General features: G+C 36.4%; 1 protein-coding gene and 1 pseudogene across 2 annotated transcripts; both read right to left on the reverse strand.

The window, feature by feature from the left end:
* Positions 1–25117: 25117 nt before the first annotated feature.
* Positions 25118–226674, reverse strand: OLFM3 (olfactomedin 3). 2 transcript variants are annotated; one of them, XM_025932428.2, is made up of 6 exons: positions 76605–76849; positions 64999–65145; positions 57545–57700; positions 52306–52525; positions 32858–32964; positions 25118–31777 (listed from the first exon to the last, which is right to left on the reverse strand). In XM_025932428.2, the coding sequence occupies exons 1-6, from the start codon at positions 76731–76733 to the stop codon at positions 31100–31102; spliced, it is 1437 nt and encodes a 478-aa protein (XP_025788213.1). In that variant the 5' UTR covers positions 76734–76849; the 3' UTR covers positions 25118–31099. The 2 variants fall into 2 exon arrangements, with proteins under 2 accessions (XP_025788213.1, XP_086573829.1); XM_086717703.1 differs by lacking the exon at positions 76605–76849 and adding an exon at positions 226189–226674 and having other exon boundaries at positions 28880–31777.
* On the reverse strand, positions 38565–39795 carry LOC147578207 (large ribosomal subunit protein uL24 pseudogene; annotated as a pseudogene).
* Positions 226675–288358: the final 61684 nt, after the last annotated feature.

Genomic DNA, 288358 nt, shown 5'->3' on the forward strand with positions numbered 1-288358 from the left:
ATTAATTTTATGACTATTATTCTAAATTCACTTTCTGTTATATTATTTAAATCCTTTTTGATCAGCTCATTAGCTGTTGTTATTTCCTGGAGATTCTTCTGAGGGGAATTCTTCCGCTTGGTCATTTTGGATAGTCCCTGGTGTGGTGAGGACCTGCAGGGCACTTCCCCTGTTCTGTGGTGTATAACTGGAGTTGGTGGGCGGAGCCGCAGTCAGACCTGATGTCTGCCCCCAGCCCACCGCTGGGGCCACAGTCAGACTGGTGCGTGCCTTCTCTTCTCCTCTCCTAGGGGTGGGATTCACTGTGGGGTGGGCTGGCCTGTCTGGGCTACTTGCACACTGCCAGGCTTGTGATGCTGGGGATCTGGCGTCTTAGCTGGGGTGGGTAGGCAAGGTGCACAGGGGCAGGAGGGGCAGGCTTAGCTGGCTTCTCCTTAGGTGATCCACTTCAGGAGGGGCCCTGTGGCAGCAGGAGGGAGTCAGATCCGCTGCCGGAGGTTTGGCTCCGCAGAAGCGCAGAGTTGGGTGTTTGCGCGGAGCGAGCAAGTTCCCTGGCAGGAACTGGTTCTCTTTGGGATTTTGGCTGGGGGATGGGCGGGGGAGATGGCGCTGGCGAGCGCCTTTGTTCCCCACCAAACTGAGCTCTGTCGTCCGGGGGCTCAGCAGCTCTCCTTCCCCCCGCCCTCCAGCCTTCCCGCTTTCTGAGCAGAGCTGTTAACTTATGACCTCCCAGACGCTAAGTCGCGCTTGCTGTCGGAACACAGTCCATCAGGCCTCTCCGCTTTTTGCAAGCCAGACTCGGGGGCTCTGCTTGGCCGGCGAGCCGCCCCTCCGCCCCGGCTCCCTCCCGCCAGTCCGTGGAGCGCGCACCGCCTCGCCGCCCTTCCTACCCTCTTCCGTGGGCCTCTGGTCTGCGCTTGGCTCCGGCGACTCTGCTCTGCTAATCCTCTGGTGGTTTTCTGGGTTATTTAGGCAGGTGTAGGTGGAATCTAAGTGATCAGCAGGACACGCGGTGAGCCAGCGTCCTCCTACGCCGCCATCTTCCCTCTCTCCATTCTATCCTAGTTCTTATGTGATTTTTTTTTTTCCTCCAATGTACTTTTTAGGTGTTAGCATGTTTCAATTATTCATTCAGTCATTTCTTCAGTTTACTTTTAATGAATGCCTATTCTTCTGAAGTAGATTTAAAGACCAGTTAAATAGAGTCCCGACTGTTCAGGAACTCAAACCTTATTCGTGGCCAGGAGGAGAGATAAAGATTGTTAAATAATGAAAACACAATTTAAAAAATATTTCAGATAGCAGAATGTGAATACAGGTTTAAATGCTATAAGAAGGAAGTGCCTGTCATGTTTCTGATGATTAATTAGCCAATATCCTGCCTAATTTATTTTCTGCAGTACAACTCAGTAAAGCCAGAACACTTCTGACATCTCTATTTGGGATAGAGAAGGTTTAAGCTTAAAGAGGAGGCCTGTGATGAGAATCTAACCCTTCATCTCCTTGTAACAACCATTATACATTGAGCTCTACAGGTTTCTAATGAGATCTAAATTGTGTCATTAGGCAGGTAGTTTGGTTTCATTATCACCAATTCTTTCAGTGTGGCAGGGCTAATTTTTCCAATTAACGAAGGAAAATCACTGTCAACCAATCCTATAACTGGACCAATGAGAATGGTTACTGAGAAGTGATTGGTTTAAACCACAATAGTGTGCTCAAAAGACTTTAGAGGAAATAATTCTAAGGGACATGTCTGGACATCAGTAGTTTTAAAAATTGATCTGAATATTGCATTTGCTTATTTTAGGAAAACTCACAAAATAGAATATTTTCAGAGATGTGATGAATTCTCTTGCTCTTCGAACTCTTGTATCTTTTCTGTGATTACGTGGGTATTCTTAACCATAGATTCTTATGTCCCTGCACATATTCACTTCACATGCTCACAAAACACTGATTTTATAGTGTTGTCTCTATTGTCAAGAGAGAATTAGTTCAGGTAAGCCAAGTTTTAAACACATTAGTTGTCTTTAACTGACATAATACTTAAAATTTAAACCAATTTTGTTCCATTAAAAGAGATAAAAGCAGGAATTTTATATCAATTGTCTATGGTGCAATTTCCAGTTTCCTCCTAATATTTCACATAAGAGCATATCAATTTTGAATTAATAGAAATCTTTATAGACCCCACTTAAACTTAGCTTTAACAAAAATACATGACCTTTGATGCATCAAGTTGTAATCATATTCTAGGGCCTTCTAAAGATAATGGCTTAAGGAATGGCTCTTATTTCATGGTCTTAACTTCAGTAAGACCAATGGTTAATCATTTCAAGTAATAGAAGTACAGTTTTTATAACGGTCTGTTATTCAACCAGTTTCTCTTGTTATGAAAATGAATACCTTGCATTCCTTCAGCATTTATGTACAGCAAGAGAGCATTGAATAGCAAAAAAATTATTTGGCATTAGTTTTTAGTTTTACTGTGTGTTTTATAAATGCAAAAAATTTTAGATGTTGAGTCTTTTGCAAATGTAAACTGAGAGAAACAAGCTTTTCTTACTTGAAGCCCTCTGCTTTGTTTATATATGTAAGGTGAAAATGATGACAAATGGGATTACTCACCCCATATCATCCCTTTTCAAATTTATTTTTGTTTACTTAATGCTTTAAATTATATTCAACTTTTTTCTTTTTTTGTTTTTTATTTAATAATATTTATACTTAATATAAATAAATGTATTTATTTATTTTTGAGAGACAGTGTGAGTGGGGGAGGGGAAGAGAGAGAGACACACAGAATCTCAGGCAGGCTCCAGGCTCTGAGCTTGTCAGCACAGAACCCGATGTGGGGCTTGAACTCACAAACCGTGAGATAATGACCTGAGCTGAAGTTGAATGCTTAACTGAATTAGCTACCCAGGTGCCCCCCCCCCGCACTTTTTTTAAGTAGGCTCGATCCCCAATGTGGAGCTTGAACTCATGACCCAAGATCAAGAGTCACATGCTCTACTGATTAAGCCAGCCAGGTGCCCCTCCACTACTACTATTTAAGATGTTGCTGTATAATCCTCATTTTTCACATGTTGATCTATTGCAGTTATATAATAATTGTAAACCAAATCTCACATGACTATATAGTGTTAAAATTCTGCAGAAAGAAATGTTTTAGAGTGAGGTCTTCAGTACTATTTTAGACTCACTTGGGACTAACTTCTTGAGAGTCAGCAATTTGTGTGTGTGTGTGTGTGTGTGTGTGTGTGTGTGTTAGCAAAGCAAGCCAAAGGGCATGAATTACTTGTATTAAATACAATCCCTTTGGTCTTCTCTATCAGTTCATGCAAAGATTCTGTCTGTCCTGTATGTTTAGGCAGAGAGTTAGAGATGATTGAGAGAAAACAAAATGTAATGGTATTAAGTGACAATTTCAATGAGGAGCCTCAGGACAGACCAAGAGATCTGATGGGAATTCCTTCCAAGAGATCTATTTAATTGGGATTTAAACATGTTTTAAAAGCTGAGATGAATAATTCTTCTAGGAAAAATGTATCTAATAAGTAAAATTACTAATTGTACTGTAATGCTGACCTTTAAAGTAACACACATGATTAAATGCGTATCGTCAGAGTGGCTTTCCTGTCTAGATATAAGGCTTTTAAGTGTTTCATTCTTCCCTGCTTATTGACTTCGGTTAATCTATTCTGCGGATTTATACGTGATGTATTCGGAAAGTGGAAAATAATTAACCACTACTTAGGTTACTGTCAAGAATGATGAAGTAACAGATCACAAGGCTTTCATAGACTACTGGCTTCACAATATTTTAAATCTTTGGGATCTCGTCAGTATTACCTCTAGTACAGCATCTTTGAGATGAGCCTTCTACATTATGAAAGGGATACATGATGTCTTATAAATTTAACCTAATAGGAACAAATTTGAACAAAAGTAGGGTTTGAGAGCTACGTGTGACTGAATGCTAAGAAGTGAATGATTGCTAGGATACTACAGTTTTGGAAAACCAATAGGTGTAGGAGGGGAGAAGGAATCTCATTGCTTTTGTGGAGAAAGTGAATTAACTAATGATGTTTGTAAGGCTGTGCTACATACCAGGAATATACATTTAGCAAGTAGAATTCTCACAACAACACTATGAAGTAGAGACTGTTATTTTTATTTTTTGACAGATGTAGAATCCTGGACTTGTTGGGGGAGGTTAAATAACTTCCCTGAAGTCCTTGTGCTAGAAATCGAATACAGGTCTGTAAGGCTCCAAACTGACACTCAGTTCAACACTGTTTGGAAAATGAAGCAATAGATTTTAATCTGAAAAAGAGTGAGGATTGTTACTTGATGAACAGAACCATGGAGATTAAAGGAATAACTTCTACAAGGGTAAGGTAAAGCAGGAAGGCTTCACCACGGGATCATTTTGAGGCTCAGGGTGAAGCCTATTTTGTAAAGAAACAGACGCATTTCACATTTTCTGCTAGGCTTCATTTTAAAAATGCAGAAAATCTGAATAGCTGCTTTCATTTTCTACTTTGCTCTAAGAAGAGACCCACTTAAAATCAAATGTCAAGTCAGATATGAATCTGTTTCTACTTGTTTTATATATATTGCCCACTTAAAATTCATTATTTCATACTCATGATTTAGCATTTTTCTTTTTTACATAATTAATATAGGATTCACTGTGGAGCTCATACAGCTACCACCTTCGGCTATTAATTAAGAAATCATTCAAGTCAGAATGGTGAAATCTTGATGCCAAGTCATTTCTCTTTTTGTAAAGATCATCAGAATCACCCATAAAGCAAACAGTAACCTATTTTAAGTTCTGCAATAAAATTATTTAGAATATGATGATAGTTTAGCATTTCAACTAAGACTGTGTCCATGTATGTGCTGGAAATTGGTTTGATTGTGACAATAACAACTCACATGGTGCTTTTCTGATGGTTTAAACATCATGATTTACCACAAATCTGTCATTTGTTTGCTGTTACTTCTTTAAGAGTAGAAAGAATCGTTGTGAACACTGCCTCAGCAATAAGTTTTACGCACATGCTCTCAATTTACTCATATTTAAAGACCTATTTATTAGTGTAAGAAATAACAAAATGAAAAAATTCCATTTACTTTCACTTAGATCAGAAAACAGCAAACTTTTCTTGTAAACGGCCACATAGTAAATGCTTTTCACTTCCCCATGGCTGGTCTATGGACTCTCATTGGATAGAGGCAGCCATAGACAAGACATAAACAAATGAGTGAGTCGTGTTTCAATAAAACTTTATTTATAAAACCAAATTGCGGGAGCATCTGGCTTCTGATTGTAAGTTTCCCGTCCTTAGATCAACAGCTAATCTACTGGAAAGATGTGGTTAATAGAAAAGAGAACTTGAGAAACAAGAAATTTTAGATGTTTTCTGGCATTTGTTACTTATTTTTAAATGAGACAACTAAGGCCTACAAAGAAGGACTGAGTTGCCTAGGACAGCATAGGTATTCAGTCACAAAAACAAAGAAGGAAAATCCTAGTCTTTCAGGTCCCTGCTCCTGTATCATTCTTACCTTGGTTGCCCAGATAGTCACGGAGGAAGAGGACCCACCTGAATGTGTGGAAGGACACCTTTGGTAGTCTGGCAGTGCGTTTTTGTGCATGTCAATATATGCAAATATATGCTAATTTAAATGGGATATTTGGCAGGCTTTAGGGAACCCCATTTAGCTGCTAAGGAAGTTATTGCCAAAGAATACAAACTAGAATAAAATTGTTCCAAACCTTGATTAATTTTTTGTGGTCTGCGTAGAACTGCCTGCTCATTTATCTAATTCCCTGAGCTGAGTCTCCTCTGTGGTTATTTCTTCATTTTTGCAAAGATCACACAGCAAACATGCTCAGATTCCTCTTTCATGCACACACGCACGCAGCCACAATGGCTCACTCAGGCTTTGTGGTCCCTGGTGTGGAGGCAGATGCATGCTGTAGCTCCTTTCAAGCTGAAACTTTTCATGTTTGGAGTTGAGTGATTTTTAGCTTCGAGTGAGTTCTGTGGATTAAAGGAAGTGGTTTGACTTTGGAAACCAGACTTACCTTAGAGTAGGAGACCAAAAGTGGGAGCAATTTCCTTGAAATCTGTTTTTGCAAAGAAAATGCCTTAAATACTAAAGGCAATCTCAGTGGTTTAGACATTTGAATATGAATGTGAGTAAATAAGAAAAAAATGAAATAGAAATTCTTAAACCATAAATATGGGTCTGATAAAGATATAATAATAAGTATAAGGTGTTGTAAGTATTGTAATAAGTATTGTATGTCAGACACAGTTCTAAGTGCTTTCATATATATTGCTGTATTAAGTTCTGTACAAAACCCCTCAAGTCTCTTCATTATATACAGAATAAACCCCAACTCCTTACCATGTAGGTTAATATTCATCCACATTTTTAGTATTTTTATTACTCTCTTGCATATACCATATGCCCCAGACAATAGCAAGACTTGGTATTTTTAAAAAGCTTTTTATTTTCTCCATTGGGCCAGACACTGCTTAGGTACTTCGAACACAAAAAAATAGAAATTACTTTTCACTTTTGAGAAGCTTATTGTATCACTGGGGAAATAGCTATTTCTAGACTTTATCAGCCTCCATTTCTTCCAGTTGAGTTTATAAAGACCTATGTTGTACCCTCAAATAGTTAACTAGAGAATCAGAGCAATGATACTATATATTTTGATCTTTTCATTCAAATCTTACCTTTCACTTTTAATTGAATGCTTTCCAAGGTACTATTAAGTAGAATACACGCTAAAAAAATTTAGTTTTTTTTAAAAGCTTGTTCATGTTAAGGGAAACAGAGGAATAAGCACATATGGAGAAGCTTTTCCAAATGTAGATGGAGTATTTGCATAAGAGAAAGGAAAGCTACTAGAATTAAAAATATGGTTAAAAAAAAGACATTGAAAGGATGAAAAAGAATGAAGACTGAGAAAAAGACCCTTTAATTTGTCAAGAAAGAGATCTTCAAGAAAGCATTTTTAGCAGATTAGTAGTAATAGAAGACAGATGTCTAGTAATTCTACCATGTAGTCATTTAAGTAGTTTACAGTGAATGGAATTAGCCCGTAGTAGCTTTAGGAACAATAGAGGCTTGTGATATCCAGACTTCAGAGTTGCCATTAGTTACCTGCATTATCCCTAGGAGGATCCTTGGCTCTGTTTATGTTAGTGTATCTACATGAAACATCAGCATTTGAAAAATTTCTTATTTTGATACTGTGAAGTCACTATGGTCAACAGAGTATATTTTTAAGGAAATGAACCCTAATGGACCTTTCAATTCATTTTAATAATCCAAAAGCAACTATCTTTGGGGATATGCAAGAGCTTGAAGCAGTCCATAGAAAACCTAGAAGAAATAGTGGGATTATTTTGAAGGCCAGTCTTGGCTCCTTTTTCATGGGTTCATATACCAAAGAGTTCTTTGTACCAATTTTAAGTTACAAATATCATTTTTAATAAAAGTGTTCTCAATTCTTAAAGAATATCGTAACTTTAACACTTATTTACTTACCAAACACAGAGAACATGCAGGTTTCGGATAATATCAGGTCTGTAACTGGGGCCTCTTTCCTTAATTCAAGCATAGTCTGATTTAGGAGCAGAGCTGGCATGATGGGTGAAAGTTCCTTTTTCCTTTATTCTCTCATTTTTGATAGGAGTAAATTAAAATTTAGGTCAGAGACCACATTTTTAACATTGGTCTGCCTTTGTATTTTAAAATTTTGGCAGGGGGAGTTTAATGGACATGTTAGGATATTAGTGAAGAAAAGTTGGATTTTGATGTATAAATGAGAAAAAGAGCAGGCAGTATCACACTGTTTATTTTGCTTAGACAGTTAATTAACTTTGCTTAGATTTCCAAAGGTTTTTATTACTACTTAGTAGGAATCATGAAATTTTACTCAATCTTAGGGCATGTAGTCTAATACAGCAATTTCTAGCTTCGAGGATTTAAGGGAATTATAACTTTTTATGAAAGTTAAGAAACTGATACAGCATTATCAAGGCATCATTTTGGCAAGACTAGTGGATAGCTGATGTTTCTGTTTAACTCAAAATTATTTACCTTCTCTCTAGTAACGTGTACCCTGATTTTCTTAGAGGGTCACCTCTTCCTCATGACTACTCCATTTTGTTCAGAGGGTCTGACTCTATCTTTGGGTTTATGAGCAAATGAACCATTGTTAAAATTATTTTTATATATATATATATAAACTTTATATTTATATATTTATATTTATATATTTGTATATATATAAAATATATAATGTTATATATAAACACAAAATATATATATATTATATTTTTTTTTCTATGTGCCAATAAATTCTGTTTAGCTTAAACTAGTTAGAGTGAGGTTTTACATATGTGCAACAGAGGGAGTTTAGACAGATATAGCAAGAAAGACCATGTCGAAATACAAACAGCTACCATTTTTATCACAGTCATTTAAATTTTTTAAATAAAATTTATTTTACTTTCTAGAAAGCATGCAAGTAGGGTGCAGAGGGGTGCTGAGAGAGAGAGAGAAGGCAAGTGAACATCTCACCACAGCACACCTAGGAATGGCTGGTCCATTAGGATGGTAACAGATCTGAGACTCGAGAGCAGGGTTAAGTTTCACTTCTGTGAGTAAGTGTTGTATTTTATCAGGGAGTTACTTAAATTATCTTTATCTTTACCCCTCAGTTTTTAACGTGAGCAAGTGATTTCTGTATAGCTACCTCATATTCTATTTGTGAGGGGAAAAGTCGGCTAATTTATAGAAGAATGTTCCAAAGATTCTAATCACCATAGTGTATAGTTATTACTTACCTATGATTATGACTTGAGAGCTAGAGAAGTTTTAATCTCTAGTGACTGGCAAACTAAGCTGTGTCTCTGCTTTTGTGCAGAAGTTTTCAAAGATTAAGACATTCATACCAGTCACTACAATATATGGTTTCAATTTTTTTGCTAATATTTTGGGTTCAGTTTTACTTTGATATAAAACGCACATCCATTGAGAATGTTGGAGTTAAATAAAATATTTTTCAAGAATGTTCACATTGTGTGAAGAAATGAACATCTGTTTTATAGGCTAATTATGTGATGTGGAAGGCTTTTTGTTGTTCATAGCTATGTTTTGAAGGATTGGTCAATGAGCCATATCATAAACACTGTTAAAATGGGATTTTGGTGGATGAATAAATCAAGTTCTTTTCTATATTCTCAGCAGATTTTTTAAAGAGCCCTGTTTTTAAATGAATTTTGTAACCAGAATAAAACAACTGACTTGAAATAATTTCAGCAGATCAAAAAGTCTGATTTAGTGAAGCCCAGTGCTTCTTTAAGAGGGGACTATTCTCTTTGATTTTTGTTATTTTCAGTTCTGGACAATAAACTGAGTTTCTGTGAATTTGGGGCCAATGGAGAGATATGGAGTATGTTTCTGTGAAAGAAAACCTTCATAGTGGAAAATTTGCATCACATCCAATCACATTTGGCAGAAGAAAGAGGAGAAATAGGAAAACACACAAAGCCGTTGCTCAGAGGGGTCTCCAGGCCACCAAGCCCCCTCTTTCCCTGAAGGGACATGGTGTGTCAGTTTACATTGTCGGCTTACTGGCAGCTTGTCATTCAGATTCGTGTTTCTCCTTCTCCTCTCAACTTGCCTTAGAAGTTGCCTATTGTAGGGACCAGAAGTAATGGGCCATTTTGCACAGTTTATAGGAGCAAAGTGAAAGCAGCAATTTCTCCTTCAGAAAGCTACTGAAATGTCACCTGCAGTGAGCATATGTTTGGCAACAAGAAGGTCATGTACTTGGCCATTTAAACAGTTTGATCAAAACAAAAGAGTCATGGGTTTTTGGAAGGGCTACAACTTTATTGGAGGTATTATGACTCGGCCCAAATATGTCAGCACCTTTTTTAGGCTGGCAATCAGGTGGACACTACTTCAATATTTTTCCGAATTGAACTGATCCACTGATTATACCTGTGCTGAATGTCTTCCATAGCTGTGGCTTTGCTAGATAACATCGATTTACTTGCTTCTAAAAAAATACAGTAAATGAAGCACGTGGACTCTGGAACCTGACTGTCCTGAGGCTCAAGTCCTGGTCTGTCATTAGTTAGCTGTAGGACTTTGGGAAACTTACCTAACTTCCCTGTGCCCCTGTTTCCTTACGTGTAAAATAGGGGCAAAGTTTGGTTGTGAGGATTAAATAAATTAACATAGGTTTAAGTGCCTGGCATATTGTAAGCATTCTATCAGTATAATTATTACTTTAAATTATGATCCTGATCCTTTTGTTTGTTTTACTAAGAGAGAGTGTGCACACTAGTGGGGGAGAAGGGTAGAGTGAGGGAGAGAGAGAGAGAATCCCAAGCAGGATCCTGTCAGCACAGAGCCCGAGATGGGGCTTGATCCGATGACACTGGGATCATGACCTGAGCCAAAATCAAGAGTTGGATGCTCAACCGACTGAGCCACCTAGGCACCCCTAAACTTTGATACTTTACTCAATCCTTTTTTTTTTTTTTGGCTGACCCAGAAAAAATAATGGTATTGCAAAATTGATTCTGAAATACTTATTGACCATTAGTTCTTGAATATCTGTGGTGATGTCTGACATAAGGATGTGTGTGACAAAGAATAAACATTGGCAGCTTTCAAGAGACCTTTGCAATTTGTTTTGACTGGATCAGTTAACAAGCAAGCAAAACATGTATAGCACTTGATGCTATCTATATTGAAGGCACTGAGCAAGGCATTGGAAGGTCAAATAAGTTGAGTCCTTTTTGGATGATTTGAAGCACCTTGAATCTTAGGGTCACATTTCTGTGCATCTAGGTTTAACATAACATCTGGTTTCTAAGACAGTGCCTGACACATAGTAAACATTTGTTGAGTAACTATCATTTTAATTTACAAAGTAGTTTCACATATAACATCTCATCAAGAGTTTCTCAAGCTTGGAACTATTGACTCTTCTTGGCCAGATAGTTCTTTGTTGTGGAGGGCTGTCCTGTGCTTATAGGAAGTTTGGTAAAATCCCTGGTCTCTGCCCACTAGATTTACCCTTCCACTTCACCTCAACTATGATAACCAAAAATAACTGCAGACTTTATGAAACCTCCTCTGGGGGTCAAAATTACCTTCATTTGAGAACCACTGATTGTCATTTTATCCTCAAGCTTTCTTATGGGAGTGATGATCATTTAGTAGGTTTCTAGTTTACAGCTAAGCAAACTAAATTTTAGTGTTTAAGTGGCTTATGCAGTATCCTTTGGCTAGTGATCTATAGAGCCACGACTTGAACTTGGAAGGGGTTTTGACCGAATCCTATGCCCTTCTGACTTAAATGATTGTACACAGCATAAAGGTAAATTCGATTGAAGCAGGTAGAGTTTACATGGTTCAGTAGCATTCAAAGGCCACCTGGCTGAGGTGGGTCTTTCTGGTGTAGGGACCATATAAGCAACTCTTCAGCTAGGTTTCCATTCTCAGGGTCATCTTTGGCAAGAATAAAAATAGCCACAGTGATTGTTGCCCTGTAGTATAAGTAAAGTAGACAGAATGTCCCCTTTGGGAGTATCCCCAGAAACAAAGTGTCTGTCTTGTTTAGAGAGATGGGAAGAATAGCTTACTTAAGTTTTGTTGGTGATGGACACAGCTTGTTGATATGAAAGGACATTCTGATTGTTTGTATTTATAGTAGTCTAATTTTCTTTCCTTTCTCTTAGAGAACAAAATATTCAAATCTTTCCTGGGGGAGGGAGTAAGGTAAGGAAAAGAGCACCTGCTGTCTAGAGTTTGGTCTAAATCATTTGTGCAGACCAACCTGTGAAATATAATTGCTGCCTCTTCCAGGTGGGTTGTACAGACACAAGAGATCTAAATTTTACATAACTGTGAAAATAAATTAGGGCTTCTCCAGATGATGCCCCCTGAACTATAAATCTCCTTTGCAGTTTCAAATTCTATCTAAACAACTTGGCATTAAAATTCATTGATTATGATAAGCTGGGCTACAGCAGGTGTAAGCAATGATCACGATTCATATAAAGAGGCCAGAAAGAAAGAGAGAAAGTGGGAACAACAGACATGGAATGAGGAAGCTGAAGAGAGAGTTGGAGGATACCATGAAAATGAACGCATGAAAATGATTTGTATGAAGAATTTGGTTAAAAAGAGAGAGCTCTCTGTTTTTAAAATCAGATCTGTTTATATGCATCACTGTGAACCTAAAGACACTCAAGACAGATTTTAACTAAGAAAGTAGACAGTGACAGAGCATGATTCGACAGGTTTATTATTTCCAGAGTTATTAACATTATCAATAAAACATTTATTACATCAACACCAAAATCAAGGTAGTTAAAGCAAAGATGGAACTCAAAGCGTTCAAACCAAGGCTTTGCCATGATGACGTATAACTTTATGAACTTAGACCAATGGTTCTCAGATTTTAGCTTAACATGAATTATATGGAGGACTTGTATAAACATATCACCAGGCTTCAACCCAGAGTTTGACTCAATAGGTCTGGGGTGATGACACAGGATTTGCCTTTATGACAACTCCCCTGTGAAGCAGATGACAAGGAGGCCATACTTTTCCAATCCTGGGCTTAGGTCGTCATGGGACCTACACAAACGTTGTTCTCCTTGCACATAGAATGTGACTGAAGACTATCTACCACCACAATATTTCTGTGTGGGGAAGTCTTATAAAAGTATAAATTAAAAACAAAATTCTTTCAGCTGCAATCTAGGACTATTCCACTGGTTTGACTTATTTTAGTGGGAACATAATCAGATTATTCTAGCACACCAAGCCTAGCAGCGATAATTTTATTTTTTAAAGTTTTAATTAATTTTGAGAGAGAGGCATGTGTGCAAGGAGGGGAAGGGCAGAGACAGAGGTTGAGAGGGAGAATCCCAAACAGGATCCTTGCTGTGAGTGCAGAGACTTACGCGGGGCTCTGTCTCACAAATCATGAGGTTATGACCTGAGCCCAAATCGAGAGTCCAACACGTAACCACTGAGCCACCCAGGGACACCCCCAAAATGGATTTAAATTTATTTTGGGGGAACAGAATATTGGCTCTCAGACCTTTTAAGATAGCACACCTCTGGCTATGTTTTCCTTTTGCTTCCTGATTACTTTTGACAGTTAGAAAATGGGAAACACTTTTGTAACAGACAGAATATGGAAATAACCCTTCCACAGATTATTGATAATCCATTTTCAACTTCTCAGAATTCTAGAATTCTAGATAGCACTAGCAAGTGCTATCCCTCTATATAGTGTTAAGTTTTATACTCATATAGTAACTTATAAGCTCCCTTTACAAATGACCCACGGAGACCCCTAATTGAGAGAGAGTAGCTAACCTGAATTATATGGATTTCCAGAAGACAAATATGTTATTAATTAAAACGTAATGGTGATTTGAGTAATTTTTAATCTCCTCCATCCTTTATGTAGTTACATAAACAAGAAGAGACACTTCAGACATCTGGGAAATTAAATTATTATTCACAAATTAGGAAGAATTCCTCCATGTTTAAACAAACATATTGAGTCAAGCTATGTTCTAGGCACTATGCCAGTTGCTGGGGAAACACATTTAAATGAATAATTGATTCTAGTTTTTAAGAAGCTTACAATGTATGAAGAAGACAACTTACAAATAACTAATTATGTATAATAAATACAAAGTGAAAACTGCTGCAGTGGGAATACATACAAAAAAGTATGAGAACAGATAAAAGGGAGTAAACAATAGAGTATGAATGGGAAACTGTTTCTAGAAAAAAAAAATGCCTGATAAGTTACCAAAGAAGCTTCTAAAACTGTTTAGCTGTTTAAAACCATAAAAACTGTATCTTCAATAGAGTTAATTAGCAGAAATAAACTGCCAGAGATTTCTAAGATTCTTGCTTTACATATTATTCAGACCCGAATAAGTATACTCATACTCTATTATCTTTCCATACATCCTTACATATTCTGAATGGTTCTAAATGGTTCACTGTATTTGAAATAATGATCATTTGCTGATGAGTAAAAGGATATCCTGAGGCTGATAAACATTTACTATTATGTTTTACTACTGTTCCTCAAATACATATATCAAAGTGCTTGTTTTTTTTTAATCATAGATATTTTTGAATCTGGATTTAATAAAATACTGAGGTTGGAAGAGAAAGGTTATAGTGTCACCGAATGTGAGAGCTGGGACTCCGTTTCAGATCTCTTAATATAAGTGACATTTCTGCTACATGATATTGCTTCCTTTTGAAAGCTGAAATTGAGCTGTGTTTTGAACCTACTGAAGGAGGAGTAGGTTTCAGGTGAGGAGTTTCCTCGGCTTGGAGTGGCAATTGTGTTGGTGAGTGGGTCTGGGTAGGGGTACAGGGAAAAGTGGAATTTAAGTTAAACAGTGAACCCCAGAATTCCTTTTAAGAGAAAAAAGATTTTAAAAAATGTTTTACATGTGTATATATGTTATGTCCTTCCTGATAAGAGTCATCCCTGTGTCTGTGGTTTCCTGGACATAGCAGTAGGGTCTTTTCTGTTTTATTGACTAAGATGGAAATTACTTGTTATTGGCTGAATTGGATCTCCTCAAAATTCATAGCTGAAGCCTTCACCTCCAATGTAACTGTATTTGGAGATGGGGTCTTGAAGGTTAAATGAGGTTCTAAGGTTTGGGCCCTAATCTGATAAGACTGGTATCCTTGCAAAGAGAGGAAGAGACCTCAGATATCTCTGCACACAGAGAAAAGGCCACGTGCGAACACAGCAAGATAGCAGCCGTTTGCAAGCCAAGGAGAGAGGCATCACCAAAAGACAGCCCTATTGTCACCTTGTTCTTGGATGTCTGGCCTCCAGAACTGTGGGAAAATAAATTTCTGTCATTGACCCAGTCTGTGCTATTTTATTATGGCAGCTGGAGCTAATACCTTACTTAACAGTAAGAAATCGCATATCTTGATTCTATCCCTTTGACCTTATTGGTCTCAAAATCTATACATCATGTAACAAGATGAAACTGGAAGTTACATTTTTCCAAATGGATTTTTCTAAAATATTACTTTTGAAAGGATGTATAAGCTCATTGTCTGAAAGGTTAGAAAGCAATGGTCAGAAAATGCCTTGTGACAAAGATGGAGTGATTCTATATCCTAATTTAATACGACGATGGACTGTTTGCCTTTGAAGATGTCTAAATATTCATTTAAATCTACAGATTACTTCCTGGTATATTTTAACTTTGTTTGCTCAATACGCTTCTTAAATTCATGTGTGGCATGTACTGTGATGAATGCAAACAGAGCAGCCATCAGATCCATTTCATTAATAGAAGATTAGGTGGAGATTCTGAAAATTTCCCATGAAACTTTGCACGATTTATTCCTTAATTAAAAGCAAACAGTGTTGCTTTCTGGGATTAGACCACCTAATTATGTAAGAAAAAAGAGGGACTATGTTGATAAAGGAGTGTTTGGGTAAAAATGAAAACATAACCAAAATTTGCCCCAAATGAATGCCGTTCAAGAAAGTGTGATGCAGGAATGACAACCAGAAGCATTTTTGAATAATCTTTGGTTCTTCTAACTCCTGAAGAATTAAAATCCCCAGTGCTCTAGCAGCAGGTAGGGGTTGAGCTGCTAAGACTTAGGCAAGAGTGCAGAGACTTAGAGACTCTCGCTGGAGACTATAGAGAACAATCGGGGTTTGTTCTCACCTCCACTGCTAACTCACCACATAACCCCAGGCAAGTGAGTTAATCTTTCTGTGACTTCATTTGCGCCTTTGTCAAATGGAAATAATAACACCTACTTCATGGGAGTATTCGGAAGTTTAATTAAATTAGTGCTTTCAGCTTCTTAAATGAAAGTTGCTATAGAAATGCAAAGTACAATTATTGAAGTCATTTTTTTTTCCCTTTTCTTGTGTGGAACATGATGATTGAAACACATTTATTTTAATTGGAAAATTGACTAATTGCCTAAAGGAACCTTCCCTCATGGCATGTAATACATGTGACAATAGGTCATACTTCTTTATAATAAATTGGATCATAATCTAATTCTTAATTTAACCATAAAAAATCTAATCTGTGTCAAAACAGTTACTTCAAAAATCATTTAATAGGTAAAAAAATTTACACTTTGAGGTGGTAGCAGTGGAATCTGGCTTATAGTCTAGTCTAGAAATGTGGTGCTTGTGTCTCCCATACCACTATTTGGATTGGTTGAATTTGCCAGCTCTTTTTCTGGTGAATTGATTAATTTTTGCTTCGTGGTTTAAACAAAGAAATGGTGGTGCTTAAGAAAAAAAGGATGCCAACTCTTTGAGGAGAGGAAATTTCCACCAGAAAACTATTTGTGTATATATAGTCTTGTCTGGGGTATGACCATGTGGGCAAGTGGCTCACTGATGGAAAAGAAGTCAAGGAATTGAGAGGCACCAGTATTGGAAGATTATCTAGAGTGGTAGTGTTGGAGACAGTGATGATGAGCCAGGGCGCAAAATTCTGAAAACAAGGAGTGGGACCTGAGGGTCTACAGCTGATTCTATAAAGAGGTGTAATGAGTAGTGAGGTGTGATAAGAGATTTAAAACTGAGTCGTGGCACCAATTCCCACTTGGGCACTTAGTTCCCAAGAACTAGGACTGCAGGCAGGTTTCAGTTAGATCAAGAAGGCAAAGGGAACATTGAGAGCAGAGGTTAGAAAGGTAGGAGGTTTTGCTTAGATGGATTTTGAATACTAGAGGACACTTAGTGGGAGTGAGAAGTCTTAAAATTCTGAGATTTCTGAACCATATAGAGGTTAGACTTGATGACCACAGTTGTGAACATTGCATAGTGGGGTGGGGGGTAGGCAGGGAGTCCTCCCCAGGGGTGTGTAGAGTTCTCTGGCCTCCCTTTCTCTCTTCACCATTAAACACAAGGAGGATAGGGGAGGGAAAAACTTTGTTCTTAGCAAGAAAAGCCCTCTTGGCTGCCAGTGGGACTGGTGATGAGTACAAACACAGTCCAGACTACCCTTTTATTGATTTTGCTTTATTTCCAATATGTTTTGATACCCAAATATCAGTCTTGTTATGTTTTTTTTAATTAGCATTATTAATGTACCTTATAAAAATTGTGAATTTTTGTTGCATGGCCATTTTTTATGCTTAGAAAACCTGTCTCATGCAGGTGAGTACCTTAGGCTTTGATGAATGAGGAGTCAGTAGTGGCTAGTATATAGATGACATTCAATAAAAGTGAAATCCTCTTGACACAGCCTGCCTGTTAATGACAGAAAGGTAGAAGCAGGCCTCTCTGTGGGGGACTAAAACAATATGATTCTTCTGAGGCTTAAATTCTGCAGTCTGGACACTTGAATATCTGTAAGTTGCTGGTAAAATGAGACTTTACGACTCCTGTGTCTTGGTGGAGAGAGTAAGTTACAGAGAGAAAAATCTACATCTACATGAACTGAAGACTCTATATGTTTGACTTAAGAATTTGGGAAGTCAATAAAGTGAACATACCATTTATATGTAGAGGATAACTTTATGGGACATAAATTTTCTTATCCCCTTTTTACACTACAGTACTTTTGTGGCATTTAGGAAAAACAGAACTTAAACAGAATGAGAATCAGGAAATGTCCCAGTATATCTAGTTTAATCGGAATAAAACCTATGTCATATACACCACTGCAAATGTTATCCCTTCTTTACCTGACTATATTCTCTTCCTTTAGACCATTACATCACTCTCACAAGGCATTTATCTTTTCTTGTTGAAGCAGTGGGTGTAGGCAGAGCTCTGAAGGATGTTCTGGGGAGACTCTAAAGGCAAGTTACTTTTGACTGAAACAGATGTTGCTGATTTTTAGGGAAATGCTGACTTTATATTGTGAATCTCTATCTCTCTTAGGAAAAAATAAGGAATTTCCAATGGTCTGCTAGCTGTAAGAACAGAAGGGCTAAACAGCCTAGCTATAAAAATGGAACACTAAAATTGTGCAAGGAAAAAAAAATGAAGACATCTTAATGCTTATTAGGAAGCAAATTTCTCTCTCAGTAGTTCATTAATGTGGTAACGGCTCCACGAATATGATTAAAGAAACAGGTAGAAATTTAACCCTTAATTCAAAATACTTGTCCCTATTGTTTAAAACAAAACTAAATATAAAGGCTGATCGTAGAAGTGCAGACAGACATGATCTTCCCTGCTGTTGTTAGTCTAGTGTTATTAGTAGTAACAATTGTTGTAGTAGGAGTTGTTACGGAAAGTCTAATAAGCATACTGTTCTACTGTTACCTCATAGGTAAAAACATGGGGTATTTGACTTGTGTTATTGCAGACTCGAGACTTGGAATTTCTCTTAACCAGTTAATCACTGTGTTTAAACCAACAAATATTTGATCTTATGTATATAAATATAAAAAAAATGGAAAGCAATTCACAAGTTATTGAGGAAATAAGCAGCTACTATCAGATGTTAAATTTACAATCTGAAGTTCTGAGTGAGATAATTGTTGATGTTTTTAGACAATTGGTTGTTTCGTTCATTCAACAGTTACTTATTGGGAAACCACTTTATTCCAGGTACTGATTTAAGCACTGCAGATAAAAACAGGTGTAAGACAACCATAATCCCAGCCGTGATGGAGTTTACTTGCTGTTTGGCACTATATGAAAATTAGAGGAAATAAGCAGATACAGGGCATGAAATTGAATCTTGCAGCTGAGTCAGAAGCAACAGCATTTAATGAAGTGAGGAATGTCTACTTCCTGTTCTTAAATTCAGAGCGCACCTAGCCAAGTACTATGGACTGCAAAATTCATAATAGGGCCTAAGTTGGCCTTTAATTTCTGCATCCACGGTAACTAGTACCTAGTTACCTAGTTAGCTGAGAATAAACTTGTGTATAACCTAAACTTCTTGTCTTATTATTAAAAGCTTTTTTTAGGGGTGCCTGGGTGGCTCAGTTGTTTAAACATCTGACTCCTTGCTTTTGGCTGATGTCATGATCTCCCTGTTAATGAGATTGAGCCACGCTTCAAGTTTCTCGTGGACAGTGAGGAGCCTGCTTGGATTCTCTCTCCTTTCTTTGCCCTGCTTCCACTCTCATGCACATGTGTGCACGCTCTCTCTCAAAATAAACACTAAAAAAAGTGTTATTTTTTATCTTACCCTATTGCCTGCTTTCTTTCCTTCATTACACATTCGGATTTGAACTCCCTTGTTTGGGGGGAGTTGAAATACTCAGGTTCCAAGAAACTTTCATTGGGTATAAGTTTCAAAATCCGTCTAAAGGACATCCCAGGGAGGTTAAGGCTCCCAAAGAGGAATTTCAACACAGTTCAAACCAATTTATGCTATAATAAATACTCAAATTTCCTTTCCTTCTATTTCTCAGGAGCACTAGAAATTCTATCCTTCCTCCAGGGTAACATACCCAGTGGGAATTCATTCAGTGACATGTTGGTTCAACTATGGGGTTTACTGGAGGAGAGTTGATAGCATCATTAGTCAGCTTCTACAGAGATTTGGTCTAACAAAACAGCTCAAACATATTTGGGAAAGTAATTAATTGGACTGTAGGGTCAAGGGCAAGGTCTTAAGTCTATTTGTTTTATAAACATATAAGCTAGTCCTTCCCTTAAATTTATTTCACCAATACCAATATATACTTCTGCAGAGACAAAAACCACATGTTTCCTTGCAAATTTCTGATGCCTATTTTCTATTTTTTTTTTTAGTTGAAGTATAGTTGGTACACAATATTACATTACTTTCAGGTGTACAATATAGTGATTTGACAAGTCCATACGTTATGCTGTGCTCATCACAAGTGTAGTTAACATCTGTCACCCTACAACACTATTATAAAGCACTGATTATATTCCCTATGCTGTATCTTTTATCACTGTGGCTTTTTCCATAATTGGAAGCATGTAGCTCCCACTTTACCTCACCAATTTTGCCAGCCCCTCTACTCATTCTCTGGCAGCGACCAGCTTTCTGTATTTATGGGTCTGTTTCTGCTGTTTTTTTTTTTTTTTTTTCCTCTTGGTTTTTTTTCTTAGATTTTACATATAAGTGAAATCATGTGGTATCTGTCTTTCTCTGTCTCATTTCACTTAGCATTTCATTATACCCTCTAGGTCCATCTATGTTGTTGCAAATGGCAAGATCTTATTTTTTATTACTGAGTAATGTTTCATTGTTTATGTTCACCCCCCCCATCTTCTTCATTTATTAGTCTATGAATGGACACTTGATTGCTTCCATATCTTGGCTATTGTAAATTATGCTGCAGTATACATAGAGGAGCATATATGTTTTTAAATTAGTGTTTTCATTTTCTTTGGCCATATGCCCAGTAGTGGAATTACTGGATTATATGGTATTTCTATTTTTAATGTTTCAAGGAACCTCTATGCTATTTTTTTTTTTTACAGTGGGTGCAATAATTTATATTTCCCTAAACAATGAGTACATGAGGGTTCCTTTTTTTTTCCACTTGTTACTACTTATCTTTTAGATTTTATCCATTCTGATAGGTAAAGTGATATCTCATTGTGGTTTTAATTTGCTTTTTGCTGATGTTTAGTGATGCTGAGCATCGTTTCACATGTCTGTTGGCCATCTATGTCTTCTTTGGAGAAATGCCTTTTCAGGTCTTTCCCTTTTTTCAACAGATTTTTTTTTTTTTGGTGTTGTGTAAGTTCTTTATATATTTTGGATGTTAACCCCTTATCAGATATATCATTTGCAAATAGTACCTTTCATTTTGGTGATAGTTTCCATTGCTGTGGAAAAGCATTTAATTTTGATACAGTCCCAATAGTTTATTTTTGCTTTTGTTTCCCTTGCCTCAGAAAAGTGCTTCTGTGGCCAATTACAAAGAAATTGCCTATGTTTTCTTCCAGGAGTTTTATGGTTTCATGTCTCATATTTAGGTCTTTAATTTATTTTGAGTTTATTTTTGTTTATGGTATAAGAAAGTGGTCCAGTTTCATTCTTTTGCATGTAGCTGTCTAGTTTTCCCAGCACCATTTATTGAAGAGACTTTTTTCGATTGTATATTTTTGTCTCTTTGTTGTAGATCAATTGACCGCATAAGTGTGGTTTTATCTCTGGGCTTTCTGTCTTCTGCCACTGATCTATGTGTCTGTTTTTGTACCAGTGCCATACTGTTTTGATTATTATAGATTTGTAGTATGGCTTGAAATGTGTGTTCTCTCCTACTATCTAATATTGATGCTCCTTATGGAATTATTTGGGCTGAGTGGGCTTTATCTTGGGCTGAGAAACATAAATAATTCAGAATGTGGATATAAGCTTACAGGAAAGAAAAGTTATGTATGTGGTTAATGAGGGGGGCTTTATGACTGGACTAGAGAAGTATTTTAGGTAACAATAGAAAATAAAGTCAGAAATGTCGGGTGTATTCAGTCAGAACAGCCTGAAATTGATGTAATGGGAAGCAGAAAACTGTGGTGTGCTAATGAACAGGGAGTGTCATAATACTTTGTCAAGATGAGCCTGACAGAAGAATGCAGATTAGATTTTGTGAGGACAGGTTGGAGATAGAGCTGACCGTAGAATTTTGCAGTACCTTTTATAGATAGAAGATGAGACCTTGTATCACTGTGGCACTGGGGTGAGTCCGTAAGATGGAGGAAAAAGTCTTTTTAAAGAAGAAACAACTCATTTTTTGTATTTTAGTGAGTTTGAACATAGGGACTGAAAGTGATGGAAGAATTAATGTCTAAAACAGTGATATATTGGTGAAATGTAATGGTTTGACTGGTCAAACCAGCAACATAGAGAACCTAAAATTTACCAGGGAGTAGCAGGCTAATATAGATGCGATGTATGACCTCCAGAAACTTATAGTCCAGGGTGGGAAGCAGACAAGGAAATGAATAATTTATTTGTAGGAAATGTGCTATAATCAAGGCAAGTACAAGGTAATAATGACAGTATAGAAAGAGATCAGATAGCATAGCTTAGGGAATAATTAGGAAAACTTTCTAGGAGAAGCAAACTCTTAAGCTTATCTTTGAAACACAGGCAGGAATTAATCACATTAGAAAGACACTACATGTAGTGCTGTAAGAAGCAGGAATAGCAGGAGAGGAATGACGAGAAGTGAAACCTAAGTGTTTCTATGTTGAGCATTATAGGTGGTTGTATTGTTGTGTTAAGGAGAGTAGACTTTATCCATCAGGGAAGCTATTGTATGAAAGATTAGCTCACTTATGGATATGTAGTCTTTAAGGTAATGGAGCATTTGTGTATAGGTATCAGGTAGATAGCTTGAGATCCTCAACTTGGAAACATGAAATGGATTTGGAAGTCATTCAGTAATAGCTGAAACCATGTGAGAAGATAAGTTCTAAAAAGGAGTGTAAAGAGGAAAGAACCATGGGTTTTTAAGTGATTTGTAGAAGGGGGATATCCCTAGATAGGTAGCAAGTTTTAGTTTTGGAAACTGAGTTAGTAAACTTTTCATTTTTATCTCTTTTCCTTCTTGTATTTTCCCTTTGAGTTTGAGCTATACAAGGATCTGAGTCCCAGTTCCTACACAGCCTTTATGGATCATTTAGAATAACAGATTAGGGGAAAGTTAGAGCTAAAAGGAACCTTGGGGACCATCCAGTTAAGTGGTTTTCATACTTTTTTTTTTTAAACATCAGAAAACATTTTCTTACAGTAAAGCTAATAACGTAGGAACATTTTAAATGGTAAAAGTGAAGTTGCTTTTATTGGAAGTGGTAGGGAATGTGGTTCATTTTCCCACCTCAATTAAGGTTGTCTGGTTTTTTTTGTGGTAGACTCCAAAGAAGTCCATAGAAACCTCCAGCTCTAAAGGACAGCGTTTGAAAACTTCTGACAGAGACCAGTGCTTTCACGTACAGAAACCAAAAAATTTTCTCAAAGGCGTACAGTTAGACCTACTTTAGAACTAATATTCTGCCTCTCAAAGAGAGAATAACTCATCTTTACTAATGTTACTTAGAATCACAGGCACATTAATGCACATCAGGTTTCTTGTTGGTGCATCCTTTGAAAACATAGGATAAGGAAGGGGGGGGGGTAGCATTGAGAAGGGAGGAATGTCTCCTTTACTTTTCCCTGGGCTGGTAGCATTTACTCTTTTGAGAAAATCTTGTTTTGCCAAAGACAAAGTATACTTCTAAGAGAAGTCTTTACTTACAGAGGAAATAAAGGCAAAATAAATCATAAGTTGGGTAGGTGAAAATGTAAATGCTTTTTCCTTTAAAAAATGAATGTGAAGGAGAGAAATAATGCACATAACTATGGTAGCCCTTTTAAGGTATTTTGTCCTATAATAAAATTCTATATCATGGAGAGAACAATTCACCTGAGAGTAAATGAAGCTATTTTTACCTTTTTTTGTACTTCCTGTGTTTAAAAGCTTAATTTAGTAAGAGATGGGAATTTATTTCCAATACAGTACCTTTGGAAAAGTTAATTTCTCATGATGTTCTTAGAATGGAACCAAGTGGTTCATGTTTTTAGGTATGAGAAGATATTCCATCTTTTTTGGTTGTTAACATTTATTGTGGGATTATTCGGTTTCAGACATTGTGAAGATGTATAAGGGAAATAATTGCCCCTACACTTGAGAAGACCACACTAACTTGGAGGAAACAAATAATGTTATGCTATAATTTCAATAATACAAGATTAATACTTTGGGAGCACAAAAGAATGAATTTTTTTATAGACTTCAGATATAAAGTAATATTTTAAGTGAATTGTGAATGATAAATAAGAATTTAATGAACGAGTAAGAGGTCAGTCTTGAATGTGGATTATGAAAGAAGGTATAAACTTTACTCTTTAGTCTGAGTTAGAAGGTGAGGGGCTTGCTTGGTCATGGAGCATTTCATAAAGCCATAGCTGATTGGAAGTGCCCTTGGCCAAAGCAAAAAGTAAAACTGGAGAGGAATCAGAGGTCAGTATTCAAAAGAAGCATTTCCAAACAGGGTACTCAATTCTGAGTCTAGAAATGGAGATGAGAGGGTAGATTGAAGAGAGCTAGGAAACAATGAGTGAACAGAACAAATTGGGAGGTAATCGTTGAGAACAAAACTGAAATAGGCATTGATTTAGATTTTAGACATGTTTAAGTTTTATCGTATTTTATTTATGGAAATGTTATATGAGTGAAGGTACATGTAAAGAGCCAAAGATATAAGAAGGGAGGCTGAGGATGGGATGATATTCTTGTTAACTGAGGTTAAGAAGGAAAAGCAGAGTTGGGGGGGGGGGGGGCGGGGTGGTGCAGGCGAAGGAAAGCTAAGTATTTTGGTTTGGAACATATTTAGTGTAAAGTGGAATATCTGTGGAGAAACATAAACATTGAAATGTAAATGCTCTGCTTTGTTACTTGTAAAATAAGGATAATAACGTTAGCCCTCCCTTTTCTATAAGGATGTTGTAAAGCCTTACATGAAAAATAGAAATGAAATTGCCTTGAAAAACAGAAAGCAAAGCAATGGACAATGGAAAGGGTTCTTTTGGTTATGGTTTTTTATTTACTTTTTAATTTTTTAGTGAACATTTAAAAAAAATTTTTTTTCAACGTTTATTTATTTTTGGGACAGAGAGAGACAGAGCATGAACGGGGGAGGGGCAGAGAGAGAGGGAGACACAGAATCGGAAACAGGCTCCAGGCTCCGAGCCATCAGCCCAGAGCTTGACGGGGGGCTCGAACTCACGGACCGCGAGATCGTGACCTGGATGAAGTCGGACGCTTAACCGACTGCGCCACCCAGGCGCCCCTTAGTGAACATTTTTAAAGAAGGGCAAGAAAAGCTAATTGCAAATTAATTACACATTTTAGCCACTTTGATGGGCCAAACTTTACCTGAAGGGCAGAAATATCATATAAATATAAGAACTCATTACTTATATAGAGACATGTTTGGTTTCTTTTTCAGCGCATACTTCGTATTCCAAGAGTAGTTTCTAATGGAGTTTAATAAAGACACTGGAGAGAGAATAAAAATACTTTTTTATTATTTTGGTTCACATTGAAGTTGAAGCTAATGAATGTCTTAAGCTCTTGGGGGAGGGGAAGAGAAACTTCACTGACAGAAGTGGCACTGACTCTATTTGTCATGACTTTATAAATGTGACTGGAGTTTTTTTTTTTTTTAATAAAAAATCTTTTTATTTTTTATAGCTGTAGATTGCATGCATATCAATTACAATAACGTCTGAACCAAGGCAAGTGTTAGAACCTTTCGTTTTTGCTATTTCTGTGTTGCCGCAGTTGCTAATTTCAGAAGAGGAGTTTGCAGTTAAATTTGATGAAGCACACCACATCTGCTCAATTTCAGTCAGATTCTAATGGGGCTGCCAAGAGGCTGCGTTAGAATTAAAAAGAATGTTTTCCTGACTCAAATAGTTATAGGAGCCTTATAATAGACACTCTGGGTCACTGAATCTGGCAAGAAGGTGTCCTAAAGACTGGATTGTAGAAAAATAGTAAGATTTGTAAAATATTAAATCCCTTTAGAGTTCTTATAGAGAACAACTGAATCTTGAGTTCTGAGGAAAAAAAAATACTGATATTAGGATGTTGATAGAAGCAAGTTTTCCTCTCTGCTGAAATTCTTGGATTACAAGACAGATAACAGACATTCAGTGCTTGTCATAAAGATGTTAATAAATTTGGGATTAAATTAGATTGCATTGACATAGTGGTGATCTTTTGGGTCATGGTTCTTTGAGAATATGATGAAAGTTGTAAATCCTCTACATGAAAGAATGTATAGCCACATATAAACACTAAGTTTAGCACATGTTTTCAGGGTTCATCCATCCCCAGAAGTGTATCCTTAAACTCTGAGTTAAAAAAAAACACAAAAAAACCTTCTGTAATAGAGAAATATTAAGAAATATTTGATCTACGGATAAATAGGAACATAAGGAAGAGGTTACATTTTGTATGGGGATGGGATTGTGACATTCCATTCTTTGACTGAATTTACCATGGTAGGCTGCTTCTAAGAGAGATCTCTCTTCACTATTCCTCATTACATCACTTCCTACCCACCTCTGCCCTAGTAAACATCCACTCACTTTTATGACTTAAAGTATTTATTTCCTTCACAACAACTAGTGCAATCAGAACTTATTTTTCATTGCAGCCTGTTCTAACTAAAATTTAAGCACATGAAGACTTTGTTGACAACTGTATTGTCTAGCACACAGTTTTGTTCAGGAATTATTTTTCAAATAAACGAATAATGCAGTATTAACTAGTTGGAAAGCCCATAACACTATATATTGGTAATATATATGAATTCATGTGAAGTTAAGAGTGATACAGGGGCACCTGGGTGGCTCAGTCAGTTGGGCATCCGACTTTGGCTCAGGTCATGATCTCGCCATCTGTGAGTTTGGGCCCACCGTCGGGCTCTGTGCTGACAGCTCAGAGCCTGGAGCCTGCTTGAGATTCTGTGTGTCCCTCTCTCTCTGCCCCTCCCCCGCTCACATTCTGTCTCGCTCTGTCTCTGTCTCTGAAAATAACCTTAAAAAAAAAAAAAAAAGAGTGATACAAAGAGCTTAGCTGGGTGTGTCTTACCAAGCTCAATATGATGAATTTCTCTGACATGCTTAAATTTAAAATGGCTAATGTTTCTTTTAGTCAGTCTGTTTCTTGAGATGTCTTCAAGACCTTTGTCATAAATACTCATTTTTTGGAAATGTCTGCTGATAATGTGATACTTCCAGGTCTGGCTGCAGTAGGGAATGATATATTATGGCAATATTTTAGTTTATTTTCTTTAAGAAAATGGGTGCAAGCTCTTCTAGGCAGACTATGGCACTGGTAGGGATGCAAATTAGTACTGAACTGCATTTGTGTGTATGGTTTATCAAGAAACGTCTTGCAGCACTAAGGTATTCCTGATAACTTCTCCACATTTACCATGCTGTTTCACATCTGTAACTAGGATTAATGTTTTAAGATGGTTGTAGTTATGAAAGGTACTGTGTACTTTTGGCAAGGTACAATTCTATGTCGTTATATCGTTTCCAAGTTGTGTTTAATAATAATTTATACTTGTAAAGCTTATATGGCAATCAATAAACTGAGCTTCAAAGGGGATAAGTTTTCTGCCATCTGGTTTGACATTTTGGAGACAAAGCAGGCTCTAAACAGGATTAAAATTCCTCTAAGCGTAATGGAATTGTTCAACCCAAAGGGATAAACTGTATAACATAATTTTAAGATGGGAATCAGATAAATCAGCTTGGTAAAGTCATTTTGGGAGGCTTTCTTTCTGATTGGTTAAAGGGTAGAACAATTTTCTATTCAATAGACTGTCATCAGTTGAATTCATTATTTTATAGAAAAATAGCTAAAAGAATTTGAAGTTGGTTTTTTCTCCCATAAGCTAATGTTTTCATTGTATTTTTTCCAGTGTAAGCTCAATTCAAAAGAATATATTTTATAAAGCCCCCAGACCTTCTCTGGAGAGTCACTCATTATGAAAAAATTTTAGTTAAGAGATTTATTTATGCTGAGCTTGCTTAATTGTAGAACCAGAAACCGTTCCATGATCTTAATTTCAGTATGGATACAGCCTACTGAATTGAGTGATATTTAGTGCCTCTGAGCCTTTTGAGAAATGACTATTTCTAGCTATGAGCAGTCAGAGATTAAGGCTTGGTGTCATCCTATAACAGCTAAATTTTAATTTAATGCTCCCTGCCTATAGTGAGAGGTAGACCACTTTATAGTAGTTCTTCTTGTGGTCGACTTACCATGTGGTGATGGAGACGGCAAAGTAACTATCTGTAAATGTCCATTGTTTTATAGTGCCTTAGGAACTCAAGGTGTACATACCTTCCTTGTCAAGTCAGCAAGATGCCATTTTAAAATTCTGTTTACAAAAGTATCTGATAAATATTTTTAGAAGGCATAGCTTTTAGAAACTCTGAAATGTCTATATCTTTCATATTGATTCTAACTCAAAGGGATACTTTAAATTTTGCTATCAATTACATTCAAATTTAGCATTTGCAGAAATGATTTGGTAATCCTGAGTGGTAGGGAGACCAGTAGGATTTTTCTTTTTAATTTGTTTTTGGGGGAAAAAAGGAAAATAAAGGATTATAATATGTAACACTTACCTTAGTAGGAAAATACCTTTTATTTTTAGCAGAACATAAGAAAAACTTTATATAGTTACATTAAAAAATAATTCTTCTGTTGGAAAAATTTATACTTGTAAGTTTGGTAGATATTTTCCGGTATAAAGACCATTTTCTTAGGAATAAATTATTTCTGAAGACAGTGTTGCATTAGAAGGAGTACTATGGATTGCAAAAGATGAAATGACTGAGTATGGTGATAAAATCCAAAGATTATGAGTTTACGGTAAATCTTATCCAATTATAATGTTATATTTAGGCATCTACCATTATTTTCTTTTATCCTACATATTGATAATAGACTAAAACACTATCATTTTATGAACTAATAGATGTAAGTTTAGATAATAAGTGTTGTGATTCAAGTGCCACAAATCCAGATGTCATATAAACTCAATCAGACCATGATTCTGTTGTTACTTGAATGACATGGCAGTTTGTTAATGATCTGATTAATTCAGAAAATACCAGTTGCACAGTTCATTTAGGATTAAGACTTCTGAGCTCGGATTTTTTTACTGATTGGATTATGTAGGTGATTTAAAAATATTATTTCCCTCATAAAATTTGAGATTAAAAAAAAGTGATTAGAGTAAGTTCTTATTTCAGGCACAAAACTGATAATTTATTAAGAAAAATGCTTTTGAACTGTAAATGTTTAATGCAAATCACATTTTAAACTCTATGACAATAATAAAATCTGTGCTTGCCCTAGCAGCACATACACTGTAAATTGGATATGGTGATGAAACCTTACATAGAAAACAATAGAGTGCTTTACAAGCTGCACATCTCACAAAAAAGCTGTGATCATCCAGGTTTCAAATGTGTGTGATACTATATTACATCATTAAAAAAAAAACCAAAAACAAGTAATGAAGACCCAGATATCCATCAGAGGCCATCTCCTTAAAAATTCATTCATTTTTGAAATTGACTTTCTTCATACAAACTCTTGATATACAAAGTACTGGCTGATTATATTTGTGATGTGTATACAATGGCAAGTGAATCCCCTAAATTTTCTAACTCTCAAAAACAGAGGAGAACTCATATAAACATTTTGAAAGAGAAGACAACCTTGCAAAAGGACCCGAGTGGTCACTAAGTCATGCTAACTTTTTGTAGGCAAAAAGGAAAAGAAATCTTTGCTAAACTTTCACAGTCTCGAGAGTGAGTTATTTAATCCTATGACTTTGACAGTGAGATATTTGAGAAGTATGTTTTACTTGTGACATTTGAAATGAATTACTCTTAAGTGTTAGCATTTTTTTTTTACACAATGCTTTATCTGAATTATTATATCCTTACTTTAAAAGGAAGTTGTTAGTATGTACGTGTCAAACTAAACATTTACCACAATTTAAGTTATACATTATTTGTTATAGAATATACTTTTTAAGGTATGAAACCAACCCACACTAGTTTCTGCAAAACTGACTTAGGTAAGTATTCTTAATATATGGAAAGTACGTCCAAACTCAGTGAAATGTGTGATAAATACTGATTATGTTTTTGGAGTTATTAACATAAAATATTACTAAAGCTTTCTTTTTTGGTTACATTATTTTGCACACATAGCGAATCAGGGTAACAAAGGGTTGCTTTCTCATCTTGTTTTCTGAATTGTTTTTTTTGTACATTTAAACCGCACAGACAACTTCCAAGTCTTGCTATTTTTTTTCACACTGATATTGCCAGTAACCCTCTACAGCTCATAATGTAAATCTAGATGACATCACAGGAAGTTTCTAAGAGTCTTTTTTATGTGCTTCATGTACTTTCAGATTCCTGACACAAGTTGCAAGTTGTGTGTAAAAACTTAAGTTACAACACTATATATTAGGAAGAACAAAATTTGTTTAGTTGAATAATAAATGAGTAAAATCCAGTCAAATCCAAATTATCTGACTCTGTTGCATTTTTTGCGAGCGACAATAAGGGTTGCTTTCAGTGAAGTGAACAGAGTAACTCATCCTTACGGAATCAGTTTTAGCATTCAGTGTTAGTGGTCTGATAAACCTGGGGTAATATAAATATTCTACGTAAGGGATTTAGTTTGATTTTTTTTTTCTTCTGGTTTATAGTTTTAAATAAAGGGTTAAGTTGAAGATAAGTTTCCTTCTTGACCACACTTGAAAATTGGCCCATAATAATTACTGAGATTAAACTTCAGTGTATTTTATAAAAAATATTACTTACTTTCACAGAAGTGAAGAGATACAATTGCACAATGGTGGTTGCAATGGTAGAAATACATATTGCCGATAAAATGTTAGCAAGAGATTTAAAAATGACTGTACAGCACCGCATCAGAGAATTCTAGAACAGCAAAATGAGTACTATAATTTTTCCATATAAATAAAATCCTTAAATCTTTTTTAGAAATGGGAGGAAAGTGCTTTTTTTCCCCTAATTCCTACCAAAATATTTCCTGATGTAGAGCAAAAGACAGTAAAAAATGACGATTAAAAAAAAAAAAAAACATTCATGCATTTAAGCCATCATTAGTCTCTGACTCTAATATAAGGCAGATCATTAATCTTTTGCAAAACTATGACTTTAGCCATTTAAACTCTTTTTAGTGCTTTTCATGACAAGGACATGATAGGCCCTGTAAATTTAGGAGTTAAGATGTGTTTCCAACAGGCTGATTTAGACAGGCTCAGCTGTATTTTTGAAAAACCAACTTGATAATAAAAAAATGCTTTGGAGAAATGATGAGAAGTTCTAATAAAGGAACAACAGAAGGGATTCTATAGAGTTTATCACAAATGACACTGTTTAGATAAATGAAAACAAATTACATTTGCTTATGTGTCATCCTCAGTCTTAATGATGTGGAAAAGTGTGACATTGAACAGGACCTGGTGACCGTTGTTCCAGGCATAAAGAGCTCTATCTCTTGCATTGTAGTCAAGCATGGATATGTGAAAATATTGGTTATGAAAAGGAATGTCCGTGTACTCATATGTAGAGGTTTTGGTGGAATATGAGTAATACACCTTGGCTCCAGTTAAGTGGGAGTTGGTGACATATAGTGTCCCACAAATCATAAAAGATTCCCCTGCACTTCTTTTAGGATAGCCAGTGCTCCAGCTCTTCATCACCTCCAGGGTATCTTGGTTAAGTTGACTGATGACAATATTGCCTGCATTCTGGTTAGTTGCATACACAGCCCACAACCCAATTTCATCAGCCATTAGGTCGATATCAGAGAATCCACCCCATGTATAGGGGTAAACATTGTGAAAACCAGCATACTCCAGACTTCGTTGGGCAAGCACTCTCCCCATATCAAAGCTGTATTTGATGATGATGTTACTCTGATACTTGTTAAAATAGAGTGAGCCGTTGTAGACAACATGGTTAGTTCCCGCCCATTTGAAAGGGAGGTTGTATGTCCTTGATTCAGCCCCACTGACAAAGTCTGCAATTGATTTGTACTCACGAACAATTTTATTGTTAGTATAACTGTCCATGTACCAGACCTGAGGAAAAGGGGGGAAAAAATAAAAGGAGTGACTAAACTCTGTAATTTTCTGAGAATTCCAAAATAAAGACAGAGTCAACATATATTAATATCCCTGTTCTCAGGATCTGGAAACCACATCATCTTACTGGTGACCTCTTACAATGTGATAGTACTACAGGCAAAAATAGTGGCATTTTCCATGTGGAAAGTAAACTGACTTTACTGCTTTGAAGTTGATTTTCTTTTTGCCCTTTTTATTTATTTGACCATTCAGTGCATATGACTGAGTGAACTAAACACGTGTCAATGCAAATCACATCACTTTGTTCAGTTTTACAATCCGTGCAATGTGATAACTGCAAAAAATACCACCTGCAGCAAATTTATTCCATCTTTTGCCCTGAAAAATATATGGTCTAGTTTTACACATTTAATTTATTTATCCTTTATTGATACCATAGAAACTTCTAGTAATGCTTGTTCACTGGATCGCCTTATAAGTACAACTACTCTTTAGTGAAACTATTTTACTAATTTAGCTACTAATCTCATTTGGATGTAACCCTTGAGAATGTTAATGTAAACTGAATTCTGTAATAGACTGTAAGTAGAGCTGTGGTAGGTTTCCAGTATGTTGATTTGCCTAATACAGGCATTGTGAGCTTATGAAAATGCACCCCAAAAGTTTCAGTGCTATTGACTTTAAAATTACCTTTAGAATCCAGAGATGCTTCACCTTGTTTAGCAAATTGGTTAGCTCTTGAGTTTGTCATTTAGTGTTATTTTTTTTCTTACGCTAAGGAACAGGTTTTAGAAGGAGTATATAGAAAATTTTGTATACTTGTAATAAGCATTTTTTCCTAGCATAAAACAGACTATTAGAGCAATTAGACTGACTTGTGAATTGTAAGATGGAACATCTTACCAAAATAAGGTTGCTGTAGATACGCTACTGTTATCAAACTAAGAATACTTGCAAACAGTGTAACACTTTTCAAGTTGAAACTAATATTCCTGAAGAAAACAAATAGTGCAATCGATATAAAGTGCAAATAAAACATAATCCTAAGCAAAGACATTTGTGGAAGCAACATACTCGGTTATTTTTTTCAGATGCTAAAGGATCTGTCATCCAAGCACCAAATCGGGTTCCAGATGTCTTGACTGTAATTGGGCCTGTGATTTTCATCAATTTGCCACATGCTGAAATTAGAAAAACATAAACATGTTGGGTGAACATGAACAATGATTGCAACACACATACTTAAACCACAGTCAAACTCCCACCACACTCATACGATTTTCAAGAGTAAGATAGGGATCCTGAAACAAAGCAAAACCATGAGATTAATATCACATATTCTGAATTAATGATCATTCATGTAGGGTACTGTGCATTTAACTATAGTTTGAACCATGAGTACTTGGCTTTTTCAGGGCTCTAAATCTCAAGAATGGGTGTTTTAAAATGGGAAATGATTTGTACAATCTGGAAAGAAATAGTGAGGAAAGCCATTGTCTTTATACCACTTTAGCAGCTGCTTCATCTTAATAAAGAAGTCAGAAAAAATAAACAAATTTACCACGGGCCTGTTTACCTGATCACCTGCTCTCCTATCCCTCCTCCACCCCATGCCTTGAGATTTTGGACAATTTATACAGGCCAGAAAGAACTCTGTAAGCTGATTTAAAGTTTGTGTTGGTGAATGAGCAGCTCCTTTGAAAGATAGATGTATAGAATATACAATAAAAATTCAGTCTACCTGAAAGAGGTAGAGTTTTGAAGGGTATGCCTTGTGCAGATGGCAGGGCCTGATACAGCAGCCATTGAAGGTGCAAACAAACACAAAATCACAAAAAACTCAAGCCCTCCAGACCCTGTAGGCACATGCAGTGAAAGATAGAGTATCAATGTAATGCACATGAAAAATTAATGACTTTCTTGAAAAATTATATTTTTATCACCCTAAGTGTAAGATTTTAGGAAAGCTTCAGACTTCATAAATGCCAAAACATAAACCAAACAGAAACCCAGGCATTTTAAAAGACTTTATTTATTTATTTATTTATTTTTAATTTTTTTTTTTTCAACGTTTATTTATTTTTGGGACAGAGAGAGACAGAGCATGAACGGGCGAGGGGCAGAGAGAGAGGGAGACACAGAATCGGAAACAGGCTCCAGGCTCTGAGCCATTAGCCCAGAGCCCGACGCGGGGCTCGAACTCACGGACCGCGAGATCGTGACCTGGCTGAAGTCAGACGCTTAACCGACTGCGCCACCCAGGCGCCCCTTAAAGGACTTTAAATAGCAAAAATTAAAAGTGACCTTTACACATTGTGAAGGGCAGTATGAATGCCTATCAATGTTGATTGACCTTTAGTCTAAAAGAATATCCTATCCATTTACACCTCCTTTTCCCCCCTTTATGTTTTTTTTACCTACTTTTTCTTTGTTGTTCTGTTTGTTCAGTGTTTCTTCCACCCTTCTCTGCCTATCCTTGGAATTTATAAATTTCTAGTTAGTTCCTATTCCCATGTATTTGGAAGATAACAGATTCCTGGGGCCCCTAGGTGGCTCAGTCAGTTAATGATTGACTCTTGATCTCTGCTCAGGTCCTGATCTCACAATTGATGAGATCCAGCCCCTTGTTGGGCTCTGTGCTGACAGTGTGGGACCTGTCTGGGATTCTCTTTCTCTGCCCCTCCCCGGCTCTCTCTTTCTCCCTCAAAAATAAACAAACTTCAAGGAAAAAAAAAATTCCTAAAGCAAATCAAGGACATAACTAACTCTCTAGCTTGGAGTTTATTTTGACTCTTTTTTTCTCTATATATGCTTCTGGTAAGAATAATTAGTAACTGGCAGAATACTAAGCTGTTCAGGTAGGATGATGATGAGTGATAACATTATATTTTGTATTATTTCAGTGATAAGTGCAAATTTAATAATGTCTAACACTTCATGAAACCTGAATGGAATACATTTTTTTCTCCTTTTGTGAAAGAAATTAGATATGATGGCATTTTTATATACTTTATATAAATGAATTCGGTTTCCTTATACCTGATAAACTAGGCAGATAATTAAAGAGATTTTATGACATTATCTATATTGAATAGCAATTTGTTGGGTTAAACCTGTTTAGACTGTATCAACTCGATGTAAACATAGGAACAGTATATGGGTAAGTGGTATTAGTTTGAACTAGACAAAAACAAATGTATTCTGAATGAATCTTGTTGAGTATGTTCTCTGAAAGCACAGTAAATGAAAGTAATATGATCTTTAATGATGTCCTATGTAAATATTTCTAAGTTCATGGATGATAAGTGCATGAAAATCTCAAGTGAATTGAAATTGGAAGATACCCCATCTCCTGAAAAACACCACAGAACATATTTGCCCCCTTTGGCATGAATAATGAATTCTTATTAAACAAAATAGAAGTAGATAAATTAGGTAAAATACAAAAGTAACTCTGGCTTAAATATGATGGACTAATAAATGTTTTCATCTTCTTTCTTATCTAAGATCTAATTAAAATGATACTAAAGGAGAAACACACGGGTGGAAAAAAGCCCAAAGCAGAGAGAATGGTATAAGAGACAGTGGAGAAGAAACTTCAACCAATTTCTAAAAGGCAGAAGGTGATGGAGAGTGGTAATTAAAGATGTAGGATAAGATAAGATGCATTAGTGTCCAGGCAGAGGAGGCAAGTGCTAAGAAGGGAGCTGCTTTGCTTTGAAGAAGAGAAAGGACTCAGAAACGGTTCCTGTGAGGGTATTGGTGATATAGGGCCCTGAAAACAGGCCACCACTGAAAGCATGCCTGAAGAGCAGTTGATCCTGTCTTCATCCCTAGATCCAGGACCCCAGGAGGCAGTTTTAAAAAATCTACAAATCTGTGTTAAATACTTGAAAAGGATTAGGGCAACTAATGTAGGCATTGGAGCTCCAGAATGAAGGCTCTTGCGTTCTGACATTGGTAGTCTCCTACCTTACTCACTAGGGAATAGAGTGACAAGCCCTGCCTAAGTACAGTTTCCAAGTAGATTTATTGTTCAGATCTTTAAAAATGAATGGATAAGCAAAGGTAAGCATGCGTTTTCAAAAAGCTTACAACAAGAATAACTAAAAGTGCAGAGAAAACAGACCCCATAAGAAGAGAGATAATACAGAGAGAAGAGATCCTAGTATCTGTAGAGTTTTGCATACTGTAAACTGTTCACTGTAAAAGGAAAACACAAAAGAGCTACTGGCAATTAAAAATAGTACATTTTAAAAAATAGGTTGGAAGATAAACATTGGTCTCAAATAAAAAAGATAGACAATACAGAAAAAATACGGATGCATGTAGAATCAACCCAGAAGCTCCTACATCTGAAGGCCAAGTTTTTAGAATGAAAGGAGAGAGAAAAAGTAAATTATCAAAGAAATTATACAGGATATTTCCCTAGTTACCAACCTAAAAACAGGGTATCCTCTGCCCTTCAAAAGTTGGTGTTACCCCTAGAAGTGAGAATGGCATCACCAAACTCCCTGGGAGTTCATACTACCATATGGTTCCCTGGGAACCATACTTGGCATCTTACCATCAAGCTGCCATAGCTTTGAACTATGTCTAAGAGCATCCGTGCTTTATCTGGATTTATTTTGAGCATCTGTTAGCAAGATGTGCCCTAAGGGATCAGAAAAACCTGAGAGATTATTTTTTGGGGTCTGGAAATGCTTAGAAATTTCCATATACATTAATAGTAATTGCTTCTTTACTTTCTACCATTTTGGCTTTGGAAAGTTTTCATAGGAATTCTGTAGTAATCTGAGATAGTGGGGGAAACCTTTGTTCAGATTAAAAGGTCATGCCATAGGGGCGCGCCTGGGTGGCTCAGTCAGTTAAACATCTGGCTTTGGCTTAGGTCATGATACCTATGTTTGTGGGTTCGAGCCCCGCGTCGGGCTCTGTGCTGACACCTTGGAGCCTGGAGCCTGCTTCAGATTCTGGGTGTCTCTCTCTCTCTCTTTCTCTCTGTCCCTCCCCACCACATGCTCTGTCTCTTTCTTAAAAATAAACCTTAAAAAATTTTTATAAAAAGGTCATGCCCTAATGAATGGAAAAAGATTTGCTCTTAAAAAAATTACTGAAATTTTAGATTAATAATAGAGAAGACATTGGAACTTTTTCAGAGAAAGAATGGGAATTGGTCACGTGCAAACAGATGGGAATTAGACTGGCATTGGGCTTAGTGATACTGGATGCTGGAAGACAATAATCAGTTTATTCAAGGACAAAAAAATCAGAGGAAAATAGAGTAAGGATCTGGTCTCACCTGAAAACTTTCCAAAAGTTTACCTACAGTGTACTTTTTCTTAAGAAGTTACCTGAGGATATACTGTAACAAAATAAACAGTAAGCCAAGACAGGGCAAGGCATGAGATCAGGAAAACAGTAACTTCTTGCCCAAGAAGGACAACTGTGCACTAGATCTGGAGACAGATTAGTCCAGAACAAACATCTGCAGGAAGGAGGTCTCAGAAGAGGAATTGATACAGAAATATTGGGTGAGATCCTCTAAGAAAAGGTGGGTATAGTGAAGGCAATTACTGAAGTACATACGTAAAAAGAAAATTTATTTGAACTTAACTGTAGTAATTCTCACTTTTGAATGACACGGATATGACCTTGGACTTTTAGAGAAAAGGAATATATCAGAGTCCACCACTGAGCTCCAGAAGAACAACATGAACATGGTCATAATAATGACATAAATAACAAATAATAAAACTCATGTTTGGCTTGTAGAATCAGCCCATGAACTAATTACAGAATACTTAATACATATTTCATCTATTCTGTGATTATAGAAACAACAAAATGTTTCCAACCATGATAACCTAGAAGAATAAACTTCACACTATGAAAGATCTAAAAATTAGGAAAAGAGATGAAAGAAAGAATGGAGATGTAATTCACATCATACTTAAAAATAGGGTGTTAAGAGCTTTCCTGTAGTTGTTGAAAAAACAATAAAGTTGTAAATAGGAGGCTTGAAGTTACAAAGTTGCTAAGGGTTGAACTGTGAATAGTCCTAAAAGCATATAATGAGGAGACAAGGAAGTGATTTGGCTAAGTGACTTAAGTCTGCATTTTGCAGAGCAAAAGTCAGTAAATGTTGTCCAAAATTGATTAAAAAAAAAAAAAAAAGGAAAAATAAACATAGCATTAGAGGTCTGGATTTCACCACCTGAAGCCCTAAAGTTAAACTGAAATGTGGTTGCTCCTGGAGAAAGGAGGCTTGCTTTTTATTCTAAGCATATAATTTTCTAGTCATGTCCATACAGTAATTAAATTATAATTTTAAAAGTTAAAACAGTTGCAAAAACTTAATATTAGTCATTAAATTTAAAAAAGTAAAAATCACATCTATATATGTGCTATTGAAAAATAATTTCCAGGTTTTTAAATGCCTTGCTTCCATGCAAGTTCAGGAAGTAGATGGAAATTGAAGATAGAAATAGTCTCCAAAAATGAAACCTGTTATTATTCTGATTTTTAATTAGGCTTTAATCCTGTAAGGACCAGATTGAAATTGTGTTTTTTAAACTTGCATCTCCTTCTCACAATGGACATGGCAACCTTTCCCTCTAATTATTTCAATCCTAAAAAATTAGGATCCTTACCAGGAATTACATTCATCAGTTATTTCGTAGAGAGGTTAAAAGTTAATAGGTGATTACATTTGTTAGTACATGTGTAGGAGCTGTACTAAGAGGTATTATGCATGTAATTCAAGGAGAAATGGTGTGCATTTTATTTCAAACTAATGACTATGACCTAGGAAAAACATGACCCACTTTGCACAGGAGTCTAAAATTTCTTGGAAAATATCTTAGTTTTATTTTTTAACAGTTTTTATTGGAAGTTGTATATAAGATTACTTTTTTCCTGTACCTCTCAATTGTTTCTTCCTTATATTTGCCCTCTTCCTTTCTTACTTGGTAAGATTTAGCTTTATTATGTTCGAGAATCTTTATCCACTTTTAGTCTACCGATAAGCACCTTGCTAGTGTGAGTGCCCACACGGATAGTTGTGCCATTTGCCTCTCGCACTGTACTCATTCAGGGTAGGTTATATATTTCTTCCTGTGAATCTGCACTTCTTTGCCAATTTGCTGACCTTATGTAGTGTCTTCATACAACCTGCACCTTATCATCTCTTTGTAAGGGCATGGGTTGAACATTGTACTTCTGTCTGAGCTTTTGGGAAGAGGGGAAGACATAGTCTTCCTGCTGATGTGTGAAGGTGCACTGAAATGCCTTTTACAGTTCCTGCTGTAGTCAGAAGTCACAAAGGGATTCAATTTCATTTTGGCCACTGGCATTCAGTGATGGCCACAAAAGGGAAGAGTGAAAAGTATCTTTTAAAGATGAATGAACTTTTGAAAAAAAAATACCTGAAATCTCAGAAGTCAGTTAAAACTTAACTGGATATAGATCAGTATAATGTCTCCATATGAAATATGAACATAATGGAATGTTCATTTCCATAACACCTTATATCCGGAGGAAATGGCCAAGTGAAAACACAGTAAGAAGTTATACTGATCTCAAATTGTATTAACACTGAAAGTGAATGGAGAATTTATAGTTACGGAGTTTGACTTAACATTTTAGATGGCCAGACTATATCGTTAAAACTCAGAGTGAGATTTTTAACCTTTATCAGCAAAGTCACCTCCCCTAACATAGGTCTACTGCCTGATGACTGAAGCACAGTTTGGACAAAGCAGGAGTCAATATATGCCTCAGATATGTGTGTATTTCATATGCTGATTCATTTTATGGGTGTGAATGAGCCTCTGGACTCAGTTTATGTAACATAGCTTTAATATGAATTGAGTTGGATAGATAAAAGCTGTATAAGAACTATATTTGGGACTAGGAATCATGCCAAGAATCTCATATAATCAACCTTTCCCAAAACTGACAGCACTTGGGGTGTCTTGGCCTCTGTGGTGTCTGGATTTACCCAGCATTGTATCCATATGGCAGAGGGATACTGCTGAGCCTAGATCACTTAGATGAGGAATTAAGATAGAATTTACACCAGGACTTAAAAGCTTCTGACACATAAACTAAAAATGATTTGGCTTTCTTCTTGTAGCAATGGACATTTTATCTAAATACATTAGAGAATAAAATTAATATTTAATATTTATTTATTTATTTATTTATTTATTTATTTATTTATTTGAGAGAGAGAGCAAGAGTGGGGGAGAGGGGCAGAGAGAGATCGAATAGAATCTCCATCCCACAACCCTGGGATCATGACCTGAGCCGAAATCAAGAGTAAAATGCTCAACGACTGAGCCATGCAGGCACCCCCAATATTTAATATTTAAATGTAAAATAATTATTCATTTAACAACCATTTCCTGAGAGCTTAAGTACCAATACTGTGCTAGGTACTGGGGATATATGGGGAACAGGGAGACAAAATAGGGCCATATGTTGTAGCTTCTCAAAATACCATTGCTTATCCTTCCCATTTCTTATTTTATTCTTTTTCTTTTTTCAATCAACAGACAAGGAAAGTTAAAGACGTTATTTTAGACTAAAACTACATTGAGAGGAAAAGGATGTAGTATCAAGTGCACTGAATATCTGTTGATATTAAATAAGAATTCTAGAAAGCCAGCCCTGAGTACTAAAATTTATAATGGCACTGTTTCCATTAAGATAATCCTCCTTGAAATTTATCTCATTTTAAACCACATTTACCTTTAGTTTCCTACAAAACATACCTGTTAACTGTCAAACATAGAAACAAGCAAGTTCAGTTAGTTTCCCATGTTTAATTTTCTATAAAAAATGTGAGGGTCTAAAAGGACACATTTAGCAATTGTATTGATTAGACCTATTTGGTCTTACATATGTGTCTTATTGGTAGTTGTCTGTGTGAAGGAAACTTACCTCTATTATTTAGTAAATCAATACAATTTTGTAAACTTTGAGATTTCAGTGAATGGTTTTTAAGTTAGAGATAAACCGTTTTTTTTTTTTTTTTAATGTTCTAATGTTTGTTTTTGAGAGAGAGAGACAGAACATAAGCAGGGGAGGGGCAGAGAGAGAGGGAGACACAGAATTCAAAGCAGGCTTCAGACTCTGAGCTGTCAGCACAAAGCCCAACTCAGGGTTCGAACCCATGAACTGTGAGATCATGACCTGAGCCGAAGCCGGATGCTTAACTGGCTGAGCCACCCATGTGCTCTCTGATATAAACCATTTTAAAAATATGCATGTGAAACCATGTAAGCTCTGGTTCCAAATAAAGATAGTTTATATATAAGTCTCTGGCCAGAGATATTCCTGTGAACATTTATGAACTTTGTGTTTTACATTCTTTGATTCTTCTGCGTGACTCCTCTCTCCATCATTTTCCTCCATGTCGGTCACCTATTAGCTATCTCCCATCTGCCCAGTGACTCACAGTGTGCAGTGCCAGCCTCTATATTCCTGGTGCCACCTGCGTTTGACCTGGATCCACTGTAACTTCCCATCGCACAGTGACATTCTTTGAGTAAATGAAATTTTATAGCATTAATCTACAAAGCACACTTCAAGTGAAAAATTAAAATCCTAAAGTTAAAAACATTTTAAAATAATAGCTTAAATGAGTTATTTACTCATTCATTTCATTAGTCATTCATTTATCAAGCTGAGATTTAATGATCATGGAGCACTGTTCCTATGTACTAGAATTTCAATGGTAAGAAAGAAAAGACACCTTTTTTTCTGGTGAAGCTTCCATTTTGATGGGAAGAAAGAGGACAAAAGAAAGAAGCAAATAAGGAATATATCAGGTAGGAAAAATTTTAGTGCAGATATTTAAATAGAATAATTTGATAGTGACTCTGGGGCTGTTTTAGATTGGATGAGTAGGGAGGACCTTTCAGAAAGGGTGATACTTAATCTGAGATCTAATTGACAAGAAGCCCTGAGACCATAAGTTGAAGGAAAGGCCATTCAGACAGTGGATCAGCTAGGAGAAGGCAGCATCTTAAAGCTGGGGGTATGAGTTAAGGAGTCTGACTGTCTAGATTTGGATCCTGATTCTATCACTTACTCTCCAGGGATCTTTTACAGTTTTTAACATCCTAGTGTCAAATGGATAACAACAGTAATAATATCTATTTCACAGGGTTATTGGTAAGTTTAAATTACACACACACACACACACACGTGAAGATACACACGTGTGTGTGTGTGTACAACTTTAAAAAATGTTATTCTTACTGTTTTTGCAGAGGCTCTATATCTGGGCATACTTGGTGAGCAAGAGAAGCAGAAATTAAAAAAAAAAAAAGGCCAGTGTGTCTAGGGCACACTTGGAAAAGTAGAATAGGTTGGAGAGGTGTTCCAAAAAATAAACTTTTGTAAAATCAGAATATTTGTATTTTATTCAAGCTATGATGGGAAGCTATCAGAGTCGTAAGAAGATGGGGGGAGTGAGAGTATGTGAGCTACATTTAAAAAAGATCACTCTAGCTAGTATAATGGAAATTAATTATAGAGGGAATACAGTATAGGCAGAAAAGACCAATTAAGAGATTGGCTCATTTGTCCAGGTGAGAGATGATGGAAGTGGTGACGGGGATAGAAAATAGTAGATGGCTTGGGTTATGGTTTTTTTGGGATAAAGTTGATAGGACTGGCTTCAGAAGAGATGCTAGGATGTAAAGTGAAAAGAGAAGCTGAAGAAAACCTTAAATTAAAAAGATAGTCCAAGATAACATCCAAATTTTGGCTTGTTCAGCTGGGAAGATTGTAGTGCCATTTACTCACATGAAGTGATTAAAGAAGAAATGGGTTTGAGAGAGAAGATCAAGAATTCAGATTAAGTTGTTCATGATTAGTATGCGTGCCAGTGGAGGTGTAAAGAAGAAAATATAAAAATCTAGGGAGCAGAGACACCCTTTGAGACACAGTTTTGAGAGTCTAGTGAAAGGCAGAGGCTAAATACTGCCTTAGAGGGAGGGTATATACAGAAAAGACAAAAGACATTTAGAACAGAGCTCTGGGGCATTGCAACCCAGCAAAAGAGCCCCAAAGAAGCTACAAATGGGTTAAGGGAAGAAAAGACAACCTTTTAAGAAGGATGAAGTTCTGACTTGGGGGGAATACCACTGAGATATCTAATAAAAATAAGATAAAAAAAATGACCATGGAAGTTAGTAACAAGAAGTCACTGGTGATCACAAGAAGCAAATGAAGACAGTGTTAAGAACAGAAGCTGGATCACAATTGGTTTTGAAGACTGTAAATCAAAGCTGCACTATTGAAGATTCTTTCAAAGGAGAAGCAACAGGGAGATGGGGGTGGAGAAATATTGGGCCATGGGAACTTTTTATTGTGCTGGTGCTACTGTTTATTACTAAAGGCAAACAAACTTTTCTTAATCTAGTAGAGAGGGAGAAACTGAGATGGAAAAGAGAATAAACAAATGAACCCCATGAGTGGATGGTGGTTTAATTTATTTAGGCACCATGAGTAACCATGCTCTGTCCTTCTATACTTTTTTTTTTTTTTTTTTTGGTTGGGGGAGGGGTCTGTGTTTTTACTTCCACAAATTCCCAGAAAATTTCCAAGGAAATGTTGTTTGTGTAGTATATTCCATTCAGGTTAGAATGCTGAGGTGGGTGTTAGGAAATCTGGTTCCTGATCCAAGCTGCAGCGTTAAATCTCATGTAAAATTGGATAATGCACTTTGTGGAGTGGAGTTTCCTCATCTCCAAAATGGAAGTTCTGAGGCTTGCCATTTTGTTATTCTAATTAAGGGAACTTTGGACATGGAATCAGCAGACTTTTTTTTTTTTTTTTTTTTTTATATGTTGCTGAGAAGAAGGTGGTATTTGTGGTTGTGGTAAAACACATACACACCATCAGGGTGATCATGGTTGTTGCCATCATCATCTACTCTTGGGAAGCAAAAAAAGCAGGGCTCTCACTGTTGATTTCTTTCCAGTTGAAGTTTATCTTCCAAATAGTTACCTGATTCCAAGCTAAAATTCATCCAAAAATTAAGGTTCAGGAATTTATAAACAATGGCTGGTTTTTTAGATATAATTTTATGAATCTTAGTGTTAAGTAAACAAAGGTATTTTCAGATTCTGATGGAGTGCAGAAATTGTAAAAGTAAAATAAACAATAGAAGTCATTTCTAGTTCTTGGCTCCCATAGACTAGTTTTTGTTCAAATAAATCATTATCTTTCTTATTTCATTCTCACTTTTTATGAGGACAAAGCCAGACAGAAAGGATAATTTCCCCAAATGCCTGGAAGACAAATGTTCCTGCAAAACTGGATGGCAAAGAAGGAAGTTAAGAGTTTTGCTTCACTGATTTTTATCCTGCTGTGTTTCTCCGTCTACAGTGAGACACATGAAAATATTAGCATTTTGTAATATATTGCATGTGTATGGTTATGTATGTTCACAAAATATGCAAATAACTGAGGAAAGTGACTGTTTTATTTTCTGATGACTTGTAGATCTTAAACTTTTTATAATCAGTTGCGATCCGTATTTATCTATCAGTGGCTTGGGGAAAGCTATCATTTGGGATTCAGTAGATCTGTTGTTTGGATCAACGAAGCATAAAAACCATCTGTCTTTTGTTTATTTCTTTAATATATAATTGTATTTTTAATATCCTGGACTAACAGTTTCTGGATTTAAATCCTAAGGCTATGCCCATGTAAATAAATTAAATGGAGTAGTGAATATATTTATAACATTATGTTGTTTCTTTTTACGTAAGGCCATTGGGGAACTCATTTAGCAAGTAGTAGATATGATTTGATCTTTAAAGTCTATTAAAGCTACTTAAAATAAGTGTGTCCCTACTTTACATAGTGAATTCAGTAAAGTATAGTAAAATCTGTGTGTATTACTTAAACTTTTATTTGCATATTTAATCCTACCCTTATACTGCTGAGAGAAAGGTGGTGATCATGATGGATATAAACGATGTAGTATCGGAGACGGCACTAGAATGAATTTTCAGTGGTGTCTAGTAAAAAAGATCAAGAGTAATATATTTCTAAATACTTTCACTTTTCCAAAATTAACAGTTTTAAACTTATTAATTATAATTGACGTTTATGCATGTGTATGATTCTGTATAATGATAAATATACTCAATAGGTAGTTGAGGAAAGTGACAATTTTATTTGTCTTGATTTGTTTCATGAAATATTTTTGAAATTGTGTCAACTTTTTGTGGAAGAGAGCTTATACTATGAACATAGGTTTAAGGAGAAGTCTATGTAACATCCAGATTGAATGAAGAACTAATTGTATTATGAAATCCCAAATAAATTGGCAGTTGATGCTTGCCTCCGAAAGCACAATTTTTATATCCTTGAACGTCTTATAATCTAGTTATAATTTAGGGCAATGTAGGACATAAAAAGGAAGATAAATAATAAAAAAGTTTATGGTAAAATATACCTATTACCCAAAAATGTGCTAAAATAACTAGGTTCTCGGATTCTGGAAGAATGTGTCATCACCAAGTACGTGTAGGAGAAATTGCATTCTGTGTTACAATCTAGAATTTTAGGGAGTGTAGGGCTGTCCTTGGTGAATGACTCATTTGAAGATCTCAGTTTAATCCATGGGATTATTTTTGTTAATTTCCCCTATTAGATTTCCAAGTTAAATCTCACAGTTTGACTTTTCTGTTAATTCCTGCTTTCACTGAGATTTTCAATGTCACTTGTTTTAATTGCTAGGTAGAACACAGTTTCATGTGTTTTATGTGAAATGTTGCATTGCCATGAAGAAAGAACAGATGGCAACAGAAACAAAGGTGAAAAAAGGATGTGCTTTTGTTGTCTTTTTTTTCCCCAAAAGATTTTTTGGTTTTGTAAAAGATACAGATGTTTTATATATTTGACATATCTTCATTTATTTGTCGAAAGTAACATAAAGCTTTTTGCTTTGAAAATATTTGCTCTCAAACTCTCTGTAGACACTAATTTTTACCCATTATGTTATGGGTGTTTATGATACTTTATTCAGCTGGAATAAGACCTAGATGGCCCCTGACTTCTCAGAGAAAGGACAACTTGTCTTTAAGGCGGTAAAGATTTAAAAAATTTAAAAAAATGGCACATTTTTCAGAAAATTTCCAAGTTTCATGAGAAGCGGGGCAGGGGAATGTGGAAGACTATGCCAGGAGAATCCAGCCACATAAAGGAGCAGTCGGAGAGGGCTCCACAGAAAAGTTGGTGCCTCGTGTAAAATGCAAAATCATTAGAATTTGGATAGGTAAAGTGGAAGAGCATTCCATGAAAGGGGAGAAGAAGGTCAGTGTCCAGATAAGAAAGCACGCATGACTGAGGAACTGAAAGATTGGGATGGTTAAAACTTACAGTGAATACATGGGGGAAACTTGTGAGAAAAGGGCTAGAGAGTTAGGCAGAAGCCATGTCATCAAGACAGACCATGAAAAGCTATTTGGATTTAATTTTTAAAGAAAATCATTTAAACATAGGTGTAATATGACGAGATTTGCATTTGGAAAAGACTACTCTGAACACCTGTGGTGGAGAGGGAATAACTTCAGGTAAAGGGGAGTGGGTAGGACGCCATTGTGGCAATGCAACTGAGAGCATGAGGAAGGCCTGTCTGGATTAGGGTGCTAGAAGTGAGGAAGCAGGAAAGAGGTGTTTTTGAGAGATTGGTTGGAGAGAGGAATGATGTGTGAGTGTATGTAGGTGAGGTTTAGGGAAGAATGAAAAAGGACTCTCTGGCTCCTTGCTTTCTACATCAAGGAAGAAAGCTGGGGAAGAAATCTGCCTTTGAACTCAGAAGGGCTTGGATTTAAATATGTTGCCTCTAACATGCACTTTTGGTAAAATAATTTAAACTGAGTATAAATTGCCAGTAATATTGCCTAACCCAGAGTTCTTGCAGCAGTTAGACTTAAAACATGTAGAACATCTGGCCATACTGCTAGTCAAGCAGTATCTCTCAGTACTGCTGTAGTGAGCTACTTCTGTGCTCCTTGTCACCACTGAAATGCAGGCTTCTTGACTGTAGAGGGAGACAGTCTGCCTCTCATCTTTGTATCACCAAATACCTACCAAAGTAGCAGCACATATCGGAGAGTCAATAGATACTTGCTGAATGAGCAAATAAGACTATTGACACATAGACAATTTGGTTTCCCTTTTAAAATTTAATTTGGCATAAACATGGCAAAGACAGTAACCAAATGTCATTATTTGTGACCTAAAGTTTTGAGTGCTATGGATATTTCTGTCGAACGTGAAGCCTCAAAACTGTTAGTGTTAATAGAAAGATGGCATCCTGTGCTTCACTAGATGGCACCACACCATTGCCCTAAAGTAGAACTAACTTGAGGGAGTAGGGGGGCAGAGAACTGATTATAATCCACATTAAACACCTGTTGATGATCTCAGGGTGTGTGTGTGAGCTTTAGGTGTGCTTTTTCCATCAGATTCTCACATGCGTATAATTATACTTTGCATGTCTAAGAATGGGATACTTATAAGATTAAGCACAGGGGACTTTACTCAGTCTCTCATAGGAGAAAATTAAGCGCTTAAGAAAGAACATTACTTCATTCAGGCCCCTAGAGTGCATTACTGTTGAAGCCCTCCCCTCCCCCCGTAATTTCTACTTTCTCCAAAACTTTAACTCTCTAGTAGTAATAAGCTGAATGGTATCCTAGTGCTCTCAATGACTTGTGATTCCTTCAGCACCTTATTTACTATTTAAGAGTAACTTAGACCTTGCAGGCAATGAAGCTAGTTTGTCTTTTAGTATCTTAAAATTTGTGTGATCTACAGTGTGACATTTTCCCTAAAAGCAAATTCATTGAAAAGGTGAGTGGAAATGCATTCATCATTGTTGAAATTTTATTCTGTTTCCTCAATCCATTTCTGCCCTCTGCTAATTGGTTGTTTGTATTGAAAGGCTTTTGTGAAGAATGAAGATGCCGCTGATGGATGAGCCTTCCTGCTCTTCTTACTATATTGAGGATACTATAATTATCCAATGTCCCACTGCAGATCCAAAAGCAACTGGATTTTAGATGCTTTTGGAACACTGAACCCCTGATGTTTGTTTTTTCTTTACATGTCCTGTTAATGGTCCTGATGTTAATACCTGTTTTCTGAGTCAATGTGATCTGATATGTTGATAATTGGGCATTTAGTTATGAGTTGATAGTAGGCATGGTGTTAAAAGATCATTTGATCCAATCTTTATTAATTTCCAGCAAGTATAAATACTAAGTAGTATTAATCAAACTAGATCTTAAGACACCACTCACAATCATGTTTGTTTTTCTTCTGGAAATATATGTATGAGATACTTCCTTTCAAACTGGAATAATTTTTAAATGGACAATATGAAGATTACTTAATTTTTCAGGGACCATGTGACTTCATACCTCATAGCATTAGGGCTGTCTGTCTCTACCTGAACATGTTTTTTACTTTGTAATTAACGATTATGATCCAGTTGATAAATATCATAAATATCCTCATTGCTTAGGATACTCTCAGTAGGTAGGTTTGCTATTGGACGTAAAAGTGGTGTGACATAGAAAAGTACCCAGTTCTTGGGAAAAAAAGCATAAATGACTTACAGTCATTGTTTGAGCCACTGGTCTCTCTACTAGGTAAGTAGGGATCTGAGGGCTGCTAATAATCCAGGAAAGAGTTTATAACATCTGAAAATTACTTCCAGTCTCTTGTAAGGTCATATCAATGAATTCAAACAGCAACCATCTCATTAAGAAAGTTGAATACTGTTTACTGGTGTCTAATATTTGTATTAGTTGCTAGATTTTGTTTTTGATTAGTTAAAATAAAAATATTAACTAGTTAAAATATTAACGAGTTAATGCAGTTAATTGGACAGTCACATTCTTTCAACTTTGTTGTTTATGAAGGAAAACTAATAAAAAGAACCTTTGTTGTTAAAAAAAAAATCTATATATTGTGGATTGCAGTCCTAAGGTTTAAGGACACCATAGAAACATTATCCATGGTTCAGTAAGGAGGAATAGGATGAATTTGTGTCCACTTAAATCAAAACCATTTTTCCCAAATATCATTTTCAATATTGAAGGAGGCTGTGTGTAGGAGTTATGTGTAGACTAAAAAACAAGCAGAATTATGAAAGAGCTGAGAGTTGTGTAGATTTCATTTCCTAACTGTGGTAGACATTATTTCCAGCTGAGTCAACTCAGAATGTATGTTAGAAGTGAAATTAATTTCTAAAATTGAATACATTCCAAGAATATTCCATGCCAGTCCCTCAAAAACCTGACTGGCACCCTTTAAGGTTCAAGGTGTTTACTAGCTAGAACTATTCTATTGCCTGTCCTTCTTTTAGTTGACTGCATGTATACTTAGCAGATAACTGGTGTCAGTATACAAAGTTGATGGCTTTGGTTTATTGTGAGATGCTAGGAACAACCAAGTGAATTGATTCTCAGGCTCTAGAGCGATTCATCTGTAACAACCAGTCCTCTTCCAAAGCAAGTAAAGCCCTACACAGACCAATCCTATGCACTGTTATTTACAGAAAATAGATATTTTTTAATTAAAAAATTTTTTAAGTGTTTATTTTTAAGACAGAGACACAGCATGAACAGGGGAGGAGCAGAGAGAGAGGGAGACACAGAATCTGAAACAGGCTGTGAGCTGTCAGCATAGAGCCTGGTGTGGGGTTCCAACCCATGAATTGTGAGATCATGACCTGAGCCAAAGTCAGACGCTTAACCAACTGAGCCACCCAGTGCCCCCAGAAAATCTTTAATCAAATATTTTCTGGGCTAATAAATATGCATCTGGATATTTTTTGTAACCCCCAAAGTAACTTAGATATTGAGGGCACTCAAACAAGTCTTGCCTTGAGATTTTCTTCTTATCTAGTTTGGTGGAGACTTCATCTGGCAAACTATGTAACATGTACAGTGAGCCAAAGGTATTTCATGATTTAAAAATAAAATACAACTTGGGGCGCTTGGGTGGCTCAGTCGGTTAAATGTCTGACTTGATTTTGGCTCGGGTAATTATCTCGGGATTTATGAGTTTGAGCCCCGCCTCAGGCTCTGTGCTGACAGTGTGGAGCCTGCTTGGGATTCTATCCCTCTTTCTTCCTTTCCCCCTTCCCAAAATAAATAAATAAACATTAAAAAATATATAGCAGAATTCACTTATGTCAGTAATATTTACCTAGTGTATATTAGCAGTAAACTTCATAACAATTATAAAAGAAAAACATATAAGGAAATATTTAAGTGATACGTCAAATAACTTTTGCTTAGCTTAGTCTTAGTAAGTCCTATACCACCTGATTGAAATATGTGGCTAAGAAAGCTTTTTTTTTTTTTTTCAAATAAGACTTGAAATAGCTAATACCTATTCTTTGAAATTTATAAATTGTTACTATATGACTCCTTGTAGGATTAATTTATTCAGCAAATACTCATTGAGTAATTTTTCTTTGTTAGGCAGTTTTCTAGGCATCGGAATATGCGATTTAGAGCGAGTATCATAGACATTGTTCTTGTTCCCATGGAACAAAAATCAAGGAAGATAGCCATCCAGTTACACATGCAATGATAATGAAGCATGAAAAGCGCAATCATTGGTGACCTATCAGGGTCTGGGAGCACCTAGCTGGGGCACATAGTATACATCCGGAGAGCAGTGAGGGAGTGTGGCAAGACATGACATTGAAACTGAGACCTGAAGGGGCGCCTAGGTGGCGCAGTCGGTTAAGCGTCCGACTTCAACCAGGTCACGATCACACGGTCCGTGAGTTCGAGCCCCGCGTCGGGCTCTGGGCTGATGGCTCAGAGCCTGGAGCCTGTTTCCGATTCTGTGTCTCCCTCTCTCTCTGCCCCTCGCCCGTTCATGCTCTGTCTCTCTCTGTCCCCAAAATAAATAAACGTTGGAAAAAAAAAAAAAAAAAAAGAGAAACTGAGACCTGAAGAATGAATGGGAGTTTGTCTCATATGGCAAGTGTGTTGACACAGAAAGGATAAGCAGGGGGAAAATTTTTTCAGGAGAAGGGACAGCATCACAACACCTCCCTGCAATGAGAAAGTAGAGAACACACATGACTGGGATGTAGTGTGTGAGGGGAGGAGTGACAGGACGTAAGGTGGGAGAAGTAGGGAGGGCCGCATAAGCTGTGGACTGTATCACAGGATGTAAGGGAGTCTAGGAGATTTTCCGCAGTGCAAGGTAATTTCAGATTGAGGCTTCAAAAAATCCTTTTGGCAATAATGTGAACTATGTGTGAAGGGGTGCAAGAATGGGAGTCATGGAATCCACTGGAGTCATGATTGTTAGTAAACTAGTTAAGGTGAAAAAGTGAGCCTTGACTGATGAGGAATAAAGATCTGAGGGTTCCTGTGTTAAGCTTTAGGGCTTACGTTAATTGCCTTCTGAGTAATTTTGTTGGAATCTCTTGGAAACCCTGGGATAATGGTAGTGGGGCCTCTAATGTGGTGATTCCCCACATTTTTAACTGTACTGAATGCAACTTTTTATATCTTCATTCTTTTTTTCATTTGAATTGCATTTGTAAAATAGTTCTTAAAATATTTGTCAGCCATTCAAATTTCAAATGTTTACATTTATTCTCTGGAGGTGTCTTTAATAGAAATTGATGATCTTTTCCAAATTCTTTACTCCTCCTTTTAGTTTATTTTCTATTTGAGAAAAGTTTTTCTTTCCTTTTGGAGAATACTTTCCTGTGGTCATTGACTTGCCCTCTTTGTCATGTTACTTCATGTCGGCAACTAAAATAATATTCCTAAATGAACTTAATAATTCCTCTTTATTCAATTTGTGTCCACATATTTATTTTGCATTAAGTTAGAGACTAGTCCCAGGATGATTTCATCTGACAAATTACTACCTCATGAATAAAATGGAAGAGTTTGTGAATTTAGACCAGGTTGAACCATTAGGAGTCAAGAGCTAGAGTCCATGTCTCATGTTACATGCTTGGCCCTTTGCAAAGTAGTGAATATGTATTTGAGTAAGTGTCTCCCTTTTATTTCTTGTGTGGATCAGAACAGCCAAATGATGGCCACTGTCTATAATAGAGGAATTGCTTTTGTTTGATTTAATCACTGCTGTTTCATATTTGGTCCCAGGGTAACTTTTTTCCTAGCCTCTAACTTTCTCCACTACCAAAAATGCCTCTCCTCCCCTCTAGCCAAGCAATGATTGACCATCCCATATTATCACATAGCCAATAGAATTGTGTTATTTCAAGTCACCAAATGGTAACGGGGTGCTCTGAAAATTAGGCAACCTTTAAATAATACTGATTACATAGGCATGCTTAAGTCATTGAGGAATACTTACTTTACACTTAGAAAGCAGGCATCGGTTTCCCTGTAATAGGTATTCATGACTATTTGCAGAGCATAGGAATGCAGTTTTCATTGAAACCACTTAAAAACACAACATGTTGTTGTACTCACTCAGCTTTTTCATGCAGTCACGAAGCCTGGTCTCTAGGCTAAGCACCCTCTGGTGCAGTTCCTCGTAGTCATAGGCACCGATTTCCTCTTGAATCCCAGTGAGGACGGCAGACAGATTCCGGATTTCCTCTTTAAACTGGGTGATTAACTTGGCATCTGTTTTGTACTGTTCTAGGACTGGGATCAAGGGCAGGAGTTCATCCATCTTCTCTTTCAACTCCTGCAAAAAGCAGGCAGCTGTTTTTGAGAGTCATTTAAACAGATCAAGCAGCTACGTTCTTTTTAATATGATACCTAAAGGGGATTATTAAAACAGATTTAAAATTCCTTTTTTTGAAAATTAGAAGAAAAATTTTACTGATGTATAATCAGGATGTAACATTACATTAGTTTCAGGTATACAACATAATGATTCAATATTTGTATATCAGAGTAGATCAAAATCGTACTGATTTTTGGTTGAAATTAAGTACTGTGAAAATGTAAGTGGCTACTGTGATCATTAGTAGTAAATCCATTTATCCCAGTACTAGAACCTCTCTTTAAATGGTTAGGTGCTTTTCTATTAAATTGATCCTTATCATAATTACAAAAACTTCTTACAGTAGCATTTAAGAGTCTGTGTTATTTCACTTTCTAGGAGCATTTTATAAAACGAACAATGCAGTATTTATTTAGCAAATAAAATCAGGATCCATCTTCGATTATGAATTACTAGAAACAGGTCAAATATCCTATGTCAACTCTAATTACCCAATGACTAACTATCTCTGTTATGGGGGTACTTAGAAGAAATTTTGGATCCTAGAACAACAGCTTTTCTGTAACACTTAGAATGTTTCCATCTCCTTCCAGAGTGCTCAGGTATTCCTCACGCTTCTTAATATCCATCTTACCACAGTATCATTAGGAAGGTAAGTTCAGCAAGCATAATAAATCATGAAAAGCTTCTCAAATCTCAAAGAAATGCATGTTGCTGTTTACCATTTTGAATTATTACCCACACTCTGACTCCATTTGCCTTAGCATAGATAATTTAGAGCTCTTTAAGGAAGGCAGAGTTGCTTACTCAGGGAGTGAATTAACTCTCTTAACTCTTTCAGGGACCAAAGTGCTCACAGTTTATGTAACACAGGACCTAGTCGTACAGAGTTGTTCGAAACTGCAAAGTTGATTTTCATCTGGAGAACAAGAAGCATATTTGGCAACATGGTGTCTCTCATTCCTAGCATCATGGAACTGAGCCCCACCTGCAGTTTTTACTTTCAAGGTCTAGGTGTGTCACCTTTTCTTCTTTTCCTTTCATTTGGTGGTGGTGGTCAGTGAAAATATTTCATGAGTGTGATTCAGTTGTGAGATTTTTTACAGATGGTCTCATTTGTGGAAAGAGCTGTCACTGTGAGGATCATTTGAGAATAATCCATACGCGCTGTCAGGAACCATGTTGTACACTAACTAATTTAAGGAGCTGAAAATTGCATTTTAAAATTACATTTGGAAGATGCTATTACTATAAACGCATTAAAATAGCAGGAGCTCCCATTGCTGCCCTGATTTATGGGCTTAGGTTTCTTGTGGGGAAATTTCCACTCTTTCTGTAAGCTCAGAATTTTTTGAATTTGTATATATGCCCATGTTGAGTGCGAGGGACAAAGTCTTAATAATGAGAAAGATTTCATAAATATCACAATGAAAAGGTGGAATTGCATAGCTTTACTCATTTTGGTGGCTCATTTTGAAATAAACTTATTAGTTTGAGCATTCTGTGGCATCCCAAAAGAAAAACACAATTGCTTCATTATGATTTTAATAAGAGTTCTGTTGGTAGCCTTTGCTGCATATTATAGCAACAGTTACTATGAAGAGTTTTATGTTACACTGTGGGAATACTGAAAAGAGAGCAATTCAGTGTCACAATTTTGGTGACTTTTTCTTCCCCCTGAACCAAAAAAACAAACAAACAAAATAAAATTAGGTAATTGTATTTTTTTGGATCTTTTCAAAAATTCATAATTGTATTATTGGTAATGAGTTTTGAAATCCTGGATGCTAATCAGGGAACAGTGGAAAGTTTGACCAATATACATGTCAAATACTTAAAAGGTTAAAGGAGAATAGCATAGATCTTTACTTATTAATTTCTTCGAGAATTTCACCTTCTGCTGTGTTGTTCTTACAGTAGCAAAGGTTGTAGCCAGACTATTTTGCCCAACTGTGATCTCTTCATATAAGAATGATAGTCTCAAGTATGATACCTACAACAAGATTTCTGTCTTAAACAGTATAGAAGAGGGTGGCTGGGTGGCTTCGTCAGTTGAGTGTCAGACACTCGATTTAAGCTCAGCTCAGGTTATGATTCCAGAGTGGTGGGATTGAGCCCCGCATTGGGCTCTGCGCTGACTGGGGAGCCTGCTTAAGATATTCTCATTCTTATTCATTCTCTCTCTCTCTCTCTCTATCTCTCTCTCATGCATTCTCCTTCCACATCTCTACCCCACTCATGCTCTCTCTCAAAGAAGTATAGAAGACAAAATCTCAGTATTTTTGATAAGTTGAAAATAGTTTACCAGAGGAAGATTTTCTTCAGTCTAAAAGGATTCTTTGATGTTAAAGTGACTTTTGGAATGTTCTAGTTCTTCTTCTCAAATATGGCACCTCAGCACATAGTGCCAAATCTGACTGGATATATAAATCTGACTGAGCCGTCAGGCTCAGGGAATACATAAATTCAGCAAACACATTGAGCATGTCATTATTATCATTAAATTTCATCTGTAATCTACTCAGAGGCAATACAGCACTGGCATTAGGAGGTTTACCTCTAGAGCTGGACTTTGTGGTTCTGATGCATGTTAGATATACAAGGCTGAAAAAATTACATCAGTTTCTTCATCTGAATGATGGAGATAAATATAGAACCTACTTTATAGTATTGTTGAGAGGATTAAATTAGTTACTATGTATTTAGGTTTGTCAAAACTGTTGAATATAATTCTTCAGAAAAATAATAAGATTGCTATTTGGATTTTTGCGTATAACTCAAGTATCTACTTGGATTACATGTAAAATCAAAATCATTACTTCATATGGTGCTGCCTGAAAATTAAGTTTTCTTACTGGCAGCCTGCCTGCTACTAGGCAAACTTCTAGAAAAGGCCAATTATTGCCTTGACTTTGTCTCAGCTTTGTATCTTTCTGTTTCGATGTTCTTTCAAGAGTTCCCACAGATGCACATGTTTCATTCCGCTTCCAACCCTGCCAGGCCTGGCATCCTAAAACTGTCCCTTGGCATCGCAGAGTTCGGCACTGTCCATCTGAGCTTGAATCATTTTTACTCCGCGCCCGACACCCTGAGCACCTCTCCTTGTGTCCTTCTTCCTTTCTGGGAGTGCTCCCCCTATGCTGTCAGTGCCAGCTTACCATTTCCTGCTTTGTTGATGGCCTTGGCATTGGGCTCATATTACCCCTCCACAGTCTACACCCTAACCCTGAACACTGAGAATCTTCTGATCTGTTTTTTTCATATCCTCTGTGATTCAGGTGGTTGTTTGTTTGGTGTGTGTGTTGGGGGGGACTGGTCCAAACTGCTTTCTTAAAAATTGCCAAATTTTATAACTTTTCCCCGATGTTCTCTAAATGAAATTAAATAAAATTACTCTTTGTGCTGCTAAATAATATTTATGCTTCTATTTGCTGTCAATTTCATGTGCCTTGTTTTAGTTGTATTTTATAGAAGAGAGATCCTTATATTATATATCCAGCAGAGGGCCCAGCACTGCCTTGTACACAGTGCACGCTCAATAAATATTGGTTAGCATTAACTTATTTGCTCCTCAGCCTTATTTTTTGTTTTATTTTTTTATTTTTTGCTGTTTACCATTCCCCCATAAATTCTGGACTCATCCAGTTCACTCATTCTCTCATTTCCAATTGTGTTTACATTTATTGTAACTTCTAAGTCTTGCTCTAATTCTAATTTCTTAACCTACTAGCTTTGTTTTTCAATTTAAACTTCATGATTCATCACTTGAGCCTCATCTCCTGTCAGTACCCTCAACTTTCTTACTCCTCTGTTCCTTCTGTTGTACCTCTCTGGTAAAACTTTATGTATTTATGTATGTTTATTATTTATTTTTGAGAGAGAGACAGAGTGAGCAGGTGATGGGTAGAGAGAGAGGGAGACACAGAATCCGAAGCAGGCTGCAGGCTCCGAGCTGTCAGCACAGAGCCTGAACCAGGGCTCGAACTCAGGAACCAGGAGATCATGACCTGAGCCCAAGTTGGACGCTTAACTGACGGAGCCACCCAGGCACCCCTCTCTAGTATAACTTTAAAACTGATTCAGTGAAGAAACTGCTTCCTGTACATCCCTACTCAGTCTCCTGAGCACCAATGAAGACAATTACACAGCCATGAAAACATCTGCCATATCAAAATGTGCTGTGCAGAGATCCTGTTACATCCTAGCTCCCTGCCCTCAAGATTCTGTGTGAAAAGCACTTCTGATGCTTAAACTCAGGCCCACCCCCTCACCATCAGCAGTGAATCTTACTCATGACAGAAGGGAGGGAAAACAAACCATTATGTTTATAAAACCACAGGATGTCCTATAAATGATGTGCTATCCCTTTGGAGGCAGATAATTTGTTTTAATAGAGATTCAAATGGTAGTATCATAGTCAGATTCTTAAAATCTATGGCACTGTCACACATAGGTATGAAAAGTCCACATAGCATGCTTAAAAACACTATTCCTCTATTTTCAGTGTTTCCGGATAATTGCCAAAAATAACTTTAAAGTCTAAGAGAAGACCTTGTATAAAATTAGGAAACAGCCCTCTTTATTTTTGTATGATATTAATAATGGTATTGTTGCCTCTGTTAATAATTTATATTCTGTCTCCTCATATTAGCAGGGCATTAAGTCATCAGAAAAAAACTTTGATAAATTTAGTTATTTTCCTTGAGATTTCCCCTTGTCTTAGATATTGAATGGCCTGTAAATCTCCAGAAACTCCACCAAACTCTGGGAGGATTATGCTCTTTTTATAGCAAGTCTTCTATGCATTCCTACCAGCTAATGGTCAGTTTCAGTGGAGAGATGATTGATGTCCCCAGTGAGTCTTTAACCTTGCACATATGGGCAGATGCACAGTTATTTCTAGCTGACTGCCATGCTGGCTGTCCATTGCACTCAGTGTCTGATTTGGATTGACAAGATTGCAGAAGTCAAACCTACTTGAAAATGCTTGGTCATTAGTGTCTTCCGATCATCTTCAATCTGCCGAAACTTGGCCTTCAGCCCTTTCATTTGGGTTTCCATTTTTAGAACATATTGGAAATCTCTCTGAGTTCTCAAGTTTAAGACTTCAATAGACTGGGACATGTTCTGAACCTGTTAAACAAGAACATTTGACTATACATTATTGTCTATTTACAGGTATATGCAATCACTACTGAAGTAGCAAAAATGACAAAGAACTATAATTGCCAAATCTGTATTTGTATCCCCACACGATAGGTTTTCAAGACAATTCTTTATGATAAACATTCAAAAAATTCAGCAAGGGAAAATTAAACTGAGGCAAGAAATAATAATAAAATTGACATCCTACGATTAGAAATAAATAACTTCAAATAAGAATTTAATCAGAAAAGTAAATTTGAAATACGGAATTTTCATTCTAGGACTTTGCGAGCTTGTGATGTCCCAAGCCATTAAATGTTAAAATAATTTGTTTCTATAAGTACTAACTCTGATTTCTTCAAGATGTGGGATGTTTAGCAACTGTGGATGGTAGTGACATGTCCAACAGAATTAGAACACATTCATTCCTGTATGGTTTCTTTGACATCCTAAGTTCTCCCAATGGTGAGATTGAATTGACCGAGAAGCATGGTGGCAATGCTGGGACACCTCCAAGCTTGGAGAGCATACTGTTTAAGAGACCTGGAAAACAGCAGCTCTGTCAAATGGTTGGTAGGTAGGCAGTAAACACAGATTAAGCTGATGGTACCTTGTAGGTTTATTGGGCCCTAGGCTATGTAGAAGTAGGAAATGGATGACCTATAAAAATGAGGAAAGAAACATGCTCTAATTTTTGTGTCAGCAAAAACCTCAAAACAAAGTGAAAACCTCTAATAGTTGGAGAGCTGTTAGATGAATTGTGGAATGGAGTATGAATACGCTATTTTAAAGGATAGACTAGATTTTTATATCTTGGTACTCAAAGTATTGTGTACAGAGCAAGTTTGACATCACTTGGGAAACTTAAAAATATAGAATTTTGGGGCCTATGCCACAGCTACTGAGTCAGAATCTGCATTTTATCAGAATCCCCAAGTGATTCCTGTGTTTATTAAATTTTGCTCAACATGGAGAAATTTCCATGAGAAAAGTGAGAAGAGCTTGTGTGTGTGTGTGTGTGTGTGTAACATACACATAAAAGAAAATGGGGCGGTAGGTGATGGGCGTTGAAGAGGGCATCTTTTGGGATGAGCACTGTGTGTTGTATGGAAACTAATTTGACAAAAAAATTCATATAATAAAAGAAAATGGGGCATATGAGCAAAAAATCATGGTGGAGAAAGGTATTAAAGATTAGAAGAATACATACTGGGTTGTTTTCCTTTTTTAATGTTATTTAGTTAGTGAGTGAGCAGGGAAGGCACACGGAAAGAATCTCCACACTGACGGTGCAGAGCCCAATGCAGGGTTAGATCTCACGAACCGTGAGATCATGACCTGCGCTGAAATCAAGAGTTGAATGCTTAACTGACTGAGCCACCCAGGCACCCCTGGGTTGTTAGTTTTCTGTGAAATGTGGGTAAGAGGAGAAGTAATAAATATTGTAGAAAGGAGTCCCTGTTAAACAGAATATATATAAATCTGCCTAGAATTATATGTTTTATTTTTATGAAATGGAAACATGAAAGCACCAAAAAAAATTGTGGTGGACTTTGAGATGAATTTTACTTTGTTTCATAGATTTTTATGCATTATTCTATTCTATTTTTAAATAGAATTACTTATTATGCAATAAGTAAAAAATTTTTTTCATTGCAACAATTGTGAGTTGAAAATAAGGAAGGAGTGATTTATTCAGACACAATTTTTGTCATCAGGTATGTCACAAAGCTCAGTGGACTAGCTAGCTATGAAGAGCCCATTGTTGGTACATTCCTCAGCTTGGAACATTCCAAGAAGGCAGAGCATTCTGCTGCCTTGGCTTGCATACTTCCTCTATTTTTCTTTTTAAAGAAGGTTATCTTTTCCTGTTTTTTTGTTACTGCTGTTTTGATCCATAGTCCTGCCCTTTATAAATCCTGTCTTCTCAAGACATGTGATAGTCTAGCTTATATTAAAACTGTGTAATATATGTTGGGTGGGAGCACAGAAGTGACTGCCCTTCTGTGAGCTCCAAAGGTTAGAAGCTGCGTCTTATTCATACTTTTTATTCCCAATACCCTCCACAGAACCAGGCACAGAATAATTGTTCAATAAATACCTGTTGGTTAAAATTATCTTATGCTTCCAATACTTGTAATAAGTAATTAGTATTTTTTAAATTTATTTGAGAGAAAGAGCATGCACAGTGCGTGAGAGCTCATGAGTGGGGGTGGGGTGGAGAGAGAGGGAGAATCCCACGCAGGTACCACACTCTGAGTGCAGAACCCGATGCCAGAACTCGAACTCACGATCCATGAGATCATGACCTGAGCCCAAATCAAGAGTTGGACACTTAACCAACTGAGCCACCCAGGCACCCCAGTTACTAGTATTTTAAGGAAAGTTCCTTCCTTCTGTCACTGTGACACTGTAGCAGTACGTGACTCCCAAATATTGCTTAATTTGCTATCATTCCTACTTAGAAAGCTTCATTCTTTTAAATCTTCAGTGGAGCACAAAATTACTGAGACAGCATTGAAACCTGGAGATGTAACTGCATCTTGGATAAATGTAATGCTTTCAAAATAATTTTGAACTTCATTACAGTTAAGTATGAATAAAGAAAAGCCATTTGTATTAAAGAAACCATCTACACATTTGAATATGGCATTCATCTCTGAAGCTGCCCATCACTGGCATGACTGATACTTTCCTAGGAATGCCGTGGGTTGGGCAGAGTCCATACAAGTAGAAAATGATAGGCAAGTGAAATATTCTGTATAAAATTAAAACAGCCTCTCTTATCTTGCCTCTGCCCTAGTAAGGTAATTTTCAACTTATTTGTGTTGTGGCAAATGCACTGGGAGAATTGTGGCCTTCTATATTGTAGAAATATGCATAATTATAAGAGCTGCATTTGGGATAATGGATAGAGACGGAGCTGTCTAATTGGAGAGGATTTGGGTCTGGGCTGTCTTTTGCTTTGTCTGATGACTATACCTAGGAATATTTAGTTTTCCACTGTTTACAGAGACCCTCCCACCCCCAGGATCAATTTCCTGATGATACCCGATACTAGATCCCTATAGTTACACTTGTAGAAAGGAGACCTATCTGCTGTGGTTCCTCTTTGACTCTGTTTATCTCTGATGTTTTACAGTTTAGTTTTTCATATGTGTCCCTGTGCTTAGACCCTTCTCTACATTGTTCAGCAAGCTCATTGTCTCCCTTCATTAATAATTTTTGAAACTAATTATCTTGGATCTTTGTATAAATAAAATGTTTGCGGCCTCTCTGAACTTAACAAATTAACTTAAATTTTCACTCTAATTCATAATTAAGGTAGAGATTACTCGGGGGGAAAAAAAGACTACAGTTCAGTATGTTTGGATAGCCTTGACGTTAACAAAACTAAATGGAAATTCGTTGCTGTAGGTCTTCACAGAACCTTTAGTATTAAACTGTGTGGTAGAAATCTTCAAGAGTGAAGTATCATGAATAGTGTTTCTTAAAATCATTTTACTAGGAGGATGTCACTGGTATCCTATTCCAAAAATCACACTTTAGGAGATACTGTCCTAGACATGCAGGACATCTCCAACTGTACAGAGAAGCTACACAGCTAACAAACTTTTTAATTATTTAAAAAAAATTCATTTAATGTTTTTATTTATTTTTGAGAGAGAGAGAGAGAGAGAGAGACAGACAGACGCACCCAGCATGAGTGGGGGAGGGGCAGAGAGAGAGGGAAACACAGAATCCAAAGCAGGCTCCAGGCTCTGAGCTGTCAGCAGAGAGTCCAGTGGGGGCCTTGAACCCGTGAACCACGAGAGCATGACCAGGCCAAAGTTGGATGCTTAACCGACTGAGCCACGTAGGTGCCCCAGCTAACAGGCTTTAAAAAAAAAAAAAATGTTAATTTGTTTTGAGAGAGAGAGAGAGTGAGAGCACAGAGGAGGGGCAGAGAAAGAATCCCAAGCTGACAGCACAGAGCCACACATGGGGCTTGAAATCATGAAATGTGACATCATGACCTGAGCAGAAATCGAGACTCAGATGCTTAACTGGTGGAGCCACCTGTGCCCTGCTAACAAACGTTTTTTTAAATTTTTTTTTTTTCAACGTTTATTTATTTTTTTGGGACAGAGAGAGACAGAGCATGAACCGGGGAGGGGCAGAGAGAGAGGAAGACACAGAATCGGAAACAGGCTCCAGGCTCTGAGCCATCAGCCCAGAGCCTGACGCGGGGCTCGAACTCACGGACCGCGAGATCGTGACCTGGCTGAAGTCGGACGCTTAACCGACTGTGCCACCCAGGCGCCCCAACAAACGTTTTTTTTTAAATGAACAGTTGTAGTTTGGGCATATTAAGACCTGAAATATTGGGAAAACAATTGTAATTCTTTAAATATTACGTAATGTAGATATGGTTAAAAATATTTGACAGAACATTGCTTAAATTAGTATGGGTACCACCTGTGACATTCTGGATGACACTAGCATGGTGTTGAGAAAACACAGAACTGATCTGGTAAAGCCCCCATAATACACTGGTTGAGTGACACTGGTAGGTTCTTTAACCTCAAAAAGCAGTTTCTTTTTACGTAAACTTAGAAGGGCAGGTTCCTCAGCTGTGAGGATTGAATGGAGTGGATACAGATATGGGAAATACTGTTATCAATATTATTGTTAAAAACATTTCCTTAGGGGCACCTGGGTGGTTCAGTTGGTTAAGTATCCAGCTCGATTTCAGCTCAGGTCATGATCTCACGGTTCAGTTTGTGAGTTCAAGCCCTGCATTGGGCTCTGCGCTGACAGTGCAGAGTCTGCTTGGGATTCTCTTTCTCTCATGTGCACGCTTTCTCTCAAAATAAATAAATAAATAAATAAATAAATAAATAAATAAGTCTATCAATCAGTCTATCAATCAGTCTATCAATCAGTCTATCAATCAGTCTATCAATCAGTCTATCAATCAGTCTATCAATCAGTCTATCTATCTATCTATCTTTAAAAACATTTCCTTATTATGTGACTAAATTAGTTCTTTGGTTAATGGTGAGTGGGCAGCCTAAACTCATGCTCCGGTTTTCCATCCGGTGCCTTGGATATTTGTGAAACTATAGAGAAGTCAATAAGAAAAACTGGCTCAGTCTGAATAAGGAGTGCTTATTTCAGATGGTGTTTATTTTGGGTCATTGCAGCAAATCAGTGCTACTCCCTTCTTCAGCCCACTCCAAGTAATGTACATAATTTACTATTACTATTCCCTCCTATATACTATTCCCTTTACTATTCCCTCCTATAATACTCTCAAATGGTAAATTTAATAAACATAACTTGTAGAGACCTAGATTTTGTTAATAAATTTTGTGTGGTTTTTTGTTAATTAGATACAATGACTTTTTAAAGGTGTGATTTTTCTAGAATTTCTTTAAATCATTAAACACATTACATATTAGATGGGGTAGTCGTATCAGTGATGGCTTGTGGTCAACCTCCTTGGTCGTATTTTTTTGCCTTCTTCATCTTACACTAATTCCCTGTTTTATCATAGTTCTGGAGTACATTTCACTTTGGACCTGTAGAGGGTATTATCCACCTTCTAACACTTTATTTGAACTTTCTCAACTGATTTCAGAAGAAATCTGTGTTGTTTTTTTTTTCCAACAGGTTCAGAAGAGATGTCTGAATCTGTATGGGGGGAGGTATGGATATGTAACGCTATATTGAAAAACAATAACAAAAATAAGGGTAGAGTATCTAAGAATGTTTCTCACCATAGTTGACATAGAAAAAAGATGCTTTTGCACAGAAAAAGAATATAGGATCAGTAAGTCTATAATTTGAGGGGAAATATTTAATAGAAAAGCAAATTTAATAGAAAAGCAAAATTGGATTTAAAAGATTAAATCTTTTTACTAATGTAATATCCCTAGTAACCAAACAATATTAAACTATATATTTGGAGTTTTTTTCATAGAAATAAAGAAAACCAAGATTGGTAAGGCATACCCAAGAAAAATCACAGTTCATTTGTCATGATTTCTAATAGCTGAGAGGCACATTAGCTAGAGTCGTTAACTTGAATGAAAATGACATTTGCTTTTGTCTGGGGGACAGATATTGAAGGAGCAGGGAAGATAGGATCTTATAAAAAGAGACATAAGAGAGAATCGATAGATTGATGATAGCTCTGAGGAGAGGGGGAGGGAAAACAGGACTAATCATTTTATAAAAACAAGAAAAAAGCTTTCTTAAAATTTTAGAGCATCAATAGACTTCCAAATAATGTACATGGAAGAAATTTATTTTCATTACATGGCAGTAGAAGAAAGTTATTGTTGCTAAGCTTGAAATTGCATAAAGTCGGCATGTCTATATTAACAAATTTGATGCTTTCATTTTTCTGGCTTCTCTTAACTTTCCTTAAAAAGTTCTTATTCAGTGCCATCATTGTATGAATGATCATAGAAATGATATTGCACTGAGTGAATGGTTGAGCATGATGTTCTCTAAAAGCACATACTACCTAATTTATCTTATTATCCCTGAAGGTACTTAAAATTCCCACATGTTGCCGTCTTACCATCAGTCTGGCCACCCAGCTGTCCTACTATATTCAGAGCCCAACACAGTGAAATTCTGAATGAGAATAATTGAAAGAACCATTCATTGTTTTTTTTTTCCTCCTCAAACTAAACATAAATAATGTTTCATGAGCTGACTTTTATCTGTAAAAAAGAATAAATCAAGGGCATTCTGCATTTGATTGTTCTGGATCGGCTTAAGTAAATTATATGGAGAGATTGCTGTTGAATGAAATTGAAGAGCTTAATGTTCAAAGGAATGACTTAGAGAATGATGATAAATACTTGAAATTATTCATTATCTGTTCAGATAGCTTGCATATTGCATTCCATTATTTTAACTTCCTTGCAAGGTTGTTAATGTGATTCAAATGCATGAGCTCAAACAGCCTAGTGTGTTCCTGGGAATTGAGGATAGATTTCTGGCATAGGAATAAGACTTTTTGCCTTTTTTTCCCCTTAAGAAGAGCCCAACTGGATATTAAGGCATATGATAGATATCCAGTCTTAAGAAGGTAAGATTGAGAAAAATAAAAAGTGATACAAATAAACAGGAGAGCAGGAATCTTGAGGTACTCCTTTCAAGGAAGGAAAAAAAAGTTTGAGAAAGCGGGACAAAAATTGGAAGGACCTTCCTCATTATTGCCTGCTTTCCTGCATTTCCTTTTCAAGGAACGGTAGATTAAAAAAAAAAATGGAGGACAGGACACGTACCTTTTCCAGAAGTTGGCGAAGCTGCCTGCTTTTGGCATCCCTGGAACACAGGTTTTGTTCTGGAGCCACCACTGTGCAAATGCATCGTCCATCAGGGTCTTGTGCTGAACTGTACACTTGCCACCCTTCTTTGGGACTAATCTGGGTCTGAGGAAACCAATAGCAAACACACAACACAGACCCCCATTACAGGATAAAGAGAATGTGGGTTTGTAACATTTTAAACAAAGGATCCTCTTTGATAAAGTTTCTGTTTTTATTCTTTAAAAAGAAAGATTAAACAACTTCTACAACTTCTATAGGCAGCATAACTTCATTCAGTTACACCTTCCTTATCTGTCCCCAGGATAGTTTTTCTTTTCTTTAAAATATTTCTTTTTGAGAGAGAGCGTGTGTGCACGAGGAAGAGGGGGAGAGAGAGAGAGAGAGAGAGAGAGAGAGAATGAGAATATCCCAAGCAGACTCCACACTCAGCACAGAGCCTGATGTAGGGCTCAGTCTCACAATGATGAGTTCATGACCTGAGCTGAGATCAAGAGTTAACCCACTGAGCTACCCAGGCACCCCAAATTTTTCTTTCATTGGGCTATATTAGTAACTATTTATTGACCCTACAACATTTCCTAATGCTTTTTGTCATATTTGGACATTGCAGTGCAATTTAGAAGCATCTGATAACCACTTAATCACATATCACCAGTCTCTCTACATAAGATCTGTTAGCGTGTCTTTCTCAACAGTAAATGATAGTAGTGTGTGTGTGTGTGTGTGTGTGTGTATGTATGTATGTATATATGTATGTGTGTATATATATACACACACACACACATACACATTTCTGATTATTATTCACTTGTGATATTCTGAAGCAAAGCCCTATCCCAGGGCGCTTCCCATGTATTGAAGAGCCAATTATTAATAAAGTTGGAAAAGTAGCATGTAAGAATACAGGGTAAAATGATTAGATCAGCATGGTTTTGCAAAGGATGCAGAGTCCCAGAGAGGTTAAAGAATATTTTGACATGGTCTGCAAAATCCATCTTCCCAAATTACTTCTGTGTACTTATCACCCTACCTCCCTAGAACTGTAGCTTAAAGTGGCTTTCCCATCTAGGAATGAGGCAGCTTAAAGTCTGCCACCTATTTATGTTTCTAGTTTTACCTCCTGTATCTTCCTATAGGAAACTTCTTTCCAACAAATTGGTCCATGTGTGTCCTGAAAGTATGTTACCTTGATTCATTTCTTTATATGCTACTCGTTTTGTTTCTCCTTATTGGAATAACTCTTTCATAAACATTCAACTTACTAAACCCTTATGGTTTCTACCTATTCTGTGTTATTCATTGGGCATTTCATGTGTATTGTCTAGTATTGCTATTTGCCTTTCGTATGTCTTATTTCAATGCTTGGTTTATATTCATCTACTAGACATATTAGATATTTTCTATCGTATTAAGTACATTTTATCAGGTACAAAGAGATAAGTTTCCTCTTTTTCATCTAGTTACTTTTCAGGAAGAGTTTGCTTTAAGTGTTTATTTTGAGAGAGAGAGATGGGGAGGAGCAGAGAGAGAGAGAGAGAGAGAGAGGAAGACAGAGATTTTCAAGCAGACTCTGTGCTGTCAGCTTGATGTCATGAACCATGAGATCATGACCTGAGCTGAAATCAAGAGTCAGAAGCTTAACCGATTGAGCCACCCAGGTGCTGCTAAACATACACTCTCCGTTGTATAAGGAGAAGTCCTTGTGGAGGCCATGATGTACTGCCCAGAGAGGCACTCATTCATTCCTCCAGCTGCTAAGATTATTAGTGGCTTGGGTTTCAGTTAAGTTTCTCTTTGGGGATTGCCTAGGCTGAAGAATGTTGCTTACTCAAGGTCAGGCTCTATTCCAAGGGACAACTCACATGCATTGACTTGATGATGCAGCAGTACAATGAAGCGCCCTAAGAAGCAGGAATTATTATTTCCATTTCACAGAAGAGGAAATTGGTTAACATGCTTGGGAACAGTTAGCTTGTATGAAGCCAGGCAGTATGTTCCAGAGAAGGACTGTCCAATGGAAATAAAGTAATTTTTACTTTTTTAAGCCTATTAGAAAAGTTAAAATTACTATCTTCGAAATTGTGCATTTTATACTTAGGACTTCAATTTGAATTAGCCACATCTTAAATGCTCAATAGCTACATGTAGCCTCTTCATTGGACAGTGCAGCTCTAGAGTCTTGCTTTTAATTATGCTATGGCCATATCAGTATGATGCTGAACATCCAGATAATTGGTTTCAAGGGTCAATCATGGATATTGAAAAAACTACCTAACAGATGTTGTAGACAAACCATCCAGTTTGATCCGAATTTGTTTTTCCTGTGGAAATAATCAGATAAATCATTGGGCCTTTTCCTAGCTAAACTCTGGCTTGCTTCTACAGCTGGGATCTGAAATTTGTCAGCCTTTCTCTCTGTCCTTCTATGTTTTCCAGGGATTCTGCAGATAGGTATTTCTTGTATGATCAGGAGAAGAAGGAGATGAATTTAGTTTAGAAAATAAGGTATTTCATGAATCAGGTTGGAGGTGTGAGGCTGAGGAGGGTGAGAGAAAGCCTGAGGGTTGGGAGCTGAGATGAGGCTAGGAACCAAGAGGTGAAGGGAGGCCAGCAGAGGACTGTCTTGCAAAATGCTCAGTGTTACTGGGCTTGGATATTTTCCCATAGACTGGAGTGTTTTACCAGGTTAAAGCAAACCCTTTAAAGGACTAAACCAAGCTGACTTCCCTCTCCACAGATCTGCTATAGTCTGTGAGATCTTCTGTATCTGGAGTTCACACCAGAACAAATATAATCTCCAATTTATTCTGTCCCAGGTCATTGCATACCATCCACCAACACACAGCTCTTTTTCTTTTCAAGGGCTTTGGCAATAATCACTACAGGGTGCTGATACGCCTTCCAACAACAATCATGAACAAATACTGGGGAAGCTATATGTTATAAACTCAGGAAACTCATAAAGATGTCATAGTCCTTGTCCTTGATCTATAATGAGAAGCAGTTGGTGCCAGTGCTCTTTTTAATCTCCCTTTTCATATAATTCATGGAAGTGTCCTATGCTGCCTTTTATTTCTGAAGCATTGGATTCATTACCATTTCTTTTTCATTCTCCTACTCCTTCTAACATTTATGCCTGAATATCCAGTTAGGATAGAAATAGGTACTTAGAGTTATTATCAGAATCAGAAAGCATCTTAAAGATTATCATATTATCCTTTTCGTATTAAGGAAGAAAAATGCAGAGATTACAGAATGGAGATGGGAATAGTTTAGCAGAGGAGTTTCAGTGATAAAATTAAAGGTTTAAGCTACATAACGGTATGGGATTAATATATCTAGACTTGGGTCCTATAGTTTCACCTAGGTTTCACCTAACATTGGACACCAATCTCCAACATGTAAGAAAATTAAGTCTTGTTACTAGGATAAATTTAGCTTTTGGATAAAGGACCAGGGGTCACCCAATTATAATATTACCTCTTTAACAGCAGTGCAAACACTGATTATTAAACCTGGCAGCATTAATATTGGTGTTCACTTGCCAAGTGTTTGGCTAACTAGTGAGGAGCTTATCATGACAGGGCAAGGTGTCAGTTGCTTTCTGGAATGAGGGAAACAGGAAAGGTGAAGAGGGTTTGATGTTCATTTAGCATTCTCCCTGAAGTGTCAGCTTAATAAAAGTGGACTCCAGCCTTGTTTGTACTTCCAATTGTCTTCTTGTAAGAATCAGTGAAAAGAGCCCTGACCTTATCTACTACAGAGTTAGTTTGAATGATACCAACTATAACAAGTTACCTCTTTGGCAAGACAAATAACTCAAAAGAGAAAAAAGCTAATATAAAAGATGAGTGCCTGACAGTCCTATGGGTTTTGATAGAGACCTCTGTCAGGGTCAGTGATAAATAAAGGAAGTTTTATGAGTATCTCTGGTGCTCTCTTTTAGGGCATCCATACTGGCATTGAAAAGAGGCTCAAAATAAAACCAACCAAGACCTCAGGTGGAAGGAAATATTTGGACAGCTTTTGGATACCAATGGAAAAAGACCTCCCATTTTATTTTATTTTATTTTATTTTATTTTATTTTATTTTATTTATATATGAAATTTATTGTCAAATTGGTTTCCATACAACACCCAGTGCTCATCCCAAAAGGTGCCCTCCTCAGTACCTATCACCCACCCTCTCCTCCCTCCCACCCCCCATCAACCCTTGGTTTGTTCTCAGTTCTCAACAGTCTCTTATGCTTTGGCTCTCTCCCACTCTAACCTCTTTTTTTTTTTTTTTGTTCCCCTCCCCCATGGGTTTCTCTTAAGTTTCTCAGGATCCACATAAGAGTGAAACCATATGGTATCTGTCTTTCTCTGTATGGCTTATTTCACTTAGCATCACACTCTCCAGTTCCATCCACGTTGCTACAAAAGGCCATATTTCATTTTTTCTCATTGCCACGTAGTACTCCATTGTGTATATAAACCACAATTTCTTTATCCATTCATCAGTTGATGGACATTTAGGCTCTTTCCATAATTTGGCTATTGTTGAGAGTGCTGCTATGAACATTGGGGTACAAGTGCCCCTATGCATCAGTACTCCTGTGTCCCTTGGATAAATTCCTAGCAGTGCTATTGCTGGGTCATAGGGTAGGTCTATTTTTAATTTTCTGAGGAACCTCCACACTGCTTTCCAGAGCGGCTGCACCAATTTGCATTCCCACCAACAGTGCAAGAGGGTTCCCGTTTCTCCACATCCTCGCCAGCATCTATAGTCCCCTGATTTGTTCATTTTGGCCACTCTGACTGGCGTGAGGTGATATCTGAGTGTGGTTTTGATTTGTATTTCCCTGATAAGGAGCGACGCTGAACATCTTTTCATGTGCCTGTTGGCCATCCGGATGTCTTCTTTAGAGAAGTGTCTATTCATGTTTTCTGCCCATTTCTTCACTGGGTTATTTGCTTTTCGGGTGTGGAGTTTGGTGAGCTCTTTATAGATTTTGGATACTAGCCCTTTGTCCGATATGTCATTTGCAAATACCTTTTCCCATTCCGTTGGTTGCCTTTTGGTTTTGTTGGTTGTTTCCTTTGCTGTGCAGAAGCTTTTGATCTTCATAAGGTCCCAGTAATTCACTTTTGCTTTTAATTCCCTTGCCTTTGGGGATGTGTCGAGTAAGAGATTGCTACGGCTGAGGTCAGGGAGGTCTTTTCCTGCTTTCTCCTCTAAGGTTTTGATGGTTTCCTGTCTCACATTCAGGTCCTTTATCCATTTTGAGTTTATTTTTGTGAATGGTGTGAGAAAGTGGTCTAGTTTCAACCTTCTGCATGTTGCTGTCCAGTTCTCCCAGCACCATTTGTTAAAGAGACTGTCTTTTTTCCATTGGATGTTCTTTCCTGCTTTGTCAAAGATGAGTTGGCCATACGTTTGTGGGTCTAGTTCTGGGGTTTCTATTCTATTCCATTGGTCTATGTGTCTGTTTTTGTGCCAAAGACCTCCCATTTTAACTTGTAATAGCAATTATTCCAGTGTCTGTAAAACTCCCGTAATAGTAATAGCAAACATTTATGGAGCTCGAGGCATTACTTGGCAGTTTGCATGTACTGTTGCCTTTGAATATTACAACTTTATGGATGAGGTTATGTTATACTGCCCATTTTAGAGGTGAGGAAACCAAGACAGTAAGGAACTTGTTCAAGGTCATGCAGGGGATAATCAGAGCTGGGATTTGTACTTCGATGTCAGAGACTGAAAGTTTAACCACCACCCTGCCCACCAGTTGTCTGAAATTCCCTTTTATAACTGATAAAGATAACCCTGGAAGCATTTTCTGAACTGCTATGAAGTCCAGTACTTGGACCTGGAGGGTGCATGTGGTTTATTACTATCCAAAGCATTGCTAATCACAGTGGTTACTGATGCAGCTCTCTTTGAACCTTTTGTGTTAATTAGAAGAACTAAATGAACTATTTAGCAGTTTTTAATATTGCAGAACTCATGAAATATTTAAGAATGTTCCAAATAGGAGAATTAAAATGATAATTTTAACAATTGGATTTCAAGTCTGGATTCTTTGCTTATAATTTAATTACCAAGCCATGCTTTATAAATATAAAGCTACTAGGTGAGAGTTCTCCAAAAACTCCTGGGTCTTTGTAGCAGAAAAGAAAGATCCTAAGGACTGAGGTAAATGTACAAATAAATACAAATATCTTGCATTTCAACTTTTTTTTATGTTTTTAAAATCCTACCCTTTGTATTAGTCTCACTTTTTTTTTTTCAATCAACTACTCTTAGATATACACACTATCTTATGAGGAAGCTGAAACTCAACATAAGCAATTTTTTTCAAGTCCTCCATTTAGTAAATGTCATGTATAGGACTCAAACCAGTTTTCTTCCACTTTCAGCCCAGAGTTCTTTACTCTCATCCTGTACAGATGAATGAGTCAGACAGTCTATGTCCATTTACCAATAGCCAGAAAATTTGCTTTAGAGGAAATGCACCCCGGCAGGTGAAGGGCATTATCTAAACAGTATGGAAATAAATAGCAATTAGCACCTGGAGGAGTTGTTAGCAGTAATGGCTCAGCAAAACCCAACTGGATATTCCTGTGGCGGACCCTGCAATCATTTCTTAGGGTCCAGGTGGAGAGGCAGGCAAGGGACAGAATTCTGATCCTTTTAAGAGCACCGAAGCAGCTAGTGGAACATTGCTAGTCTTATGTTTTATCTTGAGTTTCTAGACACTTCATAAAAGTACAGACTGAGGCCAAAAAAAAAAAAAAAAAAAAAGAATAAGGAATCTACTTATTGAGAGTGGTGTGTAAGGTAAGGGAAAATAAAGCAGCAAAAAAATCCATTTGTTAGACGCTATTCAATTTAGAGTGGAGATGCCTAAGTGATGAAACCCCTTATAAATTTTTGTCTGAGGATAGGTTTGGTCTCAGAGTGAAATGTGGCTTAGCATGCTAATAGCTTTCGTTGTGAAGAGAGGAGAAATGTGAGGAAAGGAATGAGAGATGTTGACAGACCACGCTGAAAGAAGCTGTGCTCTGGAGGATGTGTTAATAAAGATGTCACTGCATAGCAGCAGTTTTCTTCCTATTTCTTATATGAGACTAGTTGGAACTGAAATCAGAAATGCATATTCTGTAGAAGAGTCGTGATTTTCACCTCTTTAAAAGCTGTCTTTATAACACGAAGTATAAGAAAATAGAATAAAAAATGGGAAGACTCCTTCCTGAATCCTTGGAAAACCACTAATGGTCTGGTAATCCTGGAGAGCAAGCTGGTTAAGAGGTGGTGACCAGTGAAAGGTCACTCAGCATGCTGCCCCTCCTTGTGGGGCTTGTCCTAGAGGTTGTCCCCAGGGCTGTGCCCAGTTTTCTTTGGTGCAGGACTACCTGAGTTCAGTTCATGGCTCCACCACTCAAACTTCCTGTGCTTTGGCGTCCCTTAGGGAAATGAAGATAGGTTTTATTACTATCTGGTGGGGCTGTTGTAAAGATTAAATGTGTTAATACTTGTAAATCACTTGAAATAGTTCCTGGCCCATTGGCAAAACCAAGTCTTAGCTAACATTATTTGTCTGCAAGACTGGTCTATTTTCAGGCAAACTTCAGTGCCTGAAACAGTATCAGTGCTCCCCAATAAAGTGATATTTTCTTAAAAATAAATGCATATTCTTCACTCAAAGAAACCTCAAGCCTCTAAGAAAAGTAACCATTAAAACAAAGCAACAACAACAAAAACTCGACAAACAAGTTGGTTGGACACCTCATGTTCTGGAATAAAGAGACTTAGAGCTGGGAAAGACTCAGAGGTTGTATCTGGTCCTGTGTCTTTCCACTCTCATGCTTCTGTCTGTTATCGTAGTTGCATTCGAGCTCTGCATGGTAAGAATTTTGCTGCTCTCTAGGCAGCCCCTTCCACTGGGGGAAACCCGAGGGGCTTGTCCTGAATGTCTGTCTTTGTAATTTTCCCCTCTTGGCCCTATTTGTGCTTTAAGTACTTAAACAAGAATAAATCTACTCAATAAATAAGCCCATGTCACAGTTCTTGTCCAAAAAGGCAATTATCTCTTTCTCTGTGGCTCTCAAGATTTGCAGTTCTGTTCTCTCATCCATCTCCCACTCTTTAATTTGTTTAGTTGTCCTTTCACAAAAGGGATATTGCCTAAGGATTTGAGGAAGAAAAGCAGTCTGTAAAATACAGAAGTCTGGTGTCTTCAGACTGAAAAAGGACAGTGAGCTGAGAATAAGATATTTAGAAAAGTATAGGGAGTTTGCATCAGGGTATTCTACTCATTTTAAGGAACTTAAAACTGACTAACTCATTAAAGTGGTTATTTATGAAGAAAAGTCAGCTAGATGTTTGAAACTGTAGCAAAACAAATCACTTCTGCCCACAGGTTCCCTTTGAGGCCTCTTGCCACCACAGGAGCACAGCTGACTGGGGACAGCTGGTATCTGCTGAATGTCCTCTGCTGGTCTAATTGCACTTTTCCAGGTTCTTGGTGGTGTGGAGTCCACAGCAGGGGGGGGTGGGGGATGTGGATTTCTCAGAAGCTCAGCCTCAAGGGCCAGTTCTCTGCATCAGAGAGAAGTGCCAGAGGGAGCCTGAGCTTTCTCACCTCTGCAGACACCAGCTTCTCCAAAGGCTGATGGGCCCAGTGATAAATTGGAAGGAAAAAGGAAAGGAAAGGAGAAAACAAACAGGGCTACAGAGGAGAATAAAGAAATGTTTCAAGATTCTAACAAAAACAAGAGGGAGCATATTCCTTTAATAAGGAGCTGTATTTAACTACTTATTAACAAAAACATCCTGGAAATTTAAAAACCTCTGAGCTTTTGAGACCATCAAATGGACACTATTTCAGAGACACTTGCTATAAACAGATTTAATCGCATTTAATTATTAAAACCCGCTTTTTTTTCCAGCTTTTTTGAAACTACCCTTCTAAAGATTTGATATTTGTGTAAATCTCTTTTTACCATCTCCACATCCCATAAGCACCCACAAAACAAATTTTAAGACATCTTTTTTTTTATGTTTACACAATTGCAGGCTCATCCCATTCAGACTGTATAAAGTGAGAACATAGATCAAGAATGTTGAAAGGTGCAGGACATCCTAACCAAACCTACGATGAAGGGTACGGTTAACCATTCTGTCTAAGGGAGGTGAAGTCCAGGATTATGGGAAACCACCTGAGCAGAGCAGAAAGAGCCTACTGTGGCACCAGGGCCAGGAGGGGCAGGGACTCATGAAGAAGGAGACCATTTCTCTGAACAGGACTGTGGCCAGGTGACTTGCATCCACCCTTGCCTCTGTCATTCACCAGCTGGGGGAAATCTGTTCAGTCCCACATTTTGGGTCATTCTTCCCACTTGCGGCATGAGGCTGTTAGATTAGCTCATCCATACTTCCAGTTCAGCTTTTGAGTGCTATAAGATTTCTCTGGAGGAATCTCATCTAGGGAAAGGGATTGATTGTGTGGGGAAGGAGCCGATGGTAGAAGCCCAATAAATGCCTCCCCCCATCCTTTATTATTTGACCCATGACCTGCTATACAAATTGGATTTCCACTTCAGGTTTGCTCAACAAATACTTGTTCAGCATATATTACATTTAATTCTGGGGGGAAAAAAGACACTGCTGCCAAAAATAATGTGACGATAACTGGCCTGGATGGTTTCAGAAATCCTTTCCAGCATTAACATTTTATGATCTTAATCTAGGAAATACAGATTCATTCATTTTTCACCATGGGAATTGTAAGGTATGAGCAATTATCTTGAATAATTAAGGTAAGGAAATGTCATAGACCATTGTTCTTCTGTAAAGTACGCTACGTCTATAAAGCATTTAAAAAAAAGTTTGCAAGCTGGTTTCTTCTTTTTAGTGAAGAGTATAAACTTTCCTGATTTTTTTTTTTCTTTTTTTGGCACTCAAAGGAAAATTTGATTGTATCAGAACCAGACTATAGCAATGCTTTACATTTTTCAAACAACAGATTACTAATCAGGAAGTAAAGAAACTGAATTAACTGTAACCTTACATGATAACTAGAAGTCCTAAAAGAATCATGCATATTGTTAGAAATTTGATTCTCCCCCATTAACAACAATAGGAAATAACAAAACCAGTGTTCATTATGCACAAAAAAATATACATATCAGATCCAAGGTACCAAGTTTGGAATATGACTCATTTGTGAATTTCTTAGATTCATTTTCTGAAAGAATTAATTCAACTAAGGTGCTAAGAACTGTAAGGTTCTTGAACATTGAGAAAATTGGGCACAGTATATATTATATAATGTAAATTGATTTTATAATGGTTTATTGATGACCTATCATGCTTTCTTTGTAACTAGAAATCTTTTTACATTCCTCCTGCCATACATACATCATACAGGTAAGGAAGGGAAACTCAACCATAGAGGTGCTGAGGTGACATAAGTGACCTAAGGGAGGTAAACATAAAAGTGGGTCGAAGTGTGCCTCATATGTGCTTTGCTGGTACCCTAAGCACTGGGTGAATCTAGTAAATTATATAATTAATTTGATTTGACTCTCCTCAGTTAATTGCACATTGATAGATTAGTTATTAGTAATGCAAATAACTCTTGAAAATGTAGGGTTACCATTATTTTAGTATCTGATTTTTTAGTACTAATAATCCAGTAGTAAAAATAGATAAAAATAAAAAGAGAAAGAGCTCCAAATACTATTTTCTGCATCCTTTATTTGATAGCAGGGAAATTATTTTCCAAGGATATTCCTTTTGTTTGAATTTGTAACTTCTGTCTGAAAAACCTTTTGTTAGAAAGGTTTTAGAGTATTGCTAAGTAAACCATGGTTCAAATTACCAGAAAAGACTTTGCTATATTGTGGGAAGGGCTAAAAAGACATTAATTTTAGGTAAACAAAGACTATAGGAGCTAGACTTATGATAGGAGGTCTTTATAAAAAAAAAAAAAAACAATAAAGGGAGATGATCTTATCAAGTGAGTTATATATTGCTTGTGTTTCTTAGCTCTCTTAGAGTCTTTTTGGCAGGCTTTAAATTGCTGAGGTTTTTTATTTGTGTTTAAAAGAAGTTGATTTCTCAGACTAAAGGCATTGCAAACAGTCACAAGAATTGAATTCCAAGGAAAGAGACTGCTATAGTAAAATTAGATTACATAGAATGTATTCTATTAGGGGAATTTTACAGACATTAAAAGAAGTAAAATAATAAAAAACAAAACATATTTCTTAAAGAATCCTTCCAAACCTCAGATTAATATAGTTAAATTAAAGCTTATCATTCTTGAGAATTTAATGACTCTAATATTTCCTTTCACAGCTAATTTCTCAGACAGCCCATTTATTTTTTTGGTGTAACTTTAAAGTGTTCACAAAGAAATATCCATGACTAAAGTTAACACATAAATATTGTATCATTGAAGCTGCCCTGTAAATAGAGAAGCATAATCTCAGCCTTTGCAGTTTACAAAATCAAGCCCACTGATTTAATGCACTTACTTCCCAAGATGGCCAAACCCACTGGAGTGACTTACTAAGGTATCTGGCGTCGACATCCTCGTGGTGTTCAGTCCTACCAAGGATGGGAGAGTTTGGGACATCCAGTTTGAGATCATTGCCATGGTACTAAGCACAGCGCCAAGCTTCAGCAGTGGAGGACTCATTGCTGTGGAGCTAATGAGTTTTCATAGTGACTGATTAAGATCCCGGTGCTGGGCTGGCAGCGGGAGGCGTGACTGCAGCACGCCTCATCTACAGCATGAAAAGAGATCAACTTTCCCAGCTCTAATCAGTAGGGAAAGCTCACAGAACCTCTTTCCCCCACCCTCGTGGGAAGTGCCCTGCGCTTCCTTTTCCTTTGCTGGTTCATCAAATGAAATATTGTTGGTAGGGCTTGGTTGGTAATTATCAGAGCAAAGGTTGGAGAGAGAGGGAAACTTGAGCTCTTCCTGCTCCACTGTAGGCAGTTACCATCAACAGAGTCTGTTTCCTCTGGGGTTTTTGTGAGTATAATCAGCTGCTCTTTATCCTTCATAAAAAATACACCTTTAGATGGAGGTCTGCCAAAGTGCACATTTCAAATATCAAACTTGATATCTACAGATTTCTCCCAGCATAGACAGAGTACTTTTAGGCAGAGCATAAAAACAAAGTCTGCAATTTCCAAGATGATCAGTTATTGAGAGTAAGAGGGTTTTTTTTTTTGTTTTTTTTGGTTTTTTTGGTTTCGTTTTTAGCAGTAACCTAAAATTAACTTCGTTGCCTCTTAATAAAAAAAAAAAAAGTCAAAGATTAATAGCTACTGCCTATAGAGAACATTACCCTAGGCAGCTTACTTGTGAATAGAGAGAAAATGCAGCCTTAGAGGAAAGCTTCTGTTATGGAAATTTCATATGTTCCCAGTTTTGCTTTTAAGAATGAGTGCTTCCTAGTTGCTCAGACACAGGACAAACCCAGTTAACTCTATTTTTACCTTATGAGGAATGAAAGATACCAGAAGTCTGTGTCATGAGAGAACATGTGACTTATTAAAAAAGATCCCAGAACTTGGATTCACAGTCTGCGGGCCTAGTCCTATTCTCTTCTGGTTAGTTGAGTGGCCAGTGACTTAGATTCTTTGGCTTACAGTTTTTGAGTTTGGACTCCATGCTCTCCAAGGCCCGTTCCAGCTTTAAAATTCAATGATCTGTTTATTAGAGTTCCATTGGCAAATGTGTATATTAAATTTGGGCCTTAGGGGTAGTTTTATTATTATTATTATTATTATTATTATTATTATTATTATTATTTTACAAATACTATGAATCGCCCGTATATAAATCTCAGGTCCTGAATGGAATAAATCAGAGGCCTTTGTTTTATATGTGTTTTAAAATAAAAAATGTAGAGAGAGGCATGAAGGGAAAAATGAATGAAAATTAAATGAAAAGGAACCTGTTATAAGAAGGAAACATATTATTTTGATTCCTTAGGAGAATTCTGGAATTGTTTGTAGCTGGAATTCTCAGCCAAAGATATATATTTTTCATAAGCAGTTTTGGCAGGAGAAATAAAGAAAATGTCTAATAAAATTGAAAGAGATACATATTTACACAGGTGTGTATGCCCTTTATTCTCAAAAAGAGCTTTAAACTAAGATGAATACTGAGACACTTTTCAAATCTTCCTTGCTTCTATTACTAGGAATCTAGGCTCTTTTTTTTCCTTCAAAATCTATCCAAATGATATTAGTTGACTCATATTTTTTTAACCACAGGCCTAGAAAACCAAGTATTACTTACTTGTGTCTTTCAAAAATCCTATCATATGAGAAATCAACAAGGATAAAAGTAAATTAGTTTATATATTACACTTAGCCTTGAATAGGGTATTCATACAAAGGACTGAAATTTTACATTAGTATTAGAATGTGGCAATAACAAAAAGCAAAGTGGACTTACAAATGTAATATTAGAAAAATACACCTGGAACAATACCTGATTTAGGAGAGGAAGTGTCTTTTCAAGAGCTTAATTTCCAAAATTGAAAACTAATACATGCAATTGCTGGATAACTTAAGATGCAACATAGCAGATGGTAATTACAGTTATTAATGAACTAGGAGTCAACAAAATAATAGCATCTTTAGAAGAATATAGGATTGAATATTGGGGGAACCAGTGCTCTTATTTGCAAATTTTTAAGAAAGGAAGAGGGGCACCTGGGTAGCTCAGTTGGTTAAGCATTTGACTCTTGATTGCTGCTCAGGTCATGATCTCACAGTTCATGAGATTGTGCCCTGTGTCAGGCGCTGACAGAGTGGCGCCTGCTTGGGACTCTTTCTCTCCCTCTGTCTCTGCTTCTTCCCTGTTTGCACACCAGTGCATGCGTGCACTCTCTCTCAAACATTTTTTTTCAAAAAGGAATAAAGAAAAGCACAAAACAAATGGAATGCTTCTTGTAATTCCCCATAGATGCAAGTGATTAAGGAATAGAAACAGAACAAGAGTGAAAATTTATGATTCAATGGTGTTTATCGACAACATCAAATCTATAATGTGTTGTTTTTAGAACAGGTTTAAATGGCACACATTGAAATAAAAATGCTTAAGTTACAGTGATTATTAGTTGTGGGAAATAAAAATAGCTACTCTTTGTAAAGAACTAAATAGTTTCCTGTGCTCTCATAATCTAGTGAAGTGATTATCATTATAATTTCCATTTTGGAAGTTGAGTTCTAGTTTGCAGATGGGGGAAGTGATTTTTCCATGTCACAACCTATTTTAAGGGAAAGAAACTCCACAGTTACAGAAGTTCCATAAGAATAGTGTGAAAGGTGGTGATGGAACAAGTAGCAAGAGTGAGTCTGGAAATGTTAGCAGTGACCAGCTCCCAGACCCTCAGGGTCGTCCAAAGATGTTTGTGAGTTATCTTCTCTGTACTTCCAAGAATTTTAAGCAAAACGGTGAAGTCATTAGTCATTGAGATTTATATCTCAAATTATTATTGCTTTGACATTTTTATGATGCACGATAGACAAATGGGTGTTGCAGGAACAGCAAAGCATATCAGAGACAGGAAGGTCACTTAGGGGCATATTCTCATATTTTAGGCAAGAGGATGAGGTCCTGGAATAAGAAATTTAGTGGAGTTCAAAAGGATGGATTTTGTAAAGATTCAAGGTAGAATTGACACCACTTAGAGATTGAATAGATGGAAGAGGGAGAGGAATTTACCTGGAGGAATTTCATTGAGGTTTGGGGTTTAGGTGGTGAATACTCTTCAGCAGGATAAGAAATACAAGTAGGGGTGCCTGGGTGGCTCAGTCTGTTAAGCGTCCTTGGCTCAGGTCATGATCTCAAGGTTTGTGAGTTTGAGGCTCACGTTGGGCTCTGTGCTGACAGCTCAGAGCCTGGAGCCTGCTTCAGATTCTGTGTCACCCTTTCTCTCTGTCCTTCCTGTGCTTGTGCTCTCTCTCTGTCTCTCAAATAAATGTGAAAAGAAATACAAGCAGAAGTATGACTTGGGGAGAAGATAGAGTTCATTGTCACATACTGGTTATGAGTTGCCTATGGTAGAGAGAATCCCTGGTTGGTAATATACCTACACATGGAGTTCAGAAAAGAGTTAATTTCACTAGACCACAAGGGCCTAGTAAAAATAACGTGTCCTACGTAGATGACAAAAATGGTTAATTTAGGAACACGTTGTCCTAAACTACCAACAATTTTATTTAGACATTTAGATAATGTCTAGATTTAATTACCTATAGATGATATCCTATATACTTTTCTTGAAAAGTAATAAAAAAAAAGTTCTGTCACTAGTAAATGGTGAAGATATTACTAAATTTAATAACCTAACAGAAAATGTGACCTGACTACACACCTACTTTCCTTTCAGAGTTTCAGTGTAGGTCAATAACGATAAAACCTACAACAGTGCATTACTGCTCATGGACTGCTGCTAAATATTGATATATTTATTCATTAGATTTTTTATGTTACCCTCTCTTTTTATTACCTAGAGGATATTTCATGATAAACTCATATAATAATTAGAAAGCAAATATTGACCAAGGAAGATTTATAGGTAAGCTTAAATAATATTGGCATATTCTGTCATTAGAATTTTTTTCCTTGATTTGGAGCACAAATGTTTAACAGTGCTTTAATGCTCAACACGCTTTCTACTTTGGGGGCTATTTGGTGGTTGTGTGTGGGTTTTTGGGGAACCCAGCTTAGGCAGACCTGAAAAAGTAAACACGTGAAAAGACCTGATGGCCACATAAAACATGATAGAAAACCAAAAAGTTTGACTTTAGGCAAAATGAGAAAGTGGCTGATATTACGTGTTTAACAGTAGAAACTTTAAGAAAGAATAGACTACTTGTACTTTATTTTTGTAGTTTAAAATATTTAAACTTTGTGGATGGTTTAAGAGAGGAAAATGACATATTAAATGTAGTTGTAAAGATACAGTAGGGAGTAAAGAAATTGATGAAGGAGGAGGAGGAAGGGGAAAAGAGAAGGGAAATGGCAGGGGGAGGTGAGGGAGGGGAAGATAGAGTAACAATTGAGTTGAATACTGAAAGATGCATTGGTTGGTTAAAAGAACACTTAAACCAAAGTGACCTCTGGAAAAAACAAAATGGATTCCCAGTAGCAACCTAAGTAGGAAATGTAGGAAGAGTGGCATAAAATTAAGGAAAATAGAGTGCTTGTGTTGAAATCACTTTGGTGATGCTATATACCCTGGATGTCATGGTATGTAAGTGTTTAGGTAAGTAAACAGTTTCATTTATGAGTCTACACCATCTCATGTGTAAAATAATGGATAAATGAACCTATGTGGAAGGACTGAATGAGAGAATGAGAATATATTGAAAGACTAAAGGAGAGAATATATTTGAAAGTGCCTGTAGCATGGCAGATGCTCTGTAAATGGCAACCTTATTTTTGGTGAGAAACGGCATGATTGAGGCAGGGGCAGAAAGTGTAGATCAGTTTAAGGAACATCAGGCCCTGAAAAGGTGGGAAGCATATCTTTGCAAGGATTAGCTGATTTGGACTTGGAGTGTATGAGGAGATTAATACAACTCTGCTATGCAACACAAAGTCACTCTGTGTCTCTGGAACTAATAGTCCAACTCAAAGCAGGAAAAAAGGGACCAATAATCTTTCTTCCTCCTTCATGGAGAAGTCAGAGTGATTAGAATTTCCATAAGGTCCCACTACCATATCTGCTTAGCTACCTCACCAGTGCCCACATACACCACCTTTCCTCCTGTTAGAGATAAATTGTCTGTGTTCCTAGGTAAGATTGATCCCTCCCCTTTGCACTAGATCAATACCTTTCATACTGTCACGTGTGAGAATAACCTGGAAAGCTTGTGAAGGCAGGTCCTTAGGTCCCACCTGAGACCCTGGGTGTTTTTCTCTGAGATACTTACTTATTTGGCTCTAGCATAGGACCAAATAATTTGCATTTCTAATGGTCTACCAGTTGATGCACATGCTGCCATTTTTGGACTACCCTTTGAGTAGACTGCCCTAGATCACATTCATCTGACCTACTCAAAGACAGCTTTCTTAATTCTTTCTGACATCAAGAAGTCTTCCCTCTTTAATGGATCACTTCCTTATAGCCCTCATTTTATATACAAACAGTACTTTCTTGATCCTACTTCTATCCATTTATTCCTGTTTCTCACATCTTTACCAGCATACCCCTTGAAAGAGTTGTCTATAATCACCATTCAGTTTCTTTCATTTTAATCAAATTTTTGTGTGTACTTCTGCATTCCACTGATACTACTTTTATCAAGGCTACCAATAATCCCATATTGCTAAAAGATCCCACATCTAGCAGTCAAGTCTTAGACCTCAACTTTCTTGACCGATGAGCAGCATTCATTAGACTCGTACTTTCTCTTCCTTGAAGTAATTTCTTCACTTGGCTTCAAGGATACCACACTCGCCTAGTTTTCCTCCTACTCTCTGACCTATCTTTCTCAATCTCTTTGTTGATTCTTCCTCATCTATATGCTAATGACTCCCAAATTCATTTCTTCCTAGCAGACCTCTTCTATCAATTCAGACCTGTACATCCAATTATCTACTTGACATCTCCACCGGGATGTTTAATAGACATCTTAAATTGAACATGTTAAAAAATGAGCTCCTTCCCCATCTCCAGCAAACAAAACAAAGTCAAAAAAAAAAAAAAAAAGCCAAAAAAAAAAAAAAACCAAAAAACAAAGCAAAACTGCAAAACAAAGCAGATGCTTGCTGATATTCCTATAGTCTTCCCATTTGAACTCTGTGGTTCAGTTGGTCAGAATAGAAAGGTTTCAAACTTAACCTTATTTTTTTTTCTCCTACATCTCTTACCAGTTCCATCAACAAATCTTCTAGGCTCTATTTTCAAAATATATCCAGCATTTTACACTATGCTCACTGCCACCATACTGCTCCAAGTCCCCATTATCTCTCATTTAGTTGATTATAGAAGCCACTGGTTTTGACCTTGTACTACATCAGTCCATTTTTAACTCCCCGAACCAGAGTGATTCTATTAAAATATGTCTGATTATGTTATCCCTCTGCTTAAAACTCTTTGATAGATTCCTATCTAGCTCATGGTAAAAGTCAAAATGTTTAGCTTGAACTGTAAGGTTGTACATAATCTGGTTTCCTCTTATCTCTCTGATTTTGTTTCTACAACTCTTCCCTTTGTTAACTTTACTGGAGCTACTCTGCTCTTCTGGGTGTTTTTCTCTGAGATACAAGATAATCCTCCAACTCAAGACCTTTGGACTTGCTCTTTGGTGAAATCCAATCTCTCTAGCCCTTTTTGTTTTATTTCAAAGATCACCTTTTCATAAGGTCTTTGCTGACCATGCCATCTCAAGTTTCTATTCTTTTTATCTGGTTACTTCTAATGTCTTTTGATGTTTATTTTTTTTTCCTTGTTAGAACTTACTACAAGTTAGATTCCCAATATATTTTATTTATATTCATCTTCTTTATTATTTGTCTTCTCCACTAGAAATGAAGATTCGGGAAGGAAGGAACATTGCCCATTTTGTTCACTGGGGCATTCTCAGTGCTTAGGACAGTACAGAATATAGTAGGTTCTCAATAAGTATTTATTAAATGAATGGCTAAATGAAAATGTTACTGTTTTCTTCCTGACTTGCCCTTGGTTTTAAAAGATCATTTTCAGTGTGAAGTTAAAATAGAGCCTATTTTATTGCAAAACAAATCTGTGTAATACACACATTTTGCATGTGTTTTTATGTGAGTGATGGATGTCTATGTGACTAAAACAATTTTGTAAAATACTGAAACGTTATGCTTATAGTTAGGAATGCTTTTTCTTTCCCAATTTCAGATTTAGAATGCTCACACTTTGGGTCTAAGCCAAGAAATAGAGTCTCTAACTCCTGTTATGTCTCCTCTTGCTAAAGGGCTCAAATCACTGGAACCCTAAATAAATGTGGAAGTGGTTTTCTTTTCCTCTTGCCTTTGGCTAATGAAGTTTGTCTTTAATAACCTAGGGAAGGTGGAAGAGATCGTAAGTTTGGAAAGGATGTGTTTAAATAAAATGAGTTACAGAAGATGGAGACCTGAGTGTCCATTCACCTAACTCCCCTTCATCTGGCCCTTGGCAATCAGTTAGGGACCACCTGTAGCTCCTAGAATTCAGTGTTTTGCTACTCTTGCCTTGAGCTTTCAGAGTTGTCTTAAAAGTGTTCACTAATGAAAGAATGAATTTAGAGTGAAAAACATTAGCAAAGTTCTTTAAAGGAGGGATTTCTGTCTTTTCATCTTTGCCTTCATCTGTGAAGCCGACTGATGCTCTATAAGCCCGGGGGATCGTGGTTGGCAGCTGTTGTTGCTACTTCAAAGGAGAAAAAAATGGATGTGTGGGGGAGGAATATGTTCAGGGCAGACATGTTTTTTTTCCCCCTGACTTTCTACTCAACATTGAAGAAGTGGGGAAATACAAATCCAGGATTAGACTAGAGGAAAGAAGGATGCAGAGTGGTGTGACAGAGAGGCCCTCGGACTAAGTCCCCCAGAATGATTTTACACGAGCTTAGTCACTGTCTTGCTGTAGATTCTTCACCTGGGAAATGAGGGTATTAAACTGAATTTCCCATGCAGTCCCTTCCATAATTAAGTGCCATTCTTAAGAATTCAGCTTCTGTCTCTGTAGTCACACAGCTCAGTCTCTGCTTTGTTACTACTGGCTCTGTGATATCTGAGTCTTGGTTTCCCTGTGTGTAAATTGGTGACAATAAGAAAACCTGATTTCTTAGGCATTTGTAAGGATGAAATAAGTTTCTACATATAAAGCACTTATAGGACCTGGTAAACCAAGAGCTTCCAATCTATGTTAATCATCATTATTCCAGTGCAAAAGATGTTTATCTTTTCTCCATCTTTGTGGAAGAAAGATAGAAATTGTTAGTGGTAAAAAGGTGAAGATCATCAAACTTTGTGGTGAACTACCGATATAAAGGCTTGTCTTTAAGAGTTTTAAAAATGCAAAATACTCTTGATTATAATGTGGTTGGTTCATAGAGAGTGACTGCTAATGGCATTCTAGGAAGGGTCTAAAACGTACCCATCCTATAGGCAGCCTTGAGCTGCATGTAAGCCTGCCTGATGGCACTGTTCTAAGAACTTGACTTATATGAACTTGTTTAATGTGTATTTTTACTAAAACCAGATGAGGAACTGAGGCATTGGGAAGTTAAGCTAGCTGAGGTCACACAGCTAATAAATGGCAAGGCCATTATTTGAACCCCAACAGTCACATTCTAAGTATGATCTTGACTGTTGTGCACACACACAAACACACTATTGTAGCAAAGGCTGATTGCAATTCTGTCTCTTAAAAAAAAGAATTGGTATTATTTGGGGGAATCATTACAGTTTAGTCAGTGACATTCTCTTGGTAAATGAATCCTTAAAGCTGAGCACAAAAATGGAAAATAACACATCTCCACTTGTGGAGTTTATTTTTAAGTGTGACAGAGCAAAGCTTTCACCAGGAAGACACTGACTGTCAGGTAAGTTCAGCCTCTGCTCATTTTCACTGGAATCTGTTTTCAGGGTTTTTGAAAAATTTACCTAAATCACCAGGGCAGACTGAAATGTTAAATTATGGCCAAAACCTTTTCTGGAGGAAATAGTCCAGGTAGAGAAATCTCAAAGAGGTTACAAAAATGCCTGGTTATCAGAAAGAAGACTGATTTCAGGGGTAGCATGAAAGAATGAAATTCGGTCCTTAAATGTGCAATTTTCTGAAAAGTTGTCATAAGTTGATAAAGCTTATCTCTGCTGTGAAATTTGAAATGTATGTTTGGCAGGAACCAAATTTCTGGTGGTGGTAAATAACCCCAAACATCAAAGTATGAAAGATTATGTTTGTAGCCTGTTTTTTAACAAATTCACGTCAAATTCATCAATAGCAGGAGTTCTGCAGAGCTAATTCTCATGTAGCAGCATTAGCCATACTATTTGTCAGCATTGCCCCCTCATCAGTATGTGTGGTCAAGGTTGTTCTGTGATTTGAAATCTCTGGGCAGACAAACATAAACATAAATGTCTAAAGATCTGGACTTGAAACAAATCAGGCGTGCTTTGTCATTGAAGGTGTTGTGAGAGTTATACAGTTATATAAAAGGGGGTCAGAAAAACAGAAGAGGGCAGGTCACTGAAACAATCACCACATAGATGAAAGCTGTACAAACTCATTATTACCTCATTGCCTTGTCCTTTTTTTGTCTCGATGCAATTAAGAACTATTAACCTTAAAAACGGTTTTAGGAGGAGGCATAAATAGTAACTTAGAAATAGCTCCCTTTGTAAACACTCATCTAAAAGTGCCTAAGTGACACATATAAAATATGAACTTCACAATAGATCAGTAAAGGAAAACAGTGTTGACAAAGGTTATCTCTTGTTACTGAAAGTAAATGGATTTTTTTCAGCTTTGTAATACTCTGCACGTTTTCCAGTTTAATTATGTATTATTTTCTGTCATTAGAAAAACATAAGCAGCAGTAGGTTATTATTTTCATTGACTCTTAAAGGTTTGGATACATTAAACGTTTATTAAGTTCATTCTTTGGGCCAAGAACTGGACTACACTGAAAAATGAAAGATGAGTATGATATAGCCTCATCTTTTGAGTAAGTTATCAATCTGGGACTATAATAGTACACAAACAGTTATGCACATTTGAGTTGAATGGCTCCAGTCGTGTAAGTATGAACATATGGTGCAGTAAAAAGAAGGAAAGGGTTAGTACCATGTGATACAATGGTCAGGAAAAACTTCACGGGAAAAAAATAGTGCTTGAGCTAATTTTAAAAGTCTAGTTCTTAATTTCTTAATTTTTTATTCCCTCAGGGAAATGGACTGTAATTTATTATGGGTCTTTTAATAATAGAAAATTTAAGCCACAAGGAATTTGGTTCTGTGCTTCAAATAGTAGAGATTTATGTACTTTAGCCCTCCCTTTGTCAGTATGTATCTTTTGTCATAGTATTTTAATACATTTTGACCTCTCTTTTGATTAATAAAATAAAATCATGATATTTACCCAAACTATAATATAGGGTTACTGAGTGTAAAGAGACTATGAAGAGAAAATGGATGTTATTATGAAAACAGCATTTTTCTTGAGAAGGGAGACAAATAGAAATATCAGAGCTTCTGAAGGACCTTGCATCATCAAGAAAATAGTATTCAAAATTTTATGCACACATCAACAAGGAGTAGTTTGAATTCTAATACTTACACATAATCTGAGTGGTAAAGTATACAGCTAAAAATTTAATTCTAGGGTAGAGTCTTCTTGTTATGTATCTGCATAGCTTTCTGCAGAGACCTGACTTGAGGAAATGTTGAATATTTGCCATTATTGGAAGTAGATTGTCTTTGTAATGCATTTTCTCTCTTTCTGTGCCCTTCTTTTCTCCCCCTCCACCTGTCCTCTTTTCTTTCTTACCCCTTTCCTTTTTTTTTTCTTTTTTCTTGTGCTATTTTTCTCTTTCACTTTCATTGAACTTGATTGAGCCTTTCTAGGTGTCCTGCACTGAAGTAGGATCTGAGTATGGTTTGCAAAAGCTGCCTAGGAGATGCTGAGGTGTTCCTTTTTTTTTTTTTTTTTTTTTTAAGAAAGAGAAAAAGGGAGTGCTGGAGGTAGGGAGAGGTAGAGGGAGAAGGAGAGAGAACATCTTAAGCATACTTCACGTTCAGTGCAGAGCCCATTGTGGAGCTCAATATGGAGCTCAATATTACCACTGTGAGATCCTGACCTGAGCCGAAATTGAGTTCGACGCTTACCTGACTGAGCTACCCAGGCACCTAGATGTGTTGTCAATTTTTAACTATTGCTTAGGTTGTAGGTCTGCAACTTAAGCTTGGTTAATTCTAATATTTTGTACTTCACATATGAAGTTTTATGTTTTACCTCTGTATAACTTCAGCAGTTTTTGAAACAAAATTAAACAAAATTTCCTGTAACATTCAAGCTTAGGCTATAGCTTAGACATGCTTAGGCTATAATCGACCTCTGATTACAGTCCATATGGTTTTTAAGAAGTTACTGAGTTTAAAACTGGGAACAACTCCTAACTTTATTCAAGAATGGTGGTACATCATCCATCTGAACCTCATTAATTTTTCTTCTAAGAGTGATGAATATATACATCAATGATTAAAACTAAGTTTTTTCTCCTATATATTTTTGCCTTTAATAATGTATTTATTAGTACCTATCAAAAAACATATATAAGTTAGTCAAAGTTTTCTATAAACTTACATTTAAAATTATTTCAGGAGCAGGGTTTGTTTCATTGTGAATCATTAATGCATCCAACAGGGATTCATTGATCATCCTCTACATGTTAGACACTAAATGCTAGAGATGAAAGATTAATAGAATTAACTCTCATTCAAGATCTCATGTTCTGGTTGGGTACTGATAAGAACAAGGGAGAAATATATCTATAAACAGTATTTCAATATAGTGTGATGTATAGTATGTACAAAATGCAATGGAACACAAAGCAGGTTAGCTATTAATTCTGTTGTGGGATAGAATTCCGGGTGGGATAGAAAAGGCTTCAGGGGAAAATAGGGTTAGGTGGACTCAGTAGAATTTGTCACATAGATCAAGAAGGAAAGGCCATTCTACTCTGGGGAGAGAATGTGAAAATGTACCACTAAAGTCACATATTATTTAGGGAACTCTAGGTTGGAGTGGGGCAGTGTAGAGTACATGATGGGGTGGAAGAGGGAGAAGATGGGATTGGGGGAGGGAGCAAGAACCAGCAGATGCTTGTGGTTCTCCAAGGAGGTCAGATCTTACTACAACCAGCCTTTGAAGAATTGCAGAAAGTGGAATGATGCCAGGCGTCTTTAATATTTAGAGGGAGATCACTCAGAAAAGATGCAATAAATATCGAGGAGAGGGGTGAGAAGGAAAATGACAGCTGGGAGAGAAGGATATTTTGGTGTCCCCATAAGAATTAGTGGAAAGATAGAGAAGGGGGCACTTGATAAAGAGCTTTGTGAATTTAGATGCAGAGACAAGACTGTCCTCTAAATTTCACAAAATTGCAGAAAATGTGCTTGGGAATCTTCTAGAATAGTGGTTCTTAAACATTAAGGTACATATGAATCATTTGGGGATTTTATTAAAATGTGGATGTTGCTTCAGAAGTAGGGGGCAGGGCCTGAGATTCTGCATTTTTAACAAGCTCCCAGGTGATAGAGAAGTGCTGGTCTACAGACCATACTTTGAGTAGAAGGGGCCAAGGAAGCCCACTCACAGAGGGTAGAACTAAGTGAAGCCTAATGTGTATGGACAACATTAAGGAATCTCAACAGAAGAAAGGAGGAAGGGGAAGGAAAAGACTAGGACAAGTTCAGTTCTGCTAGAGAAATGAGAGTGAGAATCTCCAAAACAAACATGTTTCTAACCAAGGAAGAGGTTCAAAAGTTCTTAACATTGAGAGACTATCACTACCGGGAAACAGAAATTTAAAATTAATCCACTTTAAATGAGTACTAAAATTTCTTAGAAGTGAAGAAAAGTTGTATTTGAAATTTCATCTTGAAAACAATGAAGATGAACACAAAATAAATAACCATATAGTTGAGAGGATGTGTTTACAAGTATACATTAACTCAGCATGAGCAAAGAATACATGAAATGTTAAAGTGTGTGTGTGTGTGTGTGTGTGTGTGTGTTGATGTGATTTAAAACAATCTCATTTGGTTTCACAGTACAATCATAAAAGAGATTTGGTTTTGCAAAACTCTTCAAGAACTTCCATTTTTTTTTCCAGGGCACCTCTTATTCCTTTGATATTGAAATCATCATCTTTTGAAGAGCCTAAAATTTCTTTCTTCAATTGTTAAATGATATAAATCTGCCAGTTGCTCTTTAATAATCCCTTTGCATTTAAACAGAGCAGTTGCCTTTTAGTGCTTCCATCAGTTTCATGAAAGCATGTATTTTTTTTGTATGATTTTGACTATTTATCGTATTTGTATTTAATAGCATTAGATAGTTGCAACATCCCAAAATCAGTGACTCAGGATAGATGCTACTGTAAGACAGTGAGAGATATTGTAGTGAGATTTGAAGGGGTTCACTAATTAGTGACTATTTTTGAATTTTGATGGCTGTCGTTGCCTTACACAGCTTCAGAATGGCAGGACTTGGGGTAACTATCCTTGGATAACGATAACTCAGGGTTGACCAGAGACTTAGGCAGAATAGGCAGTCAGCCATTGTACTCTGATTTGGGGATTGGGTGGAAAAGGAAGGAAAAAGATAATAATTTCACACAGTTCACTTATTTTGGGAATTTAGTCTATTAGCTATACCTAGGAGGTTGATGCCTTGGGTTTCAGCACCTGTGGACACTTTGAAAGGCATTAGTTTGATTTGGTTATACTCTTAGCTGTCAGGGGATAATCAGGAAATACCGGGAATTCTGGGTACCTCCTCAAGTTACAAGCATTTGAGTCTTAGAGAAGGCTCCTACTGTCTCAAATGCCCCGTGAAAATACTGGGTCCATAGAAGGTGCAGACGAACAGGAAAGCCTGAAAAGTTCCTGACTGGCAAATGAGTAAAAACAAAACTACCTATGTGATGAGGGTTGGGAGGTTAGGATACTTAGATTCCAGTCTTAATTCTCTGTTTAAAGTTACCAGGATGGCATGCCTTCGTTACCTTTTCAGCTCTGACATTCTAGGACTTAATGCACTTTGTATTAGGAGCATGAAGAGTTTGAAATTAATTGGACCTGGGTTGGAATCCCAGTTCTGTCACTTACCATGTGATCCTGAGTAAGTTCTTTTCTGAATGTTATTTTACCATTTCTGTAGTAAATTAAGGACTGCAGTAGTTACTGATGAAGCCCATCTGATAAGTAATACTAAGGATGTGCATACAACCCAATAAAGTTGGGCTTATTAACTTATTGCATCAAGAAAGATTGCACATCTGAGGAAACATGGAACATTTCAGTAAGCAAAGGAAGATGCATGGTTAAAAATAAGTCTTGGGAAAGATTAGAGTTTAGACAATATTTAATAATTAAATAAAGTAGAATTTATGCTAAAAAGAGCAAGGCTATAGTGTAAAATAATTAATATGAAGCTTGGATTTGAGTGGGGGAACTCTGGATTCTGTTTTCTTGGAAAAGTTAAGGTAAATGTTGGACGTTGTGTCCGAAAAGCTCTTATCTGAAGTTTTGCACCTGGGTTGAAAATTAAGTCTGCTTCTCAGTGTCACAGTGACTCAAATCTTCCAGGCAAGAGTGGACTGCTCCATTGTAACTGATCTGATTTTAAACAGCTAAGTTTCTGAGCCTATGGTTTTAGAGAACAAAGTGTCTCAGCGCTACATCCTTCAGCAAAGTAACAAAAACCGTATTTAGAAGTTGACCTAACAGGCTCGTACTAGTAAAATTAGATCATGCATATGAAGTGCCTACTGAGCACAGTGCCTGTTTTATAAGCAATTACTGCTATTATTATTACTAGTAGGAGTACTACTGCTTAGCTGTCCTTTGACGAATATACCTCCCCATAATAGAATTGGCTGTTGAGTTAAAGTGGCACGTTAGTCGCTAAAAAGCACAATTTTGAAAACCTAACCAACCAGTAAAAGGAAAGACTCCATTGCCTAGACCTTAGGAGCCCTGTTCTTGAAACAGTGATCTGGATTCAGCACAATTGCCTGTTGCCTTTGAAAATACAGATTTCTGGCCCCACTTCGCCAGAAATGCTATTCAAAGGGCTTGAAATGGAACATGTATTTGCACTTTTCAAAAGCTTCTGATTATGATGTACAGCCAAATTTCAGAAACATTCATGTAACCAAATGAGCATGGGGAAGGATCATCACAGTATGTATGTCACTCCCAAATGGTTAAGAGTAAAGGTTTACAACATCAAAGAATGTGGTTGAAAAAGATCGTCTAGTCCAGTTTTCACTCAATCTTGAAATGCATTTTGCAGCATCCCTGAGCCATTGATTTTTCAACTTGTATACTTTCAGTGTTAAATCAATTCTGTGCAACTAGATGCTTTGATATCAGACATTTCTAATCACGAATAAGTCCTTGTTACCACTCATTCCGTTCATTGCTTAGTTCTGCCTTCTCAGTACCAACTGAAAGGTCTACTTCTCACTGTTGCATAATGGCCCTTTAAAATACCAGTTTTTGTTTTTTTTTTAAACAGGTCTTTTTCCAAGAAGAATATGCCCAGATTTCTTGATTGTTCCTCTTATGACACACTTTCAGGGCTTCTACCTTCCTGGTTATTCTCATCTGAGTACACTCTTGTCGGTCAATATTACTATGCTAAGAACAGAATGAAATTCTTTGAAATACTCCAGGTTGGTCTGATCAGCCTAGATTGGAGAAAAGGAAAAAGGCTTATTCATGATGATACATTTTTCCTTTATAGGATTAATGAAGTGTATCACAATGTAAATATATCTTCTCCTTAAAGCATTGTGGTTATGATTATAAGAATTATAAAGAAACATTTTTAACTCTAACAACTGCTGTACGTTAAAAGTCAAGTCCAGTTTCAGAGAACATGGTAATTTTGTACTTAGGATAATACAATACTTACTGTATACTTACAGTACTTACTGTATACTTACAATACTTACTGATGAATTAGGTTAAAATTTTCTCATCAGTCCACAGGATGATTTAAAATATATTTCATCTTTAAATCCCATTAAGGAGTCAGTAGATTAGGGTTTCCCAAATAGCTGTTGACATCTACAGAGAATTTCAGAGTCCTACATTTTAGATCTCCGAGCGTTTTGTGGATTTAGAAGTGGATTGAGACTCAGACCAGCCCAAAGGCCACCAGTGCCTCTTCTGTTTTATGGCTTTGAACATGATACTCAAATTCAATACTCTCCCCCATTTCCTTACTCTCCTAACAAACGCAAACATATTGGGTTAGCTGATACACAACTGATTAATTCAGGAATGATGTTAGTATAATGTGAATTTGTTAGTTCATACATGTTTTTTCCAAGTCATTAATATTTTGCACGAGAAATAACAGAAGCAAAGTATAGTAAAACAGGTGAACATAGCAAGCTGCAGAATTCTAGAGTTCTGTACATGCTGATACTTGATCTGATGTCCGTTTTCCTGACTTGATGTGGACAAACACTTTGTCTCTTCTGTTTGTGGTGTTTCTAGATTGTGCATCTTGCTCTTGTCTCTAGCTTTGCAGCCTCAGTAGATCCTTCCATCTTCTTCCATCAAGTTGGTTTCAAATTTTCTTGAAAGTTAAATCCTATATTGACTGAAATACTTCCTTATTTATTAGAAGCTATTTTTTAACTGTGCTAGTATGCTAACACTGTTATTATTTTTGCTCTCTAACCAAATTATATAGGTTGCAGTGGTCTGATAGAATCTATTTATTCCATAACCCTTCTTGTTTTTAATACATGCCTTCAGGAAACATGTTTTCTTCAGGAATGTATATTTTGCATTTTATTTGCAGATTGATCAGGAGTCTCCCAAACAGAACTGGTTGAGAAACTATGTGGTTTGAAGGGTTTTCTGTGCCTGGGGTCCTTATACCTTGACCCAACTTAATGCCTATCCCTCCTCTAACTCAAGCATTGTGCTAATATGCCTTATGTCTATCTCTCCTCTAACTTGACATCAGTGCTAATATGTCTTGGTAAATGAGAAATATGAATAGCTGAAAAGATGACACTTTTTTTCTCTCAGGAATTTTAAGCTACCTCATACCACTACATATAGAGGCTGGCTCTTAAAAACAATTTCTCGGAATTCCCACATTTGTTTTCCATTTCAATGAACTCTAGCCCATTCTACTTAGTCTTATCCAATATAATTGTGCTTTATCTTTACTCCTTGGCTTCAGTTTCTTGTCTCAGACTCCCATAGTTGATCAGTATCTCTGTTCCCTCTGTATGTGGAATTCACCTTGCCTTTCTTCATATATTTGCATTATGGACTTTCTGCAAGGTTTCATGTTTATTCTGTCATCCTTGCTCCAGTTCTAAGCACTATGGAGCCAGATCAACCAAGCTGAGTTTTCCGCAGTGTCTCTGATTGGAACAACTCGAACCGATCCTTAAGAGGAAGTTGATTTAGAAGGAGTGTCATGGGAGTGCATGATGACATTTTTGATATTTTTGATCCTGCATGCTTACTTTCACAGTCACTATTACTTTCCAATAAAACTATGCCTTTTTGGTCTTCATATCTGCAAAAGTAATGTATTTAGTGCAAGGCCAAAGTGGAATTCAGTCTAAACTGCCTTTCATTTTTCTTTCATAGTGTTTTTAAAAGTTACTTTACATTCTGGTAGACTGAGTACATGATGATATTCTACTTTTGGGAGGAAATTTGTATAGAAAGGATATTAATTCCTTTAGATCAGTGGCAGGTCATTCAGCAGTGTTTTGTGCCAATGCACCATATAACAACTTCTTAATCTAAAATCATTAGTATTTATCCTAGCATATCTAACAGCCCTATAAAGTCACAGCCTAGACAAATCCTGGGAGACACTGACTGTGCTGCCATCAGTCCAGGGTAAGTAATGCTCACATTAACTCAAGAGTTGGCAAGTTCAAGGACTACTAGATGAAAACATGAAACTTTAAAGCATTTATCTCTCCTAGATTTACTCTTAAAAAGAAGATAAGGAGTTTTTATTGAAATCTTAAAGAATTTGCGCATTTCAACTTGGTTGAATGTTCATTTGTTTGGTCAGAATCTTTCTCAAAGAGAAACTCGAGTCATATGCCATTAGACATAACAAAGCCTTTTGCATTTCTAAATGAACACAGAAAATAGCAATCATATTTCATCAGCTGAAGGAATCTATCAATACGTAGAACACTAATGACCATTCATTTGTGTATTTAAGATATAGACAGATGAAATGTCTCTGATTCCCCAAAATTGTTTCAACAGTCAAATGTATTTAAGGAAACATTATTTATGTTTGGTAAATATAAATGAATATAATACAATTATCTCTACTTTGAAAACGTAATTGCTCTTTTGAAAGTAGAGGCTCAGTACTTTTTCTGTTTTAGTCAATAGAATCATTCATCTGGATTAAAATGTATTTTTGTGCTGGTATTAAATTTAATAAAACTTCTTTAACAATATATATTCTATTTCTACTTTATCAAAATTAAATACTTTCAGTATCATTGTTCAAATACTGTAATTTGCTTGTTGAATCAATAGATAATAAAATTTTAAAACATAATGCCATATCTTTTTAGCTTACAGTGATGAGTACCTTAATTTAAATGCTTGGCTTCATAAAATTGTAAGTAGTGGTTAAATGTCATAGTATATTAGGAATGCAGTCTGCATTCCAAAATCTGGTGAATGTTAATTTAAAAAATAGCTAAAAAAGAATGTGGGGAATTAAAGAACATTTAGTAGTACTTAATGTAAATTCAGTAAATTATGCAAATAAACATTCAGCTATTCATATTAATGTTTTTATATATGCATTCTACATAAAAAATTGCAAGTTAGGTAATCATTGAGATGCAATATGTAATAATCACTTATCATTTATTCAAATATTTGAAGTGTTTTTTAATAGTAAGCATGGCTCAGTACTGGAATATAGATAGCTTCACTAATATTAGGTTTTGTTGTTGTGTATAATTTAAAATATTTATTTGGCTTTACTATATGTTGTGCCACAGAGAAAGCAAGCAAGGGCATTATATTTTGCTGATGTTGGAGGATGATACCATTCTTTCAAATTGAAGTACTTGACTCTTTGCTGACATGGGTAGCAGTGACTTACAGGTCTGCCTCTCCTGCAGTCATGGGGATAGGGATATGACAATACATTGCAAGTAGCATGTTCATTTACAAATGCCTCACTAGAAGTTGCATTGCTGATACTTACTTTTGTGGTTGCTTTGTATTGTTAAATCTGTTTTAATAATGAACCCACAGAGGTTAAAGACACTGTTACATAGCAAGGTAGCAGACAAAAATCAAACCTCTAGTTCTTAGATGTGGAGGTTATAGGTATTAGTAATTTTATTCTTTGTGATCTTCTATGACTAAAGTTTTTTTTTTTTTATCAGAACATTGTCACTAACCTAAAAATGACAGCTGCCATTTCAATCTTCCTGATGTTCTTAAATTCTATAGAGAGTGCCACTGAAGGATTGTGATACTCTGGCAGCACTGATGTTCTTAAATTCTATGGAGAGTGCCACTGAAGGATTGTGATACTCTGGCAGCTACACAGTTCTTATAAAGGGAATCTAGACTAAAATATTACTCCAAACTCAGTTGTTTTCATGGTAGGTGGTATTCTGTTCTTTTAAGAAGAGTGAAGTTCATAATTATTTTTTCCAATCATATCAGTATATCTCAGTGATAAAGTGCTTGTAGTCTAGTGTCACCTACACCTGGGTGTGAACTCTGGCTCTGTTACCTAACAACTGTGTACTCTAAAGAAGTTAATTAACTTAGAAATTACTCAGCCACCTTATCTTTGTAATAGGAATAGTTACTAGTACTTAGCTGATAAAGTTACTGTGGAGATTATTGTGGAATAAATGACCAGCTAAAATGCTGAGTGTAGTGCCTGAAATATATTAATATTAAAAATAATAGCTATTACCAACATGAAAGAGAAAGATAAGAAAGGATCAGAAAAAAATCTTCACAAATAATGAGAAAACAAGTAATAAAATGGCAATAAGTGCATATCTATCAATAATTACTTTGGATGTAATTGGACTAAATGTTCCAATCAAAAGACACAAGGTGACAGAATGGATAGATAAACAAGATCCATGAATATGCTTCCTACAAGAGACTCAATTTAGATCTAAAGACACCTGCAGATTGACAGGGGATGGAGAAACATCTATCATGGAAAGGGATGTCAAAAGCTAGGGTAGCAATACTTAAATTGGACAAAACAGACTTAAAGCAAAGACTGTGGCAAGAGACAAAGAAGCACAATATATAATAAGGGGATAATCCAACAAGAAGATACAACAATTACAAATATTTATGCACCCACCATAGCACCCAAATACATAAAACAGTTAATAACAAACATGAAGTAACTAATCAATAATACAGTGATCGTAAGGGACTTTAACACCCCCTTTACATCAATGGACAAATGATCTAAACAGAAAATCAACATGGAATCAGTGGCTTTGAATGACACACTGTAACACTTGAATTTAACAGATACATTCAGAACATTCTATATCCTGAAAGAGAATACACATTCTTTTCAGGTGTACACAGAAAATTCTCCAGAATAGATGACATATCAGCCTACAAAACCAGCCTCAACAAATTCAAGAAGATTGAAGTCATACCATGCAACTCTCTGACCACAGCATCATGAAACTAGAAGTCAACCACAAGAAACAATATGGAAAGACCATAAATATATGGAGGTTAAATAACATGGTACTAAACAATGAATGGGTCAGTGAGGAACTAAAAGAAGAAATATAAAAAAATATGTGGAAACAAATGAAAATGAAAACACAATTGTCCAAAACCTTTGGGATGCAGCAAAAGCATTATGAGAGGGAAGTTTATAGCAATACAGGCCTATCTGAAGAAGCAAGAAAAATCTCAAACAACCCAACCTTACACCTAAAGGAGGGAGAAAAAGAACAACAAAGAAAACTTCAAACCAGCAGAAGGAAGGGAACAATAAAGATTAGAACAAAAATAAATGATACAGAAACTAAAAACAAAAACAAAAAAACCAAAACCAAAGAATAGATCAATGAAACCAGGTGCAGATTCTTTGAAAAATCAGTAAAATTGATAAACCCTTAGCTAGGTTTATCCAGAAAAAAAGAGAAAGGACTCAAATAAAATCACAAATAAAAAAGGAGAAGTAACCAACACCACAGAAATGCAGACAATTAGAATAGTCCGAAAAATTATATGCCAACAAATGTACAACCTCGAAGAAATGGATAAATTCCTAGAAACATGTAAACTACCAAGACCGAAACAGGAAGAGATAGAAAATTTGAGTGGATCAGTAACCAGCAAAGAAATTGAATCAGTGATAAATAACAAAACAAAACAAAAACTCCTACCAAAAAAAAAAAAAAAAAAAAAAATCCAGGACTAGAGGGTTTCACAGGTGAATTCTAGGAAACATTTAAAGAATTAATACCTATTCTTCTTAAACTAGTCCAAACAATAGAAAAGGGAGGAAAACTCCCAAATTCATTCTATGAGGCCAGCGTTATCCTAATTCCAAAACCAGATAAAGACACCACTAAAAAAGAGAAAGACACATATCCCTGATGAACATAGATGCAAAAATTCTCAATAAAATATTAGCAAATCAAATATAATAATACATTAAAAAATAATTCACCATAACCTAGTGGGATTTATTCCTAGGTTGCAAGGGTGGTTCAGTATTCTCAAATCAATCAACATGATACACCACATCAATAAAAGAAAGGTAGAGAACCGTATAATCATTTCAGTAGACACAGAAAAAACATTTGACAAAGGACAATATCCATTTATGATAAAGACCCTCAATAAAGTAGGGTTAGAGGGAACATTCCTCAATATAATAAAGTCCATATATGAAAAACCCACACTAACATCATCCTCACTGGGGAAAAATAAAGCTTTTCCCCTAAGGTTAGGAACAAGACAACGATGTCCATTCTCACTGCTTCTATTTAACATAGTACTGGAAGTCCTAGCCACAGCAATCAGAGAAAAAAAATAAAGAAGACATCCAGATCAGTAGTGAAGAGTAAAACTTTCACTATCTGCAGATAATGTAATACTCTGTAAAAAACCCAAAAGGCTCTACCAAAAAACTGCTATAACTGATAAAAAAAAAATCAGTAAAGTCATAGGACACAAAATCAAGTCTGTTCATTTCTATACACCAATAATGAAGCAGTGGAAAGAGAAATTAAGAAAATCCCATTTGCATCTGCACCAAAAACAGTAAGATACCTAGGAATAACCCTAACCAAAGAGGTGAAAGACCTGTACTCTGAAAACTATAGAACACTGATGAAAGAAATTGAAGAGGACACAAAGAAATGGAAAAACATTCTATGCTCATGGGTTGGAAGGACAAATATTGTTAAAATGTCTATACTCGCCAAAGCAACATACACATTTAACACAATCCCTATTAAAATACCAACAGTGTTTTTCACACAACTAGAACAATTTTAAACTTTGTATAGCATCACCAAAGACCCTGATGAGACAAAGCAATCCCGAAGAAAACAAACAAAAAACAAAGCTGGAGGAGTCACAATTCTAGACCTCGACTTACACTGCAAAACTGTAGTAATCAAAACAGCATGGTACTGCACAAAAATAGACACATAGATCAATAGAACAGAATAGAAAACCGAGATATGAACCCACAACTATATGTTCATTTAATCTTGGACCAAGCAGGAAAGAATATCCAATGGGAAAAGACAGTCTCTCCAACAAGGTGTTGGGAAAACTGGACAGCAACATGCAAAAAAAGAAACTGGACCACTTTCTTACACCATACACAGAAATAAACTTAAAATGTATTAAAGACCTAAGTGTGAGACCTGAAACCATAACAATCCTAGAGAAAAACACAGGCAGTAACCTCTTTGACACCAGCTGTAAAAACATTTTTTTCTAGACATGTTTTCTGAGGCAAGGGAAACAAAAGCAAGGATAAACCTATTGGGACTGCATCAAAATAAAACCCTTATGCACAGTGAAAAAAAAAAAAACAACAAAATTAAAGGCAGCCTATGGAATGGGAGAAGATATTTGTAAATGACATATCTGATAAAGTGTTAGTATCCAAAATCTATAAAAATTTTATTAAACTCAACACTCAAAAACAAATAATCCAATTTAAAGATGGGCAGAAGGCATAAGCAGACATTTTCCCAAAGATAACATCCAGATGACCAACAGACCCATGAAAAGATGCTCAACACTCATCATCAGGGAAATACGAATCAAAACCACAATGAGATATCACTTAACGCCTGTCAGAATGACTAAAATGAACATCTCAGACAACAACAGATGTTGGTGAGGATGTAGAGAAAGGGGAACCCTCTTAGACTGTTGATGGGACTGCAAAGCCACTCTGAAAAACGGTATGGAGGTGCCTCAAAAAGGTAAAATAGAACTACCTTATGATCTAGCAGTTAAACTACTGGGCATTTACCCAAAGAATACAAGAAAATTAACTCAAAGGGATACATGCACCCTTATGTTTATAGCAGCGTTATTCCCAATAGCAAGATATGGAAGCAGCCCAAGTGTCCATCGATTAATGAATGAATACAGAAGATGTGGTGCATATATATGCAATGGAATATTACTCAACTATAAAAAAAAAGAATGAAATCTTGCCATTTACAATGATATGGATGGCTAGAGAATATTACGCAAAGTGAAATAGGTCAGTTGGAGAAAGACAAATACCATATGATTTCACTCATGTGGAGTTGAGGACACAAGCAAAGGGAAAAAAATAAGAGAAAGAAATACACTCTTAATTACAGAGAAGAAACTGATGGCTTTCAGAGGGGAGAGTTGTGGAGGGCAAGGGTTAAATAGGTGATGTAGATTAAGAAGTATACTTATCCTGATGAAAATTGGGTGATGTATGGAAGTGTTGAATCACTATATTGCACACCTGAAACTAACATAACACTGTATGTTAACTAACGGGAATTAAAATAAAAACTTAATATTTGCATTATATCTTTGGACAAATACTTACAATAAATAGCATCTAGTCGGTGAATACGTATGAAATTTTACTCAGTTACAGAACGATTGCTTCACCTTCCCCGCATAATGGAGATATTATCTCTTTGAACCTGGACATTCTAGCTCTAGGGATGTTGCTCACTGCCTTAAAAGTCTTCTATAATTTATCAAGAACATTAGGCTCACTTTTGCCTTTCCCAGCCTTTGCTGACATCAGGTTTCAACCATACTGCACAACAGTGACCTCATTGGTTTCCCCCCATTGATATCACTGAGAATAGCGAATATGAATTATCTCTGCTTGAATTATCCAGACAACACAGTTGTACCAGTGTGGGATTTCTAATTGTTCATAAAGTATCTGTAGTCCCTGCCTAGCTTTTTTGTTTGATTTTTTAATTTTTGAGAGAGAGAGAGAGTAGGGGAGAGGGGGAGAGGAGGAGAGGGAGAGAATCTTAAACAGGTTCCATGCTCAGAGCGGAATCCAACACAGGGTTCAAACCCATGACCCTGGGATCATTACCTAAGCCGAAATCAAGAGTCAGATGCTTAACTGACTGAACCACCCAGGTTCCCCTTTCTGCCTATCATTTTTTTTTCATTCAAATCCAAGTTAGTTAACATACAGTGTAGTATTGGTTTCAGGAGTAGAATTTAGTGATTTATTACTTGCCTATAATACCTAGTGCTCATCCTAACAATTGCCCTCCTTAGGCCCGTCACACATTTAACCTTTCCTCCCACCAAATGCCCCTTCAGCAACCTTCAGTTTGCTCTTTGTATTTAAGAGTCTATTATGGTTTGCTTCCTCCCTCTCTGATTTTATCTTACGTTTTCCTTCCTTTTCTCTACGTTTATCTGTTTTGTTTCCTAAATTCTGCACATGAGTGAAATCATATATTTACCTTTCTCTGACTTATTTTGCTTAGCATAATACATTCTAGTTCTATCCATGTTGTTACAAATGCCTGCCTAGTTTCTAATTGTATGGTGTACTTTGACCTCACACATCCAGTATTAAGGTTTGCCCCAATTACTAAGTTTTTGGTTCATCTGTGCCCTTAATGCAATTTCCTTCTTCCAGAATGCTGGTAAACTTCTTACCCTTAAAAATTCAACTCAAAATTTGTTTCATCTTTAAAGTTTTTCTCAACTCCTGCCCTTCAGTAAACTTAGAGCAGAGCTGGGCCGGGGGGGGGGGGGATCTCCTCCCCCCCCACCCCCCACAAACACACACAATGATTCCCAGCAGAAGTAGTAAAAGTCAGAATTACCTAGGGACTATGGAGGGGGCTTTTTGTTTTGTTTGACTTTTGTATTCATAGACTGGGGGCTTGTCTTCCCTCAAATGCTGTGATTATGGGCACAAGAATTTGTAATATAAAGGGACTCCTGGGTGGCTCAGTAGGTTAAGCATCCAGCTTCAGTTCAGGTCATGAACTCCTGGTTTTCAAGTTTGGTTTGCGAGTTTGAGCCCCACATCAGGCTCTCTGCTGTCAGCGTGGAATCTGCTTCAGATCTTCCGTCGTCCTCTCTGCTGCTCCCCCACTTGCACCCATTTTCTTTCAAAAATAAACATTAAAAATAATATCTAAAAAATTTCCTGCTTACTTCTTTTTTTTTTTTTATCTTTTTTAACGTTTATTTTATTTTTGAGACAGAGAGAGACAGAGCATGAACAGGGGAGGGTCAGAGAGAGGGAGACAGAGAATCTGAAACGGGCTCCAGGCTCTGAGCTGTCAGCACAGAGCCCAGCGCGGGGCTCGAACTCACGGACCGCGAGATCATGACCTGAGCCGAAGTCGGACGCTTAACCGACTGAGCCACCCAGGCGCCCCCCAGGTACTTCTAATAAAGCATCCACTACTTAATCTTCCTGTTGCCCCACAGAGAAAGACTGATTCTTGATGTTATGACTTTTTTGTTTATTTTTGAGAGGGAGAGAGAGCATGAGTGGGAGAGGGGCAGAGAAAAAGGGAGACACAGAATCCGAAGCAGGCTCCAGGCTCTAGGCTGTCAGCATAGAGCCTGACGTAGGGCTCAAACTCACCAACTGCGAGATCATGACCTGAGCTGAAGTCGGACGCTTAACTGACCTGAGCCACCCAGGTGCCCCAATTTTATGCCTCTTAGATACCTGGCTAGGGTGCAGTCACCTCATTATATAATATCTTATTTCTATATTTGTCACCCTACCAAACTTTTTGAAGACTTTTCACCTTTTTTATTCCAAGAAAGTATAGTTCTAATCACCTGATGGAAATTAATAAGTAGACAGTTATCTGGATATATTTTAAAATGGACCATATAATGTATTTATCATTATCACCTAAGTGTATGTATATATACACATATATTTATAGTCTATATATATCTATATATAGTAGATACACATATATAGATAGATATAGATAGATATATATCTTAGATCCAAATAGAGAAAAAAACAGTCTGAGAATTAAAGTGCAAACACTTTGTTTCATAAAAAAGCCCCCACGCCATCATCTACTTTTATTGTAAACAGCATTATAATAAGGTTAGTTTGCTAGTATGGTAGCTCACGGTAAATTGAATAAAATTTTTGAATGGATTTGGTTGAAGTATTTTGTGAAAAGATGCACCGATAGCAGCAAGAATTCATAGTCTCACAGACTCTGAAGAGGCAAACCCTAAAATAGACACCTTAAAATAGCTGAAAAGGTTTGTGTGTTCTAATTCAACAAGCCTTCAATAGATATGTCACTCAAGAATGACAAAAACAAAACATATGCATGCTTTATATATGCATGCATGCATATAAACACTCTAAGTTGTATTAAAATATGAAATGGTTTATAATAGAAATATTGAAAATGGAATTGAAAATAGAATTATTTATTTTTTTCATTTATTTTTTTTAATGTTAGAGCACGCGTGTGAAAAAGGGAGGGAGGGCAGAAAGAGAGAGAGGGAGACATAGAATCTGAAACAGGCTCCAGGCTCTGAGCCTGACACAGGGCTCGAACTCAAACTGAGATCATGACCTGAGCCAAAGTTGGAAACTTAACAGACTGAGCCACCCAGGTGCCCCCAAAATAGAATTTATATTAAAATGAGAAACAGTATGTGTCTTAGCTCTCTGTCTTAGAACCTATGTAGCACACAGAAGTGAGGTAGATGTGGGTGCATCACATAATGTGATAAATGTTGCCATAGAAGAATTTGTTACTGTGGGATCACAAAAGGAGTTACTCACTTTGCGGTGAAGAGTTATAAAATGCATTAGACAGATGATAGTTAAACTGGATCTTTAAGAATGGGTAGCTTTCTGGATAGCATTTCACAGGGGTGAAGTCAGAAGCTCAAAAGGAGAGCCTTGAGTGTATAGAGAAGGTAAGAAGCAGTGTAGCTGGATCTTAGGTGAGGATTAGAGATGACCTAGGAGAAGTTGAAAATACACGGAAAGACTCATAGACCATCCTGAGGAGGTCTGAATCAACAGTAATAGTCATGGGGAGGTAGCAAAGATAGTTAACAAGGTGAAGATGTGATTAGATTTATTTCTTTGGTTTGTTAAAATTAAATACAAAATGGAGACCAGATTTGAAAATTTCCTGAACAGACAAAACCAGGTAAGCCACATAAGGAAAACCTAATTTAGCTTATCCTGTAACACAAGCGAAACTTGACTTAGGTCACTTCTGGTCAAAGCCTCTGATAATCATCAACAAAACCTAAATTGTTTTTCCAAACCAGCATAAGACAACCGCTTTTAACCAATCCCCTCCCATTTGTAGAAACTCCAATGCTACAACCATTCATTACAATGTAGAAGAAACAGCTCTGCATTCTCACTCTCTAACCTTTCCTGTAACAGCAGCTTCATTCTGCCGTTGGTTTGAAAACTCCCAGTTCCTGAACTTTTCTTCAATGAACAGTAAACTCTTGCTAAATACGGTTTTGTTGATGTGGTCTTATTTTTGATAGCTTCTGGATTTTGACAGTTTGTTTTGTTTTTTGAGAGAGAGAGTGCAGGAGAAGGGAGAGGGAGAGAGGGGAGAGCGTGAGGGGGGAGAGGGAGAGAGAGAGAGAATGAATGAATGAATGGTGAATGAATGAATGAATCTCAAGCAGGCTCCATGCTGTGTGAAGCCTGATGTGGGGCTTGATCCCACAACCCTGGGATCATGACCTGAGCTGAAATCAAGAGTTGGATACTTAACCAACTGAGCCACCTAGGTGTCCTGATAGTTGGTTTTATTCAAGGAACTTGAATGAATGAAGAGTGACTTTGGTGGAGTAGCTGGTTACGTGGTCATTGGCAAGAGTTCAGGAAGAGTTTTTTTGTTTTTTGGTTTTTGTTTATTGTTAATTTATTTGTTTTTAAGACATAAAAAGGCCTAAAGAGAAATGATGTACTAGAAAAGTTACTTAGGATTGACTGGAGTGGGAAAATTAAGAGATGGTTGGAACTACTGAGGATGACCCTCTAAAGGACATAAGAAAATCAAGATGAGGCGTATAGGTTTTGGCAGAGAGAAACGTGGGCACCTTTGTGTTAAACGTAAATGAAATACCAATGGGACATCCAAGTGAAAGTGTTTCATAAACAGAAACCTGACCTGGAGACTTAGGAATTTGTTGGAACAAGTGATTCAGATTTCATCACTCTTGATTATGGAAGTTGATGGGCAACTTGATTATGGAAGTTGATGGGTTGTTCTGCCGAACAAGAACATACAGAATTTAAACAAAAAAAGATGATTACAGACAGAACTCTGAGATGGCATTACTTTAGATTGATTAGAGAAAATAGGATGAGCCAATGCCAAAAGAAGCAATGTTGTGAAAGGTCGGAAGAGTAATAAGAGAGTTTTATACTGTTTGCCACAGAGAGAGGGTCACAGCATCAACAGTGTCACATAGTGCAGGAAAACAGTATGGGGAACTGTTACTCCATCAGTATAGAAGCCACTTATTAGTGGGCTAGCCTTTCAGGGGATTAGTAGAGCCAGCCATCTAAATGGTGCAGGTTAAAGAGCAGGTGGGAGCATCAGAACACAAACAATACCCAGTCCTTTTTGCAGAGGTTTGACTGTGAAGGGGCTCCAAGGGAAAATCAGATAAAGTTAAATTATATGTGGGAATATTTTTTTTTGCTAAATAAAATTTTGAATGATTCTGAAATTTGAGGTTTTCAACAGTTTCTTATCCTGTATGCAGTTCATTCAGCTATAGTAAGTATATATCTTCTTGAATTCAGTGCTGTACTTATTCTTAGGATTTGGTTTTAAAAATAAAACTTGAGCTTTTCACCTTTTAAAAATAGTAAGTATCTGCAAAAGCTGTTTGTCTCTCTTCCCTGGAAAGATCTCACTTGTTCTGGTTTAATCTCATTTTCCTCAGAAGTTAGATTTTCCAAATTAAATGATGATGAATGATAATTGTTAATGTGTCATCAATAAGTTAGGCAGCATAGGATGTGGATTAAATTGTTGTATCTGATTACTGTATTTTAGTGATTAAGATTAGCACTTGGATACTTTTCAGAATTCAGAAGTGTTTTATCATTTTTGCATTTGTATCAGTTCTGTTGAAGATCGTCTCTCACTCTGTATCCTACTGAGTACATTGAGTACATTGTGAGAAATAAAGAAATTCCAGAAGATTTGGAAAATGAGTGATTTTCAGAATCTTTTTGTTTCCAGAAAGGCTAATTTATATGGGTTATAAGGTTGTAGGACACTCAGAAGCTGATAGATGAAAAATTATGGTTCAGTGAATATTGGGGAATTTTTTAGATTTTCATAAACAAAGAGAATTGCTAAAATAAGATTGTCTCAAAATATCACTATAAAATAGATTTATTTCAGTATGAATAAACTTGAAGTGGGACCAAATAAGGCAAATGTGATAAAAGAAATATTAGCAAGAGAAAGTTGTCCAGTGTCTTTTCACATCTGCAAGCTCCCCTTCAGATGCTTTTCCTCCTGAGACCATGTGTTTATTTACGGGGGTGTGAGGGGGAAACATCAGCTTCGAGAAAATCCCTGAGGTAACAACATTTTATTCCTGTTGTTTATCACAATTTATCTTGTATGGGGGAAATTGTCTTTGATATATCAAGTTCAGGTTTGTAAGATGATAGGCTAATAAAATCATAAGCATTTATATTAAAATAAAAATACAAATATTATCATGTAAGTCATTTGTGGAATGTCCTTTACACAGCAAGAGATTTTATTGCTGAATGTCAAATTAGAAACTTTGCTAGAATATATTTATATGTTCAAAAGGATTAATTCCTAGAGGCAATTATGTACACACACACACATGCACACACACAGGTACATGTACACAGATGCATATCACAATAATTTTCCAGCCTGTTATACACTAAAAACTAGATACATGTCAGACTACCCAGAAGGAAACCAGGAAAAGTTCTACAGTACCGCATGTGGTTCTTTGAGATAGATGTGTGTGTGTGTGTGTGTGTGTGTGTGTGTGGAATGCTGATGACACATTTCCTCTTGCAGCTTTCAAAGTCCTCTCATTTGATTCTCAGAACAATTCCACGATATTGGTAGGATCCCACTTGAAAGAAAAGGGTTTCAGGAGGGTTGCCACTTTTCATGCCACGTGAATCGTATGTGCTAGCTCTTGAGATTGCATTTAATTCTTCTGATTCCTAATATATTTTTCTTCCCTAGTATGATGGTATAGGCGAGTGCAGGATCTTTGTAACCTCATGCCCTGGTTTCAAATTCTGTTTGCACCATTAACTAGCTTAGTAAGTTACTAGAAGGTCTTTTTGTGTTTTCTCTGATACAGAATGAAGAAAATAATGGTACTCACAAAGTTACTGTGTTTTGGATAAATGATGTAATACTTGTTCAGCAGTTTAATTTGGTCAGACCAATTAACCTGTAAACATTAACTATTCCAAAAATAATTTAAATTTACTTATCAAAGTAAGTGTGTCTCCAAATTAATGATCTAGAAAATAGAGTATTTTGACTTTTGAAATGTAATATGTCTTCTCCACTCTTCGGTTTTTCATTTCTTGTTCTCAACTACCTTGATAGTGTAGGCTATCCTAAAAAGAGGGACGATCAACACAACTTTGTAATTTTCTATTTCTTAAAGTTGGAGAAAAAAAAAAGATTCGGAACTTTTAAAACAGAGTTTTGTTATCAGTAGTTACTTGTGACAATGCCTTCTTTTCTACCTGTTTACCATGTGATTATTAAAAATGAATTGCAACTAATTGTAGTAAACCATTAGATAGGAAATAGACACATGTTAATTAACCTAGAAGGATGCCAGGAGAAATTCCAATAACTATTTCTTGATTTTAATGCTGTCCCACCACTAATATGCTAAATTATGCTGGCTGTACAGCCAACACTATTCATATCTGGGATGCAAGTTCTAATACATTTCTTGATCATTTTTCGCCTGTACTGCAGGCAGCTATTGCTATGGTTAATTTGTTTCTTGAATCTCCACTGTATAATAAAATTTATAATAACAACATTGTTATTGACAAATACTAATTGAGCAGCAGTCAGATATCAGGCACTGTGTTAGGAATTTGGAGTACACTAAGTAATTTGGTCATTGAAGAAATCAAGTGAGGAAAGTGTCATTGTGAGATAAGGAATTTGAGGCTCTGAAGCACCAAGTACATCACCCAGAGTCACACTGTACAACTGCTACTATTCCATCTCCAGTGTCAGACTGTTGTTCTGACTGAATTGCCAAACTATATGAGGGAAGAATGGGAGGAGAAGGCAGATTTTCCACAAGCCTGACTTGAAGAGATAGGGATAGGGTAGGGATCCGGTCTTACCTACCCAGCTGCCTACATAGTTTCTAACTGGCTGACCACCATGTAAACTTTTTCAACCTGATTTAAGTAACGAACAGACATTAACTGAAAGTCATTCCAGAGGTCTAAATCCCACTTCCTCTTATTTGTGGATTAGACTTTCTGAATCCCAATGACTGTGAACCCCCTCATGACTAACAATTTCATTAAATAGAATTATTTCTGAACTCCTAGTTCTAGGTGAAATCTACTTAAAGAAATTAGTTTATGAAACATAGTCATCCAATTCAGTAGTAATGAAGAAAAATGGGATAACTCTGTATACACCAGAATTTTTAAATAATCTCCCCTAGACTGAGAGGAAAAGTACCGGGGTGGAAGTTAGTGAGCAACCTGAAAATGCAATTTAAATTATGTACTGTATTAAGGAGGTGACGTTGTTCTGTACAATAACTTAATGGTGGATACATGTTGTTATACATTTGTCAAAACCCAGAGAATATACAACAGATAGTGAAGTATAATGTAAACCACTGACTTTAGTTAATCATAATGTATCAATATTGATTTGTCACTTGTAAGAAATGTACTACATTGTATTAGTTAGCCTGCGCTGTTGTAGCAAAATACCATAGACTGGGTGTTGTAAATAACAGAGATTTAGTTTTTCACAGTTCTAGAAACTGGAAGCCAGAAAGTGCCAGCATATTCAGGTTGTGATGAGAGCCCTCTTCCCATTTTGCAGATGGTTGCCTTCTCACTGAGTCCTTGCATGACAGAGAAAGAGTTCTAGTATCTCTTCCTTTTCTTATAAGGTACTAATCCCATCATGAGGGCACCATCCCTCCTGATCTCATCCATCTAAACCAGATTATCTCCCAAAGGCCCTATCTTCAAATGCCATGACATTGAGGGTTAGGGCATCAACATCTTAAATTTGAGGGGGATGCAATTCAGTATGTAGCGTATATTAATGCAAGATGTCAGTGCGTGTGTGTGTGTGTGTGTGTGTGTGGCAGGAAGGTGCATATGGAAACACTCTGTACGTAATTCTCAGTTTTTCTGCAAGCCTAAAACTGGTCTAAAAAATAAAGTATTGATTAAGAAAAATGAATACATATTCTAGGACACAGGAAGAATTAAGTGAACAAATGTAAAGTGCATACTAGGAGTGGTGGTTTATAATCCCTATAAATGAATTTTATAAAATTATTATTTTAAATATCCTTTTTTTCTGTTTGGACCACTTATTCCCATTTTGAAGCTGTGGAAAACCCCCAGAATGTTCACATGGAAGGGGATTGGAAAATATCATCCACTGTTACATGTGCCTTCTAGTAATCTAGCAAAAATGGCCTTGCCAATTTTGAAATAACTACAAGCGAAGACTTCAACACCATCATTTAAGTGAGCGTCACAAACTAGATTTTAGATGACAAGCAAAACAATTTAACTTTGCTTGAAAAATAATTTGTACAAAAATGAGTCAACTATTTATACAAATGACTGGTTTGCTCCTGCTAAACAGGATCCATCAGAATCCTCTGGCAGAGTCAATGTTATTCTCCTAATGTATTTACTGCACTTCAGATTAAAGGACTTAAGAAGTAACACAAGGAGGTTGTAAATATTTAAAGATGATGCCTTAGATCAGCAGTACTCTGTTTAAAATTTAGTTTTCCCTTATACTTAAAATGAAGATTGGGATTGTTCATAAATATTCATTTCGTGGATATCTTTCCACATCTCTCTTCCTACAGCGGAAGCCACCTGCTCCGAACAGCCTTCGTGTGCACGGTGCATTGGAGGGAGTTGGCAAATGCCAGAAGCCAGTAGTGCCAAATGTGGCGTGGCTTCTCCTTCCTCCATACGGCAGCTCCCAAGACACCTGGGCGGTGAACGCTCAGAGAAATGCTGGCTGCTGGGCCACTAGATAATGGCATACTCTCTAAAATGCTTTTGCAGACTTAAATTTACTGAAGTACCTGTATGTCCTCTGGGATGAAGAGTGGGTAAAAGATAAATGTTACCTTCAGAACAGAGCAGTCAATTTAAATAGCTCTGGCTCTGTTGTTGTGTTTGTGTTTGTTTTAGGATGAAAACAAGCTGAAGTATGACCAGAGTGAAAGATAATGGTAAAATTCCAAATCAAATATAGCCACTTACCATGTTGGTTAAGCTTTTTTATATTTTGATTTCCTTTCCCCCCCATAATAACCATCCTATCTTAATTCTCTATGTCAAAATCTTTTAGGAGACGGCATGGTTTGTCGAAGGTTTCAGTATAGGCCGTACAAATCCTTGCATTGCATTGTTTTCATATTGTCCTGTGAGTCATAGTGTCCTATAGCGGATGAACACAAGCTGGACTCACCATATTAGCATCCCATGTCTACTAGTCCTGTCACTCTCTCAGGTGTGTGGCTTGGGTTAAAATTTCAGTTTGTCAACAGACTTAATTACAGGATATTGGAAACATGTTTGTTGGTGATGGAGCCTTCACTGAACCACATAAGAACAGACAACTCGGAAGAGGGAAGATGGCGGCATAGGAGAACGCTGGGCTCACCTGGCGTCCTGCTGATCACTTAGATTCCACCTACACCTGCCTAAATAACCCAGAAAACCGCCAGAGGATTAGCAGAACGGAGTCTCCGGATCCAAGCGCAGACGAGAGGCCCACGGAAGAGGGTAGGAAGGGCGGCCAGGCGGTGCGCGCTCCACGGACTGGCGGGAGGGAGCCAGGGGCGGAGGGGCGGCTCACCGGCCAAGCAGAGCCCCCGAGTCTGGCTGGCAAAAGCGGAGGGGCCTGACGGATGGAGTGTGTTCTGACAGCAAGCACGACTTAGCCTCTGGGAGGTCATAAGTTAACAGCTCTGCTCAGAAAGCGGGAAGGCTGGAGGACAAAGGGAGGGAGAGCTGCTGAGCCCCCTGACGACAGAGCTCAGTTTGGTGGGGAACAAAGGCGCTCGCCAGCGCCATCTCCCCCGCCCATCCCCCAGCCAAAATCCCAAAGGGAACCAGTTCCTGCCAGGGAACTTGCTCGCTCCGCGCAAACACCCAACTCTGCGCTTCTGCGGAGCCAAACCTCCGGCAGCGGATCTGACTCCCTCCCACTGCCACAGGGCCCCTCCTGAAGTGGATCACCTAAGGAGACGCGAGCTAACGCTGCCCTTCCTGCCCCCGTGCACCTTGCCTACCCACCCCAGCTAATACACCAGATCCTCAGCACCACAAGCCTGGCAGTGTGCAAGTAGCCCAGACGGGCCACGCCACCCCACAGTGAATCCCGCCCCTAGGAGAGGGGAAGAGAAGGCACACACCAGTCTGACTGTGGCCCCAGTGGTGGGCTGGGGGCAGACATCAGGTCGGACTGCGGCCCCGCCCACCAACTCCAGTTATACACCAAAGCACAGGGGAAGTGCCCTGCAGATCATCACCATGCCAGGGACTATCCAAAATGACCAAACGGAAGAATTCCCCTCAGAAGAATCTCCAGGAAATAACAACAGCTAATGAACTGATCAAAAAGGATTTAAATAATATAATAGAAAGTGAATTTAGAATAATACTCATAAAATTAATCGCTGGGCTTGAAAACAGTATAGAGGGCAGCAGAGAATCTCTTGCTACAGAGATCAAGGGACTAAGGAACAGTCACGAGGAGCTGAAAAACGCTTTAAACGAAATGCAAAACAAAATGGAAACCACCACGGCTCGGATTGAAGAGGCAGAGGAGAGAATAGGTGAACTAGAAGATAAAGTTATGGAAAAAGAGGAAGCTGAGAAAAAGATAAAAAAATCCAGGAGTATGAGGGGAAAATTAGAGAACTAAGTGATACACTAAAAAGAAATAATATACGCATAATTGGTATCCCAGAGGAGGAAGAGAGAGGGAAAGGTGCTGAAGGGGTACTTGAAGAAATAATAGCTGAGAACTTCCCTGAAGTGGGGAAGGAAAAAGGCATTGAAATCCAAGAGGCACAGAGAACTCCCTTCAGACGGAACTTGAATCGATCTTCTGCACGACATATCATAGTGAAACTGGCAAAATACAAGGATAAAGAGAACATTCTGAAAGCAGCAAGGGATAAACGTGCCCTCACATATAAAGGGAGACCTATAAGACTCGTGACTGATCTCTCTTTTGAAACTTGGCAGGCCAGAAAGAATTGGCACGAGATCTTCAGTGTGCTAGACAGAAAAAATATGCAGCCAAGAATCCTTTATCCAGCAAGTCTGTCATTTAGAATAGAAGGAGAGATAAAGGTCTTCCCAAACAAACAAACACTGAAGGAATTTGTCACCACTAAACCAGCCCTACAAGAGATCCTAAGGGGGACCCTGTGAGACAAAGTACCAGAGACATCACTACAAGCATAAAACATACAGACATCACAATGACTCTAAACCCGTATCTTTCTATAATAACACTGAATGCAAATGGATTAAATGCGCCAACCAAAAGACATAGGGTATCAGAATGGATAAAAAAACAAGACCCATCTATTTGCTGTCTACAAGAGACTCATTTTAGACCTGAGGACACCTTTAGTTTGAGAGTGAGGGGATGGAGAACTATTTATCATGCTACTGGAAGCCAAAAGAAAGCTGGAGCAGCCATACTTATATCAGACAAACTAGACTTTAAATTAAAGGCTGTAACAAGAGATGAAGAAGGGCATTATATAATAATTACAGGGTCTATCCATCAGGAAGAGCTAACAATTATAAATGTCTATGTGCCGAATACCGGAGCCCCCAAATATATAAAACAATTACTCATAAACATAAGCAACCTTATTGATAAGAATGTGGTAATTGCAGGGGACTTTAACACCCCACTTACAGAAATGGATAGGGGCGCCTGAGTGGCGCAGTCGGTTAAGCGTCCGACTTCAGCCAGGTCACGATCTCGCGGTCCGTGAGTTCGAGCCCCGCGTCGGGCTCTGGGCTGATGGCTCAGAGCCTGGAGCCTGTTTCCGATTCTGTGTCTCCCTCTCTCTCTGCCCCTCCCCCGTTCATGCTGTGTCTCTCTCTGTCCCAAAAATAAAATAAAATGTTAAAAAAAAAAAAAAAAAAAAAAAAGAAATGGATAGATCATCTAGACACATGGTCAATAAAGAAACAAGGGTCCGAATGACACATTGGATCAGATGGACTTGACAGATATATTTAGAACTCTGCATCCCAAAGCAACAGAATATACTTTCTTCTCGAGTGCACATGGAACATTCTCCAAGATCATATACTGGGTCACAAAACAGCCCTTCATAAGTTTACAAGAATTGAAATTATACCATGCATACTTTCAGACCACAATGCTATGAAGCTTGAAATCAACCACAGGAAAAAGTCTGGAAAACCTCCAAAAGCATGGAGGTTAAAGAACACCCTACTAACGAATGAGTGGGTCAACCAGGCAATTAGAGAAGAAATTAAAAAATATATGGAAACAAACGAAAATGAAAATACAACAATCCAAATGCTTTGGGATGCAGCGATGGCAGTCCTGAGAGGAAAATACATTGCAATCCAGGCCTATCTCAAGAAACAAGAAAAATCCCAAATACAAAATCTAACAGCACACCTAAAGGAAATAGCAGCAGAACAGCAAAGGCAGCCTAAACCCAGCAGAAGAAGAGAAATAATAAAGATCAGAGCAGAAATAAACAATATAGAATCTAAAAAAACTGTAGAGCAGATCAACGAAACCAAGAGTTGGTTTTTTGAAAAAATAAACAAAATTGACAAACCTCTAGCCAGGCTTCTCAAAAAGAAAAGGGAGATGACCCAAATAGATAAAATCATGAATGAAAATGGAATTATTACAACCAATCCCTCAGAGATAAAAACAATTATCAGGGAATACTATGAAAAATTATATGCCAACAAATTGGACAACCTGGAAGAAATGGACAAATTCCTGAACACCCACACTCTTCCAAAACTCAATCAGGAGGAAATAGAAAGCTTGAACAGACCCATACCAGTGAAGAAATTGAATCGGTTATCAAAAATCTCCCAACAAATCAGAGTCCAGGACCAGATGGCTTCCCAGAGGAGTTCTACCAGACGTTTAAAGCAGAGATAATACCTATCCTTCTCAAGATATTCCAAGAAATAGAAAGGGAAGGAAAACTTCCAGACTCATTCTATGAAGCCAGTATTACTTTGATTCCTAAACCAGACAGAGACCCAGTAAAAAAAGAGAACTACAGGCCAATATCCCTGATGAATATGGATGCAAAAATTCTCAATAAGATACTAGCAAATCGAATTCAACGGCATAGAAAAAGAATTATTCACCATGATCAAGTGGGATTCATTCCTGGGATGCAGGGCTGGTTCAACATTCGCAAATCAATCAACGTGATACATCACATTAACAAAAAAAAAGATAAGAACCGTATGATCCTGTCAATCGATGCAGAAAAGGCCTTTGACAAAATCCAGCACCATTTCTTAATAAAAACCTTTGAGCAAGTCGGGATAGAAGGAACATACTTAAAGATCATAAAAGCCATTTATGAAAAGCCCACAGCTAACATCATCCTCAACGGGGAAAAACTGAGAGCTTTTTCCCTGAGATCAGGAACACGACTGGGATGCCCACTCTCACCGCTGTTGTTTAACATAGTGCTGGAAGTTCTAGCATCAGCAATCAGACAACAAAAGGAAATCAAAGGCATCAAAATTGGCAAAGATGAATTCAATCTTTCGCTTTTTGCAGATGACATGATATTATACATGGAAAATCCGATAGATTCCACCAAAAGTCTGCTAGAACTGATACATGAATTTAGCAAAGTTGCAGGATAAAAAATGTACAGAAATCAGTTGCATTCTTATACACTAACAATGAAGCAACAGAAAGACAAATAAAGAAACTGATCCCATTCACAATTGCACCAAGAAGCATAAAATACCTAGGAATAAATCTAACCAAAGATGTAAAAGATCTGTATGCTGAAAACTATAGAAAGCTTATGAAGGTAATTGAAGAAGATTTAAAGAAATGGAAAGACATTCCCTGCTCATGAATTGGAAGAATAAATATTGTCAAAATGTCAATACTACCCAAAGCTATCTACACATTCAATGCAATCCCAATCAAAATTGCGCCAGCATTTTTCTCGAAACTAGAACAAGCCATCCTAAAATTCATATGGAACCACGAAAGGCCCCGAATAGCCAAAGTAATTTTGAAGAAGAAGACCAAAGCAGGAGGCATCACAATCCCAGACTTTAGCCTCTACTACAAAGCTGTCATCATCAAGACAGCATGGTATTGGCACAAAAACAGACACATAGACCAATGGAATAGAATAGAAACCCCAGAACTAGACCCACAAACGTATGGCCAACTCATCTTTGACAAAGCAGGAAAGAACATCCAATGGAAAAAAGACAGTCTCTTTAACAAATGGTGCTGGGAGAACTGGACAGCAACATGCAGAAGGTTGAAACTAGACCACTTTCTCACACCATGCACAAAAATAAACTCAAAATGGATAAAGGACCTGAATGTGAGACAGGAAACCATCAAAACCCTGGAGGAGAAAGCAGGAAAAGACCTCTCTGACCTCAGCCGTAGCAATCTCTTACTCGACACATCCCCAAAGGCAAGGGAATTAAAAGCAAAAGTGAATTACTGGGACCTTATGAAGATAAAAAGCTTCTGCACAGCAAAGGAAACAACCAACAAAACTAAAAGGCAACCAACGGAATGGGAAAAGATATTTGCAAATGACATATCGGACAAAGGGCTAGTATCCAAAATCTATAAAGAGCTCACCAAACTCCACACCCGAAAAGCAAATAACCCAGTGAAGAGATGGGCAGAAAACATGAATAGACACTTCTCTAAAGAAGACATCCGGATGGCCAACAGGCACATGAAAAAATGTTCAGCGTCGCTCCTTATCAGGGAAATACAAATCAAAACCACACTCAGGTATCACCTCACGCCAGTCAGAGTGGCCAAGATGAACAAATCAGGAGACTATAGATGCTGGAGAGGATGTGGAGAAACGGGAACCCTCTTGCACTGTTGGTGGGAATGCAAATTGGTGCTGCCGCTCTGGAAAACAGTGTGGAGGTTCCTCAGAAAATTAAAAATAGACCTACCCTATGACCCAGCAATAGCACTGCTAGGAATTTATCCAAGGGACACAGGAGTACTGATGCATAGGGGCACTTGTACCCCAATGTTCATAGCAGCACTCTCAACAATAGCCAAATTATGGAAAGAGCCTAAATGTCCATCAACTGATGAATGGATAAAGAAATTGTGGTTTATATACACAATGGAATACTACGTGGCAATGAGAAAAAATGAAATCTGGCCTTTTGTAGCAACGTGGATGGAACTGGAGAGTGTGATGCTAAGTGAAATAAGCCATACAGAGAAAGACAGATACCATATGGTTTCACTCTTATGTGGATCCTGAGAAACAACAGAAACCCATGGGGGAGGGGAAGGAAAAAAAAAAAGAGGTTAGAGTGGGAGAGAGCCAAAGCATAAGAGACTGTTAAAAACTGAGAAGAGGGGCGCCTGGGTGGCGCAGTCAGTTGAGCGTCCGACTTCAGCCAGGTCACGATCTCGCGGTCTATGAGTTGAGCCCCGCGTCAGGTCCTGGGCTGACGGCTCAGAGCCTGGAGCCTGTTTCCGATTCTGTGTCTCCCTCTCTCTCTGCCCCTCCCCCGTTCATGCTCTGTCTCTCTCTGTCCCCAAAATAAATAAACGTTGAAAAAAAAATTTAAAAAAAAAAAAAAAACTGAGAAGAAACTGAGGGTTGATGGGGGGTGGGAGGGAGGGGAGGGTGGGTGATGGGTATTGAGGAGGGCACCTTTTGGGATGAGCACTGGGTGTTGTATGGAAACCAATTTGACAATAAATTTCATATATTAAAATTTAAAGGGGCGCCTGGGTGGCGCAGTCGGTTAAGTGTCCGACTTCAGCCAGGTCACGATCTCGCGGTCCGTGAGTTCGAGCCCCGCGTCGGGCTCTGGGCTGATGGCTCAGAGCCTGGAGCCTGTTTCCGATTCTGTGTCTCCCTCTCTCTCTGACCCTACCCCGTTCATGCTCTGTCTCTCTCTGTCCCAAAAATAAATAAAAAACGTTGAAAAAAAAAATTAAAAAAAAAGAACAGACAACTCTATATGTGAAAGTTCTTTGTGAACAATAAAGTACTATGCAAAGACTCGTTATTAAATATGCAGATAATTGCATTATTTAGTAATCAATGTTATAAGCCATTATTTTTAATTCATTGATAATTTGAAGCAGCCTAGATTTGAGCCAAAACCTTGGAAATGTTAACCCTTCTGTTCATTTAAGATAAACCCGCAAGAGTGGCACAAGCAGACCTCGTTAGCAAAAATTAGTTCCCTCTCTTTTCATCCACTTTCCTCCTTGGTCCTGAAAGACTTCCTGAGATTGCATATGGTGTCTTGACCTCTATTTTATAAGCTGGAGAACTACCAGTAGATCAAAATACAGAATATGTGTTTTGTTCTGGTTAAAGACGTTCAGATTTCGTTGATACCATTATTACATCTCAAAAACTAGTTTTTCAAGGAGCTCTATTTCCAAAATAGCATTAATAAATCAAAAAAAAATCACCTGAAGTTACCTTTGTATATTGTATTGTTTGTGAAAAAGTGTTGTATAATTATTTTGGAATATGAGAAGACAATGACAAATTGGGAAGCCGTATTCTAGACTTGTAATTTTCAGTACTACTTTCAATATTAACCTATTTTTTTTATTAAAAGCAAGGGATAAATTATTAAATGAACAATCTTACTAAAACATGATCTCAGTTTAAGTATTTCAAAGTACATTGGTTACATGGGCTTAAATATTTAGACTTTAATGAAATACATTGCTTTCAGATTTTATTTTTACAACACTTTTTCATTAAAGTTTAGTTGTGACTTTAATACTGTTGCAGAGGCTTAGGACTGTTCCGATTTCTTCAGAGTTTGCTGGATAAGTTTTCTCTATTTGGTAATTAGGAAACTGGTTAGGATGTATATGGCAGGTGAATCACTTTAGATGCAGCCAAGGAATTGAGAATACCTCATGAGCATGCACGTGTAGCACAGTGGGAATTTAAGTGCCTTCCTCTGTGGAAGGCTTTTGTTTCAATGCAAGACCAGGAGCTTCTGGAAGCTGACAAGTCTTTGGAGAGGCTCAAAGCTGGATTTTATACTTTAAAAGAGACATAATATTACCTAGAAAGAGAAGTCTAGATGATAGCTTTTTAAGTTTATTTTTTGAGAGAGAGAGCACAGTGTAGGAGGGGCAAAGAAAGAAAGAGAGAATCCCAAGCAGGCTCCCAGCTGTGAGTGCAGAGCCTGATGTGGGCTTGATTTCATGAACTCTGAGATCATGACTTGAGTGGAGATCAAGAGTTAGATGCTTAACCGAGTGAGCCACCCAGGCACACCTACATAGTATTTTTAAAAAAATTTTTTTTTCAACGTTTTTATTTATTTATGGGACAGACAGAGACAGAGCATGAACGGGGGAGGGGCAGAGAGTGAGGGAGACACAGAATCAGAAACAGGCTCCAGGCTCCGAGCCATCAGCCCAGAGCCTGACGCGGGGCTCGAACTCACGGACCGCGAGATCGTGACCTGGCTGAAGTCGGACGCTTAACCGACTGCGCCACCCAGGCGCCCCTCATAGTATTTTAAAAAAAAATTGTAATGTTTATTTTTGAGAGAGAGTGTGTGTGCACATGAGCAGGGGTGGGGCAGAGCAAGAAGGAAACAAAGGATCCTAAGTGATCTCTGCCCTGACAGCAGGGAGCCTGATGCAGGGATTGAACCCAGGAACATTGAAATCAGGACCTGAGCTGAAGTCGGATGCTCAACCGACTGAGCCACTCAGGCGCCCCTGTAGACAGTATTTTTAAGGGGATAATATGGAGGATTGTTTATTCCAAGTTTTTGGGTCAATGCTTACATGCTTCTTGGGGATATTGGCCAGTATGCAATGGTAGTACATCATCCCTGATCTAACCTCTGCCCAGATTGTTCTGCTATGGATCTCATTGGTGCCAGAGAAAGCAGATATACAGTTACTATGAGGAGCCTATAACGCACATAGGCATTTATATATGTTGGTCAGCCCATTGAATTATACCAGAGGGAAATAGACTGCCCAAAGCTGATAAATTTGTATCCAGCATCAACTACAATGATGAATAATGGTGGCATCTGCAGCATTAAGGCCCTTATCTGGCTTGAGATTGGTTATTGTAGGTAACAGCAGGGGTGGAGATAATAGAGGCAAGATTTCTGTATCAAACTGGGCTCATGCCAAAAGCCATTACTTGTGAGCTATCAGTGTCCTTAGTAGAAGCATATCTTATGGGTAATCTTTTGAGACAGGGCAGCAGAATTCTAGGAAGCAAGCTCATAATGGCAGCAGAAAATCTTACATGGAACTTTAGAAAACAAAGGCAACCAGGATCCCTGAAAACTGATTCTGAATTAGCTTAATTGCATATTTGTGCTTTTAGGATCAGGTGTAGTTTATTTAGCAGAGTGCAGTTCTGCAAATAGCATTTGAATAGACCTTATTGTGGATTTTAAATCAGTAATCATTTTCCCTCAGAAATTTATCACCTGCAAAATATGTGTGTGTGTGTGTGTGTGTGGTTTAATCCTATTTATTGATATATTGATCAGCAGTGATTGTGAAAGTTCTGAGGAATATCACCAAGGGAAGGAAATGTAAAGGGGTAAATTGGAATGAACTGAATTATCCCTTCAGCCATGAAGGTCTAGCAAAGTTAAAGAGCTTTGAAACTCTTTCAGAGGATGTCATGCATCCTGGTAGACTGTGGTAGCATTCTTTTGTCAATGACTAACAAGAATCCATTTTTGTCTGAAACACAAGTATGGTTAGGGTTTGTCTATTAATTGCTATATTTTCCTTTTAATATCTGCTTTCATGGTATTATTTATGTGTGTGCTGCTGACTCTACAACATAGTTTGAGTGGTGACCTTCTGAGTTTATTCCTATTTTTTCCTCTTCTTCATAGTATGTCTGTCTTACCTAAATGAGAAACTATTGCTTAAAATAGTAACCTTCTTTCAATTCAATGTTTTAGCTGTTTGCTGTATCTTAAATTATTTGATGCTGTGCTCTATATCATTTCATCTTCTCTTTGTAAAAATTTTGTTTGGTATCTGTTGGATATTTTATATGTCTGTCTTGGATTTAATGAGCTATTTTGCTTTTTTGATGCAATACATTGCGTCTGGTTCCAAAATCCTTTTCTCCTGTCTTTTATCATGGCTGGAACATTACTAATTCACATAATAAAAGTAGGTTTATACAGAAACCTAGATTTAGCTATGGACTGATTGAACGCCATTTTGAGAAATAGAATTCTGAATACCAAATGGCCAGATATCTTCTATTCCGAATTCAGGAACTTTTAATTTATAGAACACTGATACAGAGACCATTTGGTAAATGCATTTCCTGAATTCTTTAAATATTCACAGAGTCAGAAGTAGCATAAATTTGTAAGACGCGAAACTACTTCAGTATCAGGTTTTTCCTAAAATACATCTTTATTGTAAGGAAGAATAGTTGGTAGTAAATGAAAAAACTCCATTTTAGGGAATACTCTCCATCCCCTAAAATCTGAGATTGTAAAAGGAGCAGTTGACACAATAAACATTCAGACCTTTTCTGTCAGAAATCCCATCTGTTTCTCTGTACTCTTGCTTAAATATTCAGTATTGTGTCTAGCTTTCTGATGAAAACATGTTGAGGTTATTGACATTATTTCACAAATTAATAGTTTCATTAGTTTTACGTACAGTGCTTAGAAAATGAGTCTTATGGAAAAAATATAATTTATTGGACTTTAAGTTACCATTGATTATAAGATGCAACATTAATAGTGTTTTTGAAGAAAACTGTATTAAACAAGTATTGATTGTGAAGTAATAGAATTTTCAGAAATGTTGTATCGATGAAAATAGACTCAACAAAAATAACACCATGTTATTTCTACCGGTATTATTATACATATGTATTTCCTGCTAGTTCTGATATTGTTAAGTAATCATATATTCAATATCCATATATGTTGGATTAGGGTAACACTGAAAAATCTCAAGCAAACTTTAAACCAAACCTCTGTCATGTCTGTGCCATCAACAGTCAGTACAGCCTCCCAATCCTGCAGCTGTGGCTGCCTGTAAGACGATACTGATCTGGCACCATGTGAGCTTTTGGAACTTGGAGACTTTAGCTGCAGGGACAAAACTGATGTAAGTCTGGAAGGGCATGAGGAGGTAGAGTATAAGATTCTTAATATGAGTTTGACATCTGCATCTTTGTATAAAAAACCTCCAATAATGTAGACACTGTAGACAATGCTGGATGTCACTAATCAGTTACAGGTGCTGGTAGTGAGAAACTTTATGAAGGACTAATCAATCTCAATAAAGAAGGGATGATGGGGGCGCCTGGGTGGCGCAGTCGGTTAAGCGTCCGACTTCAGCCAGGTCACGATCTCGCGGTCCGTGAGTTCGAGCCCCGCGTCGGGCTCTGGGCTGATGGCTCAGAGCCTGGAGCCTGTTTCTGATTCTGTGTCTCCCTCTCTCTCTGCCCCTCCCCCGTTCATGCTCTGTCCCTCTCTGTCCCCCCAAAAAAAATAAATAAACGTTAAAAAAAAAAAATTAAAAAAAAAAAAAGAAGGGATGATGACCAGAGATGGTAAGGTCCAGGAAAATATCTGGAGATTTTATAGAGTCCAACTTCCTATATAAAGGAGTCGATCACTCTTTCTACAGTAACACGAGTGAGAATGATTCCTATAAAGATCACACCAAAGACCATCTGCCCTGTGGTGAAAGTCTAAATAATACTAATGCCCGGTCTTACCATTTTAGAATGAATAAATGGTTTCTAAATCAAGAAGGTGAGATGGGTACTGATTGTAGACTATTAAAAAGTCTTCAGGAAATTGTCAGATATCTGGAGTGTCTCTTTGTAGAAAACATCATGGGGCTGAACCTACCCATTGGTATTCTAGTTGTTGAGTGTTATATTAGTTTCAGGTGTACAATATAATGATTTAACAATTCGATTTATTACTCAGTACTCATCAGATATGGAAATGCAATTCATGGAACAAGAAATGAAAATAGGAAATAAATACATAACAATGTATTTAACTTTAGTAATAGGAAAAAGAAAATTTGAAAACATTTCTTCTAACCTTATTAAAATGATAAGATCTAAAACATCTCTTAAATTAGTTTAATGTGGGAAGCTGGAAGTCTCTTACCCAGCTTGGTTTGCAGGGATAGAGACAGAAGGCGTGTGAATTACTAAAGTTTCTTGTAAATTAAACAGTGTCTATTAAAATTCTAGCAATCCCACCGTTCAGACTATTATATACATACATACATGTATATATGTATATATATATATTTACATATATACTGTATATACTAAACTATATGTAGTATGTATGTGTATATTCACACTATATAGATACATGTACCATGCTGACTGCTGTGCTGTTTCAAGCAATATGAATGTCAATAGATAAGGTAGTAATTAGACAAATTATCATATATTTATATTATGTAGTAGTATGCAGCTAGCTGTTAACACGAATGTGTTTTATACATAATTATTGACTTGGAAAGATTCTTAACTTCTATTTTTTAATCAGAAAAATCAAATTGCAGGGTAATTATACTATCATTCATTTTTATTGGTTAAGAAGAGAGTTAAAGAGGAAATCTGTATGTAATAGATTTATATAAATATTTGAATATACTGATATAGCACAGGAAACATATAAAGACATAAAATTGTTAACATTAACTAAAGGGTAACATTGGGAGGAGTAAAAGATGCTTTTTTCTTTGTATATTTCTAATACTTAAATATATTAGTTTTACAATTTTAAATATCTTTTTGTATCATTTGAACCAACAATTCCACTTTTCAGAAGTAATCCTAAGAAAATAATTGAAAATCCAAGGAAAAAATGTAGAGCAAATATATTTATATTACAAATAACCACAAATTGGAAACATCCCCCAAATCCAATCAAAGAGGACTGATTAAGTCACATTGCAGTTCTAAGTATGATATTCATGGGCATTAAAATTGTGCCTTTTGAAAAGCTTTAATGATCTTGGAAAATGGTTATGACATATTAAGTGGAAAAAGGAGGCTAACTACTGCACACAGGTAATCTCATTGTTTAAAACACACACATCCTTACGCACATGCTCATAAACAACCATACACGTACATGCACACAAAAAGGGAAAACAATCTGGAAGTAACTATTGCGATGAAATATTTTGCTGGGATTTGGAGTGATATTATTTTCACTTTCCTTTTTAAACTTTTCTATAATTTCTGAAATTTTTGTAAACGCGTCTAGTGATTAATTGCTCAAAAGAAAATATAGCTAACATGAAAACAGCAGAATGAGTCAGAACATTTGGGAATTGTTTAAATGGGAGTTGATTATCCTTCCAATCAAGATAAAACTGTTTTCTGATATCAGTATAAAAGGGTTAGTTATTTCATGTGCTTATGTACTGTGGTTATTATGCAGAAAACAGAATTGAACACACAAAACTAAATGTTTTTTTTTTCAGTGTGCTGAATATACAGAAAATCTTGATTTCTAAAACTCAGTGAAGAAAGAACCACTTGATACACACTTAAATCATTATAAAAATATAATTCATGGATTTCTGCATTAATGAAAAGAGATTGTGGCTTAGCAAATCTAAGACAATAGAATAGGTTATTATCATTGAAATAAATTAATCTTCAAACAGCAAATATTTCCATTTTATAGCTGATAGTCTAAGACTTTCAGACCTTATTTAATACAGCATAATTGTAATCTAACCAAATATTTGGATAATCTGAGAATTTGATTTAAAAAAATAAAAACTCTCATCCAAGAAGTGTTAGTAATATATTAGTTTCCACAGTGATGTAGCATATTTATCTTCCTAATGATTGTGGTTGAACTAATGTCAGAACCCTGCAGATAGTTTTTGGTGGGAAATCCTATTACTTCTACCCAGCTCTCAAGAGTTAAGAAGGATTTAGCCAGAGATTTTAAATTTGCACATAACGCACCCCATGAACCAGTAACTTAGTATGTAAAATATGCAGTGCTTTGTTGTTTGGGTTAAGCAGGGCAATTTAAATCTTTTTCAGAGATTCAAAGAGGAAATTTTAAAATGGTCATTAATTCTGAAAGATATAATAACACACTTTGTCACGTATTCCGTACAAGGAAGCTCAACACAGTATGAATAACATGCTAATTATTACTAGATGAATGTATTAAAATAAAAGCAATAAAAAAAAAAAAAACCTAAGCACCAGTGGAAAGGAACAAAAATATTGATGATCTACTGACCACTATTACTCATAGGAAGCACAGTTTTTTTTTTTATATTTGGATCAGTTTCGTACATAATATTCGCATTTTAAATGGATGTCTTTTTTCACTTCGGTTCACAAGTACTTTTAATACTTTCATGATGTGATAAATAATAAAGACCAGTATTTATATGCATTAGATCATCTGCATTAATGCCAGTTTCATTTTTGTAAAGCCAAGTATGGTGCTTAGCTATTAAAGAAAATAGATGTTAGTGGCAAAATTTCTGATGAGTATATGCAAAGCTATCTACACCTTAATATTCATTACTAGTATTTAACATTTCAGTTTTGGCATGGACATTATTTACTATGACAATCATGAAATGTAGTGATATTTCACTGTATAATAGAATCATATGAAATTGCCATTTTTTAAAGATAAAAATGTTGACTACGGTCAACTTTATATGTTTAACATAATCCTTATCTCTCACAAATTCCCAAATTTGCCTTTACATACACCCTGGAGAGTAAAATTAGGCACACTTAGGACAACACTTTTTATTTTTTTTCTAATGAGTGACTTATTTAAACATATATAAAGCTCACAGTCTATACTAGCTAAAGCCTTCTAGCAGAAATGCTAAAGCATTTTCTGTTTCTGCTGGACAAGAATAAGAGTCTACACTGAATGAAACTCTATTTTTGATAATAAATGATTCTGCAGTTTATTTTTCCTACCTAAAATGTACCAATGTGCCAGGCAAGAGAGCCTTTAGTTCTGGCCTCTGTTCTGCAGTCCAATACTTGGAGAAACCTGGGCAGATGGTAAAAGTTTTTGTATTCCCTGCCTCCCCAACTCTTCTAATAATATGCTGGTTAATATAAGAGGCCTGCGGCAGATAATTGGTCAGATTTATTGTTCTGTTTGAAGATTTCATCTACAGAAGCTTGTGAACAGCAGTTGAAACAGTCAAAAATTTATTGAAAAATAAATGAAAAGTTGCACAATTATCTAACAATGACCCTTTCCCTTATTTCTTTCCCAAAATACAACCTTTGTAGAAAAAAGTGGTCTCTTTTTAATCTAGAAAATTGAAATTTTTTACTTGGAAAAATTTAGTGTCCAGTATGTTCACATAACTTTCCTCCTCCCTTCCTTTTTCTTGCCCTCATCTGCCTCTCTCTTTGTGTGTTTCTTTTTTTCTCTCTCTCCTTTTTTTTTTTTTTTTAAATTTTTTTTTCAACGTTTATTTATTTTTGGGACAGAGAGAGACAGAGCATGAACGGGGGAGGGGCAGAGAGAGAGGGAGACACAGAATCGGAAGCAGGCTCCAGGCTCTGAGCCATCAGCCCAGAGCCTGACGCGGGGCTCGAACTCACGGACCGCGAGATCGTGACCTGGCTGAAGTCGGACGCTTAACCGACTGCGCCACCCAGGCGCCCCTCTCTCTCTCCTTTTTCATGTCCAAGACTATTTAATGTAAACCAAATAATTTTGCCACTCGTGTTTTTAAAATGATGAAAATTTTACGTTGCATACATAGTGAAGTAGCTATTTGATGTGCAAACCTACTTGCTTGACACTCATGAGTTGCTCTTTGACATTATCCTGGCCTCAGTAAAGAAGCCACAACAGGGGCACCTGGGTGGCGCAGTTGGTTAAGCGTCTGACTTCAGCCAGGTCACGATCTCGCGGTCCGTGAGTTGGAGCCCCGCGTCAGGCTCTGGGCTGATGGCTCAGAGCCTGGAGCCTGTTTCCGATTCTGTGTCTCCCTCTCTCTTTGCCCCGCCCCCGTTCATGCTGTCTCTCTCTGTCCCAAAAAAAAAATAAATAAACGTTGGAAAAAAAAATTAAAAAAAAAAAAAAAAAGAAGCCACAACAGCTGATAGAGTCCTACAAGAGAGAGGCTGTTGATAGCAAATATTTATCCTCCATATTCAACTTCTAATTATTTAACAATTGAAGGCAATTATATTCATAATTTGCTATCATTTTCACTCTTAATATATTTGCTAAAGAATAACAGAGAAGCAGGACTTCAGTTTTTCCAAGTAGATTGTATGGTAGATCATTTGTTCATTTGTTCATTTGTTCGTTCATTCCTTCATTATACTGATGAAGCTCAATCCCTAAATGCTTGATTTGTCCTATTGGTGAGAAGGTCATTAAAGATGTGTGTGAGCCAATTTGTGATGACTAAGAAAGCGGTCTTACTGACAAGGATGAACACAGTCAACAAAGCTATCTTCACTTGTGCATCAGTTGGTTTATATTTGGTTCCCAGAGTCAGTTCATAGAAGATATTCCAGAGAATCAGAAATATAAACCAAGTGTTGTACTAGTGAGATGTCAGAAGGGAGATTATTACTCTATTATAATTTGATATTTTATAAAACAATCTCTTTTGAGATATTAATATATACTGAGACCTACAAAATGGGAGTTATATAAATTCTCGTTTACTAAATCAGTGTTGATATTTAGTCCAAATAATTTAAACACTGAGAATAATTTTTTAGGTAGATTGACTTTTATTCATTTTATGCTGTAGAAACTGAAAAGTGAACTGTATTCTCTCAGAATGTCATGTAATAATTTCTATTTTAACAGAGAGTTTCTAGCATATGAGTGACTATTTTAATATTTAATATTTTCCTCTGTGTCCTATTTAAATTGTCCTTTTAAAATTCATTTTAAATGTTGCTGAGTCCAGGGAATGTAACAATAAATATAAATTATAACTGTATTTCTACAACTTAAACTCTTTGTTCCATAACAGTGTAATTTTAAGCATCTTTAACACAAATCATGTGCATTAAAAGGATAGTTGCCTTCTTTGAGCTTGCCATTAGCCTATTTGGAAATGTTTTCCCCCAGTGGAGATGGAAATATATATATATACATATATACACACACACATATATATATATATATATATAATGTATATGGAAATGTGTATATATATAATGTATATGGAAATATATATATATATACACATACATGTATATGTATATATATATAATGTAGAAGCACCTCAGAGATTTATTTTATTCAGAACTCTCAGGATATAGAAGTCATGACCCCAGTATTGAGCTGTTTACCTTTCATGGAGAGAATAAATACGAATACCAGTAGATGTAAACACTGCTTACTTTCAGGTCAGCTAGGGGTGGAGTGACTAAATAAGATGAATGGGTTCAGGGTTTTAAATGTTTATCTGTAAACCCTTTCCTAGGAGTCTTTATGTCCTTGCATATGCTGCTAACCTTTTTCCAACCTCAATTAATGGGATTGATTTCTTCATCAATTTCACCACGGCCCTGAACTAAATTCCTCTATTGGCCTATTCATTTGCAATCTGTTGTCTCGTTTCTAGTGGATTCCACTACACCCCCAAGCCTGCAATTCAGTTGCTAGGGATAAATTATGCATCTCTACACACGCTGACCAAATTTCTTTTTATTAAGCCATGATTTTGACCTTAGACTCACATGCTACTCTACCTTGGTAAACCTCAAGGAGATTTGTGTGTGTGTGTGTGTGTGTGTGTGTGTGTGTATTAAAGTAGACCTAAATTCCATGCTTCCTTCATCATTTTCCGAGAGTCTCGTACTAACATTATATATTAACAAGAACTTTTAATGATTTTTTTCCTTCCATTGAAAAATCTGTCCCCTCTGATTGGGCTGAATTCTGGCCCTTTGATTCATACTGACACCTCCTGAAAGGATGTTAACTATTTGGCAAGGTCCCTGGAACAGTGCTTTACAAATTGTATGGTTTCACTGTTAGTATTTATATATTTAAATTAATTTAATAGGTCATAAATACCTTTTGAAATTGAAATGGAAGAGAATAGAATATCAGAAGAATTTCACAATTTTTACATTTCTGAGGTAGGTGTAATAACCGGGTAATTTTCAGTGTGTTGTGTGCTCACTGGTAAGTGTAAATTACTTACTCTGCTTTGTGTTTATGAAGTTTTATTTATTTGTTTTGGGGGAGAAAGAGCATGAGCGAGGGAGGGGCAGAGAGAGAGGGAGAATGAGAATCCCAAGCAGCCTCCATGGTGTCAGCAGAGAGCCTGATGTGGGGCTTGATCTCAAGATCATGAGATCATGACCAGAGCCAAAATCAAGAGTTGGATGCTTAATTGACTGAGCCACCCAGGCACTCTGTGTTTGTAAAGTTTTAAAGCACAGAGCAGGTTTTCTCAGGATAGAGTCATTAAATGGATCCATTTAAAACATTGATGATGATGATGATGATGATAGTAACAGTGAAATTGTGGGTAACATTCTTTAGTTTGGCTTTTGTAATATAATATTTATAAACACATATGCAGTCCAGTGTATAAAGGTTAGGAATAAATTTATTATTTGTTTTCTCCTATATAACTAAAAAGCTAAATAATTACAAGTAATAATTTAAAGCTAAAATAACAGAATTTAAATTAATAACGTTTTTGTGGTATGCGCAACTGCTTTCTTGAATTTAATCTGACCAGGCCAGGTTTAATAATACAAAGATCTATTAGCATTTAAAATTTTTCATTTGTTGCTAATATTATCTTGTAATTTTGACAGTGTTATATCATCCTTGAATCCCTGTCCTGGTTATTATAGTTATTATGCCCACTTACTGTGACTCTTACTGGTAATGAACTCCTGTCATTTGGTATGTTGTAGAAAGAGTGGCTGCAGTTTGTACACTCAGGTACTTACTGCAGTTCTGTAGGTCATTTTATTTTTTATTCTAATTTTATTTTTTTATTAGAGAGTGTGCATGAGCATGAGAGGGGGGCAGAGGAAGAGAGAGAGAGAAAGAGACAGAGAATTTTATGCGGCTAGATCCTATGACTCTGGAATTATGACCTGAGCCAAAATCAAGATTGGATGCTTGACTGACTGACCCACCCAGGGGCCCCTGTTCAGGTTTTTTGTTTTGTTTTTTTGTTTTGTTATTTGTGTTTTTTTTTTTTTGTTTGTTTAGTATGCTTATGCCCTCTGTACACCTATATCTCCATTCTCTGATGAATTTTTCTATTTGAACTGAAAGTATTTGTTTTATATCATTTCTTGGCCTCATTGGATATATTCACGGAGCTTAAGAAGTTCATAGTATAGACCCCAACGTGAAAATTTGCCCTAGAGAATTCCTGCTGCTTTTTTAACTGCAGCCGGGTGTGTGTGTGTGCTTGTGTGACGTCTCAGTTATCTGTAGAAAAATAATCTGTGATAATACACATATTGAAAGAAACAAAATGGTAATAATGTATGAATTTATGTTAAAAATTAACACTATCAGTTATCCTAAAAATATATTAATTACTATAAAAATATTTAAAAGATACCACTACCAACACAAGATAAGTTATGACCTCCTAATAATGATCTTTGTATAAGTTATAAGAATTCCAATAATTTGTATTTGAATATGTACATGTTAAACTTTGTAAAATATTTAAGTATTAGATGGCAGAACACTAAGTTATAATGCTGAGTATATTCCTCAGTTTTAATTTGTGAATCCTAAATTAGAATAACCTCTATTAATTCTTTTAGCAAGTAACTAGTCCTCAAGTGAACATAAAAATGAAAACCAATGTAAACTGTATGAAACTAAAATGCGTATTTTAAAAATTCAGTTTCTAGTCATGAGTCCATGTGTGTAGTGAATTATACACCAGGAAATACTGCACTAATAATTTAAATATAATATTAGAAATAGTTATAAATTTACCAACCTTTAGAGAGGTAAAGATGATTCTACATTTAAAAATAAAATTGCCCAGGGCGCCTGGGTGGCGCAGTCGGTTAAGCGTCCGACTTCAGCCAGGTCACGATCTCGCGGTCCGTGAGTTCGAGCCCCACGTCGGGCTCTGGGCTGATGGCTCAGAGCCTGGAGCCTGTTTCCGATTCTGTGTCTCCCTCTCTCTCTGCCCCTCCCCCGTTCATGCTCTGTCTCTCTCTGTCCCAAAAAAATAAATAAACGTTGAAAAAAAAAATTAAAAATAAAATTGGCCTCTATATGTAACCAATCAGTTTTGTAAGTACTACAGCTAATAAGAGATTAACATAATTTAGGTAACCCATTTGATGCAAGCAGGAAAATTATTATTTCTAAAGTAAGTACAACTTTTAAGATTACAATTAGGAATATGGTTTCTAAGATCATAAAAGGAAAAATAAAACCTGTGTTTCTAAGACAACTTTCTGAAATTTCTTTTGAGATAAACTATATTCACAGTTAATACATTTCAATTGTCTACTCAGTTTGAAAAGCTGTGTTTTCATATATATAATGTATATGTACTATGGCTTTTATGTATCTTTTAGGTATGTATTTATTAGTTTTTGCATAAAAGTAGTTTTCAAAGGAAATAAGTCACCCTTCCAATATTTATCCATATTGGAAAGAACAATAGCTTACTAAAAAATATTTTAGAGAGGTCATTCCATATATTGTTTTACACAGGATGATTCAAAAATTTTAATATTTTTGAGCCAGGTATTGTGTAGGAAATAATATTGGGTAGAATAAATCATTTATTTGTCAGAGATTTTAATATTGAACCACATTGCATTCCAAGAGAAAAACATTTCTTAACTATGTAATGTATTTTCAGACTATGCCAGGATATAGGGAAAAAAACAGAAAAGTTAAAGTATAGTTTCTTGGCATTTTTAAATTGCATCACAATTTCAAAATGATCTTTAAGGAAAGAATTTAACTTGATGGATAAAGATGTTTCAGCTGGGAAAAATTAATGGCAATTCTGTGTCCTTTGGTATTTATGCATACTAGACAAAAACAAATGTTTTTCCATTTTGCAAAGCTTCCAGGACCATAAACGAACAAATAAAATGAAATTCATGATTTTAAAATTTCATGACAGTTCAACCTCCAAGTTCTACCCTAAGTTAGAGATTCCTAGGTCATATAATGAATTAATAGATTAATATGACCTGGGTCAAATGTACTTTAGAGTGCAGGTTAAGTTAGGACATTCAGTCTATGTTTCAGAGCTTTGCAAAAAAAGATTTTTTTTTCCGGGATGTTCTGTTTGCAGCCTAATTAGAACAGCTACATTTTTGCTTACGTTGGTCAAGCTCATTACTTAATCTTTATAAAATTTTTCTAAGGTTGGTAATATCTCTTTTTGACAGATTAGGAAACTGAAGGAGCTCCATAAGGTTAAACTACTTACCCAAGATCATATAACTAGTAATTAGCAGATCCAGGGTTTGATTTTTGACAGATTCCAAACACTTAAAATAACAGCACTTTCACTTGTGAAGTGATTACAAGTTTTGAAACCACAGTGGGTGATTAAATGCAATTCTAAACCACGTTTTGATCTGACTTCTTGATGTTTAAATGATTATATTTAATACTGAGTGATTTGGGGAACTAATTTATATCAACAAGTATGAATTTCTGGTGAAAGAAAAAACCCAGAATTCGATGATAAGAGTAGAAAATCCTGAACATTTATTTAATCCATTCCACAAGCATTTATATGGATACCCTAGAGTGTACAAAAGGAAAAGGCAGTTACATTAGGTATCTATCGCTGTGTAACAAAGTACCCCAACTTAGTTACTTTAAACAGCAAACATTTATTTTCTCAGTTTCTCTGTGTCAAGAATCTGGGTACAGCTCAGCAGATGCTCTGCCTCAAGGTCTCTCACAAGGCCACAATCAAGGCTACAGGTGTGATCATATCTGAAGGCTAAAATGGAGGAAGATCTGCTTCTGAGTTCACCTGTGGTTGTTGACAGGACAACCTCATAGATTGTTGTTGAACTGATGGTGCATTTCCTCACTGGCTGTTAGCCTGAGGCTGCTCTTAGTTCTTTGCTATGTGGGCCTATTTCTCATGACTTGATAGAGTAAGAAGCAGTGAAAAAGAGGCTGCAGAAGCAAGACTACAACCACAGTATCTTTATAGCGTCATGTTGAAAGTATGGTTTTATTACTTTGCATGTTCTGTTCATTAGAAGAGAGTCACTAGATGGGACCCATACTCAAGTTGATAGGGTTACATAAGGGCATGAATAGCAGGCAGGGATCTTTGGGGATAGTGTAGAAACTCCCTACCAAAGCAATCAATATTTGTTAGTTGCTGGTTAACATTTGACATACGAATTCAAAGTCTTACAGATCAGCATGTCTTTTATCTCATGAGTTTAATATATAGGAACCTCCTCAAAAGAAATGATTCTTACCCAAGAATAATTTTTAATTGCAAAAATTGAGTTTTCAATAAAAGTAGATTGAATGACACTTAGACTGAACAACATATTAATATGTGTTAAATATGTAAATAGTTTAAACATGGAAATTTATATTTTACTTAACATTTAATATATACATTATTATTTATTGAACTTCATTTCAGTCTTTGTTCTCATGTTGAGAGGACTTCTCTGCCATATTATGGCCCTAGAATCTTAGGTTGGATCATAGAAGTGTAATTGTCACAAATTTTAAAATGCTTATTTGAAATAGGACATTACCTTATTATGCTTTATTTTTTTCCTATTGCTTATCATAGTCTGACATTATATTATGCATGAATTTACTTATGTGTTTGATATTTCCCTCACTAGAATGTAAGGTTTAGGAAGGCCAGAGGTTTGTTGGCTTTGTTCATTCTTGTGTACAAATCATCTAGATAAGTCCATGGATATACACGTAAGAAATATTTACTCAAGAAACAAACAAAATGCATTCACGGATTGGAACATAGAATAAAATACCTAACCAGCCTATAAGCCCATGGCATGTTTGATAAGGAAAGTGTTCCCATAGGAAATATTACTTGAGCTGGAGTTAAAGGAAGGGAAGGTCCTGAATCCACAGTCAAACAAGTCTGTATATATATTTGATCTTGACTAGTAGTTCATGATCTGGGTGACATTAAGTCATTCAGTGGGTTGCAGTTGGCTGTGGGAAATCAAGATGGGGAAGCAAGCAAATTGGATATTAAGGCAAGGAAGTATTTGGGTTGGGGAAATCATGGGGTCAAAGCTAGATAGTGAAGGAAGTGAAGCCAGGAAGGGGCTGATAATGGAAAAGAAAATTGTAGAGTCAGTGGATTGGGAAGCTCAGTGAAGTAAAAAACAGGAAAAAGGGAGTTACGTTTTGGAGATTATGATTGAAACGTGGAGCATATTTGGGGTGAAAAAGGCAGTGGGTCATGGATGTGGGTAGTGACAGTAGGTTGGATTTGAAAGTGAGTGGAATCTACTTTGAGTGCATTCTAAAGTATTACCTTTATAGATGTGATGAAAATTTAGAAATTTAAGAAGTGCCTGCCTACATTTAAACAAATAGCTAAACATATTTCAAAAATAAGGTGAAATGCAATGGGTGTTCATGAAGTTTTTGCATTCTCTGTGTCCTTTTACTTCTAGTTATCTTTGACCATATTCCTATGCACAAGTCCATGTCAACAATTCAATTTATTACTGTTCTTCAGAAATTACTTATTATATAGTATGAGAGGTATAAAGACAAATACAATGAAATCTCTTCTTTTAATAAACTGGTTAAGTCTCATACTAGTTAAGACTGGCAAACACCATTATAAGGTTTATATTATTTTGGACATGTAAAATAAACAGATATCAGCACCAGTTAGGAGAAACAAGGAAGAATTTAGGAAAATTATATTTGAGCAGCATTTTGAAGAATACATAGAATTTTATCAGTCATATAGGATGAAGTGGAATTTCAGAAGGAGACAAATACCTGAGAGAAGGTGGTGGAGATAATAGGATGTGGCAGGCATGTGGAAAAAGTGAGCAGTCTGCATGGAGATAGGATGCTTTTATATGAGGTATACAGACCTAGATCTGGAAGGGTAAGACAGGTGGACAATCAGGCTACAGGAATAAGAATTTGGACTTAATGGAGTCTCTGAAGATTTTCAAGATGGCTAATGGCACAATCAACAACATGTAAGATGGATAAGGGAGCTGATTAGAAACAGGAAAATCAACTAAAGGGTTACTGTAATAGTTCCAGAAAGGAAAAATAAATGCCTGTACTAGCATAATGGAATTATGAATGGAGAAAGGTATAGATGTGAGAAATAGATGATGATCTGTAGACCAGATAAGTATTGAGTTGTGAGGGCAATTGGAGAGTTGGACATTAAAGATAACTCCTTGATTTGAACTGAGATAATGGTGATACTTTAACAGAAATGGGAAAATTAGTGGAAAAGTAATAGGCAGAATGAGTTTGATTTTGCCGGATTTAATTTAAAATGTTACAGGTAAATCAAAGTGGGAAAATACCATACACAATTGGGAATTGAGGAGTGAGGCCATAAAGAGTTTTAGGTTCAAGAACCATCTCAACAGAGATGAGAGTCCAAAAAAGTTCAGAATGGATGAAGGCAACTGGTAGAGAGCAGAGAGGGCTAAAACACCATGTCTTTGACAAGAGAGATTACTGTCGAAGGTTGAAAGAGGAAGAGGAGCCAGAAACAGAGACCAAGGAGGAATGTTTGGAAAGAAGAGGTGAATGATGATAGTAGCATTACTTGGAAGCCATATGAGGAGAGATTTCAAGAAGGAGAGCATGATTGGTGATTAGAAGCTCAGTAGGTAGGAGAGAATGATTGCAATGTAATGTTCAACATATCCATTCAGTAGAACAGGTTCACATTGAATCCTGATTACAAGGGATAAAATTGAGGAATGAATGATTCCTGAGTAAGTGGAGGCATCAAGATGTGCTCTATTTCCATAGTTTTGGCAGCAAAGGAAGGGGACAGATGGTGTGGAAACTTGAAATAGTAGCATGACAAAGAGGAAATGAAGAAATTGAGCGTGTTTGTCACCCAAAGAAGAAGGAACTATGAAATACAGAGGAAAGATTGAAGATGGAAATGAAATTAAAAGGAGCTAGGAAGCTTGGAATAGACAGAGGTCAAGAGTCCAGATTAAAAGAGAAATTGTTTTAAGAACGAGAATCATGGTCATGAGATACACAAAACTAGAAGTGGAAATGCCAGAAACAATTGATAGGTTAAGGAAACCCCAGTTGTTTGACCCTAATTACAATACTCAGTAAAAAAAAAAAAAAAAAAACCAATAGTATCTATTATTTGTTTAGGGGTTAGTGTTTGCCAAGAGCCATACTTAATAGTTGACATGCACTAACTCATTTGATCTTTCCAAAAGCTCTGTGCAGTATGTGCAATAAATACTCTCATTTTAAGTGTAGAAAACTAAATCTTTAGTGAATGTAACTTGGTCAGTGCTCTCAGTGAGAGAGAGGTCTGTGAATCAAACTCAAGACTCCATGGCTCTGAAGCCTTTACCCTTGATCACCATGTTAGGCAGGTGGATTAGGAACTTGAGTATACAGGGGATTTCTCAGCAACTGTGGTGATTCACTCAGACAGCATGGCTCATAATGTATTATTTAGTCTGGTCTTGTGATTTCTTCCAGCAGAATTTGGCAGCCTTAGAAAAGAGAAGATAGTAGAGAATTTCAGGAGTGGTAGGACAAATACTGCAAAAGGACAAAAGAGAAGAAAAGTCTAAAGTGAGAGTTGACACTTACTTGAAATGACTGACATTTGAGTACAATCTGGGGAGGAAAGGAAGACAGGTCAAAAGAGAGTTGGAAGCACAGGGAATAATCAAGGTTCTGGGCTTCACAAGACAGACAAGGACAGAGTGAACACATATGAGAGAATGAACAGGTGCATTAAGAGAGAAGCTTCATTCCTTCAAAAATATTTAGTGCCAAATAGGTGCCACCATGATCAGCCCTGTGTATACAAAGGTTAATTAGACATAATTCTACCTGAGAGTAAAAAAGGTTTCATGTGGCTGAATTAGAGTGAAAATGGGGGTGATGTAGTCCTGGAGCTAAGGATCTTGAGACTATTTTGTGAGCTTATAGCTTTATGTATTTGGATATATGCCCTGCTTAAGGCAATTTGAAATCTGAGAAACTCTTTGAAACAAAACTATAATATTTTTAAAAGACAAGTGTTTTTACAATAATTATGTGTTACAATAAATCATTTCTAGTTATTTTTAAATGATTCTCTGATTACAACAAAGGAATATGATTGTCTTTTATTTATTGATATACTGCTGAAAATATCTATACTTTATTCCACTTTTCTGGTTACACATTTCTGTGTTGTTCAAAGGGCATTGCATATAAAAACCAAGGTATCTCTTCAATTTCCATAAAATCAAACTTGTGCAAACCTTACGTTTACTGTACTATAACAATTATATATATATATATATATATATACATATTTATGTGTATATAACAAATATAACAACTTTTTACTAGAGAAATTGCAGTTGAGGAATATTTTTTCTGTTGATTCAGTTATCATAGTTTGCCAGGTTATAATTCTTTATACTATATAGTCCACCATCATATGCTTCCTTGAAGAAACTATTTAGTATCATCAAAAAATAAATGGAAGAAGTTGAAAAAGTAATATTCTTGAGTGATTGAAGATGGGAGAGGATATGGTCAGGGTAGTTGGAACAGAGCTTCAAAACTAATCATGTCAAGTAGGAGGAAAAAAATCTTGACTTTATTTTAGGAACCAGTCAGCAGTTATTTGTAACATTTAGCAGGATAGGGGAAGAAGGGATGTCCCATTCTTCATTTCTGAAGATGCAGCTGCTGGCTGCAAGTGCTAGACTGAAACATGGTCTGTAGTTCTATAAAAAGAGTGGACGAGAATGATTTTGCAATTTCTAATTTTTAAGTAACTCGAGATATATTGTTTATTCTTTGATATGTGGATGAAGGCTAAATCTGTTTTAACACTAAAATAAATGGTTGATACATATATGGAAACTGTGTGTGAACAGAATTGCCTAAAGCTTGTGGCCAGCATTACAATTCAGTAATGACAAATGACTCTTTTTCAAAGAGATTTTTCTTCTTGGGAGGTGAAAATTGATGGCAAACAAATCAAGGCAAGTAACTTTCTATCATTGAAAATAACTTACAATTATGGAAATCAGCCATCCAGAAAAATGAAACTGCTGACATCAATTCTCCTTCCAACTATTTATCTCTACTTCCCCAGTGACCACTACTAGCTAATATATCAAATAACTTACTGTCAGCATGCAGTGAAAACAGACAAAATTTGTCGTCTTTGGACACGAAAGAATGTAAAAAAAAAAAAAAATTAGAAGGCTGGAAGAAGTATTCGTTAAAAATTCTTGTATTATGCTAAGATAAAAGAAATCTTTCCAAAGATTTCCAAAACAGGGTTTGGGTAGTGAGGTTATGGCAACAGAGATTTGATGGGTGCGCATGTGTCAAAAATATTTTGCATATTGCAGCGTTTTGTTTTCACTAGTAAGCCTTCAATCAGTTACTCTTGCTCCTAGCCTACATTCTTCCACTCTCCATGCCATCTCTCCTTCCATACTGAGACACTTCAACTCAACCATGGAGGAAAACACCTCCCCCAGTTTTTAAACAGTGAAAGTAATCTCAAGACAACCTAATATTCATTGGATTGCAATTGACTCCCACTGAACTTCCTGGAACATCAAAATCTCATTAAAAACAGTCATTGAATAAGAATATCACTTAGCATACACTCAATGATGGACTCAGGCCAAATGTAATTTAATGCTCAGTATCCAGACTGGATATAGGAAGCTGCTAACTCATACAGGTGTTATATTGTCAAATGGGTTATTTTACTTTCGATCTCTTTACTTCTTGGGGGAAGCCTACAGTTTGTTCTGTAAGGGTTCCCCTGCTCATTTAAGAAAGTTGTAAAGTAAATTTCTCAGTGGGGACTGATCATCAAGCTAACAGTTGGTTTCCAGGGAGTAAATAAAGCCTCTGAAACTGCGATTGACTGCATCACAAGGAGGCGGCACTATAAAAATTGTGATCACTGGCTTTCAGAATTGGGATCGGCCCTCAGTGCTTGAAATCACAGCTGCAGTCAGTGTTTTCAAGACCAGAGTTACTGGCAGCAGCTAGGATCTATGAGAACACAAAACAACTGGCTAAAAATTGCCTTTAAGGCTTAATGAATAATTCAGAAGCAGATATAGTCTGCCTCTGACTTGGAGCAGAGGACCACAATTCTCACCAGCAGGGATCTATTCTCATCATACTAATTTTGTAAGAGCTTTTTTCCCCTTTACTATCTGGTTAAATCACCAGGAACCAGTAAGGATTGAGGAAAACTCATACATCTCTTACATTTTCTAAAATGAGCAGGAATAGGGCTGAATTTAGAATGTCTTCTCCTTGAGGAGCCAGGGGAGGAATAGCTACACTCTCCCACACCCTCTGGTAAAACCAGAGGTGTTTCCTTGACTGGCAAGTCAATTTCACAGAAACCAAGATCTAGACTCTCTTGGAGAAATCACTTACAGAGACAGTTCCTCTTCTTTCTTTGGTGTTAAATACACTTACAAAACACAGCTGATTTCCTTTATCATTGCTAAATTATTGAACTAAAAGATGCATACATTTATAAATGTCATGGACCTAAGTTTAATCTGAAGCCTAGCAATAGTGAAATAATTTAAATATCTGAATACAAATAGTAGGTTTCAATATTTTCAACTGTGCATTGCCTAGTAAGTGTTCTCATATTTTATCTCATGTGTTTTATATTACCAAGTAGATCATCTTAGAGGTAATTTATTTTAATGCCTTCATTATACTTATAAGAAAACTGGGGCCCAATGAAGTTAAATAGCTTTTTGTGATGAGATAATAAATGAGATAAATGAGATAAAGAAAGCTGGGTCCAAAATATAGGATCCTTTGATTCTAGCCTAATCTTTCTATAATTTTGTAACTTCTGCTGTATTTTAAAACAAAATGATAATATCATGGGAGAACCTCACACTTTCCAGGTCCCACAAAACTAGAGCAAGAATGAAGCTAAGCTTTTGACAGAAGAAATGGGTATCTACTTCAATCATTTGGAAATCTGACAGCTAGATTCACTCACTTGACTTCAGTGATCTTTGCTACCATCAGTGACCAGATTTGAATATGACATACACACCCACACACATACACACATGTATGTGTGTATGTCATATTCAAATACATATATACATGTATATGTATGTGTGTATATATATATGGATCATATATACGTATGAGTTTAGAATATGCATGCATAATATAAATGTATGTTTTTAAACTAACGAGGTCTTGGGGTACTCATTGATTGTTTTTCTTATTCACATTTAGTTTTTTTCATGTTTTAAGCTCTTCATTTTATAAATCAAAATGTTCAGTTTCCTAACCATTCTCTGTGACAAAAAAAGGATTAAAATTGAGCTAAAAGGTAAACGTGACTATTTGACATATGAGCTTGAACTAGGTTCCCATTATAATAGCAATTGAAGCTTTTTTGTACTTTTCAAAAATTTTGCCCTGGTATCCAGATAAAATCATAAGCTGTTTGAGACATTTAGACAACCACTTAAACATGGTAAAAGGGGAAATGTCAAAAGAATTTTAAGTGTTTCATCTCTGCAAAGAATATACTTAGAATATTCCTGCTCATATACACATATGCCAGTCACACGTCAATTATTAGATTGAATTATTGGGACTACTTCTATATGTCCTAAATGCAAAGTCATCACAATGACAATGCTGTTCTCTGCCCACGTGGTATTAAATGTGGACAATGGAATGCTGGTTTCAAAATTTGCCTTCTTTCTAATGCTTGACCTTACTTGATCTTATCTGTGCAGACTATAAAGGAAAATCACCCAGGTTACTCTGACTTTGATAGCTGTTTCTGTGGTTTTAGTTAGCAGAATTGCAGAAGGGACCCAGCCCAGCCAGCAAGGCTAGCAAAGGGAGATCTCCAGGTGGGTTCCAAATAGCACATTTATAAATACTCACTTTAAAGTGTTTTTTTTTTTTTAATCAGTTATTGGTATTAATGCAATGTCAAAGCTTTTTTTGGAACTTGTACCATTGTCTGCTCTAAGGCTAACTTCTAATGAAGAAGGACAAAAGTCTCTGATCAATCTAGGGCATCTTGTGGTTATCTATTTTGAGCCCACAAGGTTCTTTTTGCAAAAGGACAAAAGCCTTTGGGATCTTTAGAAGAAGGGTCCTTCTCTTCAGAGAGACCCTTGGAAGTAAAAACTTAAATAATTGAAAATTTTGGACCATGTCAAATGAAACTTTCTACACACCTATCAGCCTCCACTTATGTATTGTTACTTTACCTCTATGCAGCTTCCAAATATATTAACAGTGAAGAAATGTTACATGGAGATACAGTATTTATTATTTACAAAATCTACTTAGAATTTATTTTTCACATTAAATATGGAGATACTCAAAATTTAACATTCAAATACCACTTATTTTCACATTGTGTTCTACACGTTAAAAATGAATTTATCTGTATAACTCTATTTGATCATCACACATGCGTTTGAGGGAATTATTTTTTTAAGATTTTATTTTTTTAAATAATCTCTACACCCAACATGGGGCTCAAACTCACAACCTGGAGAGCAAGAGAGACATTCTTCCACCAACTGAGCCAGCCAGGCACCCCTAAGGGAAAATATTTTAACCTCATTTTGTGGGTGTAAAAAATGAGCCTTAGTTGAAGTGATTTGACCAGGAAAGTGGTAAAACACCTCAGTAGGCAGAGCTAAATATTTTCTTAGTGGCCTTGCTGTTCTTGACTGTGCTATGTGTGGGCACCAGAAAAACATCTGTAACTAAAACAGTGGAGACAGATACTGTGAAAAGCAGTCCAGACTAAATCAGTAAATAGTGGGAGAGGGTAAATGATACGTGCTCGGGGTTCTTGAATAGCTTCATACTGTTTGTTGGAAAAACTAGCCTAGATGTTTCTCAGTGCAGTTTCTCAGTGTTCCCAGTACCGAATACATGGATGTGTTTTGGACCTACTTCGTGGCATTTTTGGTTGATGAAATAAGGCATGATAGACCTGAGGTCTGGAATGGAAGGAGATTGTAGTGAGTTGAATGGTGGCTCCCAAAAAGGTATGCCCTTGCTTTAAACCCTGAAACCTGTCAATGCTACCTTATTTGGAAAAAGGATCTTTGCAGATATAATTAGGTGAAGCATCTTAGATGCGGTAATCTTGAATTATCCAGATGAACCTTAAGTCCAATGACAAGGGTCCTTATAAGAGACCCACAGAGGAGCAAAGACACACAGAGAAGAAGAGGAGGAATGTGACCACAGAAGCACAGATTGGAGCGATGCCACCAGAACCTGGAAGAGCGAAGGAATAGTGTTTCCCTGAGTTGCCCCACTGATACCTTGATTTCAGACTCTTGGCTTCCATTTCTGTTTTTTAAGCTACCAAGTTTGTGGTTATATGTTACAGCAGCCACCAAAAACTAATACAGACGTGTGTCAGACATTTTTTGTGCCCCATTTCCACTTTGTCTGTACCTTTCTTTTTCAGCTCTTCTTGTAGGTTGGCTGCTCTCATTCAGTGCACAGTATATCTCTCTTTGTCTTGGGGCTTCTCTGCTGCCATTTGTGGGACATCTGTGAGAACTCATCCAAAAATCTGACAGCTTTGAGTGGCTAACCAGCAGATAGGCCACATGTCTTACAGATTGAAGGATGGTCCCAGATAATTAAAAAAAAAATCTTGGATCCCTCAAGGCATGCAAATATTCAAATAGACACTTACATACCTAAAAATCCTGTTTGTAATTATTTCATCTTATAAATAACACCATTTTTTTGCATAAATGGAAAATGTTTTGACATGCTTTTAATATAAGCTGAGTTTTCCAGGAATCTATTCACCATGTAAACTGAAGGAGAAACATATTTTGTTTAGTTTGGAATTTTACCAAGACTATTTTACCATTTTTTAAATTTCCCACTAACTAATCCAATGTGTTTTGTTGGCAACAAAATGTGAGTTGTCCATATCACATGTTTGATTAATTTTCGTTTGTAATTGTCACTTATGATTATATATATAGGTGTAAGCATTTGGTTACCTAATTATGTCTTTTAATATATAAAGACATATTTTTCCATTACTGTTACTTGTCTTATATATCTCAGTTATAATTAGGTATACTGAGTTTTTAAATTGGAGTGCCAGTAGGTTATGTTGTTTTGTTGTAGGTTGATAGGTTTTTTTTCTTCAAAGAATTGTTTTGGGGCATTAGAAATATTTTTAGTAAAAGGGTTTATGTTGGTTTGGGAAAAGTTAATATCCCCTGAGCTAGATATGTCTTTAAAGGCAGATTTGATTCTAGATGAAACATAGTCATCCAGTAAGGTTCTATGCACCATAGAAGCATAGTACTTTTTCGGGAAGACCAGACCATGTCTTAGGATCTTCATGCATAACATTAAGGTTCCCACCCCCCACCTTCTCCTTTGTTCTAAAGAAACTTCAACTCTACAGTTAAATAATCCTCTTCATCCTAACTAGATGTTAAGTGTAACTACCATGTCAAAATACATTCTGAATGGACTGTAAAAAGCATAAATTCAGGCTTCTGTCCTCAAAAATTTATCAACAGCATGAGCTGCAAAACATATGTATATGAACTAGATTTAAAATCATGGTCAACTGTGCCACTTTCCTAGCTTTGTTCTCTGGTTAGTATTTTATGTCCTTTATATATATATTTTTTTTTCTTTTCTTTTTTTTTTTTTTTTTTTTTTTTGGCTAATGTTTTCTTAGATTGTGAAGTCCTGGGGGTTTAGGACCATATTTAAATAATTCTCTTTGTAGGAACTATGAAGTAGCACAATGCAGAATTAGTACTTTAAAATTCTTTTTGATGAGAGTGAAATTATGCCTAAATCCCTGATAGAAATCGTACTATTTTCCAAATTATATAACTATTACATTTAAATCTTCTGAAATGGAGTAATTAGTAAAAACTAAGATTCAGTGATGCCTTTGAGGAACTTGGAATTCTAGTGAGCTGTTTTTTTCCCCTGTCACAATCCAGAAAGGATGTTCACTCTATAGAGTTATTGTCATTGTAGTGTCAAAATATTTGAAAGGAAAACAGCACAATGGCATAGCAAGTCATAATGGTAATATTTTATGAACCTCGTTATTATTTCATGCATAGCTGCCCTGTGAGTAGAGGAATTATAAATACAGTTAATGATTTACTAGGGAGCTCGGTGGGTATCCTTTTAACAAAATGGAAGCAAATATATGCCAGAACAAAGGCAGAATCTCCTGCATCTTAAAATAAATAAGGTGATATTTGGTGAATGACAAAGAAGCTAAGGGGAAAGGGTGATAGCATATTAGAATGTGACTTTTAGTTTAACCAAACAAAACTAATATTAAAAACAGGATAGTCAATACTAGAAGACCAACACTCAAATCAGGAACAGTGAGTTGAAGCCTCATGCAAATTCAGAGACCTCTGTCATAAAACAGATAAATGTCTGGAATTGTGTGGAGGTATTACTTGCTGTTGGTAGAGAGAAAAAGGATTTACTTTAAGAACTCTGATGACATGTCTACTTAACTATAATACAGTGGAAGGAAAAGAAACAAAATGAATAGGCTCCGGGGTTTACTTTCATGCTTGTTACCCAGTTTGAACCTCACAGCCGACCTCCAGGGTTGTCAAGTGGGCACCAAATACTAAGCACTTATTGTGAAGAGGCAGTAATCAGCCATATAGACACAGTTAATATTTTGAGGAGCTAATGCAAAACAAACAAAAAGGTAATTGCCCATTTCTAGGGAAGAGGAAATCCCATCTAAGTCAGATTAAGGAGCCAGCACAAAAACCACCAGTCTGTGAATTACTAAGGGAGGATTTTAACTTGAGTCTAGGGTTTTATTTGAGTCTTACACTTAAAATTATAAGATTTCAAATTACTTCCTTGAACTCTCTCCTGTATTTTGAGTCTCTGACCTTATTTAACTTGATAATTTCAAAAATTTTATTTAAAAGTTCAACTTGTATTTTTAACTTCATATTAAATGCATAGTTACTCATATCAAAAATATCACAGGTAGTGAAATTTTGGCAACGAGGCATGACAGACATTCAGCCAGGAGGGAAAGAAAGGTGTTTATCAGACACCTCTCTGTTCTGCCTGACATTCTTTTGGTCCACATATTTATTCTAGTTATTACTCTGGCAGTGAGCTGTGCAGGTATAACCTGAATGCACCTATTGGCTGCATCAAATGGCTTTTTCTGTTTCTCTGTATTGGGGCTTCTCTACTCCTATCTTTTGGAATTCCTGTGGAAACCCACTCAGACACTGAACTCATTCATATATGTGCAAATCTGAAAGTGCAAGTAGTTTAACACTGCAAATCTTAACTAATAGAAGACCTTAGCCACAGGGTAAATACTCTTCTCTCCATTCTTTGTGTAAGCAATTTGAGATGCATTCAACATGGCTACTCAGAGGGTCTTCAGCAAGTGTGAGCCCCAGCTGCCATCCATTTAATCTTTACGGCAGCCCTATGAAGTAAGTTTTACTATTCTTCCTACTTTAAATATAAAGTTTAGAGACATAAAGCAAACTGCCCAGAGTTTTTTTGTTTAACTTATTTTTTTTATTATATATATATGGGGTGCATGAGTGCAAGTGTACATGTGGTGGGGGAGGAGCAGAGAGAGGGAGAGAGAGAGAGAGAGAGAGAGAGAGAGGGAGAAAAAGAGACAGGGGGAGAGAATCTCAAGCAGGCTCTATGCTCAGCACAGAGTCTGATGCAGGGCTTGATCCTGCAAACCTGGATCATGATCTGAACCAAATTCAAGGGATGGAAGTTCAACTGACTGAAGTGCCCAGGCAGAGTTTATTAACGGAGGATCTGAAATTTGAATCTTTATCTGTGTGATTTCACAGATTACACTCATTCACTGAAGCAGTGCAGTAGGACTGCATCTGTTTGCTAAAGGTATTTAGAGCAGAGGTTCAGAAAGCCATGGGGATGCCTACAGTGAGAGAGAGAAAAGTATACAATTAAGGTACATCAAACCTCATACGTTCCAATTTCGTATAATTTATTTTTTTATAAATTTTTTTTTCAACGTTTTTATTTATTTTTGGGACAGAGAGAGACAGAGCATGAACGGGCAAGGGGCAGAGAGAGAGGGAGACACAGAATCGGAAACAGGCTCCAGGCTCTGAGCCATCAGCCCAGAGCCCGACGCGGGGCTCGAACTCGCGGACCGCGAGATCGTGACCTGGCTGAAGTCGGACGCTTAACCGACTGCGCCACCCAGGCGCCCCAATTTCGTATAATTTAAATAAAATCCAGATGCTAGATTCTGCCCATCATCTTGCATCTGCTACCTTCCTTGATAATCCAAATTTCCTACATTTAATACTGTTAGATCTCCAAGATCTGTTAAAATACAATTCCTTTTTGGAAAGTTACAAATTAAACTCCGAAAAGCTAATTGTCAGTCAACTGAGAGCAGTAGCTTTGAGAGAGTGGATTTACCAGGATACCAAAACACACACAGAAGGAACTGAAATTAAGAGGTAAAGGAGCCAGAAAGTCAGATTTCTTTAAGGTTTTTCCTACCAGTAACTGTAAGCAGTATGAAATTTCAAAGCAGAGATTCATTTAAAAGTGCTACTTTCTCCCTCCTAACACACTATAATGCCAACCTGAAGATTAATTAGTATGAAGGCCTTCTGATTCGAACAGCCCTGAAAGTGTTGAAGGAGCAAAGCAATTTCTAAAGCAGTGCTCCAAGTTTAGCTTTCTAACTTTAGGTAGAATATAAAGAAATAATTATATATCTGGCTTAGTCATAATTGCACCATCTTCCCTCTCATGAAAGGCTGCAGATTATGTAACTGTAGCTATTGATTTTCCACATCAGACACTTTAATTGAAAGGTTAAGAGGAAGCTGGATCAGCAAAGTTTGAGGTTACTAATTCTGCATTAAATAATTTGGGACTTAAATTCCCTCAACATACCAGAGGCCAAGAATTTTATAAGAACAATTTCACTGCTTGGGAAAGGGGTATTACTATTACCAATCAACGGAAGATATTTAAAGCTTGGACTGAAATAAAAGACATGAACTCATTGTAATCTTAGTTTTTGAATGGAATATTCTGGCATTATTTGTTTTTGCTGATTGTGATACAGACTGCCAGACACCCTACTGCCACTTTACAGCTGACATTGTATTTCATCAACATTGACATTTAGGGCACTTAGGTGAAGAATATGATGTCAGAATGATCATGTAGTAGCTCCTGGCATCCAGAGTTCAATCTTTAATCTTAAAAATCCTACAGGAAAAAAAAATCAATACTCACTAATTAACTGTCTAAAATACTGATACCCAAGACCATGAAGTAGCAATAGAAAGCAATAGCTTCCATCACTATTAGGAGTGGAGATCAACTGAAAATTTAGCACAAGAATAAAATGATTTCAATGCTTCAGGAAAAGAAATGAATTGAATGAAAAAATATAAAAGGGACTAGGAAAGATCAAAGCATTTCTAACTCTAGACATTGATCATAGGACTCATTGTGCAACTCCAAATATATTCCCTGTGTATTGCACGAATTAATGCTCTACTTGGGGCACAAAACTGAAAATTAAATATAACTAAATATTTACAGTGAGATGCTTATAAAGAATTTCAATTATTTTTTGTCAATATTTTCCAAGTGCGCTATACATTACCCTATATCATCTCTTCTTCAGAAAAAAAAATTGAGACATACCAAAATAAATACATTGCTTATTAAACATTGTGGTGAATTGGAATCGAATAGCTCTTACTCATTCTGCAAGTGAGCCTCACTGATGCATCATCATGAAGTCATTCTGATTCTATTATGTGAATTGGGTTTTCTGTCTCTTGCTCCCTCCCTCCCTCCTGTAGCATGCTGCCATCCCCATTTTTTTTTTTTTTTTTTAGGATTTACCATATTTTTTAAACCTTTTTTTTAACGTTTATTTTTAAGAGAGAGAGAGAGAGCACAAGACAGAGTGAACGGGCGTGGGGCAGAGAGAGAGGAGACACAAAATCCAAAGCAGGATCCAGGCTCTGAGCTGTCAGTACAGAGCCTGACATGGGGCTCGAACTCACAAACTGTGAGATCATGACCTGAGCTGAAGTCAGACGCTTAACTGACCCAGGCACCCAGGTGCCCCATGTTTTTGAATTTAAATTTCAGTCTCCTCCAGTATTCTAGGTGCATGATAGAGGGTAATGACCATATTCTATACAGCTTGGTAATACACTGCTATCTCCACATTGCTTGGTGGATGGCAGTGTCTGGCATCCAACAATAACTGTTAAACTGGACTGATTTACAAATTCGGGATTTAACCCATCCAGTTCTCCATCCCTGACAACGCAGTTTTTAGAATACTATTTTGATAGAACTGGGTTAGCTCATTGCTTTGGAGCACTGTGCCAGTGACCTGTGCTACCACAGATATCACTTCTAATAATGCTGTGATGTCAGAAATCACTCGGGTGAAAATAAGCTGAAGCAGGGATCAAGTGACAGAATTTAATGCTGTGTAAGTATGGCTGAGGGGTGAAAACCTGCATGGGCCTCTTCCAGTCTTTAAGAGATGGTAGTGATGAAAATAATAACAGAATATTTCCAAATGTTCTGAAGCAGAAGCATTGAAGTTACATATATACACATATACTCACAGAATGCAGGTGTGAAAACACATTTAACAGAAGGAAAAGAGTGGGACATTTGTAGAATAATAATTTAAATGTTTGACAGTTTTGGTAATGGTTGCATTATTCATTACTCTGTACTCAATGAAGGACCCTTGTTTTTTTTAATCTCAGTTTTGTTATGCACTTGGCCTACTAAAGTATATATATTTAAGCCAAAAATCTTTGGTATACTCTGTGCATTTTATGTATATGATACATGTTGTTGTGGAGTTAATAGGATGTATTAGAATACCAAGCACAAAGTTGCATAAAAGAAAATAAATTTGATTTTTAAATGGCAGGAAATTTAAGTGAATGTTAGTATTTTATGTACAATTGTGCTAATATGCTATCAGGGTATGGAAAGTACTTAAAAACTTTTTTTGTCCTTATTTAACCAGGAGGAATTATCTTTTTTTTAAATTTATTTTCTTAAATGTTTTTATTTACTTTAGAGACAGAGACAGAGCATGAGCAGGGGAGGGGCAGAGAGAGAGGGAGACACAGTTTCCAAAGGAGGCTCCAGGCTCTGAGCTGTCAGCACAAAGCCTGATGTGGGGCTCGAACCCATGGACTGTGAGATCATGATCTGAGCTGAAGTCGGATGCTTAACCGACTGAGCCACCCAGGCACCCCGAATTGTTATCTTTTAAATGATGTCTAGCTTAGTTTTGTTTTTTTTTTTTTTTTTTAATTTGCTGTGAATGATTTTTATATTGTGTTTCTGTTAGGATTTGAACTGGCCAAAAAAAAAAAAAAAAAAAAAAGTATCTTTAAAACACGTAAAAAGCACTGATAAAAAGGGTTCTATTTTCTTGAGGTAAATGAAGTATGCCATTGAAGCAGTGAAGTACTTTATCTTAAAATTCATGCTTATATTTTAAAGCTTGATTCTCTACTCTTGAAGAACTTAAAGATAATGATTATAATCATTTGATAGAGCTAAAAGTATAACTCTCCTCTGTTAGAAATAGCTCTAAACCCCTCCTTGAAAATAACTTGGCAAATATTCAAAACATGGAGAAATTGATGAATGTTAAAATAAAGTAATAATCATCTTTGCAAGGTAGAATGGTTTCATTTCCTATTGCTGGAAACTGCACAGTTGAGGATATTCCAGCTTTGGCATCCTTTCAGAAGTATATTTCTTATACACTTGCCAATTCATTGGGAACTTTCTATCCTAAAAATAGATCATTGTAATGTTCTCAGTAAGACAACCCATTGTTGTGAATTAATGCCAGATTTATCTGTGCTATTAAAATTATTATGAGTATTAGCACAGCTATTAATAACACCACTTTGTGGTTTTCAAAGAGCTTTTCATTTGTATTGCCTCATTTGATTCTTTCAGCAACTCTGAGAGGTACACGGTACTGGTTATTATCATCCTCATTGCCATACATGGGAAACTGAGTCATGAAGACTGAATTGACCTAGGCAATCACACAACTGGAACTGTGATTCATTCATTAAGAATATTTCTAATTTACAAAGTAGTAGAAGTATTTACTAAACATTTATTCTGGGAAGTCATTCTCACCTCCTAAAATAGTTACCGTGTGTTGTGTGTTTGGCAGACCTTATCTTTAAGAGTGAAAACAAACTTTCAAAGATATTGTTACCCCTTCCTGCAAGTGAGAATACCAGAGGCCCAGGAAGGTGACATAATAGGTTTTAAGTTTAGATCTGTTTGATTTCCAAGTTTAAGCTCTTCCCTCTGAGCTATGACTTCATTTAATTCTCACTCTATCCTTCTGAGATATATAGTGTTTCTCTCTTTTTATAATTCTGGAGATAATCTCAGGAGAATTAATGTAGGAGAGATTGGTTGGGGGAATTGGCTTTCTGATGGGCTGAATTGTCAGTTTTCATGATTGTTAACTTTCTTTTTGAAACACATAGTTAAATTTCCTGCCATACTAAAAATAATGAGTAATTGGGAGTTTTGGTTGATGATGGTTACCTTTCAGTTCCTAAGGACAATTATTGTTATTTATATTTTGCATTATTTTTGTATAGGTAGGTAGACAAATTGGCTCTAACCTGTACTGACATATATGAGTGAATGTTTTTAAAAATAAATCAGTGATGTTGAGCGGTTTTTATGACTGAGAGATCTAGGTAATTTGTTTATTATTAAGCACCTGCTGTGAGCCAGATATTAAACTATATACTGAGTCTACTTATCCCTATTTACTGAATATATACTAAGCATACCTATATACTAAGTGTAGTGACTGTACCTGTAGCACAGGAGACACATGAACAAACTAAGCACATAAACTAGATTTTACAATATCAAGGGCTTACAGAGTTCTGAAAAAGATCAAATGAAATCTTTAATACATTTTCAGTTAAGATTGAGGAAAATGCTTCACTAAACTAAGAACAGTATAATAGTGAATAATAAGTATAATGGAATCACAGACAGGAAAACAGTTCAATAGACTTACATTACTTATCAAATATAATCGTCCAGTTTTATTTTCACACAATTTTATTTTTATTTTATTTTCAATTTTATTTATGCTATGTATGATTTTATAGTACAGTATTCTGTTATGTGTGTTGAGAGGAGAGGTTAGTATGTTTCAGAGTTACATCAAGAGTTAAGATGTCAATGATTTTTATACTGCTCCTAAATTGCAGTATCATCTGTTGTAGTGACAATATTGCAGTGAAGGGTTGGAATGGCACACAGGATTGTTTATAAAGATAATCACAGACTGTATGGTATAATAGGAAAGTTGTTTTCAGAAAACACTCCTTTAAAAAAAGATGAATTATTATTAACGCTTATTTTTTTGGACATCATGCGAAAAATGAAAATAAAAGCAGTAAACATAGTTCACAAATCATAATACTGTTGCTGAAAAAAATTGTTTATTTATTTTTTGAGAGAGTGCAAGCTGGGGAGGGGCAGAGAGGGAGACATGGAATCTGAAGCAGGCTCCGAGCTGTCAGCACAGAGCCCATGTGGGGCTCAAACTCACAAATCGTGAGATCATGACCTGAGCTGAAGTCAGATGCTTAACCCACTGAGCCACCCAGGCGCCCCTGTTGCTGAAATTTTAAAGAAATACTAAATTACAGTGATTTTATGATTACAAATATACAAAAAATATACAAATCCTGGAATGCAGTTATGTTAAAAATTTGTGGAAATCAAATAGTGTTTTTCTAATAATGTTTAGCAATTATAGTAACATCCTCCTGAGTAGGAAAAGGTCATCTAATTTATAATGTGTCTTTTATTTATGTTGATAAATTCTCTTTTTCTTGAAATAACAGTGAAGATAAATACCACATTTTATCATTTTCTCTTTTAGGAACTCCTTCATAGACATTTTAGATGAATACATAGACATAGATGAATACAGATCCCTAATGGTGTTTTAGTTATCTATTGCTACTATAACAAATTACCACAAACTTAGTGACTTAAGATAACAGAAATTTATTATCTTACAGTTCTCTACGTCAGTGGATGAATTTCAGAGCTAAAGTTATGGTGTTAATAGGGCTGTGTTCCTTCTGGAGGCTCTAGGAAGGAAACTGCTTTCCTACCTTCTTAAGTCTCCTTGCATTCCTGGGCTTGTGGCTCCTTTACATCTTCACAGCCAGCAATCACATGACTCCAATCTCTACCTGACTTCTGTTTTCTTTCACTTATAGAGGCTGTTATGGTTAAATTCAGTGCGCCTGGATAATCCAGGCTAATCTTTCCATCTCAAAATTTTTAACTTAATCACATCTGCAAAAGCCCCTGTTCCATGTGAGGTAACATACTCACAGGTTCTGGAGATTAGGATGTGGACATCTGCCTACTACAAATGGTAATATGATAAATAGATTAATACTTATGTCTTATATGTTAGATATAGACATGGACACACCGAAAAATTCACTGTTTAGGTTTTCTTAATCTATTCATACAGACAATATTTAAATATTAATACAGAAGATTATAAGACCAAAAGTTTAACATATTCAGTTAGGCAAAAATAAGAAGGAAATTTGTTAATAATGTGTAGATTTAGTTAATGGACTTACATATGTATTTTCAGTTCACTGTCACATATCCACTATCTAAACTGATCTTGATTTTACTTATACAGTCTGATTATCAGAGGGTAGGCACAACCAGATAATGGAACTTAATTTAGTCCTTATTTACTTCTTTATGATGAATTGTAAAACAATGAAATACTAGATTTGAAAGAAATTTTAATATGTGAAATTATGTAATGATAAATCTTTAAATATCTTTCTAACTATCTTATGGTTCCACATATCCCTCTACCAGCCCATTTCTCTGTTCCTCTTAAAAGTAAAATGCCTTGAAAGAGTTTTCTGAACTATCTCCAATTCTTCCTTCCCATTCTACTTTTAACCTATTCCACTCATGTCCTCTCCCCTCTACTGCACAGAAACTGTTCTAGTCTGTCATTGAGCACTATACTGCTTAAAGCAGAGGTAAATTTCCCCTCTCCCCTGTCCCCCCCTCCCTTACTTGATCTCTTAGGGATGTATGACATAGATGCTCATTTTTTTCCATGAAATATTTCCTTCATTTGACAACTAGAATTCTTCCTTATTCTCCTATGCTCTTACCATCCTGTTCTTCTCAACCTCCTTTCCTCTCTTCTTCAGTCCCCTGAGCTTGGATGGTCAACTGTCTGAGGAATCAGTCCTTGGATTTTTACTTTCCTTGTAGCTCTGCTGCCCATTCTTAAGTGCTACTATCTAGTATCAGAGATTTAGCTATTATCTGCCTGAAGTCTGCTCTTAAGATTTTACTTCTGGTCTGGATCTCTCTCCTGGACTCCAAATTCATTTACCTAAATAAACTCCCTATATTAAATAGATATTAGATCTCCAATTGGCTCTTCACAGGCATCGTATAATCAACATTTCCTAAATTGCATTGATTTCTGTCCTGTCCTCTCACAAAAAACAAACAAAATTGCTCACGTAGTCTTCCCCATCTCAGTAAATGGCAACTCTATTCTTTTTTTTTTTAATATTTTATTTTTAAGTAATCTCTATACTCAATGTGGGGCTCGAACTTCTAACCCCTTACAACTCTTGAAATCGAATTGCATGCTCTACTGACTGAGGCAACCATGTGTCCCATGACTCTATTCTTTTTTTTTTTTTTAATGTATATTTATTTTTGAGACAGAGCAGGAGACAGAGTGCAAGCAGGAGAGGGGCAGACAGGGAGACACAGAATCTGAAGTGGGCTCCAGGCTCTGAGCTGTCAGCACAGAGCCGGATGCGAGGCTTGAACTCACGAACCGTGAGATCATCACCTGAGCCAAAGTCAGTAACCTAACCAACTGAGCCACTCAGGCGCCCCCATAACTCTATTGTTATAAATGCTTGAGGCAAAAGCATTGTGGTCAACCTTGAGTCCTGTTCCACATGCAACCCATTAGCCAATCCTGCTGACTCTACCTTAACCATGACTTTGGAATATGAACACTGCTCACCACATCCATCACCACCATTTATCTCTCAAGATTATTTTCATAGTTTCCTAACTGGTCCCCTTATTTGCACACTTGCTTCCCAACAGTGTATTTTCAACTGACAGAACGATCCCTTAAAAATGTATGTCAAAAAATGTAATTCATCTGTGCACAACCTTATAAAATTTTCCAACTCATGGTGAGTAGAATACAAAGTCATTAAGGTGGTCTGTAAGCTCCCGCATTGCTCTGCTACCTACCTGAGCTCAACTCTTAGGACTCTTGCTTACTCTACTTGAGTATTACTGGCCTTTCTGATATGTTAACTCACAGATTTTTCACATGCTGTTTTCTTTTCTGGAATGTTTTTCCCTTACATAGCTTCATGGCTTGCTCCATAACATTTTTTAAGGCCCTTTCTCAAATGTCACTCTCAATTATACATCTTCTGCACTTATTTATTTTTTCCATTATCTCTCTCCTTTCTATAGAAGATAAATTCCAAGAGGTTAGGAATATTTGCCTTTTTATTTCCAGTTTCAGGAATAGACTGGCACAGTGAAGGCATTCAGCAAATGTTTGTTAAGTGGATTAATAAATGTAGTATAAAACTTAATGTGAAGTAAAATATGTTCACTCCTCACTCTTGCACTTAGAAAATCTAATGAAAGCAAGCGTGTAGATGTTTTATTTTTTATTTTTTTTTTTTGGCTTATGTTTAGGATTTAATTGCAAAGGAATTTATAATCTGGGCATTGGTAGGTAGTTAGTGACTTGTGTTATTCCAACCGGTGTCTACATGCCAGGTGATGCAGGTATGGGGTTAAGTGAATTTCTGCTCCTGTAAGGGTTCTTGCATCAGCCAACGCTAGAGTTGCTTATGGTGCTTTAATATAAATAACAGAGACCTGTTGCCAGTTTCTTCCTTGCTGTCAGTTAGTTTGGCTGTTGCTCACATCAACCTAGCAGACTCTGTTTTGTGTTTGTATGTTTTATGTGTGTACTTAAACATCTGAGACCATTACAGTTGTGTTCTTTTTCTCAAAAATTGGTTCCTTCTTTGTTTTTTTATTACTTCTGTTATCTATATAACATTCTATTAATCAGTTTGTTCATACTATTCACTTTACTTTGCCCTCATTGAGAATTCTTCACATCCCCGATAGGAATGCCTTTATTGCTTTTCTGGTTCTCAACCTGACACTTAGCATTTAGAGATGTTCATTGTTGAGTGAAAAATATAAATGTTGGTAATAAAGCATAGTAAAAAAAGTTTGATAGACTCTTAAATTAGATATATAATTTAAAATATCAAATAATAGTATATTTTTAGTAATTTAAAATCTTTATAGTAATAAGCTTCTGTTAAGACTGGTAGTCCTGATGATCTCTTGATTCAGAGCAATTTTCTTATAGGAGAATGAGACGAAAGGTGTCAGATGCTCGACTTTCAGATATGACCTCTGAATTCCAGATGCAAAGGAAACCTACTTGGAAGAAAAGAGACTGCTGCAAAGTGTCTCTCTCCTTCCAGTGTAAAGTTTCACTGGGCTGAAGAGAGAGGAACCACAGTAGGGGTGGTAGTTATGACTGATGTTTTTGAGAAGACACTTGGTCCCTTGTGGGGTAGAGTGATGCTGGAACCCCCACAGTGGCTTGGAGCAGAGGGCAGTTGGGCTCATTTCCATCTGGGACCAATGACTCACTAAGCCTTAGAGTTCTACCATTCAACGATGGTGAGGTAAACCCTTTGTTAGGAATAATATCATTTTTTAAGCATGATAAATGCTGTAAAGACATTATATAATTTATCTTGCAACAAATCTGTATGAACTGTTGAAGAAACTGGCATTCTGAGAATTTAAGTAACTTTCCTACAATTCTACTGCAAGACAGGGCATGATATCCACTGATGTTCATTCCCTGGGTGTGAATCCAGGTTCCACTTCTGATCAGCTGTGTTCCTGGGGAAAGCTATTTTAATGGCTCCCAGGCTCATTACTTTGTCTTAATGCTAATAATCATATCTGTTTTATATAGTTCTTATTAGGATTAAATGAGTTAATACACATAAAGCACTTCAGTCTTAGTAGGTCCTTAATAAAAGTTGACTAAGTTGGGAGACAAACTGTGGCTCATCTTACTCTAGCCCATGCATTGAAGAACACATGTATGATGATCAGATTCCTTCTTGTCTTAAGGATTGAAGAGAAGGGGATGAGTTGACTTTTAACAACAGCAGCTCCCTGATTCTGGCTGAGCAGAGCTGGTTGAAGTTCAAGCCAACTCATTAGACTTTTCCTTTATAAAGATGTTTCTCTGCTTGACTTTATCTCCTCATTTCTTCATCCTTTCTGTGGGTAGAACTGGAGCCATTTAGAATCAATTTTCCCCATGAATGTCTGTCTGGGATCTCTTGTATTTGTCTTTTGTAGAGTAAGAGGCACTAAAATTGTTACAGAAAGCTCCACACCTCTCTAAAAAATGGGTTGTCTCCTGGGACAGTTTTCTCTCAGAGATAGCACATATGCCTATGGATATGTGAGCGATTCTTTTGAATCAGGACCTGTGAAAACATGAAGAGGAATTTGTGAAATGAAATAAAATAATAGCTAACACATAGGGAGTCTGTGATTTGGAAGGCACTTTTCCAAGCCCCCACAGAAACCCTATAAAGTATTTGCTATCCTTTCTCCCAATTTACAGATGATGAAACTGCAACTCTGAAAGGAACTGGCCCAAACGAGTAAAGTTCTAAAACCTAAATATTATACAGGCAGTCTGACTACAGGGCCCCATGGCTTAACCATGAAACTCGGAGGCTTCTGTCCATGGATTTTCTGGATGTCAGGTAGTGTTGTGCAGTAGCCAGTGCCCTTTATTTCTTAGGCATGTTTCTGTAGAATGACTGACTTTAACCTGATTGCCCCAGTGAATGCTAATTTTAAAATTTACACAAGGATATGGTCCTTCCTGTGTGACTTTTCCTTTGCTTTTGAATATTTGCTCCTGAATATAATATAAGGAGATTTGGCAGAATTTATGAATATTTTAAAATTCTCCTGCAGCCATGTTCTTATAAATCTGTGTGTATATAATCTCAATCAAATTACTTATTTTTAACTTGTTTTTGCACTAAACTCTATAGGGGAATTTCAAAAACACTTCAGCATTTCTGAATTCTGAACAACCTGGAACTAGGGATGTCTGAAATATATTCTTAGCCTCATCTAAGAGTGGAGTAATTAAAGCATGGGTAAAATCTATTTAAAGTTTATGTAATTAGCAAAGCTTGGGGGAGAAGTCCTATTTAAATCTAACAAATGAAATGTGTATTTTTTTTTTAGTTATGCACAAAAGTTATAAGAAAAACTGAGTCAATACTCAAAAATATCTAGACTCTAAAAGTTCCTTACTTAATTATCTGGATCTTCTCTACTTATAATTCTCTTGATAGTTTCTTTGATGTTCTAATTCTGTTCATGTACATAAGTATAGGACTTAGCTGTGGCAACAGTGGGTCCCCTTCAAGGTAATATTGGGGCTGTATTACCTGGGGGTTTTACTCTATTATATTTTATCCTAACATTTTCATACATACTTTATTTTTTTTTAAATTTTTTTAACATTTATTTATTTTTGAGACAGAGAGAGACAGCATGAATGGGGGAGGGGCAGAGAGAGAGGGAGACACAGAATCGGAAGCAGGCTCCAGGCTCTGAGCCATCATCCCAGAGCCTGACGCGGGGATCGAACTCACGGACCGCGAGATCGTGACCTGAGCTGAAGTCGGACGCTCAACCGACTGAGCCACCCAGGCGCCCCTTCATACATACTTTAAACAATGTACGATGTGTTTTTCTCCTTTAAAGATACAACTGTATTAATAGAAATTTTGAGAAACGATGACTGAGTTTAATTTATTGAGAATCAAAATTTGCCACTTCGTGTCTTTAATGTTAACAGTACCTGTGAGCATGGTCCCAAGTGCAATACACCCGTGTTTGGAATTGAAAATTATTTTCATTACCTAAGAAATGATACCAGAGGCAAAATACAATCTTTGATGAGAATATTTTCATTGCACATATTTAACTTAGTCAACCAGCTTTGTTAAATTTAAACATAAAAGGACCAGATAAGTCAATTTTTCATTGATTATCAAAATATTTATAGTAAAGTCTTTGTACAGTAGTGGCTATAAATACCTTTATTGGTTTTCAGTAGACCCGAAGGGAAGCAAAAGCCCACTATCAAAAACCAAAGAGGAATTCACATTCTGGTAGCTTATCTTTCTGCAAATAAGAAGCGAAGTGTATATTACTGTGGTTTCCACCTCGAATTCATAGTAACAAAGAAGAGTGATGTGGAAGCTTAATATGAATCTAAGCTGTGTTATGCATATTCAGTACATCATTACTACAGTTTGAGATCCAGAAAATTAACTGCATTGTATCAGATTCTATTTGTACGATACAATATTACATATCTTTGCGAAGTATATTTGCTTTTCTCATGAACCCTTATTTGTCACTGTGACAATTCTGTGTAACACTTTCATTCCCAGTAAATCAAGTGAAGTAGTTCTACTTCCTCCCTCCAGGTCACACTCAAAAGACTACTTTTTGGGCTTTTAAATCTAATTGTTAGAGAAGTTTATTTTAAACTCTTGTATTTATTTATTCTAGCACTACAGTTCTATAAATGTATCTCTGATCAGATCAAAGCCCTTTAAGAACAGGAGTCCATTATTTCAGATTCAGCGAATATTTATTTAGTTTTAGGTATAGGTCAAGTAATGCAGCCAGGAGTTGGGAATTTATAAATGTGTAAGATACTCAAGAAATTTGAAGTAAATTTGTGTTCTTTAGTGTGAGAAGCACTATTATATAGATGTGTACAGAATACCGGGGGATCACAGCAGAATGGATAAATATTTTAGGACAGAAAGAAGTGCAGAGATGTGACATACGGTATGAAACATTCAGTTTTTGGATGTTTACTGGATGAGTAGATGCATTTCTGCTGCGTGAAGAGGAGCAGATGAGTAAGACAAGGTGTGAAGGGTTTTTGAAGAACACGGTCTGCTTGGGAAGGAGAGAGATGATGATATATGGTGACAGGCTGCAAGAGAGAAAATGGTGGGAGATAATGTCACATAGGTGGAATTCACTCAAGTAGTGAAGGGCCTGAGTATTTGTTATTTTTTTCTTGAATATCTGCATTTACCCTGTAGGAAACAGGGGGACGTTAATCTATGTTAAGTAGGAGTGTGTAAAACTAAGTATTGCTTTCCATAAGAAGCACTACTCTATTCTCCACCTATATATTAGGTAACTTCTCATGCATTTCCATATTTCAAAGTGTGTTGTGTTTAGTTCTACCATAGTACCTGTACAGAAAGTTTTTGTTTTTTTAGCTTTTAATTTTTTAAGACTATTATTATTATTATAATTATTATTATTATTTTAATTTATTTTTTAGAGCAGTTTCAGATTCACAGCAAAACTGACAGTAAGGTACAAAGACTTCGCATACACGCCTGTGCCCACACATATATAGCTTACTCCATTATCAACATCCTCTGTCAATGTGGTATACTTGTTACAAATGATGAACCTATATTGACACATTTTCATTCGAAGTCCATAGTTAACATTAGGGTATATTTTACGGGTTTGGACAGGTGTATAATGACCTGCATCCACCATGACAGTATATACAGAGGATTTTCATTGTTCTCATAATCCCCTGTGCTCCAACTATTTATCTCTCCCTCCCCTTTTGACAGCGTTTTGTAGTTGTTTGTATATGTCTGAATAACATAACTAAACTGTAAGCTCCCAGAGGACTCTGACAAATCTTAACCCCTATGATACTCTGAGCACCCAGCACTTGGCTTAGACCATAGTGGATGCTTAGTAAATGTTTGATGAATATATTTAATCACATTCTTTAAGAGAATAACTCAGACCCAAATGTCAAAGATGTAGAGAAGTAAGGCAAGATAGTCAAAGAAGTGGCAACATCTAGATTTGAACCTGAGTGATTATTTTAAAGTACAGAGTAGTGAATATGCGACACTCTTGCTCATGATAAATAACTCAATATCTAAAGCCTTAGGTTACTTTAATTGAACTAGACCATAAAAATATTAGAATTTTCTAGCTATAGGCTTAAGCCAATTAAGCCATATATTCAAGCACATTGAACTATTTGGTCATAAACCTCTCTACAGCAATAGAGATGGTACTAAAATAGAGATGATAGTTAATCTGTATCTAATAGGGTAGTCTATATCACAGACAAAATCATGTTTATAGTATCTAATCTTAAATCTCTTATCTTTGATAGCATGAATCAGTTCCCCAAACTGTTTCCATTCAGTCTGTCACAGTATTCCTGTAAGCCGTTGATCAGTCAATGGTACAAGGCAGCCTGGTCTAACATGGAGAGCTCTCTATTAAGATAGAAGTCTGGGTACCTGGGTGGCTCAGCTGGTGAAGCGTCCAACTTTGGCTTAGGTCATGAGCTCATGGTTTGTGTGTTAGAGACCCACGTCGGGCTCTGTGTTGACAGCTCAGAGCCTGGAGTGTGCTCGTCATTCTGTGTCTCCCTCTCTCTGCCCCTCCCCCAGTTGCACGTGCTTGCTTGCTTTCTCTCTCTCAAAAAAAAAAAAAAAAAGCTTAAGATAGAAGTCTGCAGCAAAAATCTCAGTTCTGCAATTAAATCACCATGTGACTTTGGATAAGTCTTCATAAACTGGGCCTAATAACTCTGGTTTCAAGTTGGCTATCAGATTTAAATGGAGTAAAATAGCTAAGCACCTAGGAGAGTAACTGGCACATTGGACGTATTAGTCTTTTCTCTGGTCACCTCCCTGAGTTTCTTTACTTACTCAAACAGGATTAGTTGCAACCATTTCTGGTGCCTTAATGAATATATAAATCTATAAAGATGGGCATTAAAGTTACCTGTTGACATTTCACATATGGTAGACGGTTGTGTCTCAAATATGGTAGAACATAAAAAACGAGAACTGAACAAAGTTTTCCAACTTCGGTTTAAAATAAAATTTAATGTTTTTATTGCATTTTTAAAGTCTTTTAATTCCAGCCTTGCCTATTGATAAGTGAGGGCCAGAGCATTCCTTGGACTTGAAAAGCATTCGAGAGCCACATTTAGCTTGAATTCTTTTAAAAATTATTTAGCCTGTTTCAAAGGTAGGATGGCTTTCATTTTTTACATGTAACCACTTTTGCTTTTTAAAAAATAGATAGGACTGAAAATGACAGTCCTCTATAACCCGTTTCTGTAAAGACCCAGAGAGGAACTGTAAGAAAAGAGGTAAAAACTGCCTGAAGTGGTCTGATATAAAATGTCTTTTTTTTTCCTAAAATGATTTTGACTTGTCATTCAAATTTTTTTTTGAATGAAACAGAAAGGAAGCAGCTTTCTATTAATCTAGAACGGGTTTTTAAAAAAAATCCTTTTTTGAAAAATAGTCCATTCAAACATTCCTTGGCAATATGGAAGAAGATTTATCCCATCACTGGAAAATTTTTTTTAAGAAGCCCTGTCTGATAAAGTTAGTCCATCTTCTAAGATTTGGGGAATAATGACCATCTGGTAAGAGGATAAGCAGGTTAAAGCTGGCAGCTCTGTGGAAAATTTCCTTTCTTGACTCTGCAAAGACTGTTTGGTGTTTTTAAAACCTTAAAGGCTTGTAACCAATCCCCTTTGTTTTAAATTCAAGTTAATTCAGAGCCTGCAGACTTTATTAAAAGGAAATATACTGAGTAATGGCTATGACTTAGTCATTATGTTAAATAGTATAGATTGTATAATACAATGCTCTTTTTGAAAAAGTAATGATATGTAAATATATAGAGAGAGAGATTAGAAAAAGTGGAAAAATACATGCCAGACTATTGATGGTATCAGTTTTGCAGAGAATGAAATGATAGTATTCTTTTGAATTTTGTATGACTATGAAATTTGTATGAGAATATATGTCTTCAGTAATTAGAGAAAGGTATCACTAAAAAATTAATAGTAGGCCAACATAAGGAGAGAGATGTGAAGAAGGTAGAAACCCCATAGAGATAGGCCCCTATTTCTACCTTACTCATAATGGTATTTCAAAGCACCTGTTTCACAGAAGGCAGTTCATAAATGTTTAGTAAATATTTTGGAATGAATGAATGATGAGCAAATGAATGAAAACATTAAAGGAAGCTGCCACAACTAATTTTGAGGCTGTCTTTAGAGACCACGTGAAATCTTTGCTCATACAGGAGCATTTGCATTGTTAGGCTAGAATAAGCACATTCCACTCTTTAACACAGAAAACTGGAGAAAGAAAATCCATCCATCGAGTTTTAGAATTTCACAGCCGTTCCTGATGTTTTCATCTGGCACAGGGATTCTAAGGGTGTATTAATGGGTAACTCTCTGTTTAGATGTATCTGCAACTACAGAGGCAGCAGCATAATACCCTGTTCTGAAGGCCTATTATATGCTTGTCACTATATTCATTTTCTAATTTAGTTTTTCTAATAAGACCCCTAGACGTGGATATTATTGTATCCATTTTTAGATGGCAAGATCAAGGCTCAGAGATATTAAATTTACTTACAAAAGACCTGTATGGAAATGACTGACCTTAGATTGAAATGCGAATAGACCTGGATCTTTGCATGATTGCTTTTGTTATTGTTTTGTTTTGCATTTTAATTATAGTCCATTGTTCTTAAGTCTTCACTTGCCAGCTGCCCTTCGCTGTAAAGATCATGCACATCCTGAGAAATTCTGATGGAAATTAGTGCACAGTCCTGAAATGCCAGGACTTGGATTGTACTCAATCTGTCACATGCTTTCTAGCTATGATATATGGGCCCCAGCTCATTAGTGATGGATTCTTCGCGGCAGTGCTGCGCAGGTAAAACTTCTTAACTAAGCAGATATTCCATCATCCTGGCACTGTAAAATGTCATGAGCGCTCCCAGTGTAATCATCTTTTTGTTTCTTTGCTACATTTGGATGAGCAAAATCAGAAAGCATTAGACTAATGTAGTACCACCCTCTACTGAAAGTACAGTCCAAACATAGAGGCATCTTGGGAAACTCACCTCTCGCGTTCAACTAAGCTTTCTTGGATCCCGATTATGTAAGGCTAAAAGTACTAGTTGGATTACGGTCTTGTTAATTTGAATGCAGGTGAGTAAGTGGACTGGGCTCTTGGATGCTTACCTTTATTTCTAGTCTCTACACTCCGACAGTCCCTCCTGTATCTCTACCCCTCAAGTTCTGAGAGTTTGGCACTTTGCCAGCATTCAGCTCCTGAGACCGCCTAATGAAAGTTAATGGACCTCCAATTCAGGTAATTCACGTGAATTAAAAATAACTTAGGAAACCATTTAGAGCTCTATAAAACCAGATTTAAAATACTAAATGCAAAGGTCATAATAGTACAGTTCAAACTTTTTGCCATACAAAATAGTTTATTTGAAATGCATCTGAAATATCAAAAATTTATCAGAAAGTTGGAGAGCATAGATAATTTTTTCTATGTCTTATGAAAAATAAATAACCCCACTAATGCTTTCTTGGTTGGTTTGTTCTAAATGTTCTAAGATCATATTTCAAGATTGCTTACAAATTGTAAGGTACATGGAGAAAAGACTTTCAGAAGAGGATAAACTTATGAGAAATTATTTCATAGTTTCTAATAATTCTACAAAATAGCATATATAGACTATGGAGGGGAAAAGAGTCATGTTTGTACAGACACACGTAAAATTCTGTGATGAATGTAGGAGAATGGAAGGGACCTTGAATTTGCTGTAAAAGAGGCATAATTTACTGCTGAAAGTTTGTTTGTTTTTTGCTACAGCTTAGAGCCACAGTTAAAACAACCCAGAAGGATTGCTGGAATCTCTTTAGAAAGCTAAATGTCTCAATTCCACAAGTATTTATTAAACTAGGCATTATGGGGCGCCTGGGTGGCGCAGTCGGTTAAGCGTCCGACTTCAGCCAGGTCACGATCTCGCGGTTCGTGAGTTCGAGCCCCGCGTCGGGCTCTGGGCTGATGGCTCGGAGCCTGGAGCCTGTTTCCGATTCTGTGTCTCCCTCTCTCTCTGCCCCTCCCCCGTTCATGCTCTGTCTCTCTCTGTCCCAAAAATAAAATAAAAAACGTTGAAAAAAAAAATTTAAAAAAAAAACAAAAAAAAAAGAAAAAAAAAAACTAGGCATTATGAATTCAAACAGAAAGATCAGTAATGTGTGGTTTTGTCCTTAAGGAAACTTGAATTTAGTTAATGGATAAGGCAAGTGCGGTCACCTCACAACGCAAGGAAGAATGTGGTAATGACCACAGGCAAAGCATAAAATGCTCTGTGAGCTCTCTGAAGGGAAACTACATCATGTTCAAGTCTGCAAGGTGGAGTGAGAAGATACAAGATTGAGGTTTAAATTCTGGCTTTTCCATCTTTTAGTTCCGCATCCTAGGCAACTGATTGAACATGTGAAGCTTCAGCTTCATTTGCTGTAAAATGGTGGTAATACGAATGTACTTCATAACTGTTTTGCACAAGACATTTCACATCATTCATTGATTCGTTCATTCATAAATATGTTCTGGGTGTCCACTATTTGCCTGGTTGGACAGCTGTACAGTGTATAATGTGGGTGGAAAAAAAAGTATGGTAAGTGCTATCGTAAAAAGGACTTGAGGTTACAGCAAGGCTTTAAAGATGTGGTCAATATCACAAAAGGAAGATCCAGAATCTCTTTATAGAGGAGGCTGCCAATACAATCCTTACTTTACAGATGAGAAAATGAAGTCTTGGGACATTTGAGTAATTATCCTAGGAGTGTAGAGTTGTGTAAGTGGCTGAGTGAGGGTTTCTGCATTCTACACAATGCAGTCAGCTCTGTGTTGGCTTTGCAAGGGATTACCCAAACAATAGGACCTAAAGGAATTATTTATGTCAATAGGAATGCGTATTGCAGTATCTCAGAGGATTTCAGACACAGTGATATTTTGTTTTGTCATTACTTACTATAATTAATGGTAAGTCTCACTAAATCAACTGCCATGCAAAAACAGGTTTTTAAATAATATATGGAAAAATTTAGGATCTTCTAGGTGTAGGTCACTTTCAAGGAGTTTTGTTTTGTTTTTTGTCTCCAAACTAGATCAGCAAAAATGAAATCAACTGTCTCTATATTTCAGTAATAAGCTCTTCATGACCTTCACCAAATATACATTTTTGTCTGGCAGAAAGGCACTGGGCTCTAATAGAGATACATAAGGCCAATAAAGGGTTTGTTTGTTTTCTTTCTTTCTTTCTTTCTTTCTTCTTTCTTTCTTTTTTTTTTTTTTTTTTTTTTTGCTTTCTTATTGCTTAGGACCTTCATATAAATCAACTGTCCCAATGGGAAGAAATCTATCCCCCCTGCCCTTCTTCTGTCTCTGTCCTTTCTCTTTCTCTCACACAGTTTTGAAAAGTATCCTTCAGTGAGTGCTTCTGTCCTTGTCTCCCTCTCCTTGCCTCCTCTGTCAATGCAGTGATGGTTCCTGTGTTGCTGCACTAGCAATCACAAATAGACTACGCAATAGAGTTGAAGTTAGAGTTCATGGAGAAAATGAGATAGAGGTGCCCGTAGCCATATTGAGCAGATGCCTGGCTCTTAATGAGAAGTGGGAAAAGACTGAAAGCTGCTCATTCTTGCCCAAATCCACAAGGTGTTTTGACTTGTGCCCCTAACATTGCTTGTGGGGAGCTCAACAATATCATCTAATAATAACTCAGTCCACTGGGGTTACCCGAATTTGGCCTGTCTCAGGAAAAGAGGCACAAGAAACTTTCTGCAGCTCTGTGGGCAGATAACAGATTCAAAATACTTAAGGCACTTGTGCACATAGCATAGTAGAGAGAAGTTGAGTCACTATGTTATACACCTGAAACTAATGTAACATTGTGTGTCAGCTATACTCGAGAACATTTTTTTTTTTTAAATACTTAATGACAGTTTATCCTTGCCAAACAGCAACAGTGCAGCCTGTCACCTGGGGACAGCTCATCTTGTTCTTACGTCCATCAACTAAGGGCAACCACGGAACAGTTGTTTTTTATAGGGCATGATTGTATTAAAGTACTTGGGGATCTCCTGGCAAAATCTGCCTGGCATGGATTATTTTACTGACATGAGAAGTGCAGAGAGTTATTCTTTTCCTGCTATAAAGCTTTCAAAAAGAAAAACTGATTTTTAAAATGTCTTCTGTGGAAATCTTTTATTTTCTGTATTGACTAGATGCAGGGTAGGTTCAGACTTTGCTATGCATAAGAACTTTCTAGAATAATTTAAATTTTTAAAAATTAGGTTAGTGGCCCACCCCTGCATTCTGATTCAGTAAGGCTGTTTGTTGTGAGACTCAAGAGTGTGCCCAGAATCTGGAGTGACAAGACTCAAATTTGACTTCCAACTTTGCTGCCTATCAGGGGCATGTCTGGACAAAATATTCATTCTTGAACTTCAGTTTCTTACCTATAAAGTTGGAATAATATTCACACTTAATTTCACAGTGTTGTTGAGCAAATCAAAGGATATGTCCTTTGATAATAGCAGCTAACATTCAGTGATTTAGTAACTGCTTGCTGTGTACCAGTCAAGTTGTAAGGGCTTTACATGTTGTATCTACCTTATTTTTGTCACAACCCTCTGAGGTTGGCACTATATTTATCCCAATTATATAGATGAAGAAATAGACAGCGGTTAATTAATTCTTCTAAAATCATACAGCTAGTGTACGGCAAGCTAGATTCTAAAACGAGGTAGTCAGATTCCAGATTTGGAGCTTGTCTGTACTGTATTTTATTACTTTAAATAGCAAAATAGATGTGACTTCTCTAAGTTGCTATATGAATATAATAATAGGATACATAGTTTGCAAATATGATGATCCCATGTACCTGGGTTTCTTGATTAGTACTGATTCTAAATATTTAAATATCTTCTTCTGGTTACTCTGATTACATAACAAATTACCCTGGAACTTAATGGCTTTAAAACAATCACATCAGACATCTTTCATGGTTGCTGTGTAGGTCAGATATTGAGACAGGTTACTGGGAGGATGGACTGTTTTTGTTTTATAAGATTTGGGATCTCATCTAGAAGACTCAAAGATCTGAGTGGAATGGAGTCATCTGAAGGCTCTATTATTCATGTGGCTTAGTGTAAGAAGCTTCCTTTCAATAGGCATGGAAATAATTTAGAAATGACATAACCCAATTCTCCCAGGCACATTATTTTCCAAATATTTTTCTATATGTAATCTACATAAGGTTCTAATAACAGTGTACTTATATTCTGATTTTCTCATAAAATAAATAGAAATCATATGTTAGGATAAGCTACTTCTGTGAAACATAATCTTCAAAAGCCTTTATGCACTCATGTTTCTGACTCTTCATACTATTTTTACGATATAAATACACAATTTTTTCCCCAAAGTAATTCCTACCAATCGCCCAAAACATTTCAGATGTCATTGTGTCTTAGGACATATTACCTGAGACTCGGACTCCCTCCTTCAAAGTTAAGAATATTTCCTCTGTATGCCCACTGCCATGTAAGAACTTCCAAAAATACCCACCAAACTCAGTTTGTTGGATGCTTATAAATGACCCCTTTCCTCTGTTCTTTCAGCTCTGTGGGAAATTCCTATCTTGTAAATATTAATAAAATGTCTCGATTGTGTTACTCAGAGTAGAAGTTCAAATAGCTTTTCAGAGGTTCTGCAAATTATCTAGCATGTAGTGTTCACTCCAATTTTCCATTGTTAAAATCTGAATCTCCTTCTATTTCATCTCTATCATTGTATTCTCCTTTCTGTGCCATACTGATCCACACATGGAACACAGTTCTGTCTCTTTCAATTACCCCACACAACACTAACACAAAGCTGTGTTGATGAGAGGCAAGGATGAAGTTTGTGGAGTGTGTGTTCTGCAAAGCACAAAACACAAAATAAAACAGAGTGTTAAATAATAAGCTATTATTGTGTAAACTCCCATCAGCTGTATCCTCTCCTGACAGAATTTGCTTTCCATGCTCTTTGGTTTCAGATTACTATTATCTTCTTGGATCTCACTCTCTAGAACCATCACTTCTCATAGTTTCTCAAGCTTCTCTCCCATGCTGCTTGGATTCAGACAACAACTCTTTAAATATATGTCACCTTTCTAAATAGAGAAATCAGGCTTCCTCTTTGTTTTATTTTCTTTCCATACTAGTCTAATAGGGGGGAGAGTTGGAGAGAAAAATTCCAGTTTTAATTATTTAAGAAACATTATGACACAAAATTTTAAGTAATGTTTGATATATAACAGCTATTCAAATGTAAAAAATGAGTGCATACATGGATGGAAGAATGGGCATTTCCTCATTTTCTGTTGGATGCTTAATTTAATGGCTGCTTATTACTACAATGGATTGCTTCGCCATTTTTTACTCAGCCTAACCCCTTTATTTTTTAAAGTTTATTTATTTATTTTGAGAGAGAGAGCACGTGCTAACTAGAGCAGAGGAGGGGCAAAGAGAGGGGGAGACAGAGAATCCCAAGCAGGCCGTGCTGCCAGCACAGAGCCCAATGCAGGGCTCAAACCCACCAACCATGAGATCATGTTGTGAGCCGATATCGAGAGTTGGACGCTTAACCAACTGAGCCACCCAGGTGCCCCTTAACCCCTTAAGCAGAAGATTTGGGTTGTTTTTACATTATGATAATAATATTAATAGTAGGTAATGTTTATTCAGTGTTCACTATGTTCAGATACTTGAAGTGAATTTATTTTGTGCTCAAACAACTATGATGTCAGTGCTATAATTATCCCAATTTACACATAAAGAGAATGAAGGGCAGAGAGATTAAAATATTATCTAGTTATTACCCAGCTTGCAAGTAGTTGATAACTTGAACTTAATAAATCTGATTCTGGACTCCATATTTGTAGTTTCATATGCTTATTTTCACATACCTATATGCATTTTGTTTATCTTTGCTCTATTTCCTGGCGGTCCGCCTTGTGACTCAGCTTTTACCTGGCCGCTAAGTCGTGACTTGACTGTTGCTAGTCCTATCAGGATCAACACAAACACTCTTTATGTTATACATATCACAGTACATGCTGCTTTTGCTAAAGAGGAAGAGAGGCTTTGGCCCACTTGTGTTAAAGGTTATTGGGGTCCCTGCTGAGTTTTCCCATTGACTCAGTTTTTTATATTGCTCTCTAGAACATATTAGAGCAAACTCTTATTATACTTACTCTTTCTTACAGCTGCCTCTCTCAAGGTATTTGTAACAAGTTCCCCTGGGGCTGGAGAGAATTAGAGTGTCTCTGTCAAGTGTTCATCCAAATCATCCTCCCATGCTAAGAATCAACATCTTTGCCAGGATAAATCCCAGATGGTTTGTCTCTATCTGTGGTAAATTTCCTACCCACCTGGAGTCCTTGTGGAGAGACTGGTAGTGGAGAGAGGGGTGGTCCTTTTTTTCCTTGTTTTGTTGTATAGTCCTAATTTTAGTATTTCCTACACATTATAATGCTAAGGTACCCCTCATTTTGTAAAATCCCTACAATGCTTTGAAAACCCTGTCTTTAAAAACTCAGCCAGTTCACAACTGGTACAAACACCATCTGGTACTATAGCCAGGTAAAGAGAAAGATGGCAGGTCATAATCTAAATTTCCTAGAATTTTTTTAATCCAAGAAACGAACTCATTTGGTGGTTTGTTTGTTTATAGAATTCCTTCAAAACTAAAACTGGCTGAAGAAATCATATAGGGAAGTAAACAGTTAAAGGTAATTTATATTAGAAGGATGTTTTGAAAGTAGCTTCTTTTAGTCATTTGTTCATCCAGCCAATGTGTTCATTGCTTCTTAGTGGTAAGACACATTGAGCCTACAGAGAGGACTATACACAGTCCATGCCCTCCAGGACTCACAATTGCAGATATAAATCTAAATCACACTCTTTAAGAACCTTGTTTGCAAACTTGGATACCTTGTATCCTCATGAAGGCAATTATACTGGTAAGGCTCTTTGGAACAGTTGAGGGAGAAGGTGAAACTCAAGAAGTACAGGATATCTGTCTCCAAGTTTTCGAAAGGCTGTCATGATAAATGAGTGGACTCAGCATGTGTTGCTTCAGAAGGCAAAATTAAAGAGAGGCGGATTTGGGACCATTGCAAAGATATTTATATCTAGTAGACTATTAAGAAAAGATGGGGGAAAGTATGGAAACTAAAGGAAAAAAGATCAACAGTTGCCAGGTGTTGAGTTGGAGAGAGATAAATAGGCAGAACACAGAGGACTTTTAAGACCATGAAAACATTCTGTATATTGTAGAATGATGGATCTATGTCATAATGCACTAGTAGAAACCCATAGAATTTACAATACCAAGAGTGAACTCTGAGGTGAACTGTGGACTTTAAGTGATTATGATGTGTTAATGTAGGGTCATCCTTGGTACACACACACAAAAAAATGGACCATTGTAGTGAGTGATTTTGATAATGGAGGAGGCTATGCATGTGTGGGAACAGGGGAGTATAGAAAATCTCTGTACCTTCCTTTCCACTTGATTGTAAACCTAAAAACTGCTCTTAAAAAGAAAAAAAGTGTTCAAAAAAAGAAAGAAACAAAGATGGGCTTCCTTAAGAAGAAAGCTCACAGTAGTGGAAATTTTCCAACAAGGCTGTAATAAGAAGTCATCTTTTGTTGTTCTGTTTTGTATTGGTGGGAGGTTCCACTTAAATTACTTTCAGAATATTTCAGATGATCAAACTTTATAATAACCAGTTGTTACCATCGTTTCTATCCCTGTAGTGATTACAGTGATTTCTTTCTGTTAGTTTTCATCTAGTCCTTAAATCAGTCATAAAAAGAGTACTAATAATCTATAAAAAAATATGGTAAAACTAGAATCAGGCGACTCAGTGAAAAGTATATAATCTGCTTTATATTTCCATCTTAGTTTGAGTCAAACTTCATAAGCACATACACACGGGTATGGAAATTTACGTGGGCCAAAAATAATGTAGAAGTGCACTGGATGTACTTGTGATAGGCAAGTGCCTGTCTCCTCTCTCATGCTCTGGAACAAGTTACATAAAGACATTTTCAGAGAATAATACAAAACAGTGAGACCTGGGCCGATAAAAGACCAGATGAACCACAAAACATGGGACTTGAGGGTTTATTTTTCTTTCTTAGCTTTTACTCATTTTTCAGAACTAGGATGGACCTGTGCTATCCCCAGCATCCACAGCGTGTTGATGTGTCTTTGAAGAGCTTTATTTTCTAGCTCTGCATTCAGGTCCTTCTCACATTCCTCTCCCCTTGAGCTTTGAAAGAATCTGCATCTTGTTTTAAATTTGTTTTTCATTTATGTAGGTATCATTTTTGTGTAGCAGTAAGTCCCAGTAATGATGGAGGCAAATACAGGTATTTTTGATGACACACATCCCTTGACATTCCCCAAATAGCACGAGGTACTAGATAATGTATATGTGTGTCTGTATCTGTATAGCTATAGCCATATCCTTGCCTAGATATAATCTACTTTATATCTATCTGAATACATCTATATGGATGTCCCAGCCTTGGAAACTGACAATCAAAAATGGTGGTTACAATACAGTGTGATGTATGTTCTGAATCTGTGCCAGGGAGCACATTTGTGCCCTGGAAAACTGTAGGCTGTAGGGCAGACTCAGTGTTGTCTCATTAAATTCTGCAACACTGTGGGGACCAAGGAACCCTCTTGTGAGACCACTGTAATGGAAGGAAGTCTGCCTTTTCCAATTTCACTTCACAAAAAATTGTGAAGGCAAGAAGAAGGCCCCAGCAGGTCGAAAGCCTAGATCCCATGGATTTGATGGGAGTCTGCCTCTGCTGTGGAGATCAGCTACAGGAAGGGCAGAATTACTGGTGGAATGGAATGGTGATTGTGGATGTTTGAAGCAGAGCCTGACCCATAGCGTTATAGCAGTAAGAGTAAAAAGCAGCAGCATGGTAGCAGCAAATGGTGGCCCAGGCTGTGTGGCTCAGCAGGGAGTGGTGTGGGCAGGTGGTTGTCCAGATGGAATCACAGACTGTGAGAATCTCACTTGCATCTCCTGGAAATATGCCAGTGAGGAGAGGACTTTATACGAAGAGCTGAAAGTTGGTAGTTAAGTTGTTTGGCAATAACAAGGTCATAAATGTGACCTTCATGTCCACAAGTGAGTCTGGTAAGGCCAGAGTGACCTTCAGTTATCTCTGGTGGCCCACTTATTTATGCTATTACCTAATGATGGCATTGATGGCCTTTGGGATATGCTGCCCCACAATATGGCATCTCAGGATATTTAATATTTTAAGCTGAAGATGTTGAGAAATGGCATGTGCAGGAAGGACTTTCTGACCTTCACCTGAAGCTGGTCATCAAACCCTCTTGTGAGACATGCCTTCCCTATACTCAGAACAGAGGAGAATCCTTACCTCCAAAGGTAGAGGCACACTGAGAAGAATCTGAAGGAACAGTCCTTGCTAAGTTTCTCCCAGTTTACTACATTGAGCTTACTCCTTGTCCTATCACATTTCTTCAAGACTCTGTACTATTCACCAAACATAGCAGGAAAACACAAGGGTGGAACTATTTCTTGAGGTCTTCAATCCCTTATATTCCCTTTCCATGTACCACAAAGCGTATATTAAAGTGAATATGCTTTGTTCATTTTATTAAAAAGTATATGCTTTTCTCTTGTTAATCTTTTTTTTTTTTTTTTTTTTTTTTTTTTTACAGGAGTCCAAACCTAGAACTTAGAAAAGTAGAGGTAAAAGGCTTTTTTTTTTCCTTCCCTACAAGGTTATAAAAGGAAGGAAAAATCCAGTAACAATGAAAAAGTTAAAATCCTACAGACATTTAAAAAAACTTTAAAACAGTATATGATATTTCAGAACTTATCTACTAAGGGGTAAAGAAATGCCTACGTTAAAACATAAGTAACATTTGCTGAAACTAAAGGACAGTTTGGTTCAAAGTCAGACATTTGTGTAAGCTGCTTCCTCAAAGCAGCTGTGTAATATTTTCAGGATGTTAGAAAACACTCTCAGGGACGCCTGGGTGGCTCACTCATTTAAGCATCTGACTCTCGATTTAATCTCAGGTCATGATCTCATGGTTCATGGGTTTAAGCCCCACTGTCATCGCAGAGCCTGCATGGGATTCTCTGTCTCCTCTCTCTCTGTCGCTCCACTGCTCGCACTCTCTCTCTCTCAAAAATAAATTTTAAAACATTAAAAAGAAAGAGCTCTTAGACTGGAAGACCAGAGGTATAGTCCCTTACCCTTAAAAAGATACTAATAAAAATAACTTATGTGGGTAAAGCACTTGATAATTTACCATATTCATACTCATCATCTCATTTATTATTCACAATAGCCATTTCTTTCTTATTTTTATTTTATTTTATTATTATTTTTTACAATAGCCATTTCAAGAAAATATTTTCACCCCAATTTTATAGGTGACAAAATCACAGTTAAAAGAGATGAAATAACCCCAGGTCACAGGAATTTTAAGTATTCGGGTTTCAAGTACAACTGCTATTTTGAGTATGGGCTTATGCCCAGAGTGTATCTTAATCATTTTACGATAATAGGATATTTGGGAAGCTAAGGAAAGTGAGAAGTCCTCCCTCAGGAAAGTACACAGACATGCATGTATACTAAATTGACATATTCTTTCAGAAACAATTCTGAAACATATTCAGGAATACCTGTGTATCTAAACACCCCAGGATAAGAAACTCTGGCTAAGAATCAGCGGTGTGTTGTGGTGCTATAACAATTAGTTTAAATAAGTGGAAAGTTTATGGGAAAAAGCCAAGCAAAACAACAACAAAAAGATTTAAAACCTTTTCCATCCCTTCCCCTATCCCCACAATCACCGAAAGTCTGGGGATTTAATTTTAAAATTGAAGTCTCAGGGAGACTTCCAGGGAGTTATTACTAAGTGTTTCCTCCTAATATAATTTATATATTCATACTGGGGGAAAGAAGTTCCCCACTTAGTTCTTGTTTCCCTTCTGTGTATTCTCATGACACATCTCTCATCTTTCTCTACTCCTCTTGCAGTAATCCACCTGGTCACTCTATAGAACAGTCATTTACAGCTCCATTATTTTATGGACCTGCTATGAATTTTCCAATTACTACTAGACAATTGCCTGTCATAATTGGTAGCCATAGGGTAAACTGGTCTTTGATGCATGTGGTACAACATGAGGACTCTTAAATTATTTTCTTCCAACAGTTAATGAATAAATTACTGGAGAGGGATCTTTGAGTAATAGCATTGCATTAGAAGATCATACACTTGCACTCTCGCTTTGTTGTCAGAAAAACAGAAGAAAAAGAATTAAGAATGATCGTTAGTCTTTCAGCAATTAGACCATAATTTCCTCTGTGGTTAATAACAGTGACTGCTGTAAGCAGCTGTTTACAACTCTTACTCTTACAACACCTTAGGATGGAAATGATCTCTGGATGACTGAGCTCAGAAACATACAGGACTGACAGAACCCTCAGCTTTCTAGTCCCATGTCCTCTAACAGGACACTGGAGCATTATGATGGTATTTTGGATGTGTTGGTTCGGTTAGACTGTAGTCCCTGGTTATTCAACTAGACACGAATCTAGGTGTTTTGTGAAAGTATTTCGTAGATGTACTTATAGTTCATAGTATTGACTCTAAATAAAAAGGGATGCTATTCTAGATAACCTAGTGGGCCTGAATCAGTCAGTTGAAAAACCAGAAAATAGAGCTGAGGCTTTCCTTAGAGAAGAAATTCCACTTGTGCATAGTTGCTTCAGCCCATGCTGTGCATTTCAGCCTGCCCTTCATAAAAGCCTGTCCTACAGATTTTGGACTTGCCTAGCCAGCAATGATTATGTATAAGAGAATTCTTAGTAATAAATCTCTTATATACCTCCTACTGGTTCTGCTTCTCTGGGTAAACTTTGACACTGGCACATAAATACAAATATCAATTGAAGTATAATAATAACTTCAGATATCTACTTAGCCCTCAGAAAATATGTAAACTCAGCATAAAGAATGACCCTGAGTTACAGAAAAATGATATCTTTGTAGTTTTCAAAGCCTTGAACAGGTCTGGATCAGTAAGCTGTTATTGTAGATATACTCTTTTCTCTTAATCTCACTTAATTAACAAATACTCTGTCAGACTTAGCTATAATATTTTCCTAAGTAAAAAATATAAAGGTGTACATATGTATATCTGTATTTATATATCATTTATTAAATACCTCTCTCTATGTACCTAATATCCTTCAACATGTATTTATATAGGGATAGCCAAAGAATCACAGCTATTGCATTGTGGTATATTTAATGACATTATATCTAGTTAAATTCATAAAACTCTAGAAATAAAATTTATTTGCATCATATTACTACTCTAATTTCCTGATTAAGATAAAAGTTTTGCTTCTTGCAGCATTACCTAATAGTTTATGGTCAAGTAATCCTGACACAATATTTCATTAAAAGTTATGTCCCTACTAATCTAATTAATAAAAAAATGGCCACATTTTTGTTGGTGTCTGCAAAGAATCTATCCCTTCTATTTAATACTTCATTACTGATAATGAATTGTATTTAATTATTGCCAATGCCTAGAAAAATAAGAAACATTAATATCAATTCATCATGGATCAAAACATACACATAGACATTTACATAAAGGTTCTTAATTCTGTAAGAATTGCCTATAACTTGATTATATTAATAATCTAAAGATAGATGCAGAAATTGAAAGGAGTGGGTGATGGAGGTTGTTAGAGGAGATAAAGGAAAGAATCAGACACAAACTTAGTATCTGTTAAAGCATTGTTTAAAGAAGAAGGACGATACTGAGAGAAATCCATTTCTTTTTTTAAAAAAAAAAAAATTAACGTTTATTCATTATTTTTGAGAGAGAGACAGACAGAGCGCGAGCAGGGGAAGGGCAGAGAGAGAGAGGAAGACACAGAATCTGAAGCAGGCTCCAGGCTCTGAGCTGTCAGCACAGAGCCCGATGCGGGGCTCGAACCCACGAACTGTGAGATCATGACCTGAGCTGGACACCCAACCGACTGAGCCACCCAGGCACCCCGAGAAATCCATTTCTAATCTAAAGGTAGAGGAATCTAATTCTCTTTATTTTGATTCCACGTGTACATCTGCCCATCTTCCTCTGTTCCCCATTATGAGCTACTCTGACATACCATTAATAGTACCTGGGGCAAATTCTTTTGATCTCATGTATTATAATATGTGATAATGGATTGTTAGGTATGTTTCAGTCACTATACAAACCACATATATGCATTATCAAATTAAAATTTCACCATATGACTGATTGTTGTCATATTACTATACATCATATTTAATACTAAATGTGATTATCTAAATTTTGCAGTTAAAAAGTAGTGATTCATAGAAGTTATTTGCCTAAGATAACATAGATAGGATACTTGGTATTATACTTTTATGTGAATTCAGTGCTTATAATGAAAAGACACAAATACATTAATGCAAGTCTGGTTGTGCTATAAGATCTAATCAATAGATAATTGGACCATAAGAGCATATAGGGCGACTCTAGATTCTGATAAAGTTGGAATCACACAGAATAGATTTACTCTCCTTTCTGATAAGATATAAAATTGTATAAAATATGTACAATAATGATTTTTAACAACATTGTACACTAGGCAACAAAGGATGATGATTCCAGAGAGATAGGAGAAAATTGGAATAAAAACTAAAATCACCTCAATTTATCTCCATGAAGGGGTTTTCAGATAGCAGATCAGGGGAAACCTAGGTGAAGTCCAGTGGACTCCTTGAGCTGAGTAGAGGAAACTGAAACTCTTGGAAGACTGGAGTTTATAGGACTGAGTTTCAAAGAGAGAGTTGAACAGAGAGAGATCTATAGATTTGCCAAGTGTGCTTTTCATGTATGTGGCAGATAGTGATCAACACACACACATGAGGAAACTGAGGCCAGAGAAGATGCTCAGCATCATATCACTGAGAAATGTAAAATCAAACTTTGAGCTACTACTCCACACCTAATAGAATGCCTAAAATTATAAAGGTTGACGATATCAAATATTGGCAACAATGTAGAACTGACACACTCCTGCACAGCTAGCGAAAATCCAAAATGGCAAAACTACTTTGAAAAAAAACCCACACACATACCATATTATCTACTCATTCCACTTCTAGATATATATTGAAGAGTAATGAAAGTATACGTACAGTACAAAGATTTATATGTGCATGTTCATAACAGCTTTATTCACAATGGCCAATCATTGGAAGCAACTCAAATGTTCATCAGAAAGTGAGTGGATAAAGAAATTGCAGTATCTCCTTACATGAGTACTACTCAATGATAAGAAGGAATGAACTATTGATACATACAATGACATGAATGAATCTAAAAATAATAATGCTGAGCAGAAAAAAAAAAAAAGCCAGACAAGAGAGTACCTACAGTATGATTCCATTTATGTATGATTCTAGAAAATACAAATTATACTTACAGGAAGCAGTTCAGTGGTTTTTGCAAGGAAGGGTCAGGAAGGGATGTGAAGAAGCCATTATCAAGGAGCTCAAGGACATTTTGCAAGATGACATATCCTTTACCTTGATTGTGGTGAGTTTCACAAGTGGCTACGTATGTCTAAGCCTTTACAACTTACAAAACTGTACACTTAAAATATGTATTATTATATGTCAGTGTTATACCAATGAAGTTATTTAAAAATCAAAAACCAATAAACACAACAAACAAATTTTTAAAAACAGCCTAAAGAAATACTGAGTGTGATCATAATGGAATGGATTGAAATGGGATACTCTGCCTGTTGGTAGCGTTGAGTCAGGTACACAGCAAAAGTCTGAAATTGTTTGAAATGGAATCTGCTAAAGATTGTTGTAAAAGTGACACTTACGATACTCATCTTCTTTCCGAAATTGCCTGAGGCTAGTGTACTCCTGCTATCATTCAATGTTAATATAGTACCTTAGTGAGCACTGTTCTCAAACTTTGCAGATCACCAAAGTATTGTGGAAGGTAGAAGGGAAAAGTGGAGCATGAGTGTCAGCAAGAACCCAATTTAATTTGGGATATATCAAATGCCTATCATGTGGAAACAAATGAATTGATGACCTTGGCACAAATAATACTATTGTATGGGGCACAATTTTAACTGCTTAATGTATATTAAGTTATTTGATTCTTACCACAGTCCTTTGATATAAATAATACTGTCATCATCTCAGTTTTATAAATGAGGAAACTGAAAGATTGAAAAGTTAGGTAACTGTCCATGTTCTCAAAGCTAATACGGGTGACACTCCTTTACTCAATTAATTATATATTCTTAGTTATGACGTTGGCTCCACTTTCAAAACATTTCCAAAATAAGAACCTTTCTCACACTTTGAATGCTATCCATCTAGATAGAGCCATATTAACACACATTTCTATTTTTTAACCCCTATATTCCTCTTACACTCTATTCTCTCTGAAGTAGGAAGAGTAATCTTGTTAGAAGTTTATATCAAGTCACTCTTGTGTTGAAAGTCTCTGTTGACTGCAGTTTTACTGAGAATTTGATCTAAATTGCCATATATTTAGGATTCTTTGGGGTCTTGTCTCAGTGACTTTCCTAATTTCATCTCTAATCACTTTCCAATCCTCTCTAAGCATGCTGCTCTTTTTGGTGCTCTTTGAACACATCAGTAAGCTTGACCATCAAACCCCTTTATCTTTCTTTACCTTGGAACACACAACCTCTTGCTTCCTTTACATTTCTGTTCACATTTCATTTTAACAGTGAGGCCTGCTATGGCCTCAGTGTAGAAAATTGTAGACTGGATGAACCCTGTACCCTTTATCTTTACTTAGATGGATTTCTCCCCTTACTATCCCCTATTGTTAGTGAAAATATTTAATTGTATTTCTCTTTGACTGACAGCCTCTGTCTACTAGAGTGTCCTCTATGAGAACAAGGGCTTTGTCTGGTTTGTTCATTGCCATATAATTTAGAATAGGGTCAGACAAGGAACTCAGTAGATATTTATTGATGGGAAATAAATGAATTCCAGATCTGCCACTTATTGTAACTTGGGCAAGTTATGTTAAAGTTCTCTGTTCCACAGTTTCCTTATTTACCCAACAAGAGGATAGATAGTTTAACTTGCAGGTTCTATTTTAGGTTAAATAGTATATGCTATGGAGATACTATAGCATGTAGTAAGTCTTGATAAATGAGTTATATTACTATAACAGTCTGGCCAGGAACTATATGGATTAGCATAGCTTTTTGCACCTTAATTTTCCAATTCTAAATTGCCTCAGAGTCAGTTTTACCTGAGAAAAATCAATAACGACCACCACAACATACATTTTGGAAGATGAAGTGAGACAGGTGAATAAATTTTGAATTAGTAATTGTGGATGCTCTATGAGAATATATAACTTATTTCCCACTGGAGTTTATTTATGCAGTAGGATACACAAGAAAGACACAGATAGTAATTTCTTTTTTTGGCAAAATATTATTTTTAAATGAAACACAATGGTTTCTTTCCTATCTTAATATTCCAGGTGTATGCAGCTTAGACCTTATAATACACTAGAGACTGACTTAATGAATCATTCATGATTAGTTCAAACTAATCATCAGAATGATCAGACTTTGGCAGGGGTTCCTGCAATGAAAGGAAATGATCTACTGTTGTAAGTGCCTCAGCATTCTGGAGGTTCTTAGCTTCACCCCCCCCCCACCATCCCCCACAACACTTAGTCATTCTCCTCAGCCGTTTATCTCGAACAAGCCAAAAGAAGGAAAGGTCAGCCAGATTCAAGACTTCAGAGGTGCCATTTCTTTAACAAACATGCTCTGTTCTTGATAGATTTTGAAATACTCTGCATTTATAAAGAGTTCATTCAGAATTGTAAATTACAACATCTTCCAGTCCTTAAACTTAGAGCATGTTCTGAGCCTGAGTCAGCAAAACCATTCAAACTCCACTTTCTTTGTCTCTAGTAGTAAGAAGATTGTGTTTGCTGAAATAGATACCCAAATATTACAGGGATGATAATTTTCCATTTTTCTATCCCTATAGAGAAAGCATATTGTAAATTAAAAGGTATTGATTTGGGTGATTGTAGTTTTTAAAAAATGAAACTAAAATATGTAGATGTCAAACTTTCTTCAAATGACCTAAAAAGATTTTAGATATTCAACATTTAGCTATCTTTTTTTTTTTTTTAAACTTTCTTCCTGGTTCTCTTGATCATAAGTTATTATCTGAACAGTAACTTGGCTGTATTGTTTACCAACAGAAACAGCTGATCTGCCTAAAAAACACCTGCCTAGCTTTCAAGACTTAGGTCAAGAAAGACCGTCTGATTCTTTCCTTCCTCCTTTACTGGACTAACTTGTTTACATATCAGTACTTTTTGGCTAATTTATAGAATCCTTGACTTACTTCATCTGTCTTGTTTAGTCAACTAGTATTTAATACAGTTCTTTATTAGGGCTAGATAATTTGTTTTAAAGCAACACAAATATTTTTGTGAGGGCATGGTAAATATAATTACTCTCATATTCAATTCTTACTCAAAAAACAGTCTGGGGCTCCCGGGTAGCTCAGTCGGTTAAGCATTCAACTTCAGCTCAGGTCATGATCTCACAATTCGTGGGTTCGAGCCTAGCATGGAGTTCTGTGCTGACAGCTCAGAGCCTGGAGCCTATTTTGGATTCTGTGTCTCCTTCTCTCTCTGCCCCTCCCCCACCCATGTTCTGTCTCTCTCAAAAATAAATAAACATTAAAAAAAATTTTTTTAAAGTCTGTGGAATTAAATAAGAGCTACTGAATCACAAACATGAAGGACAACCCTCCCCTTCTCAAAAAAATTGCAGTCTAAATAATAATGAAAATACTAAGCTGATTAAAATATTTATACATGGGAGGGGTTGATTTAGGCTCTTAGCAGTTAGCCTTTGTTCCATTGTTCATTTGTACATTCATTTATTCAGACTTTAGGTTAGGCTCTTTGGTTGCCAGTAACAAGATCTTCTCAGGCAATTTTGAGAACAAAGGACTCTGGGTATCACAGGACACTGGCTCTCTCATAATCTCTTTCGTGTCTAGAGCCACATAGTTCCATATGATGGCCACTAGTCAGTGGTGCCTGTTAAGGCACTTGGAACCAGTCTAGTCTAAATTGAGAGTTTCTGTTGTTCTAGTTAAAATGCCTCATCTAAACTGGTAGGTGCTTTGCTTTAAGTATAAAATAGATACCAGCTTTCTAAGATGTAGTATTGAAAAAGAATGTAAAATTTCTCAATTTTTTTTTTTTATTAACGACATTGAAATGCTAGCATTTGGGGTACATTAGGTTAAATAAGATATATTAATAAATCTAATTTCACCTGTTCTTTTTAAGGTTTTAATGTGGCTAATAAAAAAATGCCATATTACATGTATGACTGACATGACCTTTGTACTGAGCAGCAATACTCTGAACAGAGACTGCTTAACTATGGCTTGTGGACAATAAGTAAGAGAGTAACAAATCTAGATACACATAAGAGGAAAACAACTAGCTCAAGGCGCCTGGGAGACTCAGTAGCTTAAGCCTCCAACTCTTGATTTTGGCTCAGGTCATGATCCCAGGGTTGTAGGGTCATGGGGTCGAGCCCCGAGTCAGGCTCCTAGCTGAGTGTGGAGCCTGCTTAAGGTTCTCAGTCCCTCTCTCTGCCCCTCTCCCTCTCCTGCACTCATGCTCTCTCTTTCTGTCTCTTAAAAGGAAAGGAAAAAGAAAAAAAAAAAAAAGAAAGAAAGAAACAACTAGCTCATATTCTAGGTGCTGGGGAGAAAGTCTTTAAGTGAAGGCTTTGAGGAGAGAAGGATTGATCGAGCAATAAGAAAGGGGAAATTGTTCATCTTTCTGGCATCTTCCTACTTTGATCTTCATGAATTATATAGTGTTAATATTTCATTTCAAATGGGGTTTATTCATAAGACTTGAGTATAAATACATCTTCTAACATAAATTTAAGATCACCTTTGGATTACCCATTTAAAATTATTTTAATGATGCCACCATTTCTTTTATAATTAAGAGCTGACCAAAGTGCTTGGATAGAAGCACTCATTTGGATAGAATTGTAGCGAATGGCAAATTGCTGTTCTCTCTTTGGTTACAAAGTAAAATAAGTTAACTTGCCCACTTTCATTGTAAAAAGATTTATTTCAAATTTAGATATAGGAATGTGTGATTTTTTTCTACATGTAATTTTTATTTTATGAATAACAAATGAGCAAAATTTGATAATATAAATGGGTATAGATTACTATCATGAAATCAAAATGAATTTCATTCCATTTCTAGAGACATGAAATACTCTTTCTTGCTTGTCAAGAACATGTATGTTAAAATGTTTTAATTTAGGTTTAAAACATCCCTGAATAACTTTACAGCTTGCCTAAATTGAGTTCTTGAGTTCCCCAGTAATGACTTTTGCTTAGAAACAGCACATCTACTTTAATCATTTCAAGCTAGATGTGGTCATCTAACATGAAGATAAACTAAATGAAAGGTAAAAACTAGTGTTTCTAAAGTTTAGTCCATAGGTAATAATTGACTCCTTGTCAATGAGGAAGCCCATCTTTTCCCCCCGCCCCCCTTCCTAAAGGAGGAGGAGTGGTGATCTGGATTAGGTGAAATTTAAAATACTTATTGGGTACTTTGCTACTAAGTACATTTTTAGGTGATCTCTAGTAGCTGAGAATGACTATTTCCTTTATGGGCATTGCTCTTTCTCCATCCTGTTTTGAAATAGAATACACTGTGTTGTGGTGACATACGATCATTCAATGTATCAAACTCCATTGGAATGCTGGACCTGGGAGAGAGGTAAGGAAGACTGAGCTGACCATACAGCCTACTTCATTATGAGGCTTTTTCAGCAGACCAAATATTATACAGAGTAAGGTCTTTATAGGGTTCCTTTGGCATGCTAAAATCCTAAAATTCTGAGATGGAAATCTTATAAGAACAGTGTTAAAATGTTAAATTGTTTTGCTGCTATGGTACCTATATCTCCTTTAAGGATTTAAAGGGAAAGATAAGTGGTTGGATCAAGGCAGGCTTCATGCATTTCTAGGTCTGCTGAATATCGTCATGATGCTACTTCAGCTATTCTGGAATTGGGAAATGGAGATTAACCCAGTTAATAAAAAAATTATCTCATCTAAAACACTGTTATCCTGGGCTTACTCTTGCTTTTTTCTTTCTCTTTCTCTTTCTCTTTTTTTCTTTCCTTTCCTTTCCTTTCCTTTCCTTTCCTTTCCTTTCCTTTCCTTTCCTTTCTTTCCTGTTCTTCTCGTCTCTCTTTTATTTCTTTATTTATTTTGAGAGGGAGAGAAAGAAAGAAAGAAAGAATGAATGAACCAATGAACGAGCAGGGGAGGGGCAGAGAGAGAGTTCCAAGCAGGCTCCACATTGTCACTGCAGAGCCTGATGCAGGGCTTCAACTCGTGTTGGAAGATTGTGACCTGAGCTGAAACCAAGAATTCATTGTGCAACTCACTGTGCAACCCACATGTCCTGGGGTATTTGTTGTTCAAGTTATGACACTATGTCTTTCGTTCCTTGTTGCACCTGTTGCACCTGTTTTTTTTATTTAACCTGCCTCTACTGCTTTATGGAAACACTAAACTTTCTAATAAACTCATGATCAACAACTGTGATAACTCCAGCACTATTTGATATCTTTGTACAGTTTTTACTTGACCATCCCCTAATTTTTTTTCTCCCTCTCTCTCTCCCTCCCTCCCTTCCTTCCTTCCTTGGTTTCTAAGACAGTTCTCCTTTATGATTTTTTCCCTACATCTCCAACCGTGAGTGCCATGTTCCCCTTGGTGGAGCCTTCCCCTTAACTGTTAGAGTTCCACAGGTTTTGGTCCTTTTATGTTTCATTTCTATATTATATATATGTAAATATACATATATATAGATGTTTATATATATGTATACATACATATAGATGTTTATATATGTATACATGCATATAGATGTTTATATATATATATATATACACACACACACACATATATGTATATATACATATACATATATATACACATATATGTGTATGTCAAGATAATCTCATTTACCCAGTGCTTTCAGCTACCTTCAATGTGTTGATGTGTCTCAAAGTTAGGTCTTCAGTCTTGAGCTCTCTCTATATTTACATCTAATTGTTTCTTGAATATACCTCAGTTTTCTCAAATACTACAGACACCAAACTGAAGTGCCATGATTTCCCATTACCACCACCTCCGAAGTCTCTTCCTGTTCTTTTATTCTTTACCTCAGTTAAGGACATCGCCATCCACCATTAAGCTACAAATCACAGAGTTACTAAGGCTTTATATTTCTCATGCTAGTCACCAAATTCTGTCAATTTCACTTCACGGTTCTTTCTTACATCTGCCATCACTCAATCCAACACAGTACAGTTTTATAAAATTCCTTTTCAGGAAATTTTTCGTGGCATTTTCTGTTACCAGTCCTTTCCCTTCCAGTCTGAATTCTACGGTGCCACCATGGTAGTCTTACTAAAACAAAATCTTCTTAGAGTTTCTTTTAGCTCTTTGATTATAAGATGAAATTAAAATTCTCTCATATGCCATGTAAAGCTTTACAATCTGGTCCCAACCTACTGAACTAGTCCAGGCTCATATCTTATCACTCATTTCAAGCCATTGAAATATTTGTCTTTAGTTCCAGCTACACCACACTTTCCACTGGGTCCTCAAACATCAGTTGTTTTACAACCCCATGCCTTTTTCCATATTCTTCTCTTACTGTTAATACTTTACCCTTGCCTTCTTTTCTTAGGAATTATCTGTTTGCCTTCTAATAGTCAAATATATATATATATATATATATATATATATATATATATATATATATATATATATATTTTTTTTTTTTTTTTTTTTTTTCCCTTGCAACTCTTGCCAGAGCTCTACCTTCTTTGGGGTAGTGAACCAATTCAACATAAATATAAATTTAGCTTTGGAAATTTTGAGTGTGCATAGCTTGTTTATTTTACCTAATATTAATGGAAAACCATGATATTTTGATGGCTCTTTGCAATTCTTCACGTCTGATTTGCTCACTTATTAAAAAGAGCATTAACTGCAATTGGATAGATTTCCTCTAGCACAATCCATAGACTTTATAGGAAATGGAGGGAAGAGAGAAGGCTCCCCCCGCCCCGCCCCCCACCCTTCATCTTTTTGGTCTTTGACTTTCTTAAGCCATTGCCCATACATAATCCTATCATACTGTATTATAGCAAATGCCTTATCTTTCTCTTCCCTATTGGATGTTGAGCTCCTGCAAGACAGAGATTACCTACCCTAGAACCTCTGGCTAACAAAGGAAAATGTGGCTATAGTTTAAATTGCAGGTAGGAGAATTTGATACTATCAAAGACAATTTGGAGGAAAAGTTCAGGAATTCTGGTCTCAATATTTCTTTTGATTCTACAAAACCACTTTTACTATGATGCTTATAGGACTGCCTCTTCACCTCTAAACAACAGTCCACCACACAGTTGGACTCATTATTCATTGATAGGTCAAGTAAACTCAAATGCATGGCTATCTTTATGAAGACGTTCTTTGGGAGGGGCTAGCATAAGTAATACCCTTTTGGAAGACAATCTCATATCTTCACAGATTAATCCTGATAGTTGGATTTCATCAGCCAAACCCTACAAACCTATTCATATCTTACTTACTTTTTAATTATTGCCTTTAGCTCATCTCTCTCTTTTTTAATGTTGGTCTAGTTTTGAGAGAGACAGAGTGCGAGCAGGGGAAGGGCAGAAGAGAGGGGGAGACACAGAGTCCAAAGCAGGCTCTAGGCTCCGAGCTGTCAGCCCAGAGCCCAACATGAGTCTTGAACCCACAAACTGCGAGATCATGACCTGAGCCGAAGTTGGATGCTTAACCAGCTGAGCCACCCAGGCACCCCTAGCTCACCTCTCTTAAAATCACTTTTGGTACTTTTGGTGCTAGTGTTTTGGATTGTGGTGGAATGGTCAAAATGGCAAAATGTGGAGAGGCTCAACTATCTGTAGCAGGCAACATCAAGAGGAATGGAAATGTAATGGAAAAGGAGATGGTAAAGGAGGAGGTATCAAGAGTGACTTCTAGGTTTCTCACTTGCACAACTGGATAGGTGGTAACATTTAATGGGGCAGAAAATATTAGATTCCATAGATTCCATACCATAATGGTACTAGAAGTCCATTAATTTCTTTTTGGACATAATCAATTTGAGGTACTTCTGAAACATCTTCAGGGAGATGTCAGGTAGCTGTTATAAATGTTAGGTTCTACCTCAGAGTAGGGTCAGTAAATATAACCAGTTAATTACCTAGCTAACTGAGAAATAGCGTTATGGCATTTGAATTAACTTACTGATAAATGGTTGATACTGATAATTTGTGAGACCTTACCAGTGCTGGGGATTCAATAATGGCTAAAATAATTCCATCTATCTAAGAGCTGACACTCTGTTCAGAGAGACAGGCATATATAAGCAAAATATATAAGTAGTTACTTAGCCATATCATGGGTAAACCAAGTGCCATGAGGCCATATAGAAATCAGCAAGTAACTGTGTTGAATCGATGAGTCTGGAGTATGAGGGTGAGAAAATATAACAGCAATTATATAATTTTATCTGGGTCTTGGTAGAATACTGAGCATTGTCATTCTTAACTGAGTGAACAGAATAAGTGCATTCTCAGAGGCATTAAACTCATGGCATATTTGAGAACCAGCAAACGTTCTTTTTGAGAAGGACATAGTCAGATGAGTGATGCTTTTCCCGCATCTCTAATTTCTGGGAAGAGGAACCTTTGAAAGCATCATTCATCAATTTTTCTCTTTCCAATAATCTTATATTTTGCAATTCAACCAGTTCTCTCATCATAACAAAATAAGGTTGATAAATTTCTAGACTCAATTATTTCCTTTCATACCTACACTTAGGTCTTTGTAAATATTCTGTGGTTTTAAGCATTCTGATTGTATCTAATACAAAGTGCCCATGTAGTGCTTTGAGAGGCTTATTATCATAGTGCATGATTTCCAGTAGGGAATCGGTGTATGCCTGATAATATAAACCATACAGGTATGTATTCATAAGACGATTCCAGAACTAATTACCATCTGATGAGTATGAGACCATTTTACAGCTGGAATTTCTACTCAAAGTATAGTAAGGAAAGCCTTTTGGTTAGTGTTTGATTGCTGCAAAGTGAAAGATGTTTGAAGAACACTTAGACTGAATGCTCATATAGTGTGCTCCTTTATAGTACCAGAGACAGTGAAGATCAGAAGGCAGGTAGATTGAGAAGCACTAGAGGGACAGTATGAGGGGTACCTAGCAGCAAACTCAGTATACATATGAAAATTATCTGCACCTTCACAATAAACCACACAGAAGAATTCATAGATTAAAATTTTAACAATCCAGTCTAATTTTCTATTAAAGCATAATCTAACACTCTAATTGTTACTATTTGTTGCCAAATATGAATGAAGTTATACGTATGACTAGCTATTACACCAAAGAACAGCTACAGAAATTAAATAACAGTTAATACTTAATTACCTATACCAGAGGTGCCTGGGTGGATCAGTCGGTTAAGAGTCTGCCTTTGGCTCAGGTCATGATCTCACAGTTCGTGAGTTCGAGCCCCACATCAGACTCTGTGCTGCCCGCGCAGAGCCTGCTTCAGATCCTCTGTCCCCCCACCTCTCTGTCTGCCCTTCCCTCAGTTGTGTGTGCTTGCTTGCTTGTGCGCACTGTCTGTCTCTCTCCCTCTCTCCCCCTCTCCCCCTCTCTCTAAATAAATAAATAAATCTTAAAAACAAAGAAAATTATAAACACCAGATGTTACAGAAATGAGGTCTTTCTAGGAAAGAACTGGAAAATTAGGAAGCGAAAGGGTAGTTCTTAAGGTTGTAGATTCTTAAAAGGCTAGAGACTATGAAAATTGACAAATCACCACATTCAAGCATCATATATCTAGGCATGGTAAGGAAGTGAGAATGGGAATTAGAGAAACTGTGGGCAACACTTTCTTCTTAAGTGCGTTTAACTGAGGAAATATTCCAGTGGAGAGAAAGATGGTAATACGGTGCTTGCATTTTACCAATAACTAGGGCAAAATGTGAGTGCACAGCAGGAAGGGAAGCAGCAACTACAGATTAAGCAATGATTTATATGGCTGCATGAATGAAACTTAGAGGTGCAGTTGCATTCAGGAAATGGCATTGGTGAGTGAATGGTTTAGATGACCTGTTCTGCCTCTAATATTGATCCTGCAGTAGACCACCCAATTTCCCTGCAGCACTGAAACTTTTAAAAGTATGATGGGGAAACAGATTTTATGCTTCATTTAATACTGACAGTTTGAATTACATGTTAATTGTATCTACTGTTTTTATTAGCTTGGAATTTTTTATTGAATTTCACATTTAAAAATCATTGCAATTTTAGTAAGTGATATACTCATTTATGGAACCCATCATAATTGATTAAATTTTTCTTAGTGGTTCTTTACTATACCATCAAGCAATAGGCATGACTGACATTATTGGTCCCATTTTACTCAGAGGAAGTAGGCGCAGATAGATGTAATGGTTTTTCCAACTTAGACAATTTATTAGCATTAAAGTCAAGATTATTTCATTAATTCAGAGTCCTTTTTACAATACTACATTGTAGATTTTGGGGTCCAAAGAGCATAAAGACAGGTGCATCTTAAATTTTTTTCAGGACATAAGTAAAAGCTTTTTGTCATCATAATTTTAGAATGTGGCCATATTTGCTCTCTTTGAGTAAATACTGAAGTTTGGATATGGAGAAGACATAGGAAGGATGTCCTAGATAAAATGGATGAGCTTGAGAGTGGATTCTTAGGGAAAAGTGATCCCTGCCCTGACCCCAAACTAGAGCATGGATGGCCTTTAATTGACTTCAGAATGCAATTTTAGATAAGATAGTTATAACCCTTTTACCAATAAGATGGCCCCAGGAAATTCTTTGGAACTCCTAAGAACAGAATTTATCTGAAGCTATAATGTATATAGACATTTATACTGTTCTCATTTTAAGTGATGCTATATAAATTTTTGTTTGTTTTTTGGTGCTAAATATGCTAGGAGGTAGAAATATAAAGCTGAACTAGATAGGTCCCCGTCCTCAAAACCACGTAACTCAACATACTTGTGAATCTCAGTGCATTCTTCCTTCCCTTTGCTCTTTCTTTCTCCTTTTGCTATCAATCTATCGATCTATCTACCTATCTACCTACCTACCTACCTATTTATTTTTAATGTTTGTTTACTTTTGAGAGTGAGAGAGATGAAGCACAAGTAGGGGAGGGGCAGAGAGAGAAAGGGAGGCACAGTATCTGAAGCAGGCTCCAGGCTCTGAGCCGTCAGCACAGAGCCCTATGTGGGGCTTGAACCCACCAACCATGAGATCGTGACCTGAGCCAAAGTTAGATGCTTAACGCACTGAGTCACCCGGGTGCCCCATAGAAGTGAAAATTTGAATCAAGATTAGTCTCTATTGTGTTGCAATACAGAAATTAGACATTTAAAAAGCTGCACAGCAAGATAGAAAGGCGGATTAATCTTGGATGCGGCTAGATGAGTGCTAGGTCAAGACCTAATACCGCAGTAATAATTAATCTCTGTTAGTTCCTTTGAGTTCAGAATCTGGTCTTCAGTTTTTTTAATCTCAGAAACTTCATCTCCTTTGTGTCCAGAACTTGACTAAATTGTTGTTTGCTGATACATGTTAACCAAAATTTACAAAAGATTGACATATGTGATTAAAATGCACATTTATAATTTCCCATGAGAAATATGACAAGTGGATTGGATATTTGCATTGGACTGACCCATAATTATCAAAAGTTGCTTCAAGCAAAGGAAATCAAAGTAAAAAGACTTAGTTATATAATTCAGATGACACTGGCATCTGATACCCTTCAGTTTCTCTACATTTACAGGTGTTTCTGTTGTAACGTGATAGTTGGATTCCTGAAAAACCCTGTATTCTGAAAAACTGTGTACCAAAAATAACAGGGCTTAAGGAGAAAATGGAGTTGGGACAAACCATCCAAAACCTGTGTAAGTGTGTATCCAGAGTAGTAACAAAAATGGTAATTGGTACCTTGAGTAATTGCTTAGATAACTTGGGGAGAGAGCTGGAATTTGTACCACGAGATAATATAAATGCCCAGAGAAACTGAGAGTAAATGCTGACTTGTGGTCCTGGGACAATGCATAAGAAAGCATAACTCAGAGTCATTGCTGTTTTTTAGCTGGGCACAGTGGTAAGCACAACCTGCCACAACCCAAAGCAAGGCTGGGATTACCCCTTATGGGAAAGGTGACATGGATAAAGGTGTTCATTATCATTCTACTCTCATGATTCCAGCGCTACCTGTCTAGAAAAAAACGCATTTACACAGCAAAATATTTGTGTTATATTAACATTACTCCTATAATTGCCCATCATATTATGAGCTACTTGGTCTTATGGAAGATGTGTTATAGCAGAACAGTCTGCATGTATTTGTGCCCACCCCCCTTGGTAGTTCTCGGGTGGGCACATTGTCAAATTGCCTCCGTGATTCTCTTTTTATATTTCTTTATAACTGCAGTTCTTCATTTTGATTCATACATTCTTAACCTGTGTAATATCTTCTGTCCGGGTATGTCATTATCACCCTCTATAGATGGAAGGGGATTAGAGTTACCTAGAACTATAGACCTCTACTACTTCAACCTAGGAAATCCCATCACAACATTCATAGCCCATATTAAATGGTCTTTGCTTGAATTCTTACAGAGCTGGGGAGTTCACTGACTCTGAGCTCCACTTTTTCATTTATGTATAAAAAACACATATGTTCATGACGTTTCTAAACGTTAGAGTTTTTGGAGAAGACGTATATATTTAAAAGAGTTTTTAAATTGAATAGAAAGAAAATTCTGATCTAATTATCAGGGTATTATGAGATTTATTTAGATAATACATGTACTCATCTAAATGTAGATTATATAATTATCTAAATGTAGGTTAAAAATGCTCAATGACTTCAGGAGACATCTTTTTGAATATGACAGTTTATCACAGGAAGGCTCATCTATAGATCTGGCAAAAGAAGTTGAGGAGGGTAATGAAAGTGTCTCTGAAGTGTATTTTTATAAGATTAATGATTTTTATAAACTTCTCAAGCAGTTAATGATATTTTTTAATGAAGAATATAAAAGAGAAGCTAAGTTTATTAGATGTAATTTTACATCTAATTTGTAAATAGAGAAATTTAAGTTGGCCAGACTAAATGACTTTTTATAAAGTCTTTTATAAATGACTAACATTTAAGATGATACTGTATTAGACAGGACTCTATTAGATATATTTGACATCTTTGCTGAAAAAGAAATCCTTTTAAAATACTTGATTCTAGTAAATAAAATGAAGTTAGAGATAGAAGAAAACCACAATAGAAATACTTTTCCCATGGGGTGCCTGGGTGGCTCAATTGGTTGAATGGCTAACTCTTGATTTTGGCTCAGGTCCTGATCCCAGGGTCATGGGATCTATGAGATTGAGCCTCATGTTCAGGGTTTTCCCCAGAACTTGGAGCCTACTTAAGATTTTGTCTCTCCCTATGCTCCTCTCTCCTCCTGCACATACACACACTCTCTCTCAACAAACAAACAAAAACAAAACAAAAAAACAACCAAACAAAAAACAAAACAAAACAAAAAAACAAAATAAAAAAAAAACTTTTCCTAATGACTTTGGGAGCTGACAGACTAAAGGACTATGTAATAAAAAATGACCAATATTGTTGTACTTTGTAATCTTGAAATATTTCACAAAAGAGGAGATAAAGATTTACTGCAGATAGCAGGGGGAGACCATGCATTAGTAAAAAGCAAATTCCCATAATAGGCTGGAAATGATAGAGTAGGCAGTTTGTTAAATGAAAGTTGGAGGCAAGGATGGTGATAAATAGGTTACACATTAGAGGCCTGTGGGCACAACAATCCTAACTTTGTGGCTTCCAAGACCCTGGGGCTAATGGACCACAGGTGCAGAATATGCTCTCTCCGCTTCTACCTCTGCCCTGGGGTAACCCCTAGACTCATTATAATACATTTGCATTGTGGTTTTAGCCCCTCCTCATGGGGAAAGGCTACCAGGATAATTCCAGTACACATATGAACCCAAATGATTGGAAGCAGTTTGTGTTAGAGACCACCATGTCCATGACCCAAGACCCCGCTTACATAAAAGGAAAAGACCCCTCTATCTTCAGGGCAGTTGCCACCCCTAGGGCCTGCCAGCTCTCCCTTCTTGAGAGTGTACTGTCCTTAATAAACTTCTTTGTGATTGCTACTTTCCTTCTGCCTGTCTGTATTCGAGTGTGGATCCTCAAGTAAATCTTTGGTGGGGAATCCAAGAATCGAGATCTCCATTCATAAAACATAGCTGTCCTACTGGTAACAGAAGGTAAAATAACCAATATATTTTCATGACTTAAAGATATAATTTATAAAGCGAACCAGGAAACTGTACATTAAACTTCACACAAGAGTTCAGCTTTAGAGCTAGTATGTTTAAAAAAAAAATAAAAAATAAACCATATAGCAGTATATGCATTGAGAAGAGTGGGCAGTTCTGTGAAGGCCAGGGTTCAGCTAGTTAGCTGCTTTTCACCATTTAGTACCATAAAACACAAGGAATTTTGACTAGATATCATACAACTGACCTCCCAACCCCTGCCTCTTTTTTTTTTTTGATCTGCATTACCTAGCAAAGCACTTCCTTCTGATGGAGACTGAAAAATGATTAATTAACGTATATCATGGTTGGTGAGTGAGCTGTTTGGTTTTTTTTTCTTTTTTTTCAAATACAGAAACACCAAAGAAAAAAATTAATCATCTATAATGACTCTTGTAGAATGAATTGTGCTTTTGTTGAACATAAAGGATATGTGAATTATGATCAAACTGTAACTTTTTTCTGACTTTTATTGATCCTCAATACTTTATTCAGTGGAGTGAATTTCTCTGTTCCAGAATGAAAATTCTAGCAGGTTCCAGGGTTTTCACATTTTGACAAAAGTGACAGAGAGCTCTAAAATTACTTGACATAACAGTCCTAATTCAGGAATTAGTGTGTCTTTTGTAATCATGTAAGTACAGAAACTTCTATGTTAAATATTCTCTCAGCCATCTCTAGCTAGCTTTTATTTTGTTTTATTTTTAATTTTATTTTTTATCGCGTTTATTTTTTTCTAGCTAGCTTTAAAATGGAAGCTTATAGCGTGGTTGGTAGTTCTTCATCCCTTCAACCTGTTTGTTTCCACCCTTCAGGGATAGTTTGCTCCCTGCCAAAATCAAAGTTGGGGGGTTGTGCATAGAGGGGAGCAGCAGTGGGGAATAAGCCCTTTCTTCGCTCGGTGATTTTGTGCTCATTGGGCTGCCAGTTAAATTTGATATCCCTATGGAGATGCAGTTGATGAAAGCTGACTGTCTCATTGTAAAGTTGGCGGAAACTTTACAAGTTCCCTGGGGGGCTGGCTCTCTTGTAGTTTAGTTGAAATTAGTAGATGTCCATGTGCAGAGTGGAGCTCTTTTCTCTGCCCTAGACAGTTGGTAGTACAACTTCAGATGCTTTCTTTTGAAGTCTCTTCATGCTTCTGGGCCAGGATTCAAAAGTTGGATAATGCATGTCTTCCCCATTGCCACTCTGTGTGGGAAAATTTCATATATCCTTTTTCCTGACAAACTCTAGGAGTACAGGCACGTTCCATTATCACTCTCAGAAACACTCTCTCCACCGGTTTTGAGTTTTGTTGTTTTTTCAATTCCACTGTCTGAAACTATTTAAATCCTTGGGCTTAGGGAGGGGTCCAAGAGAAGTGAAGAGATTTTAATTCATTTCTTCTGTAAATTTCTCATATGGGGTTGGAGGTCTGTTTGTCATCCGACTGGTTTCTCAGTGGAAACTGAGGAAAGGAAGACTCATACTAGTATCTTTTTACACTGTCATCACAGCAGTTATTAAATGTGTTGTAAATATTGATTTACAAATGAGCATATTCTACTAAGGATAGCCATGGACTCCTTTTACTCATGTTTTTTTTTTTTTTTTCTTTTAATTTTTGAGTGTTTTTAAATGCATTTTGAGAGAGAGTGTGAGAGAGACGGGGAGAGAGAGAGAATCCCAAGCAGGCTCCACCCTGTCAGCAGAGAACCCGACATGGGGCTCAATCTCACAAACTTTGAGATCATGACCTGAACTGAAATCAAGAGTCAGACGCTAACCAACTGAGCTACCTAGGCTCCCCATTCTTACTCATGTTTATAATTCCAGGAACTAGCACAGTGCCTAGGATGTATAGATACTCAAAAACAGTATTAAAAACAAAATTTAAGGTGACATTATATGGCTTTCACTTTTAGTGATATAAGCCTGATCATTAATTGTTTCATCAGTTCAGCTAATATTGAGCTAGCCTTGATAGATTCCTAAATTAGCCTTGAAGCAGATTGTCAGTGGTGGTGGTAGATGTGTGAGAAAACAGGTTTGGGAGGATCACAGTATACATTGCAGGCCAAGGGGATGGCAAGTGCCAAAACATGGAGGTGGGAGGGGGAGGGGCATGTTGGGACCCTTGGATATTGGTGGAGTGGGTGGCAGGATAAGAAAGGCAAGGGGTTAGATCAGACAGCAGTACGCGGACTTTCGAGGGGCTTTTGAAGAATGTTCAGTGGAAGACATGTTGATTAAGAGTAGAATATGTTTTCATCAATTTGTAAATGAAGGACTTACTGCAGAAAATTCATTAATCGAAAAGTGCAGTATGTCTTGCAACATTCATGATCAAAGCCATGTGTTTCTTTTGGTTAAATATGTGCAACTTTGAATGGACCTCCCCCATTATCAGCCTTTGTGACATTTTGATCGTCAGTTCTAGAAAAAAAAAATGAAACGCTTGCTTAAAATATGGAAGTGTTTGCTGTTTTCACTTCATAATCATGAAGGGAAAGTGCTGGGAATTTTGCTCTTTCCTCCTTGAAAGCTGATCATTTCCATAAGCACTGATTTGATTCTGAGTAAAAGGAAATAAAATTCAGTACAGGGACAGGGACATCACATGCCAGTATGCAGGAGAAATGCATCTGTATTTTAAACAAGTTAGTAGGAGCCAAGGGAGGAAAATAAAAAGTGAGTAAGATGAAAGACAAAAGTGCAGGGAGACTGGTATTTAGCCGTATCCCCCAATCAAGTGTATGAGGGATGTATCCTGTCATGTAGGTAAAATGTAAAGAAGCATTTCTGAGACAGCAAATTAGACCATACAAGCAACTCAGATCTATGTTCTGGTTCAAAAGAGGAAGATCATTCAAAACCTGTTTAAGTTGTGATGAGGTTTAAAAGCTGAGAAAATTGTGCAGACAACAACTCTTTTAGGGGGAAAGCAACATTTGTTTAAAGGCCATTAAAGGACCTTAAAAAACACAGAAATAATAATTGGAATTTCCTCAGTGCTCAGGAATCAGTGCTTTGTTATTTGTGGCAAAAAGTTCTTCAAATCTCCTGAATGAATGCGCAGTAGCAAATATGTATGCCCAGGCTAATGGGAACTGCCACTCTGGGGCAGGAAAGGATCAAAAGAAGGATGAAGGTTATAGATTGACAGTGTGAGCTGCCAAACAGGGCAAAGATGTTGAAGGAAGGCAAAAAAAAAAAGTGGTATTTCTGGAGAATTAGCTTTTAAATCATGCACATTTATTATAGCCAGACTTGGCAGTACAATTTCTGGTAAAAGCATGTCAGAGGTTTCAATATAAAACTCCTATTAAAAGCAGTTATTGTGTAAAATTAGCTATCCAGATCTTTGAGCATCCCACACCAGCTGGCAGACATGTACAAGCCCAGCTGTCCTATGTCTTTATGCAGAGTTTAGAGTCACTAGGTATCATACTAAAGACCATACATATCTCATTCTGGGGAGAAGCTAGCATATTGTTCATAGCTTCAATTTACTCCGTCATTAGTTCAAATAATGCAACATATTTATTTAGAGTAACCACTATGTCCAAAGTCTGCATATACTGAAGAGGCACCTGTTTTCAATATGCACTTCCAGATCCACTCTCTAACCTTCTCCTCCTGAAATGTGTTTCAGAGGAGGGGAGCTGACAATTGGCTTCTGGTTGGATTTGGCCAGTGGGAGGTACTGGTAGGACCTCAGAAGGCAGAAGGAAAGTGAAGTTGATATAATCACTCCTCTCTACCTTTACCCTAAGTCCTAGTTTATTTTGAGCGAACCTTTCTCATAGGTGTTTATCTCTCCAGTTCAGGTAACTGCTAACTCCCCAGTGCAATAACCATCTCTTGACAGTTCCCTTAACTTTCAAATCCTTTGGTAAATGAACCTTTAATTAAAGTTCCTTGTTTGGATTTGCCCCCTGTTTCCTTCCAGGATTCTGATTGATAGGTATCCATTTACTAAAAGATAAAAGGCCTAGTTTCTGAGAAAATATTTTCATGTGGTGTACTGATCTGTGTGGGGAAAACATAAAAGATGACAGAAAACCAATTAGTCAGAGCAAGAGAACAGAGAGTGAGTTCTGACACATTGTTTTACACTTAACAAAGTGTTTGCAGTTTGTTACTGAGGTTGGCTTGACAGTCTCATACTTTCAGTTAACACACTGATATGTGGGCTTAATTTTAGAAGATGAGTTTCTGAAATTAGAGACATCTGTATATATTTCAAATCCTGTTCCTTTTTTATTGTTAATCTCATTTTAGTTGAATATATTTCTTATATCTGACGATTGGATGACATTCACATATAAAAATAAATAAAATATAAGTTCCCAAAGAAAAATATTCTAAATGTTTACCATGGAGATTAAGGTAAATATGGTAGTTTCTTTAGCATTTTGTCTCCTTCCACTCTGGCTTTTATTTCTCTGTCCTGTTTGTTACTTCTACCAGTTGCTTTCCATATTGGGTTTTCTCCAGGCTGTATGTTGATCTGTTCCTTTTTTATCTGTTGTACTGCTTCTTTTGGGATCTAATACACTTGCAAGATTTCAGTAACTAGCTATCTTCAAACCACCCATTAATTTGCATTTCTTGTTTATATCTCTGAGTTCTAATCCAACTGTCTATTGATGTCTACTTATAAATGTCTACCCTATTTAAATGTCTCTAACAGTCCGCCATTTCATTTTCACTAATACCCAAATATCATGGCCTCTATGGCTGTATTTGATTTGTCTTCTATTTTCTTTTGTTAGAATGCCATCTAAGCTGATACACAGAAAGGCAAAAAAAAAAACAAAAAAACAAAAAAACAATAGCTTAAGCAAGATAGCAGTTTATTTCTCCCTTATGTAGCAGTCAAAGGTCAGTTGTCCAGGACTACAGTGATAGAAGGTTCTGTTAATCACTTACACACAGCTTTCATCTTTGGATCCAAGGTAGTTGCTCAAGATCCTGCCTTGTCATTTGTAACGTAGTCAGTTGGAAAAGGGAAATGACAAGAGGAGTAGAAAGTGCACACCATCCATTTTAAGGACATGGCATAGGAGTAGAATAACTTATTAGTAGAAAAAGATGGTGTCTTGGGAATCCTGTTATAAAAGTTACACTAATGGGAGGTCAGACTTCATTCTCACCCTAGACCGTGTTTTTCCATCCTCATATATCCTGAGTAACAGTGAAGATCTAAGTATCCCGGACTCTTCTTTAGAGGTGTTTGGGTGGATGCTGTTGGCAGTCATTCTTCTTAGTACCCTTCTCCTTCAGCTCCCAGGATCTTCTCTCATTCTTTTCCCTTTTACTGTAGATACTTTTCATTAAATGTTAGTTGCCTGTTGGGAGGCCCAGGTGGCTCAGTGGGTTAAGCCTCTGACTTCTCTTCAGGTCATGATCTCCCGATTTGTGAGTTCAAGCCCTGCGTCGGGCTCTGTGCTGACAGCTCAGAGCCTGGAGCCTGCTTCAGATTCTGTGTCTCTTTCTCTGCCCCTCTCGCACTCATGCTCTGTCTCTCTCTCTCTCTCTCTGTCTCAATAATATCATAAATAAGCGTTAAAAAAGTTAGTTGCCTGTTGTTTTTGGATCAAGCATGTTCAGAGGGCCCTAACTTGGGTGTTTAGTTTTAGGAAGTCAGCTAGCTAATTGGTTTATTTTGTTCATTTAACAGTAGTTCCATGATGCCCTTGATTTCAACAAGGTGGAAAAAGGGAACAAACAATAAGTTGTTATCCTGTCTAGTTATTATTATGAGCCTGCATACTGGAAAGGATGGCATACAACTTTGTTATTTCCACATATTTTAAGAACCTCCTATTTCTAGTTCATACCTTCTCTACATAATACATTTGGCACCAACTTCAGTGATCTTACGAAATTTTTTTACGATTCCCTTATTCATACAGAGGAAAATACCACATTGTAAATAATTATGTTCCAAGAGATTTCTAAGTCATTTGACTGGAATGCAGAGAACATAGTTTTCATAGAAATGATGATCTAAAAGAAGCTTAGGTTTCCTTTCTAACATACAGAATTATATTAAATCCACAACATAGCTAATATATAGCACTAACTTCGACTCTGGGTCTTAGGAATAGGGTGCCATTGAATAAAAGGAACTTAATGAGATGAAAAAAGACTTCCTCTCTGATTGTTTCATAGGAAAGAAAATGGCTTCAGAACTACTTTCCATTTTCATTGGGAAAAAAATGGGTTGACAACTCCTTTCCCACTGACATATGTATCCTGCTGTCTTAAGGCTACTGTTTAGACAAGGCAAAAGTGAAACCAACTCCTGTTCCACTAGTGAGTCCTCCCATCGCCTTCAAATCAGCTAGTCCTCTTGTATCGACTTGGACCAATCTTGAATAACCTCAGTCTGATAGGGAGAATGTTATGTGATGAATAAACTCCATTAATGTGTGAACAAAACGTACTAGCTCTGTAGCATTCTTGGAGACCATTGTAGTTTTTAAAGGATGATGACTTCGTTATGAATCTCTTGATTAGTAGAATTATAGTAAGAATAACAAGGAAGTCAAGTGAAATCAGGAAGCAAAGAGGCAGGAAATTAAAAGTCAGAACACTCCTGCTTGAGATAGTTCCATTGGGGCATTTCCTACCTTTTTATTGCTTCTCCTGTCTCCATTTAAACGTTTACAGATTCTCTTAGGTTTTCAGTTGCTCTGTTGGCAGTGCCGTTATCGAGCAAGAATGAGCAGCCTTCACGTGGCAGGACTAGTTGTATTGTTATTTCACTTACATGGCTTATAAACTAGCTAAACCAGTTCTTAACATTTCTAACTATTCTTGTAAAGGGCCAAGCACAATGACCTATTCAAGGAGGCACCCAATTAAGAGTTATGGAATAGTTGAGTCCAAGTAGTTAAGCATTTTTCTTTGTTTAAAGGATCCATTTTCTTTTTGGCTTATTCAGAGTTCAATAATATACAGCCAATTCTAACATCTTAGATGGGATTTTAAATTTGTAGGTCCAGCAATCAGTAATGTCATCCTTGAGCATAAATCTTTTTTGGATTTGCCTTCTTATTGATTTTTTTCCCCTTTGGGTTGTTTTTTCTCTACATGGAATATGCTGTATAGAAGTCAAGGAGGAGGGTGTCAGTCTTAGAATGATGGTGAAAACAAGTGAGTTAGAGCCATGAAAAAGTACCAGGACCAGAATAAAGGAAGTGGTATATTTAGATGGAGAATTAAATAAAAATGGGAGCTTCTTACCCATATTAGCAAGTTGGCAAGGGTGGTCTGGGGGATTAGTTGACACCTGAGTTCTCTCAGGGTCACCTAATGTACCTTTCAGGCCATAGGTTGCCATTTTGTCACAACAGACTCTTCATATTTTTTGTTTTCATTTAAGATTTTTCTTGGTATTTATTTACTTAAGGTATTACCATAAAAATATGTGAAGTAAGGAACTGGAAGAATGGAGAGAAAATCAAGACAGTGTTTTGTCTAATCACTATTCCCTAGTAAAGAATTACTGCTTTTCCTTTCTCTCTTCCATCTGTCCCTCCCACTTGCCTTCCTGCTTTCTCTCTCCCTCCCTTCTGCCCTTCCTTCCTTCCTCCCTTCCTCCCTTCCTCCCAGAAACATTTACCGAGTACCTACTTCCTGTCAGACATTTTGCCAGGCTCTGGGGATATAAATAATGAACACAGGACACTGATTAATGCTTTTAAGATTCTCACATTCTAGTGGGAAGACAAGCACAAACAAAGGAAAATTATAATAACATTAACTTTCATAATGATTTTTCCAAACAGAAAGGGAGAAAAGGAACTCCGCAGATTTCCTGCTAGAGTAAACTTTGCACAAGAGGAATAGTTTAACCAGAAGTACAGATAGGATTCTGTAAGGTGGAATAATTTGGGGAGGAGAATATTCTCATCAGAAGGAATAGCTTATGCATATAAGTATAAGCTGGCATTACATAAAATCATGGTTTGAATTTTAAAGCACGTTACTACTGGGCATAATATGTGGGGTAGCTGAGTGATAGGAGATGAGCAGTGCATAGCCAGGTTATGATTATGAAGGTTGTATGCATGCAAGGGAAGTTAGATTTTGTTCTGAGATAATGAAGATGTTTTCAAGGCTTTTGAGTAAGATTCCGAAATAATTACTTTTTCAGATATTTCCAGAAAGATTACGCTGAGAGCAGTGCTGAGGATGTACTAAGAAAATATAGTATGGGAGACAAGTAGGCATCAATTGTTCTGGTCCAGGTGAGAGGAAATGAGGTCTTGAGCTAGGGCAGCCACAAAAGAATTGGAATGGAAGGGTGGATTTAAGTCAGATTAATGGTGCAGATATGACAGGGATTGGTGATCTCTTGAATGTGAGATTAAAGAGAGGGGGATTTGGGATAACTTGTGCATTAGGATTTATGGATGGCCCTAGGCTTTTCTTTTCAGTTGTATTCAGCCAAATGTGAAATGGAAATTTATATTGAAAACAGTCGATGCTAGAACCTCATTTTCAAGTCTTCCCCCCCCCCCCATCTTTTTAGGTAAAATTGTTTCCTTGTTATTAATTAGAGAATAGCTATACTTGTTGATAAACTTCTGATGACCAGACTGCATTCTTAATAGTTTACAAAGATGCAAAAGTTCCAAAGTGGAGTTCTGAAAATAACTTGAAGAAATACTTCTTCTGCATTCAATTTTAAATGCTTACTGACTTAAATAAATGGTTTAATTGGAGTACATGGCATTGTTTTCAATATTAAAGTTATTTTTGAGGCCCAATCAAACCAGCCTTTAGCTTGACCTGGAGATGTCCATGCTGATTCTATAGTTCACGAATAGAGCTAGCAGAGTCTTAATTTGGTCAAATCAGTTTTTAATTTTTTTTTTTCATTTATTACAAGGCAAGTTGTAAAGAGCATGGGGAGTATTCCAAAGAGAAATAAAAGAATAGCTTTCTTTTATGTAGTTTATATGCCAATAGGATAATAATCTAGTTTTGCTGTAAGTATTTGAGATGTGTGTTTGTGTGTGTAAACGTGACAAAGTGTGTGTATATTCCTAAAAGTCAGCTTTTGAGTTCATAGTTCAGTAATTACTTTTTAAATTAGATTTTTATTTTGGGGCACCTGGGTGGCTCAGTCGGTTGGGTGTCTGACTTCAGCTCAGGTCATGATCTCACAGTTGGTGGGTTCAAGCCCTGAGTGGGGCTCTGAGCTGACAGCCGGGAGCCTGCTTTGGATTCTGTGTCTCCCTCTCTCTCTGCCCCTCCCCGACTCGCACTCCGTCTCTCTCTGTCTCTTAAAAATAAATGTTTAAAAAAATAAACTGGATTTTTATTTCTGCATATCTATAATAATGTAGCACAACTAGTATTTTTTTTAAAGTTTATTGTTCAATTTGTTTCAAGTCCCTGACATTTAATTTTACTGCTTTCATAGTCCTTTGAGAAAGTAATGGTGATATAGCACCTACTGTTCCTTAGGCAGATTGGGTGTTTCTGTCAAGCAGAGGATAGTCTTGTGCTATTTCCAGGAGGATATTTAAAGCTTCAGTTTATGTTGGAAATTGTACCTTTTTAAATGCCAAATATTGTTATGACAATGTTATAAGTTCTGCTATTCTTCATGCATTTTAGTGGCAAAAACAGAAAATTAATGCAATGATCCTCATATTAAAAATGCATTCCTGGGGCACCTGGATGGTGGCTCAGTCATTTAAGCATCCAAATCTTGACTTCAATTCAGGTCATGCTCTCATGGTTTGTGAGTTCAAGCCCTGAATCAGCCTCTGTCCACACTGACAGTGAGGAGGCTGCTTGGGGTTCTCTCCCTTTCTCTTTGTCCTCCCTCCCACCTCTTCTCTCTCTTTCAAAATAAATAAATAAACTTAAATTAAAAAAAAAGCATTCTTCTTGCTATTTGATGAATAATATTTTCCAGTGAATTATCTTTTCTGGTTAAAATGTTTATTGGCTAATTCTTGAGATAGACTAAAGTCTAATGTTGGTCAAATTGTTGGTCTGGAAAACATTTTAGAGATGACTGAATCCACCCTCTTCAATTTCAAATGAAGTCATTGAAGTCCAGAGAGCTCACTGAGGGTATATTTCTTAGTCAACAGTGGTGACCCAGGGCTAGAACTTCAGTGCTCTGGACCAAAATCTAGTACTTTTGCCATGTTGAGTCCTTGACAAGAAAGATCCACAACTGTCAGAAATAGGAAGGGCTACATTTTGTTTTATAAGCTTAATTATTTTCTAAAATCATCTCTATGCTGAAAAGGTTAGATCTCACACTTGGAGAGCAAGCTGTTGGTTTACTGAATTTGGACTGTATGTATCACAGAAAGTGAATTTATAGATCTATCAATATCAGTTGATTCAACACCACTTATTGGGAAGATACTGTGTGCCTCTTTTGGGGCAATTGTAAAAAATAAAGAAGGTTGATTTTCTGGTCTTGTGATGTTCATGAGGGAGTCTGACAGAAACACAAAAGACTCTAAAATATTAGGCTGTTTAAATGTTATAGCAAAAATAAAAACAAAGTTCTATGTTCCCATGGAAGAAAAAAAGTTTTTTCCAGGCAGAGTGAACCTCTAAAGAGTCAATAGGTTTTAAGAGTTGAAAAGTAGAAATATTGGTCTTGAAAGCAAAATAAATATCATAAAGCAAAGAAATAGGGATTCTCAAAGCATAGATGGTTTTGGAATAGTACATCTTTTGATAAGGCTATGGCAGAAAGTGTCAGGGGACTAGAACGAGAGATAAGGTGACAGCGTGGAGGATTTTACATGGAATGCTACATTTTTTTTCCCTGAAGAAAATGTAGGATTATTGAAGGTTTTGGTAAGAGGGGCAGATGGAAAATAAATTGGCTTTGATTTAACGTTTTCCCAAGGTTTTTAAAATCATGCAGCCTAAACTTTCTCCTCTTACAGAAGATCACTACAGTCTAAGGTCATTTTTTTTCATTTGCAAATTCCTTTCTGCTCAGCTTCAAGACCCAGTTAATGTCACACGTATACAACAGTATTTTTCTTGACTCTGATAGTGCTTTTCATTTCTGTTACTTGTACAGAGTCTACGCTATTAATAAAGACTTTAGTGCCTGGAACAGGTGCTCAAAAAATATTTATCAAATTTAGCAATTAATGCTTAGATATTTTCACCTATGCTTCCTTGTCAATGTCTGGTATTTTACTCCTTAATGGTTTGTGAAATAGATTTATTAAATCATGCATTCATGTACTAGTCTTCTAGGTTTGTGAGCATTTCCTTACAAAATATATTACTTAACATCAGCCTATTTGTAGTTAACTAATTTTAGGAACTGTAATGACACTGTAAATATTTCGGTATCATCCCCCAGATATAATGACTTCAGATTTATAGAGGTTGGGCCTCAAGGGTTTTGACACCTCAGTTGCCTCAGTGGTGATACCATTGCTTGCTTTAGTTTTGGATATTGCATCAGTGGTTCTTTTGTAATTTTGTCTTTATGCCACTGTGGAGATGTTATAAACTTCCTCTTACACATGTGATTAAGACCTATGATGTCCTGTCACTTTATTTTTGTGCTTCTGTTGGGTTTTTTGATGAAAAGGTATGGCTTTAATCTAACCTTGACAAGGTCAACTAATGCTCCGTATTCTTAACATCTACCTATGCGTATGCTTTGAAACAGGCAATTTGCAAAGCTATGTCATTTTGCTATTTACTTATCTACTGTTTGATTCAGTCTGTTCACAACTAGCTTGTAAGCCCCATGGATCAGGGACTCCTATTCATGCCCTTGAAACCTGTTCTCTGAAATAAGATAGAGGATGAATAGGAAATGAGAAACAACTCTATTTGTTCTACATGGTCCCTCATTTTCCATTTTAAGAAGAGTAAATTCAGTAACAGAGCTTCATGTTTTTGTTGTTGTTCATGTGGCTGATGCCACTGTTGATAACATCTGAAAAACTCTTGCTTGGCCACCCTTACTGTAGGACTTGTCTACCGAGTTGATTATGATTTCACCTCAATTAATGGGAAGCCAGTATAAAGTTATCAATAAATGCTCCATGGAGGGATATGTTTTACAGATTGAAGTAAAGCATGTGAATCTCCCTGTTCCATGGAAGCAAATAATGTCAATTATATAAATTAACTCCATATCCAGGATTCTCCCAGGCATAGTTAGTATTTGGGGACAGCAGTATGTGTATGTGTGGATATCGTCAGATAATATTTAGATTAACATTTAAAGTGGCACAGCAACACATCTATATAGTCCCATGGCCAAAAAGTAATTATCAGGCTAAATCCCACATATGCTTTTAATTTTTAAAATAAACTTAGGCTTATTATTTGTGCACTGAAGTTTTTACCTATATGGAACCACAGGGAATTGGACATTAAAGAATTAATAGTAAACACTTTTTAAAAAGCTTATTTTTTGGTTTTCCTTTAATCTATGTCCTTTTTGCTATAGGGAGAAGTCACAAAGTAACTGAAATTATTTGCTTTGTTTCCTAAAGGAACTCTGTGTGTGTGTGTGTGTGTGTGTGTGTGTGTGTGTGTGTGTGTGCGTGCGTGCATGTGTGTCTTTCTGACTTTTAGCCAGTCTTTTTTTTTTCTTGCCAAACTATCAGTGTTTCTTAGGGATAAAAATAGCCCCATTTCAGCCAGCAGAATGTCATTTGGAACTGCAAATGACCATTGTCACAGAAAATGGAAACCACTTATTATTAATTCTTGCAACACAAGTAACACAATGATTTAATAAGTGATTGCTATTTCCATACAAATGGAAATTATCAAAAAGAGGTAGCAAAAGTAAGAGAAAGGCATCAGAATGGGGTTCATTACATAGAGGGTATACTCTTCCTGAAAAATATTTGGGAGAACACAAGCAGTGGAATATGCATGTACAGAAAATTGATAAAGGAGGGACAAACAATATATAACAATGACAGAGCACAAAAGAGAGGAAGGAAAGTACAGGGAGAAAGAGAAGCAAGATTTAAGAGTTTGCCACAAGTTAACAAAAGAGTAAGTGTAGTTTAGTGAATATTATTCCAATGGGGCATTTTAAACTCTTTGAAAATGTAGTAAGGACAGAAAAGAACATACAATTAAGAGACAGAGGTTCCCCAAACACTAGGATACAATTCAATTTGTAATTAGTGATTTGTGTTTGTTTACTTTTTCATTAGTCTTTTAAGATAAATTGACCCAATATATAATTAAATAATTTCCAGTTACTTTATTTTGTGGTTAAACCCCACTTACAGAACTCTGACCTAGTATTATTTGCAGGAGAATTAAATGTATCCAGGTGGACTGTAATGACCATCTGGTCATTGGATGGATGCCTAGGAGTGGACAGACTACTGCTGATAGCTAGCTGCACCCACGCCTTTTCCATTTTGTAGAAAACTCAAATGGAGAGGGCTTACATAATTGGTAACTTAAAAAGAGACAATACACACATCTAAAAATACTAACACCAATAATATAGCTATCGTGCTATAACTGGTATTAATATCTTTATTGTCTTGTTTTATTGTGTTTCAGATACTCTCAGGAAATCTTATCTCCTGTACTTCCCTACAACAATCTTATGAGACATGTTTCACTTTATGTTGAATTTATATATAAAAAAAATGAGGTTTGTAGAAGTTAAATAATTTGTCAAGGTTCCACAGCTAATAAGTAGAAACTCTTGATCAAATTCAATTCTATATCATGAATTTTTAACTACTATGCTGTCTTCCCTAAATTAAAAAAAAAAAAAAATTGAAGGCTTCATTATATCCTGGACTCCAAAGAAGGATAATTTTTCCATCCTTCCCTTCTTTATTGAGGATCTTAAAATTCTTTACACATTCGTTAATAGATTCACTTGGCATGATATAAAATCTACTTTATTAGGAACCACACAATGAAGAAGGAGCTATTGCAATATACATTCCCTAGTTCGTGGACAGTCTCGTTTAACAAACTGTGTATTCAAACAACCTTCCCCGAATTATTTGTTCTCAACAAATCTTTCGATAAAAAAAAGTTAGGTAGTGGTAGACTAGAAATTTTACTCTCTGGAAATCCCAACGGTAGTTATATGAACTATGTGTATTAACAGCTGTGCTAGTGGTAGAATTAACATCCGTTATTAAAATGGGAGAGTCCAACATGATTAGTAATTAAATACTATTCACTTGGGGGTTTCAATCAACCTTTTCCTCATTCTCAACATTTTCACTATAACAGTTGGGAAAAGTTCTCAGATGATCCAGTAACTGATTTTATTCTATTCTGACGTCTTTAATGAATCTCTGAGTTCTTTGAGATACTCTGTTTTGCTAAAGAGCTGGACCACAGTCAACTGAAATTTAGATCTGTTTGTATTTCTCTTTTTCTTGAACACTTACTATGATTCTGGATAAATACCAAACGGGACATGAGTAGAAAAAAGAGCATAGAAAATTGGAACAAACTAAAATCACAGCATGTGGGGGACCTGAATGAACATTCTGAAAGGAATAAATATCTTTATTTTTTTTTTCATAAGATATGCTGAGAATCATGTAAAACTGGATAAGATGAACTGAATGAGTAATGTCAGGATGTAGATCTATTATATCAGTTAAACAGTAGGACATATAGCACAAGCATGTTTTTGAACACCAATTTACTGAAAAATAAGCTGCCATTCATTTAGCACTTACTAAATGCTTGGCAGTAGATTTGGTGCTTCGGAATGTTATTTAACTTTCATGTAGTCCCATGAAGGAGGTATTATTTTCCCACTATATTACTGAGAAATATGTGATTTAGAGAGAAGTAACATGCTTCAAATAAGACACACCATTTCTTACAATTTCAATCAAGAAATGTTATTTACTACAATTTCCCATCATTTGGACCATATAATAACTATGATAGAGGTTAAAAAATGGTGTTTTCTTGGCATAAAAGGGTAAAAGGGAAAAAAGCAAGGAAGGAAGGAAACAAGCTTTTTTACTATAACCAGAATTTTCATGGGGAATTTAAATCACCCATGTTCATTTAATTGATAGGATAATTTGGAAGTGATCTCATTTATTTTTACAACGAGTTCTAAAGCTCTCTATTAGGCAACAGTTAAAATTTGTAGGACTAACTTAGATTATTATGTGATTTGGAAATAAGCTGCATTTAAAAGCATTTTGTAATTAATTCTGTTGCCCCTATAATTAATGTAATAAGTTTCGATTGTTGAGGTTTTACTTTAATAGTTGCCATATGAAACTTCCCCTCTGTCACAAACAAGCACACATATGCACAAATACACAGGCATATGTTTGAATTTTTGTTTCCAGTTTCTTATTTCATCATTATATCACCATAACATTCCTCATTCCTTTTACTCTATTATAATATCATCTTGTAACAAGAAAATGAGAGGACATGTCATTTTTTGGGGGGGTGGTTTGCTCGCTTTAGTCACATAAGATTAAACTTAGCATTTTTCTTCTTTTATGTTTTCTGGATAATTAGAAAGACATCACGTACTAGATTAAAAGACCTATGTGAGCCATGTCTCCTTAGACATATGTTAGAGCAGAAATAAATTGCTAAATACAACACACTACACATTTCTTTCCATTAATATAGTACATTGAAGTATGATTTTATTTTGGTCTCAGGATTTGTGGAAGAAACAAAAGTGAACCCAGTTTTCATGTGTATGTTCGATGTGGCTGTAACGATATGTTTTTATGGATGTGGGAACTTTGCTAGTTGGAGCTGATAGCCTCCGTATCAGCCACCAATACAACTTTATTGTATTGCTTTAAAAATGTTCCAAGGGAATTTTCAGGGTAGAGGTTTGGCCCAATATGGTTAAATGTACAATCCCACTGGCTGTCAGCTCTGCCCATTTTTCCTAGTTATCATATCAACTTCTAAGACTCAATGGTTGGGTCTTTCCTTGAGTACGATGTGACATCAAAGATAAATCTGGCCTAAAGTGAGGGGGAAAGAGGTGCTACATCTTTTCACTTTCTATGATACTCAGTGTTGAATGCCCTTCAACTAGTTTATGGGTTTGTACATTTTCCACAAGAGAGTTTTGGGCTGGCTAAACTTCTTCATAGAGTCAGTGAAAAAATAACTGGTTCCTGGGGGAAAACTCAGACTTGCCTTTCAATGTACATGAAAGATTCATCATCGATTTAATACAGACAGCAACATGTGAGATACTCACAATTAATCATTAGTGACATTCCCTCATGTCTACTCTCTTCTCTGAAAACCTCTTCACCTTTTTTACTTTTATTGAAATCTGGTTCTCCCCTGGGTAGACCGCTGCCTCTAAGGCACTCTCAAGCCCTTTGCCACACTCCTCTATCAAAGCCAGATAGTGGAAAAGCTGTACTCTTTGCTCCTAATTGCAGTTGCCAGAACATTATTCTTTTCTTCTTTCCACCAATAACCCATCGTCACTCTTGGGTGATGGCCATGCTTTCTATCTAACTGAGTAGATGAAAGCAATTACAAGAGAGCTTCCAGGTGTCTGCACTGCCCTATCTAAATTACAAATAGCATTACTATACATATACCTTGTCTTCCCACCTGTTCTCATGGGAGAATTCTCTGTGCTCCTATTTAAAACCATTCATGATCCTATCAGCATTATAACATGGTGTTATTTCTTCCATTTTAGACATCAACAAAACTAAACATGTCTGATGCTATTTCCTCCTCTAAGTTTACCCTGTTTCTCTTCTCTTCACAGCAAAACTCCTCAGTCTTGTTTATATCTGCTATCTGTAATTGTTCTTCCTTTATACTTGATTGAATCTGTTAAGGTGAGGTTTTTGCCACCATCAGTCTACTGAAACTACTTATCAATATCACCAATGATTCCATTTCCAAAGACCATTCATTTTCAGTGTTCGTATTACTTGGCCCATATAAAACATATGATAATTTAATAATTTAATAAATGTTTCTCTTTGAGACATTTTGATGTAAAGGTCATGTTGTTTTCAGGACTGTATCTTCTCCAAGTTTTCTTCCTATCTCCTAAGTTCCTTCTCAGGCTCTATTAATGCTTTTCCCTCAGCTTTTCACCTCTAAATATTTGAGGCATAGTATTCAGACTACTTCTTTTGGTGATACCGTCCAGTTTTATGGGCTTGAATGCTGTCTACATATTAATGATTCTCAAAATGAGATATTTAGTCCAGACCTCTCCATTGAACTCTAAATACCAACTGCCTACTCACCAATTCCATCTGAGTGTCTAATAGACATTTCAAACTTAGCAACTTTAAAATCAAACTCCTGTTCTCCTCTCCCAGTGTGTTTTGCATCTTGAGAGACATATTTCCTTCCAAGTTGCTCAAGCCAAAAACCTTCCATTGCCAATTTTCAATCCATTGAACAAATTCTGTTAGCTACCACCACCACTAATTTAATTTTTTATACCAACTGGTCTTTCTACTTCTTCCCTGACCACCAGAAGTAAAATAATATGTCACATCTATGCTCAAAACACACTGGTATCTTCCCATCCCATTCAGAATCCTTCAAACCACCTGCAGGCATCCATATGATCTGGCCCCCTGCTAACTTGCTGATTTCATGTCCTGTAAGTTTACTCTTTGCTCATTTCACTTGTTCAGTAACCTCCTTGCCTTTTCTGAAGCCTGGCATGTATGCTCTTACTTTACTGAATTTGTAATTAAAATTTTCTGTGCTTGGAACCCTCTTCTGCCAGATATGTACATAGCTTACTCTCTCATCTTCAAGTCTCTGCTCAAGCATCAGATTTCTTGTGGGACCTATTCTATTTGTTTCTACCTCACAGCATGTCACTGCCTCTTACTCTTCTTTGTTTTATTTTCTTTCCATATACATTTTACTTATTTGTTTTGTTTATTATTTATTTTAGTTACATTTTAAGCATTATGAGGGCAGAGTCTTTTGTTTCAGACGTTACTGCTGTATCCTAGATTGTAGTTGATGCTGGATGCATGGCAGACATTCTAAAAATGCATTGAAAATCTTCCACCATAAGTCCCTGGTGATACAGATGTCATGTAATTGGTGACGGGCTCCAGACTTCCATGGCAGGCTTACCCTGGTCATTTTGGTATTTTGTTGCAACATGGAAAATGGTTTTGCCATGTTTAAACTTTTGGTCTCCTCCAACTTTGACATTATGATGGGGTTTTATTGTATTTTTTTAATGAATAGGAAAAAAGGAAGAAAATAAGGAAGAGAGGAAAAGGAAAAATAAAGGTGAAAGAAATTTCAAGATGAAAAATCTTTGCACAATGAAAAAATCTGGTCAATAGAATTTGAAATCAGTATACAACCTAAAATTTTAGGTGATGTCAAATTGCAAGCCAATTTAACCAAGCCAGAATCCTCTTATAACTGGATGAAAATGTAGCAGAAGATCATTTGTGTGGAGGAGACTATCTTGACAACATACTTGTTATCAAAAGATTTACAATGGTTTTAATTATTGAGAGATAATAATTTTCATGTATGATGGTGGTGATGCAATCCACAGTGCACTGACTGAGCCCCCCAGGCGTCCCAGTAATTTATGTTTTGATAATTAAAATAGGTAGATAGTTACAAAGCTAGCTAACTAGCTATCTAGAGATGAGATTAGATAGAGATAAAATAGAGACACGTAGATATATAATCATATAGAAACTTTTTAATGTTATTATTGTGATAATTTTATGTGTCAACTTGACTAAGCCATGATGTTCCCAGATACTTGGTCAGGCATTACCTTGAGTGTCTCTGTGACAGTGTTTCTAGATGACATTAACAATTGAATTGGTATTCTGAGTAAAGCAGATTGCTCTCCCTAATGTAGGTAGGCCTCACCCAATCAGTCGGAGTCCTGAAGAGAAATAAAAGGCTGCGTAAGACAAAATTTCTTCTGCCTAACTGCTTTTGAACTGGGACATTCATTTTTTCCCTACCTTTGGACTCCAACTGAAACACTGGCTTTTTCTAGGTCTTGAGCCTACAGGCTTCAGATCGGAACTACACCTTTGGCTCTCCTGGGTTTCCAACTTGCTGACTACAGATGTGGGGAAGTATCCATCACATGAGCCAATTCCTCATAATCAATATTTTTTATATATTATGTATGATATACATATAATGTATCATACGTATAAATGTTTATATTTATATACGTACATATTTTTTTTTCCATACCTAGGTGTGCGCACACACAAACACCCTGTTTTATTTCTCTGGAGAACTTTCACTAATACAAGTATATTGCTTTTTATTTGTTTTGAGTTAAGGTAGTTCGGAAATATTTTTAAATCTGGTACAGGTCAAATTTTGGACCCTTTAGGCAATCATTTTTCTTTTTTCTTTTTTTTTTTTTTTTAATATTTATTTATTTTTGAGACAGGGAGAGACAGCACGAACGGGGGAGGGTCAGAGAAAGAGGGAGACACAGAATCCGAAACAGGCTCCAGGCTCTGAGCTGTCAGCACAGAGCCTGACGCGGGGCTCGAACTCACCGACCGCGAGATCATGACCAGAGACGAAGTCGGATGCCTAACCAACTGAGCCACCCAGGCGCCCCTAAGCAATCATTTTTCTACCATTTTAGTGCCACCAATAGCTCTTTTTTTTCATCAACTTTTCTCCTACTTCTCATAAAATTAGTAGTAAAAGAACTCAAGTCATGTTGAAAGATCTTCAGTGTTTGACATACTCTTTTATATCTCTTTGACTTCATATAAGCTGTTGCCTTTAATGGAATACCCCTTTCTTCCTTCATTTTTTTTTTTTTTTTTTGGCTGATCTTCCTTTAAGCGTCACGTCCCGCAGGAAATTTTCTTTGCCCTGCCTTCTGTAGGTGTTCCTTCTCTATCTCTTACTTGTGTGTCCTATGCAAGTGTCTGTTATAGAACATATCACATAGTGCTACAATTATTAGTATATCTGATTGAGTTCTCCAGTAGAAAATATTAAGGGCTTTTTGAGAGTAGTAACTATACCTTTTAAAAATTCTGGGGCACGTGGGTGGCTCAGTTAGTTAACCATCCGACTTTGGTCAGGCATGATCTCGGGGTCTGTGAGTTTGAGCCCCGCGGAGGGCTCTGTGCTGACAGCTCAGAGCCTGGAGCCATTGTGGATTCTGTGTCTACCTCTCTCTCTGCCCCTCCCCGACTTGTGTTCTGTCTTGGTCTCTCAAAGAATAAATATTTAAAAAATGTTTTTAAAAATTCTTTTATCTCTAACTCCTACAATAGTGCCAGGTATGAGTATTTTGTTGAAAAAAATTATTATGATATGAATGCAAGTGGACTACTCTTTCACATGTGATAATTAAGATCATTGAGAGTCATTCATTCATTCCTGGACTACTTTCTTCACAAATGGTCTTAGAGCTAAAAACAAATCCCAGTTATTTAAAATTAAATAAGCAAACTTAACAACATAATTTTCTCTTTCAACTGCATATAAAAGGGATGGATCTTGCTTATACTTTGTGGAATGTCACTAAGCATTCATTGTGTTTGGCCATGCCTTTATTGTGTAACATGCATTGGTTCTCTAAACAAAATTGCTTTCATCTGAAGCCATGGCAGCGCCTTTGGTAGATCAAATCGGACTGATGAAAAGAAGGAGCAGTCTGTATCATTTTACTAAATCATAGTAGCCAATTTATTTGTATTTTCACTATAGATGACAAATACAGTATAAAGAATGTGGCATCAAATGCTTTTAAAATCCTAGGCTGGCAAAGAAATGAAATGACAACGATTTAATTCTTAGATTGAGAGTGAGATTTGAGTGAGAGTCTATAGGCAGACTTTACCTAACAACAGCAACTGAAGGACTCACTTTGTATCTTAAAAATGTCAGGGAACACAGTTACCTATCATGTAATGAATTTAGGGTTATATATAATCTAATTAGGTTTCTTTATAAGCATTTTTAATTTTTATATTATCTAACTTAATTTTTAGAACTCACTGTAATTTCACATCTATTGTCTCTCTAACCTTAATATTCACAAGCATAGACTATAGCATTATTTGGCTGACTTATGTTAAGTCAAAATAATAATTTACATAGTAATTATTATCTAGACTAATGTGTTATTTTCCTATTACTGCTGTAAAAAATTACTCTAAACTTAGTGGTTTAAAGCAACACAAGTTTGGTGTCTTAAGTTCTAAAGGGCAGAACTATGAAATAAGTTTTATGAGGCTAAAATCAAAATGTTATTAGCAAGGCTGTATTCCTTGCTGGAGTCTCTAGAGAAGCATCCATTTTCTTAGCTGTCTAGCTTCTAGAAGCGGCGCTTATCTCTTGGCTTTTGGCCCTTCTTCCATCGGTAAAGTACCTCCCTCCAATGTCTGTCATCATCTCTTCTTTTTCTGATTCTAAGCATCTAGCCATCCTCTTTTATGGGCCTTTTTTATTACACTGGGCCCATCAGAAAAAGTAGGACAATCTTCCCATCTCAAAATCTTTAATTTAGTCACATCTACAAATTCTCTTTGGCAAAAGTAAGGTACCATATTCACAGTTTCTGGGGATTAGTATGTGAGGATGTTATTGCCTACCACAGTCCATACTATTTTTTTTTCTTCTTGTATTGAGCCAAATAATGAATCATAGCTCAGTAGTATAAAATATCATTGGAAGTCACAACTCAATTTAAAAAGAAATTTTCTAATTTTTTTGATTAAAAATAATCCAATTCCTTGAATACTGTCCCACTCCCCAATATTAGAAACATATGGACAAAAGTTAGCTAACCACCCATGAGTTATGTTATAGAGGAGAGTTTTCTTTTATGCAGAAATAAAATAGATGGCCTATTTCTTGTAACTCTTAGAGTCTCTTTTGTTTTAACTACTGTCAGATAGACAATAGAAGCACAATGTCCTTCTCTCATTTATTTTTCATTAAATCTTCAAAAGCTAATATAAAGGAAACATACAAAATAAATATTAAATATTATGTAATGCTTGAGATGTGAAATTAGCTTATATATTTTACATTTATTTTTAGCTCTATGTAGATGAGTAAGTTGCCATGATTTTCTCAATGATCTTAAACTTTGATTTTCAACAGCAAAGTAAAAGAAGCCTAAGTTTTCTCTTTACTTTTAACAATTTTAAAGTCTATGAGCAGAAGGGAGGATGAAACAATGATGAACTAGGTTTATAAGAGATGAATGTACCCCATTTTAAGAGGACCTACCCATAAAAAAAAAAAAGAACATTTGGCTCCACATCTTCATTTTGCACATGAGGAAACGTAAACCAAAAAATTTAGTGAGTTGTCTCAGGCCATATAACTAGACAGTTGCAAAACTGATACTAGGCCCCGGATTTTTAAATTCCTAATTTAGTACTCTATCTGTAACACCATGGACTTTCTAATTTCCTAATCATTATGTAATTTGTTTTGATTCGGTATGGTTTCTCTTTTCCTTTATTTTCATTTTATATGTTAAATTAATATTAATTGGGTTGAGTCCCTTGAGAGGTATCTTTTCCAAAATAAATGATTACAAATGGACAAAATACAATCACATTTCTATTGTGTCTCTATTTGCAAAGTTAAGATGCTAGAAAGAAAAAGGAAATTAATGATGTTTTCATTGCCTTTGCTTGCTTCTGTTTCTTCTTACTAACAGATATTAAAGATTAGTTGAACTAAATTAGAGATTTTGTTCTAAAAGTGAATGCCAACAGCAATAAAATGATAACCAGTTCTCAGATTAATGAATGCAATCATTCTGTGTATATGTGGGGGGGAGCAGTAAACCACTTGAAATACTTAAGTACATGTTGGCAAATGAATGCATCATCTGTAACAGCCTCAATCTATCCCCAATGTGTAAACAGATACTTATCTCCTCCCAATTCTTTTTCTTTTAGCTATATATGAATGCATTCACCTCTATGCTACATATAAGCTCATTTATGATTTTATCACTTCTTGGAGTTTTACCCTGTTTTATTTAGGACAAATATTTAGACTTGGAGTCTTTTATTGCTTTGACTGACAGGAAAGTCATTCCTGTCAGAACTAATACGGGCACCATGAGTAAATTATTGATTCTGTCCACTTGATTCCTTACTCTCACATATCTTATGCCCAGTTTTGAGTCATATTACAATAGCTACTTTTTTTGGCATGAGCTTCATAAGTCTCTGTACATTTCCATCTGCTTATCCCTAGAGTGCTTTAATGTATATATGGCAATCAAACTAGTCATTTATTCTCTGAATTTGTCTAGCATTCAGCTTGTTGTAAAAAGTAGAAGATAGCTGTAGCACAATGTAAATAATAAATGGTAAATATAATCAGAAGCCTTCAGCGGGTCTCAAGTCAGAAAATATTTGTTTGTCTATTACTACAGTGATAGGCACTAAGATTTAGTCTTCATGCCACAAAACATATGTAGATGTAAAAATACTTACCATTGGTACTAATTCCAGATAAATAATTCCCTAGGTAGCCATAGACATAGATCATTCCCAGAAGTGGTGGTGTCTTTTGTAAGTTAATATTTCACCAGTGACATTTTGGTGCCAGTGAATCAACATTTCCAATACTGATTCTCTATTTGAAGAAATCCTGCCATCTGGAATTGGTCCCTCTGGTAATGCTATTTAAATCATCATGGGATAATGCTTCTTAATCACCTTCAACTTAGTTGGAAAAATAAAAAGGATCATCTATTCAATTTGTGCCCTCCCTTTGGGGTTATCTAGATAGCTGTTTGTGCTGTTAGAACAATTTTATTATTGACAGTTATTTTCAAAGCCTTTTAACCTACAAAGTTAATTATGAAAATATCGAATATCTGATACTTTTCAGAAGTTACAATTCAGATGATTCTAATTCCACTCTATATTTGCTCTGAATCATTTAATATAATTCTGTATCATGGTATTGTGCTTATTTAGTAATATAGTACAAAGATAGAGCCAATATTCCTTTTCTTTATATGGTACTATGATAAGAATGTATAGGAAGAGAATAATATTAAGGGAGTATTTTTGATTCTTAAAAAAATAATGGAGTCCCTAAAAAGAGATGGAGAAATACCAATAATATACTAACTTATCAGATAAGGCTAAGACATTACATAAAATAAAGATGGTCAAAACAATAAGTGCACATTAATATGCTCTTCCAACTTATAAGCCTATACCAATAAAATGGATGTCTATATATATATCAAGGAATAAGAAGAAATGCTAACATTACCACCAAGTGTTAGGAAACACGTCAGGTAATTCACAAGAGTGTTAAGGTTGTAGCATTCCCAAGAGCTACCAAAAGTCAAAAATAGCACTGAGGATGGTGAGATAGGACAAGAAACTAATCAGAAATTTTAAAAGACATAATCTTGCAGTAGTGTTCAAGGTAAATAACTTGATATGAGTTCTGAACCTTTGAAAACAAGATTCTCAAAATTTATGTTACTTCCCTGCCCCTAATATCTTTTCTGATGAGAGCATGGATCCTAAACATATATTATGTTCATGGCTTATTTAACCCAGGATTTTAAGTTTTTTGGTGTTCCTTGACTTCTTTTTTTCTTCATATATTTATATTTCACCTGAAGAGGCACTGTGCTAGTTGCTAGATAAGAAAGGACAAGGTAATGACCAAAACACAGCCTTCTCTCAGTTATATTATAATTTAGTAGGGGAGACACAATACAATAAATACCCAGTTGGGGTGGGGGGGGGAAAGAAGGTGGAAAGTGTAATAAGAGTGATTAGATAGAGTGTTCTACAAATTTGGGGGGAAAAGAAATCCAGCTCAGTCTGTTTTCATTGAACACCTATTATGTGTCAGACACAGTGGGAGTGGCTATAGATGCAAAGGTGAATAAAACATGATTCTTGTGTTATAGGAGGTCTTAGTTTATCAGGATTACCTCTTCCTTCCGTGTCAGAGAAGAATTTATGGAAGACGTGACATTTAAGTTGCATCTTAAAATATAGGTAAAATTTTGACATATGGAGAAGAGGGAAAGAGCTTTCCAAGGAGAGGCAAAAGCAAGAACTCAACAGCATCTGTGATCCTCTTTCTGAACTTATTTTTATTCTTCCGAGAGCTTGTTATAAGAATGACAGAAGGCATAGCTTTGTGATATATGCTTTATAACACCTTGTTTTTAAAGCATAAAGGATAAAGTCCTTGGAAAATTCTTTTTTTTTTGTTCCAACAGTACTTTTGAGTATTTTTATTAGCACCATTCAAATTAGTGGCACTCTTGATAGACATGGTTTTATGTTGTTCCTGTATTTTGGAATCCTCTCTCCTCAAAAAGGTTTGCAACCTCTCATAGCAATAACAGAAATGAGTTAAATCTCACTATAGAATGGTATGCAAATATTTTTGAAACAATGCATTTCTTAAATATTAGTTTTTCATGATTAGGGTCTATCCTAAATATAAATAGTCATCCTTATCTAGTTTTACCCTTTATATTATCTACATGAATTGAACTGAGAAAAGAAAGAATCAGTTCATGAGTTACTCATGTGGACTTGCTTTGGATGCGTAACATTGGAGGAAGTATTATTAAGGGGCTAATTAAGGGTCAGGTCTTTTCAAGCACTTGGTAAAAGTCTCTATTAAGAAGAGCAGGAAACTAAGTATAAACACAGGGACCGAGGAAAGCATCCAAGAGAAAAGAGCAGAGAAATTGTGTTCATAAAAGTTGGCATTTCTCCATGACTGCTATGGTCTGAATGTTTGTGTACTTCCCACCCAAATTGTTGATATCCTAATGTCTGGTGCGATCGTATTAAGAGGTAGGACCTTTGGCAGGTGAACAGGTCATCAAGGGGGAGCCTTCATGAATGAGATTAGTGCCCTCATAAAAGAGATTCACTGAGGGGACAGTGAAAAGGCACCAGCTATGAACCAGGAAAATGACCTTTGCCAAAACTTCACCATGCTGGTAGCTTGGTTTTGGACTTCCCTAATTGCGGTTGTTAATAAACTCCCCAGTCTGTGATCTTTTGTTAGTGTAGCCTGAAAGGGCTAAAACAATGACTTTCTGCCCTGAACATTTTTAGGCTGAGTAACTTGGTAACGTCTCTTTCTAAACCTTCTTTCTTTAATATTTTCAAATCATAGAGAAGGTTTAAACTACTTTATTATTGGTATACTTTGCAAAGTCACAAGAGCCCTACACTTTTTATGCTGGTCAAAGAAATCAGTTTTATCAGCTGATCTTTGTTTAAAAATAGTCATCCTCTCTGTGATCCACTCTCCACGATTAGTTTAAAAGCTCTTTTCTGGATGTCGTTTGGCTCCGATACTATAGAACCACTCTCCATGTCTTATATTTTTTTCTAATAAATTTATAAGAGGCACCCTTTGGGATAGAAGTATGATGTAAATTTTTAAGGTGATATGTTGAAATTGGAGCTTTGACCAAAATTATAGGCTGATTGTGAGAAATTCTTCTGATCATATAAAAACATGGCATTCACTTTTCTGAAAGCTGAGAAGGAATAGCAAAAAAGAAGGACCAGGAGAGGTCCTTTGCTATTATAATCTTAGTATATGGTACAAAAGTCTTTAGATCTGGTTATAGGTTGACTGGTTTTATGAAATATTTATTTAGAGACTTACAGTTTTATCTATATAAATAAATATATAAATGATATATATATATATAATTATATATATAATTAATGATGGTATAAATTCTATTGCAATTCCATTTTTTCTGCACTTGAGAAAACTGAGCTTAAGAGAAGGTAAGTGTCTCACTGAAATGTTGCACAGTTAGGCCTTAAAATCAGTTCTTAAGATTTCATGTCCAGCTTTCCCTTTTATATTGAATTAATTGGGTATACAACTTAAAAAATTATACTGGAAAATTACCATGAAAATATTAGTTTCATAGGAAATCTCCTTCAAAGTTTTTAATTGGTAAGTGGTATAGACTGAGTAAATGGATGAGTAATTTCAAGATCCTTTTGTAGATTTAAACCTGGGATCTAGGTAGTGAATGTTTAAATAGCTTTTGATATTACTTTAATATTTTAATTCTACTGTGAAATAATCTGTTCACATATATGCACACAAACATATTGACACAAATGTGCAGATGATCCCCCAAACTCACTGTCCTATCAACTAACCTGCAAAGACAACTGTCTGGTTTTGTATCTCCTCTATTACTCTCACTGATGCCAAATGTTTTTTTTTTTTTTTTTTTTTTAATTTATTTAAATCGAAGTTAGTTAACATACAGTGTAGTATTGGTTTCAGAAGTAGAATCCAGTGATTCATCACATACATACAACACCCAGTGCTCATCCCAACAAGTACCCTCCTTAATGCCCTTCACTCATTTAGCTCATCTCCCACCAACCTCCCGTCTAGCAACCCTTAGTTTGTTCTCTATAGTTAAGAGTCTCCTATGGTTTGCCTGCCTGTTTCTTGATGCCAATTGTTTTAAGGTAAAATGTGACTAATACCTTAGTAAATCAAATTCCAAGTCTTAGCTTTATCCAATCTCATTTTTTCTTTATATATATTATCAGTACAAAATCAAGATTTTTCTAATAATTGCCAGCCTAAAATCCTCAAGGATGTTCCTGCTTGGGAAAAGTCAGCAATGAATATGCAGGAACTTTTATAAGTAGCCTTCCCAAATACCTCCCTATATGAGTAATTCCTTTCATATGAGAATAAGTTTTTACTTTGCTTTTCACTAGAGAATTCTTCATTAAATAAAAGAGATGAAGCAGGAAACATGTTGGCTTTCAAAGACACTAGCAGTCTTGACAGGTGAGCCCACTTTGCTGGGATGGTGAATGTGGGACAGGAGGGAAGGAGAGGACTGTGCAGAAGAAGCAGAAAACTGAAGGCTTTGAATGCCAAACCCAGAAGATGAAAACTTCATGATATTATCTAGGCAGGCTGGTCCCCAGATCTCACAAAGTTTATGATCTTAGAAGCTATAACCTGCAAAATAATTTGCTAATTTTTAATGATCAAATATTATTAAATAACATACTGCATTCTGTTTGGGCCGCTATAACAAAAAGTACTCCACTGAGTAGCTTATAAACATAGTTATTTCTCTCAGCCCTGGAGGCTGGAAGTTTAAGATCTGGGTGCCAGAATGGTCAGGTGGGGGCCCTCTTCCAGGATGCAGACATCTTTTTGTATCCTCACACGGTGGAAAGAAAGAGCTCTCTCTCTGGGACCTCCTATATCATAAATCTCATTTATGAAGACTCCATCTTCAGGACCTAATTACTTCCCAAAAGCTGCAAATCTTAACATCATCACCTTGGGTATTAGGTTTCAATATATGAAATGGAGACACAAACAGGCCAAAAGCATAGCATAGAGTCATTCTAGAATTTAACAAAGAAGTTTTCAGAACACGTAGGCTTCACATTTTACAAGTGAGGGCACTAAGATCACAGCTCCCTCAACATCGTTCATATATATATATATATATATATATATATATATATATATATATATGTATATATATACACACACACACACATGCACATATACACACACACACACATATATATGTATAATTTTTTAAGAGTGTAATTGTAAAATTACATGGGATAGAATTTTAAAAGAAAAAGGAAACAGTACCACTTTAACCTTTCCAAATTGCCAAGAGAATGAGAAAGAATATTTACTTTCTTTAAAATAAAAGTGTAATTGGGTTAAGGATGCCAAAACTTTATCAGGGTTTACCCGTGTGTAATGACAGGTTTTTGCCAAATGCCATTGATCCATAATGTCTATGCTAACTTGAGTGGGTCCTCTTGTATAGAGACTGTGTCTGGTATACAGGAACTACAGGAGAAGACAGATTTTTAAGTTGGATTTTACAGCAGATTTATCTCAGCTTATTTCTCTTGTTTTTGCTTTTTATTAATATCATTTGAAAGTTCAAAGAATAAGAACTGTCACTAGATTTATGTACAAAACCACCTCTAGCCAATGTAGGTCTTTGATGATTTTCTTTAGCAGTACCAAAATGCAAAGACACTTATCCATGGTGTATTACATTATGAAGTATTAAAAATTTAATTATTGAAATTATCTTAGTATTCATCATCTTTATGTGGCTTTAAAGCAACCATATTATTTAATGCAAGAGTTCTAAGTGGCTGGCTTGTCTTGGACAGAAAGAACAGTTTGGTGCTGAATATTATTGCTGAATCATTGTTACATTTTATGTCTGTAGTGTGAGCAAGCACCATGGTGATAAGTTCTTTTATGTATTTCTACGTAAGAAGATAGTGAATGTTTTCTCAATCTAAGTGTGCCAGGGCGTTTGCCAGTATATTTATCATACAAGTATGACTGCTTTAAAGTTCAACAGTCGCTGCAATGTGTGCCTATGCCCATGTCACCTCTTTTTAAGTGTTCGCCAAGTATCTGACTTTGGTAAAAAATGTTCTGTTTAAAACCTGCACGGCCACAGTTATACCTTCCTTTCTTCCTGGTTCATCATTGCAGAGCAGAGAAATTCATGGTTCTGATTCACAGGAATAACTATTTTGTTACAATGTTCAAATCATGGTCTGCTAAAAATCTTCTCGTAAAAGAAAAAGAGTTTCACTCTCCTACTATCAAGGTCATTACTGAACTCATGTGTTTAGTTTAAAAGCACAGAGATGCCATCTAGCAGCCATTCTCAGGAATTTCCTGTACTGAAATAGTCCTTTCTCTATAAAACTAAGCAGTAATTGAATTCCTACAAGCTTTCACTCTTATTTTCAATTTACTTATTAAATGAATGATGTTTTGGCACATTGCCTATAATTCAGGCACTCCATTACAAATAAAATTAATTTCTCTTAAAATAGGCAAAGCAATATACTTCTGAGTTTTTCTAAATGGAACTAGAAACTTGTTAATAAGATTTTAATTAAGAAAACATAGTTCTCATAATTTTCCTGAGAGGAAAATTGGTAATCTATGTAAAAATACAAATAATTAATTAGTGGTAAAATGACTTCCTCTGCTGAAAGAAAATACTAAATTTGCCAATTATGATATATTAAATGAGAGAAAAGAAAGTACATACTGAAAGTTAATCCATTCTATGAATATAGAAGTTTGGGCTTTTTTTTTAATTTAAAAATAAAATTGACTTTCAAGTAACTTATCTTGCCATAAGATGGCGATACTTAAGCACCTTATAAAATGCCATATAAGGTCTGGAAGTTTCAATCTCAGGAAAAATGATCATAAACCTAAATGTTATATAGTCTTCCATGAAATGGAATTGGCACTGTTGGTAGAAAGCCTTTTTGTTTTTAGATAAATTAGTATACAAGGATCACTAAGATTTACATTTCTAATATTTGGTATATGTGGCAATCCTGTGCCTGAAAAAATGTATTCAATTTTAAGAGCTCTTATTTTGCCAATTTCTGTGCATACTGGGTAATTATACAGATGTTTACTATAAAGTGTGGTTATACAGAGGAATATGTGAATGCATTTATTTAAAAATGTGATTATGAAGTATATCAGTTCTAGCAAATTAGTATGTTAAAAACAGCTGTTTTGAATTTGTGTATATTTAAATGCCACCACTTAATTATTGCTTATTGTCCAAAAACTGTGATCTTATATGCTTCTGTATTATTGGGTTTTATTTCAATTTCACCATACATAATTTATATTATGAATGATAATTTTATTATCTAAACTCTTAAGTAGTTAATGCAATAAACAAAATTTGTGAAAATTCCTAGTTCATAATCTAATTGACAATTATTTTGAGAATTCAGTGGTACCATTTGTGATTGGTTGGGAGGGATGCTATAGTTTGGTGACCAACAACAGTTTGCTAAAACATACAAAAGTAGCTTTTATTCATTTTTTTAAAGCAAATTTTGTCTACTAGTCCAAAAGCATTTTAGACCTTAAAATCACTTGCTACGAATCTTTTAATATTTTCTATAATGTCATATGTGGTGTAGAACAAACTATCATCTGTTCTTTGCACACTTTATTGTAGTATCTAGAATCTGAAAAGGACAATTTGAAAAGTTAATGTATACCTTTCTTTCCCTGGATTTCTCAGCTCACTTGTACCAAATAGCCCCAGTTAAGTCTAAAGCAAAAGTTTTATACTGTTGAATACACACAAATAAACTTGTCAATACTAGAAAAGATCATATTGACTAAAATGGGTCATTTATTTGGGGACTTGATCTCTGTATTTGATAGCTCTTTATTGTTTTTATATATTGAATTTGGGTAAGATGGGGTTCAAGAATTGAAGATATTTATGCACTAAAGATATCAGACAAATCACACATGTAGTTGTTAGTATAGCTCTACATTTCTGAATTCATTTTAAAGAATGACAAATTCACTTTATGTGATTTTTTTCTGCAGTAACTCAGGAATTGGCTTTGCTTTTTAAAAATGTTTTACGGAAAATATTCCAAAAGAGATATACAACAGAATATGTTCAAAAGTGGTAACCAATATAATAGAATGAGAGTGGTAGAATGAATCACTATACATCCAGAGGCTATAAATAAATAAATAAATAAATAAATAAATAAATAAATAAATAAATAAATAAAATCATCACATTTTACCTGGATGTAAAATGCTTTTAAGCTACCCCTTAGTATGTAAAATACTCTATTACGATCATTAAGATGGCATTCAAACACTGTGTGAAGATGTCACAGTGACAATATCAGCACAACCATAGCTTAAAATAAAATTCTCATCAGATCTCTCTAAATATGAAAAGTGCACAGAAATAACTACAAGTGTGTATGATATGATTCTAAGTTTTCACTATATACTATATTAGGCCTAGAAATATTCTGTCAACCACAGTATTAGATCATGCTTGGTTACATCTTAGTTGTATGTATCCAAATATGAAAAGAAACTTCATTTCTCTACACTGCACAGATAATGTAAAGCTTTAAAAATAACTTTGCAATATTCCAAAATGCAGCTTCCAATGGTTTTGTAACATGGTATCACTTTTTCTGTTTAGTCAAAGTGCTCTTGACAGGCTAAATAAGAAAAATGATTTAAAAAATTGTATCTCTTACTCTTTTTGCCAGATGCCTTATCTCTTATTCCAGATAATTGTGATTTTCTTAGAATGCTTGAGCTTTCAAATTATCTCACTTTATCGTCAAGACATTTCTCTTACACAGCTAAAAATATTTCTATATTTTTCTACCTTTTTATCCAAAGAGCTTAGCGTTCGCTTTAATTACCAGTTACTGGATAATTTTCGGAGTTCAAGATCTTTGAGACAACTCATCCTTCCTACTGCCCTCCCTAGTTTGGTAGGGTTCTCACTTCCTGTTTCTTAACACTGGTAATCAGAACTTCCTCAGTGCTTCGTAATTTTCTTAATAAAAAGAAAGAAGCAAATAAACACAAGCCCCTTTCACGAACGCCTCTCAGCCATGGCAGAGTGTAGCTCTGCTGCTCTGCTGTGTGTGTTACAAGCAGCATCCTAAATGTTTTGGACACAAACCGCAGCACGTCTGCGATGGGAGTATTATTGACCAGGATCAGCTGGAAAACGCTTTTCTGCTTTCAACAAAGAAACAGTGTACCATCTCCTAATACATGTTTACAAATTGCATTGTTTCAACTGCTAACTCATTTGCATTGCCCGTCCGACTTCAGAAGAGAACATTAAGCACTGGGATACGGAATAAGCTAAATTCCCCCCGAGAACCGCATAGCCCTCTGCCTCTACACATTATATTCCGCGCCTGGTCCCTCTCCCCTCCCCCCCCCCCCCCCCCCCCCTTGCCTGGACTCTACCTTGAGCTATTCCTCCGGTAGTTCACCTTGTTATCTTACAAGCAGTAGGGATAAGCCAGACACAAGATAGCTGGAAGAGCTGTCTTTCGACTCTCTCTTGCCCCCCCCCCCCCCCGCCTTTGGCATATTTATTTGCATTTTTGGTCGGTTTGTTACATATTGCACATTTATTTCAAACAAGTTAAATATTGCCCATACCTTGGAAGGATCTAATCCAGCAAGCAAAGACAGCAGCAGGAGATTGAGTAGGTTAGACGTCGCCTGCATTCTGATCTGGGTTTTTGCCCTCTCTTTACTCTTTTATGTAGCCACTCCACTCTCACTGCGGAGACCTTTCCCTCGTCAGTTGCACTTTCTGCCTGCCAGTCAGAGCAGAGTAGAGACAGAGGCGGTGGCAGGAGCAGGAGCAAGAGCAGCAGCAGAGGTAGCAGTAGCTTCGGTAGCAGTAGCGGCAGCAGCGGCAGCCGCCCTGGGGGGCGATCATTCCGCAGGCATTCTCAGAGCTGGGAGTCCGCGCGAGCTCAAGAGGGTGGGTTGGGCTGCAGTGGGCGCTGACCGAGGTGCTGAAGCTCCTCCAACCCGCGCCCTAGTTTACCCTCTCTCCCGCTGCTGTCTAGCCAGCCCACCTCAAAAGTTTTGACCCAAGAAAAAGATAAAGGGAGTAACTGCTGAGAGAGGTGTGGAGACCTGGGCAACGGATATGACATCACTACAGCTCCTGGGGGCTTGGGGGTATATGTTGCTGGGAATTTATTAACCAAACAAGGATTGACTCTCGCGCTCCAGTTCAGCATTTGGTGGCAACTTGAGCTGCAAAGAAGTAAAGAGTCAGCTAGATAGGATTATGAAACAAATAGTGTCTGGAACCTTCTGCTGTCATTGTCAGAGGACTTGATAGCGTATTTAGCGCTTTAAACAAAGTTTGCAGTGCAGACTATCAATGTGAATTTTCTGTTCAAGGCACCCAGCCTGTGGCTATTATATATGCATATTTACACCGTCATTTATAAATAGCCTATTGAAGTAATCTAGTTAGGTATTAATGAGTATTTTTCTGTCTAGGACTTTTGCTCATCTAAAGATATTGTGCATAAATAAAGAAGCTTTCTTTTTTATCAAAAATGAGATATTCCATTAGTGACCTCTGCTTCCAAGACACAGCTGAAATCTCTTCTCTTCACACACAGCCATACCCAGAAATACAATTTCCCTGTCAATCTGGCGTGTGTTTATGCCCGAGGAAGAATTCAGTGATGGATGGACAGTGGGATGGGGAAAGTGATTATTTCTAAGCTTCTAAATACTTCTGTTTCCCTGAGCTCAAGAAACAGGGCAGAATAACTGCCTCACAAGAGCAAGAAAGGGTAAATAACAAACTCTCTCATACACTTCTTGTCGCTTAACTATACTTTAGCAGCTTCTTTTGTTTGAAACCAGAAAAAAGTGTTTGCCATAAGGTGAAAAGTGGGGACGGGTTGGCACCCACCTTGAAATCTCCTTCTCACACAGTTATACCTCCTTGGGTTATGTCTTTTGTTGATTTTTCTAGAAATGTTATTTCCTAAGGATTAAAATATGTGAACTGATATGGCCACTGTTTCCTTAATAAAAAAAAAAAAAAAAGATAAATCGTTTGACATATTGGATACATACTGTGTACAAAATCTCTATCAGTCTTTTACTGAAAAGTCTTCATATTTTAATACAATAAATCTAAATTAGGATTCAAATGTCTTGGAAAGTTATAGTCCCTAAGGATTTATGTCATGTATTGCCTCTATTTTTATCCTGATATTATGAATATGGATACACGTGTATGTCATTACTTGAGGTTTCTTTTTCCCTTATGAAATATAAATAACAAGAAGAAATGTAAATTTGAAAACTCCTTTTGAATAGATAGATCATGCATATAAAAGGGATTGAAGAATAAGAGAAAGAAGGTAGAATTATCGAGGGCTATTAGTTTAACTATAACCCTAGCAATCATAATCACAGTTGGAAATTCCCATTATTTCCTACCAGAAACAGAAATCAGAAATCAGAAATTTCCTTTTGAGGTGAATAGATAAAACTGTAGAGTTACATCTGACACCCTTTGGGATAACTTTCTAGAACATATTTGGGTTCTTTTTTTTTTTCTCTTTTTAAACTTGTTTCTTAACCTAATGTGTATCTTCTATCTATCCATCCATCCATCTGGGATAAATCAGCATAGATTATGTTTTTCAATGATTCATACATAAAAATTACTGGAAATTTTATTCTGTATCCATTTCTAAACATTTCAGATCATTGCACAATTTGAAAATGAACTTGCAGAGGTATAGTAGATGTGTGGCTGGCTATATTAGTGCATTTGTATTACCTATACTAAATACAACATAATTATTTATTTTTATGTATACTCCTCTCTCTTTTCAGAATGTCTTCTACCATCTTGTCCACCTCCACCTCTCACACACAGTGCAGCATGCTTATTTGAATATGAGGGCTGTGTTTAACAGACACATAAAAAAGTAATATGAATTCATAATCCTCATAAACATAAGATCAACATCTATTCTTTTAATGATTTTTTTTTTTTTACGAAAGATAAAAATTGTTTTGATCCCATACATGGTTCACGCTATTAATAATGATTGGACCAAAACTCTTAAATGGGCACATTTTTTTACCCTTTAAGTCTCAATTTTTCTATATTTCATGGCACTGGAAGATCATTTATAACAAGGAGTTAAAACAAATTCTATGACATTTTGTCAGAAAAAAAAATAGGAGAGAAGATGGTAACAAGTAAGAAATGAAAGGCAATTATGTTACAAATGAAAACAGATGATCTTAGCATACTTTCAACACACTTTGGTATAAGAAAAGCTTAGCCATTTGTAGAGAACAATCAAATTTGGTAACAAAACAAAAACTTTATTAAACATGCCAATGAAAAGCAAAAGCTGTGTCTAATGCCCAGCACAAATGCACCAATACTCTAGCACTTCTCTCTCTCTTTAAAACAAACTAAAATTAGCTTTTCCAAAAGAATTCTGACTATTGTTTTTCATCACGTGTTTTATAGTAAAACCCCCTTACAATATATTTTCATAAAATCAATTTGATGACATTGTAGGTCATATCATATCTTATCTACACATAGCAATTTACACAGCATTTCTCTCTGAAAAATGAAAGTCCATGAAGCTCTTCATATCTTGTGTCTACATTAGCTATTCAAGAGTTCTGTAATGGAAAGGAAATGGTATGTCTACTTTTGTCTTCACAGTACCTTCATGTTGGTTACTATAACTTAAACTGGTAACCGAAACTTAGAACAAAGTGATAAAATAGGCATAGCATAGATGTAGAAACTTTACATCTTTTGCTACATGCATGCATTAGAAGATATTTGATATTTATGTATCTAATTAAAGTCAGCCGTCTATGCCTAAAATGGGTACAAAATTCCTTTGAAATTTATAAATCACTACAGAAATTTTAACCAGTACTGTCTATAGAAGCATGTGTAAAAATAAGCTTATATGAAATTGTGTACATGTATAATACCTAGAACAAAAATGTAACATTTTAAACATTTATACCCAATATTTCAAAAGTAAGTTTTAATTATATAATAGGTTATATTGTTGGCTTTTTTGTATATTTTCTTTTGTATGATATGCTTGTATGGTGTGCTGCTTCCATATACGTTATACTACGTAAGCATTCCAGAGATGCTTCATTTTGTTAAAAGAAATGCCGTTACCTATTTTGACTTTAACCTATTATTTAACATTGATGGACTTAGGTCTTTTAGAGAAATGCAAAGAACTATCCAATAGGTTATAGAAACCTTCGAGAAAATTTTCACCTTTATTAGATAAATGAAATAGTCTTTGATTCTTTTTCTAATGTATTTGATCTACAAAAGTACTGCCACACTTTGTTTGCCCTCTTCTATTCTCTCTTGAGGTGACTTTTCTCTCTTGCTTGCTGTCAAGCCATTTTCATCCAGATCCTCTGTCTCTCCTAACTACCCTACCTAAAATAACACCACAATCATTCTCTATTTGTTATTTTTTATTAGGTAGATTATTTACTGTCTCTTTTATTATAATATATTTAATAAAAGGTCTTTGATATTCTGTTCTAATCTACTCATCTAGAGTACTGCCTGGCACCTGATAGTCACTTAATCAATAATGATTTAATGAATGAATGAATGAGTGAATTTCTGACCCTAATTCCTTCATGCATAATATTTATATGCCCAAGCTTTGCTAGATGTCACTAACTTGATTTCTTCTGGGCACCTCAAACTCAATATTTCAAATCAGTATTTTTCCTGAATTGTATTAGCTTGTAGCACAATTTTCTCTATGTTGCAAAGCAACAAGCACTCAGTACTTCAAAAATTCTGTTAATTTTTTCTCCATATTTTCCTCCATAATATCTGTACATTTATACCACTTATTGATTCATACCTAAGTCAGGAGCTCATTTTCTATCTTCTAAATTATTATAGTGGTTTCCTTCCCTTTCTTTATCATCAGTATTTCTTTACTTCTACTTTGAACCTAAAATTTATTATCCACACAGGACCTGAGATGGTTGATTTAAAGACTAATTTGACCAAGTTACTTCTCATATTAAAGGCCTTCAATGTCTTCCTATCTTCTACATGACCAAGTCTGGACTCTTTAAACTGGTTTATCCAGGGCCCTGCATGATATGACAGTCTTCTCTTTCTCTTCAGTCTTTCTCTTCAGTCTTTGTTCTAACCATTGTCTACTAATAATTTGAATGCAGTAAAGTTTCAGTGCTTGTATGTCCCTTGATAGTGTTCTCTCCTCTGCCATTAATAGCTTTTCTTTTGTTTGAATGATCCTTTCCCTGCTTTGAAACAACATTTATTTATTTTGAGAGAGAGAGAGAGACAGTGTGAATGAGCAGGGGAGGGGCAGAGGAGGAGAGGGAATTCCAAGCAGGCTCCACATTGTCAGTGCGGAGCCTGATGCGGGGCTCCATCTCATGAACCATAAGATCGTGACCTGACCTGAAATCAAGAGTTGGACACTTCACCAACTGAGCCACCCAGGTGCCCCTCTTTTTCTGTGTTTTTTTTTTTTTAAGTTTATTTATTTTTGAGAGAGAGAGAGAGAGAGAGAGAGAGGCAGAGTGTCAGCAGGGGAGGGGCAGAGAGAGAGGAAGACACAGAATCCAAAGCAGGCTCCAGGGTCTGGGCTGTCAGCACAGAGCGCGATGTGGGGCTCAAACCCATGAATCGTGAGATCATGACCTGAGCTGAAGTCAGAGGCTCAAATAACTGAGCCACCCAGGCGTCCCAATGCTTTTAAGTTTCATTTAAAATGTCATTTCAACTATGGGGTGCCTGGGTGGCTCAGTGGGTTAAGTGACTTCGGCCCAGGTCATCATGTCATGGTTGGTGAGTTAGAGCCCCATGTCAGTGTCTGTGCTGACAGTTCAGAGCCTGGAGCCTGTTTTGGATTCTGTGTCTCCCTCTTTTTCTGCCCCTCCCCAGCTCACGCTCTCTCTCTCTCTCTCTCTTTCTCAAAAATAAACATTTAAAATGTCATCTCATCTAGAAATCCTTTCCTGGGTCCCCAGCACCCTCTCTCAAGGTTTTTCTTCTCAGTTTTTTTCATAATACTTGATTGTGGGGAGTGTCAAGAGCTCATATTTTAAAAGATTTGGGCAGAAACTTCAAGGAGTTTTATGACCCAGAATTAAAAGTCCCAGGAGTCATATTTGCTGCATATTTTTTTTGTTTGAGCATGTAACTAAAACCAGCCCAGATTTAAAGGGAAGATAATTAGGCTTCATCTCTCAGTGTAAGACATAGTATGTGCTAACAGGGAGGGGAGAATTTCATGGCATCCATATTTGAAAATACATAACAAAAGAGATTATTTTACATATTCATTTAAAAATCTCCATTGTGTTCCTACTAATCAGTAATAAGTTTGACCTAGAGTTTTGAAGATGGATTTTGATTTTGATAGAATTTAGCAGGGGTAAAGAAAAAAAAAAAATTCATGAAGGAAGAAGATCTACATATTTACAAATAAACACCGGTATTCCCAAGGACTTCTAGTGATGCAAGTCTGGGTAATGTGGTCCAGCTCTGTAACTGAGAATGACTAGAAGGGCCAGGAAAAATGTAAATGCAATTACTTGAAGGCCTTGTAGCACTAAAATGGCAATGATGAAGTATGGGACCAAGATCTAGGAGAGTAAAGAAATAGAACGAAACCTCACATTTATGGCCAGTTTTCCATTAAGAGCATCTTCTACCTTCAGAAGGAGCTACCTGGTGGGGGGATGCAAATGGAATTCCAGATTCTACCATTAAGGTACTACCCTGTAGTGCCTTCCTCTGCCCCCATCCCCAGCTCCTGTCCTTTGTTTGAGCTGAGATGTTAAAGTACTAAAACCCCCATAGGTAAGGGTAAACCCAAAATAGAACAGTCTTCTGCTCATCTCCATCCCAGACACTGTATTAAGATGATCTGGGATTATTAGTAATCATAGACCCTGGACAAAGGTGATCTCTTTTTCGGTTCTCATTCCCAACTTAAGTATTTATTTCTTTTAACTTAATTTAAGGGTGACTTGAAAGAATTGCGTGCCTGATTGCTAAGTGGATAATTGTAAATTAATTGAAATTTCAATCTTGGGCATAAAGTGATGTATCAGTAATTTGAAAAAATAATAAAGCACATCTGTTATATTCATTTTGGGGAGTAGGGAAAATATTTATTGGCTTTAATTAGGTTAATGAATTAATTGGGTTAACTGAATTAATGAAGGGACACAGTCAGAAAAAATCTACATTATAATTAATTCAAAATGTAATCTTTGAGTGTGTGAGGGAAAAACCCAACATATGGGTTACGTATATGTAGAGAGAAATTCCATAGTCTGTGACTTAGAACAGTCAAGTTACACATCCAGAAATATCTCACCTTCTTATTTTTTTTGTTTATATTACTTAAAATCTCTTCCTAGAGTACTTAATACCAATTAGACTGCTTTTAAAAAATAACTACAGCAGCAGAAACATTTCATTAGATTATATACTCTGCACTTGAAAAATACAATATATAGGGGCACCTCAGTGGCTCAGTCAATTGAGCGTCTGGCTTCGGCTCAGGTCATGATCTCACAGTTTGTGAGTTCAAGCCCCACGTTGGGCTCTGTGCTGACAGCTCAGAGCCTGGAGCCTGTTTCAGATTCTGTGTCTCCCTCTCTGCTCCTCCCCTTCTTGTGCTCTGTCTCTGTCTGTCTCTCTCTCTCAAAAATAAACATTAAAAGAATTGTAAAAAAATAAAAAAATACAATATATATGAAAAGATGTTCAACTTCACTAGTAAACAGAAAAATGAAATTTAAAAAATGAGATAAAATTTCACATTCCTAAATTTGGAAAAAAATGTAAGAATCTGAAAACATTAAGTTTTATTTGCCATGTGGCAAAATGTAGTGCTCATATTCTGCTAATGGAAAGCAATTTAGAGAATAAATAGGAAAATAAATAATGTAAGGTTAAAAAGGTACATAGCCTGTGAGACAGAACTTGTAATACTCTATATGTACTTTAGAGAACGTATCATACATATGCCTAAGGACTATTTAGATGCCTTTTGCAGAACTGATGGTAATAGGGAAATTAGAGAAACTGTCTAAATGTTTCTCAGTAGGAAAAGAAGAAATAAAATATTATGTATCCATTTCTAAAATAAATGGACTTGGTTTAAATACATCAACATAATAAGAGGATAAAAATAAAGTTGAAATTATATGTCAAGATGATGCAATTTATATAAATAAAACATGCAAAATAATACTACCATCATTTGTAGACACTAATAAATAAAAATAAGGTGGTTTGGAAAATAAATATAGGCATGATTGCTGGTGCCCCTGGGAATAGAGGGAAATAATATAATTTTCAACATGATTGGTACTGTTTGATTTCTTTTATGTATGTTACACACATGAACTATAATACATTAACATATTAATACTGGATGTGGACTTCTCTGTATTTTTTTTTAACATTTTCAAAGTAAATGTATGGAGAAAGCAGAATTAAATTTGTACGTATTACATAAGAGTAAGTGTCAGGAGCCTTAGGGCACGATCTTCTTAAACAATAATCTTGTGAAATTTGTAAGTACCATTGGGAAAATATATAGCAGTCATTAACTTTCAGGCGACTAGAATTTCCAAACATCACACATACCAGTTTTCCATTTAGAAGTGATTTTTTATGTGTTAGAATCTGAGGTCATCCAGTGTTGCTGAAGAAGGACTGTACTATGCTAATTACATTACAAGCCACCATATGCAAATAAATACCTTAGGGAAAGTGCATTCTAAGATCTTTTTTCGTTCTCTGACGACCTATTTTCAGGCTGCTGTGTGAAGGAGGATGCTTCCTTTTTTCATCTTAGCCATGATCTTTAAGTAGCAAGAAGTGGGTTTTCTTTTTTTTTCTTTCTTTTTTTTCTTTTTTTTTTTTTTTTTTTTTTTTTTTTTTGTTTTGTCTACGACTAACCAGTAACTACTTTAGGCAAAAGATTAGTTAGAAGGGGTAAAGGTCTAGTAGACTAAGGTGGCAGAAAATATGACGGTGATACCTTCTGTGGATATGAATTTCTAATTAGTTATTTTCTTAGGCATAGCTTTTGGGTTTTTTGTTTGTTTTTGGTGCGCCTCTGGACTTTGGAGAGTGGCATTCTGCTATAATGAACTACTGCATCTAGTTAAGTGTTTTACTTACTATGGCATTGATTAGGGGAAAAAACTGATTTCCAGAAGGAATATTCAAAGTATGTAGCAAATGTATGTTGCAGATATGTTGAACCTTTAGTTACTGGTGCCTGCAGATATCCTAGGAGTTGGTGGGAAAGACAAAGGTCCAGGTGAAAGTACTGACTCAGTCCTATATGTGGAGTGTCTTGTAGGGAAATCCAGGTATTTTTGTCAAGATATTCAGTTATTAATTATGACTCTGTATATGTAATATTTATATTATTCAATACTAATTGCTTTATATACACTATTATTATATCTTTATACATTATATATACCAATTGGTCAGCTATTGATTAATTTGTAAGGAAGTATAATAAAACCCAGCCATTTTGTAACAAGCATGGCTCCAAAATTTCAACTGCAAAGTTGAATCAACTGCAAAGTATCCATCATTTTGGGGTTTAGAAAATAGCAGATATAAACCTGCTGTAGGGGACATGAGCTAAGAGCCAGTGATTTCATATTCAAATTTGCATTTTATGTCAGTATTTCAACAGCTGATGGGCCTTACCAGTGTACTTGTGGTACATTCCAGGATGAATATTGATTAGTCCTGCTAATTCTCATCTCCTTGCATTTCCATGAGGAAGGAGTTTACTAGAGAAACATTTCTGTTCTTTGTGCCTCCCCTCATTCACTTATCATTATGGAAGGAAGAAGGGAATATCTGATTACTGAATTTGGGAAATACCACTGGTCATTATTATTTAAACCCCTTCCTCTGTTTTTTTTGCCTTTGATATTTGTCTTTGGTATCTGATATATATCATATGTGTGTGTGTATATATATAAAATTTATATTATGTGTATATTTTATGTATATGTATAATGTATTACATGTATGTATATATATATATATATATATAATATGGATATGTATACTATGAATTTTGTGTTTATTTATTTTGTTAAATATTCAGAGACTTTAAAGACTTAAGCCCCAAAAGGATCAACTGAGGTGAAATATAGTGTCTCTGCACTTGACTATACAGTGTGCCAATAGAATTATAGTTTTTGCAGTAATCAAACCGTTTAATAGTGCTACAGTGACTTGGCTTAATGAAGATAACATTTTTAGCCCTGTCTCCAGTGAGACCATAATCTTCCCCCTCTTCAGAGCTACTCCTTTGGTAGAACAGAGGGAGCAGTGAGGGCCACAAGGAGATGCACAGATAAGCAATCAGATAAGGACAACTTTCTGATATGATAGTTAACCAGGGATGTCTATATAGAAGGAGGTGTTAGAAGAAAGCAGTAGTTAAGGTCTCTGCCTCTTAAAATTCAAACAGAATAAATAGAGAAGAAATTAAGAGTTATATGAAATTAAACTATGGTACAGGGACATCTTACAATGCATTCTTACATGGGATTAGAACATCAGGAAACACAATGGTGATCTGCTAAACCTATGGAGAAAAGAAAGAAAAAAAACCAGCAACAATATGAATCAGCTGCTTTTAAGCATTTCCTACATGCTGGGGCATTGTGCTAAACCTTTAGAAGGATTATTTGACATCATCTTCACAAAAAACATTGAAAGAGATTTTGTTTTAGTTAGCGTTTTACACATGAGGGATCTGAGCCACAGAGAAAGTTTTTGGTTTAACCATGATCACACATTTAGTAATTGAAGGAGTCAGTGTTGAAGTCAAGTAATCTAATTCCATAAACTTTACATTTCTACCTTCATTTGACTGCCTTAGATTCACATTGTACTAGAAGAGTGACACGTATGTCTCTTTCTTCACTATTTCTTAGTTTATTCCTTAATGCATCAGCATCAGAATTATTTAAGAGGTTTTTTTTTTTTTTTTTTAATTTTTTTTTTTTCAACGTTTATTTTTGGGACAGAGAGAGACAGAGCATGAACGGGGGAGGGGCAGAGAGAGAGGGAGACACAGAATCGGAAACAGGCTCCAGGCTCTGAGCCATCAGCCCAGAGCCTGACGCGGGGCTCGAACCCACGGACCGCGAGATCGTGACCTGGCTGAAGTCGGACGCTTAACCGACTGCGCCACCCAGGCGCCCCAAGAGGTTTTTTAAAAGAGCAGATTCCTCAGCTTTACCCAAGTCCTTCTGACTTGGAATCTCTGTTTTTTTTGTTTTTTTTTTGTTTTTTTTTAACAAATTTCCTACATACTGAACATGCATACTAATAATTGAGAAACATTTAAGCGACTTCTGACTAAAGGTTCCAATATATCTAATGAAACTATTGTTACAATTCAGATTTATATTATTAGTATTTGGAGGAGTAATTATTATTAAGTATACCAAATAGAATGGTGCTATCATAAAACTGAGTTCCAGCAACTTCATGTAATCCTACTTTGCTTTTACAAGTCCTCTATGTGTATACACACACAAAGTTCTTTTGAAATTTTTTTAAGTTACATGACTGTAAATTATCCAAGGAGACAGAGACAGAGTAAAAATATGTCCTTCTTCTGCTAATAGATTTCTTTTTTTTTTCTCTTTGATCCTACGGGGGAAGAAAAAAATTACACATCCATTTTAATTGGTTGTCTTTTTACATGCAGGTCTTTTATGAAAGTCATCTTTATCTATATTTTAGAAACAAAATACCAGATTATGTCAAATATTTTTTCACAAGTGTTGGGATGAGGAATAGGTTGGAAGCTCTACTTGGAAAAGAGCTAATGAAACAGGAGACACTTTGAAATTCAATTCTTATTATGTATTTCTAGAACCTGACTTTCGTTCCTTGCAACTATATTTTTGCTTTTCAAAAATTCTGTTCCTCAGATGAGCCTTAGTACAAGAAAAGGATTAGAAAGTCTTGAGAGAGAAAATCATAACAAGGGTCAACCGGAAGGTCAAGAGAAAGGAGAGAGAAGAAAAAAAAAATTCCTTTAGTGCTGTAGGTGGCTACCAGCACATCTTAGTGCCCATTCATTACCAGGAAGTAAATGGAGACAAAAATTGAGCCATCAGCACAAGTTACTGTCCCAGGTCTTTCGGGGATCTGCATGGAGGACCTAATCCATAGTTTACTGAATATCTGGTGTTTGCTAACATGTTCAATCAATGAGATTTATTTAAATTAAATAATACAAATAAGTGTATAGGACCAGACATTGGAGCTTGATGAATGAATGGTACAGCATCAGAGAATACGCATTTCTTGCTTTGCTGAAGAGAGTATAATAGTAAAATTGATATGCAAACTAAATCTGTCCAAACCAATCCCAATAATCAGTGGGGAAATTTATTGTTTTCCTGTGGCTTCTAAACACTTTTGTCAAACATTAAAACTTTCTTACTGTTGGTTGTACCTGTGCAGAGAAATAAAAATGTAGTAAAACTAATAAATACTAAAATTTAAAAAAAAACATTGAAAATTAAAGCGTCTTGTTTCTATAAAAATCATTATTATTTTTAAATTTATTTATTTTGAGAGAAAGAGAGCATGGGCGAGGGAGGGGCAGAGAAAGAGAGAATCCCAAGCAACTCCATACTGTAAGTGCACAGCCTAATGCTGTGCCCAATCCCAGGAACCGTGAGATCATGACCTGAGCCAAAATCAAGGGTTGGATGGTTAACTGAGTGAGCTGCCCAGGCATCCCGTTAAAAAAGTTATTGGGAGTACTTTGAATAGTGCCTACTATTTCTCTTGGTATAACATGGTAGAGAGTGAGCACCTTTGTATGCTTTGTAGGATTGCTATACTCTAAGTTTGAAATGTCTTCCAAGATTTCTGGGGGTAGTTTGCACATTTAGTGTCCTAAAATATCTCTGAGTTGCTTTAATGTGAAGTTTTCTGATGTTGTCACTTCCACTGGAAGTCTTCCTCTTTATCACAATCACTGTTTTCCTTGATGTCCTAAGTTCACTTTTACTAACTTCCCTTGGCTGCTTTTCTTTCCTTTTTTTTTTTTTAAAGTATTTTTAAACATTTATTTATTTTTTAGACAGAGAGAGACAGAGCATGAACGGGGGAGGGTCAGACAGAGAGGGAGACACAGAATCTGAAACAGACTCCAGGCTCTGAGCTGTCAGCACAGGGCCTGACACAGGGCTCAGACTCACGGACCATGGGATCATGACCTGAGCTGAAGTCAGACACTTAACCGCCTGAGCCACCCAGGCGCCCCCCTTGGCTGCTTTTCTAGTCTTTTGAACCATGATGGTGTCAACATTGCCACAATCAGATATACTTTGGATTTGAACTTCACTTCTAGTGTTTTCACTCTTCATTGCTACACGTTCAGCTCTACTAGCCAGTTCCTTTTTTTGATTACTCATTTTAAAAATGTGAGTTTATCACTTGGAAAAAGGGAGGCAGCACAATTACACTTTTTGCTGAGAACTGAATAGGAGATAGACAGTAACCAGTCGTTGATAGACTTTGAAAAAAAGTGATGTGATTAGTCGTTAATCATGATGCGCATCTTTTATGTACGTAGTGATTTGTGGACTAAAGAGTCATAATCAAATTGAACTTCATGTAATTACCCAGAGGTATAACAACATAGTAAATGAAATTTGAGCCATGTTTTTGGACTCGTGTTATTTAAACCATGGTAATTAATTTGTACACATAGAGCTATGCAAAGACAGGACTACCTGTACTGTGCACATTCCTTAAAAATTGAAATTCGTAAACAAAGTAATTCATCTAGAAATGTTTAAATATGTTTAATATATATAGTGAAAGAATAAAGATAACAATGTTAAAGAGTGTTTTTCCCTTTTTATGCTCTTTCTCTCCCACTTTTACCTCCATCAGGTTGGCATGAATTTTTTTATATATAATTTTTTTTTAAGTTTACTTATTTATTTTGAGAGACAGGGAAAGAGAGAGGCACAGACAAATTCCCAGGCAGGCTCTGTGCCATCAGCACAGATGCAGGGTTCAAACTCATGAACGCTGAGATCATGACCTGAGCTGAGATCAAGAGTTGGATGCTGAAACAACGGAGCCACCCAGGCACCCTGAAAAGAGGGTTTTGATAGAGAAGATAAAGAAGGGAGGGCTTTGTTAACATAATAATCTGCCAAATTTAAGCCATATGATAGAGGTTTATTGTCTACATGTACACTCCACTTGATAAAGAAGTTAAAGCCCCTTTCTGAAATGAGAACTACTAGTAACCTTGAAAAACATACATAACATGTATTAACAGTGGAGGTGATAATGCCCCAAGGAGGTAAAATTTGGCTTTGGGAGGAAGAAAAAAATTAAAAATTAGGTAATACAATGTATCATGTATTACCTCTAAAGCTCTAAAGCTCAATCTTACATGACAAAATCTTATTCCTTAGTACTTAACTACATTCATTAATTAATACCTTAATTAACTTAAATTTTTCTCTTAGGAAAGCAAAAATGAAAAGGTTGAGGAACATAGAGCTGTGGCCAAGCTTAAAACCTGAAGGGTCTTGTAGGCTTTGTAGAGTTGGAACTAGAAAAAAGGGTAAAGTGAATTTTAAAAAGACTAAGCTAGATTAAGAAAAAACAAGTCAAGAAGGCATTGTTGGTCATCTCTTTGAGCTCTACTCCATATAAACTTGAAGGGGAGAATAAAGAAGTGTTAGTACTATTTGAACCCTGGATGTTTCTTGGACTAATTAATAGAAAGGGTGTGTTTTTTTTTTTCATAATAAACTGTATCTGAAAGCTTTATCAGATATTGTGGGAGTTAATTAAATCATCAAATCAAATATTTAAATTTCTATTCTGTATAGAGGCACCTGGGTGGCTCAGTTGGTTAAGCTTTCGACTCTTGATTTCAGCTCAGGTCATGATCTCATGGTTCAGGGATGGATCCCTGCATTGGGCGCTGCACTGACAGCGTGGAGCCTGCTTGGGATTCTCTCTTTCCCTCTCTCTCTGTTCCTCCCCTGCTTGCATATGCGCACATGCTCTCTCTCCCTCTCTCAAAATAAATAAGCAAAAATTTAAAAAATATATTTCTATTCTGTATAAAGCATTATTCTGCAGATGATACAAAGTCCCAATATTTAAAAACTATTGACTCATGTTGAGAAAACAGGACTTAAATATGAAAAATTAAATAGCATACAAAGACAAATATACCCCAGTGCTGTGCAAGATCAAATATTGAATAAGTTTTTGGTTCATAAGGGCTCTGAGTTCAGAGAAATTAAAAAATTTAATTGATCTTGAAAAGACATGACATAGGCTTTAAAAGATGTGTACCTTATGGACAAGAATTTAAAAATGGCACAGAAAGATATTAAAGCAAGCTGATTTTTAAAAATACATTTCAGGATATCATTTTATTTTTCAGAGAGAGAGAGAGAGAGAGAGAGAGAATATGAATGGGGGAGGGACAGAGAGAGAGGGAGACACAGAATCTGAAGCAGGCTCCAGGCTCTGAGCTGCCAGCACAGAGCCTGGCATGGGGCTCTAAGTCTCAAATTGCAAGATCATGACCTGAGCCAAAGTTGGACGCTTAACTGAGTGAGTCACCCAGGTGACCCTCGGGATCTAGTTTTAAAAGTTTAAAAAATCAGTTTGTAAACTGCAAGTCAGTTATTGTTGAGATTAAGCTTTATAAAATTAAAGGCAACTTTCCAGTTGCCTTATAAAAAAAATCATAGGAAAGATTTCTAGTCAACCTTCCAGGTTATCTTTTCCTTTCATTGTTGTGACTATGTTATTTTACAATCCTGGAGAGATAGAAATTAATTTGTAAAAAAATTGATAGCTAAGCAAATAATTCTTGTCAATAGAAATGCAAAAATCTCTCTGGTGGAAGACCAATTGATTTTGTCTAAAAAATCCCCGTATTTTTCCATAACTAGTTTAATGGAGTGCCGGCTACTAAGTGATATTTATGTAAGTATATGAAATCATGGCTCTCATAGAAATGTAAAATAAAAATATGCCGAAAATTTTGTTTAACTCATTAATCAATAAGGGAACCAGAAAAAAAAATTATAATTGATTCAAAGGAGAATCCATAGAGCAAGATACATGTACACACCATTAGAAATCCTGAAATGAATTTGCTTAACAGGTGCAGACTTTTTCTACAGTAGGGAAAGCTAGTCAGTTGAACGTCTACCAGAGAGATTGGGTATTTCTGTGGACAAGAATCATTTGCATAGCTATCAATTTTTCTACAAATTAGTTTCTATCTCTCCAGGTTTGTAAAATAGTATAGTCAAAACAATGAAAGGGAATGATAACCTGGAAGGTTGACTAGAAATCTTTCTTATGATTCTTTTGCAAGGCAATCAGAAAGTTGCCTTTTAACTTTATAAAGCTTAATCTAAATACTAATTGACCTGTAATTTGAAAACTAATTTTTTAAACGTTAAAAATTAGATCCTGAAATAATACTCCCAGAGGCAGGGCCTAATAACTCCTCGAGGGTACTTCTAGCTATTTACTGGATGAACTGGACATGGAATCTCAGACACCAGGACCCAAGAGTAATTGAACAACCAATAACTTCAAAAAGCATAATAAAGTATACACAAATTCCAATAAGCTGAACTTTCTCTGCTTCTCTGATAGTGTGTGGTTGTAGAAGGCTACTATGTGCTTTTCCTTAAGTAAGGAAAACTATTTGGGGAATGACACTAGAAGTATAGGCAACTACAGCAAAAAATAATTAAACTGGAATTCATCAGCATTTAAAATGTTTGTCTTCCAAATACACTATGAAGAGAGTCAAAATACAAACCACAGAATGGGAGAAAATATTTGCAAATCATATGGCTGATGACAGATTAATATCCAGAATATACAAAGAACGGCTATAACTTAAGAACAACAAAAACCAACCCAATTTAAAAATGGGCAAACTAGCTGAATAGACGTTTCTCCAAAGAAGATACACAAGTGGTCAATAAACACATGAAAAGATGCCAAACATCACTAATCATTAAAGACATGAAAATCAACCACTATGGCATACCACTTCCTGGGCACTAGGATGGCTATTATAAGAAAAAAAAAATAGAAAATTACAAATATGAAAATATGAAGAATTTGGAAGCCTGGTGCATTACTGGCAAGAATGTAAAGTGATGCAGCCACTGTGGAAAACAGTGGGACAGTTCCTCAAAAAGTTAAATATAGAAATTACGATGTGACCCAGCAATTCTACTTCTAGATGTATCCCCCAAGCAACTGAAATCAGGGACTCAGACACTTATACACTGATATTCATAGGATCATTATTTATTATAGCCAGATGAAAACAACCCACATGCTTATCAACAGATGAATGGATAACACAGTAGAATATTATTCAGTCTTAAGAGATTGAAATTCTAATAGATGCTACAACATCTATTAACCTTGAAGACATCATGCTAAATGAAATAAGCCAGACGCAGAAGGACGAATATTGTATATGAGGTATGTAGAATAGGCACATTTATAGAGACAAAAATAATAATAGAGGTTGCTAAGACTGGGGTAAAGAGGAGTGGGCATGATTGTTTAATGGGTACAGAGTTTGTGCTTGGGATGATGAACTATATCTGCAGCGTGATAAGCATTCTTTCATTTGAACATAACATTCCTGAATATTGACATGTGATCAACTAGAGATGTTTTTTTCAAGAGAGAGTATATTGACCATTCTGAAATACAAAAAAAAAAGGGGGGGGGAATTGGTCATTTCTTTCTCTATCAATTAGACTGGGTTATAGAAATTTTACAACTTTTGTTTGTAGTGTTCTACTTGTAATTTTTTTTGCAAGTGCTGCCCTCAGGTTTTGGACTCAGATCAATTGGACTTTTATATTCAGTGCTGCAAGTTTATATTTGGGGTCCCTAGACAAGGGTAATCTCATACATTCTGTTAATAGTTAGACAAATATTTCTATAGAGAAGTTAAAAGAAGCTTTTTCCTTTTATGGACTCTACTTGCCACTTTGGTATTTGCAAATTGTGTTCACTGCCTAGGGTTTATGATCTTTTAAATGAGTTTGAGCTTGAAAAGCGAGTAGAAAGTCTGGTCACTGTGAGGAAATACTTAATGCATTAGTTTCATTACAAATAAATACAGCGGAAAAAAGAAAAAAAGGCAGTTTCTGTACTTTAATCAAATTGTGCTTTGTAATGGTAGAAAAGGTTAAAATGCATTAAAAAAAATAGTGATACCTAGCATTTTTAAAGCACTTTCTAATAGCCTTAGCATATTGGTTTGAAATTATTTTTTGTTTGATTGTTATACTGTGACCCAAAGGCTTATCTCATTTTATTATACTTGGATATTTGTTTTTTAGAACAGAGACCTCTTTTTTTTTTTTACAACTAAAACATTTAATCAAAAGCAAATGCACAAAGAAACGAGAACAGCAAATAGTTATTTTGTGAGAGTTTTAAACCCATACCCTTTAAAAAATCAAGGTAATTTGAGGTGAGGGATGGTGGTTGGTGAAAATAGCTCATGCCAAAAGATATTCAGAAGCTAGGGCTATTAATACTTATAAATGTTAATTTTAGAAAATAACGTTCAACTGGAATCAGAATCAGATCTGATCCAGACTGTGGTTAGATATTTCTAATCACAGAAAAATAATTCTCTAACATAAAGTTCCCGTAAATGGAAAGATTCAATTCCATGCATTTCAAGATCCTTAAACCCGATAGCTACTACCTTTGAGTATGAATTGAAGATTACTAAAATATAGCCAAACAAAAAGAAGCAGCAGTAATGTATGACTTTTTTTTTCTTTTTGTAAATTTTTTTCATAAAAAAATTTTAAGGTTACAGAACTGTCATTTTTTATTTGATATCTGAAAGAGTACTTGAATACACCATTAATCAACTCTTATAAGAGCTTGATGACCACAGGTACCAGATAATAATGAACATTGTTGTGTGCAGCACGAATCTTATAAAACTAATAAATTCTTAAGACAAGATAGTGGAGCTCATTAAGGAACTTCACAAACAAAAACCACAACTTTGAGTTAGCAGAGATTTTGATTTGGGCTTGGATGACAAAATGATCAATTTAGAAAACTAGATAAGGCTCATTGCAGAAAAATAAATCCATGGATCCACATGTGACTTATTTTTAACCACCCAACATCTAAGTTTTTCTCCAACCCATGGTAGCCTTTTGATACAGATTTTTGTGAGGAAACCCATTGCTTGATATTTTGGAAATGTTTAAAGAAGATAAAATTTGCTGAAATTTCGTATGGATCCTGAAGCTTGCCAGAAGGATGGCATAAAAAGTCTCTGATTTTTTTTTTCTCCTAAAGTTCATAGAGCTCAATACCCAGTCTCTTCATAGTTAGTCAGACATGGCAGAAATATGGTATATTTTTAGGCTAATGATCTATGCCATGACTCCATCCTCTAATTAACCTTAATCTTCTGCAACTCCATGAATTCAGGTTCAGCAGAGACTATTATTCATATAATCATTATTGAGCACTTAATAAGATGTAGAGATCTTTCCAAAATGTAAATCTGATGCTTCTGAAAATCCTTTAATGGCTCCCTATTAACTCCACGACAAAAATATAAATTCTTTAGCACAGCTCACAAAGGTTTTAGCATTTGGACTCAACCTTAATCTCTAAAAACAACTCTTGTAGTTGTTAGGTACAAATAGTCTAGTTACATTGATTTACTGCTAAAGTTTCCAAATGCCACAAACTCTTTCACAGTAGTCCCTTACACAGATAGCTCCTTGTGCCTTGAATATGTTTTCCCAACTTTTGTTTTTAGTTTTACATCTCATTACTTTCTTCGGATTTCCTCCAGAATGAATCTAGCCCTTTCCTAGTTTTCTTTTAATTTTTTTTAATGTTTATTTATTTTTGAGAGAGACAGAGTGCGAGAGGAAGAGGGGCAGAGAGCGGGGGGAGACACAGAATCTGAAACAGGCTCCAGGCTCTGAGCTGTCTGCACTGAGTCCAGCACAGGGCTTGAACTCGGGAGGGTGAGATCATGACTTGAGCTAAAGTTGGATGCTTAACCAACTGAGCCAGCCAGGTACCTATCTAGCTTTCTATGATATGCTAAGCTTGTGTCTGCCATGGCATTTATCACACTGAATTATAATTGTGTATCTGCATCTTTATTTTCCTCACGAGACAGCAAACACTTTCAGATCCACAAATATATCTTTTCCATCTCTTTCCACAACATTTAACTTAGTGCTCAAAGTAGGCATTAAATGAAAGATAAATGCTTTTGCATTTATACCCCATAACAACTGTGCAGGGTAGATAGTTTTATTCTTATTTGGCATCTGAGGAAACAGATTCAAAGAGAACTAGTGAACACATCAAAAAAGTAATAGGAATGTTTGGTTTTACCTACTGGTTTAGAAGGAGGATATTAGTTGGGTATAGGGTATTGGAGTAGAGAGATAAATGTAAGTATGAAAGAAGATGGAAAAAAAAACGGTTTTCCTTAGGTAACAGTATTCCAGCAACATGTCATAAGGACAAAGCCTAAGAGATTACCAACATAAGGGAGGATTTTTTGGGAAGTAGGTGAATGAACTGAAGTAAAGCAAGGGATATAATTTTAAATAAATAAATAAATAAATACACACACATACACACACATATATGTATATGTATATAATAATTATATGCATGATATGCATTTTATGTATATATATATATATAGAAGAAATTAAATGTTTTAATTTCACTTTGTTATACTCAAAACATCAGTAAATTACTTGTTACTTTACACAGCATTTGTTAGTGAGGCTTTGGTAGAAAAAGATTATTTTTTGTGTTTGTAATTTTCTTAATATTTTGGAGCAAAAGTCAATCATAGAAAATAACATACAGGATCATGAGCAGCTAACAACAGAAGATATAAATTGAGCTAAGAGAGTAGGAATTTGGAGATGATAGGTAAGCACATGATAATGAAAACTTCACCTCTCAACTTCACCCCGTATCTCATCTGATTTCTAGGGATATGTAGAAATATTGGGAAAAGTATTGGACCCACTGAAAATTTGTTGATGTGAAGTTTAAGTGAATTTTTTTTTTTATATTAAGAAACAGTTTTTATGTAGGATAAGTCTACTTGTAGCTGAAAAATACTCCTACTGAGAAAGCTTGGAAAGGCTTAATAAAATATAAAAAAACCATCTGATTAGATATATCTAAGAGTTGTATATAAAGACTAGTTGATAACCCATAACCCTTTTTCCCAGGGGGAGCATTTGCCAATTCTGAGTAGTAAGAATCTAGGCTTAGACAGGAATGCTGCTGGAACAGAGAGACCAGTGGAACTTTGGGTTGTATGGAGTTGGTGTGACAAAATAGGAGTTTTAAGTAGAATCAGTGAACAGCTGGTTTCCCCTGGTAGACATTTGCCCAGTTCTGAAGCACTGCAAGGCAGTAGGATAATAAGATAAACTGAAGACTTCTGAAAAGCAGAGTGGAATTACTTGCAGTTTAGTGGTGCTCGGGGGGCCAAGATGCACTGAGATCTAGAAATCCACTAAAAACACCAATTGAAAGCAAGAAGAACATCATCTAAGATCAAGGAAAATTTAGAATACTTTTAGTTTTAGCAAAGTTGTACCCTAAACTCAACTCAGCTGTCTCTAGATTAAGATATAACCAACCCATCAATTTATCTGCTTTGCAGGAGTAAGTGTGAACCCTCTCTACTCTGATGGAAGATAACATCATATGGAATGTTTGTATACATGATTCCTGACATTCGTGCAAAATTATTAAGAATGCCAAGAGAAAAAATAGGTAATAGAAACAGATGCATCTGATTAAGTATTAGAAATAACAGGTAGGAACTTTAAATAATTTTTATGAATATGTTAAAATAGAGAAAAAATATGGACAAAATGAATGAAAAGATACAGAATTTCATTAATAGAATACAGTCTGTAAAAACATCAAACACAAATTTTCAAACTTGAAAATTACAATATCTAAAATTAGGATTTCATGAGATGGGATTAACAGAATGCTGCAAAAACAGCAAAAAACCCATCAGTAATTCAAAGGCAGTCCACAGGAAATATACTTTTGGGGGTAGAAAAACAAAAATAAAAGGAGTGGGGGAAAATCATAAGAGACATGTGGGACACAGTCAACTGTACATGTTTTAGAATCCCTAACATATATGTTACTGGAGTCCCATAAGGATAGGAAATAAAAAAATTATGGCGAATGTAATAATTGAAATAATAACAAAAACTATGTAAAACTTAAGGAAGATAGGCAACAGATTCAGTGAAGCTAAAGTAGGACATAATAATACTGCTGGAAACGAAAGACAAAGAGAAGAATCTTAAAATTAGCTAAAGGGGGGAAATTACTTCAAAAGGAACAATACTGTTTCTCAACACCAAAGATACAAGCCGTATGACAGTGAAATGACACTTTTAAAATGTTAAAAGATAATTTAGATCAAACTACATCTCCAAATTCAGAAAAAGACTCAGAAAAATTGAAAGTAGAAGGATAAATAATTTACCATTCAAATCTTAACCACAGAAGGCTCAGGTAGATATATTGCTGTCAGACAGACAAAGCAAATTACAAGATGCATCACTATAAATTCAAGGATCTTTTTTTAAATTAAACAGTCCATCAGGAGGATAAGACAGTTCTAAATCTGTATCACTCAGTAACACAATTCTAAATACATAAAGCAAAAAAGGACAGAATTAAAACAGCAATAGACAAAACCATCATCAGAATGGGAGAACTTAATGTCTTTATCAGTAATTGACAGAATAAAATGACAAAATCTAACAACACAACTTATAAATTGACCTAATTGACATATTTAGAAATTAAATCTAACAATGACAAAAGCTACAGTATTTTCAAGTGCATTTATACCTTTTACCAAAATTGATTATATACTGATTCAGAAATTCTCAGTAGTACAGAGTATATTCACTGATGTTAGCAGGATGAACTAGAGAGTTCTGAACTTCTTGGAAATTAAACAGTATGTGTATAAATAATCCATGGGTCAAAAAAATACTAACGTGAAAATTAGAAAATATTTTGAATTCAGTGTTAATGAAGATATACATCCAAACCGTGGCACACAGCTAAAACATATGCAAGAATAACATTGAACGTTTTAGGGAGGAAAAAAAAGTGAAAACCCAATGATAAATTTTTATTCCCTAAAGGTATAAAAAGCACAGTAAATCAAATGCAAAGGAATAGAAAAAGGAATAATAAAAGTAGAGCTGGAATCAATGGCACAGAGAATGAATATCTAATACAGAATATATCCAAGCGCAAAGTCTGTTCTTTGCAATGATTAATAAATTTATAAACTCTCGTAAGACTGGGTAAAAAGGGAAAGCAGACATTTTCATAGCAATAAAAAACCTCAACACAATTTCTGCAATTGTTAAAATGCTAATTAGGAGATAATATGAACAACTTTGTCAATAAATTTTACCGTGTAAGTGAAATGGACAAATTCTTCAAAAGCCAAATTTTTCCAAAACTGATACAAGAAATATGATTAGTCTCATATTTATTAAGTTGAGAGTTTTATCAAAAACATTCAGTTGAAGGAAATTCCAGGCTTATTTCTTCTCCAGAGAATTCTTACAAATATTTAAGAAAGAACACCATTCTTACACAAACTTTTTCTTAGAATATAACAGAGAAGAACATTCATAACAAATTATGGGATCCTACAGTATATAGAAAGCATAATGCATGAAGAACAAGTGAACTTTATTGCAGTGATGAAGTATGGTTGTCCATTTGAAAAATCAGTCAAAGCAATTCGGAATATAGTAAAGAAAGGATGACGTCAGAAATTTCATTAATTTGGGGACATTCGGATTATTCATAGAAAATATAAGAACTTGCCCTCAAATAGCCCTTGGATATTTAAGCAGATAAATTATTATCAATACATAGATACAGGCTATTAAGAAGTGATATGAACAAAGAGCTTTGGAAGCTTATATTTCCTGGGGAAATCAGAGAAGACATTATCAGAAAATAGCATTTAAGTCATGACTATCTTCTTTTGGGATGCCTTGGTGGTTCAGTTGGTTAAACATCTGACTCTTGATTTTGGCTGTAGCATGATCTCACAATTTATGAATCCGAGCCCCCTGTGGACCCCTTTGTGGGGTTTCGTGCTAACAGCACTGAATCTGCTTGGGATTCTTTCTCTCTTCCTGTCTCCCTTCCACTCACACATGCTCTCTCCCTACAATAAATAAGTATTTTTAAAAAATCATGACTACAGTCCTTTATTCAGTCAGTAATTACTTGTTGACCATTTTCTACGATTCAAATGGACTGTACAATAGGAAAACAAAGATAAATAACTGTTTTGATTGTAAATCTCTTTAGCTGTAATTGCCATACATTCAATATTTGTCTTTATCTGTGGAAAATAAGGTTTGTGGGACCAAAAATTATCTCTACTTGTTCAATGCCACATCGCCAGTACCTATGTTAGTGTCTAGCTCATCAAAGAAAATGCTGCAATAATGTTGTACCCTCTAGGATAGATGTGTGTCCAAAGTGTGTTGGTCTACATAACTGGGGATTGGTTTATGATATATGAAATATTTCATATGTAATATAAGACTGAAAATTCCAGACTAGCGTTACAGATATGGGAGTGGTGGGAAACAGAGAAAGCAGCAGGAAAGTTCATTCTGGGTAGAAGGAACTTGGGAAATAAAATGAAAGCGGTGAGAAAAATTTCCTTTATTGACTTATTAGCTATACTTCTTTGTTTTATGATTAAATGGTTGCTAGAGTAGGTGGATGGATGGATGGATAGATAGGTAGATAATAGATAAATGCATATATCTCCTTAAGGCCATCTGCCTTTAAAAATTATTACACAATTTCATGTTAAAGAATCTTTTAGAGTGATTTCACTCATGTGGAATTTAAGATGCAAAACAGGTGAACATAAGGAAAGGGAAGCAAAAATAATACAAATACAGGGAGGGGGACAAAAGATAAGAGACTCAATATAGAGAACAAACCGAGAATTGCTGAAGGGGTTTTAGGGTGGGGTGTGGGCAAGGGGCATTAAGGAGGACACTTGGTATGAGTACTGGGTGTTATATGTAGGGAATTAATCACTGGATTATACTCCAGAAATCATTATTGTACCATATGCTAAATAACTTGTATGTAAATAAAAATAAATAAAAGAATAATAAGAATCTTGTAGAGTATATATTTCCATTTCTCCATTCTTTTGCACTATTATCATCATCATAAATTTTTCTTCTATACATCTTATGAAACTGTCAATATAGTATTGATTTTTCTATAAATAATAAACTATCATTATTATAGTACATGGAATAGAATTAATCATCCAAATGTTTACCGACTTGGAAACTCTTGCATGTGGAGAACAACTGAATAGGTAGAAAGATTAAGGAAGGTGATCCATGGTGGTAGTGTAGATAATGAAAAAAGAAACTAGATGTTTTAAGGGTGTTTTGAGGTGAAAAATAAACCTGTTTGTCAAAAAGGTTATACCCATAGAGACGTATATGGGAGCGGAGAGGCTGACAGAAAGAATATTAAGTCTAAAAAACAGAATACAATAAAAGTATTGATCATGGATGGTGGTGCACTAAGAGATTTGGAACTTATTCTGTAGGTAATAGGAAGCCATTAAACATTTTCAAACAGTATAAAGGCAGTATCTGACAGAACGGAATAGTTGGAGGAAGCTTTAATGCAGAAATGATTATAGAAGTTGAGGTATGAAATGGAAGTTCTGGCCTAGGGTAGAGACAGCAATAAATGAACAGGAAAGACAGGTGGAAGAAATCATGTGGATAAAATACCTACTGGATTTTGGGAGGGATGAATGAGGAAAAGAGAAATAAAATGGTTTTATATATTCTCAGAGGTAAGTAGGAAATTGAAGAGACCGCAAAAAGTATGTGCATATCCAAAGTAGAACCCGAAATCAGGCAAAGTCCCAAAATGCTGCATGTGCATATAATTCTTCTCTATGTACAAAGTGTAGTCATACAACTTTTGTGAAGAAATTATCTCCATCCCCAAAAGTATTGGAAACTGAGTGGGTTTCTGGAAATTTCATTGTGCATCATATATGGAAACATGTTAATACTCTTAATGTTAAGTGATCTCCTCTCAACCACCTATCAGATGAATTCTGCCCTTGGTATAAAGCTTTATTCTGGGATCTAAGACCCTCAATACAAAATAAAGTTTTTCCTTTCCTTTGTTACTTCCAAAAATGATTAGTTAATAATTAGCCATTTTTTTTCACTCAATGCAGTATATACTTCCTTAGTACTTCTGTCATGAAAGAACAATTAAATAGTATTATCAAATTCCTATTAGTAATTAATTAGAGATTACTATACATATGCCTCTGAAGAACTCCCTTCTCTTTCCGAGAAGTGTCTAAAATGAAATCATGTGTGCACTCTCCTTGTTACACTGGAGCCAAATGTCATAAATTTCTTAAAAACAGTTAAAGCCTCCTTTCACAATTGCTAGCCTGTTTCTTCTTTACACTTTTTCCCTTTATACTTTGTACTTTTTCCTTCTTGCCTTTCTTTCTACTTTGCCTTTCTCATCATTCCCTTTGATACTCTTCTGCCACATCCTGCTACTGCTTCTCCTTTTCTCCACTTTACCACCTTCAAAGAGCATTCATCTACTTGCTTTATATCTCTGGGAGCCTACTCTTTTAAAATTTATAACGTGAAAAATCAAGCATCATATTTTGACTGTGAAAATGTGTGATAATGTACCTGCTGTTATTTTTGAGGAATATTCAAATTATAAGGAACAGATACGGGTGTCTATCTACCTGTTATTCCTTCTCCTTTCCTCTCTGCAATCTCTTCCACCCATACCTACCAGGGACACTCACACACACATGGTTCTGGATGATTAGTGAGTGTGTACTCTAAGGTTTGGTCTCCATGTCATAGTTGTCTGGTCCAAATTTGGGCATCTGTCCCATGCTTTGAGAATCAAATTCACTTTCTAATACTATTTTTGTTTTAGAATCTACAGAACTTAGCTTTGCTTTGTCTAGTTAGCCACAACAGAAAGAAATTAAAATTTGCAGATTCTTAATTTGACCATGTTTTCTTGTCATGTGGAGAAAGCTAGACTACAGAAAAGGAGATCAATGAAGGCTGGAAGTAAAATCAGAGATCCAGATGAAGTGGCAGTCTGATATGTTCTAGTTTCTGGTTTGTCATTTAACTCCACTGTTAACTTTGGGTTCAATGAAATTACCTTCTATTTTCAAAAAATTAATTGAATTTCTGTTATGAATAACTAATAATATTAGCAGTTCCTTGAATATGGCAGATTATTTTTATATTTGTAACATTTAAAAAATTATCTACTTAAAACGACCACTTGTAAAGCCTTTATCCAGTTATTTAAAAATTAGCTGGTTTTAGGGGGGCACCTGGGTGGCTAAGTCGGTTAAGCGCCAACTTCGGCTCATGCGTGGTTCATGGGTTTGAGCCCCGTGTTGGGCTCTGTGCTGACAGCTTGGAGCCTGGAGCCTGCTTTGGATTCTTTGTCTGTCTGTCTCTCTCGACCCCTTCCCCCCACCTTCTCAGAAATAAAACATTTAAAACATTTTTAAAAATAAAAATAAAAAAAAAAAGAAATCAGCTGATTTTAAGTCATGTCTATGTGCTTGAGGAGGTTAGTTTCTATGTTAGCATTCTAGTTCTTTGACACTGAGAAAATCTAAGACATTTCTACAAACCAGATTATTAGATTATACAGGAAATTTCATTTAATAACCAAACCAAAAGCAAATTTCCATTTATTCAAATGCTTACTGATCATAAAATTTAAATTTTATGACATAAATTTTTTAACACTTTGGTAATACTTCCTATATGCCAAATTCTCTTCTAAGTACTTTACAAATAGTAGCCATTTAATCTCAGACATCATCCTATGAATTAGATACTAATTTTCTATAATTTTATGCATTTTACATATAAGGAAACTAAGGGATAAGGAGGCTAAATAATTTATCCAAAATCACAGAGCTTATAAATGGTAGATCTGGGATTTGAACCAGGCTGTAGTCCTCACAAATTGTTGCTCTTAACCAAGTGCTATGTTGCTGCCATTAGAGCAATTAGCCCCAAATTAGTCAAGCATAAAGATCAGCTACTCAGCAATATTTTGTAAAGCAGAGAATAAAGTAAGCACAGGTGGAAAGAAAAATTACCTGCTCTTGGTGACTCAGCTAATTCACTATGGACTTACCACAAAGGTAAATTCGGGCCTCCAGGTTAGATATATTAAGCAGTCATTCTACAGATGGTACTTTATATGTTCTTATATTCATATCTGTCCTCTGTTCCCTATAATAATGAATTGGATTAATTGTGATTCAATTTATTTTTTAAAGAAGCAGATATAAGTAATCTGTATAACACAGAATACAAAACTTTTTAATCCATGTAGATGCTGAGAACCAATCAGAGTTTCCATTGTGAAAATATGGATATTCTACTATTTAATCTTTCCTCTTGGCAGAGGTAAATTTTTATCTGATATGGAGGTATTTCACAAAGAAAAACATAATCAAATGACTTAAAATTTTATTTACCTCAGTTGGAAGGCATTCTCAAATATCTGACTGAGTCATGAAAGTCATGAGCCTCTTTTTGTAAATGTAATCTGGAGTTGCAACAGTATCATGTGAAATTTTACCAACCACGTCACCAATATATTAATTGCTCGATAATTTCAGATTTGATGTTACTACCTTCCCACCACAATGTAATAGAACTTGGTCTCCTGTGGCATAAAGAAGTAATTAGCAGGAATTAAAGTGGTGGAAAGCAGTCATTTTTTTTCTTCTTTGAGGGAAAACTAGTTGAGATACCGTTTGAGAATGAAAATAAGGTCTAAAGCATCTTTTGAATTCTGTCGAAGTTTGATATAATTCCTATTTAGTCGAAATAAATCATCTAGAATGTAATGAAAGTCAAAATGATAGGCTACAAAAAGTCTATATACATGTCCTATTGAAAAGTTTTATTTTAATATAGCTTAAGACTAACAGAATTACATTGATTGGTTTTTCAAGATGGCCATATTTCAAATTTTCTTAGGGCAAATATCTTCTTTAAAACTAGAGTATATAAAAGTGTTCGTATGAATATTTTGGTAGGATATTAGAAATTTCTTTTATATTTTCCCATCTTCTAAATGGTTATCCATTGGGTTGTCTTATCTTTGACTAACATAAGCCGTAGTCTTCCCCTGCTCATGTTAAATGGCTGTGAATATGTTGCGATATGTGGTACAAGGGTTTTTACAGATGGAATTAAGATCTAAGAAACTGATTTTACAACAGAGAGATTATCCTGGATTATCACATGGGTCTTTAAAAACGAAACACAAGGCAAAAGAGATGTGGTAGAAGAGATGTGGTAGAAGAGTAGAAGGTGAGAGAGAGGAGATACAAGAACTCAAGCCACTATTGCTAGTTTTGAAGACTAAGGTGGCCATGAGCCAAGAAATGTGGACAGTCTCTAGAAACCAAGAATGTCCCTAGCCCACAGCCATCAAGGAAACAGGGACCTCAATGCTATAACTGCCTGGCAGTAAATTCTCTTGACAACCTGTATGAATCCAGAGGTGTAATTATTCCCCAGAGCCTCCAGCAAGGAATGCAGCCCTGCCTATACCTTGATTTTAGTCCAGTAGGACCCTTTGGAAATTTTAACCTAAAGAACTATGAGATAATAAATTCAGTTATTGAGTTTGTGGTAATTTGTTACTATATCAATAGAAAACGAATGCAATTGTCCACCTCACTGTAAGTTTGTTTTGTTTTGTTTTGTTGGAGTTCTGCAGTTTCCAGGAGAGTGTGGATGGAAATAAGCTTACATTTTCTGGAACTATTTCATAAAATGTAGAGATTATCGAGATTATAAAGTGTCCTTAAAGATATTTACATAGTTGTTGTTATTTGGTTGTGGTAAGAGAAGAGAAGTAGTATTGAGGACAACTGGTAGATACAGAAAATTTTCAAAAGAGTAGGGAGATCAAAGGAATGCAGCAGTGCTATGTAACTAAACTGTTAGAGAATTACTAAGAAATACTATAGTAACTAGCAATTATATTAAATACCATTTATTTAGGCAATGTTTTTACTGTAAAACAACCCGGGAGGGGGGGAGAGGTGCCTGAGTGGCTCAGTCAATTAAGTGTCTGACTTCAGCTCAGGTCATTATCTCACAGTTTGTGGGTTCGAGCCCCGCATCAGGCTCTGTGCTGACAGCTCGTAGCCTGGAGCCTGCTTTGGATTCTGTGTCTCCCTCTCACTGCCCCTCCCCTGCTCATGCTCTGTGTCTCTCTCTCAAAATTGAATAAATGTTACAAATTAAAAAAAAAAAACAAACAGGTTTTCCATTAGAATGAACATTTATCAGTGTTTGTGTACTAGAAAAGACCTGTGGAAAAGAGATAGTGTCTGTTTTGATCCACACAACAAGTAGATACTCTCTTTATGGACTTATTGTATTGATGATAAAATTAAGACAGAGAGTTCAAGTGACTTCTCATGGTGATACAGCTATAAAAATGAACCTGTAACTCAACCTGAGTCAAGAACTTAAATTTGAATTCAAGTTTTATATCTCAGGGGGGAGGGGCAGAGAGAGAAGGAGACAAAATGTGAAGCAGGCTCCAGCCTCTGAGCTGTCAGCACAGAGCCTGACACTGGGCTCGAACCCACAAACCATGAGATCATGACCTGAGCTGAAGATGGACGCTTAACCAACTGAGCCACCCAGGTGCCCCTCAAAATATACATTTTAATAAATACCATGGTATTGTGCAATTTTATAGCCACTACTCTTGAGACTCTTGGGGTTGGTGGAGGGGACTATATATAAGATTATTATTTTAATGTGAATTCAAAAATTAAAAAGGAAGATAATTAAAAAAAATTTTTTTAACATTTATTTATTATTGAGAGAGAGAGAGAGACAGAGTGTGAGCAGGGGAGGGACAGAGAGAGAGAGGGTGACACAGAATCCTGAACAGGCTCCAGGCTCCGAGTTATCAGCACAGAGCCCGATGCAGGGCTCAAACCCACAAACTGTGAGATCATGACCTAAGCCTAAGTCGGTTGCTTAACCGACTGAGCCACCCAGACACCCCAAAAAGGAAGATACTTTTATTATTGACCATACAATTTCCAGGGAAATAAATGATTTGGTTAGACCTATACATGAATAACCTGGGTATCAAAGGTCTCCATTTCATAGATATATGCTTTAATGAAATCAGTTTAAACTTAGAAAATAAAGATGAACCACATCATTTTTTAAAACTTTCCTTTTTTAAGTTTTTATTTTAGTCTCTTGCATTTAGCTTCTACCATCATGGGCAGCAAATCTATCAAAGAGAAATGATGTTTGATATAGAAAATTTTGTTTAAAATTTAACTTAGAAACTTTACTTTTAGTTCTTCATTACTTTTCCATTTCTGGAAATTTGTATTATTTAATAATCATAATGGACACTTCGTCATCGCTACTGACCATAAAGCTTTGTTACAACTAATACCTTTTAATTAATTAATTTATTTTTTTAATCTTTATTTTGGAGAGAGAGACAGACAGAGAGTGCAAGTGGGGAAGGAATAGAGAGAGGGAGACACAGAATCCAGAGCAACCTCCAGTCTCTGAGCTGTCAGCACAGAGCCCGACGCGGGGCTCAAACCCACAAACTGTGAGATCATGACCTGAGCTGAAGTCAGAGGCTTAACTGACTGAGCTACCCAGGCACCCCACAACTAATACCTTTTAAAGGACGCTATAGGGGTGCCTGCGTGGCTCAGTGGGTTAAGTGTTTGACTCTTGATTTTGGCTCAGGTCATGATCTTGCAGTTCATAGGACTGGGCCCCGTGTCAGGCTCTGCACTGACAACATGGAGTCTGCTTAGGATTCTCTCTCTCCCTCTCTCTCTGCCCCTCCCCCACTCATGTGCACTCACGTGCCCGTATTGTCTCTCTTTACCTCTCTCTCTCAATAAATAAATATACACTAAAAAATAAAGGACACTATAATCAAATTTAACAGTAGGTTAGTGAATGTTAATTAGATGCCGAAATTGAATAACATTTTAGTTCCTTCTGATATCTACAGATTTTGAGTGATTTGATTAAAAAATTTTAAATCTAGGAACTGTTGATACATAGTGTTACCTTAGTTTCTGGTGTACAGCTTGGTGGCTGAACTTCTATCGATGTTACGCTGTGGTCACCATAAGTATAGTTAGTGTCTGTCACCATATAGCATTAGGATACTATCGTTGACTCTATTCTTTATATTGTGACTTTGATCCTGTTACTCAATTATCCCATAACTGGTAGCCTCCCATTCCCCTTCACCCATTTTGCTAATCCCCTCCCCTCTGGCAGCCATCAGTTTATTCTCTGTATTTATAGGTCTGATTCTGCTTTTTGTTTGTTTATTGTGGTTTTAGAATCTATAGAAGTAAAATCATATCATATTTGTCCTTCTCAGTCTTATTTCATTTCACATAATTCCCTATAGGCCCATTCATGTTGTTTCACATAACATGATCTCATCCTTTTTTATGGCTGCATAACATTCCTGTATGCATGTTATCCATTCATCTGCCAGTGGACACTTGGGTTGCTTTCATAGTTTAGCTGTTGTAAATAATGCTTCAGTAAACATAGTGGTGCACATATCTTTTCCAATTAGTGTTTTCTCATTCTTTGTGTAAATAACCAGTAGTGAGATTATTGGATCATATGATATTTTATTTTTAATTTTTTGAGGAACCTCTATACTGTTTTCCTTAGCTGTACCAATTTACATTACCATCAACAGTGCGCGAGGGTATTTTTTCTCCATGTTCTCATCAACACTTGTTATTTCTTGTCTTTTTTATTTTAGCTGTTTTGACAAATGTAAGGTGTTATCTCATTGTGGTTTTGATTTGCATTTCCTTAATGATTAGCAGTGTTGAGCATATTTTCATGTGTCTGTTGGCCATATGTATGTCTTCTTTGGAAAAATGTCAATTCAGGTCCTCTGCCTATTTTTTAATTAGATTATTGGTTTTGGGGCTGTTGAGTTGTATAAGTTTTTATATATTTTAAACATTAACCCTTATCAGACATTATTCAACATCATCATCACCACAACATGATTATGCTTTTCTTAGGGCATGGTGCCCTACCAAATTTTCTTTTGGTATAAACTTATTTAGTTGTGAGATTTGTTGAGTGCTCATATCCAAAGCAATTCAGCCAAAATGTAGCTACCTCACTGAAAATGAATATAGAGCGTCTTCTCTTTGTCATCTGGAAATTGTTCTCGTCATTTAGAAATCTTAAGCTGCTAGGTTTTTGTGTAAACTTGGTTTATATATTTTCTCATTCTCCCTCAACTGGTAAAGAAGAAGTTTTTTTCGCATGTTGTCCTTAGATAGTCTTCATACAAAGCCAAGAAATAGATGATTTGAATCATTGATTTAAGAAACCAGAAAAAAAATACTCTTAGTTCTCTTATTTTGGGGTAAGCTACATAGTTGAAAACAATAATTACAAATGGCATCTTTATAAATGCTCAATTTTATACTATTCTAGTAAAGAGAAAAATTAAGTAATTCAAAAGAGTATTTCTGCTAATCATGATATCTATTTGGATTTGATTTTTTTTCTTGTGTGTGTGTTTACATTGGAAAATAATTATAATAATCCAGTTCAAGATGACAGACTGGACATGTATGTTTATTGCTTCTCCCTCTAGTGATTGTCTTAAATATATAGGATATGAATGTTTAAGAATGTTATATAAAGTAAGAACAAATATTTCAAAAGCAAAGGGTTTTCAGTAAAAATGTGCAAGATAAAATAGTATCATTGGTAGAAAACAGACAAGAGAAAACAATCTTCAAGAGAGAAAACCAGAGAGATTCTCATTTGGACTGAGTTCTTCTGCCTGTTGGAACTCCAGCAGTGCGTTAATACAAGGGGACTAATTAAAGATCTGTACAGAGGATAACCTGCTTTCTATCCCTCTCACACATCCCTGGCCCATGGAGCAGAGGAGCCCAATGATTCCCCTCAGGACAAAAATAAATAAGATTGTTCTCTTAAACATCCAAGAATGCATCTTGGGAGTAGAAGGAAGTTAGTGTGAGTGTTGGCAGAGCAATTAAAGCCTCCTCAGTTTAGCCCTTCACACCCCCACACCTCCTTCCACCCCAGAATACAGCTGTCCACACTCTGATACATGGAACTCCCAGTTTGCCTATTTCCATAGTATTTTTTAAATTATTTTATTTTAATGGAATATTTTATATGTACAAAGTAATACATGCAATGCAGACAAATAAGGGACAACACAATAACAGAAGCTAAATGCACACAGTTACATGGAATGTCACAGTCTGTGCTTTTTCTCCCTGACATCCTACCTCCTCTACCCTGAGGGTAATCACAGTTTCAAATTTGGGTCTGTTACATGTCTGTTTTTCACAGTTGTGTTGACCAAGAAAAGCAAAAGAGGCCCAGAAAAGAGGAAGAGCTGAAATAAAACAAAAGCATTTATTTGAGGTCTTAGAATTTCAATTTGGGGGGCACAGACTTGGGGAAAAACCCAAATTGTGTCCCACTGAGGAGTAAAAGCTAGGGGTCTCTATTAGCAAATTGTTAAAATGTTAGGAAACTTACTCAATTTGTTTTGTAAAAATTATGATCAGAAGATACAATTGCATCTTACCATTCACTGGTTTTCTGAGGACATTATACCAGTTACTACAAAAATATTTCCCAGGGTATTCAGTTTTGATTAAGAATGTGGATGCAGAAGGCCTTTTGTTTCGTCATAGGGTTTTACTCAGTTGAGTAGTTCAGTATAGTTCCTTTTACAAAAACTATATAAAGTTTTAGTCCCCAAATAGAATCTCTCACATTCAGAGGTTTTACATATATTCAAATTGTTTTTCCTACTTTAATTTTTTTTTTTTAATTTTTTTTTCAACATTTATTTATTTTTGGGACAAAGAGAGACAGAGCATGAACGGGGGAGGGGCAGAGAGAGAGGGAGACACAGAATCGGAAACAGGCTCCAGGCTCTGAGCCATCAGCCCAGGGCCCGACGCGGGGCTCGAACTCACGGACCGCGAGATCGTGACCTGGCTGAAGTCGGACGCTTAACCGACTGCGCCACCCAGGCGCCCCTGTTTTTCCTACTTTAAGAGTAAAACAAATGTATCAGGGATTTTTCTTAATTTTATGTAACTGGCGTCATACTGCACGTATTCTTTTGTTGCTGTCTCCTTCACTCATCAATATTTTACTTTTGAGATTCATCCATACTGCTTCACGGTTCTGTAATAAGTCCTTTGAGTTATAATATTCCATCGCAGGAATATGTTGTCATATTGTCATTTGCCTATGATAGACATTTGTATAATTTGAAGTTTTTGTTATTACAGTACTGCCAATGAATGATTTTGTAAGTGTCTCCTGGTATATTTTGGCAAGTGCAAGACACGTGAAATTACTGGCTTGTGTGGAATGAGCACTGTCAACTAGGCTATATAATGTCAAAATGTGCTGATGTATGCTTCTTTCATTTGTATTCAAGTGCTAAATTAATATTTGTAATCATACATTGTGTCAGCCACTATTCTAGGACCTAGGAATAAGTCAGTGAACACAACAAACAAACAAACAAACAAACAAACAAACCATGCCCTTGTTGGAGCTTATATCCTATTTCCCAACAGTAGTACATAAAAGTTTCTGTTATTATGGAATGGCCTATGCTTTTATTTTTTGCCAATATAGTTGGTATAAAATAGTATTATATTTTATGTTTTAAAATAATTAAAAAATAGCTTTATTCACAAACAAGTAACATATGTTAAACTGCAAATATTTAAAGTGTGCAATTTGATAAGTTTTTACCTAAATATATACCCATGAAACCATCATCCCAAACAAGATATCCATCACTCCCCAGATTTTCCTTATGAACCTTTGTAGCCCCTTCAGGGACTTCCCATAATTTCACATGCAACCGTTGAAAGCTTCACTGTGTACTAATGTGCATATCCTCATGTGTTATACTAATGGAATCGTAGAATGTGTTTGTTTTTCTTTCCTGTTTTTCTTTCACTTGGAATAATTATTTTGAAATTTCTGCATGCTGTAGTATGTTTCAACAGTGCATTACTTTTATTGCTGAATACTATTCTGTCATACAGATAAAACACTTTGATTATCCATTCATTTGTTGATAGACGTTTGTATAAGAACTAGACTTGCCTCTTACCAGCAAAGTACCAGCACTGGCTAGAACCTGCCGTACAATGTTGCACAGAAGGAGAAAGCAGGCATTGCTGATTTATTCTTGATCTTACAAGGACAAAATTCAGTCTTTCACCATTAAATATGATGTTAGCTCTAAAATTTTCCTAGATTCCCCTTGTCAGATGGAGGATGTTTTCCTTTGTTTTTATTTTAATTTAGGAATTGATGTTGAATTTTGTTGAATGCTTTTTCTGTGTTTATTGAAATGATCATGGGTGTTTCCTTGTAGTTTGTTAATAGAATAGAATTACATTGATTTGTTTTCAAATGTTAAACCAACCTATATTCCTAGGGTAAACTCCATTTAGTCAAGGTATATTATACTTTTTTATTTATTGCTTGATTCAATTTGTTGTCTTTGGTTTTGATACCTGGACTCAAAGAATGAATTTGGAAATATTCCCTCCTATTGAATTTTCTTGAAGTGTTTGGTAGAGTTGATAGTTTCTTAAAAGTTTGGCAAAATTCATCAGTGGAGCCATTTGAGACTTGTGTTTTCTTTATGGAAGTTTTTTGACTCTAAGTGCAAATTATTTAATAGATAAAGAATTATCCATGATATGTGTTTCATCTAGAGTTAGCATGATAGGCAGAATTTTAAAATGCCCCCTCCATCCCATACTGATATGATGAGATATCATGCCTGTGATTACGCTACGTTACATGGTGAAATAGAGTTTGCAGATGTAATTAAGGTTACTTAATTAAGGTTACTTAAGACTTTGAGTTAATTAAAAGACAGTGCAGACCTATACTAACCACATAATCCTTATAAAGGCAGAGAGTTTCTCCAGCTGGCAGTAGAAGGGAAGATGAGAGAGATTACATGAAGAATGAATAGTATTCAGAATGCCACCGCTGAATCAAAGATGTAGAGGGCCATGTACAACAACCAGAAAAGCAGTTTGAAGAAGCTGAGAACTGTCCCCAACTGCCAGCTGCAGAAAATGGTAACCTCAATCTTACGACTACAAGAAACTGTATTATGCCAACAACAGAAGATTCTTTCCCAGAATCTCCATTTAAGAGCTCAGCCAGGTCAATTCCTTGATTTTGGCATTGTGAGTGACTAGTCAGAGAACGGGGCTGGTCTTGCCTAGACTTCTGACCTACAGAACTATGAGCTAATAAATGATAAGTCGCTAAATTTGTGGTAATTTGTTATGCAATAATAGAAAGCCTGTACAGAGAACTTTGATAGTTTGTATCTTTGTTGTTAAATATATTGACATAAATTTCTTCATGATATTATCTTATTATCATTTTATATCTATAGACATGATAGTTTCTCATTCCTGATATTGATGACTATGTCTTTTCTCGTTTTTCCTGGTCTAGTTAGACATGGTAGATGGCCCTATTGATCTACACCCCTGGTATACACACCTTTGTGTCATTTCACTCAATGAGTGTGGGCTGAGCCTAATAACTTCTTTTTAATGAATAGAGTACAGCAAATGTGCTGAGATGTCACTTCTAAGATTAGGTTACAAATGACACTAGCCTTAGCTCTCCCTTTTTCTCCATTTCTCTGTTTCCCTTCTTTCCCTCTTTCTCTGTCTTTTTCTTTCTCACCTTTTCTTGCTCTGTCAGTCTTCATTCTGGAGAAGCAAGATACCATATTTGAATAGCCCTATGGACAGGCCTGCATAGCAAGGAACTGATGCCTCTGGCCAATAGCCAGTGAGGCTCTGAGGCTTGCCAGTAGCCATGTAAGTGACCTTACAAGCACTTTCTGTGCACAACTCAAGCCTAAAGAAGCCTGAAGCTCCAGGGGCGGCTGGGTGGCTCAGTCTGTTAAGCATCCAACTTTGGCTCAGGTCATGATCTCACAGCATGTGAGTTTGAACCCTGCCTTGGGCTCTGTGCTGACAGTTCAGAGCCTGGAGCCTGCTTCAGGTTCTGTGTCTCCCTCTCTCTCTGCCCCTCCCCCACTGATGCTCTCTCTCTCTCTCTCTCTCTCTCTCTCCTTCAAAATAAATAAACATTAAAAAAAAAAGCCTAAAGCTTCACTCAACACCTAGTTTGTAACCTTATAAGTAACTGTGAGCCAGATGACCTTTAAGCTATGCCTGGATTCCAGACTTAAGAAACTATGTAATAAGACAAAAAAAAAAAAAAGAGTTTGTTGTTTTAAACCATTCAGTTTTGGAGAAATTTGTTTTTTTTTTTTTTTAATTTTTTTTTCTTCAACGTTTTTATTTATTTTTGGGATAGAGAGAGACAGAGCATGAACGGGGGAGGGGCAGAGAGAGAGGGAGACACAGAATCGGAAACAGGCTCCAGGCTCCGAGCCACCAGCCCAGAGCCCGACGCGGGGCTCGAACTCACGGACTGCGAGATCGTGACCTGGCTGAAGTCGGACGCTTAACCGGCTGCGCCACCCAGGCGCCCCAGTTTTGGAGAAATTTGTATAGATAAGTAATACAGTTTTCTGGTACTGGGAGTGGAGTGATGCTGTAATAAATACCTAGATAGGTGGGGTGGCTTAGGAAGCTGGTAGTGAGTAAAATCTGGAAAGAGTTTCAGGGTGGTGTTAGAGAAATACTAAATTGTCTTACTAAAAGACTGTTAGTAAAAATCTGGGCATTAAGAACCTTTGCAGAGAGGACTCAAAGGAAATGAGGAACATGTTATTTAAAGAATGGAGGAAAGGACATAACTTTTATGGAATGGCAGAAGCTAAGCAATAGTGTCTACTTTGAAAATATGAAAAGTAGAAAGTGTGCCTAAAGAACTGGGTGATAGGGCTAAGAAAGTTTGTAAGCAAAGTATTGAGGGTGAGTATTGACAGTTCTGAAGACTAACCTCAGGTTTTATGATTTACTCAAAGGACTCACAGGACTCAGAAAAAGCTGGCATACTCATTGTTAGAAGTTATTTCAATGGAAGGAAAAGATAAAAATCAGCAAAGAGAAAAAGCATGGGAGCAAAGAAAAGGCAGGGTCCAGGAGAAACCATGTAGAAGCTTATATGTGTCTTCTCCCAGTGGTGTGGTGTAGACATGCTTAATTATACCTGAAGGCTTAACAATACCACCTAAGGAGTCTTGTCTACCCTAGAATATGATTTAGATGATGAGACTCTGCACTTTCAGGTGATGCTATAAAAGGATGAGGTGTACGGGATATAAGGACTGTGAATGTATTTTGATTAGGGAGGGATTGAATCCTTTAAGGAGAGAGAGAGAGAAGACTGTGGTAGGCAACCTATAAAAACTAGCCCCCAGTGATCTTAACTTTCTGGTATTCACAGCTTTGTGCAATCCTCTTCTTACATGTATGAGCTGAGCTTAGTAACTGGATTCTAACAAATAGAAAATGGTAAAAGTGATGGGATGGCACTTTGGAGACCCAGATCCAAAAACATTCTGGGTTCCATCTTGATCTCTCACTGTCATGCTCTTTCTTGGAGCCCTTGATGAAATTAAAACAAGTATGATAAATATAATTCAGAAATACTAGATGCTAAGTGAGCACAAACTAGGGGCCACCAATTCCATTATACTGGGTTTCTTAAACTCAGCACCATTGACATTTGATGCCAGATAGTTCTTAGAAATCTGGAGCCATTCCATGCTTTGTAAGATATTTAAAAGCATCTCTGGACTTTACCCTCTAGATATCAGTGTAACTTTCTAGTAGTATCAACCAAAAATGTCTTCAGATTTTGCCAAATGTCTTCTAGAGGACAAAACACCATTGGTTGGAAACCACAGTTTATTAAACATATAAACAAACTAATTAAAAAACAAACAAAAAATAAGAACAGCCAGATTTATCTTAGAAAAAAATAAAAGTATAAAGAGTAATAATTCTATTATATTTTAAGATTCATAAGAAGAAATTATGACATTGTGGTATTAACACAAGAATTAGCAAATTGATCAGTGGAATACAATGTATCACTAAGAAACAAGCCTATACAAGCAGGGAAGTTCATTTGTGGCAACAGTGGCTTTAAAGGTCAATAGAGAAATAATGAGCTTTTTGAGAAATATAGATAAAACAATTGGTCATCCATCTATAGAAAAAAAGGAAAGGAATCAAATCCTTATGATGTATCAGAAGACTATAATTAAATAAAAAGTAAAATTTAATAATTTTTAGAAAACTATGTTACAGCTTAAGTTATTTAGGTTAAATTTTGATTTTAATATTAATAAAACAAACATCATCTATGAAACATCTTTCATATACCAAGTACTACACTTATCATCTCCAGTCATGCAATAATATATAAAGTAGGAATTCTTATCTTTATTTGGAGATCAGAAAACTGAGTTCCAGTGAAACGATATTTCCATGGTCACCCTAATAGCACATGGTCTGTCAAGGATTTGATTTCACAAATGTTTGCCATGAAAGATCATATTCTTTGATAGTACACATGTGGACCACAATCTCACTTAATATAATTTTTTTAGCCTTTAATTTTTCAGCATTAGATTTAGTGTTTAATTTTTACTTTTACCTTTTTTATTGTTTTATTTTTAAAATTTCTACTTTTACCTTTAGATCATCAATTGTCTAAACAGGGATTAATTCTTAAACAGATAATGTGTTAGAAAATCATTAGGTTAAAAACTTACCAAGAAGCAAGTTAATTTGTTTTTGAGAGAGAAAGAGAGACAGGGAGGGAGAGAGACAGAGAGACAGAGAGAGAGGGGGAGGGAGGGAGAGAGAGAGAAAGAGAGAGAGAGAGAGCAAGCATCTCACGCAGGCTCCATGCTGTCAGTGCAGAGCCTGATGTGGGGCTCTGTCTCATGAACCGTGAGATCAGGATTTGGATGCTCAACTGACTGAGCCACTGAGGTGCCTCAGAAGCAAGTTATTCTTGCCTGCTAGAACCCATGATGGATACTCCGATTACTAGCCTGAGTTTTTATCCCATAAACTTAAGATTTCCAGTGTTAGTTTCTGATATCATCACCCTACCTTCATGGTCCTGCTGCTCTTTATAGCACCAGTACCATTTGTTGTTGTTGTTTTTATTTAAACTTGAAATTTTTTAATTTTTAAATGTTCCCATAGCCTGTTGTATTCTGTATGCCATCCAGCCTGGTATCTCCTGGCTTCTGCAAAGCTGCACTACCAACGTACAACTCCTATATGCAGTGCTCCTCTTTTGAATTCACCAGGTTTGGAGTCCATGCTCTCTGTCGACTTGAACTTCCAGGTACTCACTAAATCCCAATCTGTTATCCCAGATTTGTCTTGACTTTTTTGCTTGGTTTTGTCCCATTGCTGTCTTTTATCACTGCTGGTATTATTGGTTTCTTGAAAATTGTTCCCCCTTTCTATCCCACAGAATGCCAGGAATTTACTTCAACAATGATGATAGTCTTGTAAAAAAGATAAACAAATAAGGATCTTTAGAAATTGAAATCAGATTGACTAAATTTATCTCAAAACAGGTCCATGTTGGGAAATAGGTATATAAGAGAGTGAACTCCTTTACTTATTTATCAACACAAACAGTCCTCAATTTTGAAAGATGTTCTATCAGGTGAATACAGTGTTTGTTATTTAGTGTATTAGGGGCTGTAGTTTCCTGCAAGAGACTGCAGACCTATGAAAGTGCATGCATCTCCTGATTACTGGACAAACTGTACCAACATCAGTATCCTTTCTAGGATCTTAGGACTTGACACTTTGAATTTGAATTCTTAGCAGCCTAATGCTTTGGTATATGTGTGTGTGTAAGTGTGTGTGTGTGTGTGTGTTTCACAGAATTGCAAGTCATTACATGACTTGAACCCTGTTAATACCACATAAAATGGGCAAAGATTAAAATAAAAGAAAATTACTTGGGGCACCTTGGGCATCTCAGTCAGTTGAGTGCCCGACTTTGGCTCAGGTTATGACCTCATGGTTTGTGGGTTTGAGTCCCACGTCAGGCTGACAGTCCAGAGCCTGGTGCCTGCTTCAGAATTTGTGTCTCCCTCTCTCTCTGCCCCCCCTGCCCCCCCCCACCCCGCTCACATTCTGTCTCTCTTTCTCTCAAAAATAAACATTGAAAACTTTTAAACTAAAAGAATTACCTACTATGTATAATATGTAATATATGTAATATTTCTTTCTCTCTGTGAAACCACTTTTTTTTTTTTTTTACAACTCAGCGTTCTGAAAATTAAGTACTATTATAAACGTTTCTGCTTATGCCTATTAAAGTTGCCACTGATGCTGAAATTATAATGATTACTTATTGACATTAGCTAGGGTAATTGTAGTGCACAGACTTGCTGTGGTCCAATTAAGCTGGAAACCCTAGATACAGTTGAGATTAAGACTCTGGAAAAATGACATTAGAAATTGAAATAGAAATAAAATGACAAAGACCCAGAAAGAAGAAATTCACCGACAGATGGAACAGCAAAGGGCATGTTATAATATAGATATATTCAATGTAACAAGTCATTTTATAATTGAATTCCTCTTCCATTTATGCGGATTAGTTTTGAAATGTAGTCTTTGAATAATAGCAACCAGAATGTTATATGAGTAGTATGTAGACATTATATATTTTTAATTGAAAGAGAAAGAGCAGAGAGATCAATTGAATTAATAGAGAAGATCTGAAAATATTACATCTCTATCATTTCTCTTAGAAGTGTGCTAACATCTAACAAATTATGATTCATATAATTTATAACTCAAATTTGTGGTTGAACAATACAATTGATATTTTCCTGATGACACAAAGTTGCTGATTTAAAAGTAGAGGTTGGGGCTCCTGTGTGGCTCAGTCGGCTAAGCATCTGACTTCAGCTCAGGTCATGATCTCATGGTTTGTGGGTTTGAGCCCCGAGTTGGGCTCTGTGCTGACAGCTCAGCTTCAGACTCTGTGTCTCCCTCTCTCTCTCTGCCCTTCCCCCTCTCGCACTTTGTCTCTTTCTCTCAAAAAAAAATTAAAAATTAAAAAAAATATAAGTATTAAAAAAGTAGAGGTTGTTCACAAAAATGTTAAATCATTTTAAAATTTAATTTTTTTTATTTATATATGAAATTTATTGTCAAATTGGTTTCCATACAACACCCAGTGCTCATCCCAAAAGGTGCCCTCCTCAATACCCATCACCCACCCTCTCCTCCCTCCCACCCCCCATCAACCCTTAGTTTGTTCTCAGTTCTCAACAGTCTCTAAAATTTAATTTAAATGATAATTAAAAATTAATTTATTTATTCTCAGTAAAAACCAAAAAACAGTACATTTAAAAAAGTATTGCAAATCTAGCAAAAGTCATCTCAAAACAAAACAAAAATTATATTACTTTTAATATATTAGTACAATTCACGCACGTCCAGTTTCTAAATATTTTTCACTTCACACACAATTTATATTTTCTAATTTTATGTAAACAGCATTAAGAGCTAATTTTATTGAGTGATATCTTTGTCGGGAATGCTGTAATCACTTTATATGCAATATTGTATTCATTGCTCACAAGAGCCTGAGAAAGTAGATCTTATTATTGTTCTCATTTTACAAAAAGGAATTTGAGATACAGAGAAATAACCTGCCCACCCAACATAACTGAGCTAACCAGTGGTTAATTGGGGTTCGGATCTCACTCCAGAACCTAAATGTGGAGTTGCCATTTAAATTACATGATATTACCTCCCACCTAAATAACTTTTAAAGTCGTTTGAAGATATATTTCTAAATATTTGGTGTATTATCATGTATTACTGTATGTATACCACAACTTAACCATAACTTTATTATTGAATAGTTAGACTATTTTTTCAATTTGTCATTGATAAATAATATTTCAACGAAAATATTGGGTGAAAAGCTTTGCTAGCATTTTATATTTTAGAATAAATTATTAAAAGTAGATTTAATGTGTGAAAGGGTATAAACATGTTTAGAGTTTTTAAAATGTATTGGTAGATTGCTTTCCAAATATATTTTATCAGGTTAGGCTCCCACCAGCAAAGTGTGTGATTGCCCATTTCTCAGCAGCTTTACCAGCACTTCAATGCAATTTGAAGAAAGCTGGAAGTATTTCTCTTTACTGTTTTGTTTTTTTTTTTTTAGATTTTTTTAAACGTTTATTCATTTTTTGAGAGAGAGAGGGAGAGAGAGAGAACATGATCACGGGAGGGGCAGAGAGAGAGGAAGATACAGAATCCAAAGCAGGCTCCAGGCTCTGAGCTGTCAGCCCAGAGCCAAATGCAGGGCTAGAGCACACAAACTGAGATCATGACCTGAGGGGAAGTCAAACACTTAACCAACTGAGCCACCCAGGCGCCCCTCTCTTTTGTTTTGCAGTGCGAAGGTGTGGATTGCTTTTCTGTTTCATAAATCTTCAGTTGCCTAAAGTTAACTTATAAAAGACAAGTAAAGGACCCAATTAGGAGTACTTTCTATTTAGGGGAATGCCAGCTCGATGAAAAAATAAAATAAACTCTGATTTTCAGAAGATAGAGGTTCATGTTAATTGGAAATGATCCCATAACACTCATTACACTTTGATATGTAGTGTGAGACTAACAAACAAAATTAGTAATTAGTGAGGAAGAGATAAGTTGCTTTATGAAAGTGACTGTGTTTTTCAAACACTCATCCCTGGGGAATTGGTGACTGAATTATGCAGAAAGTAGTAACAGAAAAGATGTTAACAAGACAATCACAATGGTAACTTTTGTGTTTCTTCAGAGGTTAGGATTTGCTGGTCTGCAATAAGCCAGGTTTGATTTTCTGTGGCTCTCAGACTATTAAATTCAGAAAACGGATTGACCTTGATCCCTCCGCCACTCCCACAAAGGATTACTCAGGAATTTTAGAGCATGGATTAGAGGATACTGACTCCTGGCACATGTTTTGGTATTTCCAACTATCAACTCATAAAGATTCAATATGTGTGAGAATGTTACAAATTGTTAGGCTATTTTCTGTTGAACTGATTTCTCATTTTAAAACCCTTACAACTAGCATGTATTTTTAAGTAAATTTGGACTAAACATAGGCATCAAAAAAGAGACAAGATAATGAAGATAAATTATAAAATATCTCGTGCAGCAGTATTTGTCGGAAATGATTGCTGCAGGTGCTAACCAGCTAAAACTCTCTTTTGAGGACTTCTCAGTGCCAGTCGCCACATCAGTGATCTGTGACTTATGGATCTCATCCCATGTAATTGATGAAGTTTTGGGGTGATGGGAGTTTGTGGGGTCCAGAGCCAATGGCCAAGAAAGAATTCTTGAAGAAATCTTTGGTGCAAAAAGGTGATTTTATTAAAGCATGGGGAAAGGACCCATGGGCAGGAAGAGCTTTAATGGGGTCCTGACAGGTAACTCATTATATACCCTCAGATTGGGGGGAGGTCTCTTAGGAATTTTGGAAGCATGGTTTCCAGGACCTTGAGGGGCTAGCTGTTGCCAGGGAAACCCTATTTATTACCACTTAATAAAACCTCAGTCATGAGACCCTTCAGATGTACATCAGGGGCCATAAACTTGGAGTACGATTGCCAGCATACATCTTGGGGCAGTTGAGATAAAGGAAGTTGACTTACAGGATCCTCCAAGTTGTGATGCTAAGGTTCTGGTTTGCCCCCAGCAAAGTGTCATCCTTGAGGCAGCTGAACTCCTAGAGGGAGGTCACTCTGCTAGTCTCAAGGACTTGCCAGTAGGCTATAATCAGTAAGGGAATTTCATTTTTAATTTGCCTTAGTTTCCCACATCACCATGGCAAGCACTTAAACCCCTTTCCTTTGTTCTTAGGTAGCCAGGAGTGTCCGAGGAATATCACACATATTCCACTTGTGTGGCGAGGGGTGGGATACCAGCCTGTATTTTGCCCTTAGTCTGCCTCAAGCTCCCTCATCATAATCATTGGCACAAGTTGGTAGAAATTACATGTATTACACACCTAGAAACAGATTCAGAATAGTGCATGACTGACACCAAGTTACAGTCATATGGGAACCAAGTGACACAGTGGGGATTCTAACCTAATTTTTAAAAATTTCAAATATCTTGATATTCAAACTTTCATAAGAGAAGTCATCATTTATAAAAAATTATCTATAATTGATTTTTAAGGACTCATATATTTGAAACTGCCTTGGGTGTGGAATACATTTATTTTGTTATATACATTTTTTGAGAGAGAGCTTGAATGATGCCATGAGCTGGCATAAATGCCCAGAAGTTAAGCTCCCAAAGCTTTAAAGAGAAAGAAAAATCCATTATCTTTTTCAGTATATTTTTCCTTTGTTTAAATAACTTATATGTCATCTTTATGATGAGCTTTTGGGGTGATGGTGGGGTTTGTGGGTTTTGGAGCTGACAGCCAGGAAGGAATTCTTGAAGATGTCTTTGGGGCAAAAAGGTGATTTTATTAAAGCACAGGGACAGGACACCTGGGCAGAAAGAGCTGCACTGGGGTTGTGAAGTGACTGCTTATATACTTTGGAACTGGGCGGGGGAGTAAAGACAAAAGGGAGGTCCCCAGAGGGCCTTGTTATGCTAAAGAGGACTCCTAAAATTCCTGAGGCCTTGCTATTGTCAAGCTAAGGTTGTTTTCCTTCTAGCAAGGCATTAACATTTGGACAGTAGGGGTTCCTGAAGAAATGTTATACTCCGAATTTGCCTCAAGTATTTGTCAATGGGCTGCAGGTTATAAGGAAACTTAATTTTACCTGCCATTTCCTTCTTGCCTTTGTTCCCCACATCACTGTGTAGGGCAAGGTGATAGGAGGGGCTCCAGGAAACTGAGTCTCTAGGTTTCTGGAGATGAGGCTTTTGATAAGGTTGCCTTTTTCTTGTAATTTACTAAGGTGTTTGTAAACTGATGGAGATTCATGTCCTGCATGACTGTGATCTCTATCAGTTAGTCATTTGTTTTCTTTCCTTTCCTTTGTTCTTGGGCAGCCAGGAGAGCCTGGGAATATCACACATAGCCCATCTAGGGGGTGGGTGTGCTAGCTTGTGCTTTGTTCTCAGCTTGCCTTATGGTCCCTCATCATTCATGTGCAACATTTTTTATTACCTTTAGGCATCTGATTTCAAGCAGATTTTATTTTTATTTAAAAAAATAGGTTTCAAGCCAAAGCATATCTAGTTTTGCTCAATATCCATGATATGCATGGAAGACTTGTGGTTGTACTAAGAGTCTTGTTTATCTCCCTAAATCAGTAAAAGGTTACACATGCTTCTGTTACCCATTAATTTCCCTTTTCCAGTAGGGGGTTAAGACCCCTGGCAAGAGTCTCTATCTCTCCTTGAGCATCTTTTCTCCCTTTGGTGTCACAAATACAAAAAACAAAACCTAAACTGAGTGTTCGACAGCCTGAGCTTTATTCAGTGGCCAAAGAATGGAGAAGCAAGAGCCAAGTTCACAAATCAACTTCTAGCTTGGGTGTATTTGGGGTAGTTTCATGCTGTGTGGATAATTGAGGGGAGGATTATGCATAAACTTTCCTGAAAAGGGTCCAGCTCTTTTTCACAATCTGGATTCCACTCTTGTTCTTATTTGGTCCCATTCATCCTGGGTCAGGAGTGGGTCAAGGCAGTGTAGTGTGGCAGGGTGGAGAATTTAATGTGTTAATTAGGGTTTGCTGAGGGTTAGGTTAGGCCTGATATTGCAGGCTGGTCTGGTTGCAGCTGGTTCTCTGTTTAGCTCTTCTTTCTCTTTGTGTGGTTTATTTACAACAGACCCAGAACCATAAGTTTCTACCAGGTCTGGGCAGGTGGGGTGGGGGCCTTGAGGTAACACTTATTTCCCTTGTTCTTCAAAATGGCTGCTACTGAGGTTGCCATCTTTTACTGAAAATAACAGAACGTCAGGTTTGGAACTAGATATTTTTAATTTTCTGCTGATCTCTCTTGGTTGTCCCTTTTATAGTATGTCAGTCCACCATTGTGTTAACGTAATCGAACAGGTAATATCTATCTCACATTTTTATATAAGTTATTTAAATTTTGACCTATATATAACTATGCCTTCATACCAAAACAATGATGGAAACTAGGATTTTAACCAACTACATACATTAGTTTTAAGTAGCTACATTGGTTAGTACATTGGTCTATTGCTTTATTGAGTCAAGCTAGAAAATTCAAGAAACCTCAGAATGTGATGATTATTTTGTAACATATCAATAGTCACAGAATTTAATTTATATTAATACTCAATAAAATTACCACTCTGTTCTTGGAAAGTAATATATTTAAGAGGTATGTTTAACTACATTCCAAGTATCATAAACTCTAACAGAAATTTCCTATACTTAAGAATTATGTTTTACTTTTATTTTTTAAAAAATAGTCATTATATTTAAAGATGTCATTGCTTAAAATGATGTAATTAAAGGAACTAGTAAGTAATTAAAGTTTATTGAACTGAATGTAATCAGACAAAAGAGCATTGATAACTCTGTTTCCTGCATTGATTTATTTTTTTTTTAATTTTTTTTTTTCAACGTTTATTTATTTTTGGGACAGAGAGAGACAGAGCATGAACGGGGGAGGGGCAGAGAGAGAGGGAGACACAGAATGGGAAACAGGCTCCAGGCTCTGAGCCATCAGCCCAGAGCCTGACGCGGGGCTCGAACTCACGGACCGCCAGATCGTGACCTGGCTGAAGTTGGACGCTTAACCGACTGCGCCACCCAGGCGCCCCTCCTGCATTGATTTAAAGGGATATCTCATGGGTGTGTTTAAGGGAATAGTTGCTAGCTTATACATTTGCCTGAAAATCAAATAAAAATACTATGGGAAGACGTAAAGGAAATTCTCTTGAAATTCAGTTTTCTGCCTGATGAACTTAACTGGTCATCATAACATAGACCTCTTGGCAAAAGTCCTGATCTTGAATCTTAGTGGAGCTGTTGATTTTACTCTGTATCTGCCCATGTAGAGTCCTTTTATTAATGACGTATATTGACTAAGCAGTGCAAGTCAGTATACTATCATATCTAGAAAAAAATGCCGACTGCTTGGAATTATTTGAAATTATTTGAAACTTAGGTAAAGCAATGAATGACTTCAGTATTCTTGGCAGAATAATTGTAAGCTGACTCTTCATTAGTATCTGTCTCTTTTTATGTATTTATATATTATACATATAATATATTGAAATGTTATAGAGTCATAGCATGCAATATTATATTTATATCAAAATTACTTGGCATAAATATTTTTTATTTTATAGCCTCCCATATGAACATTTGGTCATCTGTATTTATTGCTCTACTCTAGTTTGAGATTGAACTATGTTTAAATATGGTGACATATCATCATGTATAGTGAGTATAGCGGTTTGTGGTATTTGGGTGCCATTTCTAAAATGTTCTTTATTCGCTAGGCTTATTTCTGTCTGGTGATGTTTGAGGTTTTGAAAATGAAATAGAACTGACAAGTTATAAGGCTATAATCTAGAGCTTTAACCAGAAAGAAATATACTCATAAATTATAAACAAGAATAGAAAGAGCATGGTCAGCACCTTCTTTGGATTTGCTTTGTTCACTGTTCATTTTGGCAGACTCATAAGTGTTGTATCTATAGGATTTTGAAACCTCAAAACCATATGCCCAAACTTTTAATTTCTTATGACAGTCAGTGGAAAAATGCAATTTACTTCGTGTTTTTTTTTATCTCCAGTGCATAAGGCTTCTTTCTTTTCCCTTTTTTTCCCCTTAAGACACTAATTAAATAATGAGGACATGCAGAGGATTCTGTGAAATGGTAAGCGTTAATAGCTATCTAAATGTTCTTTTTTACTCATTTTCAGACATGTATCTCTCCAGCTTCTCCTGCATGACCCCATTTAAAGCTTTCCTTTCAGGTGCTCTTGCATTTGTCTCTCTCACAGGAACATTCATTCATACATACATACATACATACATACATACATACATACATTTAGGGAGAGTGCCAGCAGGGGAGGGAGAGAGAAGGAGGAAGGGAAAGAATCCTAAGCAGGCTCTGCACTGTCAGTATTGGATCCCATGAACTGGAGATCATGACCTGAGTTGAAACCAAGATTCGGCTGTTTAATCCACTGAGCCTCCCAGGTGCCCCTCTCCTACTGGAAATTTAAACCAAAACATTTAAGTTCATGAAGGGCAAGACAATGTCAATTCAATAATTCAGATATACCACTAGTCATGTTTCATCACCAATTATTTAAGTAAAATAATATCACAAATATTTTGTAGTATTATTTTGTATAAATCCCTGTCATTAGAATTTTGCTTTAGGCCGTGATGGGATATGAAAACTGGAATTTACCCTTCTACTTACACAAGTAGAAAACTAGACAAAATATGAATCAACAGTTCTCAGGTACTAGACAGTAGGCAGCTCAGGACTTTGCTCACAGAGAGAAGGGAAACAAGCAAGGTAGGCCTACCATGGCTCCAGCATTCTCTCTAGAGGTGGTTTCCAGTCAGTAGTTCATAAAGGGGAACCTAAACAAGTCTTGGGGCTCACTGAGTGAAGAGACAGAACCAGGGTTTGGAGAGATCAAGTTGTGAAACAGCTCAGAGAAGGATGGAGACTGGGAATGAGAGAGACCAAGTGAGCTCTGGAGACCTGCAAAAGGGTCCACTGGTCTATTGAGCTGAATATTTTCTGTGTGAATTGACACTAATCAAGGATGGGTAAAGAAACACCAGAAGGCATTGGGCCAAAAAATGCCCAGGGCTGTCATAAACTGGGGATAGTTTCTTTTCCTCCTAGTCAGTGTGTAAATGTTTCTTAATACCAGGGCCTCATGTAGAATCCTCAGGAATGGGTTAACCCTAATAGTAGAGCTAAATAACCCCTTGAATGAGTTTTCTCTGGAAATACCCTATTAAAGCTTAAAATTAATCCTGAAAAAGGCCAAATTCATTCCAAGTAGAATAATTATGGCCCAAAAGAAACCCCAACAGTATTTAAAAAAATACAACATTGAGTGTTCAAAATGTTAAATTTGTAATATTTGGCAACCAAATAATATATTAATAAGCATGGAAAAAGCAGAAAAATATGGCCTACACCTAGGATAAAAATCAATCAATAGAAATGGGCCCATAAATGAGTGAGAGAAGGGCACCTGGGTGGCTCAGTCGGTTAAGCATCTGACTCTTGATTTTTGCCTGGGTCATGATCTCATGGTTCATGAGATGGAGCTTTGTATCTAACAGTGCAGAGTCTGCTTGGGATTCTCTCTCTGTCTCTCTCTCTCTTCCCCATCCCTACTCTCTTTCTCTCAAAATGAATAAAATAAAAGAGAAATGAGTGGGATAATGGAAGTAGCACACAAAGATGTTAAAACAGATATAAGCATGCTTCATGTGTTCTAGAAGGTGAAAGAACTCCTGAATACAATGAGGAAGGAAATGGGAAGTATAAAAAGGGCAAGTAGAATTTCTAAGGATGAACAAATAAAATACCTAAAATTAAAATATGCTAGATAGAGCGGGGGGAGGATGGTAGAGTAGGAGGATCCTACACTCACTTTATCCCACACATACACCTAGATAACACCCATATTAGTGTAAATAACACAGAAAACAGCCCAGAGCCCGGAAGATTCTCCACAGTTAAAAGTAGAAAAGAGGCCACATCAAAGAGGGTAGGAAAAGTTAGAGACACAAATGGAGCCAAACTGACCCATGAGATGTCCCATGCGAGGGAGAGATGTTGTAGAGGCAGAGAAGAAAGAGAACCGGACCCCACGTTGGGCCCCCCAAACACAAGGGACCTGCACTGGGAAGATGAATGCCCATAGCATTTGGCATTGAAAGCTAGAGGGGCCTATCTTCACAAGTTCTTACAATTAGTGGGGCATAAACCTGGAACTTTAATCAATGGGCTCAGTTCTGAAGGAGATGGATGGTGATAGGAAAGAGTCCCTGCCCTTAAAGAGACATAACAAATAGTCCTGCTGAGATACAGCATACAGTTTGAAAGACACCTGGGGTGAAAGGAAGGGAGTTTTGTTTACCAATATCAGAGTGTGTCCTGAAAGGGTACGGATCTCTGGGAGACTGCTTCAAGAGCAAAAGCTCTGGCAGGCGCCATTTCCATTCTCCACCCCCCCCCACCCCCCCACAGTCTAGCTACATGGGTACTTGCGGGAGCCAGTGTGGTGCCAACACTCTCCACTTAACTTGATAGCAGTGCTCCCCATCCTTGTGTTCTCCTGTGGCCATATCCCCTCCAGCCAGGCCTCTGCTCCAGGTCTTCTCCCACAGCACATCTGCTCAAATCTTGCTAACCTTCGACACCCTACCCTTATATTGTCCTGTGGACCTGCCCCCTCCAAAATGCCCTCTGAAGGAGTTCGTTCAAAGCAGTGCCACTAGTGCAGGGCGCAAGCAGCCCAACGGGGATCGGCACAACTCAAAATAACTCCTGCTCTGGGGAGAGGGGAAGATAATAATACATAACAGTTGAACTGTGGCCCCAGCAGTGGGCTGGGGGAGGGGGGAAGACATCTGGTCTGACTGCAGGACTGCCCACCAATGAAAGCTTCTCAGGAAACGCCACATGGAGAGCACCCTGCAATTCTGTGTAACTGCAGTTCTCACAAACACATAGTCTGACCCATATCAAGCACAAGGCGGCTACAGACTGACCCACTAAGAACACTAACAAACGCTGCCCACAACAGGTGAAGAGAGCCATGCCAATGACTGGGCTGAAGAAAAGCTCTTGTGGCTCAGCCGCAAAAGTAGGGTATATGCAACACACATAGGAGATACCCCTCAAGTGACAGGTTCTCATGAAAGGGGATGTTGCACTGCAGGGCACCACAGGATCTCATCGTAAGCCATGATTTTCAAGAGCAGGAGATGTAGCTGATTTTTCTAACACACAGACACACGGAGTGAGACAAAATGAGACAGAGACATATGTCCCAAATGAAAGGACAGGAAAAAATCACAGCAAGAGATCTGAATGAAACAGAGATAAGTAATATGATTGATAGAGAATTTAAAGTAATTGTCATAAAAATACTTGACTTGAGAAACAGGTAGAAGACTTTAGTCTTCGAATAACTGAATATCACTTCTTTCAATAACTGAAATTAAAAATACACTAGAGGGAATAAATAGTAGAGTAGAGGAAGCAGAAGAATGGATCACTGACCTGGAGAACAGAGTAATGGAAAGAAATCAAGCTGAACAGGAGAGAGAAAAAAGAATAATAGAAAGTGAGAATAGATTAACAGAATTCAGCGACACCATCAAGTGTAATAACATTTGAATTATAGGGACCCCAGAAGGAGAAGAGAGAGAAAAGGGGACAGAAAATGTATTTGAAGAAATAATAGTGGAAAACTTCCCAGATCTAGGGAAGGAAACAGAAAACTGGGTTTATGAGTCACAGAGAGCTCCCAGCAAAATCAACCTACGGAGGTCCACAGCAAGACACACAGTAACTAAAATGACAAAAAATAGTGATAAAGCATTTTAAGAGCAGTAAGACAAAAGAAAACCGTTACATACAAGGAAAACACCATTAGACTATTAGCTGATTTTTCAGCAGAAACTTTGCAGGCCAGAAGGGAGTGGCAGGATATATTTAAAATGCCAAAACTGGGCTGCCTTGGTGGCTCAGTTGGTTAAGTATCCCACTTTGGCTGAGGTCATGATCCCTTGGTTCATGAGTTCAAGCCTGGCGTCGGGCTCTCCGTTGACAGCTTGGAGCCTGGAGCCTGCTTGGGATTCTGTCTCCATCCCTCTCCTCCACTCATGTGCTCATGCTCTCTTTCTCTCAAATTAAATAAATAAACTTAAAAAAGTTCCTGAAAACTTTTAATGCCACAAATTTCATATAGGAGCATAGGCTTTGAAATCTCAACTGTTTGAAATCTTTTAGGATGTTTAGGCCACAGGAAGACCTCTAGCCTTAACGGTCACTGCAGCAATCACCCAGAACACCCAGAGGTAATTGAGCTTAGTTAGAAAGATTTTATTTGCATGTGATAGTTCTGATGATTGTATAAAAGGAACCCAAGTTTTTTATCTATAAACCAGAAAGAGTGGGAAAAGTGACACTGGCAGAAGAGGCAAGCATGAAGAATTGAAGAGCTGAGGAGCTGTGGGACCATAATGGCATCAATAGAAGCTGCATGTGCATCAGCATTTATTAAAAACTGATGGAGGCTATGAACAAGGGCTGTGTTGGCGGCAGAACAGAGAGTGTTGTAAGAGGACAGATGATAGAAGACACATGGTAAATATGTGGTGAACTGCATTTCATCCATTTTTTAATTCTTCATTGAACTCTTAAATCAGAAATACAGAAGTGCCATTGAATGTCAGCTTTTTTGTCTCATAAAAACACTAGAAAATTGTCCTTTCCCTGGTTTGTACCTAAGCTCCAACTGAGAAAGGTCACATTTGGGCAAGATTTCTGTAGACACATGCCATTCAATACTCTGAGTAATTCTTGCATCAATGTGACTACTAGGCGGGGGCTACATCTCCCCCGCCCCCATGGTATCAACCATGTTAACTTGGCTCCCAGTGCAATTCCTTTCATTATAACTTGTCCTATAATTTTATGTTCTTGGGTATTATTTCCTGTAGCAACAGCTGTTAGGTAGACCTCTCTTATCTTGTTCTCATGCTTTCCTTAAGAAAACTTCCACTACCACTCAGAATTGAAGTAATAATAGTAGCCAATTTTCTTTACTCTTCCTCCTTACTCACTCTTCTATATAGCAGTGATTATCAGATTAAGAAGTTGGCAAAGTCTGCCATTTTTTGATACAGATTTTCCTTTGGAGAAGTGTAAGAGAGGAGTCCTCTTACGTAGTCTCCCATTCTTTTCTCTTCCAAAGCAGCCTGTAGGTTTCCTTTCCTTGTATTGTCAAACTCAATGAGCCAGGCTCTGCTCTTGCAGGGAATGTCTGCAGTTGTCTTGTTGCCCATGCAGCATCCCTGTAAGAAAATCACTCCTAAGCAGTAGAGGAAGATTATTCAAGGCACCTGATTCCATCTGAAAATGATTATTTTCCTTAAACTTCCATTATAGCTATGACAATTTACTGTTGCATTTGCTGTGAAAATGTGGAGGACACTGTCATATCAATTCAACCAAAATCTCCTATATAAAGCTCTTCTTGAGATTCCTTTAGAATTCTGTAGTGAGCAATTAAATGTTTCTCACAAGAAAATAGTGTAATTCATTTTGTCTTATGAGCAAATTATATAGCAAATTGTGTTTGTCTTTTTGCTTCCTAAAAACAGATCCAAATTTGAAACTCACCTGATCAACTGTGTGGATATGAGGTTTAGTAATGCGGTATCCTACTCTTCCATGGTTTTGTTTTTACATTTTAATTCTTTCATTTCATTGTTTATAGTTTTGCTGTAAGCTATCTAAGATTCTTTGTGGAAAAGAGGTAGGGTGGATATAAATGTGATTACAAAAAATGTTGCTGATTTTACAGAAGTCATGATTTAATTAAGAAGATAGGCATAGAGAATTAATTATTATAAGCCATCATATAGAGTTATGTACAAAGCTCTTTGGAGGAAAACAAAAGTAACATTGCTTAGGAAAATTGGGAAAATTTTTCCTAGGAATAAAGACATTTTACCTGAGTAGTGTAAGATAAGTATGAACTTTATAGGTACAGTAAGCTTAGAAATGTATTTCTGACAGAAGGACTTATAGAAGAGAGGTAGATTTATTTATTGAAAGTATGTGATGATTTGAGAACGTTACATATAATTTTTGGTTTGTAGACTGTAGAGTGAGATAAGACAGGATTGTAAACTATAGCTCACAGACCAAATCTGGCCTGTGATCTTTTTTATAGGGCCACAAGCTAAAATCGGTTTAAGATTGTTGAATGAATGGACTAACAAATAAGTAAATAGATCACACAGGCCATATATGACCCATAAAGCCTAAAATATTATTTCATATTTACAGGAAAAACTTATGAGCCTCTGATGTAGGATATAATATAAAACTAGTATACTACCAAAACTAAAGAATAGGTATTACCTAGTATCAGGTATACAGAAATAGCTTCCTCGTGATAAAAAAAATTAGACATTGGATCATTTTTTCTTTAAGAAAATTTACCACAGATTCTTGAAATGGTCAGTTACCATTCATAACCCATGGTCAGATGTGTTTTAAGTAACCTAGAATGATGGGCTCAGGCTCATAAGAAGGAGCATGGTTCTCAATGAGGAGCTTGTTTTTGTGGTATATAAATCAGATCCTATTTTGAATAGTGCTAAAGAGTTAAAGAACATTGGAGAAAGCCATTTGGAAAAAGACAACTTTAGCCTTTGAATCTCTAGTTAAACCTGTAATTACACACACACACACACACACACACACACACACACACACACACACACAACTATGCTACAAAAAATTTCCTGCCAGTATACATTCTCTAATCAACCTTTGAAGACTGAGATCACCATTTAAAAAATCCCTAAAACAGTGGTTGACATATTTTTAAGAGATCAAGTTCTAGCTTCCATTGTAGTTGCTATTCTTTTTACCTCATGTACAATACCATTTTTAGCTGAACCATTATAGAACGTTCTGCTGGGGTGTCCAAGAATAACTAACAACCATAATGAAGACACTGAATCATAAAGTAAAAGCTATATTATGTTATTTGGATGCCTTTTAGGAAGGGAAGGAAATATATAGTGGATTTTACCATGATTTTTCCTCAGCATCTCAAGTGAGACATTAATGAAGGATCTTGCATTGCCAAGATTTTACTTTATATTTTACTTAATTATGTAATTCACTTCTATTCACCGGATACTAAGTCATTAACTTTAGATTGGTGCCTGTCCTTTTTATAGCTGGAAGTAGAATCTTCTCTGAAATCCTTTAGCATTTTATCTACATCTCTTCAATGGCATATGTCAATTTAATCTTAGAATTTTAATTATTTATGTACATCTTCATTTTAAACTATTAGATACTTAAGGAAAAGATCATTTTGTTGTTCATGTGTATATTTAAATAGTTCTTTATTAATACATTATGCACATTATGTGAAAGAAAAAATAATTGTTAGGGGTGCCTGGGTGGCTCAATTGGTTAAGCGTCCAACTCTTGATTTCGGCTTAGGTCATGATCTCATGGTTCTTGGGATTGAACCCCACATTAGGCTCTGCACTCACTGTGCAGAGCCCTCTTGGGATTCTCTATATTCATTAAATAGTTTACACTGTACAGTTCTTACATTATTATTTATTTTGTAGCTTTGTTCCAAGTCTTATAAAAATTTCTGTGTACAACGTATATAGCAAATGTGTATTAGATTCACAGACTTGAAAATTTCCAAATTTTACCCAATTACAACAGTTTATATTTAGCCCTATTTTCATATAAGGGCTAAATTATAATATTGTGTATCTGGACCCAAAATTCTATCAAAGGTTGGAACTTTTGATAATGCATTAGAATTAAGTTTTTACCTTAACAAATATCTAACACCCCAGGATTTATTTTAATAGTTAAGCCATTTGCTCTTGTTCTAATGACTCAGTGGAGTTAAATCTGTGAATCAGTTACTAATCACTGAGATAAAAATTTTCTTTTTAAAATGCATTAACCAAAGTGCCCTTTTGACTCCCAACAGTTCCATTTAAGCTGAGATTATTTCAACAAATTTGACCTGTCTTTATTTCACTTTCATATTTACACTCTTGTCTTACTACCTAGTCAATCTATGGGACTCCTAAGGTAGCTGAGAACTATAAAACCCGAGTAAAGTCATTTACCATTTTTCATCTCTACAGATGCTCACTATTGTGGAACTACACAGTTTTTCCTACAATTGTTTATCCTTCGGGATGTTTGTCTAAGGTTAGTGTTCTTTTGGAGGTTAGTGGGAACACTGGGTCTAGATGAGTTTCATGAGAAAAGGACCCCAGAGATCTATTTTTCAGACAACAAGATTGTTTCTTTCCTACCCTCCTGCCAAACCAATAAATTGAGTGTTGGTACTCCCAGAGTAGTTCTCCTTTCCTTCAACATGATTGCTCATTAAGGTGTCATCCTTCATTAAAGTATAATGTCTGTTGGTTAAAGTATGAATCATGAGACATTATCTTCTTCTATTGATGGATCAATATGACTACCAGCATTAAGGCCTTGACAATTACACAGCTTCTCCAGGGCACCCATAGCCATGGAGCTGCTCATTGGTTTGGACAATTTGGATTGTGAAGACGGTGATTTATTCACAGTTCTTAGAATTTCATGCTTCAGTTTTTATAACTTTAAAATAAATGTAAAGTTTCCCATCTCCCATGACAGTTGAGGTCTCTTAATCTATATTTTGCAATTCCATATCTTCCCAAATTCTGTGATTATGCAAGAAGGATGTAAGGGGCTCTAATTCAATGTTGTAAGACTTAGAATGGTCGCTCTGTCATAATTCCATAAATAATCTTTGAAAAGGAAATGTAAGAGGGAAAACCATCTGGCCTAAAGACGAGTAGACATATTTTCAAGCCAACTCTTCCCCTTATTAATTGACCTTGGATTTCCCATTTAAATTCTCACAAACCCATTTCCTCATCAAGAAAATGCTAGTAATAATACCAAGTTGTGCAGGATAAAACTAAAAATAATAAATATAACACACCTTCTGTGCCATCTTAATTCTTTGAAATGTTCAATCTTGTAATCTTAGACCCCACATAAAATCTTTCAGCAAATCATAATGGGTCTGCCTTCCAAGTATATTCCTTATTTGGTAACTTCTTACTATTTTCATCACTACCATCTTGGTCCAAAACTTTATCTTTTTCTCAGTAGATTACTGTGATAGCCTCAGTATATTTTCCTGTTTCAGTTCTTCCCCCATATATAGTCTATTCTCCAGACAGCAGACAAAGCTATTTTGTAAAACTTAAGTCAGGACATGCTACATCTCTCAAAATCATCTGAAGGCTTCCTGTCTTAAGCAAAATTCCTCAAATGTCCTTTAAAACCATACATTTGGTCACATTTTGCTTCTCTGACCCTCCCTTGATCATTCCATGTAAATTGATACCACTATCCCCCTTTCTTGCTTTATTTTTTGTTCCATAGCATTTAACACACTCTAGGAAACTGTAGATTTTATTTTATTTCATTTTATTTCATTTTGGCTTTTTCCATGCATCAACCATTGTTATGAACCACTTCATATTTGCTGAAATGTCTTTTTTTCTCCTGCTCCTCACTTCAGCTTCCTAGATTATACTTCCCAATAAATTATTTATATTCAGAATTCCATTTTCATCTTTGTTTTGTTGGGAAACCCATGCCCAAACAGTCATACCCAGAGTTGCCTAGATAACTGAAATTTTGAAGGTTGATCACTAATCAGTCATATGGCAGAAAGAAATTTGTTGTGTGAAGTGAGTGCTGAAAAATCCTGGGATGCACACCAGCTTCACAGTTCATATAATTCATACCCTTAATGGATTCAGATGAGGGAAGAATAAAAGGTAAGGCATTGTATTACATTGTGACTGTGATATTTGGGAAGTATAGAGACAATAAATAAAGGTTACAGAGAGGCTGGCATTGGGATCTTTGAAAACAAGAAAATTATGGGTTCATGTAAATACCGACTGAAGACCAGCATGTCTCTATGGCAGTTTAAGTAGAGCTTCATATCCTGTAGTTTCAAGATAACATTGAAAATCAGGCCAGGACTTAAGCATAAAGGAGGCAGAATTGCAGAGACGATTAATCCATATCCTTGGCAGGTATACTTTTTACTCCTGCTGTGGTTTCTTGTTTGACTTTGACAGGAAGACTGAGATTCTGAGAACAGGATGGGGATATTGTGGTGAATGATTCTGTGGGACTGAAACCACTAAATTTTCAATTTTATATATGTTGAAAGAAGTCCCCTGTTCCCTCACAAAAGAGAGAAATATTCTCTTTCCTGGACACCCTTTATTTTTTACTTTTATTTTATTTTTTAAATTTTTTTTTTCAACGTTTATTTATTTTTGGGACAGAGAGAGACAGAGCATGAACGGGGGAGGGGCAGAGAGAGAGGGAGACACAGAATGGGAAACAGGCTCCAGGCTCTGAGCCATCAGCCCAGAGCCTGACGCGGGGCTCGAACTCACAGACCACGAGATCGTGAGCTGGCTGAAGTTGGACGCTTAACTGACTGCGCCACCCAGGCGCCCCTCCTGGACACCCTTTAAATACCTCAACTGAAGCTGTCCCTTGCAAAGATAATACTTGAGCTCCTCAACTTTCACCCCTGTCACCCCTCATTGTTCTAAGCCAGTCATCCAAATTATATCTTAGCATAATGATGGGGAAATAGAGTTTGTACTACAGTATTAAAATGATTACACATCAAATTAATTATAGCACCTGGCTATTATGTATCAGCAGGAGAGGGTGAAATGTTTGTGAGTGATTCTTAAGCGGTTAGACCAAGAGAGTGGGGAATAACATCAACCTCCCTCTTTTGAGGATAATTTTTGAGTGGGTGGCACTCACCCATGTCTCAGGATTCAGTACTCTGGGGATGACATCTGGAGCTGTTTTTAACACTGGCGGTGTGTCTCTTTCGTGCTTGATTATGGCTTTGAGTAAACAAAGCAAAGATGCTGGAATTTTGTGCCAGTGAATAAAAGTAGAAAACTGAGGAAGTCAAACATTTAGATTAGATTAATTATAGAAGACTAGAGAACCATCACCAGACCGTATTGTCTCTTAGGACCCTGGTAACACTACCTTCTCTAAGACAGAATGCCATAAATTGATGAGATAGGCCATAGCATCTTTAGCTCAGTAGTGGCTGTCACCTGTAAGCTGGGATTGGCTCTGAGAGATGCTGTCATGCCACTGTGATTCCTAATGTAAATAGGAAGGATGCAGTTTTTGAAAGACACAGACTAAATGGCAGCATTTCATTTCAGAGGTAATGTGATCTGATTATTGCATTAAGTAGCTTTGACTATCAGAATAACTTGTCCCACAAAGATCCGAGGAGATGAAAAAATTGTAGTATTCTTAGTGACAAAATATAGAACATACTTAATTTATATTATAATAAACACTGAGAGATGGATAGCAGATGTGTGATATCTGCCATTGAAATGGGAAATCAGTTGCTTTCCTTTTTTTGAGATATGACTAATTTCATAAGCCTAGAGCTTAATGATTGAAAGAGAAGGAAGACCCAATGCTAACATTGTAAGCATTTGTGATAAAAATTTCCTCAATCTTACCCCAAAGGAACTTGCACACTGGGCAAAGGGAAATTCTGAAATTTTATGAGAACTGTTGGGTATAGATCTTAGTTCATCCTAATACCAAGGAACACAAAAAGGAGAGGGAATTAATGGAAGACAGGTGATAAATGTATTTCTGGCCTAAGTCCATCTTATGGTGAATATTATGAAAGTGGAACAACTGTGTGGTCACTTCCACAGTTTCCAGATGTATAATTGGGATAAGTATACTTAGCAGTTGGCAGAATCCTCACATAGGTTTCTTGACCTTCGCTAATTAGAGCAATTAAGCAGGAAAGTTTGTGGACATCATTGCATCTCAGTCAGCCAAGATTGTAAATCAGAAGCCATATTGCATCTTCACTCCATCAAAGACTTAAAGTAATTGTGGAAGATGGTCATCATGTTTCCATTTCTACCTGTTTGGTCCTTGTAAAAATGGATGGATTGTGTTGGACTACTGGACATTTAATTAGATGGTAGCTGCTGTGCTCACTTTAGCATTTTTTCTGTATTAGATGAACACGATTTTTGGTACTTGTTTTGCCAATATTTATTTTGTCAATGCTTTTTTTTTTTTTTAAACTAATTTCTATCATGAAGGAGAGGCTAAAACTGTTAGCATTTACATGGAAAGGATTGCAGTGCACATTCCTTCTCTTGCCTCAGGGGTCTCTGTGCACAATATTGTCCATAGAGATCTTGATTGACTTAATTGTTCAGAGATCATAATGATGGTTCAACATTGTGCTAACTGGACCTAATTTAAAAAAGGCAAGTAGCCTATAAACCTTAGGAAGGCATGTGTAAAAGAGCCTGGGCTCTTTTGTTCATTATATTTGTGAAGTTTATAGAAATCCAATCGTCTGGAATATCTCCTCTAGAGTAAATTGAAAATTGTTGCATCTGTAAAAAAGTCATAGTACTTGGTGGGTTTCTTTGGATTTTGGAGGCAACATACAACATATATTATTACTATTCAACCTGTTATTGGTGAC

Source organism: Puma concolor, chromosome C1 (genome assembly GCF_028749965.1).
Source record: "Puma concolor isolate L17-30 chromosome C1, mPumCon1.1.hap2, whole genome shotgun sequence".
NCBI classification, from domain to species: Eukaryota; Metazoa; Chordata; class Mammalia; order Carnivora; family Felidae; genus Puma; species Puma concolor.

Excerpts from the sequence above, each read along its gene's own strand:
- OLFM3 (XM_025932428.2), bottom strand. The coding sequence starts at position 76,733 with ATGAGTCCTCCACTGCTGAAGCTTGGCGCTGTGCTTAGTACCATGGCA. Across the intron at positions 57,701-64,998 it reads TTCGCCAACTTCTGGAAAAG|GTTCAGAACATGTCCCAGTC; the intron begins GTACGTGTCCTG and ends CTTGTTTAACAG. Across the intron at positions 52,526-57,544 it reads TAATGACCAAGCATTTTCAA|GAGTTGAAAGAGAAGATGGA; the intron begins GTAGGTTTGACT and ends TGCTTTTTGCAG.